The following is a 269,947-nucleotide window of genomic DNA, read 5'->3' on the forward strand; positions in this document are numbered from 1 at the left end:
GATGGATTACATCCAACTTGAACGCTGCAATAATCTGAAATACGTCCTAGTGGTGGTATGTGCCTTCAGTAAATGGATAGAGGCATACCCTACAAAGGATAATACTTCTCTCACCACAGCGGAGGTATTTCTAAAGGAGTTTTTCCCTAGATATGGTGTTTGTAAACCTTTGTGGAGTGACAACGGACCTCATTTTATTGGGCAAGTTGTTGAGCATGTCCTGAAAGGATTAGGGATCAAGCAGAAATTCCATGCTGTCTTCCACCCGCAATCAGCAGGATTAGTGGAGTGGTACAACGCTACCTTGAAATTGAAGTTGGCGAAAATACTGGCTTCCACGTCTTTAAAGTGGCCAGATGCACTACCCTTGGCATTGTTGTCCATAAGATCGGTGCCACATTCACGATCTGGCCTTACCCCATATGAAGTGGTCTTTGGGAGACCAATGAACCTTTGGGGAGTTCCTAAGCCACGCCCCATACATGATGTTCCATGTGTTCTGATGAATGATTATTTGGCACAGTTAACCGACAGTTTGATCACTATTCATCAACAGGTTCGAGAACCTCTTCCTGACAGATTACAGGTGAGGCCTATGAACTCCGTCCTGGTGACCACGTGATGGTCAAGGTCTTCGACAGATCGAACAGTTTGGAACCGAGGTGGCGAGGACCGGAGCAGGTGCTCCTAGCGACAAGGACAGCAGTTTGAGTGACGAACAAGAAGAACTGGGTCCATAGCACACACTGCAAATGTGTGTCGCCTGCCTTGGTGGAACCTGCTGTGTTGACTGACCATCGAGAGATTCTGGAGACGGAGAAAGGTCAAGCTATCTCACCTGCCGAATCTGCGGAAGGCTTCCCGGACCACACAATCGCTGGAGAATCCCGATATCAGCTGAGACCAAGGAAAGAATCTGCTTTGCCGAAAAAGACTGGTTGAACTACCACCCTGGGTTAGTGAAACGGATGCCGATGTGGCAAGGGGGGGATCAGCCTGCGTAGTGTAGTGTCACCCGTCTTGGCCCGTGTGTGAAGAAATCAGCGGCTGCCCAGGGATAAGAGCTCCAACGATTATTTCAACGAGTTTGTAGAAAGATCAATTATTGCTGTTGCTAAAATGCATAACAAAAGAATCATTTGTGCTGTAGGGTTTGCTGTTGCTCTGGTGGTTATGGGAATAATCACCTGGTTTGTTGAGAAAGTGGCTCCTGCTCGACAGCTTTTTGTTGCCACTACTACAGCGCCAGTGGAACATCATGACTTCACGCTTCCCTACCATGAGCAGAAGCATCGACAATCCTACCTAAATAATACATTCATCCAGATGTTGCATCATACACACAATGCCACGAATACCACCAACTGTTGGGTGTGTGGAATGATACCTGCACACCAAAAGAAAGGAGGAACACCTTTTATTCCTCTACCGTTTTCCCATAATGGTTCGTGTCAAGCTTGGTATGCACTTTTGTTTTCTTTTGGAAAGCATTCAGTAGGTGGGATTAACTTTCGTCTGAATAAAGTATGCTATTAAGATACAGATGGTTATCCTCAAGCTAAAGGGACTAAATAGGAATGGGATGAGTATCAACCTGACAATACTTTGACACCATATGTCTTTACGAACATGAGAAATTGACCTTTTGTAATTTCTGTGACAAGGGCTAAAGCAGATTTATGTATAAGTAGTTTTGGGAGAATTCCAGTGGGACGGAGTGAGTGTATTTTGACACTGACTACTGAAGGAGCTAATAATAGTAGTTTCACATCTTCGCACAATACCTATTTTGTTTGTGGAAATAAGGGATACTATTAACTACCTGTTGGGTGGTCAGGGATATGCTATGTGTCTTTTCTGTTGCCCCCTGTGTTTTTGGCACCTGCGTCATATCATCACCTCGACTTCAAATTGTATAATGACATTTCCAAGAACAGATACAAACGAACAATAAGTACTGATGAGGTTGATCAGACTGATACCACTTTGCAACAATATGTCGATTTTAATTTGGGTTTGTTCTTCTTCGTGGGTGCTGCATTAAACAGTAGGAAAATAAGGAGATTCACTTGTGTTGTGGAAGCTGCTACCAATCAGACAGCAATGGCACTTGGGAACATTACAGAGGAACTGCAAATTGCAAGGATTGTAGCACTCCAAAACAGAATGGTGCTTGATGTGATTTTGGCGGATCGGGGTGGTGGTAGCAGTTGCTGCGTATTTATACCAGATCACTCACCTTCAGTATACGACGCAATATCAAAACTGCATAAGATTGCTGCAGAGATTCACCCAGAGACTGGTACATGGACTTTTTCGACCTGGTTCTTGACACTATTTGCTACTTGGGGCTGGAAACTACTGACTATTTTATGTATACTGTTGGCGATATTATTTACATGCTGCACTTGTGGACAATGTGGTCCTATGCTTTGCTCCATGTGCATCACTGCTTGTACACCTGCCAAGAGAAATATTGCAGAAAAAAAGAACAACAAATGCTAAATAAAGAGATCATTGAGATTATGAGCATCAATGTACAGGATGGATATCTAGATTACACCAGATGAACGACTATTTTCAGCTAATGCTAAAAGGGTCGTCTTTTGTAATTTGGCAGCGATGGGGTTAGCATTAGCAGAAGCCATCCTGTATTTAGAGACTATCTTGTCCATTTTGTGGAATCCATTTTGTATTTCTGTCAGCCATTTGGTTTGCCATATGCAACCATGTGCTCACCATGTGCTCTGTGATACCTTCCTGTTAACTGCTCTTGACATCTGTCTAGAGACTAGATATATTTAGCCTTTTCTGCTCCGCACATGCTCAGTTGAGCTTGCAGCTGTCCTTGCAGCTGTCCCCAGTCTGTAACTGTCAGGATGTGTTCACCAGAATTAGCAACTGTTAGCTCCCCCCACTTGTTGACTGTGCATTTTCTGTATGCACTTATATGTACCTAAAACCAGCATTTTGTACTTGTACCGCCTTCATTTGAGCCCCTGTGTGGGTATAAAATGACCAAGCTCCTTCCATTCAGTGTGCGACTTCATACATTACCGAAGGGTGCTGTGTGAATGTAGTTCCACCTCATGAGGTTTAATAAACTCTGTATTTTCTATTCCAGCTTCTGTGCCAACTTCTTTCTATTGGTCTGAGGACTCTGTGCAGAGAAGGGAGAACCCCTAGCACTGGTAGGCCTTGCTGAGGCCCACTACTACACCACATTAGAGGTAAGAAGCACCATATAAATCTGCAATACAAAGTGATACAGTCCTGGGGAAGTGCTACTTTTCTTTGTTGTCTAACTTTTCCTAGATTCTGAAGTCAAGAATCACAGGTTAGATCAGCATGGACTGGTCAAAATGTTTTTGTTGGTTACAGGCCAGACAGCCCTGTTCAGGATGGTAATACCACAAGTACCACAACATCAGCGTAGAGATGAAAGAATGCTTTCAATGTCATTCTCTGGAACACAGAAAGTGGCCTGTTGAAAGACTGCATACATCTAATTTACATGCAGAGAATATAAGAGATGGTGAGACTCAACCACCGCAAACATATGCGACTATACTTGTAGACGCTGTAGTCTGTATCCTGGTTGTATGAAATCAGTGTTACACTATTTGTTAAATAACTACAGAATATGTATTGGACTTGGCCCTCTCTGCAGTATCACCTCCAAACTTTTTGTCTTCAACCTCCTATTTATTCCTGAATTTATTCTGGCTGTAAGACCCTGTGCGCTTTACACTGCTAACCAGTGCTAAAGTGCTTGTGCTCACTCACGGAAATGTGGTAAAACTGGCCTGCACCTGATTGCTATATTTAATTGAATTATAAGTCCCTAGTAAAGTGGCATACAATATACCCAGGACCTGTAAATTAAATTATACTAGTGGGCCTGCTGCACTTATTGTGGGACCACTTAAGTAGCCCCTTAAAACATGTCACAGTTCTGCCATTTCAGTCTGAATGCAGTTTTAAACTGCCCATTCGACTCTGCAAAATAACTCCCTTGTCAAGCCTTAAACTCCCCTTTTATTACATTGTCAACCTTAAGGTAGTCCCTAGGTAGCCCATAGGGCAGGGTGCATTGCAATTACATGTTTGGACATTTACTTTTACATGTTCTAGTAGTGAAAAACTCCTAAATTGTTTTTTTTAGGTCTTGCCTAGATATCGTATGAATTTTCTCTCCGAGACATGTTGTTTACTCTTAGTGGGCTTGAGCGCCGCCCAATAGTTACTTTTGGAAGACTTCAAAGCCACTCTCAGTTGCTTGCTTCCTGTGCTGGACAGCGCTTCCGTTGGCACTGTGCGCTTCTTGCATGTGACCATCTCCTAGAGCATGGCCCAAGTACATGTGTCCTTACACTACTCTCGATTTTTGGAGCTATTTTTTTTTTAGCCACTCTACAGAGAACATGTTTTGTAGCTGGCTCTGCTGTCTGCTCCCTCTGATCATCTGTGTTTGCTTCTTCCCTCTGTGTTGCTCTTCCCTCCCATTACCATGTTGGCTTCCCACCCAGCACCATAAATGATACGAGAGGCAGATGCCTTTGTTACGTCCTGCTTCATGAAAAGCGCTGACTTTTGTTTTTGTTGCTGTTTTTACATCGAGTGAACTCGACCCAGAGGTATTGGAGCACTTTACACAAGGAGACATTTATTTTGTGTAAGCACAGGAAGATTAAGTGATTTGCCAAGAGTCACAGGATGTTGACCAGGCACTGAGACTCGAACCTGGTTCCCCAGCTGCAAAGCCAGCAGCTTTTTCTGAGCTGCTTCTTCTCGTTGTAGCAGGCCGAGTGGTGCAATGAAGATGCTTTATGTTCAATCAATCAATCAGGCATTTGTAAAGCGCACTACTCACCTGTAGGGGTCTCAAGGCAATGGGGGGAGGGGAGGTGCTGCTACTGCTCGAAGAGCCAGGTCTTGAGTAGTCCTGAAGGTTAGTAGGTATTCGGTCTGCCGTAGGAGGATGGGGAGGTAGAAGAACGATCTGCCGCCGGTGGTCGCTCTTCGGATGCGGGGGATGGTGGCGAGGTCAGCGGAGTGGAGCTGGCGGCTCGGGGTGTAGAAGGTGAGTTGTCTGTTGAGGTATGTTGGTCTGATGTTGTGGAGTGCGTTGTGTGCGTGGGTGAGGAGCTTGAAGGTGATCCTCTTGTTGACGGGAAGGCAGTGCAGGTCTCTCAGGTGGGGTGTGATGTGGCTGTGATGAGGACATCGAGGATCAGGCGTGCGGAGGCGTTCTGTATGCGTTGCAGCCATTTCAGTAGTTCGGCCGGGGCTCCAGCTTAGAGGGCGTTTCCGTAGTCTAGCCTGCTGCTGCGAGGGCTTGGGTGACTGTTTTTCTTGTGTCTGTAGGGATCCACCTGTAGATCTTTTGGAGCATGCAGAGGATGTTGAAACAGGAGGAAGAGATGGCATTGACTTGCTTGGTCATGGAGAGTGTTCAGTCGAGGATGAATCCCAGGTTGCGTGCGTGGTCGTTGGGTGTTGGTGCTGCTCCCAGGTCAGTCGGCCACCAGGAGTCGTCCCAGACTGAGGGGGTGGAGCCGAGGATGAGGACCTCCGTATTGTCCGGGTTCAGTTTCAGATAGCTGTTCTTCATCCATTCGGCGACGGCTTTCATTCCTTTGTGGAGGCTCGCTTTGGCGGTGCGAGGGTCCTTGGTGAGGGAGAGGATCAGCTGTGTGTCGTAGGCGTAGGACATAATGTTGAGGTCATGCAGTGTGGCGACGCGGGCGAGCGGGCCATGTAGATGTTGAACAGGGTCGGCCTGAGGGATCATCCTTGGGGTACGCCGCAGATGATCTTGGAGACTTTGGATCGGAAGGAGGGAGGCGGACGCTCTGTGTTCTGTCAGAGAGGAAGGAGGAGGTCCAGTCCAGTGCTTTGCCTCAGACTCCTGCATCCTGGAGGCGAGTGCGTAGGGTGCGGTGGCAGACCGTGTCGAAAGCGGCTGAGAGGTCCAGGAGGATGTGGCTGTGGCCTCGCCATTGTCCAGCAGGGCCCTGATGTCATCGGAGGCAGCGATGAGGACCGTTTCAGTGCTGTAGTTGCTGCGGAACCCGGACTGGTACGGGTCCAGGATGTTGTTCTCCTTGAGGTAGTGGGTCAGCTGTTTGTTGAACGTTTTCTCGATTACCTTCGCCGGGAACCGGAGCATGGAGATGGGCTGGAAGTTCTTGAGGTCCCTCAGGTCTGCCTTGGGTTTCTTGAGCAAGGCATTGATTTCGGCGTGCTTCAAGCTCTCCGGAAGGTCGCGGTCTCGAAGGAGATGTTGATGGCCTTGCAGAGGTGGGGTACGATGGTGGCTATGGCTTTGTTGAAGATGTGGTTGGGGCACGGGTCTGACAGGGAGCCGGAGTGGATGGTGCTCATGATTTTGATGGTGTCGTGGATGTTGGTCCAGGTGAGCAGGGGGTCTCTGTGGGTGGTGTCGTTTGCTGCCGTGGTGGTCTGGTTGTCGAAGCTGACGTGAATGTCTGCGATCTTGCGTTGGAAGAAGGAGGCAAGGGAGTTGCACAGGTCTTGCGTTGGTGGGATGTCATTGGTGTTGGAGCTGGGGTAGGAGAATTCCTTCACAGTGTTGAAGAGCTCTTTGCTGTTGTGTGCGTTGTTGTCGAGGCGGTCCTTGAAGGAGGTTTTTTGGGCGGATCTGATGAGGTGATGGTGTTGGTGCAATGCGTTCTTGTAGGCTGCATGGTTCTCCGGTGTCTGTTCATGGCGCCATTTCTTCTCCATTTTTTGGCAGTTTTGTTTGGAGGTCTGGAGGTCCGCGGTGAACCAGCTGGCATTCCTATTGGTGTGTCTGTTGGAGGGATTCTTGATCGGGGCGAGGGTGTTGGCTAGGGTGTTGGCGCAGTCGTTGATCCAGCGTCTGAGGTTGCTGGCGTCGGTGTCGGGGTCAGTGGGCTCGGCGGGTGGGATCCGGGGGAGGGAGGTGATTAGCTGGTCTTCGTGACTTTGCTCCAGCAGCGGTGGGGGATCTTTATGTTCTAATCTCAGTGTTATCTTTTGGCTAATGATCGGACGTGCTGTAGGCGACATATAGCACTTTGTAACCCATTTTTATAAATGATCAGGCTCTTACATTAGTGTTAGCATGGGTGGTGAAAACGCAAAACTTATTTAATGTCTGCTCTTGTTTTTTTCTTACATCGTCACTGGCTTTTGTTCACAATAACTAAAAAGCCTTTCCGTGGATAAAGCATTTTGTATATTTCTTTTTGTATTTTCTGTGCCTGTTTGTTTGCAGCTTCACTGCAGCAAGGGCGCCAGCTTGCCAACTACTATAAGTGGCAGAGGCATGTCTGGAATGCGAAGCACGCCTTGGAAGCTCAGTTCATGTTGGCCTACAACAACAAGATTGGCAATTCATGTTTACGAGCACCCTTGTGAATCAGTATGCAGCCTTTTTATTACTTTTGTCACAACAAATATGTTATCATAATGGCTAAATGACATGACTTGAATGCAAATATATTGCTTTGGGGATGTTCAATTAAGTGCACCCACATGTCATTAATTAATCTGTTCACCACCCCCACCCAATTGCCAAAGTCAATTTCTCACCCATAAGTGAGACCTATTGGTTTTGTTAATGCTTGTTACTACTGTGAGCCCTACCTCTCTGTTGTGAATCAACACTCGTAGATTTGTTTAGGGTTCCAGCTTGAGTATTTATTAAGAGTCAGAACAGCTTAACATCCACAGGAAGAAGTGCGTCTTCTTCTAACAGCAGCCCAGTTCTTAATACTCGAGATTCCACTGACATCATTACTGACATCATAAGTTCTAATCATAAGTTCTAATGACAAGTCATGGAATTCTACAAGTCATGGAATACTACACACCTCCCCCCCTTCAGAAAAAAAAAAAAACTTTAAAAAAAACAGCAAGCAGTATACACAAAAACAGGGAAATGAAATCAGAATCGAACAAAATCTTTGAATTTCATAGGAGGACATCTGACACGTGAACTACAACGTGAAGCAGATGACCTTTGATCGCAAACAGGAAGTGCACAACCAGAATGGTCTATATTAACCATGTTGTCTGAAACGAAATCTTGAACAACCTCCACAGGAATTATATTCTTAGTTGTATCTTCACCATTAAGAACATCATCATTGGAAGTATTGTCAACATTAACATGCTTTTCCATAGATAAGTGATCAAAAGCTTCATGAGTACCACAAAGCTCAGAATTGTCATTCACCACATGTGAATTGTTAGAAAGTGAAGAGAAAGAATTGGAAATAGTGGACTTATGTTCAGATAATTGCTTCAAATCATCAGACCTACACACAGATATGCGTCTTAGATTCCAGATTTTCCCATCCTCCACCCTAACAGCCTTACTGAAGAGTTCAATAATTTTGAGAGGACCAGACCATCTGGGGGAACCTTTGCGGACCAGTCCACCAAATTTCACTCTCACAAAATCACCAACACACAATTTGGGTGTACACACATTACGTGCCGGGACATGAGACGTCTTAGCCTGATATTTATTGACTCTTTCTCTGACAGCCTCCAAATCTAATTTTAGATAATCACCCTTTTCAGTACGCATCCACCAAGGCATAAGTTTCGAACCGGGTTTCCTACAGCGCAACATTTCAAAAGGTGACAATCCAGTAACAGTATTGGGGGAAAAACGATACGTCAATAAAGTAGCTTGGAGGGCTTTTCTCCACTTTAAACCGCTACGCAAAGCCAACTGACATGATTCTTTTATTACTCTATTAAAACGTTCAACCTGTCCGTTGGCTTGAGGAAAATAGTTGGAAACTCTTTTATGTTTGATACCACAACTGGAGAGAAATGATGAAAAGATATCGCTGACAAATTGTGGACCAATAATCAGTAACAAGTTCTTCAGGCAAACCTTCTCTGGAAAAAACTTCATCAAGAAAGTCAACAATAACTTCAGAACTTACCTTCTCCATAATTTTCAATTCTGGCCATTTGGAGAAGTAATCAACCAGAACAACGGCAAACATCTCTTTACCCGACTGATAACTAAAAGGGCCAACAATGTCTACACCTAGTTTGCGCCACGGACCCTGAACAAACTCAACAGGAGTAGGACTCACAGAAATGGGTTTCACGGATTTATCGCTCAAACAACAAGGAGAACAATTCCTTACCCATTTATCAATCATGTTGTCCATACTAGGCCACCAATAGAATTCTCTAATCCTTCTCTTGGTGGAAGACATCCCTAAATGACCTTCATGAGCCAGATCACAAATCATTTCTCGTATGCCCAAGGGCGGAATGATCTTATCATCCCTGAAAATCATAGCACCATCATCCATCAACTCATCCTTAACTTTAAAGAAAGAAGCTAGTTCGCCGCTAAGTTTCCTCTCTTCAGGCCATCCTTTTTTTTAAAAATAACCTTACATCATTAAGTACATTATCTTGTTCCCAAGCATTAGTCCAAGCAGCTTGAGAAATCAGTTTAGACTGCATGTCATTTACTATGATGTTAATATCACTCATGGTAAAAGCCACATCACATTCATCAGAATGATCCACCACTAGACCATCCTTAATGGGAAAACGAGACATGCAATCCGCATGAACATTATGGCGACCTGGAACATACGTGACGACACATCGATATTCCTGCAACTTTGCGGCGAGCCTCGCTAAACGAGCGGTAAGAGTTCTACCACCTCCTGCTGATAGCATAGCGACCAGGGGCTTGTGGTCGGTTCTTAATGAAAATTTGGTACCCCAAATAAACTGACGGAAATGTTGGGTGGCCCAGGTACATGCAAGTAACTCCCTCTCTATTGTGGAATAATTGACTTCAGAACCACGAAGAGATCTTGAAGCATAGGAGACAACATATTCACCTGAATTATCTTTTTGCATTAAAACTGCGCCCAGACCCACATTACTGGCATCCACACAAAGTATACATTCCTTGTTAACTGAATAAGGTTTGAGAAAAGGAGCACCTACAATTTTCTTTTTAAGAGAATCAAAAGACTCCTGCTGGTCTTTTCCCCATTCAAATTTTGCTTGTTTCTTGAGTAGGGAGCGTAGAGGGTGTATTAACGTAGAGTAATTCTGAACAAATTTTCCATAAAATTCTGTAAGGCCAAGAAATGATAGTAACTGTTCCTTGGAAGTAGGAATAGGAGCAGACAAAATACTTTTGACATGGTTAAGTTTAGGCTTGATACCACTCTCTGAAATTTCATGGCCTAGGTATTCGACTTTAGACTGCCTAAATTTACATTTTGAAAACTTTAAGGTTAAACCTTTCTCCTGAATACAATTAAGAACAGAATACAAATTCAAATCATGCTCTTCACAATCTTTTCCAAAAATCAAGATATCATCTTGGAAAGCCACTGCGCCATTGCAGTTTTTTAGTACATCTCGCATTAGTCTTTGAAAGACGGAAGCAGCACTGGCCAGTCCAAAGGGCATCCTCAAGTATTGAAACATGCCCTCTGGAGTCACAAATGCTGTCAATTTCCTGGAGTCTTCATGGAGCTCCACTTGGTGATATGCACTCGCCAAGTCTATCGTAGAGAACACAGTGGCACCAGACAAAGATGAAATCAACTCATGGATATTCGGTAATGGGTGTTTATCAACCCATATTTCCTGATTTAGGCTGTGAAGATCCACACAGAGACGGAGATCTCCAGAACTCTTGAGGGACAAAACTACGGGGAAACCCAAGGGGAAGACTCAATAGGTTCGATGATATGTTTTAAAATAAGATCATCCAAAATACCTTTGAGTTTATCTCTGTAGGCTAACGGGACATTCCTTACCTTGTGTCTAACAGGCACTGCATTCTCATTGAGTATAATCTTATGTTTGAAATCTGCGTACTTGCCAAGAGTATCTTTAAAAACATTAGGAAATTTATTTTTTATATTGCTAATGAAACCAGAATTTCCCATATTGGAGAGTAAGTTTACCTCAGGTTCTATGAAACACACAGGGGGATTGGCATTGGGATCTAGCTTGATGCCTAATTCACGTTGGTGAGGCCAACCCAAAATAGCTACCCCTTTAGTGGCTACATACACCTTCCCATTGGTAACACGATCTTTCACTTGAAGTTTGGCCCAGAAGTACCCTTCTAATTCTATCTTCTTGCCTGAATAACCTCCTGGATGAATGTATGGAACACAAAGCTCCCTATTGTCCCAGAAACTTTTAAACAAATCTAACCCAATGATGGAATATCGTGAACACGAGTCCATCATTAGCTCAATGGAGATGTTGTCAACCAAAATGGGATAAGAGGGAAATTCATCCAGTTCAACCTCATCCACGGAAAGGATGCAATTGAAACTATTGAGAACTTCCTCTTCCTCTTGTGAAATATAATTCACTCTTTGTGTTGAACGACAAACATTGCCAAAATGACCTTTACGTTTACATTTCACACAAACTCTGTCCCAGGCAGGGCAACCTTTATAATTGCCAACATGGTTGGAACTGCCACAACGATAGCACGAAATAATTTTCCTTTGGCCAAATCTGTTATCTGAGTAGGTTTTGACTTCATTTGATTTTTTCTCGCTATCTTTTCTCAAAACATCCCTGGAAGTAAGATTAGGGTTAGATTGGTTTTTAACTAATGACACTTCAGGTTCAGGAACTGAGGGTTTGATGTTAGAGCCTCTAATTTCTGATACAAACAACTCTGACTGTTCTATACCCTTAGCTATGTTAATGACAGCATTAAGAGTGGTTTCTGTTCCAAGCCAAAGTCTCTCCTGAATTTTCTTGCTTTTTGTTCGCATCATTATTTGGTCTCTAAGAACTTGTTCATAGGAAATTGTTTCGAATGAGCAATAACAGGCTAAAGAGCGTAGTGCTGAAACATAGTCTTCAATGGACTCTTCTTGTTTTTGAATGCGAGAGTAAAACTTAAACCTCTCCATGACAGTGTTTATTTTCCTGCCAAAACGGATTTTCATTTGTCTAGTTGCTTTTTCAAAAACATCAATGTCACCAGCATCTTCAATTGGGGGAAGATTGTCAAATTCTTTAATTCCTGCCCCTCCCAAACAATGCCGCAACAGTGCTAATTTGCGTTTAGCAGAACACCCTTCCTTTTCCAGAACATCTACATATGCCATAAACATGGGAAACCACAAGTCCCATTCGATGTTGGGATCTCCTGCTGTTTGCAGAAAATGAGGTGGAGCAGCAATGTTCGACATTTCTTGTTCTGACTTTGATAATTATACTTGAATTTTGTGAGTATGTAAAAACTATTAATGTACCTCTCAGTCGCTGTTGAACTGCCCACTCGAAAAGTAAATAAATATTTTAAGTAGATAATAACTTGTGATGATAGCCGGTGAATTCCTTGTTTACTTCGAAGGATTTCGAAGAATTCAAAATGGCGGCACGCTTGTGACGTCAGCGCGTCACTAGGTTGAAGGTTAAGGCCCACAATGCTTTGCGTTAAGTCACAGCGTCAAGGAGGAGCGAGCGTCAGGGAATGAAGAGCTCCTCGGGTCTTCGCGCGCGCTGGAACGCTCAGCCTGTTTGAATGGTTCAACGGTAACAGGTGGGCGGGTGAAAAAGTATGTAAAACGATTTTAAAACTCCGCTGCGCTGGCAAAGAACTAGACATTTTTTTTTCAAGTGGCAGTACGTTACCCAAAGCGGTAAAAAGTCATCGGCGTCTTGTGAAGGTGACCGGTTTATGTGAACGCTGTTCCGCCGTGATTCTGCTTTCTCTTTTCGTGTAGTTGCTGATCCCGATCGTCGCCAGTAATTGTGTTGTGAATCAACACTCGTAGATTTGTTTAGGGTTCCAGCTTGAGTATTTATTAAGAGGCAGAACAGCTTAACATCCACAGGAAGAAGTGCGTCTTCTTCTAACAGCAGCCCAGTTCTTAATACTCGAGATTCCACTGACATCATTACTGACATCATAGTTCTAATCATAAGTTCTAATGACAAGTCATGGAATTCTACAAGTCATGGAATACTACACTCTCCCATAGAATAACATTGGATTGCCGTATTACATTTAATAAGTGTTAACTTTTAACTAAGCAGTGCATAATGTCTGCTATTTGGCCAAAGCCCAGTAAGATAAGCAACGTTTGTTATTTGCATGACCGCCAGCCAAAAAGTACATGATCTTTGCCATTCAGCCAGCCATTGGATAAATGGTGAGGTTTCCTTGCTATTGGCACGACTGCCAATCAAACAGTGCAGAATCTCATCTATTTAGCTAGTCGCCAGATAAATAGTGAAGCTTTTCTGTGATTTTCACAAGCCCCCAGCCAATCAGAGCAGAAGCTTTTATTTAGCCAGTTGCCAGGTAAATGGTGAAGATTCTCTACTATTTGCAAGTGCACTAAATACTAAATAATTTCTACTACTAGCCAAGTAAATACCAGAGTAAAGTCGCGATCAGCCACTACCAAAACATATATTATCGAATATCTCCCTGTCACCCAGCCCTCAACGTCCCAGACATCTCTACATTCACTATGCAGCCAGGTGTTTAATTTATGCAAAACACTTCTCCAGTCTTCTCGGTGGATCGATTTCCCAGACAAAAAAATTGCTCTTCAGCATCCTCTTCAGTGTACAAAGAAAATAAATAGGTCGTATGTCAAATAGTGTATTTAATTTGATATTGTGCACACACTTCTGATTTCTTGTGCATTCGTTATGTATTCATATACGCTACATGAACCACATCAATTGAGATTGCATTTCTTTTTATGACTATTTTCATTATATTAATTACGAAATCTTTAATACGATCACTTTTGTTGACATGACTAAACGGAGTGTTTCATTCAAAGTCGACCCCTAAACGAGCCAGATAATTGTAAACAGTGTAGTTTGTTCACCTGTTTCACGCATTCTCAGGTGTCGGGTACAGACCGGGTGGCTCTAGTCGACGGAAGTCTCGCCAGGACTGCGGATTATGGGAAGAAGTGCTGGAGGTGGCCATAGCGAGCGACACGCTGGTGACGCAAGGGACAGGCTGGCGGTCCGATAGCGGAAGTCTCAGCAGATGCGCAGTGCACGGGAAGCGACGCGGATGTGGGACGGAGTACAGGCCGTGTGGCTCTCTTCCGTGTAATTTTATCATAACAGCTGTACCATGGGCATGAGTCGCAGTGGATTTCCAAGTGCCGCTCTTCCGGATTTTGCTCACTAAGAGGACCAGGCATTTTGTGCCAAGGGTAGGTACCAGGCGCGCAACACCCATTGGGCTTAAGCCCCCCCACCACCCCACACGTCGTGTGTGTCAGCCCGGCTGAGACAGCTTCCCGGGCACACACACAGCCGCACCCTCATTAACAAGCAAATGGTCTTCACAGGTCTTTAAAAGACCAGTTGTTTGTTAATGAGGCTTTGTTGTTTTTCACCCTTCTTAGAGCCCCTGCATCTTCACTCTGAATATTGCTGGAAGATTCAGCCCCCCTCCCACCCCCCGAAATTTAATAGTAGCACCCCCCAAAATTAGGCTCTAGTCGCCCCTCTGGAAGGTACCTCTGTCAGTGTTCAAATAATGCGATCTACGCACTGATGAGCCTCAATCTCATGACCCCCGCCCCGCTGTGTGGTAACCCAACGCAGTTGTGTTTTGCTTCCTGCATAGCATTGAGCTGAGATGTCAGTTCCGATGCCAGGTTCACGACCAGCGTCTATCCCGAGCCCAAGATCGACAAAATGTCGGTATTGCGACAAAAATAAACTTTTAACATAACTTGTCCATTGCTCAAATCTAACTGCTGTAGTTTTAGTATGACAGTACCATATTTTATGCGAATCGTTAACTAATTTCAGTCAGTCATAGCATCGTCTCACTTTTCAGAATCTTAATAAGTTAAGAATAAACTATTACTTTTCGTTGATCGTTTTTTTTCTTACATCAGATATAGTCAAATGATTAACCTCATACATAACAACAGGTCAGCATGATACCCTTATCCAGCATTTACAGTGCACCAACCAGCCTTTTATTTCTTTTATTTTATTTTGGCAGTTCTTTCAAACATTTGCCACAATCTAGCAGCCAACATGTCGAGCGACTGGCTTGGGAAACAAAAACTATTGTTTCCTTCGCTCAAAAGGCATTCTAAAGACCATGCCGCACTAAGTGATTTCTCCCTTAAATCACAACTCCCTCTAGCTTAGCTATAAAATAGCCAAAAAACATGATTTGACAACTGTCTTCTCTTCTTGAGGATAATGGTCTTTCAAACCAGAGCAATCTGGTTTCTGACTCCTCCATAACACAGAACTTGCTTTACATGTACATGTTTGTATTTGAATAGCGCAAACCTAGCTCAAGAGCAGCAGAACATTCCTACAACTGTTGGGGGAAATACAAGGGGGCAGTGCTCCTTGTAACAATGTGTCATCAGCATTTTTTCTGAATTGTAGGAGAATGACGATTCTTATAGGTTAACTGAATAAAGAATCGAGATTTCATTAAAAACAAGGCGGCTAGCCTTTTGCATTAACTTTTATTTACTCATTCTTTTTCACATTGTGATGTTTTAATTTTCTATTTGGGAAGCGTTTAATGGTTTGCTGCTCAGAAGTAGTAAATAAAAGTTGATGCATAATGCTATCCTCCTGTCTTGACATAAAATTGGTGCTGATATGATACTGATAGGAATACCGTTTCACATCCCGGGAGCATGAACAGAAATGGCTATTTTTCTGTTGATTCCTTCTGGAAGTGTATTATCTCCGATATCCAGGCTCCTGGTCTGGCTTTGGATTCAGCATGTTGCTAGTTTGTTTGCCATGTAAAATGGGGTCTTATTGTTGAAGTGATGCAGCTCATTTTAAATACTATCTGGGCTGGAAACGTGAGCCGGTGTAGGCCTTTTAATACGGGTGTGGTCGACATTATTTATGCTCTTGTTTAGCCATTTTGCTGCCTGTATTTGTGCTACGTAGTTTTGGGCATGTCACTGAGCAGAATGTTGCTTCCATCCAGATGGGAGAGGATTAAAGATTGTATGTTTACTCTGAAGTCATCTTCCTGGAGTTATGGCTTCAATGTGTTCAAGTGGGAAACTTGATACTAAGCTGTCTGTCTTCCTTGCAATATGTTGCTTCAATGAGGGGTCTGTGCTGAGACTGAATCCCAGAGAACGTGTATGGTCTCTTAGCTGACTGGGAAGCCTAGTAGGTTTAAGTTGGAGAGCAAGGCTTGAATCTGGCGGTCATTGTTTCTGTTGGAGAACAGGAGGAATTTGGACTTTGTTGAGTTTAGCTTCTGGAAGTTATTTGACTGACATCCAAGATTGGATGATTTCAATGCAGGAGAAGAGACACTGTATGTCACCGAGTGAGGATAGTTTAGGTTGAGTTTGGTATCATTTGCATATTGCTGGATCTTGATATTGCTGTCTGTCAGAATGAATCAGAGATTCAATGTAGAGGTGAATTATGAATGGGGGGAAGGAAGGGGGCCTAGGGTACTCCACATTAGATGAGAAGTGTCTGTGATCTTGTGGAACCTATTGCACGAGCTAGTACCAGTTGGTGAGGTAGGATGTCAACAAATTGAAGATAGTACTTGCTTTTATGACGTTGATCAGAGCTGGATAGTTGACTTTGTTGTAGGCTGCAGAGAGATCGAGCAGGTATAAAAACCAGAGATCTTTCCATTCCTTGAGGAGGAGGAGGACTTTGTCCACTACTTGTTTCACTAATCTTGAATTCATGATCTTTTACTGCTGAACCCATTTTAGTGGAACATTTTCTGAATACTTATTTACCACTTGTTTATTTGCAATACTTGCTACTTGGACTTTTTTTCACGAGAATAGCAGGTTAGAAACTCTGGCTGGTCTACCCGTGGAACAGATAGCCCCTCTATCACACAATAATGATATGGAATGGCCACTCACTACTTATGTAAATGAGTTATTCTGGTCTGCCTCTAGAACTGCACAAAGCATACAGTCCTACTCTCTTCTGAGGCACTGCCATTGTGTCTGACTCACTTTTTGTGGAATCTCCAAGAGTAGATACATATTGTGGAAACGAATCACTAATAACGCATGGTTTCACTTGCTGAAATTGATCAAAATTCTGTGGACATCCTGCTGTGCTATTCTGCATTTGAGGTCGCAGAACTGAAGCTGAAGGCAAAGTCCCACTAAATAACCTCCTATTCTGCACAGGTGTCAGCCGGATTGGGACCATTGACTTACTCGTCTGTCTATGCCATGGGAATCATATACTGTTTCATAAGGATCATTTGATGCTTTGTTTATGTCCCATTAGCATGCTTTGTATTAAATGTGCAACTTATTTTCCAATATCCTTCTGTACTATTGTTAGCATTGTTAAACTTCTGCCTTTGCCGCAAGATCTATTTCCCCTTCTTCTCGAAAGACCTTGAAAATACGCACCATTTCTCTGCGGAACAAATTCTTATCTCCTTACTGAAATAATTTAGTCTGTGCCATCATCAATTTCTCTGTAGAGCCACGGTAACCACTGCAGTATGTCGTATCTGCCAATATTCCATCTGGCTACATTACTTGCCAACACATTACACTTTGGTGAAGCTGCAAACTCAACTCCAGACGCAAACCCAACACAAAAGCCCAAACAAATCCCAAAGCGATACAAAAGAGGATGATGGACGGAGCGTTGGAACAAATCAAACACTCACCCCCAGTCAACTGATCTGGGTTTAATCCATCACCATTCTTTAGTTCACTCAGCCACCCCAGTTCAGACATGGCTATATGCAAATCAGTCTGACCCTGTGCCTTATGGGAACAGTCCAACCCGAACTGCCAAGCCATGTCTTCCTTGGACCGGAAACAAGCATCCTGGGACCGGTTTCGGATTCATAATCCTCATCAGCCAGGCTATCTTGAATCCAGTGGCCAAGTGAACAAGGGACTCACGTCTGAGCATACCCTGCCACACTTAGGGCGAACAAAGCGATACAAAAGAGGATGATGGTCGGAGCGTTTGAACAAATCAAACACTCACCCCCAGTCAACTGATCTGGGTTTAATCCATCACCATTCTTTAGTTCACTCAGCCACCCCAGTTCAGACATGGCTATATGCAAATCAGTCTGACCCTGTGCCTTATGGGAACAGTCCAGCCCGAACTGCCAAGCGATGTCTTCCCTGGACCGGAAACAAGCATCCTGGGACCGGTTTGGGATTCATAATCCTCATCAGCCAGGCTATCTTGAATCCAGTGGCCAAGTGAACAAGGGACTCACGTCTGAGCATACCCTGCCACACTGAGGGCGAACAAAGCGATACAAAAGAGGATGATGGACGGAGCGTTTGAACAAATCACAAAGCACCTTCTTTCATTGGATCCTAAATTCCACTATAATGTCGAAAACTCTGCATATGTGTCTCACAGTATGCATGAACCAACTCATCTTAATTTTGAGTTGCTCTCATTACCTCCTCGCCCGTCTTCCTCGCCACAGCATTAACACGTGAGCCTCCGGCTCCCACAGAAACTCCAAGCAAACTTAAGCGTTCTAGTCTCCCTCTCCCTCCTCCAAGATGGCCCCCAGTGGCTACAGCCAATCCCATAAAGGGATATAGAAAACAGCCAAACGACCTGTTTTTTGGTTTCTGCACTGCTCAGAGTGCTGTCTAAAGTCTGTTGTACAGGTGAGTGGGGGCTGGGGTCTTGCTGGAGCAAACCCTTATGGCCTTCGGTATCTAGAAGGGGGGGAAGTAGTGTTGTGTATTTTTTCTTGTTTTTTTTTTTAATGTATTGAAATTTTCCCCCCTTTCTTCTGCATGCGCGCTCCGTGTCCTGCTGTAGCGGACTTTGGGAGTGTGTGTGCGTGCTGGGTCGCTTTGGGCCTCGCTCCGTGTAAAGCGCCTGGGGGTCCTGCTGAGCCGGATCGTTTACTGGGGCGGCTCTTTTCCTGTCCGCGCGTCCTGCTTAGCGGACGTGGCGCGGCCGGGTGCGCTTTCTTGTGGGAGCCGGAGGCTCCCGGTGGCACACGCTTACCTTTCTGCCGCCTCTATTGTTTGAGGGCTGCGGTAGGCGCGTCTTGGGTTCTCGGCTGTTCTCTGACAACGGTGGATTCCGGGCATTATTACTGTGTGCGCGCGGGACTTCCTACCCTTTTATGCTCTTTGTGGGCATGCAGTGGGAGGTTTATGTTGGTTGCCTTGCAACCTTCTGCACTTTTTTTTTACCGGGCGTGTGTTTCAGTGTATATTGCCTGTGTTTTTCACTCGTGGGTGGCTATCATGGAGAGTGGTTCTTCCGATTTGCCTGCTCCTGGTTCCTTGGATGTGCATTCTGGTTCCGGGGTGACGATTCCTTCTATGGAATTGTTGCAGAAAATGATTAATTCTGCAGTGGCTGCTGCTTTGCAGGATCAGGTGCCGGTTCCTCCTGATAAAAGGGCGAGGAATAATAACGCTCCTGCTCTTGACTCTGAGACGGAGGAGGATGTTGACATCAAGGGACGTTTTGTGCAGGGTGCCGACCTTAACTTGGTGCTTGGTCACATTCGCATGAATTTGGTGTTTCCTGATTCTGTTGTCCCTCTTGAGGATGATTTGTTCTCTCAATATCAGCGTCCTGAGCCTGAATCTTTACCCCTTCATTCTTCTGTGTTGAAGGTTTTGGAAACGGAGTGGAAGGATGTGGACAAGGGCTCTTTTCCGCGTTTTTTGAATAAACGCTATCCTCTGCAGAATTTTCCAGTGAAGTTTCCTTCCTCCGTTAAGGTGGATTCATTGATGGCCAGTATGTCCTCTCATGGAACTGTTGTTTCTGAGGATTCCTCTCCTGCTGACCCTGTGGATCGTAAGGTGGATGGTGAGGTGGAGCGCACTTTTGCAGCGACTAATTTTTCCATCCGGGCTGCGGCCTATTCTTCTTACGCAATCCAGTCTTTGCTTAAGGGTTTTCAGTCTTTGGCTGAATTATTGGACCAGGGTGAAGATGTTTCTTCTACTCTGGCGATGATGGAATAACAGGTTAGGCTGCTTTCTGATGTTTCTTTTGATTCTTTGGGGGCGGCTGCTTCTGCTGCTGGGTCTTCTATCGCTCCGAGACGGCAGTTGTGGCTCCGCTCCTGGAAAGCTGATGCTACGCAGAAGGGTCTGCAGATGAAGATCCCTTTTTCTGGTGTAAGCTGTTTGGTTCCCCATTGGAGGATATGGTAAAGAAGACGGCGGAGGACCGTAAGCTGCTTGCTCCTGACCGTACTGGACGCTTCCATGCTTTTGGTTCCCAGAGGGCTTTTGGTCCTTCACGGAGGGGCCGTGCTGGTCAGCCCTTTCGTGGGAGGGGGCGTGGCCGGGGTGCTCCTTCCTTTGACAAGTCCTGGTTCTCCAGTGCTTCTGCCTCCTCCCCTCCGGCTTCAAAATCATGACTGGATCGTCCGGTTGGGGGTCGCCTCGCTTTCTTCCAGGACTCTTGGCGCGAGACTGTGTCAGATCAGTGGGTGCTTCGGGTGGTTTCCGAGGGTTTGCATCTTGGGTGTACCCAGACTCCCCCAGACTGTTTCAGATCCACTACTTGTCCCGGGGATGCTCTGAAGTGGGTGGCGCTTTTGGATGGCATCGAATCCCTTATTGTGAAAAATGCGGTGATTCCCATGCCCGATGATCAGTTGGGGTTGGGTGTTTATTCCATTATCTTCATGGTGTCCAAACGCACAGGGGATCTCAGACCTGTGATGGATTTGAAGTGGGTGAATGCTTTCGTTCCTTATCAAAAATTCAAAATGGTTTCGCTCCATGTGATCCTTCCTCTGGTGTCTCAAGGGGATTTTCTGGCCTCAATAGACTTGAAGGATGCTTATCTACATGTGCCTGTTCACCTCGACTCTCAGAGGTTTCTGCGGTTCTGCGTCCTGGGTCGACACTATCAGTTCCAGGTACTGCCTTTTGGCCTCTGCTCTTCGCCCAGGGCTTTTACTACGGTTCTGGCTCCTCTTATTGGCCATTTACATGGGGAGGGCATTAGTGTTTTTCCTTATCTGGACGATATTTTGATTTCTGCTTCTTCTCTTTCTAAGGCGGAGTTGCGTGTCCGGAGGGTGTGCCATGTCCTGGAGCATCACGGATTCCTGGTGAATGTTCCGAAGTTCTCCCTGGTTCCTGCGCAGGAATTGACTTACGTTGGGGCTCTTTTCAAGACTCAGTTGGGGATGGTGTTCCTGCCCCCTGCTCGGATTCTGTCCCTGATGTCTGCTGTTCGTTCCCTATTGTTGGGGCCTACTCATCCTGTGAGCCTGTGGTTGAGAGTACAGGGTCTGTTGTCGGCGTCTTTGTTGACGGTGCCGTGGGCTCTGCCTTCACATGTATCCTGTGGTGTCTCACATTTTGTTGCATTAGGTCCCCTGTTCCCTAGATATGGATGTTTTGATCCCTGCGTCCTCCGAGGTTCGGGTGGTCCTGGGTTGGTGGTTGGACGAGGTTCATCTGTCTCGGGGTCACCCATTTCTGGTTAGTCCAACTCGGGTTCTCACTACAGATGCCAGCCTGCTGGGATGGGTTGCTACTCTGAGGGATTCATCGACCCAGGGGGTTTGGTCTCAGTCTGTGATGTCATGTTCTTCCAACTACAAGGAACTGAAGGCTGTTCTGTTGGGTTTGTTGGCCTTCGCGGATCTTCTTCGGGGTCACTATATGCAGGTCCGAACGGACAATCAAGTTGTGATGTCTTATGTCAACCGTCAGGGGGGTTGCCAGGTTCTTTCCCTCAGTTGCCTCAGTCGTCGGATTTGTTCTTGGGCAGAGTTGCACCTGGCGTCCCTGTCTGCGATTTACCTGCCTGGTCGGGAGAACACTGTGGAGAACTGTCTTTGCCGTGTGTTTCCATTCATGGGTCTTTGTCCCTGACACCCTTGATGTTCGGGAAGTTGAGGAGGATGTTTGGGTCTCCGATTGTAGACCTCTTTGCTTCCCAATCGAATGCCAAGATCCGCTGCTTTTGCACGATTATGCCTTGCCGGGATGCTTGGAGGGTGGATGCTCTGTCTTTCCTTTGGCCGAGGGGCCTGTTGTATGCTTTTCCTCCTGTTCCCCTGATTCCGGCTGTCTTGCAGAAGATCAAGAGGGAGGGGTCATTTGTCCTTCTGATTGTTCCGGGGTGGTGCCGTTGTCCTTGGTATCCCCTCTTGTTGGAATTGGCTGTGACACCGGGGTGGGCCTTGCCGTTTGTGCCTTACACTCTGTTGGGCCCTCTACCTCCTCTGCCTGTGTTCTGATCCCTGGGTCTGCAGGCCTGGTTCTTGAGAGGGATTCGCTGATCTGTGGGGGTTGTTTGTTGACTGTTGCTGGGGTTATCCAGCAGTCCAGGAGGCCTTCTATGCTGAAATCCTATGCTAAGCATTAGGATAATTTTGCTTCTTGGTGTGTTCGTCGCGGACTGTCGGTGGCTTCTTTGGACCCTGCTCGCATTCTTGATTTTTTGAATGATGGGTTTGAATTGGGTTTGGGCGTTTCTACGCTTCGTGCACAGTGGGCCGCCATTCGGGCATTTCATGTCCTTCCTTTGGTTTCGGTGGCTCCTTTGGTGGCACGGCTTTTTAAGTCTGTCTTTCCAGCGTCCCCGTCCTATCCTGTGTCCTCCTCCTTGGGACCTTCCCTTGGTCTTACGTTCCTTGCAATTGGCTCCTTTCGAGCATTTGGAGTCGGTTGACTTGAAGTTTTTGATGCTCAAGGTCGTATTTCTTGTGGCTATTGCTTCTGCCAGGCGTATTGGGGAGTTGGGGGCTTTCCTGCGGTCTGCTCCATTTTTGGTTATTTTGTTGGATCGGGTGGTCTTGCGCCCTCATCCTACGTTTGTGCCTAAGGTTGATTCATATTTTCATCGGTCTGCTGAGGTGGTCCTTCCTGTTCTTTGTCCTGATCCCTCCTCGGCTGAGGAGTGTCTTTTGCATCTGTTGGATGTTCGGCGTGCCTTGTTGGTATATTTGTCTCGCACGTCTTCCTTCTGTAGGGTGGACAATTTATTTGTCAATTTTGGTTTGTCCCGTCAGGGCTTGTAACCTTCCCTTTCCACGGTCAGCCATTGGATTAAGGAGACTATTTTGTTGGCATATGGTTCTGTTTCCGAGGTTCCTTCCCTTCCTATTCTGGGCTGTTCCACCAGGTCTGTGGCTGTCTCTTGGGCGGCGTTTAAAGGGGTCTCCATGGAGGATGTTTGCCGGGCTGCCACTTGGTCATCCCCTCATACCTTCATGTCCCATTACCGCCTTCAGGTTGGGGGTGGGGGCTCTGTTTCCTTTGCCTCTTCTGTGCTGACTGCTGGTGTCTCTTGAGGGGCTTTCTTTTGTTTGTCTGCCTCTTGTTTAATAAACATATGGTTTTGCTGCTTTCATATTGTGAGCTGTTTTTCCTTGCATGAAGCTGCTATGCTTTGGTACCGGCTCACGTGTTAATACTGTGGCGAGGAAGACGGACGAGGAGGTAATGCCCCGGTTACTTACCGGTAATCTTCATTACTCCGAGTCCTTGTCTTCCTCGCCACAGTATAGTTTCCCTTCCCTCCCGGCCCTGTTGGTGGCTTCATGTCTGCGGCTTGGTTTTTCAGGTCGTTTGGCTGTTTTCTATATCCCTTTATGGGATTGGCTGTAGCCACTGGGGGCCATCTGGGAGGAGGGAGAGGGAGACTAGAACGCTAAAGTTTGCTTGGAGTTTCTGTGGGAGCCGGAGGCTCACGTGTTAATACTGTGGCGAGGAAGACAAGGACTCGGAGTAATGAAGATTACCGGTAAGTAACCGGGGCATTATCTTTGACAAATGAACCTGTTTTCTGGAACCTTTGTGTTGAAATTCTTAACAGCTGCTGTATACTTTTCCATCAGCAAAGATGAAGGCTCATAAGTCATTGCATTCAAATCCACCCACAGTACTTTAGATAGTGTAACAATTTTTTTTACCTTTGCGTTCCATTTTTCAGGATCTTTCATTAGCTTTGGAAAATCTTTTGTAAAGGTCCATAGGTCATTCCTGCTCAGATGCACACAAACATAAACTGGACCAAGGCTTCGTGGTGCTTGTCTCGGTGTAAATTTTCCTACAACAACATCACATTCAGAATCACTTATGGCTTTTTTAATTTCACCTTTCAGCTAATTGTTCTGATTGTTCAATCCAATCTCATTAAGATTTCCACATTCTCCCAATCTCTGATTAATTCTATAATTTTTTTTTAAAAAGCTACATTTTACAATGGTTCTTTTCTTAATTCAGATTTTGTCATTTTTATTTTGTGAGGCTTACAAATTAAATGTTCTTTTCATTCATAACCACTCTCAATTCTTTAGCCACACTTTCTTATTTTTCATACACACCACAAGATCTCTTCCCTGATGCCAAATTCTAAAAAAAACTAGCTCATCAAAAGTGAATTTACTTATCTTGTAATTATCAAGATCACATTCAGCAAATTGTTTTATAATCACTTGACTCGCTGGACCACCATTCTGAGCCACTGCTTTCATACTCTTCGATATTACATCAACTTTCAAATCTCCTTCTTTCTCACTCGTTTCGCTCAACTCAGATTTTTCAGCTTCAATATAAGACCGCAGTCTTGACAGCAAAACACCCAACAGTTCATACTTTTCATCAGAATCGTTTTTATAATTCTCCTCAATTTTCTTTTTCTTTTCTGTAATTGTTTATTTGGTCTGCAGTAATCCAAGGAAATGCACCAACAGTTTCAAGCACTTCTCTACACCACACCTTTTCCCTCATACACAACTAGCATTCATCTAATCTTGTACAGCCTTACCAACCTCGCTTCTGTCCAACTCAGTGCTTTAGTTAAAACAGTATTTGAATTCTCATACTTACAATGGGATAAGACACAGTTCATATTGGCAGGTACAATAAAACATACTGGCAATTCGGCAGCTATGCTGTGGGAAACTGTCTATCCCTTCCTTTACCAAGGTGTCCTTCATCTTGCGAGTCTAGGTAAGTCCCCCTAGGGTTAGAATGTCTGTGCAGCTCAAATCCATGCTTAGATGCAGATTACCCCAGTTTATTACAGTCCCCCCCCAATGCAGTCTTGCCACAGTGCTGGTTCCTCTGTTCTCTGTGTAGCCGGTAGGGATTCATCAACATGCGTTTCTATTCTCTCCTGCTTTTGGCAGGAGGTGTGCTGGTTGCAGAAGCAACCCTCAGTCCAAGCAGGTGCAGGCAGGCAAGAGCTGCTGCCTGAAGTCTTTAGCAAAATATTGGCACTGGGCATTGGTGGGCCTCATGGCAGGCCTTAGATCCTTTTCTGGGTCGCAGAGTGATCCATTGCAGGTGTGCTGCCATATGGACAGGGCCATAGCGCCACAATGGCAGCCTTCATGCAAAGCAACACAATCATGCTTATGTGTTTCACAAAAGCGCAGGGCAGCCAAAGGGAAAGGTTACATTAGGAACATAGTTCCTCTTTAAAAAGATATGAAGTATAAGAGCTTGCAAAATCAGGATAAAAACCCCTAATTGCATTGGCTTTACCTTTCAATGTTTGATTCCGCCACGGAATTGCATCGCTCCTGGGAGTAGCCATTGTCTCCTGCGGTCAACAACGATTAATTATATGCCTACTTAAGGTCACAGAACAATGCATTGAGCTGTTTGGAGTTGACGTTTAAGGCTGAATGAACTTAGAGTTGTAAATGAAATAAATTCATTAGTTTGTCTTGTATAAAAAAGGCCTCTAACATCCAGAACAAGACTCTTTGTTATAATGTTTGCTATGTATGATTTAGATGCAAAGTGAATTTATTTAAATATTTTGTAAGTTTATCTTCTTAAGCATTTGACTCCACTGGGTAACAACCAAAAGCTTGCATGAGGCTCGAGATCCAGCTGACTTTGTCTTCTGTGCCTGAATGAGTTGGAGTTTGATAGGAAGTATTACAGCTCGGGTAATGTCGGGAACATCCCTCTGTGAAAAGAGGTGTGTACATTACAAAATCAATGGGAATTGGATGGCAAATTCAACATCCGTTACCTCCACCCCACGAATATTTACATTAAGTTAATTTGTTTAGGTTTAACATGTAAATGCTCTTGTGCCATTTATGGAAACATCAATACATCTATACCGAGTTTATTAATACAGAAAAAGAGTCAAAGGCTATTCCCTACAGCTATTGGTTAATTTCTGTGTCATTCTTATTTTACATCAGCCTACAGGACAGCATAAATAGGGTGGAAAATTGATTTACCCTCTTCAGTCACTGGCTCTTTTTGCCAGCATCTTTCATTTCTTGGTAAAGGTCATAGGAAAGGTGTTTGGTATCTTGCTATCCAAGCATTGTGAATAATGGCATTTTGACTAGCTAGACGGGATTCCGAGAACATAGGAGTTATGCTCCAGCTCCGATAAGTAGTGTCCTCCCCAGCCTGGATGCTCTTAAATTAAAACTCCACACACAGAGCTTAGTATTACAGGTCTTCATTTCTCGGCATGTAACTGAAAACTTAACGTTCTAAACATGAACCCTCTTCATTACACCCAAACATTTACTCCATATTTCTATGGAGATTATCGGGAAGCAAAAGGGTGCCATATTCACTAACTCAAAAGATACTACATCTCCCCTTTTGTTAAGTGCTGTTTCCAGGATTGATGTGCAATAATTTCATTTATCATCAACATATCACTATCTTTGCTCGTTTTAGCAATGATTTGTTCTAATGAAATAGAGGCAGGTGTATTGGATCTCACAATGAAGTTAATGTAGGCCTCAGCTGCTTTGGACTGGGTGCCAGGGCACTGTACTGACATATATGAAAAGTAGTCAGCAGGGTTTTGATCTTCTCCTGGTCAATGCACAATAGTGTAGTCCTATTCCTATATTCGCACACCCCAACATGCTCACCTGGACTTGCACCATTCATGCCATGGTCCAGTCCTTGCGATGTGCTTGCTTCTTGGTCGTTCTGGGCAATCTGAATGGGTAGAGCTTCTTTTTGCGTGGCCATTGGTGCGTTTCGACTCTTGAATGACTTTCGAGCTGTGCAGGATGTACTGTTCCCATGATGACCAGGGTCAAGACGGATTTGCATATGGCTGGGTCTGAACTGGGATTGCGAAGTAAGCTAAAGAACGATGATGGTTTTAACCCATATCTGTGACTGGGAGTGAGTGTCTGAAAAATTCTGCGCTCCGTCCATCATCTCCTTGTGTTTGCTTTGTTCTCTCCAAGTTGGCAGGGTATGCCCACACATGGGTCCCTTGCTCACTTTGCCACTGGATTCAAGCTAGCCTGGCTGCCCCGAAACCAGTCCAAGGATGCTTGTTTTCAAGTCTGAGAGGACCTGCCCTGGCAGTTCGGGCTGGACTGTTCCCATGAGGAACAGGGTCAAGGCTGATTTGCATATGACTGGGTCCAAGCTGGAGTGGCATGGTGAGCAGAATAACAATGGATCAGACACAGATCTACGATTGGGGGTGAATGTTTGACAACGTTTAACATTCCCTTCATCATCTTTTTGTGTTGCATTTTCACCCTATATGGAAAGGGTATGCCCAGACGTGGGTTCCATGCTTGCTACAGGATTCAAGCTAGCCGGGCTAATGAGGGGTGATGCCCCAAAACCATTCAGAGGATGCTTGTTTTCGGGCCCAGGTACTACCTGGTCCGGCAGTTCAGGCTGGACTGTTCCCATGGGGAACATGGCCAAGGCTGATTTGCATATGGCTCAGTCTGAACGGGAATGACATGGCAGGCAATATAACGATGGATTAAACCCAGACCTGTGACTCGGGTGAATGTTTGACAATGTTTAATGTTACGTCCAAATTCTTTTTATGAAATAATAAAACAAACATGCAATACCATCAGATGAAAGAGTACAAATAATCCTCTGGATGGAGTCATGGGCAACTCCATGTATGTTTTTAGGTCTCGCCTGTCGATGCGCATGCGCATCGAGCAAGCGAGACTATAGGGGCTCATCCACACTTTATCTAACTTGCAAGGAATCGTGGCGATTCCTTGCAGTGCCCGTGACTTTTAAGCTCAATGCGCATGTGCATTGAGCTTAAAAGCGCGTGCACAGCCGCCCGCATTCCTCCGACACCTTTGAAGTGAAGCTTAGCTTCACTTCAAAGGCCCGGCTTCTTCACACCTACATGCCGCTCTGCCCCGCTCCGCCCCCTCCCCTGAGTCATCCTGCCTGCCCTCGACGTTCCCCCCGCCCCCTCCCGCCACGCAATGCCGAGAGCTTTTTTTGATTAGCAATGGCGGCTTTGCTCTTCAGTGAACTTCTCCCTCCCGCTTTGGCTTTCCACCAGCATTTGCATGCCCGCCGTGTTACGGTGAAAGGCTTGTTATTATTTCATATTGCCAATGCTTGTTTTAAGATTGCTGTGACTCTTGCTCGTTTGCTCGCACTCCCTTGTTCTCTCGTGTGTGTGTGTGTGTGTGTGTGATGCTTTTCCCCTCTGCTCCTTTCCCATGTTGCGTTGCCTCCTCCCACCCACTCCTCAGCAAACTACTTGCAGGCACTTAAACATTTTTTCTTTTGTGTATTTTTCGAAAAAAGAAATCATAGGCCCAGGTTATTTGGTCAATGTTCCAATCAGATGTTACTCAGCGAGGAGTTACTTAGCTAAAGCACTGCTTGTTTCCTATCACCCCCAGACGTCCAAAAATAACATCTCCGTCGAACAAATGTGACTTTTGAAGTCAATGGAAAGAAACAAATTGCGCGGCCGGTTTCTATAACTTGCAGACACGTCACAGCTCTCCACACACTCCGTTGAGTAGAGCCAGCAGCTTAGCTAGCGTTACCAGCTCTGTGTCTAATCCGAAGCTCCTGAACGTGTGTTTTTGGTTAGGGCGAACAAACCATGAAGCTGCGTGGTAAGGCCGCCCGGCTCTTGGTAAAAGACGAGTCATTGTTTTTTCCTTCTTTCTTTATTCTTGTTAAACAACCGACCACGGTAATGATTAGGCTCCCACAGCATGTTTCCTCCCCCCTCTCTGTGCTCCCCCTCCCCCAACCCGCACACTCATGCTCCGAGGCCTCCAGACCCCCCATCTCTCCTCCCAGCACGTTTTCAATTAGTTTCGGCCGCTCGTTCTTGCTCCTCCACTTCCTCTTTCACCCTCACTCTCCCTTGTTCTCTCTTGCTACTCTTACCTCTCTTTCCCGTCTACCTTCCCCTATACTGTCTCCCCGCCCACCCACTTCATTCTTCCTCTCTTTCCCTTCCACTATCTCCTCCCCGATTCCCCCTTAAGAACCCATAAAATGCCACAGCTTACTTTGCCTGGGTTACAGCAGTGCAACATATTTTTTTTTCCTTATGGTGTGATGTGTGCATGTGATATTGTTATTGTGGTAACTCGTGCATGTAGTTGTTACATGGCAGTGTGACATATTCGAAATGACATCTGTGGCAGTATTTTGTGTGTGTTATGCTATGTTCTGACGGACTTGTGCATGTAATGATGTACATCTTGGTCGCATGTGCATTTTAAAGTGTGCGTTTATTGGAATATGATAGAGTATGTGGCTCATGACTGTGACTTGTGTATTTGGTGAAGTACGTGGCAAAGTGTGGGCATGTGATGACACTCACTCACTCTAACACCTTCTATAATTACATGCTTGCCTCTCTTCACCCGTCATAATCTGAAAATCTATTCCAGCACTTCCTTTTTTAAGTCCCAGTTCTCAGCAAAAATTAAATGTATCAATGTTTAAAGATTTATTACAAAAAGTAGAAACAAAAAAATGTTTATTACACTTTTAATCTTCATTTTTACAAATATTATAATACGCTACACATTATCACAAAAAAAATAAGCTAGTGCCATTATAAATTAGTGAAATTATTATGTAATTATTAATTATTTATAAAAAATAAAACCCATTACAATTTGTCATATCAATACATGTACGTTAGGTAAATACTAATCATGTATATTTAATAATGCTATAGGTGTCACATTTGCAATTTCTAAAAAAAGTCCCATTTATAATAACAAAATTAATGCATTTGAAATTATAAAAACATAAACAAAAATTTAAAAATTATTACATTTACAAGACCAATAACTCACACTTTTCTAATGCGAGACCTATTGCATTTCCAATGCTTGTTCTGTGTGTAACTGTGTTTTTGAAGTGTTCGCCTGAGCAGAAACAACACGCACAATTCTGCTGCGACCATGTGAAAGACTGGCCACTTTACCCACAGGATTCCGTTTCTGGCTTTCAGTTTGGGTTTTGCCATCCACCCCATGATGTGTTTTTAATCTCTTACTTATGTTAGTTACGCTCTCGTGCCTGCGTTTTCTGCTGTCGTCACTTGTAGTCCCCCCTCTCTTAACTTCCTTTTTGTCTGTTACAATACTGTTTTTACATTTATCACACAAGACCTGCCTGGGTCGCAATTTGATAGCATTCATTATTGAAGTTGGTTCTTCCCTATACATTTTCCGCTTGGGACGCCGAATTTTCCGGGGAGGAGGTTGAGGTAAAGACTGGTTATACGTGTCCCTGATGAACAAAGGTGGGGGGTAAGGCGCTCCTTCATGGAAGAGCGGTGGGGGGTTGGACGTCCATACGCTTTGAATTGGACTTGGCTCCAAAGACTGAACAGGAGAAGGAGGTATTTCGGATGGCCCCTTTGCCTCACACTTTGCAACAGTCTCTTCTTGGCATGATTTCACCTGGGGCTGAATGGAGGGTGATGTATTCTTGTATTCCCTTTTAGGAAACACTGTCACTGGAATTCCATGCGGTCCAAACCTTCAAAGAATAAAAATAAACAATTAGAAGGACGCCATATCACACTTTTTAAAAACAGAGAATGCTTGAAAGAGAGAGAGTAGCGGTATTGAGGGCAGATACACAATCCTCTTTATTAACAGACTATAAACCAGACTTTACCCCCCAAAAATTGTAGGCAAGGACTGTAACTATCACATTAACATTGTTCTAGACCTATCTTGCTTTCTTCCAGCCCACCTGAGTGCCAGACTCCAGAATTCTCTGAACTTGGTTTTGCTGGTGCCCTGTGCATTGAACACCAATGCCTTAAAATAATCACAATTCAACATATTCAAAACATAACAGTCAGGCTAATATACAGCCACCAAAAGTTGTGTGCGAGTTGGTGCCTCGGTTCCCGGTATAATACATGTGCAGGATTCAACATTTTGGGGTGAGCCACTCGGGGCAGGCCCTTCGATTTGAGCCACGTTGCCAAGCGACCTGCCCGCCCCTGCCTCATGTCCACCCTGATAGTGGAACTGCATGATGGTTCACTCCCTATGTTGGACTGGGTTATGGGAGGGTGGGGGACTTTTTTATTATGCTGGTCTTACTCCTAACAGGTTGCCACTCTACCAGTTTTCTCATCTGGACCATGAAATAATTTAACCAGGGGTTGTCCCGGTCTGAAGGTGGAGCAAATTCATCAGTGCCTTTGAAGACATATCACTTAGTGATTGACAAGAAATTGTTGAAAGCGCCCTGAACTGAGTTGGGGAAATTCTGCTATGCGAGAGGGATATGTAGAAGTAGGGGGAGCAAACACCATGCACACAAGCTGCAACCCAGCTTAGTGGGGCAGTTTCCGCATGTCGGGGCTCAACCCAATGTGGTGCTCCTAATCAACCACCCCGTGACATCACGACTTGCCTCTCTGCCCCTCCACTACTCCAACTGCAGCAGAGGTCCCAATGTGTGTTTTGTTCTAACCGGACTGTTGGGAAGGGGTGGCGGGCAACATTGCATGGTTGTTAGGTCATGTGTTTACCACCCCTTTTTGCCCTGTTAGCCCCTATTTGTTCCCTCCACAGGGGTCTCCTGCAGTCTGTAGCTGTAGTCGCTTGGGTGTGGGCTCAGGCATTCAGATGAGGGGGAAGCAGAGGAAAGCTGGCATGATCTGGCGCTCGGAGGCTGTGGGGGGAATCCCAACTTGGCACCTGCTTAGGTATTGTTAAGTTTTGTTTCTGGGTTTTATGAGCTGCACACAGTGCTCACTGCTGCGATGTGCGCGAGGCGGAGGTTGGTTTTGGGAAGTGGCACAGTGCCTGGGATACAGACTAGTAGGGGATGCCTCTTATAGCTCAAGATCTTCCTCTATTTATAGGCTACGGGCAGGTGGCAGCACGAGGGGAGCGAGGCCCCGTATGAACTGCCACAGAGCCACCATTCTCCCTTGCGGCGGCGGGGTCACTGACTCCTGCGTGACTCCTCTAGCTCTCCAGCGGCTTCTCCCACTGCAGCTTGTCACCGCCTCCTCGACGCTGCTGTGTTACAGTGTCTCAACTTATCCCAAATTGTATTTATTTTATTACTATCCCTTAACCCTTTTGCTGTTAGGCATTTCCCCCCCTAGAATGCCAAGTACTTTTTTAGCTACCTGGGGTAATTCGTGCTGAGACATCCATACGCTTTTCCACATAAGGTATCCACGCCAAATTTATATCCCTTTTTCCAACATCCTGAGGATTCTAGAGGTACCCAGGCTTTGTGGATTCCCCAGCAGGGGACTGAAAAGATAGCCAAAATGTAGCTACATTTTGATTTTTTGGAGGAAAAAGGTGCTCTGTAAAAAAATTGCCAGGTTTTTAACCCCTAAAAATTGCATCAACAAAGGGTTTACCGTGCTAACATCACCAATTTCCCAGCTCTCAGGAACATGCAGAGCTGAATTTTAAAAAACTATTTTCCAAAGAGGTAGCGCCGTTTTCCTAATATTTGTGCTTTTAGAGTACTTAGAGTTTGTCGTGTAAACCTCTGTGAAACCCATGGGGGAAATCAAGGAAATCTACAGATTCCTGAAATGTAGGCAAGATTCTGAATTCAGCAAGTGGTCGTTTGTGTAGATCCCACTAGGTTTTCCCAAAGAAACTAAATGTTGATTTTTTTTTTATTATTGAAAATGAGTAGGAAAAAAGTCATTGTGTCACAACATTTTCAATTTATAACTTCTTGTCACCCCAGCCAATTTACAAATGCAATATACCATTACGTCTGCTAGACCCTTCTCGGTGCAGGGCTATATGGGGTTTGTAGGTTTTCTAAGAACCCGAGGTACCAAGAGGTAATAAGCCAGCAGCACCTTACAATGATTTTTCATTGTGTACTGGGTATACAACAATTCATATAGTCAAATTTCAAGAGTGAAAAATGGGTATCAAGCAAACCTATGTTTTTTTTTTTTTAAATGACACAACATATGGAGTTTAGGAGCAGTGGTTATTTGTACATCTCTGAATTTGTGGGTACCCATACTAGCATTTAAATAATGAGGGCATTTCTCAAAATGTCTCCGCTCTTACACACAGGCATACATTTGAAAGGAACAAATGAAGAGAACTACAATTGGTAATTTATTAACACATGTTTAACTATTCTATGCTCCCCCATGTCTCATGGTAAAAATTGAACCACATTTGTGGGGGTACACCTAGTGCTCGCGTTAAAGGACTAAAAACGCTACTTGGACACATTTCATTTTTCCACTGAAAACTGCCCCTTTTTTAGGTCGAGGTAATATCCGGTCTGCCGAAGGCAGAACCGGAAGTCCAAGATTTAATGTTGCTTAGTATGGACTATTAGTCCCGCCTCTGTTTTTGCCTCTCTCCCATTGGCTGGCTTCCTAAACGGAGGCCAGCCATTGGAGGAGAGAGCTGTCCCTCCGAATAGGCTCCGTCTTTTTCGGATTTGGGGGCATACATTTTGCTGTTCTTTCGCCAGTGACGTCACCCGTCACTCAGAACAACAAAACACACGCCCCCGAATGCGAAAATTACCATGCTTTCTCCGAGGCATTTCTGCTTTGCCTCGGAGAAAGACGGTGGTGGTTTCCAGAGCTGCTCTGCTCGTCCCCCCTCCCTCCGCCCGCACCTCTCCTTCGTCCCGCTCCCTCCCTCCCTCCGCAGCTCTTCTCCATCCCGCTCCCCCCCTCCCTCCCTCTGCCCGCAGCTCTCCTCCGTCCCGCTCCCCCCTCCCTCCGCCCGCAGCTCTCCTCCGTCCCGCTCACCCCCCTCCCTCCGCAGCTCTCCTCCGTCCCGCTCCCCCCCTCCCTCCGCAGCTCTCCTCCGTGCCGCTCCCCGTACCTCTTAAATAACAGTAAAAATACATTCCTCATAAGTAGGCGCATTGATGCTGATCCACTATCACGCCTTGGACAACATTCTAAGGATGCATTCTTTCTGACAACGGGCACGAAATGGGGTGTATGTTGTGTTTTTGCTAGACGACTACAGCAGGTGCCTTGACGTCGTGACGTTGATGGAATTGTCAGGGATGAAGAGTGATTTTAAGAGATTGTCATTTACGTGAAGACTGTCTACGTCCTTGTGGAGCGAGTTTTTTTCATCCTTTATGCTGCCCCGCTCGCTGTAACCTTCATTGGCAATGTTCCCTTTGCTGCCATGCTCTGTGATTACCGTAGATGTATTTGAGCTAAAATGGCAGCTCACGCACTCTGCTACCCCGCCTTGCCGACCTGCAGGTGGCACAAAATAGGTCTTGTCTATTTTTGGACGGCGGTTTTGGGGCAGCAGAGACGTATTTTCTCATTTCTATATTGGCTGTTTACTAACGCATACATTTAGATATAAACAATTCATAGTATTGCGATGGATTGGACTGAACTAAGTTGTGTAGGTTCTTTTTTTTTTTCTTCAATGTTGCGTGTCTTTGGTGGAGATGCACGCTGTATCTCAACATGTTTCATACGCCAGTTATTTTCGCTATAATGTACTGTGCGAGCATTAACCGTTGTGCTATTTTACTGTACTCCGATTTACTGCCACCCATTCTAGCTCACTGTTTAAGGTCTGTAATTGTTGGGTCTGCCGGCCCTGTTACTCAAATGTATCCCCCATCTGGGGCCTCTTTTCTGGAGTACCCCCCATTCCTCCTACCTTTCAAGCTATATACCTTTTGCAAAGGGTCAACCCGTGATTTCATTAGTGCATCTAAATACATGTTTGCTGCCCTGTTAGCATACGACTGGGTGCTATATGTACAGAGTGAACATAGAATAGTGCAGTGCTCTACATGTAAAAAGTAGGTCTATCGGCCATTGGAGCAGAGTTCGGTATTGAGAGTGAAAGTGTACAGTTTCTGCATTGTGGTGGCGTTTTCTATGACGCAGCAGCATTGGGGCGGTTTCCATAAATTTGGGAATGCTCGAAGTTCTGAGTGCATAGTTAAAAACCTGTCGCGGGTTTTTTCTTTTAAGCTTTTGCTTCACATCACAGGTTTTGGCTCTGCCAACGTTAGAGTGCAGCATTTGAGTAAGCAGAAGTTGTGCACTTCACCTGTTAACGATAGCCTGTATTGTACTTCTGGTATGTGAGCAAGCGTATGCTACAGCAGGACTGAAATGGTTATGGTTTAAATTCCCATAATCGAGGTCATGAGCAGTAAATGCAATTGCTATTTTAGTTGCAAAAAAAAAAACCAGTAGGTCTGGCATGTTCGATGGTGAAATGCACATCAAAGCCAATGCTTTAATGGTGGCTTGTTATTACAAAGCTTGGAAAGACACCCCTTCACTCTTCACAGATTACCATAGTTGGCAATTATGGTAATGCTTCTTTGACCGCTTGGGCAAACCTCTAGGGTAGATTTGCTCTAGTAATGTCCCGAGGCCCCCTTAGGGTGGATGTATTTTTTTCTTTGCCAATTTAAGTTTTGTACATATTTGTAGGTCTGAGTTGGTGATGGTGACAATGACGAGCAAATTCCGAGGTATGTCAAATTCCATAGGCCCCTCATAATTGTGAAAGCATTTGTTAAAGCTTATTACGCTGTCAAAGGCTGCAAACATATTTTCCTACATGTAATCTCACAAGTCACTGTACCAGACAAGGGAATTTGTTGGGCGCCCCTCTAACAAACCCTTTCTGGTGAAGCTGTGAAATGTGATGCCCGGTTTAGATCCTTTAAAAGGGGGTGATTTTTTTTTGTCAACTATTTTGTACACATTTGTAATTTTAGAACTGCAGGCCTGATAGCTGCCACCCTATGGACAGTACAGTAGTTATGAGCAGTTTACGGTTACAGGTCGGCGATAAAAGCAAAGTAATTGCATTATTTGGTAAAGTTATGTCATATGCTTGATGTGTATTATGCAAAGGTAGTAAGTGGCCCTGACGTACATATTGTTTAAAAAAAAGTGTTAAAACCAAATGGTATTTTAAGGGCCTATTGATACTGCATTTTATTGAAGATGTGCAGCGGGTATTATGTTACCCAGAAGGTGGTACACTAAGTACAGTATCACTGCAAGACATTTGCAAGACGTTTCTGCTGCTGGTTACTTTTTTTTTTGGTTTTCAAAATTTAAAGTAGTGAGTGCAGAGTGGTGAGTGCAGAGTGGTGAGTGCAGAGTGGTGAGTGCAGAGTGGTGAGTGCAGAGTGGTGAGTGCAGAGTGGTGAGTGCAGAGTGGTGAGTGCAGAGTGGTGAGTGCAGAGTGGTGAGTGCTTTTGAGTGCAGAGTGGTGTGTGCTTTTGAGTACAGAGTGGTGTGTGCTTTTGAGTGCAGAGTGGTGTGTGCTTTTGAGTGCAGAGTGGTGTGTGCTTTTGAGTGCAGAGTGGTGTGTGCTTTTGAGTGCAGAGTGGTGTGTGCTTTTGAGTGCAGAGTGGTGTGTGCTTTTGAGTGCAGAGTGGTGTGTGCTTTTGAGTGCAGAGTGGTGTGTGCTTTTGAGTGCAGAGTGGTGTGTGCTTTTGAGTGCAGAGTGGTGTGTGCTTTTGAGTGCAGAGTGCTGTTGAGTGCAGAGTGCTGTGTGCTGTTGAGTGCAGAGTGCTGTGTATTGGCAATGTAAATGCCAATGCCATTTATTTATGATTTAAAGAAAAAAAAAAGAAATGTCATGAGAAATGCCAATAGCTCTACCTTTAATGATGCCGAGACCATTGCATTGTAAATGCTTGTTTAAAGAAGTTATATAAAGTAGGTCTTGCACACATTGCTGCACTGTCCAGCCCGACGTAAAAAAGGAAGTTGTGTAAAAAGACACCAGCATTGGAGATTTCATATTCTAGGAGGACGGTAGAATGGGCAGACCTTTCAAGATTGCAACAAACCTCCCATTAACAATCCTCAACAAGGTAAGTGGATATGTCAGCCCTGCTCAGGTTCGGACTGGCATATTTGACAATCTACCAGTGCCCAAAGGACTTGTCTCACATATCCATGTATGTGCCATGTTTGCCTGTTTGTGGGCCTGTTTTTATGCTCTACCGGACTGGTTTATACTGTTGATTTCTTGGATATCTCTACGAATATTGCCTGTAGCAAGCATAAATGCGTGCAGTCTCTCATACCTTCTCAGAGCACCTATACAGCGTGTCTTTTCAAGTTTAAAACTGCCCTGATTTACAAAGATTGGCCTAATTTTTACATATCTGATTTGCTAATTGAGGACCACTTTGGTGACCTGAGTTTAGCCATGGTCCTGCCCAGTGAAAGCTTGTGCAGTTGGTGCTTTGCTGTCTCATGTGTCCGGGACTGTTTCTGATTTACCTATACTGAGGAGGTACTTTCTGGGAGATGATGCTCCTTTGCTGCTGACCACTTACTAATAAGACCTACCTCACTCTTTGTATGAGTATCGGAACAAAACAACACAAATTACCATAGTTTGGCAATGGTGCAAAGTTGTAACTATTCTAAACCAATTTAGAATAGTTGCAATTGTTCAGCATTGGCTAATCTGTGATGATTAGTATCCCCTTTGCTGCAGAGCACATGTGAGCAACTCGAGCACAAACAGGTCAGCTTTGCTGAAAGGTAATAAGAAGGAGAACCTTCAAGATATGTAAAACAAGTGATTGCTGCATTTCTCGATCTCATAGAAATTCCTGCTTAAAAAACCCACTGCGGATGCGAATGACCTCAACAACTTCCGCCCCATCACTAACCTACCCTTTCTTGCGAAGATCACAGAAAGATGTGTTGCGAAACAACTCTCTCGTCTTATCAAGGACAATGATCTTCTTGACAATTTTCAGTCCGGCTTCATCCAAAACTGCGCACAAAACCACTGGGTCTGGGCTCCCACGGGCATTGCTTGCCACACTTGAATAAAGAACAAAACGGTTGCAAATGCCACTACTTTTACAAAATAAACATCAATTGAATAGACATACGATTGAAACAATATGTTTGAGTGAAATAAATTCCGTTTGTTTTAATCTTTATGCATTTTTGTTTAAACACTTCTATTTCAAAATAATATTGCAATGAATTTATACAAATATTAAAAACCTGGAGTGCACGACAATTATCATATACAGTGAAAACAAACTTATTCAATATTTACAGTGTAATACAACTTGCTCACCATTCAGTCTTCACTCATACACCACTCAATCCACTACAAACAAGACAGACTCACAACGAAACATGAATAATTCAAAAAAAATACTGGATTCACTTTCCAGCAACAGAAAGCCAAATGTTTTTTTACAATCTGTACAATCTTTCCTAATTACTGATTCAATTATTCAGTTTTGGCTATTAACAGGGTCTACGCGTTTCGAACTACCATCCTTGCGTAGTTCTCTTCAGGACCAGTCTGTAATGAAAAAGCACAAAAAATCTATTGTGGGGGGGAAAAACAAAATACTAATCTGCCCTTTCCCGGAACTCAAGTATCCTCACCTACCTTGCGCTCGACAATACAAGCTGTGGGTGTAGTGATCCCAAGCTGGAAAAACATCAACAAATGCCAAAATCAGAAAAGGATACCACCAAATCTAGCATACTGGCAAGCAACCATACATACACCATCCTGGCTTGCTTGGGTTTAACGGTGCGCTCGCAGGCTGGCCTGGCTCGCCTGTCTGGGGGGGAAAAGGGGAGAGTCATCACTATCAGCCGACTCGGTAATGATCCTAGCTGTGGCTTAGAGAGGGATCATGCACGCACTGTTACCTGGTTTGGGCGAGGCAGGCGTGTAGTAGGCAGAAGCCGGTCACTTTCCTTTCTGCAGTTTGAATTTTGTTCTGCGGGGACAAAAATGCGAAGGGGTCATGTATCACCTCGGTCCGATGATGTGATCAATTTTAAGTGCGCTCGAAGGTCTGACGGGCATCGGATCCACTTACTTGGTGTTTCGTGGCTCAGTCGCGTTGAAAAGCAGCCGGCGTCCGGACGCTGCAATGGTTTGCAGGCGCTTCCTGGTTCCGCTGGAATTCTGGGAAATGTAGTTCCCGGTCGGCCCGCAGGGGAGCTGACCCAACTTTATTGACCGGGCTTGCACGAACACGGACACTGGATGGTGTATAGTTGGTTGATGTGGTATTTTAACCATTATGTTGTTTTGGACGGCCCGGGTAGGGCAATTCAATGAAAGAGCCTCATGGTATTGTTCGGACGTGAGCCTTTAATAGAGCCACTGTCAGGGCTGTGTCAAAAGGAGTTACAGCGCTGATGTTCAAGGGGCGGGTGACTGGTTTTTTTTTCCGCGGCTGGCATTTAGGGTGGCACAGGCCCAATCTTACTCGTCAGTCAGTCAAGGTTAGGTGAATTGAAGGTTGGCCTGACTTATGGTTTGCGCCAATTCGTGTGGATACGGCAGATGTTGGTGTACGCGCCTGGCACGTAGGGTGGCAACGGACCAGTCATGGTCGTCATTTAGTCCAGATTGGGGAAATTGGAAGTTGACCTAGCTTACAATTTGAATATTTCCGACAGTTCGTTCAATCCAGCGAATGCAGTGTTGAACTTCAAAATGAGCATGGCCTCTCTTTTTACTAGCTTGGCATCCAGATCCCCTCCTCTGATGTCGTTTTTCCACTTTGGATGGTGTATGTATGGTTGCTTGCCAGTATGCTAGATTTGGTGGTATCCTTTTCTGATTTTGGCATTTGTTGATGTTTTTCCAGCTTGGGATCACTACACCCACAGCTTGTATTGTCGAGCGCAAGGTAGGTGAGGATACTTGAGTTCCGGGAAAGGGCAGATTAGTATTTTGTTTTTCCCCCCCACAATAGATTTTTTGTGCTTTTTCATTACAGACTGGTCCTGAAGAGAACTACGCAAGGATGGTAGTTCGAAACGCGTAGACCCTGTTAATAGCCAAAACTGAATAATTGAATCAGTAATTAGGAAAGATTGTACAGATTGTAAAAAAACATTTGGCTTTCTGTTGCTAGAAAGTGAATCCAGTATTTTTTTTGAATTATTCATGTTTCGTTGTGAGTCTGTCTTGTTTGTAGTGGATTGAGTGGTGTATGAGTGAAGACTGAATGGTGAGCAAGTTGTATTACACTGTAAATATTGAATAAGTTTGTTTTCACTGTATATGATAATTGTCGTGCACTCCAGGTTTTTAATATTTGTATAAATTCATTGCAATATTATTTTGAAATAGAAGTGTTTAAACAAAAATGCATAAAGATTAAAACAAACGGAATTTATTTCACTCAAACATATTGTTTCAATCGTATGTCTATTCAATTGATGTTTATTTTGTAAAAGTAGTGGCATTTGCAACCGTTTTGTTCTTCATCCAAAACTGCAGCACTGAAACTGCCCTGTTGCAAGTGATCGATGACGCGCTGCGAATACTAGACTTGGGGGGGGGGGGGGGGGGGTCTTGTCTTCTAATTCTCCTTGACCTTTCGGCAGCCTTTGACACTGTCAACCACAACACCCTCCTCAACACCCTTCAACAGAGAATGGGCATGGAGGGCAATGTGCTTAAATGGTTTGCTTCTTTCCTTTCTGATAGATCCCAAATGATCAAAATAGCGGACAGTCTTTCACCTCCTTTGGCGGTGGGTCAAGGTGTTCCCCAAGGCTCTATTCTTGCACCCACATTGTTCAATCTCTATTTGGTCCTCTGGGAAATCTCCTAAGTAAATCTTCGGTCAACTATCACCTCTACGCTGACAACACTCAAATCTACCTCAAGGTTGCCTCCACTCACGATCTCTGTATCCTAAGCTCTACCCTCGACTCCATTCATAACTGGATGTCAACACATCAACTGATTCTGAACCCCTCCAAAACTGAGTTCCTCCTCCTCTCCTCCTCACTTTCTCCTCCCCCGGTGCAATCATGGATGGACCAGATGAATCTGCTGAACAATAAACCCATCATTGTCGACAGCGCAAAATCCCTTGGTGTCATACTCGACACAAAACTCAATCTACTCTCCCGCATTAATTCAATTGCAAAGTCTGCCCGATACCAACTGCGCCTTCTTTGGGGGATTCGTCGCTTCTTCCCGGTGCATGACCTTAAAACCCTGGTCCAATCGCTGGTCCTCTCCAGACTAGACTACTGCAATTCTCTTCTGACTGGCCTCCCCAAATCCCACCTATCCCCCCTTAAGTCTGTTCTACATTCAGCAGCTCGTTTCATTTACGGGGCCAAAAGAAGCGACCACATCACTCCCATGTTATCCTCCCTCCGCTGGCTTCCCATCGAGGCTAGAGCTATCTACAAGACTGCCTGCATCACCCACAAAGCCTTGCACTCCTCCTCTCCGCGCTACCTGGCGAATAAACTGAAACTCTCTGGAGGCTCTAGACCATCACGAAATGCGGAAAATCTACTGCTTGAACCTCCCACTTTCAAGAAGGAGAGATCGATGGCCCAATCCTTTTCAGGCAGCGCAGTGAGAATCTGGAACTCACTTCCGCCTCAGCTCCGGACCACCACCTCCTCCAAGGCCTTCAAAACTGACCTCAAAGTTCTCCTTCTTCAAAGACATTTCCAAATGTAATCCTTGCCCTCGCCATTATCTGAAGGAAGCCCTTCAATTTACTGAAAAATCTACTTTACATGACTATGGAAGTGTCTTCCCAGTGTGTTCTTGTGGTTTGAGAGTCTGCCTTTTATTGCAGTATTACCCTTCTACCTGTGTCTGGGACTCGTGTGTAACTTGCACCCGTCACTTTTTCTTGCAACACACTGTTTTCTACCTCTCACATCTGTTTGTTCGATACCTGCACAAGTGCCACCAGTGCCTACGTAACGTTTGTTCTTGTGCTTGAGTGTCCTCCATATATTGCAGTATTATACCTCTATGTTTATTTTTTTACGCTTATGTAACCTGCACACGTCACTTTTTCCTCCTGCAATGCACCGTTTGCTACCTCGTGTATTCTGTTGGCTCACGATTGTCATTTTTGCATCATTTAATGTAACGTTTGCTTTTGTGTTTTGTTCACTTGTAATGTTCTCATGTATCAGTTCTGTTCCTATTGTGAAGCGCTCTGACACTTTCGGGTAAAGTCCGCGCTATATAAAAATGCATAAATAAAATAAAATAAAATAAAAACACAGCATAGCGGTTTTAGAGATAAAAGACCAACTGTATCCAGTACCCTTTCTTTAGCAGAACTCATAGCTCTTTAGGGGCAGTCCTTTAGGACCTGCACAGGGACTGTTTGTTTAGCTTATATATATCTAGTAGAAATTCCAACTTTGAACATCTCATTTTCAAAGCTGCTTCTTTTTTTTTATTGCTTTATGATTTTCTTCTTTGGGCGGACTTTCCAGACCGCCCTGATTATCCTAATCAGTTAGAAGCTAGTCTCACTGTTAGTTTAACGGAAACAGTTAACACTTTCTCATCAGGCTGGTCATATCCTGAACCATACTTACTCCTCAGACTCCAGTGCTTCTATTCTAGAAGTCAACTCTGTGCCTTAGACCGTCCTCTCATTCATTTATTCCATAATAGACTGACCTAGAAACAGACTGAGTCATCCTAAGCCTGTTTACACCTAATGTATAAGTTGAACTAGAGTCATTACTGATAACTTGAGCACTTTTCTGTCCTCAGTACCGGACATTCCCTCTTATGTTCCTCTGGCCACACACTTTGTGCTTAGTTTGATAAGTTGCACCTTAGATCAAAATGCTCCCTAAACACAGAATCAGGTCACTTAAGCTAAGCATGTGAGGGATATTGTTGAACAGCGAGCTATCAAAGCTTAACCTGACATAAAAAAAGACTGAATGAGCCTGTTATAAAACATTTCTTCAGAGTAATGGAAGTACTTGTAAGTCCTCTGTCAGTGCATTCAATAAGGATGCTTTTCTGTTTGTGCAGACTATATTTCTGATCACATTTTGGAAGCATCCAATCAGACTTTAGAATTGTTGAACCTTGTATCTGCCTTCTCTAGTCCTCATTATGCTACTTTGTGTGTACCTGTTTCTCTTCAGTTCAATGAATAACTATCAACATGTTTTACTCCATCTCGAAACCGAACCGAAGGCCGTCCAAACAGAATGACCTGTTTTACCACATTTTATATAAAATGTGTTAAAACGGGTCATTCTGTTTGGACGGCCTTCGGTTCAGTTTTTTCTGGCCGTTCTCCAACATTGATTAATCAAGCCCATGATCTGAGGGTTATTTTTGATAGAAAATCAGTGGGGGAAGGGATCACTTGTCCTGAGTAACCAGGGTTTTAGTTCTCTTATTCGGTTTCGATTCCGATTTAAAAAAAAAAAAACAACAAAAAACTCATTCACGTACCAAGGCTCGATAGGCGGTATATCTTGGTTCTCCGCCTTGTTGTTAGCAACGTGACAGCATCATCATCATCAGGTTTAAATTGTATGCTCCCACCACCAGGAGGTAAATTACTGGTTAGTACAGTAGTGAATCAGTTATCAAAAAGGGTGTGAGTTTAAAAAGGCTTCTTAACCATTTCGGTGAGTTTATTCGGTGTTTGGAAAAGAAAAGCCTGGTTAAAAGAATTGGCGTGCGTAGGAAGCTGAGTTATGGGGCTTCCGCACTGAATTATGTCCATAAAAAGGTCGACATGTTTCAGCCACTAGTTGCCCAAGGGGTCAAGTTGGCTTTCTTCAGGACCTAATGCCTCTATTAGAAAAATAGAGAGAAAACGGAAAGAATATAGACCTTGAATTTCAGGTCTGATTCATAGAATGATTATTCTAGAAAAGAGAAAGGCCTTTAAGTACCTGTGGAAATTGGGAAAAAACAGACAAAACAAACACATATAAGTTGCATGAGTACGCAATCATTTAGATGCTGGTGTGCTAAAGTACACGGAATAAGAAACATTAAAATGGCAAGTCTTTTTTATGGCAAGTCTTTTTTACAAGGCAAAGTATCTCTTGTTCCCTTTGTGGCAAAAAACTCTCTCATTAGTAAGACTGATGGTGTCCTTAAAGTGTCCGGTCATGCTTTGAAAAAACATGCTTTGAGAAAACAAAACAAAGATGCTTTGAAAAAACAAAAATAGAATATGGTAAAGCCGCATGTAGTTGGGCCCCTTGGTTCATAACGTTCATGTGCCCAGATTGAATACACGAGCGAGGCGCTCGTAGCGGTGTATGCTAAGTAGCGTTTAAAGGACAGTGCCTATTATTTTCTCTGTTTGTGTGTAACGGTGCGTTACCTGTATATGCCAAATTATACAACATGTCCCCCATGTTGGAAGCGAGATCTTTTTTTTAAAAACCTCATCAAAGCTCGTGAGTTAAATGTGCACCTTGTAGACAGGTCATAAAAGCATACGGCGCTGATAGTGTAAAGGCTAAAGATGCACATCAACCTCTAGTTGCATGCCTCGTAAATGCGATTGCTAACCTCATTTAGTAGTCACATGTGCGCCTTGCCGGCAGATCATAAAAACATAGAGACACACGGCCACGTTTGCATTTCTTGTGTAAGTGATGTGCGTCTTGTCGGCAGATCATAAAAAACACAGCCATATTTGCATTTCTTGTGTATGGGACTGCTAACCCCATAAGGGCCCGTGAGTTAAATAGTCACTTGTGTGTCCTGTCGGCAGATCATTGAGATACACGGCGCTAGTACTGTTAGTGCGTGGTGAAGGTAAAAGGTTTTCAAAAACACTCGGTCTGCATTCCTGTCCTATAAACACATGTGCAAGTGTGAGGTGTGCATTCGTATCCGGGGACCCGCCTCGTTGGTTTTATAAACAAATTAGTTCTCTCATACCTATCAGGAGAACAGTTGTCGCCTCATCGGGCTTCCTGAGGGACGACCTGCGGTTAAAAGGGAGACATATACATTACACTCAATTCCCAGTAACATGTTACCGTTTATTTGCATGGAGAGAGTCCGTCTTGGCATTCATGCTACCTCCTTCGCAGATGCTTGTGCTGTCTCTGCCTCTCAGACCCCGGAAACAGAGGCTGCTTTGTTTCCTGTCTTTAAAAAGGGTCCAGTGTTTGCTAGACACAGAGGACAGACTCTGTGGAAAATCGCTATTTTGCTAGGCCTTGGCTACATTGTAAAGAAATTGAAATTCGAGGCAAATATTATAAAGGTGCTTCAAAGGACAATTTTGGCAATGGTGAACTGTTCATGCTGATCCTTAATTCCTTTTTGCGACAATGTAGGGTGAAGTGACAACTCTTTAGATTTGGGATATGTCTGAGGACATCCTACGTTCAGATTTAGTACTCAAGATGGATATTTTTGGGGGGTACATGGGTACCTCAGTTTAAAATTCCGGATATTGTGGTTGAAAAAAGGTCACTGTTCATGTATTTAAAGGAGATTTTGGCTTCCCTGAGTGTTACATTTCCATTTGGGCTGTCAATCAGTTCAGTTACTCAGGCTGAGCCACGGAATATTGTCATTCAGCCCGGTTTCGTTTGTTTTGAGACGATGGACCCATCTCTGTTCCTTCTCAAAAAGGATTTTCTCGGCGTTGTGATTCTTGGTGATCAGGATTTCAACAGGAATGCAGACAGAGTGTTTCTGAAAACCTTTTACCTTCACCACGCACTAACAGTACTAACGCCGTGTATCTCAATGATCTGCCGACAGGACACACACGTGACTATTTAACTCACAGCCCCTTATGGGGTTAGCAGTCGCATACACAAGAAATGCAAACATGGCCGTGTTTTTTATGATCTGCCGAAAAGGCGCACATCGCTTACACAAGAAATGCAAACGTGGCCGTGTGTCTCTACTATGTTTTTATGATCTGCCAGCAAGGCCCACACGTGACTACCAAATGAGGTTAGGAATCGCATACACGAGGCATGCAACTAGCGGTTGAGGTGTATCTTTAGCCTTTACACTATCAGCGCCGTATGCTATTATGACCTGTCTACAAGGTGCACATTTAACTCACGAGCTTTGATGAGGTTTTTAAAAAAAAGATCCCACTTCCAACATGGGGGACATGTTGTATAATTTGGCATATACAGGTAACGCACCGTTACACACGAACAGAGAAAATAACAGGCACTGTCCTTTAAACGCTACTTAGCATACACCGCTACGAGCGCCTCGCTCGTGTATTCAATCTGGGCACATGAACGTTATGAACCAAGGGGCCCAACTACATGCGGCTTTACCACATTCTGTTTTTGTTTTTTCAAAGCATGTTTTTTCCAAGCATGACCGGACACTTTAAGGACACCATCAGTCTTACTAATGAGAGAGAGTTTTGCCACAATGGGAATGAGAGATACTTTGCCTTGTAAAAAAGACTTGCCATTTTAATGTTTCTTATTCCGTGTACTTTAGCACACCAGCATCCAAATGATTGAGTCCTCACGCACCTTATATGTGTTTGTTTTGTCTGTTTTTTCCCAATTTTCATAGGTACTTAAAGGCCTTTCTCTTTTCTCATTCTATGAATCAGACCTGAAATTCAAGGTATATATTCTTTCCCTTTTCTTATTCTCTCTACTTTTCTAATAGAGACATTAGTTCCTGAAGAAAGACAACTTGACCCCTTGGGCAACTAGTGGCTGAAACATGTCCACCTTTATATGTACATAATTCAGTGCGGAAGTCCCATAACTCAGCTTCCTACGCACGCCAATTCTTTTTACCAGGCTTTTCTTTTCCAAACACCGAATAAACTCACCAAAATGGTTAAGAAGCCTCTTTAAACTTGCACCCTTTTTGATAACTGATTCACTACTGTACTAACCAGTGGTTTACCTCCTGGTGGAGGAAGCATACAATTAAACCCGATGATCTTATCTTAAGCAGAATTTATAAAGCGCACTGACACCATAAGTTTCCTGGCGCTAGCAAAGTACAGAGATTGCAGCGAGGTAGGCTAGCCAGAGGTGGAAAAGAGCCAAGTTTTTAATATATTTCTAAAGTTGAGTAAGGATGATGCTGTCACGTTGCTAACAACAAGGCGGAGAACCAAGATATACCGCCTATCGAGCCTTGGTACGTGAATGAGGGTTTTTTAATCGGTATTGAAACCGAATAAGAGAACTAAAACCCTGGTTACTCAGGACAAGTGATCCCTTCCCCCACTGATTTTCTGTTTACTACAACCAAGAAAACTGAAAGGATCACGTACATTTCCCCCCCCCCCCCCCTGATAAGCAAAAGGTTATTTTTGATAATCAATTTTTCTTTCGACCTATGATTGCAAAACTCTTGATCTCTTTGTACTTAACTGGATGTATTCTAAGAGAGCTTATTTTACTGCCAATGGTGCAATGACAAGCTCTTACTCGAGCCTCACTTTCCTCCTGTTTCCATTATAGCAATGCAGTATATTTGAGTCTTCTCAAACTCTCTTTCAGCGTCTGCAAAGCTCAGAAAATCTAACAACTTGTCTGGTTCTGGCTTTATTTCAGCGTGAACACGTTTACACACTTTTTTTTAAGTGTTACACTGGTTACCAGTACAAAAGAGAATTCTGTTTAAATTATTGCGAAAGTTGTTGTAAATCTGTATTAAATTCAGGAACACATTTTCTTCACTTTCGATTCTTTCATTATGTTCTTTTTGTGCCAAATGAGATAATACTTGTAAAGCCTCCTAAAAGATCCCTTTACTAAACGTGCGAGGCATAGTGGACTGTCCTCCTCTTCAGCTAAGCTTGGAATGCCCTTCCATAGTCATAATGAAACATCTTGAATCCTAATACTTTTTGTAATGTGTTAAAAATAAGGATTTTTAAAGAGTAGATTTTACTATCTCATCTGTTGTCCACAGTCAAAGAGCTACATGCATCAGTGAGGTGCTAGTCTGCACTGTATAAATTAATTTCCGCTCTCAGCTTAAAGACTTATTAGAAGTTAAATCAGTCTTATTTTCGCCTTCTCTTAATCGCCAACTCACACACCCTCTGTTGAAAATTGTACATGGCTCATTTCTGTTATAAACAGCTTGCACAATGGTTGAAAGCTTTTTAGGCTTGCAAATATTTTTCTCAACAACTGTTTTAAAAGCCAGAAATGTGCACATCCCTTTCCGTTGCTGCAGGTAAATTGTCATTAATTTCCATGTTTAAGTTACCAATATATTCTTACTTGCCTGTCACGCCAAATGAGGTAATGTTTGTTAGAAATATTTGTAGCATTTCCCTGATTTATTTAAGGGCATATTTAGAGGGATTGTGTCCTTTCTGACTTGTGCCTTTAATGGTCTCCATGGCTAAGTCTAAATTTCGGATGGCCAATATCCGCCTTGTTCTTTTTATGCTCGTTGGGAAGATTCTCTACTTTTGTGCCTGCAAAACGTTCTGACCAAAAGTGGATCATCAGCAATTTAGAATCACCCAGGATGAAAACTGATTCTTTAAAATTGGTTTTTCTTCCATGGGGTATTAAAAAGGACTATGGCTGAGAGAACCGAGCTTGCGGAACAGCAGAAAAAATGTATTGTTCATGTGATTCCTCTTGATCAAACTGAGCTGTCTCAATAATCATGCTGAAATTACCTGTTTAGTCATTTGATTTCTAAGACTATTGATTAATGTCCAAGTGTCATAATTTATTCAACCCCAATACATTTTTAGGTCAAGCCTAGAGCCAGCGGGCATGTGCTGCTTTGTAAGACTTACTGTTCTGGAGTATGTAATAGAAGCCCTGCCCATTCTCTGCGCATGTTTATCATTGACTTGTGTCCTTGACCTTCGTAAATTATGGCTTCTGATTCGTTAATAGGCATGTTAGTTCCTCCTTAGTACCGCCTTGACTTCATTTGTAACCTTCCATGGTGACTGGCGCCTTTACTTTGGTTGTTACACGGTACCTGTTATTTAGTCTTGTAAGCACTATTTTCTTTGAGTTTCTCCTACTTCAGGCAGGACGACGTGCTTTGCTTACATTAAGCGCGCCATGCGTGCTTTCACTTTCCAAACAGCCTGGACAATGGCAGAAGCTTGTTTGCAATGCCAGAGGTCTCGCATTTGAATGCGAGACTTATGGCATTGCAAATATATTTTTTGAATCGGAGAAAGGCCTCTGACGACAAAGATGATGGTGACTTCATAGAGGTGCCCAAGAAGGAAGGGTACAAACCCCTCATTCAAGACCACCTTTGGAAGGAGTGTGGTGAGTCCGCCCCGCAGCTTCCTTCATGCATATTGCTGCTGCAGTAAACTAAATAAACCACCATTATGAAGCAATAAAGTGACCAGACCGTGCGGCTAATCACTCCGCCGGCAGAGAGTAAGTCATTACATACATAGAGGGGCTCGGATGGGGCGCTAGATAAACAAATCCTTTGTAGGGGGCGAAGCACCTGGGACAGGGAGCTTATTTCTTCCATTCATTGTATTCTTAAATATGTAAGAGGGAAAGGTGCTGTGTGTAATTTAAAAAGGAATATTTTTGATCTCTCCATCGAAAAAGTCGCAGTATAAACCTATGTCGTACCAATAAATGTTTTTTGACAAAACAGAACGAGATTACCTTGGTTTACAGTGTTTGTGTGATTTACACTTGTCTGGTGCAGCTTTGTGAAAATACTTTTTCTGTGCGCACACATTTAATGCTGGTAGTGGGAATAAAAGGCAGTAGTTCTTCTATTGCCTTTCAAAGTACTTTTATCATTGAAGTACCCTAATACTACTAAACTGGCCTCCAAAATGTGTTTTCCTCTGTGTGGTTGACCCCTCACTTTGTGCTTTGTCTCGAAACCTGTTCTGTTAAAAATCATTGGTTTCCGACAGCCTTGTCTATCACATGGTCATTCTTTTTCAGATCTGCTTTAAAAGGCAACTATTGCTGTCTTGACAGATGAGTTATCATAAAAGTGAGAATTGGTATACTATTGATTGGGCGGTTTGGGCATTCTTGCTGCCAGATGAATGGTTCCGTTTTACAACCTGACCCTTCTTGAGCCTCCAGTGTGCAGTGCCAGAACATGAAATTGTTTGAAGCTGCATTGCGAGGTCAATAGGAAGCCTTTCACAACTGCTGAGAAGATCCATTTCCTCCCAGGGCGCAGGTAAGCACTTCTCTGCATCTTGACCTTCATGGCATCTTGTATCCGAGTGATGCCATTCAGCATCATGTGACGCCTACTCCAATTCATCTAGCTTCTCACAGAGATGAATGGGGTGACCCTTCCTGGATTCCTGTCATGATAACCAGAGATACTGTTGGTGGTTCCCAAACTTTTTAGAACCATGACACACTTTTTAGAATGACAAACTTTCGTGACCTACCTACCTTAATGGACGTGAAGAGGGGTGATTTTTTTAGTGTAGCTAACGCTTCATGTGGTAGCTCACATTTTCCATTGAAATGGTCACTAAGTTTGCGCAGACATGCAGTTTACTGATAGAACTATATAGGAATGATAACGTTTAGAGATCGGATTTCTGTGAGTATTTATAATTTGCGCTTCACCATGTTAGTGTCTTGATTTTGTTTTGATCCTATTAACCCTTTGGATGCGTCGGAAGGCTCACGGCCGTCCAGCGCTATGTGTGGCGTGTGCGTCGGACGGCCGGGAGCCGTCCACATTGCACACACGTGAAATTTTCCCGCACTGCGGGAAAATTTCGCGTGCATCCAAAGGGTTAAAATCGCTGTTTCCATCACACTTCAGAATTACAAAAATGTGCTTCAGTTTCCCTTTCCTAACTGCTAAATTATACAGTCCATTTACAGGTATTTACATTTTGTTGCAAAAAATGACATCCCAGAGACGTTCTTTTCACATTCCCTATAATCCAGCAAGCTTGTCACATAGTTCACTTTAAAAACTTCTCTCACTTGGCAGCCAGAGAAATGAAAGTAAATACCATTCCTGCAGCAATTTGTCAGAAGACATAGCCACCAAAAATCAGCTCACGGCCCATACAGTTTTGGAAACCCTACTGCATAGACTGTGGTGGGTCCTGTTAAATATTGCAGCTGAGTATGCTGAAAGCCTAGGACAGGACATGAATATGTGTAAGAGTTCTACTTCATCTGTCCCACATCTGAGGCACAAGTCAGATGATTCTGGAAACATTCTATGAAGCTTATTTGGGGTCAAGTAGCTGTGGAGTAGTATACTAAATTGTAGTAATTTAAACCTCATGTGCTAGGATAAGCCAATATTTTTCTTTAGTCACTTTACTCAACATGCAGGTAATGACATTTGAGGAGCCTGCAGTGGTAAGGGTGTCAAAGACCTACGTGCATGCTTTATCTATAGGATTGATAACAAGGGGAGTTGGGCCCGGTGGGCCAGGTTCCGACTGGGCCGTATATAACTGTGAAGCAGGAGAGAAGGCCAGAACCTGTATTTTTTGTGCGTCTTCAAATTAGCGCTAGACCAAACTTTTTTAGTTCATTTCATCTGGTACTTTATTTATACCTTTTCTTCAATTTCTTAAAAAAAATTTTTGTTGCATATTCAAAACAGGAAGAGACAATAAAGTCTATATACAGAAAAAGCTTATGTACATGTGATTTACAAAACATTGAACAACAACATTGTGTTTTTAAATACACAATATAGACAAACATAAATGTGAAGAATAATTAATGGAAAAAAATCATAAACAAATCGTCCTACTGTCTTAGAAGTCTTGTGTTATCTTTAACTTCTAAATCGAGATCCTGTTTCATATATAGATATTATTTCATAAATATTCTACAAATGTTATACATTTCAACATTTCAATTAAGGAAAAGTGGGAAAACACAGGGAAAACATTGGTGTCATATACGTGGGACTAATCCTCTATATATAGACCAAAAATAAATTCATAATTCCTCCATGTTCGTATCGCGAATCATGATAAAGCCAACATGTTTCGAGTCTTTGATATTAAATATACTGACTCTCATCAGGGCTCTTGGTTTTTTTGGCAGCACTGTGGGTTTCTGAAATTGGGATGAATAGAGGAAAAAATGTTTTTAAAAAAACAAATAATTGTGGCTCCCTTTTTAAACTGTTTGTTTTGTCTTTAACTCTGCACACTGCTAAGTATACCTGGACAATAGTGTGTATTTTGTCCGTTCCGTTTTCTTTATCTGTATGAAAGAAGGAACCATAAATTAGGATTATTTCTTGCTGCCATTAACATATAATGAGAGTTTAATATGAGGCTGCACCATACAGCTTTTGAATAAAGCCTACCTTTTCTTCCAGCCAAGGTTATTTAATTAAGGACTTCTTTGCCTATTTATCGTTTCTTGTGCCGACTCTGTGTAAGGGATGACAGGCCTTTAGTCAAATGAAACTTTGAAGTCTGTGCGCAGTGAATCTTTCTTGTTAACTTAAGCTCACTCGAACTTTTTTGCGCTGGAAACAAACATAACGCTTAGATTAATAAAGCGTTTATCATGTTGTAAAGCTATTACTAATCGTGTTAACATTGTTGTTTAAAGTGCAGGCATACCTTTGATAGTTTCATGTGTAGGCTTTCGTCTTCGTGGTGTGCTCTTCAATTATCAAGCGCTTCTTTCTGAAATACAGAGTTTTGTTTTCTATTCAGACATTGCTTGCAAGTTAGATTGTGTTTGTCTGAAAAGTGAGGCTCTTGTAGGGGCGCATTACCTTGTTGTGATTCTATTCTCTCTCATCTGATTCTTATAAGTGAGATGGAGGCATTTCCCTTTGGAATCATCTCAAGCAATGGCTTCTGACTTGGAATCATGGGTGTTGTGGTTCTGGATTGCATTAACATGTGTTTGGGCTAGCAGTCTTTGGTGCAGCTTGGCAGTGCATTCTGGGCATTGTAGGGTTCTATATTTTTGCAAATTCTGTCATGCTCTTTAAACCAACTGTCACGCTGTTAAATTTCAGAATTAAGTATGCTTCTTTGCGTAGTAACAGGTTCTCAATATATGTCATAGGTTTTGATGGTTTAAACCTTGCCAATACTGTCCATTTAAATTGAGTTTCATTGTGACATTTGTCAACAAAGTTTTCAACCATAGGTGCGGTCATTACTTTTTTCTTAATTCTAGACCGATGTTGAGTGATTCTTGTGTCGACCTGTTGGGTGGTTTTCCCTATATAGATTCTTTGACACGGGCAGATTCTAGCGTAAACCGCATTTGTTCTTACAGTTGGTAAACTCAGTGTGTCTCCATCTTATGCTATCGTGGACAAACTCTATGGTGTTTCCATAGGCTATGCAGTTACCACATTTTCGATGTCCTTCAATAGGCTTTAAATTCCATTGAGCCACTAAATCACTTTTGGGTTTGGATAGGGTGGTGTTGGCTCTAATTATTTGTTGACCAATACTTGGATTTTTTCTCCATGCACAGAGTGGTTTAGGAATTGGGCATTCTAAGTTTTCTAATAGATGCCAATACCTCAAGATGGTTTGTCTGAACCTGTTGGTGTCTGGGCCATAGGTTGATACACACACTAGTCTTTCCAAAGTCTTTTGTCTCTTTTGTTTGGAGAAGACATTCTCTAGGCGTGAATCGGGCTCTTTTGGTTGAGTATTTAAGCAGTTTCTTTGCATAGCCTCTTTTTTGCATTTCTTTACAGAAGAGCGCAGTATGCTCATCAAATTCTGACATCATGGAACAATTTCTCCTAATTCTGAGTAGTTGGCCGTAAGGGAGGTTCTCCTTTAAACTCTTCGGATGTGCACTTTTATAATGTAGGATTGTGTTCTTATCGGTCTCCTTTTTGTACAGGGTCGTCTTTAATTCATTTTGTACAGGTATCACCTTTACGTCCAGAAAAGTCAAGTTGCTTGTGCTGAATTGTACAGAAAATTTTATATCTGCATGTCTTGAATTTAACCATTCATGGAAGGATGTCAGTTCTGTCTGGCTGCCTTGCCACAGGCACCAGAAGTCATCAATGTACCTTAGCTATAGCATTATGTTCTTTTTAAAGGGGTTATTATTTTTAATGAACTTCGCGGTATTTTTTACCTGTTCGAGTTTTCAAAATGCATGTCCGCGAGGTATTTCACCCGAGCACGCAAACAGCATTCGCAAACAGGAAAAAAGTACCACGAATGGGCGGAACAAGCAATTCTGCGTGTTCACGTAGATTTTGTGTGCTCGCAGAGATTTTTTACCATTTTCCAGAGCTTTGCTTAGCGCGAGTACGTAAATTCCGCCTACCCCTAGTAATTATATGTTTTGTTGAGAATTTGAGTCGGAAACATTAAAAGAATCCTATGACAGTTAAACTGAAAATTTTGCTATTCTGATGATATGTATTAATTTGCGCAATGATTTATCGTCTAACCCCTTCTATGCTGATGACGGCCCCCGTCCGTCATGCAGCACGGTGGCCGTGTGCTGATGATGGCTGGGGGCCGTCATGATCCCGCCCACTCTTAAAAACGGCCGCACAGGCGCAGAATCGCGGCCGCGCCCAAGGGGTTAAGCATGAATAATACCTACAGTTGAAAACTATATGCAGTGCTTTCTATTATGCTGAGTCTGTTCCTTTGTATTTATTGTTTTAGGTGCTAAAGTCTCAAAACCAAAGGATAGCTCTAGCCATGATGCTCCTACCTATTGCCTGACTGGTTGAAAGGATAGCTCTAGCCGTGATGCTTCTACCTGCTGCCTGATTGGTTGAAAGGATAGCTCTAGCCGTGATGCTCCTACCTGCTGCCTGATTGGTAGACAGACCTCTGCGTTAAGGCAAGGGAGACACAGGACCTTCTGATTTACGGTCCTCTGCTCTTCAGTTATCTATGAGAGCATGGCATGCAAAGGGTATGAACTCGCAAAAAGGACTTCTGGATGCTTCTAGGATCCTCCTGTCGAACAGAGTGAGGAAGTTACGAACTAACCCCCCTGGACTTTAAGCAGATGCGTGAATGAAACAAGATGGCAAGTGCAAACGGGCCAGATCTGCAACTCCAGCAGCTGTCTCTTACCACTCAGACACTTCCCTTGAGGGAATCGGCATTTTCCTACAAGGTATGAGCTTTTTGTGATATGACAGTCATTTTCTAAATATAACACTTTTTATTCTGCACCAGCACCGAAGCAGGATGTCATCTGTTGTACGTTATTGTAAATGCAGGTGGAGGAACAACTTTGAAACTAACCATATCTCTGTTTTTCACATGACCCCATTATTGCCGCACCTGTCCCCCCTCTCTTTTCTTGAATTCATAAATCTGTCTTTCCCCTGTCAGCAACCTTTTCGTCTTCTCATGCTTCTTTTTTATTACCCTTGCAGCTCAGAGCCTGCTCGTGCTTTTATTCTCTGAAGTCTAACCTACCATGACTCCTGCAGAGATTGTTGTTTGTGTTACCAATGATTTATGTTCACTTGCTTATATTGGTTTTAAGGTGGACTCTTTGTCAGTGATAACCATGTGACTCTATTGTTTTTCTGGTGTACAGTGCAGTAACACCTCCCTGATTGAGTTGTGCTTTATAACAAGCATTGGCAAAGGCAATCATTCTCCCTTTGAAAAACGGTAGCCAGCCATTTAGATTTGCCATTGTTTGTTGCCAATTCTAATTATCATTGGCAAAAGGAAAATAATAGGAAAATACTTGTTGCAGATACAAAATCACCAGAATCCAGAGCGATTATGTATGCTCTCACATGCATCATGATGTGGCTGAGGTAAGTAAATAAACAAAAAGGGGCCATAAAGACGCATTTAATGAAAGAAGAAAATAGCAAATTGTAGCTGCTGGGCCTGTCTAAAAAGTAGAAAATTTAATAAAATATAAACGAAAAGGTCAAGTTGTAAAGGAAAGCGAATGTGATGGGGAGAGCAAGTAAAAATTGTCACGGCGCAACAGCGATCAAGGCGGGAGGGAGGGGAGACTAATAAAACAAGCATTTGCAATGCAATAGGTCTCGCATTTACGCGACTTTAAGCTCTTGGCACTGTAAATGATTATGCCTTTTATTTATGTTTTAAAAACGAAAACAAAAATAAAAGGCATTATCATTTGCAATGTCAATAGTTCAAACGCTCGTAAATGCGAGAACTATTGCATTGCAAAGGCTTGTTTTAAGAGGCAAGAGAGAAAGGACAGTCCAGGAGCTCAGCCCGTCGCCTTAAAGCAGTTCAGCATATTGTGTATGTTTGTCAGTCGGCAGCCTGCTTGCTTCCCATACTTTCGGATTTAGGCGCCTGCATTAAATAGTGTTCTACGAGAGGCGGTTCCCAGCCCTGCTGCACTCTTTCTGTGTTTTATACCCTGGAATGATGAGCTGCTGGGTGAGTCTGCCGCAGCTCTCAGCAGTAGGTGCACTCGCACACCGAGCTTCCTGTCCATCTTTCTCCTCACCTTACTGGCAATGTACGTGGGAGGTGTAGTGTCTTGGGCGAGGCCTAGCACACCACGGACACAGGCACACAGGTCTTGCAGTTGGTGGCCAGTTTATCACTGAACCACGCCCAGGTCCCTGGGCTATTTATTAATTGCTCTGCGTGCTGGCCGAACCTACGCTGGGCCAGCCTCCTGTCATGACGCTGTTGGGGTCTGCAGGGACCACCCCCTCTTAACAACTGCGAGGTGGGTCGGTCCATTAAAGGCAAACACTACATTAGGCTGAGAAGCGCCAAAACATGGGCTGTAATCTGAAACAAACCGAAACAGTGGAGTGCGCTTCCGGCTTTGCTTTTCCTGAGCACTTAATCCTCAACCGCACCATTGCCCCCCAGGAAGTCGCCTCACGACCTCTCCAATGCCCGTGCGACCCAGCCCCATCAGAGCCTCACCCCCCAGGAGCCACCGGGGCAGGGCACAGGCCTGCAGCTGTGGACTCTTGCCGTGCTCAGCTGGATGGATCCCCTGCTGGAGTGGGGCGGGTCTGACAGACTCCACCTCCTGTGCCGGGACAGGAGCAGTAGGGCACTTGAGGCAGTACTCCTGTCCTGTGCAGGGTGCGACTGGTCACCCTCGCGGCAGGGACATCCAGTCTGATAGGGAAGAATGGGAGGGGTGCTATAGGGGGTGGGACGGGTGGGGAGGCCTCTCAATGTTTTACAACATCTTAATGCTCCATTGGGACTTCAGCAAAGATATTAGGACATGCACTCGTCAAAGAGAGATGAGATTGTGGGACGTGGTGCGACCTTTCATGGACCAAACCAAATGTAGTGCGCTCACAGCTGTGCTTAAGTATGGGGGCACGGACAGGACTCTTGGGGAATAGTTATCTGCCATTGAGTGCAAAGGCGAGGGCTGACTAGAAGTGCAAATAATGGCATACCGCGGAGCATGCTGGGAGACCGGCCTCAGCACAGTGTAGTGCTGCATTTTATCCTTCGTAAGTAGGAGGCTGGTGCGTAGCTCCGACTTCACAGCTCCAGCACACTCATGTCCGTATAATATAGAATATACCCCATATCACCTGTCACCAGTGGTCGAAGTGGGGAAAAAAAAGTAGGGAAACTGTGGGCGGAGAATCAGAGGGCGGGAATAACCTGAGCATTGGATCAGTGGGCGGAGTTAGAGGTGTGGCCAGGATGCGCAAAACATCCCAATCTTTAGTATTTGTGTGGCATTTCACTGACCAGTTACAGCTTATTATGTTATGTAATTCAACCAATGGATACACATGATTATTTAACGATTAATACGAGCTATTGACATTAGAAACATATTCCACTTTGTGAATTTATTTTAATCACAGAATGTCCCAAAAATGCTTAAAAGCAGAAGCACGAGCCATTTGTTTCCGAGCCATGGAGTTTCTGTCGTCAGCAATATACACAGAGACAATCAATTTTACGTGTGTAAATGACTGCATAGGAAATGTTACATAAGACAAAGGACTACAAGGTGTAGGAGTCACATGATAACCATACTAGTAGACAGTATAGTTTAATAGTGATTGGCCTGGAGAAACACAAACTCAGAATTTAAAACTTAATACCATGATTGGGGGTTCTCTTTAAAAATCATTATTGATTTGTATCAAAAATAACACTTTTTGCAACATTAGGATAATCAAAAGCATAGGGAAAAAACCATAACGCTCTAGTTTATACCTTGCAGTTTGTATGCAGCTCTTAGATGAAAGTTAATAGCTCACTGTTCTTTGTTAGGATTTTAACTTATAAACTGCAAGTAGCAAAGGATCTCACTGACAAAAGCAGTAACCCACTGACCTATTTACAATACGTGCACTTTGTGATGGTCCTGGTACATTTTCTTTGCAGCAGGCACATTAACCCTCTGCGCTATCTTTCCATGAGTCAAAACTTCCACTAGACAAATCTCCGATCTCGCTCTAGGAAGAAGTTTATTCATCAGAGTTATCATGACATTTTTATTATTGCCGAAAATAACTGGCGGCCAGGAAGGAGGCAGCAAGTGCTTTTAAAACCATAATATACGACGCCCCCACTCAAAGTCAGCGCCCGTTGCGGTCACACCAGTCGCACCGCCCTAGAGCCAGCTCTTCTCAGGGGTCCTGTGGCCCCAGTGACAGAGTCACTGTTGCTCTAGGGTCTGCTACTTCGTAGGCCTGCCCGCAAGACTGGAGGTGAACTTCAGTATTGATTGTGGTGGGCAAGCCTTCAAGGTGAACCCACACTTGCCACTGCTAGGGTCCACCTGCTGGTGCTAACACACCAGGGCTTTTCTGGTGCCTTCTAAGGTCTGGCATGGGAATGTGCTCCCTCAGGAGAGTGGTCTGGGGGACTGTTCATGAAGGCTGAACCTGGTTCCCCAGTTCTAAATGTAGCAGCTCTGCCCCCAGTGCTACATCTGCTCCCTCACTGAACACCATACTGCCCCAATGAGAGAAACTCATACTGCCTTCAGCTACAATCCAATTTGACCTGCTATAAATAACTGGGTGCCACTCAACTCAAATTACACACTAGGCAAGAGTAATATGCTGCCTAAAAGAAAAGGTAACAACATCCTGGATAAAGCAAACACTCATAAGGAATGAAATATTTAATAAAGCATGTAAAATGTAAGCAGGAACATGGTGAACGTAACGCTTTTATTCAGAAATCAACAAGTATTTGTGCCTGAAAAATTAAGGACATAACTACAGGGCCCAGAAAGGACCCATTTCAATGTCCACTACTTATATGCTTACAAAACGTAAGCAGTATGGTTTCAAAAGACCACATTTGTGAACACAAAGCCGCCGTACACATTTCGTTTTCCAATCCACCCATCAACCAGGTATTGCAGTACCTCCATGCAGGGCCGGTCCTAGTATGTTCGGGGCCCTGGGCAAAAGGTAATGTGGGAGGCCCCTGAAATCTACATAAGTGACACCTTCTGATCTCAGGGAAGCTGCTTTGTGCAGACTCCACTTGGGCTGCAGCTCCTCTTCTCAGCCACCCCAACCAACTCTTGTACAGCCCATTTCGAACTGAAGGTGTGAGAATTGCTTGGGAGTTAAACCTGTGTGGGCTAAAGTGATGACAACGGGCGCCCTGCCGAGTCTCTGAACTGGCTGCCTGAGAGGTGTACCCTCTCCTAGTCCTTCCCACACCATCCCTTCGAGGCCCCAGGAGGGGGGGCCCTCCCATGAGCCCGTTTGTGAAGCATTTCTTTCACTCTGATCGGCAGACATACACGAGGACTAGTGGGGTGTTAATTGCCATTGTGGTGGGCCCCATCCTGGCAGGCAGAGTGCCAGGCCCTGGACAGCTGCCCACACTGCCCAAGCCTAGCGCCGGCCCTGCCTCCAGGTAGGAGGTACTGGAAGAAAACATTGCTGTTCAAAGAAAGACAAGAAAACAAAAGTAGCGCTTTACTGGCAAACTCTGTAAAGTGGCGCTAATGTGTTGGGGTTTGAAAAAAAATATCTGGCCACTTTAAGAACACTTCATCTTGCTTTATTTAATTATTTTTCAGAGTTTGAACATTTTATTTCCGAGGCTGCACTTTGGAATAGAAAAATGTCAAAACGGCATTTCCAGCAAAAGTGTTTTTCTTTTTTGCATCCATTTCACAGGGGTACAAATGGACGACAGGAAGAGACGGTGAGAACCATTTCTTGATTCATGATTTTCGGAAAAGTGAGAAGGAGTTAGACAGAACTAGAGGGAATAGGAGTAAGAAAGAGTGGGCAGCTGCCAGCGGCAGAGCAGAAGCGGACACCTTCCTTGTCTTGTCTGGGCAGGAAGTAGGAGACAGAGACCTTTTCCTTCTCTGCTCCCCGCCCGTCCACGAACAGAATATTTGTGACGTCCAGGGACTCATGTTCATAATAAAAAGTAGGAGAACGGAATCTACAGAATTAAAGAAGTAGGGGCACGCCGTGCCCTGCCGTTCCCGCCCACTTCGACCACTGCCTGTCACACACAGGAGCTTGTGTCTTTTCTCTCACGGAGTGATACAGTGTACACTTTATAGACTATCAGACAGACCCTGCTCATTCAGTACCGTGACAGAACTGTAGGCACGCTCCTGTAAACACAGCAATTCACACCAGATAAACATGCAGCGCTTCCTCTCACTGCAGGGGCAGACAGGTGGGGTGAATGATTGGCTAGCAAATAAGCTGGACTGACTTCACCATGTTTATCAATGATTCCGCAGTGTCGCATAGCTCCGCGCACATGGGGCTCACCGCCCCAAGCGCCTATCGCGGTCACAGAATATATATTTACCTCCAATAGCCTTCCACCTATATTTTGTTTTTTACTAGCCCTCCCTTCATGTCCACTAGCTCGCGAGGTCAGGGCAAAGAGACGGGGCCGTGTCCACTGTAAGGCAACTGTGCCATCACCTACCTGAACACGGTGTTCCTCAGTGCGCCTTTCCTGACACCTTTGCGGCGCCTAATGGCTTCTATTAATACCCGTGTTGACTAAACAGTGACCTCATTACACGTACCCTAAGAGAAGAGCTCATGCCCAATTGGCCCTAACTAGGCAGAGTTGCGCCAATTATTCACCCACTTCCAGGCCCTCTGAGGGGCAGCAGAGGGGGCTCCTGGGTGGCAAGCCCTGGGCCTAGCATGCGCATCCGTGTGGGGTGCTGAGGGGCCAATTCACTACAAGAGACCCCACCCACTCGCCTTGCACCCAGAAAAACAAAAAAAAGTCCCTCTGTTCTCCAGACACAATAACTTTGTATTCTTAATGTCGGCCATTTATTGAGAATCCTTTATGATGGCAGGAACACCTTGATATAGAGTGTAGAAGTGAGTTTTTAATCCCACTTATTTTAAAGCTCCGAGATAGCAAATTACGTTTTTCATTACTGTGGGAGGATCAGTGCAAAGTCTGCTGAAATGGAATAATGTTTCAATATAGTGCACTGTCCAGAAAAAAAAGTTTGTAGAAAATTGCCAGAAAATGTGGGGTGACGGCCAGAGGTAATAATTTGAGAACTGGGGAGAAAGGCTCGATTCTCCGCAGCTCAACATCCTGTGATTCTGGGCAAATCACTTAAACTCCTGATACCTAAACAAAAACTTTAAAAAACACATGAATGTGCCGTAGTGTAAAGCAACTGATGTTCCTGTACACTGCTCCAGTGCATTCGGGTCAAGTTCATGCTACACAAAATGTGTAAAAAACCGGGGCGGCTGGTGACATTTGAAAGTTGTTTGGCGTAAAATAATAATCATACTGCACCATAGCGAGCGAGCGCAGCGAGCGTGCCCGAACCCCCTAAGGAGGGTTCGTGGGGATGTCCCCCCGTGAAAATTTTGAAAAAAGCGTGGACAAATGGTGCATTTTCAAGCAAATTTGAGAAAGCAGGAAGGTTAATAAAGCAATTGTGAAAGTGCAGTTAATACATTAATAGATGTCATAAAATAGGTAGCTGCTTATTCAGTATAACCACAGAGCTTCATACATTCCGTCCTATTACGCTTCTGAATTCAGACTATAAGACTTTCATGAAAATCTCAGCTCTAAGAGTAGAAGTTGCACAGCAGTTGGGAACCTTCTCTTGCAGGTCAGTACAAAACATGTTTGTTACACTCTCTCTTCTTCCTGCCATGGAGCTTTCATCCGTGCTCCTGACAACAATACCCACAACTGCCACCATGGTAAGAACAACTAGACAGCAAAAGCTCAAAGCTCTAATTAAGGCAGTGATCGTATATGCCACCATGACTTTTACAACAGCGGCAATAACTTGCCATGGATTTCAACCATGAGAGCTGCTCTATTCCCTCTGTTAGTTAGCAGATGAAGAGATTGCCCGAACTGCATTGAGCATGCATTACAATATGGTTGCCTCTTTCAATGTGAGCATACCTTTCAGTATTAGTGGAAGCGTTTCTGTCTGAGTCTGCTTTGCAGTGTGAGTGTGCCCTGAAAAATGAGTATGCTTTGGATTGTATGTATAAGCACACAACATGCATACCAACCCTCCCAATTCAGGTGAGAGAAAACCGATTTCAATGCTAGTCTCTTGCTTCACGGTTCCCACATGCAAACCACACATTCTCAGCGAACTTCTGCCAGCTGGGACTAGTATTGGGTATGTATGCACTGCGAGTAACCTGATATTAAAACATAGATTGCCTTCAGTTATGTCACATCCTCCTTGCAGTCTTTACCTTGGAAAATACTCATACAGCCTGTCTTAATAAGTTCAAAGGTGCTTTGATTTCCAAACAGGGCGCACCTTTTTTAGCTTCGATTTTGGCGCCCAGCCCTATTTTTGCCCCAGTCCGGCCCTGACCAGAGCCATCTCGTGAACACGCCGATCTACTAAAAGGCAAAGCCAAAGCACTGTGAGTTGGAGTTCGTACAGAACATGTGGTCAGACAAATGTTAGCGATCAAGGATTGGTTTCATGGTTTGATTTGAGAAGCAACACAAACAAGGAAATATCGATCTTTGTGTCTTCATGATGTGTGATAGTGTGCATTGTTGAGAACTGTGTGTGTGTGGGTGTATGTTTGAGTGATTTTTTGATGTATGCTCGTATAATATGGAATTTGTACTGGTGTGTGTGTGTGTGTGTGTGTGTGTGTGTGTGTGTGCAAAAGAGAGAATGAGTTTGATATAGTGTTAGAGATGGTGGAGTTAAGAGGATTGGTGTGTCTGTGTGTATGTGTGTGATGGAGTTTGTGATGGGTGTGTGACTTGTGGTGGTGCTTGTGGTAGTAATTGTCATGGCATGTGTGTTGGTGTGGAGTAATGCTGCATGTGCAAGATTGAATATGGTGGGTGTTTGTTAGGGGGTGATGTTTGTGTGTGTTCTCTTTGTGATGCTGTTGTGTGTGTATGTGTATTTGTGTGTGAGTGTATTTGTGTCTGTGTCTACTTGTATGACAAACACAGAATATCTGGGGGGTGAACTACCAAGGAACTACCACAATCCAGGGACGCAAGCACACCCAGCCAGGCAGCCACTTCCACAGTGTTACAGTGATGTAAAGCTTTGGTCACCTCATATTCCCCTTCTGGGCCTTTCAGTGGCTTACTAGGCATGCAGTCTATATGTCTTTTGTGAAATCTGTATGTCTTTATTCTATGCAGGTAGAAGCAATTGTTGCCTTGGCCTTGCTCCAATATTACATAGTGGATATAGTGGATACGGTGGATATGGCGGCCAAAGACAGGCCACTACCTGTGACCCGCCCCAGCATCCTGCCAACTCATCAAATGACTCTTGCCTCTTGTTACAGGACCATATGCACACTAATACGTGTCCATTCAAGCCTGTCCGATTCGGGCACTTTATCCTTTTGGATTAGGTACATTTTGTACTATCTAAACTGGCAAATACACATACCAGTCTAGTGCCTTGGTTTGTTAATTTCTCAGTCATGGCACACTTCTTGAAAGACTACTGCAATAATTAGAGCTTGGCGAATTCAATGGACCACTGTACAAAAACATAAAAATCCAGCTAAGATAAGATTTGACAAAAGGCGAAATGGGAGAGTGAAAGGTGGGAGATAGGCAGGTGTAGAGGTAATTTGGGATGTAGCAGCTGTAGAGATTGGGCTTGAGATAATAATATGAAGGAAGAAGAAAAAGGGCAAGATTGGAAAAGTAATGGAAAAGGAAGAAAATAAATAAGGGGAGGAAGGACGCAGTTTGTAGACAAGTAATCAGATGGAAGCCTTGGTACAGGTATCTTTCTGAGTAACTCATATTTTGAGAGTTATTAAGGAGCTCTTTCAAACACATCCTGAGGCAGGCCTCAGATTTGTTGGACACCAAACCGTTACTCAGTAGAACAGCTGCGAAATTAGAGGTATATCCTGAAATACATTTAATGGGAAGTGCATGATGCCACAGTATACAGCAGCAGTGCTGTAACAGAGCTATTCCATTGTGTTTCTGAAACAAATACAGGATAATCAGTCGAGAGAATGAAAGGTGGATGAGCTTGAAAAAGAAACAAAGCAGGGAGTGATGACGAGACCCCTCCGTTAGCACATTCTCAGTCATCAAATGGTCAGGAGAAACACACAGATTGAAGACCCATTTGTCCCCTTTACGGTTTCATTCATCTGCCATTAGTAAGTTTAAAAGGGTCACCAACTTGATGAGATAGGACTTGCAGCAACTGGTGTCAGCATGATGAACCAGTCCAGACTGCACACTAAACCCACTGACTCTCTGCCTCAACTAATCGAAGAGCCCATGGCAATCCACAAATGACATAAACAGCAGACCCACCACCAAGTGTACTGTACATCCGTTCCGACCCGAAAAAGGCATCACGCCACACTGTTCTGCTTTGAGTACATATACGCATGCTGAAAGGCAGACTTTTGTGAACATATCTCTGCCAGCGTTTCCCTGTACTTCCGGATTGCCTATGCCACGGCTTCTGTCTTATCCCATAATCAGAAATTTTAATGTAACAAGTAACATGGCTTTCCCTCAGATCACTGGGAGCCGCCACGGAGCCCGCCAGTGTGCTGAAAGCAGAATACACTAATCATCTCCAGTCTCCTGAGATCCATTCATCTTTTCCTTAAGCCATTAAGCCAATATCTGAAATCCTTTACAGTAAGCACTTTTCGCCGCTGCACCCTCCGCCTGCTGTCCTTGTACTTTTCCCACTCGTGATGACAGCCTCTCTGAACTCAGACAGCCACAGCCATCCCTCAAAGAGAGGCGCCGCAGCCCGCAGAGGAGGAGACCAATTTCAAAGGTGCAGAACTAATAAGAGCAGCTGAAAAGATGGGAAACACCACTGAGTCGCAAGCAACCCATAAAGATGACACACAAGTGACAGCTTATCAAACATGACCTTAAATTGTGGTTCTGTTTTTTAATAACTGCGTTCTGCATGCAGGTGGCCCTGACACGCGGGATATCTTTCCATCTTGCATCATTGGCAATTGTGTGTATGGATTTTCATTTAATTTGGGGTTGTCACACATGACCTAATTCAAAATAATTAGGGAGAATGTCTCTTTTTTTTACAGTATATCGCCTATCCTGTATATGGGCTCAGATTAAAAGCAGAGTGACAGTGGTGCATTGCTGTCAAATGCTTCATGGGTTGTTTCCATAAATTGTTTTTGCATGAAAAAGATTCTGTACCGTAGCCTGCATCACTGTCAGGGTGTATGGGGGAGCAAACTGCCTTTCCAAAGAGGCCAAAAGACCCCCGACAAGATTCAGAATAAGTACAGTCTCTATACATTTGATTTCCAACACTGTAGCCTCATTCCGCCATTTTAGTCAAGGGCCAATTTCATAATGTTTTCATTATACTGTACCTACTACACTTAGTACACTAAACTGTATGCACTGACTGTGGCCTTACTTACCTGGTACTAACAGTACACGAGCGAAGCAGAGCACGATATCAGCAGCAACACAGGCACAGCACAGTGACAGAAGTCGTGGTGAGGCGCCTCAGGCGGGAGTCACGGTCTGCTGCTGCCTGCGCACGAGGCGAGCCCCAGGCTATGCTGACAGATAGAAGATCCGACGTCACAGCGGCACGCGAATCAAATGGCCAATCACTGCATGGCTTCACATGAAGTCCCACACTGATTGGCCATTATGCAGTGCGGCTGCACCACCCACGCGCGGCCTCCAATAATGGATTGCCCTGCGGTGGACCAGCCAACCCTGGCGCTGCATGCAGCGCCAGGATTGGCTAGGGGGGCACAATGATTACTCGCCCCGTCGCCCTTTGTAACGCCGGGGGCTGCTACCCGGCTAAACCAGCATCCCCTGGTCCCTCTCTCTAAGGGGAACTTCCACAGCCTAGTTTTTGTGCATGCTCGGGTAAGTTTTAGCCCCACAATTCACTTGCGCAATGCGCACTACTGTCTGCTGCAGCTGAGTGTGTGGACTGTGACTCAAGCTGCAGCAGGCCAGCCCCCCTGCCCCTGCGCACTCCGGATATGTCGGGTGTGTCCCAGATTCCCGGGGGCGGCGGGTAGCGCCGCTTATAATTCATGCAATATTTTTAGTGTCCTCTTCAACGCGACAGTGGGTCCATGTGTGGCTAGTGGGGCTACGCCCCTTCGCCCCAATGGACGCACCGCGGCTGGTAAAAAAATCATAAATACTCTGTTGAAAGAGTTAATTTGAAAGCGCGTATGCATGCAATTCCCTCTGTACGTTTTTGTAATTTCAGTCAAATTGTTGTCAACAGACGTAACAATGTATAAACTGGAAATAAATATATGCCACTATGCTGGCGGAGTGTGCTGTACACATTTATCCTTTGCCGTTTTCAACATTTCTGTTTCAGACATTAGACATAAAATAACGAAATCAGAATACTGCACCCATTTTAAAAGTAGAGCCAGAGGAGATGGCGAGGCGTTGCAGACATCAAACCTTTGCCCCATATGTGAAAGAACATACGCACGTGCATTTCCATACAGCTTCCGGTTTAGCGTAGACGAAAGTGGACAGGCACTGTCTGGTACTCAGTACCTGCACCTCTAGAACTCGACAGGGAGAGTACCTCAGTTTCTCGGCAGGGGTGTGGTACTTTGAACGGGAGAGTACCAGCACTTTCAAATAGCAGGCAGGTCCTCTGGGGTAGTGAATGCCTGCACTTCTAGAATTCTAAATGCATCAATGCCTTAAATGGGCAGGTACTGCCCGCACGGAGTACATGTCCTTCTTTATTTTGAAAGGGACAGTTCGTGTATTTCTCAGCACTGCTGCAAAATATTTAATGGGAGAGTACTGACACTTCTCACAAGCAAGCAGCACCCTAGAGAGTGAGTACCTGCACTTCTATATCTCCACGTAAAACACTGCATGGCATGCACTAGTCACGCAGGAATGTTTTCGCCTGAGTGATCCCACCCGTTCATGCATGCCATTCCGTGCCTGCTTTTCTGGTGGGAGTGAGTCAGTGTGTGTGATTTTTATTGTTACTTGCCTGGCGTGCCTGATATTATTGTATTGTACATTTATATAGCGCTTACTACCCCTCACAAGGCGTCAAAGCGCTTTTCGGCGAGTAGCACGCTACTCCGGAACCCAAAAAGGATTAGTGATTGGCCACCGCAGAGAAGGCGGTGCATCTGTCTCGTCCCGACCACTCTCCTTAACGCCCGCCCGTGTGTTGCTCCTTGAATTTTCCTTTGAGTTTGTGAAAATGAGTCACGGAGTGCTGCCCTGGGACACACAGATGCTACTCTGTTGCTGTTATAACAGGCTGGACATGCCTGCCACGGCCTGTAATTGGCTCCAGGTGTGAAACAGCCCCCACAACACACAAATACCATTCTCCCCCCAACGGAGCATTCCAAAATCCAAGCAACCCGTATTACAGCTCACTGAAGCCATATACAACAACCTAACAACTAGCTGTATCGACTTTGCAACAGGGGAACTAGGTTTAAATCTCGGCATAACACCCAGTGATTCTGGACAAATCTAGTAATGTCTCATTCCCTATACATCTATGTATCTAGTCTGCGTCTCCTGTAAATTGCTCCAGTGACTTCGTGCCAAGTTCACACTATAGGAAATTGAAATAGAGGTAAGAATGGTCGTAGCCACTTTCTTTAACTCGTACCGCACACATCGTGTTTACAAAACTGGGTCAGTTTCCGGAAGATTGGGGGCACTTCCTATTTCTTTAAAATAAGTTGTGTCTCTTTGAATCTTTTATTGTGCTCAATTTTAATTCTTATGGTGGATACTGAAAACCAATCCGACACCCGCCGGCCGAAGGTTGTAATTTGCCGCTCCAAGCACACGTGTCTACTCATTGGAGGTAATCGAATTAATCGTATGTTGGCTATTCCGGTTGATCAACCTATCAGTGCGTTTGTTTTTGAAACATTCCTCTATTTCATAATAAAAGAATAATGTAAAAAAACAATAAACAACTTGTTAAAGTATGCCACTAAATGTTCGATTGACAATAAAAAAAACCCATGAAAATATCTCATCCCTCTGTGCACGCCTTTTTTGGCATATATGTATATAGCCGCAGCTTAAATTAGATTGTGTGTACAGTCTGTGCTTTCTTAAATGACAAAATAATTTGTAAAAGGCTATCGTAATTCTTCAACTTTCAATTAACATGCATCGATCTCTTATCTTTATGGGGCCATGTGTTTCTAATTAGTGTGGAGGTGCGCACTGCCCGACCTCTCAAAGGAAAAAAATCTTGACGAAACCAAGATTTTTTTCCTTTGAGAGGTCGAGGGCAGTGTGCTACTCTTAGCTAATTAGAAACACATGGCACCATAAAGATAAAAAAGTGCTTTGCGACATCCGCAAAACAGACAAGGCAGTCCGTATCGGCCGGACGAAAAGGCGAAAGGGTGTCACCAAAAAACCCTCATTTCTATTGGCAGGCCACCGTCCCAGCCAATGAAAATGAGGGGCGGGGCTTCAAGTCCCCTTCTCAAATCTACTGTCCTACAAAATCTCTCGCCCAGCGAGCAGCGCTTTGCGCTGCAACGCCAGGCGAGAACTAAAATATATATATATATGTGTGTGTGTGTGTGTATATATATATATATGTGTATATATTACCTACTGGCGATAGCCAGTAGGTATATATAGTTAGGATTGTTTTCCATAGGGAAATCGCAACATTCTATTGGGAATAACTTTGGCGCCGGTTGAGGAATCTTCCTGAAATTTTCCTTAACTTTGCCTCGTGGCGCTCCGGTCCTTCCCTGAAAGTTTGGGGGTGATTCGTCAAGCGGGGGCCGAGATAAAAGGGGGGGTCCCAAAACGTGTTTTCCCCATGTTAATTTCCATAGGGCGGTTGGACTCACTTTTAGCCCGAACGGCTGAATGGTTTTCCACCAAACATGGCAAAATTGTAGGGACTGGTAGCCCGATGTGCCTTTGCTATGTCTCAAGATATGTGCTCCAGTGGTTTTTACGAAAATTAACTTTGAAAAATATATATTGGGCTACATTGGGCTATATATATGTTAGAGCCCAAATGTAGCCCAATGTAGCCCAAAGATGGCCACCAGAGACAAAAAAAACAAATGTAGCCCAAATATCAGCCAGATGTAGCCCAACTATAGCCCAATGACCGAATGTCTCAGAGTGTTCTAAAGATCAACTAGAGCGCTAAGAGTCTTACTTATGACAAAAGTATGGCACACCTGAAGTCATCTTGATTGGAATAAAGTGTTAACACTTAAAACATTTAATTTGCAAAGGAACAAAATGAGGGGGTTCATTTTGCCATAGAAATTATGATTAGTGCTGAAGAAAGAAAAATTAGGGCACATTTTGAGTGACTTCTCAAATCCTCTTATATTTCATTAAAAAAATTCTGATATGCAGTCTCCCAAGATGGCCACCAGAGCCAAAAGAGCCTGTGCTTAAAAACTCTGTTAGCAAAGCAGGCATTTGAGATTTAAAAAACGTTTTAATATATAAAAACGTTATCCGCTAATAGAATTAGCATTTAAAAAACCTTGCGAATTCAATGAAAAAACCATAGGTTTCAGGCCTTATATAGTTAGGAATTAGCATTTAAAAAACCTTGCGAATTCACTGAAAAAACCATAGGTTTCAGGCCTTATATAGTTAGGAATTAGCATTTAAAAAACCTTTGAAATTCACTGAAAAAACCATAGGTTTCATGCCTTATATAGTTAGGAATTAGCATTTAAAAAAACCTTGCGAATTCACTGAAAAAACCATAGGTTTCAGGCCTTATATAGTTAGGAATTAGCATTTAAAAAACCTTTAAAATTCACTGAAAAAACCATAGGTTTCAGGCCTTATATAGTTAGGAATTAGCTTTTAAAAAACCTTTGAAATTCACTCAAAAAACTATAAGTTTTAGTGGTGTTATAGTTAGCTGGACATTTTACTCATACAAAACCATTGAAATTGCTCCTATATAGTTAGTTGTACTAACTATATAAGGCCTGAAACCTATCGTTTTTTCAGTGAATATATGTATATGTATGTATGTGTGTATATATATGTGTATATATATAATTTGGCCGTGGGGCAGGTTTCTTCATAAATCGACTTGCCCTGTAACAAAATCCACTTGCCTTACTGATTATGCCAGCGCTCCTTCCATAGTAGGTTTTGAATACTAGCCTTTCCCTTATGTTGCCACGTTTCTGCAGATCTACATACTGGGGCTGAAGATAATGGTAAGCGACAGTTTGAGGGTTGGAATGCCCTATTGAGACTGTGCTAACCTACTAACTTGCATTATTTTAAAGGGTTTTCACCATCTCTTCTCTAATCTTTTCCCATACTGAGAAAGGTTGGAAATCTACTCCTGACAATGGCAGACATAAAACTTATCCAAGGTTGTGGAAAAAGTGGTTGGAGGGAAATTGAGCTTGCAAACATTCAGATTTTCGCATGAGCAAATCTACACATGCATATTTGCTGATGCTGAAATGCAGTTCCTAATATTTTCTAGGAGTACTGTGTATTGGCCTGCTTCTGTAAAGACATGTGAATTCACGAAAGTCGTATATCTGCACTTAATCCAAGGACATGTGTGCACTTTAGAGACTTCATTTGATAATTGGGCCCCTAATTAGGCCTGGCGTTTACCATGACCTTTTGTGTTTATTAAAATTCTGTCTCTTTCTCTCTGCCTGTTGGCTAGCTTCATTGTGAGTGACCGCATACTGTTCTTTCACAAGGAGCATATCGACACACAGTCGTTTTGTTCAGTGCTAGGGACTACTGTGCAACCTGTGCTTTTTGAGACCAAAACTATTTTTGCTTTTGCCAATGTTTGTTATAATGTGGAGGGCCCAGCAGCTCCCACACCAATAAGGTTTTACAAAAGCAAGCCAAAACAAGTCACGCATTGTCAAAACCAAAAGGCTGACCAACAATTTCAGACCTTCTGGCTTTACCAATGCTTGTTCATTTTTGTTTCCCATAATCTATTAAAACTGGTTACACTGATTTTCCATTATTTATTTTTCAGAAATACTAGCGTACATCAACACTTTTTGTCTAATTGATGCTGCACAGAAATGGTACCTAAACTTTTACAGTGGTAGCATTTTTTTGTTAACATTTTATTTTGAAAGCAAAGAATCATCAATCTTGCTTTCAAGATTCTGCAGATATTTACATCTAATCAGAGAGAATTCTGGGAGCAGTATACATAGCCTCATATTGCTAAACGTGTGTACACATTTTTATACTCTAACCACTGTCAGTAGTGCAGTCTAAGCTTGCAACGTTTATTTAGAACGCTCACCCTAATAATAAACGATTTGCATTACTGAACCATAAATACAAGTTTGAACAGCTTTAACACATTGACACACATATTACCGTAACTGCAGGCAATGTCTTTTCCGTGATCTATAAAGTGGTACTGTAAACTGTCAAACAAAGGGTTTGTGCTGTCGGGGGTTTGGCCTACTTGTCCCAAGGACAAACTACTCATTAAAACTTGTTGCCGAAACAATATGTCGTGGGGAGAGGAGAGCATCAAATCTCTCTCTCTAAAATGTAGCTCCCTGAACGTTAGCAGTGTAATGATACAAGTCATGCAGTCAAAAGGATGGTAGAGAAACCATGCTTCATGGGAGGGAGGAGCTGAAAAAGAGGAAAGAAAGCAGAAAACCGTGGAATAAAAAGCAAGCAAATAAGTTTGACAAGAAAGTCAACCTATAATACGGAATGGGAAGACTAAAGACCACTGTAAGTATTGTTATCATATACAATAGGGTTTTTGACAACAGACAGGTACATCTGTAGGCGATAGCTAAAGTTAAAAATAAATCAGTGGAAATTTCTTGCTCCACCAATGGTACTACCTGTTACATTTATTATAAGTAAAACTCATATACCAAGGTCAGAAGACAATGCCTACTTTCCCACCTACAGCAGTTTCCATCCTCGCACATGCTCAAGTTGGTTGGAAGGTTGCAAGGGGTTACCCCATGTCTTGAACACCTAGCATTGGGAAACCCACAACAGATCCCTCCTACACCCAACAAATAGCCAGTTTGTATAACAAACATTGTATTATGTGCTGGGTCACCATTTTAAGATGCCACTAGAGGGCTAAGAGGCCAAGTAACTGATGAACTCTGTGCTACACAAAACAAGTTGCATAATATAATTGCTCTTCTCTACAGCTCTGCCAATTTCCCTTAGATACCGCTGTGTCTGCAACATCCCCCTACTTTTGTAGTGCATACAGAAACTCAAGTGCACCTCATGGCATACTTTGTTCTTTGTCATTAGAGGTTGACACTGAAAGTTCAATCAAATAATTGACCTCAGTTAGCGGGGTGGCGGAGCTTGCGAGCGTTGATGGTGGACGTCTAGGTGCAGAGCTCTGCACCATTACCCTCAAGGATCCTGTTAAACATCCTCTATCTACAGGGTCAGACGGTGCCTGAAGGAGGTATTGTCCCCTGAAGCCTCGCGGCGGACACTGTGGAGTCTCTTGGTGACAAACGACACCGGAAACGGAGATCCGAGCCGGCGCTGAATGGTGGCGGACTGGGCCGCAATCCCCAGACTCGCCTGTGGAGCCGCCCGGTCGGCGTAGCTGTACGTGCGGCTGGCTGAGCAGGGACGGCCCCGGTCCTGCTGGTACACTACCACCGCGGAGGAGACTACGGGCTGGAGCCGACTGCGGAGGCCACAAGAGGTTAGACTCGCTGCAGTGCAGGGCGAGATTGGGGGCATATTCGCTCGTGCAGCCCAATAATTGCAGGAGACCTGGTGAGGGCCTAGCTTTGGCGGTACGCAGAGCTGGGAGCACGCGGCTCGCTCTGCCGGACAACTCCCCGTGGCAGCCACACCGTAGGAGGGACCTGCCCCAGACTTAAATTCGTACATTCTGCCCACGACGGTGATTCTGCACCACAACTACGTGTGCTGGTTGACTCACGCGTGGCTGCCTCTACAGAAGGAGTGCCTTCCCACACCTGTACTATCAGCCCTTCGCCTCCACAACGACCAGGGTCAGCGAGGGCCCAGATACAGTGGGGCCGGCGCGAGCGCGGGCTACTGGGCGGACAGGAGGTGAGGACCGGGGGCTGGGGAACGAAAGTGTTCATTGATAATTATTGAAGCCCTGCCCCTCCCGCGCCATTTTGCGATGTGGTAACGGGACCCCTGCCCGCACACCGACACGACTGCTACGGTGGAGTGCAAAGACCTACTGAGCACATCAGTTTCTGGCGGCTGCCTGATTGGGCTGTATTTGTACGCTAAGCCCAACTGCTTCAGAGAGTGCTGACACACCAGGCGAGGGGTTTGGAGAATAACTGTGTTCACTGCTGCAGCGGGTGGGGCCCTTTGAACTTGCGCTGGATGTTGCGACTACCCAATTGAATAGCGTGATCGGGAGGCAGAAGGTGGCATAACTCGAGAACCATTGCCCTAAGGCCTTTCAACATACTAGTCATCGGGCCGGGGGGAGCCGTAGACTGGGACGCACGTTGGTCTGCGGGAGCGGCCTGACGAGAGATAGCTAGTCGAAGTGTCCTCTCCGAGTTGATCTTTGTACAGGTGTGGTGAGTCAGTGGTGGTTTCTTACTCTGGACATCCTGTCTGTTCATCATGGGCAAAGGCGACAAGACCCAGACCAAGCTGGCCTTCGACCAACGGCGGGCGAAGGGGCCGGAGGCCCAGGCACCTGAATCGTCACCACGAGACGGTCCCCCTGAGAGCTCACTGTGTGCGGATATCAGAGAAATGCTGGTGTCCATGGAGAAAGGCCTACAGGACAGCATGGCCTCAATTGGCTCTAAAATTGATGCCCTCACGTACCGTATGGACAAACACGCGGAGCGCCTTGACATGTCAGAGAGGCGCCTCACGGAAGTGGAGGAAGCCCAAACAGAATGGGACAAAGACCGCAAACAGTTTGGTAGACTACTACAGGTCATCCAGGACAAGTCGGAGGACTTGGAAGCCCGCTCGAGACGCTCGAACATTCGCATTACGGGGGTATCTGAGACGACGCAAACTGGAAAAATTTAGCTTTTTGTAGAGAAACTCCTCGTCAATCTCTTGGGAGAAGACGTCTTTTCGCCGATGTTCATTTTGGAAAGAGCTCACCGCACGCTGGGAACTCGGCCACGTCCGGGGGCACTCCCACGACCGATAATAGCTAAACTATTGAACTACAGGGACAGAGACACAGCGTTGCGTGTGGCTAGAGACAAAGGGAAACTGCAGTTCGAAGGTATGGACATCTCCTTATTTCCTGACTTTACTGCAAAAGTCCAAGAGGAGAGACGGCACTTTGCCCCATACAAGAAGCAACTTCGTGAACTTGGGCTGGACTACGCGATGATGTACCCAGCGAAGCTGCGGGTTAATAGACAAGGTCACTCACACTATTTCACGGACCCCAGGGAACTCCAGAAATCCTTAAAGGAATGGTCTAAGGAACGGAGGAAACACCCAAGAGACCGTGAGGGTGAACAAGAAGAGGCCACCCACTTGGATGAGCAGGACGAATAATGCTGCGACTACTCAGACTTTCTCACTATCTGTCGGCTGAGGTTGAATGTGGGGGTGGATACTAGGTCCTCTACTGCAATGAACCCTGAGAACTTTTCAGCATCAGTTATGGACCCCAAGGGCGCCTTCACAGAGACCGTGCTGCCATGGCTGGGTGAGATCATTTCATTATATCGTTGTTCCCCAATAGACATGGTATGCTGATTATTGGTATGTGAACTTAGCTGCAGAGTGTACACTATTGCAAGTAATGGGCGACCTTTAAGCATACTGAGTGGGGGGTAGGGATAATGGGGAGATGTCCGTTGAAGACTCCTGGAGTAAAGATGTTGACTCATTTTGATAGACACTGGAAGGGTAATGGTGCAGGAGCAGTTTTGTAAAGTACAATGCTGAAACATGGCTATTTGTTTTTTCTGGTAACCTCCGCCCTTGTGCTGTTAGCTCACATGGTCCCTAGAGGGGCTGGTTTGGGGACTGTTTAAGGGAATTGCAGGGGGTGCGGGGGGGAGCGGAAAGGGACTGTCTGGCCAGGTTGGGGGTGGTCAGCTGTGGGTGGGGGGAGCGAGTTCAGGGGAGAGTTTTGGTTCTGGGAGGGAGGTGCTGAAAGTAACGCCAAGCAATGAGTTACCCGATTTTACCTATTGTAGACTGAAGATGACCGTTATGGCTTTGCAGCGAATGGTGAGCAGGGCCGGGAGATCACCGTTTGATGACTATCGCATCTCTCTGCAGGGATGACAGATACAAGTGAAATGACCACAGTGGGCGACCCTGAGTCGCTGAGAGCACTGACATGGAATGTGAGAGGGCTTAATGATTATCGTAAGCTTAGGAAGGTGCTAAATTACCTGTACAGGCACCGCATTGACCTCGCCCTTATTCAAGAAACCCATCTCCCACTCAACAGTAAGATGCTATCAGCTAAAGGGTTTGGGGGCAATAGTGTGGCGGCAGGGTTCACTACACACTCCAGGGGGGTAGTCACATGGGTCAATCCTAGATCTAAACTAAAATTAGCCCTGATTGAAGCAGATCCGGAAGGCCGCTACGTAATTGCCAGGTGTGCCCGCAAGGGGCACGATCTTATAGTGGTAAATGTCTATGGGCCCAACTATGACAACCCTGAGTTTTACGATACTTTGGCAGCGCACTGCAGATCCCATGTTTGCTCCAGAATGCTATGGGGGGGTGATTTCAATTTTGTGTTCGATCCGGACCTAGATAGATCGACGGGGCCGGTCCGACGACCGGCTGCCGCAGCTCTCCACATGCAGGCGAAACTTTTTAAACTAGACCTTGTCGACATCTGGAGACATAAACACCCCACACAGGGCGGTTATACACACTACTCAGCCTTTCATGATGTATACACAAGAATAGACTACTGGTTAGCAACCCAGGCAATGCTGAATAGTATTAAGAGGTGCGTAATATTACTGCGTACTCTCACACCACTCCCCCTTGCTTTTGGTACTTGCGGTCCCGGTGAAGAGAATTCCCCCCTTCATATGGCGGTTTCCCCCTTATTCCCTATTGGACGAGGTGTTCAGGGGAGAATTGGCAGAGGACATAGATAGCTTTTTTGAGACAAATTTGGGGTCTGTTGATAGCTTCCAGACAGTATGGGACACATTTAAGGTGTATATCAGAGGGGTGGCAATGGCCAAGCACTCAAGTGTGCTTAAGTCTATAAGGCAAAGACTGAAGCACCTTGAGGCCCAACTGTCGGACCTTGAGGGGCGGCAGCGGCGTGACCCCGATGCTGACACTGCAGCGCAACTCAAAACACTGCTTGCTGACTATAATGAAGAGGCAGATAGGGAAGTGCAGCACATGGGCAAGTATGCTACGGCACGCACATACGGGGAGGGGGAGAGACCTAGTTCACTGTTGGCAAGAATGATGCGTAACGACAGACGACCACTGGTGATCGGCGAACTGATCACGACCGCAGGGGAGGTCATCACAGACGAGTCGGAGATCTTCAAAGAGTTTAAAGACTACTACACTGAACTATACCAGTCCAGATCCTCACAAATGGAGGAGGAAATAGACGATTACCTTAGCTACATTAAAATGCCCTTCTTGTCCAACTCTCAAAGGGAATTTTTGATGACGCCCATACAAAAGGAAGAGATCTTAGAGGCACTGGAGGGGATGAGATCTGGCAGTGCCCCAGGGGCAGATGGGCTGACAGTGGGCTTTTATAAGGCTTTTAAAGACAAACTGGTCCCACATCTGATAACTCTTTTTGATGACATCTGTGAGGAGGGCTTTATTTACAACAAGGGGTGGTGAGGGACAGAGTCTCTGAATTAAGCAGAATACTCTCACCCAGTCAAGAGATCAGGGCTAGATCCAACACCGTTTTTTAGCTCATTGCACCATCCCAGTTTCAGAACCTGGCTGTATGCAAATTAGTCTGTTCCTGTCCCAGTGCATGATGGGAACAGGGCAAACCAAACTACAAAAGCCAATTCTTACACTGGGAAGGAAACAAGCTTCCGGGGACCGGTTTCTGGCATTACAGCCGTCTTCGGCCCGGCTTGCTTGAATCCTGATGGTGCAATGAGCAAGGGACTCATGTCTGAGTATACCCTTCCACGCTTAGGGTGGACAAAATTATTTACAACAAGGGGTGGTGAGGGACAGAGTCTCTGAATTAAGCAGAATACTCTCACCCAGGCACTGGGCCAGGGACAGACTAATTTGCATATAGCCAGGTTCTGAAACTGGGATGGTGCAATGAGCTAAAAAACGGTGTTGGATCTAGCCCTGATCTCTTGACTGGGTGAGAGTACTCTGCTTAATTCAGAGACTCTGTCCATCACCACCCCTTGTTGTAAATAATTTTGTCCACCCTAAGCGTGGAAGGGTATACTCAGATGTGAGTCCCTTGCTCATTGCACCATCAGGATTCAAGCAAGCCGGGCCGAAGACGGCTGGAATGTCAGAAACCGGTCCCCGGAAGCTTGTTTCCTTCCCAGTGTAAGAATTGGCTTTTGTAGTCTGGTCTGCCCTGTTCCCATGATGCACTGGGCCAGGGACAGACTAATTTGCATATAGCCAGGTTCTGAAACTGGGATGGTGCAATGAGCTAAAAAACGGTGTTGGATCTAGCCCTGATCTCTTGACTGGGTGAGAGTACTCTGCTTAATTCAGAGACTCTGTCCATCACCACCCCTTGTTGTAAATAATCTGTGAGGAGGGCAGCATGCCTGTTTCTATGACAGAGGCCCTGCTTGTTACTATTTTAAAGCCTGGGAAACCTCCTAATGCCTGTAGTTCGTATAGACCCCTCTCCCTGATAAATGTGGACGCCAAATTGTATGCTAAGGTCCTAGCTACTCGCCTGGCACTACTTGTGCCGGAGCTGGATTAATTCCTGACCGGAACCTCACGTATAATATTCGCACGGTGCTTGGGACCATGCAGCATGTGCGTCAAGAAAACAAAGCGTTGGCGATTTCCCTTGACATGGAGAAGGCCTTCGACTCCGTGGAGTGGCCGTTCATGCTAAGAGTCCTACGTAAGCTGGGGCTGGGGGAACCCTATCTGCAAATGTTGGGAGCATTGTATTACAAACCCACAGCGAGGCTAAGGATAGGGGATAGTGTCACAGATGCCTTTGAAATAAGCAGGGGAACTAGGCAGGGCTGTCCCCTCTCACCCCTCCTATACGCGCTGGTTGCGGAACCACTGGCATGTGCGATCAGGGAATATCATAGCTTGGAGGGTGTCAGCTTTCCAACATACAAAATTGGTATCTCTACGTATGCTGACGACACCCTGCTATATGTTCGCGACCTGGAAGTGAACCTCTCGTCAGTGCTAAGAGAAGTGGTAAGATTCGGGGCTCTTTCAGGACTGAAGGTGAACTGGACCAAATCAGTGGCGTTCCCATTAACACCTGTAACCCAACCATTCGATATGGAATACCCATTGCAGTGGACTACGGACTCGGTCAGATACTTAGGGGTACAACTCCACACAGATCCGGACATACTTGTGAGGGAGAACTACGGGGTTGCATACGCGAAATTAGTGGAGGATGTGGATACATGGTGTAAGCTCCCATTATCATTAATGGGAAGAATAGCCATCATGAAGATGGTGATCTTACCACGATTTCTGTTTCTGTTTAATAACACCCCCGTGGTTTTATCCAAGGCCTTTTTCAAACAATTGACCCAGGTCCTCATAAAGCTTACCTGGGGGGGCAAACAACCCAGAGTCCAGTGGAGGGTTTTGATGCTTCCTTATGAAATGGGGGGGATTGGGCGCCCCGGACTTGGAAAGATACTATAGGGTGGCACAGGCAGCTCATCTGCATACATGGATACATGGAAGCCCAGATATCCCTCACGTTATTCTTGAACGGTTATGCGCTGACCCTTCCCCATTACCAGCCACTGTCTTTTATCCGGTTGACCGCGGCGTTGGTAAACTGGACTCGATCAAGACTACGAATCACGCCTGGCATGCGTTGGTACAGGCACAGAATTGTGAACTGCTGTATTCCCCACTAATGCAGATAGACTGGGCAGTATGGCTCGCCCCGCTGAAGGAGAAAGGAGTCACGAAAGCATTGCATGAACTGGGAATTACAAAGATGGAAGACCTATTCATAGATGGGGCGGTAAAAACCTGGGAGCAGGTTCTCCCCTTGCAGACAGAGGCCTCGCTTTTACTACGCTTTCAGTTTCACAGGGTCCGAAGTGCGTTGCTAGACCTCCTAGGCCCGGACCTGGCAGAGCCCCCGAAGTCCCGGAGTTCACATACGTGATTAAAACGGTGCCGTCCCGCAAACTTGTTACTAATCTCTATAAACTACGAGTCCAACATAAGCAGTACCAATACTCCAAGGCTAGGACAGAATGGCAGCGCGATTTGCAAATGCAAATAGATGACGAGATGTGGAAGTATTGTTGCACCGGTACTAGGAAACTGTCTCTAAGTGGAAGGCACAGATTGCTTCATTTCAAATACATACAACGTGTTTACTATACTCCAGAGAGGCTACATAGATACGGACTTAGGCAGTCAGCGGAGTGCGAACGCTGTCATGTTCAAGTTGCAGACTTCATGCATATGGCATGGAACTGTCCTGGTATTGCTAAATTCTGGATAGAGGTCTTCTCGGAACTGAGCCTGATATTAGACACAGAGATCCCGGTAAGCGCGGCACTGGCGCTGCTGGGATATTCCAAGACACTCCCGGTGGCACTGCGACGCTTGGCAGACATGGCCTTGCTAATTGCCAGGCGGGTTGTTGCTGTTTGTTGGATGAGGTGACCGTTACCAACTAAGAAGAGATGGGCCAGGGACATGTTATACTGCTGTACTCAAACGGAAATATACAGCGAATTACTCCCACCTAAGAGTCGTCCCAAGAATTTCTGGGGTCTATATCAGACATATCCAGGCGCAGGGGAGGAGGAGGAGACAGAACAGGGTGAGGTAATGGATATGCTTGAAACACTCGAGGAGCACGCTGAGCTTGATTAACAGGGGTCCCCACTGAAGGAAGGGGGTGTACTGAGTAAGGTGGGAATCAGGAGGGGAATGATATGAACCTAAGTGGAGAGTGGGGGTAGGGAGCACTACCCAACCTAGCATTACTGACAGGGGAATTGAACGGGGGGGAGTTCTGAGCGGCGCTGTACTAATGATACCGAAGACCAGACTCCGGAAGAGGTGAAAGCCTTCCCATAGTAGGCAAGAGGAGGGGTCGTTTGATAGCCTACTTCCAGGTATTTAAATCGGGTGGGCAACAGCTGGCGTCTTGAGGGTGGGGGGTTGTTGGGGTAGGAATTAAGGTTAGGGTTTTATAAGGAGCCTACTCTTGGTTTACAGCTCGCTGGGCTTGGCGTGATAATGGTCCATCTGTAGAAGAATGCATTGGTGCAGGGTGCTTGAGATAAGTAGAACGCCTTGGAACTGATGATATGAGCGAAGATTTTAGCATTACATCCTAACTGAACGCCGCCGGGCCCCCCGGGATGCCGGCTAATTGGCTGTGTAAGATGTGACTCTCTATGCGGACAAACTGCCTATAACTTGCTGCCGGCCCCAGGGTTGTAGGCTGCTCGCTGTGTAAAATGCTTAGCAAGAGAATAAAGGTTTTTTTGAAGAAAAAAAGAAAAAAAAACATTTGACCTCAGTAAGCACTATTGGAATATACAAGGGCCGCGTTGGTGTCATGTGTGATTGTTCAGGGTAGGGTCAGAAAGCAGACTCTGTGTTACCCAATAGCTAGTGTAATACATATCCCATCACAGTATTTCTATTCTCAATGGATCAGTTGACAACTCTGTTCAGTTAGTAGCGCTATTTGATAGAAAATATAGTTAATAATACATTATAACAAGTATGTTCAGTTAATGAAGTGCCATGTGGAATGGACAATAATCTGTATAACAGTAAAGTAAAAGTGCCCAGGTGCCATATTTCTATTTGGAAAACAGACTAGATAAACGGAGGTTAAGACCCTGCGCACTCACCCAGTGTGCCTGTTATCCTACTGACACATACATTTGACCCAAAAACAACAAGAGTAGTGTGGAGTCAGAAACTTTGTACAAATACATCGTACACCAGAATTTTGTATTTCTATAGCATAATTGTATTAGAAAGATTCACAAATCATACATAAGTTCAGTATAGTTGCAATTTTTAAATATTATGTTGGTGTAGACTATCAAAATAAGCACTGAAGTTGCCAACATGTGTTTCACAGAATACAAAACCGCTTATTCAAGGCAAAAAGAAAAAAAAAATATGTATGTATAAATATTTGTGTGCATATGTGTGTATATATATATGTGTGTATATATATATATGTGTGTATATGTATATATATATATATATATATATATATATATATATATATATATATATATATATATATATATATATATATATATATATATATATACACATATATATATGCAGTCAAAAGAACTTGCCTGGAATGAGGGAGCCACAAGCAGGGAAATGTAATCTTGGCACTTTATTTGTGATGCAAACAGTGAAAAGAACAGCTTCCTTCCTCGCATGAATATCGTCCAGCCCTGACGCGTTTCGTGCCTGGCAGCACTTTATCAAAGGGGTGAGGACTTGCTGCAAACGAAACAGGACCTTCTTCCCAGCACTCTTTTGTAATTAGGAACTCCCGCCCCAGTGGGCGTGGCCATAACTATGGCCCGATGGTCCTTGTAGTCCTGGTATCTTGCTCCAGTGAGTTTGCCCATTTCGTTTTCAATGCAATGAATAAAAAACCCCAGTGGGTTGCAGAGTCAGTGCCACTTTTCAAAACACCGTGATTAATTGCTTCACAGGCTCTCCCTGCTCCTCTCGCTGACTCGACATGTGGCGCTTCAGCTCGGACTGCAAACTGCAGCTGGGCTCTCTCTCGCGGCTCAGGCAAAAGCCGCTAAACATGCAGTCAAAAGAACTTGCCTGGAATGAGGGAGCCACAAGCAGGGAAATGTAATCTTGCCACTTTATTTGTGATGCAAACAGTGAAAAGAACAGCTTCCTTCCTCGCATGAATATCGTCCAGCCCTGACGCGTTTCGTGCCTGGCAGCACTTTATCAAAGGGGTGAGGACTTGCTGCAAACGAAACAGGACCTTCTTCCCAGCACTCTTTTGTAATTAGGAACTCCCGCCCCAGTGGGCGTGGCCATAACTATGGCCCGATGGTCCTTGTAGTCCTGGTATCTTGCTCCAGTGAGTTTGCCCATTTCGTTTTCAATGCAATGAATGAAAAACCCCAGTGGGTTGCAGAGTCAGTGCCACTTTTCAAAACACCGTGATTAATTGCTTCACAGGCTCTCCCTGCTCCTCTCGCTGACTCGACATGTGGCGCTTCAGCTCGGACTGCAAACTGCAGCTGGGCTCTCTCTCGCGGCTCAGGCAAAAGCCGCTAAACATGCAGTCAAAAGAACTTGCCTGGAATGAGGGAGCCACAAGCAGGGAAATGTAATCTTACCACTTTATTTGTGATGCAAACAGTGAAAAGAACAGCTTCCTTCCTCGCATGAATATCGTCCAGCCCTGACGCGTTTCGTGCCTGGCAGCACTTTATCAAAGGGGTGAGGACTTGCAGCAAACGAAACAGGACCTTCTTCCCAGCACTCTTTTGTAATTAGGAACTCCCGCCCCAGTGGGCGTGGCCATAACTATGGCCCGATGGTCCTTGTAGTTCTGGTATCTTGCTCCAGTGAGTTTGCCCATTTCGTTTTCAATGCAATGAATAAAAAACCCCAGTGGGTTGCAGAGTCAGTGCCACTTTTCAAAACTCCGTGATTAATTGCTTCACAGAGTGCTGGGAAGAAGGTCCTGTTTCGTTTGCCACCCTCCTCCTTTTTGCTTGTTCCCCTGCCACCCACCCTCCTCCTTTTTGCTTGTTCCCCTCCCACCCATCCTCCCTTTTGCTTGTTCCCCTCCCACCCACCCTCCTCCCTCCCACCCTCCTCCCTTTTGCTTGTTCCCCTCCCACCCACCCTCCTCCCATTTTGCTGGTTCCCCTCCCACCCACCCTCCTCCCTTTTGCTTGTTTCCCACCCACCCTCCTCCCTTTTTCTTGTTCCCCTCCCACCCACCCTCCTCCCTTTTTCTTGTTCCCCTCCCACCCACCCCCCTTTTTCTTGTTCCCCTCCCACCCACCCTCCTCCCTTTTTCTTGTTCCCCTCCCACCCACCCTCCTCCCTTTTTCTTGTTCCCCTCCCACCCTCCTCCCTTTTGCTTTTCCCCACCCTTTTGCTTGTTCCCCTCCCACCCACCCTCGTCCCTTTTGCATGTTCCCTTCCCACCCACCCTCGTCCCTTTTGCTTGTTCCCGTCCCACCCACCCTCGTCCCTTTTGCTTGTTCCCGTCCCACCCACCCTCGTCCCTTTTGCTTGTTCAGCCCTCCTCCCTTTAGCTTGTTCTCCTCCCTTTAGTTTGTTCCCCTCCCTCCCACCCATCCTCCTCCCTTTTGCTTGTTCCCCTCCCTCCCACCCATCCTTCTCCCTTTTGCTTGTTCCCCTCCCACCCACCCTCCTCCCTTTTGCTTGTTCCCCTCCCTCCCACCCACCCTCCTCCCTTTTGCTTGTTACCCACCCTCCTCCCTTTTGCTTGTTCACCCCTTCACCCCTTCTCCCTTTTGCTTGTTCCTCTAGGCTCCCAACCACCCACCTCCCTTTTGCTTGTTCTCCTCCCACCCACCGCCTCCCTTTTGTTTGTTCTCTGCAATGCCCGCCTCCCTTTTGCTTGTTCCCCTATCCTCCCTTTTGCTTGTTCCCCTATCCTCCCTTTTGCCTGTTCCCCTATGCTACCTTTTGCTTGTTCCCCTATCCTCCCTTTTGCTTGTTCCCCTATGCTTCCTTTTGCTTGTACCCCTCCCATCCTCCCACACACCCTCCTCCCTTTTGCTTGTTCCCCATCCTCCCTTTTGCTTGTTCCCCATCCTCCCTTTTGCTTGTCCCCATCCTCCCTTTTGCTTGTCCCCCTCCCATTCACCCTCCCCTTCTCTTTTGCGTGTTCCCCTCCCACCCACCCCTTCTATTTTGCGTGTTCCCCTCCCACCCACCCCTTCTCTTTTGCTTCTTCCCCTCCCACCCACCCCTTCTCTTTTGCTTCTTCCCCTCCCACCCACCCCTTCTCTTTTGCTTCTTCCCCTCCCACCCACCCCTTCTCTTTTGCTTCTTCCCCTCCCACCCACCCCTTCTCTTTTGCTTCTTCCCCTCCCTCCCACCCACCCCTTCTCTTTTGCTTCTTCCCCTCCCTCCCACCCACCCCTTCTCTTTTGCTTCTTCCCCTCCCACCCACCCCTTCTCTTTTGCTTCTTCCCCTCCCACCCACCCCTTCTCCTTTGCTTCTTCCCCTCCCACCCACCCCTTCTCCTTTGCTTCTTCCCCTCCCACCCACCCCTTCTCCTTTGCTTCTTCCCCTCCCACCCACCCCTTCTCCTTTGCTTCTTCCCCTCCCACCCACCCCTTCTCCTTTGCTTCTTCCCCTCCCACCCACCCCTTCTCCTTTGCTTCTTCCCCTCCCACCCACCCCTTCTCCTTTGCTTCTTCCCCTCCCACCCACCCCTTCTCCTTTGCTTCTTCCCCTCCCACCCACCCCTTCTCCTTTGCTTCTTCCCCTCCCACCCACCCCTTCTCCTTTGCTTCTTACCCTCCCACCCACCCCTTCTCCTTTGCTTCTTACCCTCCCACCCACCCCTTCTCTTTTGCTTCTTCCCCTCCCACCCGCCCCTCCTCCGTTTTGCTCATTCCCCTCCTCCGTTTTGCTCATTCCCCTCCCTCCCATCCCTTATTTTTTTGCTAAATCCCCTGCCCCCAACCCCTTCTCTTTTTGCTTATTCCCCTCCCTACTTCTTTATCCTTATTCCCTTGCCCTTCCACCCAAACCCTTCTCTTTCTGCTCATTCCCCCTCCCTCCGACTCACCCCTTTCTCTTTTTGCCTATTCCCCTCCCACCCACCCCTTTCTCTTTTTGCTTATTCCCCTCCCACCCACCCCTTTCTCTTTTTGCTTATTCCCCTCCCACCCACCCCTTTCTCTTTTTGCTCATCCCCCCTCCCACCCACCCCTTTCTCTTTTTGCTCATCCCCCTCCCACCCACCCCTTTCTCTTTTTGCTCATCCCCTTCACCCACCCCCTTCTCTTTTTGCTTATTCCCCTCCCATCCACCCCCTTCTCTTTTTGCTTATTCCCCTCCCACCCACCCCTTCTCCTTTGCTTCTTCCCCTCCCACCCACCCCTTCTCCTTTGCTTCTTCCCCTCCCACCCACCCCTTCTCCTTTGCTTCTTCCCCTCCCACCCACCCCTTCTCCTTTGCTTCTTCCCCTCCCACCCACCCCTTCTCCTTTGCTTCTTCCCCTCCCACCCACCCCTTCTCCTTTGCTTCTTCCCCTCCCACCCACCCCTTCTCCTTTGCTTCTTCCCCTCCCACCCACCCCTTCTCCTTTGCTTCTTCCCCTCCCACCCACCCCTTCTCCTTTGCTTCTTCCCCTCCCACCCACCCCTTCTCCTTTGCTTCTTCCCCTCCCACCCACCCCTTCTCCTTTGCTTCTTCCCCTCCCACCCACCCCTTCTCCTTTGCTTCTTCCCCTCCCACCCACCCCTTCTCCTTTGCTTCTTCCCCTCCCACCCACCCCTTCTCCTTTGCTTCTTCCCCTCCCACCCACCCCTTCTCCTTTGCTTTTTCCCCTCCCACCCACCCCTTCTCCTTTGCTTGTTCCCCTCCCACCCACCCTCCTCCCTTTTTCTTGTTCCCCTCCCACCCACCCTCCTCCCTTTTTCTTGTTCCCCTCCCACCCTCCTCCCTTTTGCTTTTCCCCACCCTTTTGCTTGTTCCCCTCCCACCCACCCTCGTCCCTTTTGCATGTTCCCTTCCCACCCACCCTCGTCCCTTTTGCTTGTTCCCGTCCCACCCACCCTCGTCCCTTTTGCTTGTTCCCGTCCCACCCACCCTCGTCCCTTTTGCTTGTTCAGCCCTCCTCCCTTTAGCTTGTTCTCCTCCCTTTAGTTTGTTCCCCTCCCTCCCACCCATCCTCCTCCCTTTTGCTTGTTCCCCTCCCTCCCACCCATCCTTCTCCCTTTTGCTTGTTCCCCTCCCACCCACCCTCCTCCCTTTTGCTTGTTCCCCTCCCTCCCACCCACCCTCCTCCCTTTTGCTTGTTACCCACCCTCCTCCCTTTTGCTTGTTCACCCCTTCACCCCTTCTCCCTTTTGCTTGTTCCTCTAGGCTCCCAACCACCCACCTCCCTTTTGCTTGTTCTCCTCCCACCCACCGCCTCCCTTTTGTTTGTTCTCTGCAATGCCCGCCTCCCTTTTGCTTGTTCCCCTATCCTCCCTTTTGCTTGTTCCCCTATCCTCCCTTTTGCCTGTTCCCCTATGCTACCTTTTGCTTGTTCCCCTATCCTCCCTTTTGCTTGTTCCCCTATGCTTCCTTTTGCTTGTACCCCTCCCATCCTCCCACACACCCTCCTCCCTTTTGCTTGTTCCCCATCCTCCCTTTTGCTTGTTCCCCATCCTCCCTTTTGCTTGTCCCCATCCTCCCTTTTGCTTGTCCCCCTCCCATTCACCCTCCCCTTCTCTTTTGCGTGTTCCCCTCCCACCCACCCCTTCTATTTTGCGTGTTCCCCTCCCACCCACCCCTTCTCTTTTGCTTCTTCCCCTCCCACCCACCCCTTCTCTTTTGCTTCTTCCCCTCCCACCCACCCCTTCTCTTTTGCTTCTTCCCCTCCCACCCACCCCTTCTCTTTTGCTTCTTCCCCTCCCACCCACCCCTTCTCTTTTGCTTCTTCCCCTCCCTCCCACCCACCCCTTCTCTTTTGCTTCTTCCCCTCCCTCCCACCCACCCCTTCTCTTTTGCTTCTTCCCCTCCCACCCACCCCTTCTCTTTTGCTTCTTCCCCTCCCACCCACCCCTTCTCCTTTGCTTCTTCCCCTCCCACCCACCCCTTCTCCTTTGCTTCTTCCCCTCCCACCCACCCCTTCTCCTTTGCTTCTTCCCCTCCCACCCACCCCTTCTCCTTTGCTTCTTCCCCTCCCACCCACCCCTTCTCCTTTGCTTCTTCCCCTCCCACCCACCCCTTCTCCTTTGCTTCTTCCCCTCCCACCCACCCCTTCTCCTTTGCTTCTTCCCCTCCCACCCACCCCTTCTCCTTTGCTTCTTCCCCTCCCACCCACCCCTTCTCCTTTGCTTCTTCCCCTCCCACCCACCCCTTCTCCTTTGCTTCTTACCCTCCCACCCACCCCTTCTCCTTTGCTTCTTACCCTCCCACCCACCCCTTCTCTTTTGCTTCTTCCCCTCCCACCCGCCCCTCCTCCGTTTTGCTCATTCCCCTCCTCCGTTTTGCTCATTCCCCTCCCTCCCATCCCTTATTTTTTTGCTAAATCCCCTGCCCCCAACCCCTTCTCTTTTTGCTTATTCCCCTCCCTACTTCTTTATCCTTATTCCCTTGCCCTTCCACCCAAACCCTTCTCTTTCTGCTCATTCCCCCTCCCTCCGACTCACCCCTTTCTCTTTTTGCCTATTCCCCTCCCACCCACCCCTTTCTCTTTTTGCTTATTCCCCTCCCACCCACCCCTTTCTCTTTTTGCTTATTCCCCTCCCACCCACCCCTTTCTCTTTTTGCTCATCCCCCCTCCCACCCACCCCTTTCTCTTTTTGCTCATCCCCCTCCCACCCACCCCTTTCTCTTTTTGCTCATCCCCTTCACCCACCCCCTTCTCTTTTTGCTTATTCCCCTCCCATCCACCCCCTTCTCTTTTTGCTTATTCCCCTCCCACCCACCCCTTCTCCTTTGCTTCTTCCCCTCCCACCCACCCCTTCTCCTTTGCTTCTTCCCCTCCCACCCACCCCTTCTCCTTTGCTTCTTCCCCTCCCACCCACCCCTTCTCCTTTGCTTCTTCCCCTCCCACCCACCCCTTCTCCTTTGCTTCTTCCCCTCCCACCCACCCCTTCTCCTTTGCTTCTTCCCCTCCCACCCACCCCTTCTCCTTTGCTTCTTCCCCTCCCACCCACCCCTTCTCCTTTGCTTCTTCCCCTCCCACCCACCCCTTCTCCTTTGCTTCTTCCCCTCCCACCCACCCCTTCTCCTTTGCTTCTTCCCCTCCCACCCACCCCTTCTCCTTTGCTTCTTCCCCTCCCACCCACCCCTTCTCCTTTGCTTCTTCCCCTCCCACCCACCCCTTCTCCTTTGCTTTTTCCCCTCCCACCCACCCCTTCTCCTTTGCTTTTTCCCCTCCCACCCACCCCTTCTCTTCTGCTTCTTCCCCTCCCACCCACCCCTTCTCTTTTGCTTCTTCCCCTCCCACCCACCCCTTCTCTTTTGCTTCTTCCCCTCCCACCCACCCCTTCTCTTTTGCTTCTTCCCCTCCCACCCACCCCTTCTCTTCTGCTTCTTCCCCTCCCACCCACCCCTTCTCTTTTGCTTCTTCCCCTCCCACCCACCCCTTCTCTTTTGCTTCTTCCCCTCCCACCCACCCCTTCTCTTTTGCATATTCCCCTCCTACCCACCCCTTCTCTTTTGCTTCTTCCCCTCCCACCCACCCCTTCTCTTTTGCTTCTTCCCCTCCCACCCACCCCTTCTCTTTTGCTTCTTCCCCTCCCACCCACCCCTTCTCTTTTGCTTCTTCCCCTCCCACCCACCCCTTCTCTTTTGCTTCTTCCCCTCCCACCCACCCCTTCTCTTTTGCTTCTTCCCCTCCCACCCACCCCTTCTCTTTTGCTTCTTCCCCTCCCACCCACCCCTTCTCTTTTGCTTCTTCCCCTCCCACCAACCCCTTCTCTTTTGCTTCTTCCCCTCCCACCCACCCCTTCTCTTTTGCATCTTCCCCTCCCACCCACCCCTTCTCTTTTGCTTCTTCCCCTCCCACCCATCCTCCTCCCTTTTGCTTGTTCCCCTCCCTCCCACCCATCCTTCTCCCTTTTGCTTGTTCCCCTCCCTCCCACCCACCCTCCTCCCTTTTGCTTGTTCCCCTCCCTCCCACCCACCCTCCTCCCTTTTGCTTGTTACCCACCCTCCTCCCTTTTGCTTGTTCACCCCTTCACCCCTTCTCCCTTTTGCTTGTTCCTCTAGGCTCCCAACCACCCACCTCCCTTTTGCTTGTTCTCCTCCCACCCACCGCCTCCCTTTTGTTTGTTCTCTGCAATGCCCGCCTCCCTTTTGCTTGTTCCCCTATCCTCCCTTTTGCTTGTTCCCCTATCCTCCCTTTTGCCTGTTCCCCTATGCTACCTTTTGCTTGTTCCCCTATCCTCCCTTTTGCTTGTTCCCCTATGCTTCCTTTTGCTTGTACCCCTCCCATCCTCCCACACACCCTCCTCCCTTTTGCTTGTTCCCCTCCCACCGTCCTCCCTTTTGCTTGTTCCCCATCCTCCCTTTTGCTTGTCCCCATCCTCCCTTTTGCTTGTCCCCCTCCCATTCACCCTCCCCTTCTCTTTTGCGTGTTCCCCTCCCACCCACCCCTTCTATTTTGCGTGTTCCCCTCCCACCCACCCCTTCTCTTTTGCTTCTTCCCCTCCCACCCACCCCTTCTCTTTTGCTTCTTCCCCTCCCACCCACCCCTTCTCTTTTGCTTCTTCCCCTCCCACCCACCCCTTCTCTTTTGCTTCTTCCCCTCCCACCCACCCCTTCTCTTTTGCTTCTTCCCCTCCCACCCACCCCTTCTCCTTTGCTTCTTCCCCTCCCACCCACCCCTTCTCCTTTGCTTCTTCCCCTCCCACCCACCCCTTCTCCTTTGCTTCTTCCCCTCCCACCCACCCCTTCTCCTTTGCTTCTTCCCCTCCCACCCACCCCTTCTCCTTTGCTTTTTCCCCTCCCACCCACCCCTTCTCCTTTGCTTTTTCCCCTCCCACCCACCCCTTCTCCTTTGCTTTTTCACCTCCCACCCACCCCTTCTCCTTTGCTTTTTAACCTCCCACCCACCCCTTCTCCTTTGCTTTTTCCCCTCCCACCCACCCCTTCTCCTTTGCTTTTTCCCCTCCCACCCACCCCTTCTCCTTTGCTTTTTCCCCTCCCACCCACCCCTTCTCCTTTGCTTTTTCCCCTCCCACCCACCCCTTCTCCTTTGCTTTTTCCCCTCCCACCCACCCCTTCTCCTTTGCTTCTTCCCCTCCCACCCACCCCTTCTCTTCTGCTTCTTCCCCTCCCACCCACCCCTTCTCTTCTGCTTCTTCCCCTCCCACCCACCCCTTCTCTTCTGCTTCTTCCCCTCCCACCCACCCCTTCTCTTTTGCTTCTTCCCCTCCCACCCACCCCTTCTCTTTTGCTTCTTCCCCTCCCACCCACCCCTTCTCTTTTGCTTCTTCCCCTCCCACCCACCCCTTCTCTTTTGCTTCTTCCCCTCCCACCCACCCCTTCTCTTTTGCTTCTTCCCCTCCCACCCACCCCTTCTCTTTTGCTTCTTCCCCTCCCACCCACCCCTTCTCTTTTGCTTCTTCCCCTCCCTCCCTCCCACCCACCCCTTCTCTTTTGCTGCTTCCCCTCCCACCCACCCCTTCTCTTTTGCTGCTTCCCATCCCACCCACCCCTTCTCTTTTGCTGCTTCCCATCCCACCCACCCCTTCTCTTTTGCTGCTTCCCCTCCCGCCCACCCCTTCTCTTTTGCTGCTTCCCCTCCCGCCCACCCCTTCTCTTTTGCTTATTCCCCTCCCGCCCACCCCTTCTCTTTTGCTTTTTTCCCTCCCGCCCACCCCTTCTCTTTTGCTTTTCCCCCTCCCGCCCACCCCTTCTCTTTTGCTTATTCCCCTCCCGCCCACCCCTTCTCTTTTGCTTATTCCCCTCCCGCCCACCCCTTCTCTTTTGCTTATTCCCCTCCCGCCCACCCCTTCTCTTTTGCTTATTCCCCTCCCGCCCACCCCTTCTCTTTTGCTTATTCCCCTCCCGCCCACCCCTTCTCTTTTGCTTATTCCCCTCCCGCCCACCCCTTCTCTTTTGCTTATTCCTCTCCCGCCCACCCCTTCTCTTTTGCTTATTCCCCTCCCGCCCACCCCTTCTCTTTTGCTTATTCCCCTCCCGCCCACCCCTTCTCTTTTGCTTATTCCCCTCCCGCCCACCCCTTCTCTTTTGCTTATTCCCCTCCCGCCCACCCCTTCTCTTTTGCTTATTCCCCTCCCGCCCACCCCTTCTCTTTTGCTTATTCCCCTCCCGCCCACCCCTTCTCTTTTGCTTATTCCCCTCCCGCCCACCCCTTCTCTTTTGCTTATTCCCCTCCCGCCCACCCCTTCTCTTTTGCTTATTCCCCTCCCGCCCACCCCATCTCTTTTGCTTATTCCCCTCCCGCCCACCCCATCTCTTTTGCTTATTCCCCTCCCGCCCACCCCATCTCTTTTGCTTATTCCCCTCCCGCCCACCCCATCTCTTTTGCTTATTCCCCTCCCGCCCACCCCTTCTCTTTTGCTTATTCCCCTCCCGCCCAACCCTTCTCTTTTGCTTATTCCCCTCCCGCCCACCCCTTCTCTTTTGCTTATTCCCCTCCCTCCCACCCCTTCTCTTTTTTGCTTATTCTTCTCCCACCCATCCCTTCTCTTTTGCTTATTCTTCTCCCACCCATCCCTTCTCTTTTGCTTGTTCTTCTCCCACCCATCCCTTCTCTTTTGCTTATTCTTCTCCCACCCATCCCTTCTCTTTTGCTTCTTCCTTTTCCACCCACACTCCTCTTTTGCTTGTTCCCTTAACATTTTGCTTGTTCCCCTGTGTTTGCTTGTTCCCCTCCCATCGACCCTCCTCTGTTTGCTTGTTCCCCTAAAGGATTGCTTTTTCCCCTGCCACCCACCCTCCTCTGTTTGCTTGTTCCCCTTATGTTTGCTTGCTCCCTTTCCGTTTGCTTGTTGACCTCAAATTTTGCTTGTTCCCCTCCCCCACCCACCCTCCTACGTTTTGCTTGTTCATCCTACGTTTTGATTGTTCCCCTCCCACCCACCCCTGTTTTGCTTGTTCCCCTCCCACCCACCCCTGTTTTGCTTGTTCCCCTCCCACCCACCCCTGTTTTGCTTGTTCCCCTCCCACCCACCCCTGTTTTGCTTGTTCCCCTCCCACCCACCCCTGTTTTGCTTGTTCCCCTCCCAACCACCCCCGTTTTGCTTGTTCCCCTCCCACCCGTCCTCTGTTTTGCTTGTTCCCCTCCCACCCGTTGTCTGTTTTGCTTGTTCCCCTCCCACCCGCCCCTCCTCTGTTTTGCTTGTTCCCCTCCCACCCGCCCCTCCTCTGTTTTGCTTGTTCCCCTCCCACCCGCCCCTCCTCTGTTTTGATGGTTCCCCTCCCACCCGCCCCTCCTCTGTTTTGATGGTTCCCCTCCCACCCGCCCCTCCTCTGTTTTGATGGTTCCCCTCCCACCCGCCCCTCCTCTGTTTTGATGGTTCCCCTCCCACCCGCCCCTCCTCTGTTTTGATGGTTCCCCTCCCACCCGCCCCTCCTCTGTTTTGATGGTTCCCCTCCCACCCGCCCCTCCTCTGTTTTGATGGTTCCCCTCCCACCCGCCCCTCCTCTGTTTTGATGGTTCCCCTCCCACCCGCCCCTCCTCTGTTTTGATGGTTCCCCTCCCACCCGCCCCTCCTCCGTTTTGCTTATTCCCCTCCCACCCGCCCCTCCTCTGTTTTGCTTATTCCCCTCCCACCCGCCCCTCCTCTGTTTTGCTCATTCCCCTCCCACCCGCCCCTCCTCTGTTTTGCTCATTCCCCTCCCACCCGCCCCTCCTCCGTTTTGCTCATTCTCCTCCCACCCGCCCCTCCTCCGTTTTGCTCATTCCCCTCCCTCCCATCCCTTATTTTTTTGCTAAATCCCCTGCCCCCAACCCCTTCTCTTTTTGCTTATTCCCCTCCCTACTTCTTTATCCTTATTCCCTTGCCCTTCCACCCAAACCCTTCTCTTTCTGCTCATTCCCCCTCCCTCCGACTCACCCCTTTCTCTTTTTGCCTATTCCCCTCCCACCCACCCCTTTCTCTTTTTGCTTATTCCCCTCCCACCCACCCCTTTCTCTTTTTGCTTATTCCCCTCCCACCCACCCCTTTCTCTTTTTGCTCATCCCCTTCACCCACCCCCTTCTCTTTTTGCTTATTCCCCTCCCATCCACCCCCTTCTCTTTTTGCTTATTCCCCTCCCACCCACCCCCTTCTCTTTTTGCTTATTTCCCTCCCACCCACCCCCTTCTCTTTTTGCTTATTTCCCTCCCACCCACCCCCTTCTCTTTTTGCTTATTTACCTCCCACCCCAGTTCTCTGAAGGCCGTGTAGCAAAGGCAATCCAGCCACCCACATTGTTGATAATTTGGGGTATGAAGTTTAGGTCTGAGTTAAATTCTAAGCCTGAGTTGGTCATCTTCCTGGCAGGGGTTGCAGTGCACTCCTGGTAGCCCGGGAAGGTGAACAGGAGCTCGTGGGTCTTTAACAGGATTGACACAGCCTGTTTAGCTTTATCTAACGCCAGAGACAAGATTGTGTGCTGCTTGGTGACGTGTCTTCCAGCTGTATTCCAGCTTGAGCGGTAGACCTCCGGCTCCATTACCTGGAATGCTTTGAGGATGGTTATCTCAGTTGATTTTCTAAGTCCTGCCTACTATTTGTTCAGGCATGGTGGGTATTTTCCACGAGCTCTTCCTGTGGTGTTTAAAACGAACTGCTGCTTGAGGAGTGTGTTGCAGAACCAGCCATGTGTTTGTTTTTGAGGATGGGCCCATGTACTCTACTAAGAAATCTAATGTTTACGCTTTGTGGTAAAGCCAGTTTAAGGACTTGTATGAAGGGGCAAAATCCTGACTGCATTGCTTAGGTATGAGATCGGGTCTGTTCTACTCTTTTCTCCTTATAATGAACGAAGGGCTGTGGTTGGAGTCTTATAGGTATTGGGCTATGCTCAACAACACCTCGTTGTCCAACACCCTTGATGTATTTTGAAAGAGTGTCTTTTACTTAAAGGGCATAAATGTGCTTTGTAAGTGGATTTAGACAGAATGGTGTGCCGTAGACTTGGAGCGTCCTGATACAGACCTCTTTTCACTTTCATTTTCCTTCTATACAGAAAAGAATGTACTAATTTTGCCACCACAGCTATTCAGTATGTATAGCTTGTAGTTTAATTGCCTATTGGTTCGTAACGATTACTATTCGTGTGGCTTGTACACATAGTAAATAAAGCGATACTGAGTTTTAGGTAGTATTTGTCAATTTTTTATTGTGACACTTTTTATTGAGGTCAGATGTTTGCAATGTGTTAATGCTTTAAATAGCATAGAGTATGCGCTCCTTAGTATGCACGTATACCCATACCTAATGGATTCCTAAACGCACAACGCACCATCGTATCACATATGTATGTGTATTGGCATACATTTATAACCTTGCGAGTGAAACAAAAATGGCCTGGAGTTATCAACAGTTTCTTGTCAAAGCTGGGATAACATTGTGTTGGCAGCACAGCCTTTGTTTGGGTTACGGGTCCATTATCTAAGACCTTTCTTCTAATCGCACTGTATATAATGGCAGAGTTCTTAAGTGACTATCGTTAAAAGGGACGGGCCCTTGAATACCCTATTGTGTTTGTGTCCAAACTGTACCCCGTTACTTCTATGACATTGAATTTTTTTTATGCTGTACATTTCAGAAGAATTTGAGGATAAACCAGTAGTTTTGGTCTTAGACCACTTTAGCTGTTTGGCGGGGGCTCAAGTTGTCACAGCTGCTCTGCATGGCATGCTGTATTTAGGTATGGACTTGAAGCTCCTCCCACTCTGTCCTATTTTCAATTGGTTTGTGTCATTGTCCTTTGGAAACAGTGACTTTTCATTGGTCAATAGGCTTAGTAGTCCCTCCTTAGTACCTCCTTGTCTCCTTTTGTAACCACCCATGAGGACACCCCCTGTTACATGCGGTGTTACTCGGTAAGCTTTAATTACAGCCTCCTAGAACGATTTTCTTAAATAGTTTTCTCCTGCCTGCAGGACACGCTCTCCCGCAATGCTTTATTCTTTTTTTTTTTTCCATAAGATGACACACTACGCTTATACAGTGGCAGACATGCCTTTGGTTTATTTGCAGCACCAAATGCGCCCGCATGTTTATTTATTTATTTTTTTAACTATTTATTAACTTTTTTTTTAATCTGCCCCGTGCCGCATTTTCACTTTAATGTCGGCCGCGCCCTTTTCCTTTGACGAGCTGCTTCTAGAGAAATGAGCGCTGTCACCATTAACTGAAACCCTGGCATGTGGCGCTTTTACAAGCAAGCATTTACAATGCAATAGGTCTCGCATTTACAAGAGTTTCGTAAACGCGAGACCTATTGCATTGCAAATGCTTGTTTTCCTTTGGGTGTCAGGACTTTCCATCAGGGTTGGTATCAGCTCACAGTATTTCCTAGGTGTGAGTATTTTTCAAAACTAGCTCGCACCCTTGGCTTTAATTCCTTTCTTAGTTTTTATTTTGATGTGGCACATGGATTGATAAAGCAAAGAAGTCAAAATGGCCTCCATTGTCTCACACACATGCAAACAGAAGGTGGCCATCTTGGAATATATATATATATTTTTTAAAGTTTCAATATAGTTGCCATGTTCTCACATCGCAGTGCATCAGTCATGACTCCTGCGAGCCATTTTTTTTTTTTTTTTTTAAATAAGTTTTCATTGCGGAGTCAGTGAAGAAATCTCAAATCTGGACAGGCAGTACACTCAGAGCATCATTGAATATTCAGTCCGATTCGGACAATATACACAGCCATTCAGCCCACAACCCGGAGGTCAGGCGGCGTGGAATGTCTCACATATAGGAAAACCTCCAATGTGCCCGCCCAGCAGTGATAAACAGTCATCTACGATACACAGTTTCCGCTTTTAACCCCCCTAACAACAACTCCCCTTACAACCCACACACAACGAGATAGTCCTGGGGCCAGTCCTGGCGTTGGGCCTAATGTGACGGTAACCTATCATATGTGTTAATGGTGACCATCTATAAGATACAGCACGTGCGCCTCCCTGTCCTCTAGGGATAGTCGTCTAGGTCCCTTAAACTGCAACCTGCTACTAGATCCCAGTATCTGAATACCCCATGGCCCGCATGGTGAGCCTGACTACCCCGAGGTGATTGTCCCTTGCCCCCCCCCTCACCCAACTGCTGCTAGTGCGAGTGTGTATAAATTACAGTAAAACCAGATCACGACATCGCTCAGTGAAATCTACTGTATGGTACTGCTCCATGGAGTCCATGCCAGTTATCACTCGCCATCATCAGCCTCATCTCCCATCATGTAGTCGCGCAGCGCCTGTACTATCAGTTCCCACGCTCTCGCCATATCCATGCATTTATCATTGGCACTCCTGGTAGCCTGCCGCATCCTGATGACACTCTCACAACCCGCCCATTTCAACAGCTCATTCCTCCACCTTCCCACCGATGGCCCTTCTTTAGATTTCCAGTGCCAGGTAATCTCCCTCTGAGCCAACATAAGGCCCAGATCGATAAATTTGCTAGTGATTTTCGTCCGCTTTGTGTGAGGGAACCATAGTAGCAAGCATGCAGCCATGTCGAAATCCACTTCCCTGTCAGTAACTGTATTCAGGAGGTCTCCCACATCATGCCAGTATGACCCTAGTCGCGGGCACTCCCACAGCAAATGATCCAAGTCCGCCTCATGCGCCAAACACCTCGGGCATGCGGCGTCCCATACCCGAAAATATCTCGCTATCCTCTCCGGGGTCAGGTAAGCCCTGTGAATAATGAAAAAATGTATCTGCTGGAATCGGGCATTCCTCGTTCCCTTCCAGGTTCTCTCCAAGACATGGCCCCAGACTACATCCGGGATGGGCCTACCTACACTAGTCTCCCATCTTGCTTTCAGTGCCCCCAGCTGTGCCAGTCCCTCGCGCTGCAGTCTATTATGGAGGCAGGTAACCGCCTTGGTAGTGCCCGCAGCCATGACCACGTACTGACACGCCAGAGTCGTCTCCGTTTCTACCAGCCCCCCTTTCCAGTGTTTTTGCATCGCTGCGAGCACCGCTGCATGCAGCAGGAAATCCCCATCTGGCAGACCAAATCGGTCCTGCACCTCTCGGAACGGGGCCAGCGTCCCCTCAACGTACAAGTCACCGACCACCTGCAGCCCCAGTTCCTCCCAGTCCGATAGCGGGGACCAATCGCCCCCATGTGGTAGCGCGGTCAGCATCCCTAGCGGGATCTCAGGGGCGTACGCTCGGGAGTTGGCCGCTCTCTTCAGGCTCCTGTTCCAGCAGAGCCTGAGCGTCCTTTCTTCCAGCGTTAGGTCCCTCACCTCCAGTTTCTGTTGCATGACAATGTACGATAAAACATGCCGTTGGATACCCTGCCCCCTATTAATGTCCGGACCTCTAAATTCCCTGGCCACATGTTGCGTCAGGACCTGTAGTTGAGCTGCCAGATAGTACAGTTCAAAATCAGGGACCGCCAACCCCCCCTCCAACTTGGGCCTAGTCAGGGTCGTCAACGCCACTCTACGCCGTTTCTGTCCCCACAGGAATCCGGTCACCAACATCTGCAGGTCCGTAAACACGCGCCGCGGTATCCACACCGGTAATGTCCGAAAGTAGTAAAGTAGCCTCGGAAGTGCTACCATTTTCAAAAGCGCCACACGGCCCAGCACAGACAAGGGGAGAGAGGCCCAGAAGTTTACACAACCCCTCAACGCGCGCACGCATCGCCCCACGTTTCCTTCTAATAGTTGCGAGGCCTCGTGATAAATACGGACACCCAGATACGTGAAGCAGGAAGGTTCCCAGTTCACCTCCAGCTCAAGGGGGGGGCTGCGCGTGCCCTCCCGTAGTGGGAAAACACAGGTCTTGGACCAGTTTACTTTAAGGCCCGACACTTCACCAAACCTGGACAGCATGGCTACAGCTCCCTCTAGCGCTTGTCCGGGGTCGGCCAAGTACAGTAGTAGATCGTCCGCGTACAGCGATATATAGTGCGACTTCGCCTTTGCGTCACCCCCTGAAACTGTTCGCCCATTCGTGCCAGTGCCGCTAAAGGTTCCATTGACAATGCAAACAGCAAAGGAGAGAGCGAGCATCCCTGCCTCGCCCCCCTACGCACTGGGTAAGCCGAAGAAATCGAGGACCCCAGGCGCACCCTTGCTGTGGCTGATGAGTACAGTACCCTCGTCCATCGCCGGAATCCCTCCCCTAGGCCAAATTTCGCCAGCACCTCATCTAGGTACAGCCACTCAAGGCTATCGAAAGCCTTTTCAATGTCAACAGACAACACCACCGGATCATGTGGTGAGCCCCTAGCATCATCCAATATTTGTAGTAGACGGCGCACATTCATAGATGTGTTCCTGGTAGGGATAAACCCTGCCTGGTCGACATGCACCAATCTGGTCATGAGCGGCAGGAGTCTGGCGGCCAAGATACGACTTAGGATCTTATAGTCCACCGTCAGCATGGATAGGGGTCGATAGGACGTTACATCCAGCGCCTCCCTACCAGGCTTCAGTAACGGAACCACCAGAGCCTCCCTCATCGTTTCGGGAAGATGACCCTGCTGTCCCGCCTCCGAGTACACTGCTAATAGCCTAGGTGCCAATATGTCATCAAATTTCACATAGAATTCTATGGGCAACCCATCGACGCCTGGTGTTTTGTTTCTGGCCATCTGTTTAATAGCCAGTTTAATCTCCGCCAGCGTGATGGGTCCCCCTATACCCTCTGCATCCTCAGCCTCCAGCACCGGCAAAGCAATAGAGTCCAGATACGCATGTATCTCAGACGTGTCCACCGCTAGTTGGCACTCGTAAAGATCAGTGTAGTATGACGCGAAGCACGATAGGACCACTGACTGCGAATAAGCCACATCCCCCGTTTCCGTTCTTATGCTCATTACCGGGCACCCCCGAGGTTCTGGATCAGCGAGCCTGGCAAGGAGCGTACCCACTTTGTCCCTCTCCGCATGCACCTTGACAATATATAGCTTATAATCGTAGCACCGCAGCCGCTCAGTTTCCTTCGCAACCAATTCCTTGGCCTCAAGCAATTGCGCCTGCAATTCCGGTCGTTCCGGTCTACGTTGCTCTAAGCCCCGTAGCACACTCTCAGCCGTCACCAGGTCAGTCAAAAGCGAATTCCGTACATTTGCAAACCTGCCCATGCACACTCCTCTCACCACCACTTTCATCGCATCCCATTCCACCAGCCTTGTCGCCGCCATGCCCTCATTCTCCATGAAATAGTGTTCTATGCCCTGGTGGACAGCGTCGCTGAACACCGGATCCTCCAGTGTGTGGGGCTGTAATCTCCACGTTGGAATCGCCGATCTCACCTGTTGCCACTGCACTGACATCAGTAAGGGATTATGATCTGAAATTGTTCTAGTCAAGTATTCCGTGTGTCTAACCATGGCGGCCAGGCGATCACTACAGAGTATCGAGTCTATCCTCACATGTAGCGCATGTAATGCAGAGAAAAAGGAATAGTCTCTCATTGCAGGGTGTTGTTTTCTCCACACATCTAGCAACCCCCAACTGTCCTGCCACTCCTTCCTCTGAGTAGCTAACCTGCGCACCGTCGAGTCGGTCAATGGTGGATGGGATCTATCCAGGTCCACATCAGTGATTGAATTAAAGTCCCCGCCCAAAATGATGGGGCCCGCCAGATAATGCGCCAGTGAGCTCGAAAATCTATCAAAAAATAAGGCCTGTTCCATATTCGGGGCGTACACACTACACAGTGTCACTTCTCTACCATATAGCCTCCCCTCCACCACCACATATCTGCCCTCTGGGTCCACCCGCTTAGACATGACCTGGAACGGCACCCCAGCTCTAATCCAAATCAACACACCTCTGGCAAACGCTGAATACGTGGTCCCAACCACTTGCCCCGCCACCTCCTCTGTAGTGCAGCGCATTCTGTTTCAGTCAAGTGGGTTTCCTGCAGCATCGCAATCTGTATTCCACGCCGCACTAAGTGGGCATGCACCTTGTGGCGCCTCACCATCGTCCTGAGACCACGGACATTCCATGAAATGCATTTTAAATCAGGTAACGTCCCCATAGTAGTCACGTCTGTACAGAATCAGCACCAGCCCAACACCCGTCGCACAGCAGCAGTCGGATCCCCTAACCCCAACACCCAACAAAATCCCCCAAACCCCTCTCCCCAGGACAGGACCTAATAACCCAGCTTCAGCCCCGTTCCAAACTCGCAACATGACACACATCACACTACTCTGTGGACTCTACCACAGAAGGCCTTAAGGGCCTCTAGAGGGTGGTTCAGCGCCCGACCCAGAAACAGCGGAGCCCCCACCCCACACCCCAGGTCCCACAGTGCGGCCTCAGTCTCACTCCTGAGTGTTCACTTAGCGACCAGAGAGGCCATGTCCACACAAGAGTCACAGTCGGGCTATGCCCCTGTACCTCACTCGTTAAATAGTCCATCCGATGTCTGTGGAGTAACCTCCGGACCCCTCGTGCACTCCACCTCCGATTCATCACCTCCCGTTTTCGCTCCATCGTCGTCGGAACCAGTACCCTCTGATGTTCTCTCCTGTTGCGATCCCGTGATGATCGCGGTCGCCGCCAGCGCTCCCTTCCGGTCCGCTTCCATTTGGGCGGTCTGCAACGCCATCTTAAGTCTATTCCGTTTTCGTATGCGCTGAGACTTCCTGATCCGGAGGGGTTGCTGCGCGGTCTTATCACTTTTGCCAGCGCGGTCAGTCCCAGCACGGTAGTGCTCAAGCCACGTCCAAGCCTCGTCCGGAGTTAGAAAGAAGTGAGTCGTGCCGTCCAGGATCACTCTCAGCTTGGCCGGGAAAAGCAACGAATACTGGATCCCCTCGTCCCTCAATTCCTTCTTCACCGGCAGGAAGGACGCCGACTCCTCTGGACTTCCTGAGTATAGTCCGGGAAGATCGTGACCTTGCTGTTTTCCACCTGAAATGGGCCTTGCGAGCGTGCCCTTTGTATCAGGAGGTCCCGATCCTTATAGTGTAGCAACTTTATCACCATTGGTCTGGGAGGTCTACCCAGCTGAGGCGGACGAGCCGGGACCCTGTGCGCACGCTCAAGGGAGAAGAAGGGAGATAGGCCCTCCGGCGCCACCACCGTGGTAAACCAGTTCTCCATATAGGCCACCGCATCCTCCCCCTCAATTTTCTCCGGAAGGCCTACAACCCTCACATTGTTTCTCCTATTGCGACTTTCGGCGTCTTCCGCGCGTCTCTCCAGGGTCTCCAAGCGGCGTAGGACATCAACCAGTTTGTGTTCAGCAGTGACCACCGCCGGTTTCAATTCCCGCAGTAATTGTTCATTGTCCTTTACCTTGTCAGCGAGCTTCGCATGGTCTGCCTTGAGGAGTCCCAGCCCCGTGGCAACCTGCGCAATGTCCTGATGCAGGGAGTCTTTCGTTGCAGTGATCGCGTCCAATATACTGTCCAGCCGTTTATGCAGCCGCTGCTCCTGAGTCGTTGCGTCAGATGGAGCAGGCGCCCCGCCATCTTGGGACCGTGCAAGCACTTCGGGCGTTCCACCAGTGGCGGCCATCTCGGTTCCCACAGCACTGCTCCAAAATCGCCACCAAATCGATCGCTCACCCCCGGTGTGCGGCCAGCCGGTCACCAGTGTCGCCCAGCTCCTTAGGCCAAAGTTCCTCGGGGGTCTACCAAGCCAACGCACCACTAAAACACTCGGCAGGGCGCTGCCCACAGTTCAAGGCCACACCAGAAGTGCTCCAACTTCCAAGGAGACGCGCAGGGTAAACGCGGGCCAGTAGTGGAGGTGCCAAATTCACAGGTGATGATTCGCCCCAGGCTGGACCTCCTTCCTCACACAACCCGCAGGTGCGCCCGGCGTAGCCCCACAGCGGGCAGCACCGCAATGCAGCAAGGGATATCTCCAGAGTTCAGTACTCCCTGGTCAGCATTAGTGTTACACAGCGGGCCCCTTGCTTTCCTTCCGCCGCGCCAACAACCAGCAGCGTCCCAACGGGAGCGGGAGACCGGCCCCCCCACAAAATCGCACCGTGCTCTCTGTCGGGCCGTTGGTCCGCCCCCTCCGCTCACCCGATCACAGGGGCTGTGGTGGGGCCCCGGGTGCGGGTCTCCGCTGCGGCCGCTACCACCTTCGGCAAGCCCTCCGGGCTCCAGGGATACCGCACGCCACCCGTTCAGTGGTGCAGGGAGGTGGGGGGATGGGCTCCGCGCCCGCCCGGCTCCCGGACGGCAGTAATTATTCAGCCGCCCTAACCAGTGCCTGAGCAGTCTGCCGGGGCACCCCCGCTCTATCTCCCGCTCCGTGCTCCGTTCTCCAGCCCGCCTCCGTCTGGAGCCTCCGTACACCCGGTCTGGGCCTCTTCAGAATCCCGGCGCCGCCATCTTTCTTTGCTGGAGCGCTGCTCCGTCGGGGCACGGGACCTGCCAGGGATGCAGCGTCCGAGCGCCCTCAGGGTCGGGATCAGGCTCCCTCGGTCTCGCCTCGCTCAGAGCAGCGAAGATTACCACTCAGGGGGTGATAATCCTGATGATTTCAGGAGTAATTGCGGGACTTGGAGCGGAGCCGATCGCTCACGCCGCCATCACGGTCGGCGTCCACGCCACGCCCCCCCTGACTCCTGCGAGCCATTTAGGTATTTCAGACTTTATGTTCTGAAACTAAATATAAGAAATAAAGTGCGCAGGAGCACTAATGCAAAAAAGTATAGCCCAAGTCAATTTATTGGCAGTACATTTTATAGACAAAACCTATTGGCCTAATCCAGTGTTATTTCATTTATATATTTGTAGGTCTCTGCTGGACAGCGCGTGTGCTCATATTGTTTACACACAGTGGGCTTACAACCCACCCATAGCTTAGCATTGGTTTACTTCAGTGTTGCTCTAATTTCCTTTGTTCTGGTTTGTCAAGGCAGGCCTGTGTTGTGTCCTCTTCATGTGTTTGGCCCTCCCCTAGAGCATGGACTAAGTATTTGTGTCATCCCTCTGCTACCTTTTTTAGAGTTACTTTTTTTTGTGTTTCAACACCCAATATTAGTGCTCGTGTTTTCCCCTCTGCCCCCGTCCATTACTTCTATACCCCCCAACCACCCTCGTTCGACTTGTTTAGGGAACATTGCAGTTTTTCTGTTTTTTACAGAGCAAACTCGACTACATAATTGAAACCATAAATGGACATGCCACCTTTGTGCCCTCTACACAACCTCCTCCCCCACCATGAGAAATCTTCCTTACATGTCTGATTTAGGCTCACTTCCTCATCTCGGCACTTTTACCACATTTTGTGTATGCGCAGTAAGAACAGCATAGTAAAGTTGCTTTAAACTGCAGTGTTCTCACAGGCCGTAACGCTGCAAAAGAAGTAATCCCAAGTGGTTGATCGTCTCAAAGGTTTGCATTAATAGGCAAACACGTTGCTTTTAAGTGTACCGCTCCAACTAACTTTGAAGTTCAAAACTCACCCTGGCTTCAAGAATTATGCCCATGCTGCTCTCTGCATTTCATTATTGACACTTGCTTCTACAAGCTGTTCAGGCGGGACTCTGTGTGATGTGGGATTCTTTTAATGTGTGCAAAGCGACTCCTAGGCAATCGATCGGAAAACCGTACAACAATATTTGCATATCTGTGTCGCAGAATTATCCTAGGCACATCTCGAGCCTTGGTGAAATGAGGCTACCCATCTTTTTCTTCTACCACTATGATAAGGTGTTGCGAGGGATCTGGTTTCCGTTGCAGAGCACAGTTTATAGAGATAACCATAATTAATAGACTGCTGGGAACAAACAGGCGGCACTGCTTGGTAAATCCCGAGCAAATGGATGCACGTGGTGAAACCAAATGCAAGGAATGCTGCTTTACTAGAGAAAGTAAAGGGCAAGAAGGACACTGGACATAAACCAAAAGTATATCTGAGTAGTGTGTGTTGCTTAACGTTTGAAATAATAAATAAGTACATCAATTCATACATAAATAAAATAATAATTTGAGGGGCCAATTTTTTTGCCTTCCAGAAGGCCATTGCTACTGCTGCAGAATTCTGGGGTACCAAATACCAAGAATGTCTGCTTTTAATCTAATGTTATGCTTCTTTATTCTATCTCCACATTTCCTACCTCTTTATCTTACTCTCTAGGTTCATTTTCATATTTGCATTCTCCCTTTGTCACAGTTTTTCTATTTTTAGGTCTCACGACCTATCAATGCGCGCAAGCGCATTGAGCGGAGCGAGAATTCATGTCCTCGAAACGCTCGTGAAACCAAGGGTTTCGTTCGTGCGGTTTTGTTTAAGTTCACGTGAATCACGTGATCAAACAAGCACGCGCATCAGTCTCCCTCCCTCCTAATTGCATTTTTTTTAACGGCCGCCGCACATCAAAGGGCTTCGCCCAGCGTGCGCTCTGCGGCTTCTCCCCTAATTAATCATGGGCCGTACTTTCAGTTTCCCGGCCGCGCACCACTCGCGTCTTTTTTTTTCTCAATTGTTTTCGCGTCCTTGTCTTCAGAGTATTACCTGCCGTCCAGAGTGAGCTTCTACTGTAAGTAGGTTGTTTTACTTTACTTTATTTGGCTCTCAACGTCTGGTTAGTCTTTACACATTTGCTGTTAACCACACTGCTTTAATTAATAGTCAAATCAGCCACTGAGACTTTTCATGCGCAGCACTCTCCTCAATGCGTGACTTCAAAAGAACAGCTCGCGCCGCTTCCCTTTTCACTTGCGTGCTTTTCGCTCTGTCCCGTTTCTCACACTGCACTCTCCTTACAGCGTGACATAAAATAACTCCTCACTCTGGCTCGTTATCCACTTGCGCTTGTGACATCGATTTATTTCCTACGCAGCACTCTAGTTTCTTCGTGACAATAAATCAACGGTTCGCTGCTCGCTCTGCATGCCTTTTCCACTGCGCTTATGGCACTTGCTCTTGGATATGCCATACTTTACATTTCAAATTTAAGCTGCGCAACAGTTCAATGTATGTGTGTTCTTTCCAACAGTGCTACAATTACATTACGCTGCTCGCTTGCCTTACAGCTGTTTTTTTTTTTAACGCGACACCTTTCGTCAATTAACTGTCTGATTTCTTTTTTACTCTGGATCTGCGCTCATATGCTAAACTCCCAGCTGTGCTATCCTTACCATTTGCGTTTCAATTCCTCCACTTCACTGCATCGTCACGTAAAACACTTATCTCTGCCTTCTTGCCATTTTGAATCTCCTTCCTTCGCAGCACAAGTCTTTCGGCAGTTTTTTTCCTTTGTCCACATTGCCCGCAGGGTGTAACGTGTGTCTTCCCAGTCAGCTTAGACACAACATTTCAACCTTTCCCTGCCGTTACTCCTCACCTAAGCTGCTGTACACGTCGATTTGAGTTCGTGTTCGGGGTTTTAATCTATCTCTGACACCATGTTATGTCTAGCCAAGCGTCGCCAAAAATGTTGTAGTTCAAAAGGGGACACAACTTGATATTAGTCTTCAGGAAGTAGTTTAATCGTCAGAGAAACCCCAAACGATCCCTGCCAGACGTAGCTGGGCCAACTGTCAAAGGTCCCACTACAGATCTTTGATTGTTTTCCAAGATGACATGAGACATTGTTTCAAAATGAACTAAAATTAGTGTACAATATTGTTTTTAATGTACCTGTAAATGGCTTTGTCTTTTTGTCAATTCAGCTTTTTTGCGGTTCTACATTGAATCATATACACGCAGAAACGTCATGTATCGATTTGGCATGGCTCCATATGCTTTACAAGTCTCAATTGTGTGCCTCCGTGAAAGCAACGGGAATCCCTCGGATAGAGTGAATATTAAAAATGTTTCTTATGCTAAGACTTGATGCTTTTTAACTGGCTTCTAAAATGTTTATTGTTACATGTACTGCCCAACAATCCATCCGAAATGAAGTGTCTAGAGGGAATGCCCAGGCAAAAGGGACCGGAATGTAGTGTTTAGAGATAAGCAAAAATACTGTTTTCAAAATTGACCCTTTCATATCTAGCCTAACTGTACTAATTCTCTTTGCAGTGTGGTGCGTTGTTTGTGCACTTTCCATTCGCGCCTCAATTCCCTCCCCCTCCACCGAAACAAATCGCGTCACTCTGCTGGCCTCTCCACTCCCCCCGCCACCCCCGCCTCTTTATCCTGCAGCGGGCCGAGAGTCGGTGCCATTTACATTTGAATGCTGTTTAAATTAGTGACAATGAACAAACTTCACGTGGATGGTGCGGTCTCAAAACTCTTTCGCGCAAATAAAATGTTCAGAAATTGTGAGTTACTTTATACTTAATCCTAATGTCTGTTTAGATAGCTTGCTTTCCACATTATAATTAGGTTCCCTGTTTCTGATATCCATGATTCACCTCTGTGTGTCTTGCTGCCTGCCTTCGACTTCAATACTCTCCTGCCTCTGTGTTCTGCATCCCTCTCTTATTTACTTTTAATATAATGTTTTTACTTCACGCACCCAAACACGTATGCTTTCACCTAGATACTGCTGCAAGCTTCTAATTCTCTTTGCAGTGGGGTGCGTTGTTTGTGCACTTTCCATTCACGCTTCAATTCCCTCCCCCTCTTTACTTTTAATATAATGTTTTTACTTCACGCACCCAAACACGTATGCTTTCACCTAGATACTGCTGCAAGCTTCTAATTCTCTTTGCAGTGTGGTGCGTTGTTTGTGCACTTTCCATTCACGCTTCAATTCCCTCCCCCTCCACCGAAACAAATCGCGTCACTCTGCTGGCCTCTCCACTCCCCCCGCCTCTTTATCCTGCAGCAGGCCGAGAGGGAATGCCATAAAGAAACCTTTCTAAAATCTCTGCTGCTCAGGAAGTGCCTAGTGCACCCATCCTCACAGGCCCAGACAGCGCTCCCAGATGAGGTGTGACCAACAATGCAGTTGTTTTGAAAAACGGACATTTTCAAATATATGCAAATCCCTGACCAATTTAACAGTCTGCGAATACTGGCAGCTACTAACTTTTTAAAGTGGCACTTAAAATCGAAAAACAGGTTTGCTCCTGGCACACCAGTTGTAAATGGCTGTGACTACTTTGCTTACGTGTAAATTATTGACGCCAACACACGCAAGTCGCCTGCATCAGGCCCCTCACACACTGCCCCCTCACACACTGCCCCCTCACACACTGCCCCCTCACACACTGCCCCCTCACACACTGCCCCCTCACACACTGCCCCCTCACACACTGCCCCCTCACACACTGCCCCCTCACACACAGACCACTCACACAGCCCCCTCCACACTGCCCCCTCCACACTGCCCCCTCCACACTGCCCCCTCCACACTGCCCCCTCACACACTGCCCCCTCCACACTGCCCCCTCACACACTGCCCCCTCACACACTGCCCTTCTCATCAGTTATCCCCTCCATCTGGAACAACCTGCCTGAGAGCCATCGGAAGGAACACAACCTCCTTCCTTTCAGGAAAAAAGTAACCCCCCCGCCCCCCGGTCGTGCAGCACCTCCCTCATTGACTCGAAGCGCTTCGTCTTTCCCCTCATTAACAGCCTTGTTCTTTGACCGGCTGTAATGAATGGTCACACGTGTACAGTGCCTATGGAGTCGCTGCACCTTCCTGCAGGAGGTCACACTCTTTTTTTTTTATTTTTTTTTTTTTAAAACCTTTATTGACATCAAAAGGAAAGACAAGTCGAGGCCTACAACCAAGCCGGCCGGCCGCCATGTGCAAAATAATCAGGAGTCACCAGGCAAATATCACATAATCAATCAGTACAAAGCAGAGGCCGTACAATCGTAGAAGGGGAGAGGAGATAAGAAACCAAAGGGCTAAAACACAGGAGTAAATAAGGCTTAATTTTATAATATGGGGAGAAGGCATATGACAGGCTCACTTTCAATACGGAGGTATCCGGTATCCCAAACCAACCTCAACATTAATAAGGGGGCATGGGGGCAAATTATCGGGGGAACGATACAATGCATTCAAGAAATCAGGATGTGCGAGACACAATCAGCCCCTGAGCATTATCCTCGTAACATGCCCGCCACCCAAGACACTACCAAGCCAGAACAGAGGGAACGGAAAAACAATGCATCAAAACCAGCCCGTCATAGTAACCTCAGGGACACAGGAAGGGAAAAAGGGGGGGGGGGAGGGACGAAGTGGGGAGGGGGAAGAGGAAGGGAAAGGAAAACGAAGAGAAGACTAAATAAAACAAGAAAAAAGAATAAAAAAATATGAAAAACGAAAGGAAGAGGACACGCCAACACAGGCCCCCCGTGGCGGGAAGACAGGAGACAAAAGGAGTAGCGGCCCAAGTGGGGGTATGGCGATCGGGGAGAAAGACAGCCGAAACATAACAGGAGGAATAACGACGCCACCCCCCCCACCTGAAACACACCATAGGAGGTCGGGACAGACGCGGCCTCACGAAAAAGAGATACAAAAGGGCCATAGAACCAGAAGACAAACAAAAAATAGAGCCCATCCCACCCTGCACCCCTGTAGAAGGCTATGGCCCACCCTTCAAACAGCGTGCCTGTCTCCCTAAACCAGAACCCGAAATATAGCGAGAAGTAAGAAAGAAGAAAGAGACAAAAAGGCAACAAAAGTGGAAAAAAGAAGACAGGAGGGAGGAGCAGAAGAACTACAATCCGAACGGGCGGCCGCAGCCCTCCGCCCAACCAGAGAAGCACAGTCAAAAACAGATCAGGACGACACCCCATCACGTGCCACAAAACATGAGGAAAAGGGGACCTCCCACCTTTCTACGAGTAGAAACAATTATGCTACTAAGTCGTATACCGGGAATCAAACAGAAGTCGTACCCTTCACCCCCAACCTTTTCGAACGATAAACCCCACCCACCACATGGCAATGTAAAACCACATACTAAATACGAAATCAGCATATAATCGAGTGGAATGGTGACTAGCATAGTTACGTGGGGGGTAGATAAATCCACAAGGGAGCAATAGTCCAAACAGAAAGTATAGATGCATCAAAGATCGCAGCACGAACAATGAAAAACAGGAGTTCAGTTGCGCCACTGGAGCGGGCGATGTGGCCCCAATTATAGACACAGGCAAAGTCATCGAAGCAGGCACAGGAAGCAGTCCACCGATAGTTTCAGGCAACAATGTCAAACAGGGTCGCAGTACAGCATCCAGGTCCCCGGGGTCCGAACCTTGAGAAGCAGGGCGCCCCAAAGTCACCGACACACTACACGATCTTCGATCAGTAGCGGAGACACTCAAGTCAATCGAGGGGGGCGAGGCAATGAAGTCTTCGAAACAAGAGGGCGACGAGAAGAAACGGCCGCCCAAAATGGCGGCAGATCGTGGCGGACCCACCGAGACGCCCAGGGCCAGGGAAGCGTGTAGGGATCTCAGGGCTTCCAGGATATCTCTGACCGTCGGCTCACGTCCATCAGATCCGCTCCCCACACCAATAGGCAACACGGGCCCGCCGCCACAGGGTGATTCTCATTGCAGAGGGTCGGCCGCCATTTCGTGAATCAGCCCAATCGCCACTCACCAAGACCCCCGGAAATAACAGTTCGCAAATGTAGGACTTTACAAGCTCCGGGGGTCCCCGCAAGGGCGGCCTCGATGCCAAAAGGATATCCGCCCCAAACGGGTCTCCACCAGCACCGGTGCCCCAAACAAGCGGAGTCCGGGCCCCGAGGACCAGGGCCGACAGACAAAGCAGCGGCGGGGAGAGACCCCTTCACAGAATCAGGTCCCCAGGCCTCTCATCCACGTCGGCCGCGCAGCCACCAGGGCAGCAGGCCCGGGACAGGATCGCCGGTATCTTCGCACATCGGTTCCCAACACTGGTTCTCGCTCTCGGCCGGGGCCGAGAGCCGTCGGATCCCACCGGCCAGGTCCCGGTCCAAGTCTCGCAGAGGCCCCGATCTCTCAGAGGCCACAACTCCGGAGCCACTGCACACCGAGACCCCGGGGTCGGATGGTAAGTACAAACAAGCCGTTATGTTACCAATGCCCCAAAAATGTGTCGTCCTCGCACAGGATAAAAGACAGGATAAGCAATCAGGACGGAGGGCTGCGGGAGCCGAGCTAAAGGGCGACCATTACGGCCGCGAGCTAGGCTCCTCCCTAGGAGGTCACACTCTTATAAAACCGTCCATGCCGTCCCCCGTAAACTTCAGTGCGCAGCTGCTTATCACCGTAGAATGGCAGATTTTGTAAGTGTTTTTGTGTGTGTCGTGTTTACTGCAGAGCGTGTGCAACGACAAGACCATACTTGTATGATAATGGTTCTCTGTTACAGGCACAGACTTACTTTGTCCGCATACAAGACGGTTTGCAAGAGTTAGGCCATTTTTAATTTAAACCCTTCGGGGACTCGTCAGAGCTGCTCCTCTACCCTCTCGCTCCACCCTACGCAAACCACGTCAACCATCTGTCTGCGAGATGGAGTGTTGCACCTTGCCAGTGTGAAAGTTTCCAAATGCCCTGGGAGTTGGTGACTGTTGCTGCTCCTGTACTGTCGCCGTCTACACTGTCACAACAGACGAGACCATTTATTTACCGCATTCACCACCTTTGAACAGCTCAACCCACGACAGACTCACTTCAGATGATGAGTGTGACAAAACATGGTAGAGTTCTATGCCACACTTCACCTCAGGGGCAGTTTGTGTGCTCTGCAATTCTGGCTTTGGTCTTTCCTCGCCATCTGCTGCTTGCCCATTCACATCCCTGCCCCCCTTCTCTATGTTACTCTTCCAAACAAATGCATTTTTACACCATTTGTTTACATCCCCAACACCCAGCTCCTCTGAGCCTCTTCCCACTGCAAAAAAAACAAGCATTGGTATAGCCAATAGGTCTCGCTTTTGGGACCTTCTAAGTATTTTTTTTTCACCTTTTGCACACTCAACCACAAAACGACAACCACACATACAACCACACACACAACCACAAAACCACAAACACGCACACACAACCACCCACACACAACCACACCGTCAGTGCACACTTTCACCAGGCACAGACACCATCAGTCGTCCGTGCACGCTTTCACCGGGCACAAACACCACCAGCCGTCAGTGCATGCTTCCACCAGGCATACACCACCAGCCGTCAGTGCACGCTTTCACCAGACACACACACACCACCAGCCGTCAGTGCACGCTTTCACCAGGCACACACACACCACCAGCCGTCATTGCATGCTTTCACCAGGCACACAGACACCTCCAGCCATCAGTGCACGCTTTCACCAGGCACACACCACTAGCCTTCAGTGCATGCTTTCACCAGGCACACACACCACCAGCCGGCACTGCACACTTCCACCAGGCACACACACCACCAGCCATCTGTGCACACATCAATTGTTAACGCATCCACAAATAACTATTGTAGCAATCGCAGTATGGCGCTCTTTACTTTTAAACATATTCATCTAAAGCGCAGCATGCCACCATTGCTACAAAAATAAATACACATTTTATTGGCCTACAATAATCGACTTTTGGTGCAATTGGTGTTGCAATATTTAACAATGCCAATAGCTCAAACTTAATTAATGCGAGACCTATTGGCAACGCCAGTGCTTGTTCCCTTTCCCGTCTTTCATGCTCCTGTTCTGGGTCAATGTCTGATAATAAAAATAAGCTTAGTCCTAAAAAAAATTGACAAAGCCAATAGGTCTCGTTTATGAGAGCTGTTGTCTTTGGCAATGTTTTGTAGCCATGCTGTACAGCAGCTCATATGCTTTTTTTTGTTGTTTAAAAAAAAAAAAAAAAACGTTTTATTGCATATTATACAGGTTACACTTCCATTTGCCTACAACCCTGAGGTCGGCAGCGATTGTCGATCAGTAGGCATCTTAACTCTTAGCGAATATATTACAATGCAAACATTTATGTCTAAATGTTGGAGCTAACTTTAACCTATGCCCTCCCCCCTGCCCCCCACTGCCATTCTGTCAAATCAATAGGCTAGTGCCTTCTGAGCACATACCAACTAATCTGCCACTACATCTATGCACAAACAGTCTATGTATAATCAACATTCTACATCTCATTAGGCAGAACGCAATGTTGAAACCATGTCCCGCATTCTGTTATTTACCAGCAATACCCAGTTGGTCAATTATTTCCACCTCCCTACGTGGTTTAATCTGACTGAAGGTCTACTCCACCCAATCTCATCCAGCTAGCAAAGGGTTCCCATATGTCAGATGGTCTGGATCTATGGCAATATGTGACAGCTTTGACCCATCCTGCTGTCGTAGGAGGGTTTTGCTTCTTCCAGTGGATGGCCACCTGTCGTTTCGCTAGCAACAACATGGCCGTGAGTTTACAGTGATCTTTTGGGATTTCCTGAACATACCCCAACAGTGCCATCTGTTTCCTATCTGGTAGCGTAGCATTTATTATGTCCAAGTATGTCTGACTAATATTGCGCTATAGGTCTGCAATCCCAAGCCAAGTGGGCAAACGTGGTGCCCTGAGCTCCACACCTCCAGCACCTCGCATGGGGGTGCAACCCCGTACAATGCAACTGTGACGGTGTGCGATATAGTCTATGTAGGAAGTTGAAGTGAATGAGTCTCAGTCTATAGTTCGGCGAGAGATGCTCCAGCTGGGAGCAGCAGAATTGCCATTGTTTGTCTTTGATGGTGAGAGTGGTATCCCTTTCCCATTCCTCCTTGGATATAGTAGAGATAACTGGAGAGTCCCCCTGTGTTATGCTGTAAATGCGTTTGATTAGTTTGCGGGTAGATGGACTAATTAAGACATTCTCTAGCGCTGTTAGGGTAGGCGGTGCGTGAGGGAACTCTGCGTTTCTAGATCTGCATGCTGCTCTAATCTGATAATACAACAGCATATCTGATGCGGTGGGCGTCTGCTGATCACACATCTGTGATATTGTTAAAAATTCCCCGTTTGGGAATAGATTGCCCCCTTTCTCCAATTTGTGTGATATTGCCTTATCCAATAAGGGGCCAAGAAGGGGGTCGTCGCCTATGGGCATGGATGGCGCGTACAGTACCTCCTTCTGCGCTCTCTTCACAATACCTCTCCACGCCCACCTCATCGTCTCCATCGTATCTATTTCCTGGTGTGGACGTTTATAGGGTTTATTTATGGCCGTGTTAAGTGGGAGTGGTGCGACTCTATCTATTTCTATCGCCACGTGGGGCTGAAATGGCGTAGGGTGGTGCCAAAAGTGCAGGAATTGCGCTTGTGCACTATTGCCGTAGAGCTCAAAGTCTGGAGCTCCCAGCCCTTTTTGTGCAAATGGCAATGTGAATAGCTTCCATGAAATGCGAGGTTGCTTGCCCGCCCAGACTAGTTCTAATATGTTTGAACAGAGTCTTTTAAAAAAAGGGAGTGTTTAGTGGTATTGGAATGTTCACAAACAGGTATAGCAATTTGGGCAATATTACCATTTTTGTAATAGCTATTCGCCCCGTCAAGCACAGCGGTAATTTCTTCCATCTTTGTATTTTGTTTTCCAGCCAATCTATCACTCTGCGGTAACTAGCTAGCCAAATTTCCTGCATCGATCTGCTTATCCAAATACCTAGATATTGCGTTTCTCCCTCTGCCCATTGTATCGGAAATTCTGTGTCGAATGGAGCTGTAGTGTCTGTGAGCGGCAGCATCACAGATTTCGTCCAGTTTATCTGGATCCCAGTTAGTCCACCATACCTTATCAGTTCCCTCATCACCGTGTCAAAGTTTTCCCTAGGGTTAGTTAGGTATATCGTCATGTCATCTGCATACATCGATATCAAGAGGCCTCTGGTTGTGAACCCAATTCTCTTTTCTGTGTGATATTACCGGAGCCTGGCTGCCAGCGGTTCCGTGGCTATAGCGAATAATAATGGCAACAGTGAGCAGCCCGGCCTTGTCCCTCTTGTGTTGGTAAAGGGTTTGAATACCTGACGGTTGACCTTAACTCGTGCTGACGGGTTAGTGTATAATATTTGAATCTGCCAGATGAATATGGGACTAAGACCCATACGGGTCAGTAAGGTAAATAGAAATTTTCACTCTAATGAATCAAACACTTTTGTTGCGTCTAATAGCGCCGCTGTGGCCTGTACATGAGGGGCTAAGTAATGGAGAATGCCAAAAATCATTCTCAAATTATGTGCAGTGGAGCGACCTGGTATCAAACCTGATTGGTCCGGTAGGGCTATCTGTGGGAGCATGGGCTGTAGTCTGTTTGCTATTAACTTGGCGTATATTTTGGCGTCTAAATTTATCAGGGATAGCGGACGATACGAATTTGGTTTAGTCAGGTCCTTATCCGGCTTCAGTATGGTTATTATAGTGGCCTCACGAAGTGTTGGAGGTAGTATACCAGTTTCCATTGCCTCCAGAAATACCTGCAATATTTTGGGGGCTAGGACATCAGCATATTCTTTGTAAAATGCTGCCGTTAAGCCGCCCGCCGGCATGCTATTTATTGCTTGTCTAATGTCATCTGTCCTTATCGGTAACTCCATGTACTCTCTGGCGCTGTTATTAAACCAGGCCAGCGCCATATCATCTAGATAGTCAATTATATCTGACTGTGACGGGTCTGTTTGTGAGGTGTACAGCCGTTTATAAAACAAACACATTTCGTGGAAGTATATCCGGTTCAGTGATGTAAGCTGACCCTCTTGGTGTGCTTAGCAGTCCTGCTAGTGTTTTCCCAGGTCTTTCGCTCTCCCTGTAGCGTCTCGCCTGTTCGTACTTATACATATAGACTGTTTCCCTATCTGCTTCTTCCTGGAATTCTGTCAGTTTAGACCTTATCTTTGCTGTGGTTTTAGTAGACGGGCTGATTAGTTGTGATTGTTCCAGTTCCCTTATCTCCTACTCTAATCTGCTTAGTGTATTACGTATATCTTTCAGGACTCCCGATTTAAGTGCTATGCAGTTGCCTCTTGTTACCACCTTAAATGCCTCCCACAGAGTTCCCGGCGCCTCCACTGTGCCCTCATTTAGCGTGAAGTATTCTGTAATCTTATCTCGCAGCTCTTCGCGGAAAAGCAGATACAACAGGGCGCTAGATGGGAACCTCCATGTAAATGGTTGGGTGTATGCAGGAGGGATGCACAGCCTTATCTGGGTAGGCGCATGGTCTGAAAAAGTTCGAGTATGGTGTGTGGGTCTATCAGCCAGGTATGAACGTCCTTAGAGACCAGCCAAAAATCTAGGCGCAACCACACATTACGATGGTGCGTTACTCATGTCCCCACCCTGGCTGACGGGTGTAAGGTCCTCCAGGAGTCTATTAATTGGAGACCCTCTATGATGTCATGTAGCGTGGCTGCTGCCTTTGGGTTGTGCACTTGTGATATTCACTGTCTATCTGCGTGTGTCAATAGGACCACGTTGAAGTCGCCTCCCCACATAACTGCAGTGTGTCCAAGTGCTTGTAGCTTCTGCCAAATGTGTTGAAATAATTCTGGACTATCTGTGTTCGGTCCATACGTATTTACTAACACCATGGGGGTATGGCACAACGTTCCCTGCAATATAATGTAGCTCCCTTCTTTGTCTATTATCGTGTGATGTGTTTGCCAATATAGTCCTCTGTGCAGGAGTATCACCACCCCCCTGGAGTAGTTAGAGTATTCAGCCTCTATCACCTCGCCCCATCGTTTATTTCTGAGAACCCCCACTAATGTACTAGTCAAGTGCGTGTCCTAAAAAATCATATATCTATCTCATGTCTTGTGAGATAAGAGGGGATCAGTCTTGTCTTTCTGCGATCGTTCAGGCCTCTGACATGCCACGTAAGGCATGTTAGGGAATTTATTTTAGTTTGTTGTGACATATTTATTCATTAAAAAGCTGGGCCAACAGTACCCACGTATCTGAATGGCTCGTTGCTGGACTTTGTTGGCATATTCAAAGTGTAAAATGGTACAATCCCCCTGTGTACAGGAATACATCTTGATGCATGGCAGTCTCATGTTGTACTTACATAGTTGTATCGCTCGTGGCAGTTCTAAATTACAAAACTGCTCAACTCCGCCCCCCCCACCAACCCCCCAATCAGGTAGTGTAATACCCTTTCCCACTACCCGTAACAATGAACAGACTACATAGAGTAGCTGACGTAAGGGAATCATCCCATGGGGCACATGGGGCCGCCGGCGATCTACCCTGCACTTGTGGCAGGGTGGCCGAGCTTGTAATACCACATTCAACCCCCAGGAACCTCCCTCAATTAACTGACTTCATACTTTATCAGGGAGAGTCAACAAACTGCATAGAGCAACACGTCCCTTCCTTGTTAATTGAGAGCGCCAACCTTACCAGTTCCCCACCAGCACCCTGAGTAGCAATCCGCAAAATATGTTTCACATCCTTACAGCACGCATTTTAGTCTTTGAACTTCAATGATTGTCGCTGAGCCCGTTTTCCGTCTGTTCTTCACCCGACGTCTTCTGTTGCTTTTGCTCCTTCGCCATTTGTTTCGCATATGCCAATGCTGCTATAGCGTCTGTAAAAAAGGTGGGCTTGCCATGTCCCTGTATACGCAATTTGGCCGGATATATCGGTGCGTACATGGTCCCAAGTTGTTGAAAGATTTTCTTTGCAGGAATAAATTCCCTGCGGGCCGCTTGCACTTGTAATGTGAAGTCAGGGTACATTGCGATGTTGTTTCCTTGATATTGAAAAACGCCCTTTTCCCTGGCTAGTCGAAGTATCATATCACGGTCTTCATAATTGAGCACTCTCGCTATGACTGGTTTTGCCGGTGCGCCTGGCCGCGATCTAGGGCCCGGAGATCTGTGTGCTCTTTCAATAAGGAACATTGTGGATAGGTCGGGTCCAAAAAGGTCTCTCATCATAGTTTCAATATATTTCTCCATATTTTGAATATTCGTTGTTTCTGCAATTCCTGTGATTCATATGTTATTCCTTCTCAATCTGGCTTCTAAGTCCTCATTTTTCTGTTGGATCACTGCCAACACCTTGTCCATGCCTCGTAATTTTTTTTCCATTTTGGTCTGTCCCTCCTCAGTCTCGGTCACTCACGTTTTCAGTACTCTCAGGCGTCCCTCCTGTTTTTCCACCCGTCGAGTGAGTCTATCCATGCGCTCTGCTATGTTGTCCATTTTAGCGTCTATGCCTTGGAGACTGGTTTTCAGCTCTTTAAACATTGATCTTATGTCTTCTCCCAGTTGCTGACCGGTGACTGTATCGTCCGCGGGTCTTGATGGCCAGCGTCAGTCTCGGCCTGTTTGCTAGACTTTTTGGCAAAAGTGATCCGGGGTTGTCATGTATCCGACTTCCCCATGTTCGTGTATGTTCGTCTATTTTGTACAGTCAATGTACTTGACGGTCACGACCCCCTCTAGTAATTCCAAGAATGTGCGTGTGGGTAAACTATTGGGTCTATCTTATTTGCTTATGCTAATCTAGCTCTTCTGCCAACACCCTTTAGTGACCATAACACACAGCCCGTAGGGCCGCACCAGCAGATAGTTTCACAGTGCGCCTTTTTCTCTTCACATACCAGTCATTATTTGTTGTGATTAGTCCTTGCAGCCATGTTGCATTTGTATGCTTTAGCGGCGTGGTATCTGGGATGTTTCTGTGCGATCTACACTGTGTTCTGGTTTGACGCGATCCTCACATCAGTGATGATCAAGTTACAGCTGTTTTTCCTCCATTGTGTTACGCCCACAGGTCTAGGTGCGGCTCCCGCCGATCTCTCGCAGGTATATAGGAGTAGGGCCGGGGTCGTTCGCTGGTGGCAGAGTTGCACCATTGGACCGGTTATTTGCGCTGCTACATTCACAGCATCATCCTCGATGTAGGCCAGCACTTCACCATAAGAAATAGCCACACATGTGCCCTTCTCTGTTTCATGTGGCGCACCCATACACGGAGTGGTAAAAAATAAAAATCACAGTGGGCTCACCTCATCCGCACCAGAGATGTCCCGCTCGGCTCTAGGTCGTAAATATCACCTGCGCACTTCACTTTGCTGCGTATGTGGTCTCTGTGAAGTCACCTGTTTAATTATGTCCGTTCTAATAGCATGCCTCAAAAAGTCTTGCGTTGGCCCTCTTTCTCACTGCCCCCTACACTCACGATGTGATGCGCTGAGTCCCGGCTCCATCGGTGGGCAGCACCAGCATCTCACAAAATGGCGGCCTCGCTGTGCGCCTCCCCGCAGCCTACATCCCACAGCCTACATCCGCAGTTGCTGAGTTAGTCATCGCTAGAGGCCACTTGCTTTTGGGGAGTTCTTGTTAGTGCCCCCACTGTCTGCGTCGGCTGCTCTCAGCAGCCGGCTCGGGTCCCGTCCACCACCCGACCGTCTAATGGCGGCCGCTGGGCAAATCGTATCTCTCCTTCCCCCAAATACGGGCAAATGCGGCTCGGACGCCAGATATCTTTACTGCTGCTCCAGCGGTAGCGGGTGTAGTGTTGCCTCCACCTTAGCCGCCCCGACCCAGCGGAAGGCCAGCGACCCAGCGCGGAGTGTCTCACCGCCTACACTCGGCCCTCTGCGATCCGCGCCGCAGAGCAGCGGCCACTCGAGGCCCCGGCCGCTGCTCCCGAGTAGGCCCAGCACACTTCATAGTCCCCGGATTGGCACTGATGTATTTAAGGTCTTTCCCTGCACTTTCCGCCTCGTGTAGTTTCCTTGGTTAGGCGTGCTGTACGGATTTTGAACGGATAAATGGAGCTCGGCCGGTGGAGCCGCGCTAGTGTGTCGCCATCTCGCTGCACAGCGAAGCCACGCCCTCCCGAGTGCATATACTTTGTAGTGTGGCTAAAACTGTTTTTAAAAAGTGCAATGCAAGGGCAATTGGCTTTGTCAATGTATTTTATCCATGTTGTATAGCCTCATGGCTGCTATTCAAGGTAGCTGAAAGTTAGGTAAAGAAGCGCAACAACGCTTTTACCCAACATGGCTGAAAGACATTGACATAGCCAATAGCTCTGGTATTGCCAAGACTAATTGGCTTTACCAGAGCTTGTTTTTATTGCTGGTTTGTTTCATTGTGGACCTTGTTACACCGTCCAGCAGGTCAAAGGTGCCACTTGTCAGTTGGGAGGTACATTCGTGTGCTTCTTCAGTGCAGGCCATAGGTGGGGTCACTGCTTTGCTAGAGGAGCGAGGCAGTTCAGTCTTGAAAGCAGGTAATCTTTTTAGGGGCATAAGGTTCATTGAAAGCCTCTTTTTGAAGAGGCTTGTCGTCTGGTTTCTTTTGGCGGTTTCCAGGCTTGCTTAATTTCTCAAGCTGGGCACAAGACTCTCCAATGAGGTCAGCCCAGGTCTATTGTTGTGCCACGTTGTATGATCGTTTGATTCAGGACGAATAAGTCCGAAACGTAAAATTGAATTCAATGTGTTTGGGAGCGAAATTGGTTTTAGGAGCCGCGTCTCTTGCAAGCCTTATTTTTTCACTCTTTTGACAGTCATATCAATATTGTGAGGGATATTTATATGACACTTTCCGACCCAGGATTTCTCACCTAACATTTGAACTGAACTTGTAAAACATAAATTGAGCATGTGCCCCGTATGCTTGTGTATTCAGAGAGTAGGTAACCCACTTTTGGTATCGTTTTACGTCTAGAGGGTCAAAGGTTTCTAACTTGATCAATTGAATTTACTGCTGTGTCCATATCATGCCTTATTTTCTTGAATTTTAGTAACTTTCAATTTAAACAAAAAAATGTCATGAATTGTGTCTCTCTACCTTGGATGCTGAAAAGGGCCGAAGTTTAATGAATGATCCAAGGTGTCTTGAAATGACTAATAAACGGTGAAGGAAAGGAATACATAGGAGAATAAACCTGCATTGTCAAAGTCAGTAGGTCTGGCTCAGTCTGAATACAGTTGGGTGTTTAGTGTGGGCATATACACACATGAACGCGGGCATGCAACAGTGGGTTTTACGTTTGACTTCACTTACATTAGTAGTTCACATTCTAGCGCTTACTGTCATTGATAGACTGCCTTTCCTCTGTCACCTCTATATTACATCATCACTATCCTTTATGAAGAAGATAATAGCCCTTATAGATGGATATTGAGACAAATCTTTGACTAGTTACACAGTTCAATACAGTTAGAGGCGGTCAGCAGCTCTGACGCTTGTAAGAGTGAGCCTGTCACCTAAACCATAACTAAACTTTGGCACAGAAGTAACAGCTGCTCTTGTTTTTTTTTTACGCAGGAAAACTTGATAGGTTCACTCTTGGCAATCTTTGGACATCTTGTCATCAGTATTGCACTCAATGTACAGGTATGTGCGATTACAACTTTTCCATTCCGCTCCCCTGAAGCGATAGGAGACCTTCAAAGTTAATCCACGTCTTCTTGTTTGTGTCGTTAGAAGTACAGTCATGTTCGACTGGCTGGGACCAAAGATGCGCAGGCATACTTCAAGACGAAGATATGGTGGCTCGGGCTCTTCCTGCTGCTGTTGGGAGAGCTGGGGGTGTTTTCATCCTATGCCTTTGCTCCACTCTCACTCATTGTGCCTCTAAGTGCTGTGTCTGCTATAGGTAAGATTACTGCTCTTGCTGCATGCATCACAAACTGTGTTAAAGTTTCATAATTGGGCACATAGTGTATGGTGTTTTGCATTCTTCTCTATTCAGTGTTTTTTTTTTAATAAGCCTGCAAATTTGGTATTGACTGTATAACGTACTCCAGCCTCCATGCACTTTATTCATGACGCGTGCTTCCTGGGCAATGGTTCAGAGTGACACAGAGCTTCACATGTGTGTAAGTGGGTGTATTAAGTGTAAAGAGGCAGCCGTGCCTGGCAACAGAAATAAGTGATACCCATGTTATTGGATAAACCTTTTACTCTAAACTAGGCAGTTCTGTCGATCCACATTGAATAAAAAGCTTATGGGACACCCAGCAGGAATCCCCAGCATGCTAATAAGCCACTTTCTCGTTGTTCTTGTGTACGCCAAATAGCTTGTGAGACTACATTTTCAGAGGCGAATTTCTCTAAATTAGAGCTGCACCATGTCCTTGTTCATGCAACTTTAACATTTGATGCTCTAGCTTTGGTAAAGTGTTTCTCAAGTGTGGAATAGTTTTAATACATTTTCAAATCATGCAGAAAAGGGAGGGCACAATTTGAGCAAATGATAACCCAGAACAAACCTATCTTCAATATACTATTTGTTCTTTAAAAAAAAAAAAAAAATCTTAAGTTAACAGATGCAGTTTTTGTGACCCCCCCAAATGACAACCCACATCACCACATCAATATTCAAAGTTTTGGCTAAGAAAATTATTAGTTATGTGATAGAACTTCACATTTATAGTCTATTTTATTTGAGATACTTTATTATAATGTCTTACATTTTGTGTATTTGTGAAGCAAGCATAAAGAGGAACAACTCAAATGTAACACATTTTTAAAATAATGAAGCAGCCCCTGGAATGCAAAACTGAAAGATACTATAAAAGATCTTCATTCAATAATGAATGAATGAATGAATACTAATTTCTATAGCGCATGGCTACCCTGGGGCATCCCAGCGCTGTTAGACCAAAAAACTCAAGGAGACATTCACTGGATCAGATGTGTCTTTAATCGCTTCCTGAAGGCGAGATGGTTACTTTCAAGCCTGATGTTATCCAGGAGGTTGGTCCAGCATTTGGCTGCTAGGAAAGAGAGCTGGCGACCACCCATTTGGGCTCGCTTCACCCTAGGTACCACCAGCAGATTACGCTGATTGGACCTAAGGGATCTGTGAGATTGGTGTAAACGGAACAGGGGAAGAAGAATCTTGGGGCCGTCGTTCCAGATAGACTTGTGTGCCATACACAAGATTTTAAACGTGATTCTCTCATGAATCGGCAGCCAATGCAATTGTCGCAGTGCAGCCCTCGCCGAACTGCGTCTGGGTACATTCATAAGCAGCCGGGCTGCACAGTTCTGCACCGCTTGCAATGTATGAATGGATCCTACTGGGGCCCCGAAATAAACAGCATTTGCATAGTCCAGCCGCGAGAGAATCAGCGACTGGACTAGCATGCGTCTGGCCTCAGGCGGAAGAAGAATGGGGACCTTTCTAAGGACCCTAATCAGTCCGTAACAGGTTGCCACCATCTTCTTTGCTTGTACTTGAAATCCCAAGGAGGAGTCAAGCCATACCTCCAGACTCTTTATCTGGTTCTTGGGGGGGGGGTGGGGGGGAGGGGGTGGAGGACCCAGACAGTTCGGCCACCAAGGGTCCAGGTTAATGGGAGCTTTATAACCCAGAAGCATGATGTCTGTTTTGGACCCATTTAGTTTCAAGAAGGAGGCAGTCATCCACTCCAGCACTTTAGTGAGGCAGGGGGTCAGATAGTTGATCCCTCGGCCTATGGCGTCGTCCCTTGCTAGGGACACGACCCACTGAGTATCGTCAGCATAGGTGACAAGCTGAATTCCCCAGGGAAGTACCGCCTCAGCCAATGGTCTCATGTAGATGTTAAACATGGTCGGGCTGAGTGAGGATCCCTGGGGAACGCCGTGATGCAGTTGGAGCTGGCTTGATGACGCCTCCTCCTCAAAAACAGAGAAAAATCTCTCAGACAAGAAAGACTGGAGCCATTTGAGGGCTCTTCCGGCAACTCCAGCAAGGCGGATACGATGAAGCAGGAGGGGATGGTTAACCGTGTCGAATGCTGCGCTGAGGTCCAAAAGGACCACCGCCCCGCAGCCTCCGGCATCCACAATGCTCCTGGTCGCCTCCACCACTGCCACCAACGCCGTCTCTGTCCCCTGTTTGGCTCTAAATCCCGTCTGGGATGAGTGAAGGGCTCCTGTAGTCTCTATAAACGAAGAGAGTACATGATTAACATGCTTTTCAGCAATTTTACTAACTCCGGGTAGCAGCGAAATAGGCCTGTAGTTGGCCAAGTTTTCAGGGTCCAAATTAGATTTTTTCAGGGGGCCTTAACTTTCGTCAACTTCCAGGAGGGGGGCACTACTCCCGACTCCAAGGATGCATTGATAACATGCATTATGGCAGGGCAGACTGTCCCAACACCTGTTTGAGGGCAGAAGGCGGCGCAATATCCAAGGGGGATCCTGATTTTAAATTGCTAAGGAGTCGTTCAACTGTAGCCAGATCCAGCAGCGGGAACGTATCGAGACGACCTGGAGGGTCCGGGATAACCTCCTCGAAAGTCAGCTCATTCTCCTGGCCTCAGGGGAGGTGAGCAGGTGGCCCAAAGCCAGCATAGATGTTAGTTACCTTAGCGGCAAAAAAGGCTGCCAGGTCTTCGCATCGTTTCAGGGGGTCGGGTGCAGTCACAATAACCTGGGGAGGAGTAGTCAATTCTTGAAATATTTTAAATATTTCTCTAGGCCTATTAGATGCTTCCTGGATTTTATCTTGGAAGTACCCAGATTGAGCGCTTTTCAATTGATTTTTATACAGTCTGAGCACTGATTTATATTCCTCTTTGGCAAGGGGAGAGAAGTCTTTCCTCCATATCCTCTCCGCCCGTTTACACTGTTGTTTAACTTCCTTAAGTTCCCCTGAATACCAAGGTTTTTTATTAGGGCCCGTCCGATGACTGACCTCTTTCTTGGGAAGCATGGAGTCTAATGTAGAGTCCAACCAGTTGTTAAAGGCCTTATTAGCAAGGATGGGATCATCCAGAAGAGGCGGGGTGGATCTCCTCAAAGCCAATTCCCACTCCTCTACTGATAGCTTAGACCAGGTCCGAGTGAATTTCTTGGAGAGACTCACTGTGTAGGTTTCGTCCAGGTGTGACCAGACAAATGAGAGCAGGGCATGGTCTGACCAAGGGACAAAACTGGGCTCGTTGCAGATGACATTAGCAAGATTAGTGAAGAAATGATCTAATAAATGACCTCCTATATGCGTAGAGCCAGTAACAATTTGCTCAAGTTGTACTACCCCCAAGGTATCCAGCAAGCACTGAGTTGCAGATGCCTCAACTTCATCAAGGTGGATATTGAGGTCGCCCAGGATGGAAAAGTTGGAGGCCCTACTGATGGAGAGAGCAATCTTATCCAAAAGATTATTACAGAAACCGTAGTGGTCGCCCGGAGGCCTGTAGACAAGAATACCAGAGAAGGTACAGGTGGGAGAGAAGGAGATGGAAAAGCCTAAACTCTCGCAATCTACAAGAGGGCTCGTAGAGGTAGGACATACAAAGGAGTTTTTAAAAATAATAGCCACTCCTCCTCCTCGTCCTATTTGCCGGTCCTGCCTGCAGATGGAGTAGCTAAGCGGAAGAGCCCGGACAATATCCGGACCGGATGCCTCTGTGAGCCAAGTCTCAGTCAAGAATAAGACATCTGGATCTTGCTCCTCCAGAAGGAGGCGGATTTCAGCCGCGTGCCTAGGCAGAGAACGGCAGTTTAACAGGGCAAAAGAGTACGAATTAGTTTTACTAGGACCTGACCCTATGTCTTTACAGAAAGAGCAAGGAATCCTTACCTCCTCTAACAGCCTCAGAGTAGGGCAGCCAAGAAATGCAGCCTCTGAGCTCCCGCAACCGTTTCCCAGTGTAGCTTATCTGTTGCTTTTTTTTGTTGTTTTTTTGCAGAGTTTTATATAGCGCGAACTAGAACCGAACCGAATCAGTTATCAGAGCGCTTTACATAGCACCAGTTACGTTACATGAGGACACACTTTCATTTTAGGCACGGTGAGATTAAGTGATTTGCCTAGAATCACAGGAGGTTTTTGGCGTCGTTACCGAGACTCTAACCCAGATCCCCAGGTCCGAGGTCGAGCGCATTAGCCGTTAGGCCAATCCCTCTCCCCCTCTGCTTGGACGCTGATCTCATCATTAAGCCCCTGGCCCAGTCCTAGCCCGGCCTGGCACGGACGGGCACAGACGGGCTTTCCTTAGGCGCTCCTTTGGCGTGAAAAGGCGCGTCCGCTACCGCGTATGCTGCGCGTAGAAGGACAGTCTATTTTTAAGAGCTTTCGCGTGTCGTGTCCGTCGCTCCCTGCAGACACTAGAGCAGCAACCTGCTCCTCCAAAGATGGCCGCCAACTAGTCAGCCCTTCGAGCCCCGCATTGCTATCAGCTCCTAATCGGCTGATGCCTGCCCCCCTTGACCCTGGTACGGTGCAAAATAAAGATGGATTAAGGAAGCCTGCGCGCTCCTATTGAGATAAGTGCGGCAGGAAGGGACACCATGAGTATTTTATTTTAAAACGGAGAGTTCGTACAAACACGAATATTTTTATTAAAAGATGCAAAAATAATCACACAGTTTAAAAATACAGGCAGCTAAAACCTAGCTCCCGGCTTTCCGCCTCCGGAGCAACCACTAGCCTCGAGGTCTAACCAGACCTGATCCTATCCTGCGCTTTTGAGCGCTATCGCGCGTCGTATCCGTCGCTCCCTGCAGACACTAGAGCAGCAACCTGCTCCTCCAAAGATGGCCGCCAACTAGTCAGCCCTTCGAGCCCCACAGTGCTATCAGCTCCTAATTGGATGATGCCTGCCCCCCTTGACCCTGGTACGGTGCAAAATAAAGATGAATTAAGGAAGCCTGCGCTCTCCTGTAGAGATAAGTGCGGCAGGAGGGGACACCATGAGTATTTTATTTTAAAACGGAGAGTTCGTACAAACACGAATATTTTTATTAAAAGATGCAAAAATAATCACACAGTTTAAAAATACAGGCAGCTAAAACCTAGCTCCCGGCTTTCCGCCTCAGGAGCAACCACTAGCCTCGAGGACTGCCTGGTATGCCACATACAGGAATACTTAAAGACCGGAACTCTTCATTTTCTTCCACGTATGAAGTGAGAATCCTGAACTAGCAGATATAAGCTGCATGAGACATAGCAGAACAAATAATTGCATACAGTGGTACCACCCTCAGCCTGGAGAGACCTTTACACCCCGTGGGGTTTTTGTTTTCTCAATGCTCAATATTTTAAGCAGGAAATCCACTTTCTCCTAATCAGAGCAGATATTCTTACTTTGTAGACCTTGCTTTCAAGATTAGTTACCTTTTATGATAAGCTTCTGGTGCGACGCTCTATCACGTGGAAAGAATTCAAGAAGTGTTAGTAGGATGGTGGTTTCTGTTTTAGTCAGAGCTTTGTCCTAGAGTAGTGAGTACTAGCTTTTCTCTCTCGTTGGAGAGCTTGAGGTGATGAGCTGGTTATTGTGTTCACACATGCAGTGACACATTTAATAATGTACCAAAGAACAGTGAATTATCGTGTTATGGGGTAGCACCTGTAATAATGTCCATCTGTATCGAGCAGCTTGCAGTGAATAAATATGCCTATTTGTGCATGTAACCTGATCTATGAACATCTTTAAACCGTATTGGATTTGAACATGTATTTTTTGCCCATCTAGTGATTTATGTTCATCAGTCGATAAAAAAGGCTGTAATTCCACAGTGTCTGACTGTATCAGAAAGGGCTGAGGGGAACAGAAGTAGGGTACACCGGAACTGAGAGCCTGTCTACCAGAGAATTGTGAGAGAGTTGTCTGTGTGCTCCTGGACCGGAGAGTTATGTCTCTTACAGAAGTGGATAATTGGTGGCACCTAGCTAGCCCATGGCACTGTCCTAAAAGGTGCCCTAGCAAACTGCGCCAAGAACGCAGCTATCCAGTGGCACTAACCCGAAGGGTGCCGGAGTGGACTCCATCTCTGGGACCTGACTTTTTAGTTGAACTTCTAAGCAGACCGAGCCGCTGGAAGTAGGCGTGAGCGGGCTGCATCACTGTAGCGACATACCAAATCTGTATGGCCGAAGCCGTTGACCCAACATTTTGTGTGTGTATTGGCAAAGTTGCATCGCAACTGCATGAGAACATCCTGCCCCATTACCTCTGCTACCCATGGTCAAAAAGTCTGTGAGAAGTTGGCCTGATGTATGATGTCTCCAGTTCTGGGGGCACCTTATATCAGTCCAAACAATCCCTTATGGTGATGGTTGTAAGTCAACCTTATAGACAAGCTATCCTAGGGGTAGCATTGACTAAGCAGCCTTAAAGGCTTAACTTCAAAAGGCGAGTAAAGCAAGCTGTTTTACCATATACAATCCTGTAATATCAAATGAAAGGACACCACACAAGTTGTATATTATCAAAATATATGTATTTATTCTTTAGAATAATCCCCACTACTCTTTATGAGCAATGAAGCACAAGCGTTTAAATAAAAGCACAGTTAAACATAGACAAGTTGCACGTTTTGGATGAGGCCAGTGGCCACTTAAACCATATATCAATAAAGTGGTATAACAATCACTAATCGATCTGGGGTAAGGCCTAGGGCCTTGGGAATCGCTTGGACTACGATGCACTAACAGCAGTTAGGGCGGGAGTAGCCCGCGGAATTCGGGTGCAATGCAGAAAGCACAGGCATGCACCAATGCAAAGTCAATGGTGCGTAAAAGTTATCGAGTTACAGTTTTAAGAGTCTTCCGACTGGCCTAGAAGGACAAAACTTTAGACTTGGACACTAGAGGTGTAAAACACTACAGGAGCACCGGCGTTAAAGAGTTACTTCACCCACAGGAAGCGGGTGCACAGGTGCAAAGGTGTGATAGGTTTCGCCACGCAGATCTAGGGTGCCTGGAGATGAAGATGCTGCAGTCATCCAAAAGAGAAGTGTCCGGTGCGATCCAAGGGTGGATCGAAGTTGTAGAGTACCTGAAAGCAGAGGGGACAGAGTCTGGGTCACTAGCCAGTGACCAGGAAGGAACCAGGCAATGTCGGGTGCAATCAGGTCGATGTCATGTAGCTTCTCTCCGCTGCCACGTGGTCTCTGGGGCACCTGGGATGTCCTGGAGTGAATCACGAGCTGTCCCACGAAGGCTCTCGCTGTCGGCGGTGTCGGCTTCAAAATCGGAGTCAACAGGCCTTGGCAAATGCAACCCACGCAGGAATCGAAGATGGCTTAACACTCGGACCAGCAAGGTCTGAGCGGGTGCTCCTTTTCAGGGGAGCTAGTGCCAGTCTGGAGCAACCAGACTAGCTGTGTAAATTCAAGGTTTCGTCGGTACTGGGGCCACTAGCCAACAGGCAAGCGACCGGACCAACGCGTCGAGCAGAAAGATGCAAAAGGGCCCCACGCAGCACTCGTCGAGTGTGGAGGGGTGAGCTTCAGTGCACAAGCTGCTCGGGGCTGAAGCTTCTCAGACTCCAATGCACAGCTTCGAGGGGGCCTCGGATGCTGCACTGTCAGCGCTTCGTTGTTTCTCCAAGATGGCCGCTCCCACGCTTCAGGTCACCTCCACGGGTCTCAGCTCTGCAGGGACTGTGGATCGGGCTGTTAGAAGGCAGGCACGCTGGGTCTTGTCGATCTCTGTCGCTCGAGTTCCCGCGGGAACTGCAACAAAGTAAACATCGAGGTGCTGGATGGTGCCTGTTTGCACAGGGTGGTCACTTCTTGACCACAAGGGAGATTCTTCAGTCTTCCACGAGGAGTGGGATGTCGAAGGGTCCAGAGTTTCGTTTCATAAGTTTCAGTCAGGATAATCTGATGTGCATTGGCACTGCTCCCACCTATATTCCAAATCTGGGGGCTGGATTACCTGCTAGGTCCCTCCTATGGGTGGGACCTGGGAAGGGGGTGGTTACACCCCTTTCCCTTTGTCCAGCTTCGTGTCAAGACTGGGGCAGGAGTGCCCCAGAACCGGTTTGACTGGAATCTGCCCAGGGACACCTTGTGCACCCCAGGCAGTGTCTAGTTTCATTCAACCCTCCCTGCTACAATCCACTATCTCCTGTCTGGGGTGGTGTGACACCTCCCTGTGACAAGAAGCCCTTTGTCCAGGCGTCCTCTGCCGAGTTTCGGTCAGCAGCAGGAGGCCAGACATGTGTCTGTGGCAGCAGCATCCATTTTGTGATGCTGGGGCTCTGGTTAGGATTAACCGCATTTTAGCAAAGTAACATGCCTTCTCCCTCTAGCAGGGGGGAACGCTATCCTCATCACCAGGACTGGTGAGGGGATAGTATTCCAATGTGTATGACACCAAACACAACATGTTTTGATAAAGCCAAACCAAAGTTACAATAACCGCTAGGATTATAATGCACTTAAGAGTATATGGTATGGCAGTATCACTGGAACAGCATTAAGGAATTGGTCCCAACACTGCAGTCAGGCTCAGCTCATGCTAGAGCACCATCTCACATAAAACCAAGTACTCTGCCTCCAGGACTGTAAAGGCCTGCCATAGGAGTGACTGATAGGTATAGATGTGTCCAGATATAGGTTTAGACATAGGTATACTACATCTAAGCAAGGGGTGAGTACACCACCGTGGCCCCGGCTGTGGGAACAGCCAGTTGTGTCGATTTAAGTACCAGCCAGGGGTGGCAAAAGATATGCTGGTAGGCCTTGGATGCACTTATGCCCTTGGCACCTATAGTGCACTGGATAGGGGCTGACAAGGTGTCCAGTACCAAATTGGTTATGTACCTATAGTACATGGAGTCCATTTAGAGAGAGAGCAGATAGCCTGGGGCCCTGATTAGCAGGGTCCCAGGCCAACTAAGTCGAAAACCAGCTAAACACAAGGCAAAAAATTTGGGGTAACCATAGTCAGGAATCCACCTTCCTAAGTCTTTCTCCAGGAGGCGGGAACTGATGCATGCTGCAAGGAGGACTAACACTGTAGAACCTAGTACATAAACTATGCACGAGAAGGGTAGCACTACACCCGTACCTGAAACCTACCACACAAAGTGTACCTTATGATAGAGGAAGGAGGGAGGTAGCAAGAGGATCCTGAACCCTTGTTGCACAGTAGCCTACGCCAGTGATTAGCTGCATTTTGTAGTGCCTCGTATTTTGTTTTCTAGTGCCTAGTATTTTGTTTTCAAGTGTATCAAAGTACTTTCTTTTCTAAAAAGACAAGCACTTGGTTGGGCAGTGTTATTGAGCTGCTGGTTAATTGTTAAGTGCTGAACTTGATGCACTTGCACTTTACCTCCCTGAAAAGCCTATGACTGTGCAGCCTCACTACCACTGAGAGTCAAGTGCTGAAACGGTTGTATTTCACCTAGTTCATGAGCCATAGTAGGACAGACCCGAAGACATCAGAGAAAAACTATCAGAAGCCCCATGGCTGAGGCCCCGTAGCACCTACTTTTGCTGTGGACCCCAAACTGGATCGACAATGAGATGCGAGCTGTGGGATACTGCTAAACCAGTTCCACCCTTTAGCAGCAGAGTAATAAGTTACATTTTTACGCTTAAAAACCTATGTAGTAACACGTTGGATACAATGTTAGTGGGGGTAGATCTTTACTCTCTGTACCTAGATCAGTTAGGGCTCAATGCTTGGCTAGAGGGCTCCCAGAAACAAGGACAGGGTGATTCCTGCAAGTTACATTAGAGGCCCGTTAGTGAAACTAGTAGATAGGGAAAAACTGTGATGTACTTTGGAAAATAAACCATAATAAGAACCCATGGTGGGTGTGCTGTAGAGCCTGGCAGTTTTAGCTCCATAGCACAGGTTCTCCCCTAGCACAACCAGAGTGTCCCTAAATGTACTTTCCAAAATTTCCCCAAGACAGTCGCCACCACCAATTTCTAGACCATCATTGTCATTGACTCCAGGAGTTCTTACTTTGGAAGGGTTCAGTGCAGCTGTGACCTTGAACTTACAGTTGAGTCTCCAGAATGCTTGCGGAAGAGGAGAATGCCAGGGAGTTTGAGAGGGAAAACTGAAATTATTTTGCGAGGAGGAAGACACATGAAGTGTAAACTCCCATGAAGAGAAAGGTGGAAAATGAGCAGCGTGAAAGGGAAAAGCTTGACAAGGAAAAGGAGAGACAGTTGGAGAGAGAGAGCGAGAGTATGAAGATGAATGAGAATAATTGTAGACAAATAAGCTCGGGGTGGAGGTTGAGAAAGCTACACCAGGGATAAGCGATTACACCTCAAGTTCTTTAGGAGTTTCTGCAAAGCCCAAAAGAGCTTGTGCACATGTATGTGGTTGGACAAGGTAATTTTCAATGCTTTGTGAGTTTTGATATTGCTTATGAAGCTAAAGCTTTGAATAATGTGTCTGAGGCAGCCACTCTTGTGTGTCATTTGCCCAAAGAAGGTACAGCAGTCATTCGAAGGATGCCTGTAGCTGAGCAAAATATTTTATGACCGGTTATAATAGGATGTATCCAGAAGATAGGCTTGGTCTGCAGCCTGCTTGGTAACTGAAAAGGTTCAAGGCTAGTAGGAGTGCATTTGTTGTACTATTAGACACATTGATTCATGGAATGTTGCAAGATTGTAATGAGTGGGTGAGAGGATAGAGACCGGTCATTTGCATATTCTTAACCAGTCCAATGGTAACAAAGACACCTGAAGAGGAGTGTTTTATCCCACTTAGGCAGTATCTGTCAGATCAGACAGGGTGGAGTTCAGCAAAAACTTGAAGGATTGTCTGGCAATTGGTGAGCTACAAGGAGTAACAGAGGGCTAGATGAGAGAGCCTATCAGCCAGATGAAGAAAGTAAATCTCAACAGACTGGTTCCAAGCTGCGGGGTAAGGGCCAGGGCAATTCCCAAAGTTTGAAGAGGGGAACAGAAACGGAGAGGAAATTAGGTTCAGAGTCGGGTACAGCACAAGGAGAATTGGATGCAGGATGGTTCCAGGATTTTGACTTGTCTCAACTATCACATGAAGGAGCATTAGAAGGGACTGTCAGGGGAAAGTCCCTTAACCAGATGTATTCTTCATAGCTATTGTGTTGAATGTGGGTGAAGGGACCTGAGATGGCCCTGTTGCACTTATCCCAGTTACTTTGGACATTTGGCAGCAGTATCCATGTGCCTTGAAACACTTCCATCCAAATAAAATGTTTTTTTGTTGGAAACTAGCATTAATGGGAATAAGCTTTCTATCCTGAGAAATATAAGAGCTTATAGATAGAACTGGTTGAGAAGAAGTATCTCAAACCTGAAGAAAGTATCCCTTGTGCCAGTGACAAAGGCTTAGGAGCCAGTGGCGAGGATGTGAAATAACCTATTGCCAGAGGTGAGGGGGAAAACAGTTGCAAGTCGGCAAAGGTTTGTGTATGATTGAGGGAAAAGAAAGGCGCTGGAAGTTTATTTGGCAATAATTCGATGGCCCTAGTTTAGGACCAGGACCAGAAGCTTACATGGAATGGTAAACGTCCGCTGTGGACACCTGACCACAGGTTGCACAGCAATCTGAGGAAGAGACTTGGACCATCCGGATTTGAAGAGACCAGGACAATGTAGTAATTGAATAGATTACGAGAAGGTACTGGCTAAGGCATCCACTGCTCCTGCTACAGGCAGAGGAGAGTGAGATACCCGAAGAAGACCTGCTATTGGCATCTGGGTCACTGCCAGAGGATTTGATAGTCGCTGGAGGACCTACCAAGGAGGAATTACACAAGTTGAGTGCCCTGTACTTGTTGAACTTAGGAAAGAAGCCCAAGAACAGGTCCATAAAAAAGTGGAGGAAATGCATTATGTTGGGAGGGAGAATGGCCTGCTATATAGTGAGCCAGTGAATCCTGAGCCACGTGCTAGCAAGTGGGTAGTGGTTCAACTAGTTCACAGGAACTTCCTGGTGTCACTGGTCTAGAAATTGCCCTTGCAAAGAGGATCTGGAGGTGTCAGTGCTCACTGATGAGTAGTATGAGCCTGATCATAACATATAGTCTGTCACATTATTATAAGGTCCATAAAGTTAATTGACAACACAGTGGGAGTATCCATGTGGTTGACAAGAACCGAGAAATCAATAGGATACATTAAACCAATCCGGAGCACCCTACCTACCACCCTGCGTAGATCCTACTTTCAACTTCGGTGCCCACTGCCCATGCTCTCCCTCCCCACAATGGTGTGTAGATGTATGAGACGCCTATCTGTGTTCATGACGTTTACTCAGGATAATTGTCTGCCATTAGTAAGACTTATTGCATGCCGGACTGTGTTAAGGAATGCATACATGGCCAAAGTGGTCAGGAGGTTGGACTTGGGGGTAGATAGCGAAATCTCATATATCTTGAGTAAGGCCTGTGGTCTTGTCCAAGCGTAGTCCCAAACACTTTTGCTTTTCTGTAAATTACAGAGCCCTCGGAGAAGGTGCTAAGAAAGATGCATATTTGATCCCCAGAACTGATGAGTTTGAGGACCGACTGGATGCTGCAAAGTGCTTGAGCACCTTTGATCTGAGAGGTGGCTACTTGCTGATTACTTTAGTGCCCAGTGCCAAACAGAAGACAATATTTTCTCTTCCGGCAGGGTATTGACCTAGATTGAAAAAAATACCCCTATCAGTTTCTAGCCCCTTTGTGAACTGTTTTTTCATGGGTAGGGTGCTGTAAGCCTTACCTGAGCGACATTGTGGTGTTTGCCAGTTCATGGGAGGACCACCTGCATCACTGTGAAAAGGCGTTTGTTGGGATACAGTGGCAAAAGTAACCAGCAAAGCAAGCAAGTTGCAATTAGTGCAGTCCACTGTAGTCTTCCTTGCGCATCAAGTCAGCAAAGAAAAGATTCACCCATTGGGTGCCAGGTTTCAGTCCGTATTGGCATTGGAGGTGCCCACTACCCAGACTTAAGGGAGAGCCTTCTAATGACTCATAGATTACAACAGTAACATTGTAGCTAACTATTGGACTGTAATGGCCCTTTTGACAGCTTTAACATCCCAGACCTAGCTTAAGCTGGTGATGCGGGCCTAGTGTCAAAAAGTGTTTGAGGAACTAAAGAAATCACTGTGCGATGCACCATTTCTGAAGGCACCTGACTACAGAAAACTCTTTGTTGTAGAGGCGGATGCCTCAGACAAAGGAGATGGAGTGGTACTCGATGACCAGTGTAGAGTGCATCCGGTGTCCTTTATTAATTGGAAGCTAATACCCAGAGAGCAGAACAGGGCAGCCTAAGAGAAGATGTGCTTTGCCACAGTGTGGGCTTTCTGAAGGTTCTACCTGTATCTGTTTGATATTAAGCTTGTGGTTCAGATGATAAACTACTTAAGTAGTTGAAGGCAATGAAGCATGCAAGTCAGAATCTGCTAGTCTTTCACCACCAGGTCTAGATTGCACAGTAGCGCATAGAGCTGGAATCAACTAAAGAAATGCAGATAGACTTCCTTGACTGTTTTGCCGATTTAACCACAACAACAAGCCTTCTCAAGTGGAGTCTGATCAGGGATCTGTGTCCTCGATGGAAATGTTTCCTGCATGGTGCACAGTCATGTTCTCCTGTCCACCTTTGAGTATCTGATCTCCTCGTTTTTGATTTTGGACCCAGCCTCAGGCTAATGTAGCTCATTTGAGAAGACGCAGGCCTGCCCCTTGATAGGAGTAAAGTGCTTGATCTGGAGGGGCACCCAGAGAACACTCATTTGTTCAACTGTGGTCTACTGTCCCTGTCATGGGTTTAGCACGTAGAGCTGTGATGGCAGTGTAATGAGCTTTGCAAATCCATAGTTGTGACCTGACCTTTCAACTTTGTTGCAAGAGTGGAGTCCTACTCAGTTAAAGTTACACTGCTGCACTCTAACCCAGGTCCTAGGGCTAATGTCCCTGTGCATGTTTGCATGTATATGTGTGTGGTCTGCGTGGTTCCTACATAGTTTGTGGAGGTGAACCAGAGTAGCGGAGGTCTTTATGTTCCATTTTGGTTGATCCTGGCCTGCTCATGCGCACCAGATGGAGTTGAGGTTGTTTTTGCAGACGGAGGGAGGGCTGAGGCTTCGAGTAGATGATGGTGTGGGAAAAGAAGAGATGGGGCTCTCCATAGAAATTCATTTATGTTCTCTTGCTGTAAGGAGTGTGTGGATTAATCTTCCCGATTACTGCCATTTGATAGATGGTAGGGCTGAAAGTTGGGACTGTAGTGCCTGTTGTTCAAAGTGTGAAGCTGCTGTGAGATAGGCCCTCTTCCTGATCACTGTTAAGTGTGGCTATTGATAGCCAGGTGGAGAATGTTCACACCACTATGTGCCTTTTGTTGCGGGTGCTCCAGCGTGGAGATGACCTTGTTATGAGGAGGATCTTTCTCAATAATGTCTCAGTCTAGAAGATAGTATGTATAGGACACATTACAGAAGAACAAACCCAAACTTGTTCCTGAACTGCAGCTAGAGAGGACACATCCCTAGACGGCTGTACCTGTTTAAATGTGGGAACTGTTGACCCACCTGTTGTTACAGTTGTTCCATATTCTCTTTGACCGAAAAAAGGAAGAGCTCAGCAGAGTACCCAGAGGACTGTTTTGCAACCAGAGCTAGTGTTTGCTAACAACCAGCTTCCCAGAGGTGAGGGGACATCACCTGGAGTCTGACTTGAAAAGAGCTATCTCTCCGTCGTGAAGTGAACTTACGCTGACCAGCCTGAAAAGAGGGAATCAATGAGCCAGCCGTGCAGAAGGAGAAGACTGCCAGAGGGAACAGACGCAGCTGACCGTGGCACAGAGATTCCTGCCACCAAAGTCTCATGAGAGAGTGTCCGGCGTGCTCTTGAACCAGAGCGTTTTCTCTTTAACTGAACCAGCTAACATGCCCTGATGTGTGCCCGAGAGTACTGCTCCACTGTGACCCTGAACGCGTATAGCCCATTGACCTGTCCTGAAATTTGCCCAAGCAGTGACGGTGACAGTGAATGTGGCAAGTCTGTGACATTGTCCTCAAGTGTTCAAAAGTGGACTTTAATGTTGTGACCTGAGGTGTTGTGCTTCCAGTTGGACAAAACTGATGCAGGTCGGAAGTGGATCTGAAGCGGTCTGCATGGTAGGGATCTACTGGTTGGACTTGCGTGTTCCAAGCCGCTGACCCAACATAATGTGAGTGGCTTAGCTTATGAGCTGTCTGCTTCCACCTGAAGAGAGCCTGAGGTGCCCTCTGACCTCTGGTCATGGAGCGTTTCAAAGGTCATTTAACGCACTGGAGACCACCAGTGACACCGGAGCCTAATGTCAGCCACTGTCTGAGGAGAGATCCTCGTATCCACTGCCTGCGGACCAGATTGCAGATGCACCGATAGCTTACTTCATCTCGGCTGAGGTAACGATAGCTTACTTCATCTCGGCTGAGGTAACGAACACGTTCTGTGGCTGCAATCTTCAAGGTGGACTAGCTTTGGTGCGAAAATTAAAACGGGGTCTAGGACTGACCACACAAACTCTGCATGAGCAGGATAGCACTGCACCTGTACCTGAAACCTACCCCACATACTTTACCTTGAGATAGAGATAGAGAAAGGTGAGAGCAGCAAGGAGGCGGGGTTGAACCTTGGGTATGTTACAAGGATCCTACTAATACACAGAACTGTACACAGAGACCTAGGACGTCAGTGAATTGTGGTGTACCAGAAACTCACCTCCGTACCTAGAAAAACCCCAACCAGCTAGCATCAGTGTCACCTTAGCTCTTCGTCCTATTGCAAAGTAACCAATGATTAGACAACCTAGAACATGCGACTTAGGACCATCTCAGGAATGGTGGGAAGTGAGAACACTCTTTTGTTATACTCTCATACCAGTCCGATGCAGGAGTAAATAAGAGACACGGTAAGGTTAAAATATTTATTTTAATGACGTGATCTCATGTGCAGTATCTTAGCCAACATAAGCAGACATGGAGAAATCATATTACAATGATGGTGAAAACAGGTCCTATAGCGCCTAGTTTTAACACCCTCCCTATATGGAAACTATGTATTATAAATTATAGAAGGTCTCGTAGGCTTGTTTTGGGGGACCCCATTACCTTTCCGCTCAGTAAGAGTAAATTAGATCTGGATCAGCATAGGCTCTCTGCATCCCAGGAAACTGAAGTCTTCCAAGTGCCTGAAATCATGGCTAGTGTGTGATAATGAGGACGCCAGATTCTTACTTGGCTCACAGCTGCCAAAATGTTGTGTCTAGAAAATGTTACCCGAACATGTCGAAAAACAACTAACGTGTTGATAACCTTGATGGCTTTAGCACTCCCTGTGCAGACTAGTGGCACGATGCAAGTCTAGAGATGTCGAAAACAAACCTTTTCTCATGTGTAGACCTTTGTGAAGGCTAACTTACAAAAACAGCTATGCAGTGTTGTGTGCAAAAGCAGCAAAAGGTGAAACGGCGTTTAAACTTCTAATAAGCCATGCTAACATAACATGCACGCAAAGCAGGCCCTAGGCCATACTACACCCTCCCTTGATCGGGTAACGCACAATGAAGGGGGCAAAATTCATAGAATGCAGAGTTCAAGTTCGAATTAGAGAGAACCAAGTTCAGGAATTTTGCCAAACTTGATAATTGGGAGGGAAAATCCGAATGAAAAAGCAACCAAGTCAGTGAAAAAAAAATCACAAGTGGCCATGGTGTGAAAAAAGACCTTGAAAATTAAGACTGACAATAAGGCATTATAGAAAAAAATATTGCAAGAGTTCAGTACGTGTCTATGAAGCATACAAATTCACACTTCAACCCAACAGCGTAAAGGCACCATACGTTGCAACTGCCTCCAATAGGAAATCGTTGTCATCATCCATGAACGTTTCAGCCATCCAATTAAGTAACGGAAATGAACATACATGTTCTTCAACTGCAGGAGCCTCTAGCACCATCAGAGGACAACTCTGGCTTACTTCAAGATAACTGTGCGGCAGAAAGTTTTTGGCCGCAGTCCAAATGTTCCAATTGTCTAGAACCCCATGAGCCGCTGCGTAGGCCATAATCCCGAAACTAGAACAATCTATTTCATGAGCAACTAAGGGACTCATTAGTAGATTAAAATCCAGGTCAGGAGACACCGTGTTGCAGGGACACAAATCCAGGGCCCATTCAAATCCACAATCCAGACAATGGAAAACAGGCTGCACACAAGTGAAGAATGAGAACCGGAAAGAAAAAACCATACCCCACACTCAGAGTAGCCAGAGGCAGCGATCCATAGTATTCTAGCATCCGGTTACGAAGCTGGAGCAGCCGGGGCAGATCGTAGTGGGGCACAGATTGTGCATCCATTCTGGAGTAAACAAACTAACAGCAGTATGCCCGCTCCCAAAGTGAAAATTAGCGGGAAACCGCCAAAGTCACTCGAAAAAATCGAATGAAAAAAATGCAGGGATCATACCAAATATAGTTTGAAATTAGGTCACAAGGACAGAACATACAACTTTAAAAAAGTGTGTCAGGCCAGTGGTCGACGAGGCATTAAAGATTGTGTGAATCAAAGCACCGAAATGCAGGGGCATGTCTGTGTTTAATAAGGCATTCACCTCAGTACGAGTATTTGCAACGTGAAGGACGAATGTCTCACGCGCAGATGTAAGTGGGACTTCCTTCTGGGACAAAAGAGCTCTTATTCGACTCATCTTGTTGAACTCTGCTTTCAAGGTCGGAATAGAAGGCCAGATGGAAACATTGAGCCTCTCATGTGGAGGAGGAAACAAGACATTCTTACCTCAAACCACAAACTAACAATATAAGGAATACCGGCAAGCATACTACAACAATCGTCATCATTTAATAATAAATAACTATTGTTTGCAAGCAATGTGAACGTCGGTGTAATAGCCGGGGTGGGATTGAGGAAAAGTCAGCCCATAACGCACCTGATGCCCAGGCTGCTGGCGCAGGACGCCTCTTTGTTCCCATCTTGAACAATTACCAAATAAAGAGACGGGCGCTGGAAGCAGGAAGACAAGAATAGAGTTTTATTTCTAATGAGCAGAGCCTGTCATTTCGGACACTCGCATAGTGTCTTCAGGAGGTGCTCTAACAAGTTCTCTGAGGCTTCGTCTTTTATACACATGTTTATGATGCACAAACATTCCTTATTACAATAAAGACGCTTTGAAGTAGGAAAAGGCATGCTTGGAATCCCAGCTTCAGGCCTATTCCCATACCAGTCGCTCAGATGTCATCCTCCCCTCCTGAATGTAACAAGAGAGATTGTGATCTCTCAGCCGGACATTCCTACAGGACACGAGGGCAGGAGGGGATGATCAGGTCAAAGGTTGGGCAGGCGATAAGATCGTGCACTTCGGCTGGTGTATCACGGTTTTGTTATGCTGGGCAGGGAGAAGGGGGATGTACATCCACGAGGCTTGGTCTTAGGACTTGGGACCGGGTCGAGAGGCCAAGTGCAGCCGGGGGGGGGTTGTCAGCTGAGGGGAAGGGTGTTCTTGGGAGGAAATGGGGGGTGTGGGTCAAGCAGGAGTGTTACTTCTAGAGCAGGGTCATGCAGAGGGAGAGGGTCTTGTGGCCGATGCACGAGCAGTGCGCGCGGGGAGGTGTGCCGGGAACAGATGGGCAGAGAGGCCATGGTGTCTAAAATGGCTGTCGTGTACGTGTGTGCATGGGTCTATGCTGGCGGGATAACACAGTCAGTGTTTAGCGATATCCGTTCTGCTTACAACAGGGGGTACAGTGAACACAAATGAACGCCGCTTATGTACATATACATTGCCATTTTCAACAGTCGCCGCTTTTTTACATAAGCTAGTTCAGTTCTATACAGTCGATACGATAGGCGGAATGCGGTACATATGATTTTACATTTGTTGGGTTATTTATACAAGTCTAGAGATCGGCATAATACTTAGTCGGAGTCAATCAAGAGACTTTCTCTCCGGTGACATCAACATACAGTAAAAGTACTCTGATACCTTCGGGTCTTATCAGTGCTATAAGAAACTTTTTGGAAAACTAAATACATGAGTGACCGATGAAACATTTTTGAAAGCAATACAAAATGGTTGAGGGAGGAATTCAGTTTGATACAAGCAATTAGTCAAGGGGGTGAGTAGAAAGTTCAGGAAGGGGGGGTCTTCATCACAATGTCTTTTTAACAGAGTCCGTCTTCTTTTGTTGGCGCTGTTGAGCACCGGCGGTGGAGCTATAGGTCCAGCTCGGATTCATCCTTACACGTTGCAGGGTGCGATCAGTCCTCTGCTGTTAGATCACAGTCCTGTTTCCTAACTGATCTTCTTAGGGGTGCCTCATGCTGGGCACCTGCGTGTCTTTCTTCTTTCGTGGCAAAAACCTTATTCTATAGTCAAAAGTTATGCGAAAAGGGTGAGGTTGTTGAATAATCAAGGGAAGAGAGGGCGGAGTGGGATCAGATCTTTGAGCACACCAAGGGACCACAAGGAGCAAAGGATGGCGAGCAGGCAGGCCCATCAGTCGGGCTAAGAGGGACGGGGACTTCAGGCACGAGTGGGTCAGCAAATCGAGGGCTTCAAGGCGGCCCTTCATTCCTTCATCTGCCGAGTTTGAGAATGGTGCCTCGTCCCGCGTCTCGTTGCTCTGTGGCTCCACCTTTGGCTGAGGTCACACGTGCTCCATGATCTGTGGCCAGGCTGTGCGTCACGTCCAGCTCCTCTCCTCCGGTGATTGTATCTTTGAATGGGTACAAAACAAGTTTTAGAAAAACTGGCAGGAGAAGACATTTATACATCTCAATTCCGTCCCCAATCCTATGTAGGTGGGGGATAAGTTCATCGGTCACAGTCAGAAGTCATCACTTATGGAGTAGGTAGGAGGGCATTACCATTGAATTCATAAACCTGTTTGGCGTTCATTCGTGACGTATGTGGAGAGAAATTGGACCTTTATACACAGTGTATTATATCAAACTCAAAATCGAGTCCTTATGTAGAGACTCGCCCTTTTTCTTTTTAACCCAAGTATCGACAATCTTACATTTCCCTTCGGGGTCGGCTAACTCTTGCAAGCAGGGGCGTTATCGTCATGAAGAAGGGGGAGGGGGGGGGCAGATGTTAAACATGCCTTTCTTGGGGAATGACCGTTAATCAAGGTCATCAATTACGCTTACATGAAGCTGGGGTTAATCGGGGGAAGCGGGGACGCTTTGGACAGGGAGCTGGGGTCAATCGGGAGAAGCGGGGACGCTTTGGACATCCGCACTTAAGTGCAGAGGGGTGAGGTAATCTGGGCAGTGGGAATTGTATTTCTAACGAGCTGGAAAACAGAAGACCATTGACGTTATAGTCCCCCTATGAAAAGGCCAGATTAGGGGACATCAGTCGTCTTACCTGTCCTTTCCTTCATTACCAACTCGGGTTCTATCGTTTTGCAGAAAGGAGAGGTAGTAATATGGCAAGTCACAATCGTTTTAGTTCCTGTCAATTTTGCCGAACACCTTTGTGTTCGAGGAGACCCAATTAGGTTTTGTGCGGGGTGGGGGGGGGAAACCACGCTACCATACAAGGGAGGAGGGACCAGGGGGGCTTTAGAGAGAGAGAGTGAGAGAGAGGGAGAGAGGGAGAGAAAGGGAGAGAGAGAGAGCGAGAGAGAGAGAGAGAGAGTGAGAGAGAGAGAGAGACCGCACTCTAAATGGTCCATTCGGTACACGTATGACATGGAGAAAGAGAGAGAGAGAGAGAGACGTGTACAATAATGGGTCATTCAGTGCGCGCACAACACAGAACAACAGGGGTTAAGTAATACGGAAACACAGGCAGAGGGATAACGTAGATCCATACATTACGTACACACATACTCAGGTGAGGGAGACAGTACATGTATTATATACAAAAATCCAAGACAAGTCATATAACTGTTATTGGCCATAATGATCTCTTCCTGTATGCTGCGCATCCTTAGCATCCTAAGCTCTTTTTACCCTTTTCTTTCCTTTTATTGTCGGCTGCCTTTACTGGTCTTTGTGGTTGTACACACTTACGCCTTTGGCAACCAGTCAAGAACTAACCTGGTCGGGCTAATGTGTTTCCAGGCTGAGGCAACAGTGGGTGTCAGTTGGGAAAACAATAGGGCAGCTCTGAGTTTCCGGTCCATGAGGGTGTGGAAAGGATGTAGTAATTTCTAAACACTGACAACATTCCTAGTCCTCCAAACGGAGGGTACTAGAGTAAACCTCACCTCAGAATATTCTTTTAAACTTTCCCTATTTAGTTAAGTGTAGAATGCTTAATCATAAGTTCACGTCATTTTTGGTTGTATTATTCGGGGTGCCAAGCGAAGTCACATTTTGTATTTTTCGCTTCAGGCTGTCCTCTCAAGCGCTACGTTCAGGGCATTGTTCGCTCATCGTGTGTAGGTACCATAATCGAACCCCTTTTTCCCATCTCTTCGTCCGCTAGATCACCATTTTCTTTTTCGTATTTTAATCGACGTTCCAATGTGACCTGCAGAAAGAGGGGAAAAGAAGGGGGGCGGGGGCAGCATTTAAAAAACACATCAGCGCGCATAAACCCGAAAAGGCTTTTACTTACTACATACTCGGCCTATCTCCACGGAACGCAGTCCTTGCCAACTCGGCATTTAAGCCCAGATGGACCTTTTAGTGTGGGAGAGATGATTATCGGAAGCCGGTGGAGAGCATAGGTCACCCAAGTGTGGTATTACGGATCGTATGTAGGGAGGCCAGGTGGCACTCCTTCGGGGCGACTTAGGGGTATTTTTAGCACAATTTTACTGATACAGGTAGCATATAAAGTATAGGCTGAATTCCAGGGTCTTTTAGCGGTTGCTTTAGGCTGTTCAAAAATGTGCAAAGTACATACATCAAAAACCTGGACCATTCATATTTGCAATATTTCTGCGTACTATACTTTTTAACCCTTAACTAATCGAGCTGAGCCATTTCACCTGTAATTCAGTTATCTCGGAAACAGTGGTCATTTATTCGAAACTTACCAATTTACACGTGACAACTACGTACGTTTTTCTCCAAAAATCTTTAATAAAAAATGTCGGTGCATAGATACGGGCCTACAACCCCGTGGGCTGGCCAGAACTGTACAGGTGGGGATACTTATTAGTGGAAAACCTAATGGAGTCGGTGGTCGTTGATTTCATAATAAAAGTGCGACAAGTGCAATAAAATCATATCGAAACTGCAGTGTGAGCAAGTATCATAAGTGTTGAAATTTGAACTTTCAATAATCATGATACGCCAAACTTAACAACAATTCATTGTCCGAATGTTCAATCAGCACCCATCTCACTTCAATTCATTGTCCGAACACATAATCAGTACCCATCCCATATCAATTCATTGTGTTTAAAAACTGTATACATATTTCATGACATCAAGGCTGAGCAATCGGGGTACAACAAGGAGTTGAAAGTTTCATTTGTACCAGCGCCATTTTGGGTGCAGCCAGGCAGATCCAGGCATAGTCAAAATCTCTACCAACTCGTGGTTGGCCCAGAACCTCTTTCGGCAGTCCAAAAGTTCCGTTAAAGGGCAACAGAAAGGATCGGCAGTATGAACCATCAGTCAAAAAAAAAGGGGGGAGGGAGGCAAAATTTTTCCCTACCGGGTCATACTGGGTTTTTCACCGGAACTGATCCGAACTGTAGTCTGCAGGATTTTAGTCATTCAAATTGAGGCTGGCGTCAGCATGGGAGCGCCGACGTCCCGCGGCTACATTTTCATCGTTCCGCGGGCAATCATGGCAGTCATTCCCCATCGGGGGTATCTGCGGGGGTCGGGGACCCCCGCGGCTCCTATAGAATCTTCAAGGTCGTGGAGAACTTTTATGATGGTGGGACTCGTTTCTTAATCAACAAGCAACCGGGCCATTCCTTCATGCGGGGCCCGCTCTTGCAGGGTCGACCGCCATTTTGAGAGTTCGGCAGCTACCGGCAATCGCGGGGTCAAATGAGCAGACGGGCTTCAACCTGTCGGGCGAGGCGTCGCAGCACCGCCACAGTGGACGAGACCCTGCTGGGTGAGTGGAGCGTCGCTGCACCGCAAGAGTGGACGAACCCTTTGCCGGGTGCGAGGAGCGTTGGGGGTGCAGCTGGGGAGCCTTCACCTGGGGAGGTGGGAGAGGCTCGTTCGCGCCGCCTCTCCCTCCCGGTGCACCCCGCGGCGTCTCGCTTGACATTTGTTATGGCCGGACCAGGCGATGAGGACGAGGGGGGGGTCGGAGGCATGTGCAAGACATCCCCCCCCAGTGTTGTCGCAGCCATTATTGAAGAAGTGGGGACGCCTGGCACGTTTCGGGCCGGGCCTACAGCCGATGGCGGCCGGACGCTTCTTCGACCCGGCCCCAGGAACGGGTCCCTTGGTTCATCCGGGGGACAGACCTTGTCGCGTGGTGCCACCTTCGGGCTATTCGCGTAGTGGTCCTTCCACCCCAGGCCGCCCCTGACGGTTTTTGTAGACTTTAAAACGCCCAAAAACTACTAGAAAGTAGCCCAAAGTAGCCCAACATTGCTACTTTGGGGAAGGAAGGACTGGAACGGCGTCAGGCAGACGGCGAAATGCATTGTGGGTTTCGTTTGTCGTTGCAGCCGTTTGTCATGTAAATAGTTGCTTTGAATGTTTTTTTGTTTGTTAAAAAAACGTGTTCACCTGTTACTTCGCTATAGTGTTGTATATTTTTTTATTATTCGCCTAAGGTTTGTCGTTAATTGGGCGGGGTGGGTGGTGGAGCCAAGCTGTCTCGAAGTCATAGCGTTGAGTTCGGCTTTCCTCACCAGTTTCATATTTCCTGAGGGGTTGTTCCCTATGTTTCCATTTCAGCGAGGTTGAAAAGAGATCTCATTAGCGGCCTACTGATTTCACTCGATTCCTTTTCTTTTCCCTAACGATTTTTATATATATATTTTTTTCTCTGCTAGCACGATACAGCGGCTAATCCGCATTTTTTTTTTCTTTATATTTGTCCTTTTGTATTAGGGGTGCCCTCCTGGCCGAGCCAGATGACCTACCTCTAATAAATGGTCCGGGTGGAACTAGTTTACCAATCAGTGGGGAGTAGATAGGCATGACAGATTACAACGGGGGACAAAGGTCCGCATTACCTACCCTTCATTACTTGCAAAGACTAGACAGAACATTTCTATTCCACGTTATTTGCAAACAGAGAATGCCTCAAAAGAACTATTCCTTGAACAATAAATGTACAGACAATCAATCAATCAGTGGGGAGAAAAACAGGCATGACGGATTACAACGGGGACAAAAGTCTGCATTACCTATCCTTTACTATCTGCAAAGGGGGTGGCAGAATATTTCTATTCCTCCCTGTTTGTAGACAGGGAATATCTCAAAGAGCAATAATCGATAAAAATCGATAACAAACAATCAATGGGGAGAAAGATAGGCATGACGGATTACAACGGGGACAAAAGTCTGCATTACCTACCCTTCACTATCTGCAAAGGGAGACAGAATATTCCTATTCTTCCCCGTTTGTAGACAGCGAATGTCTCAAAGAGCAACAGAGCAACCAATCAATCAGTGGGGAGAAAAATAGGCATGACGGATTACAACGGGGGACAAAAGTCTGCATTACCTATCCTTTACTATTTGCAAAGAGAGAGGAACGTTCCTATTCGTCGCTGTTTGCAAACAGAGAATGTCTCAAAGAGAACCAATACTTCAAGTAGCAACCGAGGCTAAATGAACCAATCAATGAACAATACCAGTATTTTAAATACTGATTCCAAAACAATCAATCAATCAATCAGATGGATAAAGCCATCCTACCAATCGGACGTAAAGACGTCCTACTTAACCTTACCCGGACCGGACCATGTGGGCAATTCTTCGCCTTCCTTTTTCCAGCGCCCCATCGTTCTCTTTCTCCATGTTTTTACCGCAGCATTCCTGTGGGATTCCAGTCAGGACAGTAGGTCACTTGAGAGAGGTCCGTTCAGAATCGGTGAAGTTCATTCAATCGGCAGCCGGACGAGGGTCCTCTCAAGGCAGGTATACTCCAATCGTTTAGATGTTCACCCCATCGTCTGGACCTCTCTTACCGGACCTTATGTCGCTGATGGACCCCGCGTTGGGGCGCCAATTGTGGAAAAGTCAGCCCATAACGCACCTGATGCCCAGGCTGCTGGCGCAGGACGCCTCTTTGTTCCCATCTTGAACAATTACCAAATAAAGAGACGGGCGCTGGAAGCAGGAAGACAAGAATAGAGTTTTATTTCTCATGAGGAGAGCCTGTCATTTCGGACACTCGCATAGTGTCTTCAGGAGGTGCTCTAACAAGTTCTCTGAGGCTTCGTCTTTTATACACATGTTTATGATGCACAAACATTCCTTATTACAATAAAGACGCTTTGAAGTAGGAAAAGGCATGCTTGGAATCCCAGCTTCAGGCCTATTCCCATACCATGCGCTCTGATGTCATCCTCCCCTCCTGAATGTAACAAGAGAGATTGTGATCTCTCAGCCGGACATTCCTACAGGACACGAGGGCAGGAGGGGATGATCAGGTCAAAGGTTGGGCAGGCGATAAGATCGTGCACTTCGGCTGGTGTATCACGGTTTTGTTATGCTGGGCAGGGAGAAGGGGGATGTACATCCACGAGGCTTGGTCTTAGGACTTGGGACCGGGTCGAGAGGCCAAGTGCAGCCGGGGGGGGGGGTGTCAGCTGAGGGGAAGGGTGTTCTTGGGAGGAAATGGGGGGTGTGGGTCAAGCAGGAGTGTTACTTCTAGAGCAGGGTCACGCAGAGGGAGAGGGTCTTGTGGCCGATGCACGAGCAGTGCACGCGGGGAGGGGTGCCGGGAACAGATGGGCAGAGAGGCCATGGTGTCTAAAATGGCTGTCGTGTACGTGTGTGCATGGGTCTATGCTGGCGGGATAACACAGTCAGTGTTTAGCGATATCCGTTCTGCTTACAACAGGGGGTACAGTGAACACAAATGAACGCCGCTTATGTACATATACATTGCCATTTTCAACAGGGGTGCCTTTCAAAACACATGCAAGATTTGGTGCCTGGACATTGCAAGAACCGTGCAATTGCAGATTTCTACAGACTAATGAATGATCGGGTGCGGATGTGCAATCTTCACCTTTCAAATAAACTTCCTTACCTTCCCTCAAGCACCTATATGTGAATGGGTCAAATTAAAAGGCAAAAATAACAAACTTGTGTTTATGTAATCCCAAGGCACCTTGCCATTTTTCAACGTTTGAAGAGTCCATGCAAACTGTATAACAGAATTCAATTGATTCTGCCCATGGTACAGTACTGCAACGTAGTCTTGCACAATATCAACAACAGGTGAAACGATATTATCCAATGTGTGAATGCGGCAGGAAAGGATGTTAATGCTATTATCTACAACGGCAAGCACTTTTTCTAAATTGGTCTGATCTATAGCTCTAAGCCTAGAAGCAGCTTCAATCTGGGACAGTTTCCAAACCTCGTTGTAAGCAGCATATATCCATCTTGTCGATCTGCCTGCTGCAGGACCTTTAACAAAATCATTTAAGTCGACGGAGTCAGTCAGCTTGGACAAATGCAACTTAACAGACGCTAAGGTCGAGTGTCTGAGCCAACTCTGACATAATTTGCCTACAGAATAGGTGGTGACTGAATGTTGAGTCTGAAAAGGGGATCTACTCTAACCTCTATATAGCCAGGGGTCAGACCCAGAAAACGGTGCTGGCAGGAATTTGCACTTTTTTGCCATAGCAACCAGCCTTCAGGAGTAATGCTGGAGGCATTAAAAGATGATTTTTTCAACTGTAAATCTCTTAGGGAAGTACTGGTGTAATTATTCTAATGGGGAAATTCACCCAAATCAGGAAATGAAGGAGCATTTCATTTTTTAGAAGTAGCCAATCCAAAGTATGTGGTTTGTGAAATAGTGGCATTCAGAAACAACATATGGTTTGGGATGAGACATGCACGATGCAAAGCCTCAGTGCCTTGGACTTGCCAAGTGTTTTAGAACCTTAAACACATTTAAGATCAATGGTATGTTTCCACAGTTCATAGCCCCCAACAGCCAACTGGTCAATAAAGCACTTTGAATTACGTAGCTTAGTGTGGGTAAGTGTAACCTTGGAAGAAGACTTCTCAGTCAACTTAAAATAAAATGCATCAGGGGTGGATTGATTAAAATCAGAAAAATAAAAAAAACATTTTCAAAAGCGTTTTTGAGCTGCCTTCCACTGGTGTCGGACAATGTTCCCACTGTGTGTAGTTGACCAAATTTCTAAATAAATTTGTTTTAAGCAGAACGTGATTGCCAAAATGCTGGTAACACTACAAATCAACATGGCTTGCAGACTCTAAATATAAATCTTCAGCATCAAAGGCAGCATAATATTTCAAATCAGAAAATAAGGCCTCTATGGCCTGGACGTCCCAATCATCAGAGCGAATATTTTGTTTAACCACATCCCCCATAGAAACATGGAGAACATTGGGAACATTAATAACCTCTGTGGGCCCATGAATCTGGAACTTTACTGCATCCCATACAATCCCATCTAAAACGGGCCAAGCCGTTATATTCACAAATGTCTGGTCCCTCTTAATGATGTGTGAAGAGGAGTGGGGAGCCAAAGTTCCATCAATTTGTCTAATTGAAGTTCTTTCTTGAACGTAGTGTCCATTAACAAAACGAAAAAAATACACCACAAAACCGATGGACATGAATAAAAAAATTGCAAAATGTACCAGCCAAATGTAAGTCTAAGGGGTAATCAAAAAATGTTTTTTAAACTAGGTAGCAAAAATCGGAACTTTTGAAGGAGACTTAGATGTGGAGGAGCCATAGTCAAAGGAAAAACTGGATTCATTAGCCACTCAGGTCTCCAAATCAGGCATAGACAAGTCAGTTGGGTAAGTATATTCAGTATCATTAAGAGGATCACCAGCAGGTGGATTCAATAAAGGATTCGTAACTGTATTAATCTCAATGGCAACATCAGGCCTGATGGCAGGATCCAGAACTAAAACAGAGTGTTGCACCATTGCTGGACACGAAACCGCAGGCGTCATACTATGAAGAATCGGCCACTGTGTGTAGTTTGACATTGTCAGGAAGAGGAGGTAAAATGACTGTTCTTGTACCCTGCACGCCAAGCACGCAACTGGAGCTCGATAGGCAGGACCGAATTCTTTCTTGTTGTCGATCTTCTCTCGGACCAGTTCTCCAACTCGGGGTAGCCAGCCGACTACCGGAATCTGCAACGCAGCATCAGATGTGGAGGGCAAGAGTTCCTTTGCAAGACTGTCTCTGGTCTTTTGTAGGTTCTGCAAAACATTAGCTTGTTCATCTATGTCAAAGGATGCGGCCCCCGCCGCCATGTCTAGACCATCAAGGTCCGTGTCAAACATTTTGATTCCAAAGAGCATTTCGTATGGGGTCCGCCCACCCAGAGACCTTCTAGGGAGATTATTTAGTGCACGCTGTACTCTATTGAGGTGGGTAAACCAGTCTCTGCCAGTACCTAATACCTTAGCTGTCAAGGATTGCTTTAAGTCACGGTTCATCCGTTCCACAACACTATTACCCTCAGGCCGGTATGGAGACGAAATTTTGACCTGGACCGCCAATGAAGCCATGGCATCCTTGTACTCCTTAGAGGCGAACGCTGGACCCTAATCCGAATGGAAGGTACCACAAGCAAAAATGTCCATAAAGACAAGCAAATCCCTCACGACAGTTCTGGAATCAGCACTCCTTAGAGGCCATAGCCACACAAAGCACGTGCAAGAGTCAACTGCTACTAAGATGTACTTGTACGTAGTATCAGGTGAGAAAGGACCGCAGTGATCTAAATAAACACATGCAAGTGGTTTATTAGATATGTACAACTGAGTTTGGGGCAGGCGTGCAGCAGTAGAAGGTTTAATTTGCTGACAAATGCCACATTTAAGGACATAATCACGCGTTTGTTTGTACAAACCTCGCCACCAATATCGTTGCTGGAGAAGAGAAACAGTATCTGACAGGCCGGCATGCGACAAAGCAAACCCGGCGTGGGCTGCTCTAATCAAAGCCCGTCTGCGATTCGCGTTGGGTATTAACCTGTCACCAACATCGTTAATTCTCACATAAGTAACTTTATCAGGGCTTAAATGATAAGAGTATTTAGAAGGGAAACCTCTGGGGTAATTACCGCCCTTCTCTGTAGCAGCAATAGCTGCCAAGATGTCATCATCAATCTTACTTTTGGAACATGTAACTGCTGCTACTGCATATGTTGCAACTGCTGTCTTCGCAGCCTCGTCCGCGAGACAGTTGCCAACAGCGTGAGCTCCGACACGCTGATGACCCAGAGTATGAATTACAAAGACAACTGGCAGCCTCTCTTTAAGCTCAGCCACTCGAACCCAGATCATTTTTGTTTTATTGTGCGCCCCTTGGAGTCGCGATAATCATTCTGAGTCCAAAAGGGTAGATTGTCATTGTAGGATTGAACACAGTAGTAAGAGTCACCTACAAAGGGAGTAGTCACACTGGGGTCCGTGTACTCTAATGCAAGCATCAGAGCATGGAGCTCTGCCAATTGGGCGCTACAGTCCCCTAATGTCTGAGTATGTACAACATCGGACTTGAATTCACCATCCACCATAGTACTAACCACAATTGCGCAGGCCGAAAATATGCTTGCTTTGAAACCGTAGCCGCTTGCGCGCTCCTGTCAGTGTAAATACATCAGAAATCCTCAAGTGGGCGCATAGTCAGAGGAGCAGGATGAACAAATTCATACCGCAAGAACTCTTGAGTCTGCAGTGAGGAATCAAAAATGAACGTGACATCCGGAGATGTCAAGGACGTCGACCATTGTATTCACCGAGGGTGCAAAACTTTGGAATTTGGTACACTGGCTTTCGTCACTGCCTCCAGGGCAGGATACGGAGTAACAAGCAAAATGCTTTTTTCCCTGGGACTGTGCACGTTCCTTAAAAATCGCCATTTGCACTGCTGTCAAAACGTTTTCCACAGTGGAAAACCGCAACTCAGCCGAAGTGCACAAGTGTGACTTGTAAGCGATAGGGACTGTGTCACCCTCATTAAACGTGAGGTACGTGAAATCCACCGCCCCTGGCACGATTCTGATCACCAGGTTGGTGTGGTTATCACGGGTCAACAAGAATTTAGATTCAAGTAGATCAGCCTTCAAAGATTGCAAGGTGGCTGAATGCTCAGGCAGCCAGCACGATTTGGAAAAATAAGGTTGTATCAAAGCGTAAAGAGGCTTGATACGCTGGGCATATTCGGGAATGTAAGTACGCCCGTAATTCAAAAAGCCCAGTAAAGATTGTAGTTTCTTCAGTGTTGTAGGAGCTCGCAAAAGTGCGTATTTTTCCAGGAATTGAGGAGCTAAACCTCAACCTTCATTGTTTAGCTCGTAGCCCAAGAACAACACTGTGTACTCTGCAATGTGAGATTTTGCAAAGTTAAATTTGTATCCAAAATCTGCAAAATTGCAAATTATGCGGTCTACTCGGCACAGATGCGGCCATAATTTGTCGTCTGTGAGATAGATGTCATCCACCTACGAACATGCATCCGTGTCGATCCCCTCCAAGAGAGAGACAACGCGGGCGACAAAGACCCCTGGACTGTTCCTGTAGCCCATCGCCAAACTGTGAAAGTGATGCTGTTTACCACCACTTGTAAATGCTGTCCATTAACTAATAAGAGGGGACAGATTGTGGGCAAAAAAACCATTGGATATGTCCAGTGTGGTTTTGAACCTTTTACGCACGAGACTATCCACAAGAGCAGACTGTGTGTATTCTGCACCGCGCACGTACGACAATGTGAGTTTAGGTGGCGGTAATCCAATACCAAATGGTACGAACCATCTGGCTTGGTCACAGTAAAAAGGGGGTTATTCATCGGAGATACAGACGTTTCAATTACACCTTGATATTCCAATTGTTCAAGGATTTCCGCAATGGAAGCTTTTGTATGGGGTATTGGGGATAAGGCTGTAGCATTGACCGCATAGAAATCTCCTGTCGAGGGGATTATTTGTCCCACCCACAGTGAGTACGGTACAAAGCCGGCGCAAACGCCTTAGCCCAATCTTCTGCCAAATGCAGCGCCTGCTCTTTTGGCACTGTGTGCACGAAACTAGGGAGGATTACCTCCTCCCCTTTGGGAGCATATAAGACAAAGGGTGGGGGCCAGTCAACCTCCGCCAACAAAATATCATAGGTAGTAGTTAGATTTTCCAAAAATACCCCTTTATGGTACGTCCTATGTCACCTTCAATTACAAGGACAATTTCATAAAGCCTGTCAGGAGGAGCCACTCTAGTTTCAGCTGTCTCTACTACAACGAAGGTGTCAGTCGCTGTCACCTTCAGTAGTGGACGCAGGGCCTCTCGCACTATGGTAATCTCCGCCGCGCTGTCCAGCAGCGTCAGCGCCCATGTCTGATTCCGAAGCTGCGTTCTCACTATCTGTGGCATATCTCGCTGTTACAGCAGCAACTTTCTTCTTTTGAAACTGGGGTCTTTGTCACTGTGACTCGTCTTGCTTGCCTTTTCCTTCAGCCTCGCGAGGCTGCTCACGGCTCTGTTGGGCACCTCGACCTCTGCCGCCGCCTCCTCCATCGGTGGCTGAGACTGATGTTTCCTGCAAAGAGCGAGGAGAACGTTATTCAGGAACCTGAAATCTATCATGTGACTTAATAGTACTGCGGATACGCAACTCATACGTACGCTCAGTAGAGGCAGGTGTAGGTGAGGCAGGTTGGGACCCCTGTTTCTGTTGCTGTTTCCCCTGTTTTTGTTCTTACTTCAATTTTGTTTCTGAACTGTTGGGCGGTCATCCTTATCAGATGACGCTTGTTGAGTTTGCTGCTGTGTTTGTTTTTTAGCAAAAGTCTTAACACCCAAACTATTACGGTCAACGGTCTTTTAAGCCTCCGTAATAATTTTTGGTAACTGACGGAGTTTGTCGGCGTTGGGGACATTGGGGACATCGCGCAAAGCATTAGACACCTGGAAACTTACTGCACCCCCCTTGACATTTGCAAGGGCACCCCCCTTGACATTTGCAAGGAGATCGCGTACCATGTCAAACGCTCCCACGAGTCGCATTCCCAACTCTACAGCCACCTCCAGCCCGTGTTCATCCTGAACACACTTGTTAGAAGGGGCGATCTCAGGGGGGTACAGAGAACGTTCTCCGGACCACCCCAGGACCCACCCCTCCCAGGAGCGCTGCCGAGCACAGGCGTAAGACCCTCACAGGAGGGGACTTCTCATTTGAGATCGCACGCGCAGGGATGCCACTGCATTATAAATGGACACCACACAGTCAAGCAGTAGTTATTACGTTTTTGCAGGTTACAAGGCCGTATATTTACATTCAGTTCAAGGGTTCGTAAGTTCTTGGTCGCAGGGGGGGTGTGAAAAGCGGGACAGTCACAGTACGGGGGCCAGTACCAGCGTATCCGGCGCACAGCTCTCAATCCTCGAGCCGGGGGATACGGGTTTGCTGTAGATGTTGATGGTACTGGGTGTTCCACTCACCCTCCTCGAGCCACGTTGTTTTAGTAGTGCCGTTGGTCCAGCCGGACCAGAGTACCCTCGAGCCTCGACCCGGTCAGCAGGGCTTGAGCAGTAATGAGCGGAGTGTTCTTTAGTTCTGGGGATCCGCTACCTTGTCAGCAGGGCTCCAGCAAAGATGATTCAGGGAGCCGCGACCTCGTCAGCAGGGCTCCAGCAAAGATGATTCAAGGAACCGCAACCTCATCAGCAGGGCTCAAGCAAAGATGGTTACCGGGAGCCGCGACCTCGTCAGCAGGGCTCAAGCAAAGATGGTTACAGGGAGCAGCGACCTCGTCAGCAGGGCTCAGCAAAGATGGTTCAGGGAGCCGCGACCTCGTCAGCAGGACTCCAGCAAAGATTACCAAGTTCGGGTAGCGTTCTTCTTCGAGTTTGTTGAGCTGCGACCAGGTCAGGATTCAACTGCCCGTTAGTTCCAGAGCGGCCTTGTTATAGTTCTTTTTCCCTTTGAAGTCCGGGCCCTCGCAGGTGGGTATCTCATGCCGCGGGGCTGATTGTCGGGGTTTCCTGCCGGCTGGCCCTTTAATCCCTTGAAGATGAGTCCGGGGGTTTCCAGACACCCAGCAGGGCCTGGAGCCAGCTTTCGGGGAAGCCGGAGGTGCGATCGAAACCAGTCCTCAAGGGGAGGCCAGGGTGTGATGGAAACCAGTCTCCAGGGGGAGGCCGGAGGTGTGATCAAAACTACTCTGCCCTATCTCACTCAGAGGAAGCCCTCTACCCCCCAGCCGGGCATGGCGCGTCTGAAGCCTAGGTTTCACTGGGGCCGGGGTAATGCAGGGGCCCATGGAGTCAGGGATCTGTAGGGAAGGGTGATGGCTACCGGGAGCCCTCTGGGGTGATGCGGTTTCGGGGCACCTGGTTGGTAGGGTTATGTAGGGAGCGGGGCGGACATGGGACGGGATGACCGGGGTGGTTGCTGCGCAGGGGTAACTGTCGGGGTGCTGAGGGTCGGGGGGAACCACGCCACGAGGCCAGGTCCAACACGCGTCCCCCCCTCCCCCAGCTGAAAGGCGGGGAGAACTACCCATCCCCTTGGGGGTTCTCTTCACTGAGGCGGAAAAACCTGGACAGGCCGTCCGCGTTGGCGTGGTCAGTGCGTTGGCGTGGTCAGTACCTGGGCGGTGTTCTACGGTGAAGTCCATCCCCTGGAGGGAAATGGACTATCGTAGCAGCTTGGGGTTCTCTCCTCTCATCTGCATTAACCACCGGAGGGGCCGATGGTCGGTTTGGACCCGGAAGTGAGTTCCGAACAGGTAGGCCTCAGCTTCTTCAGGGCCCAAACCACCGCGAAGGCCTCCTGCTCGATGGTGCGCCACCTTTGCTCTCGGGGTAGTAACCTCTGGCTGATGAATGCCACTGGCTGATCTATGCCCTTCTCGTTTAGCTGGGATAGGACTGCCCCGATGCCATGCTCGGAGGCGTCCGTTTGGACCACAAACTCCAGAGAGTAGTCGGGGGCCTAGAGTACTGGGGCTGTGCTCATGGCGGTCTTTAAGTCTTCGAACGCCTCCTGGCAGGAGGGGGTCCAGCGCACCTTCTTCGGCTGTTTCTTGGAGGTTAATTCTGTCAGTGGGATCACTATGCTGCCATATCCCTTGATGAATCTCCGGTAGTAACCGGTGAGCCCCAGGAAGACCCTCACTTCAGTCTGGGTTGTGGGGGCTTCCCAGACCACGATCGCGTCGATCTTGGGTTGGAGGGGGGCTACTCGTCCGCTCCCGACCTGGTGCCCTAGGTAGACCACCGACCCTTGTCCAATCTGACACTTACTGGCCTTGATGGTAAGGCCTGCTCGCCGCAGGGCCATCAACACCTCCCAGAGGTGTCGCAGGTGTTCGGTCCAGTGGGAGCTGAACACCGCGATATCGTCCAGGTATGCGGCGCTGAATTCCTCCAGCCCGGCCAGTACCTGGTTAACCAGCCTCTGGAAGGTGGCGGGGGCATTTTTCATTCCAAAGGGCATCACTCGGAAGTGATAGTGTCCATCTGGGGTGTAAAAAGCGGATCTCTCCTTTGCCCCCTCCGTGAGTACAATTTGCCAGTAACTGCAGGTCTGATCGAAGGTGCTGAGGTAGTGGGCAGATCTCAGGCGGTCAATGAGCTCATCCGCGCGGGGAATAGGGTGTGCGTCGGCTCGGGTGACGGCATTGAGCCCGCGGTAGTCTACACAGAACCTCAGCTCGGGGACTGTGCCGGGAGCCGCCGCCTTCGGAACCAGAACCACGGGGCTGGCCTATGGACTGTCAGAGGACTCGACCACTCCCAGGGCTAACATTTTAGAGCCTTCTGCCTTAATGCAAGCCCGGACTCTGTCAGGGACGCGGTAGGCTCTGTGCCTTACCGGAGGGCTGTCCCCAGTGTCCACCTTGTGGACGCACCAATCGGTGACACTGGGGACGACGGAGAAAAAGTCAGAGAATTGTCCCAATAACTGGCGACAGTCCTCGCGTTGTTCGGGGGTGAGGGAGGAGGAGAGACTCACTCTTTCTACGGAGCCATCTTTTTCCTTAGCACACAGGAGACCGGGTAGACGCTCCTTGTCCTCTTCCGCTCCATCGTCTGTGGCTAGGAGTAAACTCAACTCAGACCGCACAAAGTGGGGCTTGAGGCGGTTCACGTGGAGGACCCTCAAAGGGTTCCTTGGGGATTGCACATCTACTAGGTAGGTGACTTGGCTCTTGCACTCCACCACTTTGAAGGGCCCGGTCCATTTGTCCTGGAGGGTGCAAGGTTCCACCGGGGCCATCACCCTCACCTGCTGGCCCGGTTGAAACTCGACCAGAGTGGCATTCTGGTCATACCAACGTTTCATTTCCTCTTGGCTCGCTTCTAGATTCGCCTCCGCGAGTTCCCTTAATTTTCGAGTCTGATTTCGGAGGGTCAGGATGTATCGAAACACATCGGGGGGAGGGTCCCGGAGCGCCGCCTCCCATCCCTCCTTGACCAGGCTGAGGGGTCCCCGGACGGGGTGTCCGTAGAGCAGCTCGAAAGGGCTGAACCCCAAGGACTTCTGGGGGACTTCCCGGTAGGCGAACAGGAGGCAGAGTAGAAGGATGTCCCTCTTGCGCCTCAGGGGCTCTTCGAGGCCCATGATCATTCCCTTGAGGGTCCGGTTGAATCGCTCAACCAGGCCATTACCTTGGGGGTGGTACGGGGTGGTGAATTTGTACGTCACCCCACATTGTTGCCACAAGGACTTCATATATTTCGAGATGAAGTTCGTTCCTCGGTCGCTCACGACCTCTCGAATCCCACCCGGGAGAATATCCCCATCAGGGCCCGCCCCACTACGGGGGCAGTCACCGTTCAGAGGGGAATGGCCTCCGGGTACCTGGTGGCATGGTCCACCAGGACGAGGATGAATCGATGGCCCAGGGCGGTCCGGGGATCCAGGGGTCCCACAATGTCGATTCCCACTCGTTCAAAGGGGGTACTGACTACGGGGAAGGGTTGGAGGGGAGCCTTGCGCTTCCCCCCGCTCTTCCCGCTGGTCTGGCACGTGGGGCAGGACTTGCAGTGGTGTTCTACGTCTGCGCGCATTCGGGGCCAATAGAAATGGGTGACCAGTTGGTGATAGGTCTTATCCTGTCCCAGGTGTCCCGCCAGGGGCACGTCATGGGCCAGGCTCAGGAGGAAGTCTCGGAATCATAGGGGTACCACCAGCACCCGGGCTGACCCTAGTTCCGCAGACTTTTGCTCGCTGTACAAAAGGCCATTCTCCCAGTAGACCCAATGGGATCCGGACTGGTCGCCAGCGGCCTGGGCAGTGGCCTGCTGCCATGGGCCGACGAGGGAGGGGCAGGTGGCTTGCTCCTGGCAGAATTCCGCCCGGGAAGGCCCACCCTCGTGGCGCCACTGGGCCAACTCAGGTAGATCACCTAATTTGGTGATTTCTTCGGCGGTCGGGCCTAGGGGGCCTGAGTCGAGGTCGATTTCTTCTGCTGTGGGGAGACCGTGGGGTTCTGGTAACTCGCCCCGTCCCCGTCCTCTGAGGTCTGGTCGATGTTCTCTGGCCCCACCCCACTGGGGGTGGGTAGTCTGGCGGTCATGGATCGAGTGGTGGCGCATACCCATTCGGGTAGGCCTAGCATCTTTAGGTGAGCCTTTCGTTCTACCTGTGCCCACAGGGAGCTCTCCAGATCGTTGCCCAGTAGACAATCCACCGGCATGGTGGTTCGGACGGCTACCCGCAGGGTACCGGAGACTCCCCCACCCCCCCACTCGAAGGGAATTTGAGCCATCTTGCAGATGCTCTCCGAATTGTCTGCCGAAATAACAGGGCAAAAGAGGTGCGGTATGATTTGCTCTTCAGTGACCAGGTGACCGCGAACAGCCGTAACACTCGCTCCGGTGTCACGAAGGGCCCTTATGTGGCGTCCTTGGACCGTCACCCACTGCCGGTATTTCTTAGTGTTGGCCGGCAGGGGGGCTTCAGGGATCATTTCCTTATCTCCTAGGGAGACCAGGGACATGGCTGCAGGCTCCCACTCCTCTGTATCATCAACCTCCTCTCCTAGGGCAACAGTGGCTATCTGGCAGGCTGGGGGGCCCGCAGCGGTGGGTCTTTTGTTCATGGGACACTGGGGATCACTTGTGTAGTGGCCTGGCTGTTGGCATTTGTAACACGCTACACTGGATCTTGGCCCTTTTCTACCCGGGGGGGCCCTGCGCTGGACATGGAGGGAGATGGCACATTTTGGGGCTGTATCCTTGGGGGGGGGGGGGGGGGGGGGCTACGCGGGGGTCCTGACTGGAACTCTCGCTGTCTACCTTGGCCTCCTCCCCCTCTCTGACGGGGAGGTCCCTGACCATTTCGGGCATAGTCCCCCATAGGGCCCTTGGGGACCTGGGTGTTCACCCAGCGATCTGCTACAACGGCGAGCTTTCGAGGGTCTGTCAGCTTGCTGTCAAGGAGATGCTGGCGTAGTTCTACAAAACAGTTCGTGGACAAGTGCTCCCAGGCTATCAAGTCGAACAACTCTTCAAATTTGGTGACCTTGCTGCCCTTGATTCACCCTTCCAAGGCCCGGCTGTAGAAGTTGACATACTCCACCCACGTGGTGCCAGGGATCTTTTTACAGTCTCTGAATCGCTGCCTGTACATCTCGGGGTGAGGCCATATCTGGCTAGCAGGGCCTCCTTCATGTGGCTGTACGAGTTCAGTTCGGCGGAGGGCAGGTCCAGCAGGGTGTCTCTCCCCTCGCTTAGGAACCGTCCCCACAACCCGGCCCCCCAATCCTTTTGTGGGACTCGGTGGGAGGTCATAGCTATTTCATAGGCTTTAAACCATTGCTGAATGTCATCGTTTTTGTAGTATTCTTTCACCACATCCTAGGGGATGTGTACTTTAGCCTCCACAGGGGGAGGGGTCCCTCGGTTCCCCGGGGGCCCGGTTTCCTCGCTTCTCGCCTTGAGCTCGATCTCTTTCAGGCTGCGTTCGTGTTCCAATTGAAGTTTCTTTCCTTCATGTTCTCTCTGTAGTTTCTTTTCCTCCAGTTCTCCTTGCAGTCGCAATTGTTCCACAGCCAATTTCTTTACGGCTAATTTGAGCTCTCCTTCGATTTTGAGCTTAGCTAGCTCCAGCTCGTGGATCCTACTTCTCTCTCGGTCCGTCAGCTCCTCTGAGGACAGGCCCCCCTCGGATGCGCTCCGCTGTGCGAGGGGTCGGTTCTCTCTCCCTCTGTGACACTGGGTTCGTTCTGCTGCCCCTCCTCCATGCTGTTCCCTTCTGTTTGGGGGAGGGGGGCCCCGGACTCCACCCAGGCCTTCAGGGCTTCTTAGAAATCCTCCTTAGTGCTCAAACCAGTGGTAGCGATTTTAAAGTCTTTACAGAACTGCTTTAGTTCCCTATGAGTGTACTCTTCCAAACGGTCCTCTTGGAATTTTGGATTTGTTTGGTTCCAGTGGGACTCATGGTGGTTCTTCCTTCTGTCTGTTTTGGGTCTTTGTTGGGTAGTGTGTACGCTGTTCACTGTACGATCTCTAAATGTCGGCTCGGATCCCGTCGCTTGCCACCAATGTTAGAAGGGGCGATCTCAGGGGGGTACAGAGGACGTTATCCGGACCACCCCTGGACCCATCTCTCCCAGAAGGGCTGCAGAGCACAGGCGTAAGACCCTCACAGGAGGGGACTTCTCATTTGAGATTACACGCGCAGGGATGCCACTGCGTTATAAATGGACACCACACAGTGGGTACTGAATAACAAGTTCTTTATCAAGCAGTAGTTATTACGTTCTTGCAGGTTACAAGGTCATATATTTACATTCAGTTCAAGGGTTCGTAAGTTCTTGGTCGCAGGGGGGGGTGAAAAGCGGGACAGTCACAGTACGGGGGCCAGTACCAGCATATGCGGCGCACAGCTCTCAATCCTCAAGCCGGGGGATACGGGTTTGCTGTAGATGTTGATGGTACTGGGTGTTCCACTCACCCTCCTCAAGCCACGTTGTTTTAGTAGTGCTGTTGGTCCAGCCTGACCAGAGTACCCTCGAGCCGCGACCCGGTCAGCAGGGCTCGAGCAGTAATGGGCGGAGTGTCCTTTAGTTCTGGGGGAGCCGCAACCTCGTCAGCAGGGCTCCAGCAAAGATGATTCAGGGAGCCGCGACCTCGTCAGCAGGGCTCCAGCAAAGATGGTTCAAGGAGCAGCGACCTCGTCAGCAGGGCTCAAGCAAAGATGGTTACCGGGAGCCGCGACCTCGTCAGCAGGGCTCAAGCAAAGATGATTCAGTGAGCCGCGACCTCGTCAGCAGGACTCCAGCAAAGATTACCAAGTTCGGGTAGCGTTCTTCTTCGAGTTTGTTGAGCCGCGACCAGGTCCGCAGGGCTCTCTTCGTCCAGGATTCAACTGCCCGTTAGTTCCAGAGCGGCCTTGTTATAGTTCTTTTTCCCTTTGAAGTCCGGGCCCGCGCAGGCAGGTATCTCATGCCTCGGGGCTGATTGTCGGGGTTTCCTGCCGGCTGGCCCTTTGATCCCTTGAAGATGAGTCCGGGGGTTTCCAGACACCCAGCAGGGCCTGGAGCCAGCTCTCGGGGAGGCCGGAGGTGCGATCGAAACCAGTCCTCAAGGGGAGGCCCGAGGTGTGATGGAAACCAGTCTCCAGGGGGAGGCGGGATGTGTGATCGAAACTACTCTGCCCTATCTCACTCAGAGGAAGCCCTCTACCCCCCCAGCCGGGCATGGCGCCTCTGGAGCCTAGGTTTCACTGGGGCCGGGGTCATGCAGGGGCCCATGGAGTCAGGGATCTGTAGGGAAGGGTGATGGCTACCGGGAGCCCTCTGGGGTGATGCGGGTTTGGGGAGTCCGGTTGGTAGTGTTATGTAGGGAGCGGGGCGGACAGGGGACGGGACGACCGGGGGTGGTTGCTTCGCAGGGGTAACTGTCGGGGTGCTGAGGGTCGGGGGGAACCACGCCACGAGGTCAGGTCCAACAACGCTTAATGACGGAGGGCAGGACAGCCATTGACGGGGTCCCGAAGCACCTAGTATAGACTGCTGCAAAAATCACACCTTAAGTTGTAAAGCCATTTAGGTCTGGCACTAAGTCTTTCTGCAAACTTATGGTTAGAATCCTGTACTTTTCCACAGGAGTAGTATTCGGCAATACTGCTTCCAGTTTGTCGAATTTCTCGGCAAGCCAAAAAGGCATCTCATCCTTATCCTGGGGACGCTTGCCCATGACCGCATTAACCATGACGGGACTAATCTTTAGACCGCCTCCTCCAACTGGATGCGCTGCACCACCCGGGGCCTCACCCTGGAGGTTGCGGGTAATGTAATGAACCAGACCCCTAATAACTGTCACAGCAGAGGCATAAAGGGGTCTTAGTTGCGGAGCTGTTAACAGCCCCGCATTAGGATGCGGGGTATAAGCAGCTAAAATAGGCCAAGTAGCGCCTGGGATTGACAACGGTCCTTGTCTGACCACCGTTATAATGTGTGGGAGGGCGCCATTAAACCAAACGACATGCTGCCAAGCCGAAATCAGAACTTCCTGTGTCCTATCTGGAGCGTACTCTGCAGGCACGGCAGCTGGGGTGTAAGTGTGAAATACACCAGACACAGCATCTACAGCAGGAAATGTGACCCATGAGTAAAACAACTCAAACGGGTACACTGTGTCAGCTGATACAACAAAAACAACTGCCTGCCCTTCCAAAGAAATGAGGAAATCCTGCAAGTGATTCCACACAGCCAAACAACTGTATGCTGGGTTATCAACCACAGCCATAATGACACAGTAATAGATAAGTACAATGCAATACAAAAAGGCACAAGTTACTTATGTAACTATAGGTAGGTTTTATCCGTCACTACTGTCAACAATAGTGAGGGGATCATAGACTGATATAAGCACTACTCAAGTGTCTCACAAGAAGACCACACTCGTTGGCGGCGCCATGTTGCAAGGATCCTGCTCATACACAGAACTGTGCACAGAGACCTAGGACGTCAGTGAATTGTGGTGTACCAGAAACTCACCTTTGTACCTAGAAAACCCCAACCAGCTAGCATCACTGTCACATTAGCTCTTCGTCCTATAGCAAAGTAACCAATGATTAGACAACCTAGAACATGCGACTTAGGACCATCTCAGGAATGGTGGGAAGTGAGAACACTCTTTTGTTATACTCTCATACCAGTCCACAACAGGAGTAAATAAGAGACACGGTAAGGTTAAAATATTTATTTTAACAACGTGATCTCATGTGCAGTATCTTAGCCAACATAAGCAGACATATGATTAAAAATGATATGGTCAGCATGGTTGCAATTCATAAAATACAAAAGAAGAAATCGTATTACAATGATGGTGAAAACAGGTCCTATAGCGCCTAGTTTTAACACCCTCCCTATATAGGAACTATGTATTATAAACTATAGAATGTCTCTTAGGCTTGTTTTGGGGGACTCCATTACCTTTCCGCTCACTAAATTAGATCTGGATCAGCATAGGCTCTCTGCAACCCTGGAAACTGAAATCTTCAAAGTGCCTGAAATCATGGCTAGTGTGTGATAATGAGGACGCCAGATTCTTACTTGGCTCACAGCTGCCAAAATGTTGTGTCTAGAAAACGTTACCCGAACATGTCGAAAAACAACTAACCTGTTTTGATAACCTGGACGGCTTTAGCACTCACTGTGCAGTCAAGTGGCACGATGCAAGTCTAGAGATGTCGAAAACAAACGTTTTCTCATGTGTAGACCTTCGTGAAGGCCAACTTACAAAAACAGCTATGCAGTGTTGTGTGCAAAAGCAGCAAAAGGTGAAATGGCGTTTAAACTTCTAATAAGCCATGCTAACATAACATGTACGCAAAGCAGGCCTTAGGCCATACTACAGGTACAGTGAACCTGCGCCAGAGACTTTATAATGCATTTCGTAGTGTGTAGTATCTATTTTTAGGTGCGCTAAAGTACATACTATTATAAACAAGCATTTGCAATGCAATAGGTCTCGCATTAGGAAAGTTTGAGCTATTGGTATTGTAAATGACAACATTTTATTTATGTGTTGGTTTTGAAAATAGCGAAATTAATAGCTTTGTCATTTACAAAGACAATACTTTTAACTTTCGCAAATGTGACACCTATAGAATTTGTAATGCAATGTGTTGTATTACGTGACTTAGATGTATTGATATTACAAATAACAATTGCTTTTAATTTTTTAAAATAATTAATACTTAAATAAAAGTTATTGTAATTTATAATGGCAATAGCTTAAACATTTGTAAATAACTTTTGTGAAGATTATGTTCAGTGTATTTTATTGTGACGAAAATCCAAGAACAGAAGTGAAATATTAACATTTTTTTGTGACATTGGTAATAAAGCTCGAAACATTGAGAGAACATATTTGAACCAGTTGTTGTTGAATGGTTGCATAGATTGATGCCGTGGTGGCGCTGAGTGATGTTGTGGTGGCGACGAGTGATGCTGTGGCATTCAGTGATGCTGTGGTAGCGTATAGTGATGTTGTGGTGCCCCTGAGTGATGCTGTGGTGGTGCTGAGTGATGCTGTGGGGATGCGCTAGATAGAGTGTAATTATGTGGCGTGTAACTATGTGGCACTGAGTGGTGTTTGGAGTGTATGTTGCATTGAGTGCAGTGTAATTATGTGGCGTGTAATTATGTAGCACTGAGTGGTATTTGGAGTGTATGTTGCGTTGAGCGCACTGTAATTATGTAGCATATAATTATGTGGCACTGAGTAGTATTGTGTGGAGTGTATGTTGTATTCAGTAGAGTAATTGTGTGGCGTGTAATTATGTGGCACTGAGTGGTATTTAGAATGTTGCATGCAGTGCAGTGTATTTGGAGTGTATGTTCCATTGACTGCAGTGTAATTATGTGGCGTGTAATTATGTGGCACTGAGTGGTATTTGGAGTGTATGTTGCGTTGAGCGCAGTGTAATTATGTGGTGTGTAATTATATGGCACTGAGAGGTATTGGGAGTGTATGTTGCATTGAGTGCAGTGTAATTATGTGGCGTGTAATTATGTGCCACTGAGTGGTATTTGGAGTGTATGTTGCGTTGAGCGCAGTGTAAATATGTAGCATATAATTATGTGGCACTGAGTGGTATTTGGAGTGTATGTTGCATTGAGTGCAGTGAAAGTATGTGGCGTCTAATTATGTGGCACTGAGTGGTATTTGGAGTGTATGTTGCGTTGAGCGCGCTGACATTTTGTATCATAATTATGTGGCACTGAGTGTTATTATGAGGAGTGTATGTTGTATTCAGTAGAGTGTAATTGTGTGGCGTGTAATTATGTGGCATTGAGTGGTATTGTTTGGAGTGTATGTTGCATTGAGTGCAGTGTAATTATGTAGCATATAATTATGCGGCACTGAGTGGTATTTGGAGAGTATGTTGCATTGAGTGCAGTGTAATTATGTGGCGTGTAATTATTTGGCACAGGTATTTGGAGTGTATGTTGCATTGAGCGGGTTGAAATTTTGTATCATATAATTATGTGGCACTGAGTGGTAGTTGGAGTGTATTTCGCATTGAGTGCAGTGTAATTATGTTGCGTGTAATTATGTGGCAATGAGTGGTATTTGGAATGTATGTTGCGTTGAGCGCAGTGTAAGTATGTAGCATATAATTATGCACACCCCCTCCCCCTAGCGCCTTGAGACCCTCCCGGGTGAGTAGTGCGCTATACAAATGGTTTGATTGATTGATTGATTGTCTGGAGTGTATGTTGTATTCAGTAGAGTGTAATTATGTGGCACTGAGTGGTATTGTTTGGAGTGTATGTTGCATTGAGTGCAGTGTAATTATGTAGCATATAATTATGTGGCACTGAGTGCTATTGTGTGGAGTGTGTGTTGCATTCAGTGGGAGCATTTCTGAGAGCCCCTACTTAATATCTCGGCCAAAGCATTGCTAATGCAATGCCTTAGACGAGACCTAAAAATGAAGGACTGGTTATAATAACTACAAGCACTTGAGTATATACAACATATAGGGGTTAAAATAGTGAATCCTGCACTATTAATGCACATAAACATGGCAACCAGAGAACGAAAACCCGAGCAGTGAATAAAGGAGCGTGCCTAGGAAATAATCCAAAGAGACAAAACCATACCGGGAAAACACCATGTGTGTCATGCTCAACACCACCAGAAGTGAGCCAACAACAAAAGAACGCTCAGATTGCATCTCAAGGTAAACACTCAATAATATGAACTCCTGCACCACTGTATTGCAGACCAACCAAGTGAAACACAAATGCATGTTAACTGGTAGCTTGAGTGCTGAACACCAAGGAGATCTAATGTTGAAGATGTGAACTGAATGTTGCTATCTGAACAGAAGGGGAAATGAAGTATGATTGTTCAAACAGACATAAATGAACAAACGCTGGTACCCATAATACCAAATTAATGAAATACCCTACCTTTCTGAGCATGTACGCAAAGACGCACCACTAAAGTCTCAATACCCGCGTACAAGGAAACTTCTAATGTTGTGAGCTAGCATGGGGATGGATCCTATTATAAAAACCAGCAGAGTACTGTATGAATCTATGTATACATTTACCGTGGAACGACTAAATACACAAAGTGTAACCCGAAATTACCTGGCAAAGTGAATATGCAGCCTCAACTGAAGTGTGGTCCTACGGCAATAAAACAACCTCCAGAAGTGGTGTTTAAAACAGGATGGGGGAATACCCCAACGTCCAATGTTTATAATAGAACAAGAAACTGTGATAACAAAAAAGAAACACAAGTTTAGTCGTTAAGGACATCTGTGGATGTCCCGGGCTCAAGTATATATGTCTAACGAACCCAAATTCTCACCGTTCTGCAACTGACCAGAGTGCCACACTGACTGACATGCACTTAATACTCTGTGACAACCGGAAGACCGGAAAGTCGGTCTCAAATATAGGAGTCTCAAAGACATTGAAAGTGGACTTGACGCAAACATTGCGGGGAGCTGCAATGATTGAACGGTCAAATTGAAATGCGGCTACTAGAAAACGTTCTTTCTAATACCGATCATGACAAAACACTACACTAAGGCCATGGTTGAATCAACAGTGAATACGCTCCAAGTGGATATACAAGTATAATTGAAAAGCTTGCCATGTTAGTGACGTGCGTGGCTGTTACTATCATGAACCTCACCCCTTGTACTAAAAGACGAAAAACCCCGAAACTAGTGCCATTCTAACTCCTAGATTATTAACCATGAGGGGCAATGACTAAAACCTTTATCCAACTTTGACCGAACTAAAATAAGTGATGCATCAAGAATGCTCTGAAAGTAAACAAGACAACAATGCGGCGCAGCATGGGCCGGACTGGGAACCCAAACCACCCCTGGCAAATTTTGTCAGACCAGCCCCACAGGTGTGCATAGTGAGAACAGCGAGCAAGTCTGTCCAACACTGAAGAGCACATTTAAAAAAAATGTCTAGTAAAGGGAGCCCAAGAGAGACGTGTTTAGCCTGCAGGTCACGGGTTTGAAAGTTAAGAGGGGCGGCTTAGCCCGTCATATTGTTGAAGTCGATTGAACGGGGAGCATTGAATTTTGGTGACAGTAATTTGCAGTGCTAAAAATCAGATAATAAAGCAATCAAAAGGTGTTGCTTGTTGTTGGGGGTCCGTCCCATCCATTAATTGGTTACATTGTTAACATTCAGTTCGTACACATCCCTGATGCAGACATAGTGCTGGGTGTGCTGCTGCAGTTAAATGTGTAAATTCAAACGTGTGCCTGCAGCGGGGCAGGTTGCACCTGTACAGCCCTGGTATTCACTCACACCGTGGTACACACCATGCTGCACATAGGGATGTTCTCGACAGATGGGAACAGGTGTTAGAGGGAGGTTGGTCGGGCCGCTATTAATAATAATAATTCACGTACCTCCCCCTATTTCTGTGTGAGTGACAGTCTCTCTCAGTTCCCGCCCTCCTCCTGAGAATTCCCCTGTGAAAAGTGCACACTCCCTCAGCCGGGTGAGAGGTGCCCACATACCTCAGCAGAACACGGGTGGGGGTGCACCTGCCTCAAGGACGCTCCTTCCCAGGCACCTCCGTAGCCGTGACCTGTGGGTGATACGCCTGCCCTGTGTGGACCAGACTCCCAGGCTGAGTTAGACACAGGTGCGTGGCGCCTGTCCGGTGTGGACACTGAGCGGACACCGATCCCAGACTGCACACTGCTACTAGCCTGTCCTGTGCTAGGACCTGCTCCATGCCTGCACATGGGTACGAACTGACGTCTATGTGGACACTACTTGCAGCCTGCACAAACATACCCCGTGCCTGTCCTGCTGCGTGGACCACAGCACGCAGCCTGCACAGAGGAGCCCTGTACTGCCCTGCGTGGACCACGGCGCACGGCCTGCACAGAGGTGCCCTGTACCTGCCCTGCGTGGACCACGGTGCGTGGCCTGCGCAGAGGTGCCCTGTACCTGCCCTGCGTGACCACGGGGCGCAGCCTGCACAGAGGTGCCCTGTACCTGCCCTGCGTGACCACGGGGCGCAGCCTGCACAGAGGTGCCCTGTACCTGCCCTGCATGGATCCCGGTGTGCACCCTGCACAAAAGTGCCCTGTACCTGTCCTGCTGCATATACCATGGGCGCTGCCTGCACAGAGGTGCCCTGTGCCTGTCCTACGATGATACTTCGCCTCGCCTGCACTAAAGTACTCAAAACCTGTCCTTCTGCACGAATACTTCATACACTTTGCTCAGAGATGCTCTAAACCTGTCCTACTTTATGAATAATTTATCCCAGCCTGCACAGAGATATTTCGAGCCTGTCCTGTGTGGATGTACCGTTGCCGCATCCTGCACAATCGAGCAAGCCACAGTATCTTTCTGCTGGGAAAATCTCCAAGATCACACAGATTTGCTCTGAGGCTGTTCTGTTTGAAAAATACAGCAGTCAGTACACAGAGCCACTTGCCTGGCACCGTCCTGCGGGGACCACGTGGTTACTTCTCTCTGCCCTGCTGCACTCCAGCATCTCTGAGCAAGTTATGTGTGGAAATGCATCAGTGTGCCCTTTGCCCTGGCACAGCACCCAGCCCGCACAACCGTGCGCCATACCCGCGAGCCATCCTTCCAGTACGGTGGGGCGCGTGTGCCTGTGCTGTGTAGTGAATACTGCGTGGAGACTTCACCTAGCCTGCACCAAGTCTGCTCATCTGTGGTAAGGACCTGATCTTCATGGATAATTACTTCACTCAACTTGTACTCGCCTTCTGTGCCTTCCTGTATGGACAGTGCTCGCAGCCTGCTTACAAGACCCATGCTGAAAGGAAACTCTCTCAGCCTATGGTGTAGAAAGCCGTTCGGTGCCTGTCCTGCGTGGACACTTCAACCTGTGCGCGCCTTCTGTGCCCCTCTCCCCCACCTGGACACGGCTCCCAGCCTGCTTACAGGACCTGTGCTGAGAGGAAACTCTCCCAGCCTGTAGTGTAGACAGCCATTCTGCGCGGACACCTCAATCAACCTGTGCACGCCTTCTGTGCCCCTACCCCTGCCTCCAATGGACACTGCTCCCGGCCTCCACTCATGATCTGTGCTGAGAAGAAACTCTCTCAGCCTGAACATAGCCGCCCTGTGCTTGTTCTTCGTCAACCCTGCACACAGGTGCCACTAACTGTTCTATGTGGAACGGTGTTCATCCTGCAAGCAGCTGTTCTGAATGTGTCCTGCTGCCTGCGTGGGCAGATCTGCTCCCAACCATTGTGCCTGACCTACGTACACTCTGTTCCCAGCCTGCACACACGTGCCAAGTAAGCGCCTGTTCTGTGTTGTGCGCCTCTCCGGAGTGGACGCTGCTCCCAGCCTGTCCCCTGGCACCTGCCCTGCGTGTTCACTGCTCTCAGCAATGATAATTCAACTTCTGGCCCGCCCCGTTCATGACGGACAGTGCCACCGTGGCACCACCAATATGCTTCTGTTCGTGTTGGCATGCAGCGCCTGGGTGCATGTAGCACCTGGGCGGCCCGAGTGGTATCATAACAGGGACTGTACGCGCGAAAGTGAAACGGACAGGAGATGTGCCCGTGGCTGTACACGCGCTTCCACAGAACACAGTCTGCTCGTGCACCGGTCTGTACCACTTGGGAAGCGAGTCAGCAACAATAGATCTTGCTGGTGACAGCGCTTTCGTGCTGCATCACCAGCGAGACCTAAAAAGAAAAGGTCTAGGTTGCGCAATCATTTTTCTGCTTCTAGGTGATTGCCGAGTTGATGCTCCCCTACTCTGCTTCCCTGAGAAGCCTGTGACTGCTTGCCATTTCAACCTCTGAGAATCAAGCATTGATAAGGTTTTACTTGACCCAGTTTGCAGACCATAATAGGATGGCCGCTGTGCCATTGGATTCATAAAAGGGGGTGGTGATGGACAGAGCATCTGAATTAAGCAGAACACTCCTGCCCAGTCAAAAGATCAGGGCTTGATCCATCACCGTTTTTTAGCTCACTGCATCATCCCAGTTCAGAACCTGGCTACATGCACATTAGTCTGTCCCTGGCCCAGTGCATCATGGGAACAGGGCAGACCAAACTACCAAGCCAATTCTTTACTGGAAAGGAAACAAGCTTCCGGGGACCGGTTTCTGGCATTGCAGCCGTCTTCGGCCCGGCTTGCTTGAATCCTGATGGTGCAGTGAGCAAGGGACTCATGTCTGAGCATACCCTTCCACACTTGTAGTGGCCAAAACGATTCATAAAAGGGGGTGGTGATGGACAGAGCATCTGAATTAAGCAGAACACTCCTACCCAGTCAAAAGATCAGGGCTTGATCCATCACCGTTTTTTAGCTCACTGCACCATCCCAGTTCAGAACCTGGCTACATGCAAATTAGTCTGTCCCTGGCCCAGTGCATCATGGGAACAGGGCAGACCAAACTACCAAGCCAATTCTTTACTGGAAAGGAAACAAGCTTCCGGGGACCGGTTTCTGGCATTGCAGCCGTCTTCGGCCCGGCTTGCTTGAATCCTGATGGTGCAGTGAGCAAGGGACTCCTGTCTGAGCATACCCTTCCACACTTGTAGTGGCCAAAACGATTCATAAAAGGGGGTGATGATGGACAGAGCATCTGAATTAAGCAGAACACTCCTACCCAGTCAAAAGATCAGGGCTTTTTTTTTTTTTTTTTTGTTTTGAGTTTTATATAGCGCGAACTAGACCCGAACCGAATCAGGTATCAGAGCGCTTTACATAGCACCAGTTACGTTACATGAGAACAGACACACATTCATTTTTAGGCACGGGGAGATTAAGTGATTTGCCCAGAATCACAAGGAGGTTACCGAGACTCGAACCCAGGTCCCCAGGTCCGAGGTCGTCCTCTCCCCTTGATCCATAACCGTTTTTTAGATCACTGCCATATCCCAGTTCAGAACCTGGCTACATGCAAATTAGTCTGTCCCTGGCCCAGTGCATCATGGGAACAGGGCAGACCAAACTACCAAGCCAATTCTTTACTGGAAAGGAAACAAGCTTCCGGGGACCGGTTTCTGGCATTGCAGCCGTCTTCGGCCCGGCTTGCTTGAATCCTGATGGTGCAGTGAGCAAGGGACTCATGTCTGAGCATACCCTTCCACACTTGTAGTGGCCAAAACGATTCATAAAAGGGGGTGGTGATGGACAGAGCATCTGAATTAAGCAGAACACTCCTACCCAGTCAAAAGATCAGGGCTTGATCCATCACCGTTTTTTAGCTCACTGCACCATCCCAGTTCAGAACCTGGCTACATGCAAATTAGTCTGTCCCTGGCCCAGTGCATCATGGGAACAGGGCAGACCAAACTACCAAGCCAATTCTTTACTGGAAAGGAAACAAGCTTCCGGGGACCGGTTTCTGGCATTGCAGCCGTCTTCGGCCCGGCTTGCTTGAATCCTGATGGTGCAGTGAGCAAGGGACTCATGTCTGAGCATACCCTTCCACACTTGTAGTGGCCAAAACGATTCATAAAAGGGGGTGGTGATGGACAGAGCATCTGAATTAAGCAGAACACTCCTACCCAGTCAAAAGATCAGGGCTTGATCCATCACCGTTTTTTAGCTCACTGCACCATCCCAGTTCAGAACCTGGCTACATGCAAATTAGTCTGTCCCTGGCCCAGTGCATCATGGGAACAGGGCAGACCAAACTACCAAGCCAATTCTTTACTGGAAAGGAAACAAGCTTCCGGGGACCGGTTTCTGGCATTGCAGCCGTCTTCGGCCCGGCTTGCTTGAATCCTGATGGTGCAGTGAGCAAGGGACTCCTGTCTGAGCATACCCTTCCACACTTGTAGTGGCCAAAACGATTCATAAAAGGGGGTGATGATGGACAGAGCATCTGAATTAAGCAGAACACTCCTACCCAGTCAAAAGATCAGGGCTTTTTTTTTTTTTTTTGAGTTTTATATAGCGCGAACTAGACCCGAACCGAATCAGGTATCAGAGCGCTTTACATAGCACCAGTTACGTTACATGAGAACAGACACACATTCATTTTTAGGCACGGGGAGATTAAGTGATTTGCCCAGAATCACAAGGAGGTTACCGAGACTCGAACCCAGGTCCCCAGGTCCGAGGTCGTCCTCTCCCCTTGATCCATAACCGTTTTTTAGATCACTGCCATATCCCAGTTCAGAACCTGGCTACATGCAAATTAGTCTGTCCCTGGCCCAGTGCATCATGGGAACAGGGCAGACCAAACTACCAAGCCAATTCTTTACTGGAAAGGAAACAAGCTTCCGGGGACCGGTTTCTGGCATTGCAGCCGTCTTCGGCCCGGCTTGCTTGAATCCTGATGGTGCAGTGAGCAAGGGACTCATGTCTGAGCATACCCTTCCACACTTGTAGTGGCCAAAACGATTCATAAAAGGGGGTGGTGATGGACAGAGCATCTGAATTAAGCAGAACACTCCTACCCAGTCAAAAGATCAGGGCTTGATCCATCACCGTTTTTTAGCTCACTGCACCATCCCAGTTCAGAACCTGGCTACATGCAAATTAGTCTGTCCCTGGCCCAGTGCATCATGGGAACAGGGCAGACCAAACTACCAAGCCAATTCTTTACTGGAAAGGAAACAAGCTTCCGGGGACCGGTTTCTGGCATTGCAGCCGTCTTCGGCCCGGCTTGCTTGAATCCTGATGGTGCAGTGAGCAAGGGACTCATGTCTGAGCATACCCTTCCACACTTGTACTGGCCAAAACGATTCATAAAAGGGGGTGGTGATGGACAGAGCATCTGAACTAAGCAGAACACTCCTACCCAGTCAAAAGATCAGGGCTTGATCCATCACCGTTTTTTAGCTCACTGCACCATCCCAGTTCAGAACCTGGCTACATGCAAATTAGTCTGTCCCTGGCCCAGTGCATCATGGGAACAGGGCAGACAAAACTACCAAGCCAATTCTTTACTGGAAAGGAAACAAGCTTCCGGGGACCAGTTTCTGGCATTGCAGCCGTCTTTGGCCCGGCTTGCTTGAATCCTGATGGTGCAGTGAGCAAGGGACTCATGTCTGAGCATACCCTTCCACACTTGTAGTGGCCAAAACGATTCATAAAAGGGGGTGGTGATGGACAGAGCATCTGAATTAAGCAGAACACTCCTACCCAGTCAAAAGATCAGGGCTTGATCCATCACCGTTTTTTAGCTCACTGCACCATCTCAGTTCAGAACCTGGCTACATGCAAATTAGTCTGTCCCTGGCCCAGTGCATCATGGGAACAGGGCAGACCAAACTACCAAGCCAATTCTTTACTGGAAAGAAAACAAGCTTCCGGGGACCGGTTTCTGGCATTGCAGCCGTCTTCGGCCCGGCTTGCTTGAATCCTGATGGTGCAGTGAGCAAGGGACTCATGTCTGAGCATACCCTTCCACACTTGTAGTGGCCAAAACGATTCATAAAAGGGGGTGGTGATGGACAGAGCATCTGAATTAAGCAGAACACTCCTGCCCAGTCAAAAGATCAGGGCTTGATCCATCACCGTTTTTTAGCTCACTGCATCATCCCAGTTCAGAACCTGGCTACATGCAAATTAGTCTGTCCCTGGCCCAGTGCATCATGGGAACAGGGCAGACCAAACTACCAAGCCAATTCTTTACTGGAAAGGAAACAAGCTTCCGGGGACCGGTTTCTGGCATTGCAGCCGTCTTCGGCCCGGCTTGCTTGAATCCTGATGGTGCAGTGAGCAAGGGACTCATGTCTGAGCATACCCTTCCACACTTGTAGTGGCCAAAACGATTCATAAAAGGGGGTGGTGATGGACAGAGCATCTGAATTAAGCAGAACACTCCTACCCAGTCAAAAGATCAGGGCTTGATCCATCACCGTTTTTTAGCTCACTGCACCATCCCAGTTCAGAACCTGGCTACATGCAAATTAGTCTGTCCCTGGCCCAGTGCATCATGGGAACAGGGCAGACCAAACTACCAAGCCAATTCTTTACTGGAAAGGAAACAAGCTTCCGGGGACCGGTTTCTGGCATTGCAGCCGTCTTCGGCCCGGCTTGCTTGAATCCTGATGGTGCAGTGAGCAAGGGACTCATGTCTGAGCATACCCTTCCACACTTGTAGTGGCCAAAACGATTCATAAAAGGGGGTGATGATGGACAGAGCATCTGAATTAAGCAGAACACTCCTACCCAGTCAAAAGATCAAGGCTTGATCCATAACCCTTTTTTAGATCACTGCCATATCCCAGTTCAGAACCTGGCTACATGCAAATGAGTCTGTCCCTGGCCCAGTGCATCATGGGAACAGGGCAGACCAAACTACCAAGCCAATTCTTTACTGGAAAGGAAACAAGCTTCCGGGGACCGGTTTCTGGCATTGCAGCCGTCTTCGGCCCGGCTTGCTTGAATCCTGATGGTGCAGTGAGCAAGGGACTCATGTCTGAGCATACCCTTCCACACTTGTAGTGGCCAAAACGATTCATAAAAGGGGGTGGTGATGGACAGAGCATCTGAATTAAGCAGAACACTCCTACCCAGTCAAAAGATTAGGGCTTGATCCATCACCGTTTTTTTGCTCACTGCACCATCCCATTTCAGAACCTGGCTACATGCAAATTAGTCTGTCCCTGGCCCAGTGCATCATGGGAACAGGGCAGACCAAACTACCAAGCCAATTCTTTACTGGAAAGGAAACACGCTTCCGGGGACCGGTTTCTGGCATTGCAGCCGTCTTCGGCCCGGCTTGCTTGAATCCTGATGGTGCAGTGAGCAAGGGACTCATGTCTGAGCATACCCTTCCACACTTGTAGTGGCCAAAACGATTCATAAAAGGGGGTGGTGATGGACAGAGCATCTGAATTAAGCCGAACACTCCTACCCAGTCAAAAGATCAGGGCTTGATCCATCACCGTTTTTTAGCTCACTGCACCATCCCAGTTCAGAACCTGGCTACATGCAAATTAGTCTGTCCCTGGCCCAATGCATCATGGGAACAGGGCAGACCAAACTACCAAGCCAATTCTTTACTGGAAAGGAAACAAGCTTCCGGGGACCGGTTTCTGGCATTGCAGCCGTCTTCGGCCCGGCTTGCTTGAATCCTGATGGTGCAGTGAGCAAGGCACTCATGTCTGAGCATACCCTTCCACATTTGTAGTGGCCAAAACGATTATAAAAGGGGGTGGTGATGGACAGAGCATCTGAATTAAGCAGAACACTCCTACCCAGTCAAAAGATCAGGGCTTGATCCATCACCGTTTTTTAGCTCACTGCACCATCCCAGTACAGAACCTGGCTACATGCAAATTAGTCTGTCCCTGGCCCAGTGCATCATGGGAACAGGGCAGACCAAACTACCAAGCCAATTCTTTACTGGAAAGGAAACAAGCTTCCGGGGACCGGTTTCTGGCATTGCAGCCGTCTTCGGCCCGGCTTGCTTGAATCCTGATGGTGCAGTGAGCAAGGGACTCATGTCTGAGCATACCCTTCCACACTTGTACTGGCCAAAACGATTCATAAAAGGGGGTGGTGATGGACAGAGCATCTGAACTAAGCAGAACACTCCTACCCAGTCAAAAGATCAGGGCTTGATCCATCACCGTTTTTTAGCTCACTGCACCATCTCAGTTCAGAACCTGGCTACATGCAAATTAGTCTGTCCCTGGCCCAGTGCATCATGGGAACAGGGCAGACCAAACTACCAAGCCAATTCTTTACTGGAAAGGAAACAAGCTTCCGGGGACCGGTTTCTGGCATTGCAGCCGTCTTCGGCCCGGCTTGCTTGAATCCTGATGGTGCAGTGAGCAAGGGACTCATGTCTGAGCATACCCTTCCACACTTGTAGTGGCCAAAACGATTCATAAAAGGGGGTGGTGATGGACAGAGCATCTGAATTAAGCAGAACACTCCTACCCAGTCAAAAGATCAGGGCTTGATCCATCACCGTTTTTTAGCTCACTGCACCATCTCAGTTCAGAACCTGGCTACATGCAAATTAGTCTGTCCCTGGCCCAGTGCATCATGGGAACAGGGCAGACCAAACTACCAAGCCAATTATTTACTGGAAAGGAAACAAGCTTCCGGGGACCATTGGAGGCAAATTATCCCAGACCCACTTTTCTGATTCCTAGTGACCCTGCTTGTCCCTTGTGCTCCTCAAATGGTATCTGACAAGAAGTTTCAGTACAACTTCAGGACTGTGTGTAAAATTCTAATTATTCCTTTACAACTTTATTTGGATCCCTGAGAGGAACCGAAGTGGCAACAGTAAACATGCAAAAGGACCCTCTGTTTGACATTGTCAAGCTAGCCTGGCTGATGAGGAGTGATACCCCGAAAATGGTCCCAGGATGCTTGTTTCAAGTCCAGGGAGGACCTAGCCTGGCAGTTCGGGCTGGACTGTTCCCACAGGAAAAGGGTCGAGACCGATTTGCATATGGCTGGGTCGGAACTGGAATGGCATGGTGAGCAAAAAAAACATGGATGTAGGCCCAGATCTCGGTACAGGGATGAATGTTTGACATTGTGCAGCATTCTGTCCATCAATTGTTCTTTTTGCAACTTTCTAAAAGTGGTATTTCAAAATTGTAATTTAAAATCTGACATTTCCATTTAAGAGGACTTTTAATTACAATTTCATAGATACCAAACATGAAACTCATACATATCCTCAATCAAAAGTTAGCACTTATTAAATGTTATTAGGCAACCCAATGTTATCCTATGGTAAATATAGGGCTCACCTAGTGAACAAAGAATTTAGGAGTTTGTCACTACCAGGCAATATAAAACTTAAACGTACATGTGCAACCTTTTCAATTACAATACACCCTACCTCAGGGGTGATATATATGCAATAAAGGGAGAGTCTAAGGTTTGGCAAGGGGTATATTGGCAAGTCGAAATGGCAGTTTAAAACTGCATTCAGGCTGCACTGGCAGGCCTGGATCATGTTATTAGGGCCACTTAATAGGGTGCCACAATAAGTGCTGCAGGCCCACTTGTAGCATGTGTATACGTTATATCACTCTACAAGGGACTTATAAGTAAATGAAATATGCCAATCAGGTGTCAGCCCATTTTACCATGTTTAAGGGAGAGAGAGCAGAAGCACTTTAGCACTGAGTAGCAGTGGTAAAGTGTGCAGAGCCCTAGAGCCAACAAAAGGAATTCTGCAAACAAATAGGAGGGGTGAAGGCAAAAGGTTTGGCCAGGTCCAACAATGATAAGTAGGTTTATTTATGTAGCATTTGTACTAGTGAAGCGCAATGTTAGCAGACACCGGAAAGTGGAGACCTTAGTATTCGAACTCTGGAAAGTGGCGAAGAGCCTAGTGTTTGAACACAGCAGAGAGAACTACTAAAGTGGGTGGAGAGTGAAAGTAGGACTCTACATAAAGATTTGCGGAGAGACACAATACAGAGAGATGCAGAAAAAGCATGGGACTCCGTCATCACTGCGATGTCGAGTAGATAGGAAGAACAGAGCAACCCCATGGTATAATTAAATGTTATTCGCGATTCACTAAGATTGAAGTGTTTTTCCTCCACACATTTTGAAGATATGTCTGTTATGTGGGGATGGATGTGGCCTGCGCCTCTCCACTCCTTTCTCCCCTCTTGAATACACTTGGACTGAGTTGATAAATAACCTGTCTTACATTTCCTGTATGTTCAATGATTGAATTCTAATGAAGATGACTGGCTCTTTTGTTATACTTTTAAGTTGTTGCAATGAAATTAGGAAATTTGTCTCTAACATGACACTGTACAGACCAGTCAATACCAGTATCAGAATACTTTGAAATGAGGTCTGCAACAAGAAGGTGTCTGATTTACTCATTACTGTAGAGTAACTTACTATGCTGCCTTTGTCACAGTTGATTTTAAATAAAAAAAAATATATAAAAAATAAAATAAGGTTCGGTCATTGCTTCTGACATTTAACATATGCTTGCACCCTCCTTACAGTTGTAGATGAATTAAAGATTTATATCTTGCTAGAACATTCTAGAGTTGTGCACAAGTCATTTCCCATGAAATAAGAAATGTGAGTATTTTCTTCAACATAGAGTTCACCTTCACCCACCTGTCAACACAGTAGCGAAAGGAACCCAGCTCTCTATGTTTTACTAAATCCTAACAGTGTCCCAAATCAACTACTGAGTAGAGCTGAATAAACCTTTTATAGTGATGTTCTTCGGATACTCCACTGCCACTTGCACTAAGCTTCAAAAGTGCTTACGGGCTAGTTTGCTACTATTTAAGAATCAGGCAGACAAATTTGCATGCAATCTGAGAAAGCTTGATCACATCAAACTGGCAAGCACTCAATTTAATTCCATTGAAATTTTAAACGCATCTTTTTCATGGCCATGTAATTTTTTGAATAAAGGGACATGGCCACTTTGTGCCCACCAGACCCTAAGCTCCGCAAACTCACAATCCACTTACAGGAGCACAGTCCCAAAAGTGCATAGGTCCAGGCACCAAAACGTGCTCAGTCCACATTATATATAAAGAAAAATCCACTCCCCAAATACAATTTCACGGTTTCATTTTCCCCCTTGAGAGTATGTTTACTGGTTTACATATATGTTCCCCAACTTTCTGGAGTTAGAGGACATTCTACGCTTTGGCCTAGCAAATGGGTAGGGGTCCCAGGTGTGGTTCCCTCGTTACTTGAGTTTGATGGTCATGCAACATCCTCGAGCTGCATATTAACTGAGTAGAGTTGCTGGCAGGTTCTTTCCGCATGAAATCCCTGTTCCCCCCTGAAAATAAAATTGCTTCATTCCCTTGAAAATGGCAAACTTCCTGACAGCCGGGTACATTTGCAAGCTGGGACTCATGTTTCAAGATCCTGACTTATTTTCCAATGGACTTTTAACACTTTTGCCTTCTGCACCGCTTGTCAGTGGCATTGGTGCACCTACTGAGTCAAGCGATAGTGGTAGCAGAGTGGAAATTCCGACACCTGAAAGATTTTAGCAATTGGAAGCTGGATATTCTGATCTTGTGCAGGTTGATGAAGATTTGGGCGCCTTTATCTGGAGAACTTTTAGCATCTCTCTTGAATCAGCAACTCCTATCATTCTTCAGCTGGGAGCCGGATTTAGAATCAAAAGCAGTGGATGCATTTTTTAAAGTCTCATGTGGACTGAGCTGTAGGCTTTTTTGCACTTTCTGCTGATCCCAAGGATGTCCTCAAATAACCTGAGGCAACTGGCAAATCTAGTCTAATTGATTTTAATTCGAGAAGCAAATGCAAGGTTTCCAGTCTACTAGACATATCTTGGGCTTCTCCGATACCCTTCCTCTCTTTCCAGGGATTCTGAGGAACCCTTTTGGCCAAATCCAGGCTCTAGTGGATTCTGGTCCACTTTATTTCAAGGCGTGGAGAATTTCCAGAGCGGGCAGGATTTTCAGAACAGGCTTCTTTCTACTTTAAGCAAACCTGCTTGTGCAATAATCAGAGAAGATATTTTTGGCTTGGAGGAGATGGGTTTGTTGGCGCAACAGGAAGGATTTGAATCTTGCGGGTCATGTTGTGTCTCAGATTATACATTTCTTGTCTTAGAAAGCATATTTTACAGCACAGCGAACGCTTTAAGAGAATGGCTGTTCTGGTGGCCCACCTTCCTGTAACCAGATGTCCAATTAATGAACACCCCTTGGTGTGTCAACTGCTCAGGGGGAATCATGTTATCTGCCCATGGTAACCCAGGTTCACTGCATTATGGAATCTCCTTGTGGTTCTGAGGTTTCTTGAACAGTGTGCTGTTTACAAAGATTTGACTTGTAAACCACGATGAGCAAACCTGCCCATTGTACTTTGTTTGAGAACACCTGCTGAATAGTTTCTGAAGGGAAATACTTGGTTCTAGCAAATAGATTATTTGCACCAGATGCCGTCTTTCACTATTTCAAGGAGAATGTGGTGTAATTCTAATTGTATATCTTACCCAAGTTTTCCCAGATAATACCAACCTTTGTGTGGTGCGATGTCTCAATCTAGGAGTATTGTACCAGGGGTTAGAAAAAAAAGTCACTGCGGCCAACTGCTGATTGCAGACAAGAACCTGTGTAAGCTAGTTTCTTTATTTATGCTTATGTCAGGTGGGTAAGATGGCTTATAGGGAAAGTAGGGATAGATTTAAGCTAATTTAGAGCCCAATTTACAAGAGGAGCCTCTAAATCCTTTGTTTTGGGTACCACGTTGGAAGGCATCATGAAGACGACAGAACTCTCTTCGAACTGCACTTTTAAAACGTTTTACTTCAAACAAATTATAGCTGTGACTTCTATGGTCATTAGCTTTAAACCAGAATAATGTGAGCCTCTGATCCTACTATGAAATAAAACATCTTCTTGCTTCTGTAACAAGAATTTACTATTCGATTTAGGACTCGGAGGCAAATATTATACCAACTGGTTATGCAAATGAACGCACTCTAACATAAATGATTATATTTATGACTTAAAATGCTGTTTCATTTCAAATATTATGACATTGTTTTATGTTATGTGGTTCCATTCTTTACCCTCCATGTAGTAACCTGTATATGGTGTTTTGCTCCAAAGAGAGTCAGTCACTTATGGCCGGCTATACATATTGTAGTATGCCTACCATGGCCTCATAGAATTTATAGTTGATAAAGTTTGTTACTTTGCTGCTGTGGAGTTTCAGTACAGAAAGAAAAACATAATCTTGACTTCCGTGTCCTCAAAAGAACTGAAAATTATTTTTACGGAAGCTAGAATGTTTTTCTTGTAGTTCATTTATTTTTGTGTCAGTTCCGATACAGTGCTCCTTTGAGGAAGTTCTCTTTAGGTCCGCAATGAATTATTCTCTTCCAAATTAAAAAGTATTCCTACTTAGTTTATTGAATTTAAATATCCTTACTACACTGTCACTTTTATGGGATTGTTAACAAAAAATATGTAATCACAGTCTAGTGTTTAGAAATTGGTTGCATACAAAGACACAGAACAATAGTGAATCTTACCTAAGAATTTATTTCTCATGCCTACATTCTTTTTATTCCAGAAATAATGTAGGCATTCTGGCTACAGGACAACCTACAAGATGCTCAAAAGGGAAGTTTAGACTTCAGTTTTTGCTTTAGTCTCCTTACTGTGAGAAATCTTGTATAAAATGGCTCTTTTCAAGCTTTAGACTAAACATTACGGCCATGCAGTGAATAATTAGGGGAGGAGAAATGCCATCTGTTGTTTTGCGCTCGGCCTCAGGCAGGCATTTCTCCTCCCCTAATTATTCACTGCATGGCCGGCTGGCACATCAAAGGCTGCTGCTCCCTGTAGTGTCCTGCTAGGACACAGTCTAGTTGTTATAGATGTAACCCTACACTAAACACCCACCCACCACAGACGTCACTGGGTCAGGTGACGCTGCCAATAAAAGAGCCAGAGCGCACGTGCTCGTGGCCAGATCTGCTATCCCCTAACTGGCGTCCGTGTGTCTCATTTCCTACACCATGTGGGCCTAAGGCCCAACACTACATTGGCGACGAGGCGGTAACGCAATGCCACGCGTGCCGTGAAAAGCTGAACAATCCCCGGAAAGAAGAAGGGAAGTGCCCAGGTGCAGGGCACCCCCCTGGGGAAGCGGCGCCGGCCGCCGAGAGGCCCACGGGGCGTGTGCTGTGCCCCGGGCCTGAAGATCCATGGTGAGGTGTCCGGGAGTCCACCCCGCACCTCTGTGCCCAGCGTGAGCCTCCCTGCGCGAGGCGAGAGTGGAGCGGACCGACCGGAGCCTACCCGCGTCGGCCGCGACTGAGCCCCTGCCTGGGGCGAAGAGAGAGCCGAGCGGAGCCTACCCGCATCGGCCGCAACACAGTGGCCCATCGGTGCCGAGCGGACCGCCCAGTGCCCACCTGCGACGGCCGCGAGGCGGAGACCCCCACCGGAGAGGTGCACCGGCCGGACGGAGCCCACCCGCCACGACCGCGACAAAGCATCAGGCCCGCCGGCCGAAGGTGAGCCCCAGGGGTGAAGTGACGTCCATGAACAATGCCCAAAGTATAAGCAGGACTCGCGGAGCCCACCCGCGGCCTGCCTGCAGCGCCCTTCCCCCGCCGCGTGTGTGAAGTGCGGCGGAGGGGTGAAAGACTGCCGGAAAGCGCCCGCAGCGCGAAGGGAGCTGCCAGGCGCTTAATAACCGAAGCGGAGCCCACCCGCATGACCAGCGCGCCCCGCCGGGCGTGAGCGTGCCCCCAATGAACCTCAGATAAAGCACGACTCGCGGAGCCCACCCGCGGCCTGCCTGCTGCGTCCCCCGCCGCGTGTGTCCAGTGCGGCGGCGAGGGAATAAACTGTTCGTGTTAGCAGGACCAGCGGAGCCCACCCGCGGCCTGCCTGCGATGCCTCCTGTCCCCCGATGCGAGGGTGATTGAACATTTGGTTAGAGCTCACCCGCGGCCTGCCTCAAGCGCCCCCCCCCGTCCCGGAGAGAGGACAGACAAAGCACCGCAAAGCCGCCCGCACACGCAGTGACAGTGTGCACACACACCCCCCTCCGGCAGCGTGTGGATCAAGAAGCTGCTGCGGGGAGGGGGGAGAGCAACAGGAACAACCAGCGCTGCCGAGTTCAAATGTGCCCCCCCCCACCCCACGGGATATCAAATGCTAGTGCCGGTGCACCCGGCAAGAATCAGAACATGTGCCCCGTGAACACAAGAGACAGCAAACCCAAACTGGAGCCTGTGCCTTTCTCCCCCACAAGAGGAATACTGTTAAAAGGTAAAACTTACCGGCAAAGAGGTGGCGTCCAGTCCCTGAGGCCAGCTACCAGCAGCTCCAGCCCACAGTAAGCCCCGGGAGTAGCAGATACCAGAGAGTGCACAGCCTGGGAGGAAAGCAGCATTACTGCCACCCAGTGGCCAAAAGGAAAAGCGCACCTGCATTAACAAGGAACTGCAACAAGCATTGCACAAAGCAGTGACCCTAGGACTGTACCTATGCACAGTGTCAAGAGCCACCAGCATTCTGCCACAGAAGCAATCTCAGGCTGCGGCGACCCACAGCAAGAGAATCAAGGCACCTCCACTGATGCACAGTAGTGCACCAAGAAAACAGACGCACAAAGTAACTGCGCAACAGCACAAGGAGAATCCACTTACAAGCAGCAACACAGTGCCCGCAGAGTGCAGCTCCATAAGCCGAAGGACTCCCGGCGAGACAGAAACAAGCATTGGTCAAAGCAAGCGCCATGTCAACAGGTGGCGCAAAACCACATCCACGTCTGTCAGTGGTGCTGCCGCCACCCCCGAAATCGGAAGGAACTCCACACAACAGCACAGCACTGCGCAGCAACACGCAAGGAGTGAAGGAACTCCACGCACCAGATAGCACCGGCGCAAGCCTGCAACTACACAATGTGAGACTGAACTAACCGTGTGCAGGAACACTGCCATGCCCAAAGGACGCCACGTCAATACGCAACCTCCTGAAGACAAAAGGGAGACCGCGCAGAAACAAGCCAGCAACGCAGTAACACGCCACGAGGCGCAGGAACGCGCCAGAAACACAAAACTAGTACAGACCAAAGGACTCCTGGGGGCCCAGTGCAATCAGTAAATCTGCAAGCCACCTACTTACTGGGTCGGACCCCCACACTAGAGAGTCACACGTCCCAGTGCCGGCATTTTCAATCAGCAGAGCCCTGCAGATCCTGGAAGACTGCCGAGGAGCCCCCCCTGCTATTTGGTGGCCATCCAGCACCATCACACCTACACACACCAAAGAAACAAGCATTGCACAAACCCACGATGGGTCAATAGCAGCAAGGGGCAACGGACTGAGTAACGCCCCAAGGAACCAAGCAGCAAGTAAATGCGCAACGCAACACAACGCAACCACCACTAGAATCTACTACCACGCAGCAAGTAAGTGCGCAACCACGCAGAAGACACCCACACACACCAGCAAAGGGTCTGCAGATGCCACTTCCAGCGCGACGTGGAAAAGAGCCACGAACGCCTCACTAAGCATCCAAGCACTGACAGAACGTCTGGAGGAAACGACTGCCAAGCACTGGAAGAACGTCCAGGGAAAACGAGTGCCGAGATCAAACGACGGAGAGAGCAGCGACGCCTTGTGGCCACAGGTGTTCACCGCAGCATCAACCACTCCCGCCAACGGTCCAAAGCAGCAAGTCCCTGACACCAGCCAAAGCAGCAAGTACCCAACGACTCGCAACAAGCGTCCAAGAATTCCACACCCGCACGCCAGGACTGCGCAGCACTGCGCCGGAACGTGCCAGGAATCAAGGGCGCCAAAGTGACGCTACACAGCGACACGCCAATGCCACGGGACAGCACACAAAGGTCCCCAACAGAGACAGCCATGTCTCGCAGCAACCGGAGCGCCATCGTCAGCACGCATGGCAGCACGCACCAGAGTTGCACCAGGAGCGGTGACGCAACCCTCCTCCGCGCAGACAAAGCGCGCCAACGCCAAAACACCGTGACGGTGAATAGCGACCACAAAGAAAATAGCACAGCATGACAACTCATGCCCAAGATGAAAACCGACCACCCAGTCTGGTCACCAAGGAAAGAAAAGCAACAACAGAGAAGATACGACGACAGGTCTAGTCACCAAGCCAAGTGAAGACAGTGTCCTACCACATGGACAAGACCACGGAGACGACATGTAGAGGGCCCGCTACATGGAGAATCCTGGTTAGCATGAGAAAGCAAGAAAGAAGACCGGACCGCGTCGAGGAAGTGAACGAAGAGGAAGAATGGAGAATCACATCACTCCACAGAGGAGGAGAGAGAACTACAGCACACAGGAACATCGGTGCTGTCCAAGGAGCATCGTAACAATCAGCACACAGGAACATCGGTGCTGTCCAAGGAACATCGCAACATCCGTGTGGATCCCAGTAATCCCTACAACCTGCATTCGAAGAGACCAACCACTGATGAACTGCATGGGTGCCCTGTGAACCTGAAGCTTACCGAAGCAGAGCATACCCGAGCACTAGACAATCCACCCTTGTGGACTACACAAGACTCGACTGTGGCCATGTCCGAAGTTCGGCAGCGACCCGTACAGCCCACGCGATCAAGTGGCGGTCCAGGGGACAAGGGCCTCGGCCGCATATCCTGTGAGAGAGGAATCCGGATGGGAGAGGTGCAGCAGCGGCAGCTCCACGACAGGCAACAGGAAGCATGAAGGCCCCAGGTAATCACCTGGCACCGAGAAACGGTCGGTTGAAGACACTGAACCCATGTCCTAACGGCAAGACCATCCTGGCGGATGACATCAACACCCCCGAGGACATCATGAGAGACTTGGCGGTGAGTCCGTTGGCAGTTCGGCAGCGACGCCTTTGCGCGGCTCATGCGAAGCCCGCACGGCCCACCCGGTCCCGTCGTGTCCTGCAAGAGGGTCCTCCCAGCGTCTCTAGTGAGAGAAGAGCCCAAGCAGGAGAGGCCAGTCTTCAAGGCTCCCGTGAGAGAGGAGTCCAGCAAGAAAGGCAAAGTCGGAAGTTACCTGGCCGGACGGAGATGTGAAGGCATCAAGATCAGCAAATCCAAAGAAAGACCTCTCGTGCCATAATCGTCTCCTACAACCAACAAGCGTGGTCATCCACTGGACTAGGAACACCTGCGAGACCCCTCAAGGGTCACACCCTTTCTGCTCCCAAAGTGAGAACACTGTACATAAGCGTCAACACAGCAAGACAAGGATGATCTGAAGTACACCGCCGAGGTGAAGCTCATCTGACTGACTTTGTAGTCCTGGAACTTTCAACATTCTCCCAGCTGATCGCCTGAAGAAGATCTGATGAGGCTATCAACTGTTATTGTTCTGTTTTCTTACAGGTTGGACATTCGCTTTTCCTTTCATTAAAGTTGGGGAGGAATGTAGTGTCCTGCTAGGACACAGTCTAGTTGTTATAGATGTAACCCTACACTAAACACCCACCCACCACAGACGTCACTGGGTCAGGTGACGCTGCCAATAAAAGAGCCAGAGCGCACGTGCTCGTGGCCAGATCTGCTATCCCCTAACTGGCGTCCGTGTGTCTCATTTCCTACACCATGTGGGCCTAAGGCCCAACACTACACTCCCCATGCTATGTCGTCAGTTTCCTCTGCCTTTAACTGTGCTAGCAAAGATGTCAGCATACGGCCTCTGAGGCTGGCTGCTTTACCCCGTTGGGTTCCCCAGAAGTATCAGACTGTCTCACAAGTGACTGGCTCTGTCCCAGCCTTATTCTGCCCATGTCACTCACTCTGCCCGAATATTCCCAGCCCTTCAGGAGCACCAAATTGTCTCACGAGTTACCAACTCTGTCCCAGCCCTTTAGAAACACCCTCTCGCCCAAGTCACTGACTCTGCCCCAATATTACCGGCTCATTTGAAGAATCAAGCTGTCTCACGAATGACCAACTCTGTCCCAGCCCTATCGGCACTTCAGAAGCACACTGTTTACCAAGTTAATGCATCTGCCCCAATATTTCTGGCCCTTCATCCACCATCCAACTCCACCTTCCAACTCCACCTTCCAACTCCACCTTCCAACTCCACCATCCAACTCCACCATCCAAATCCAACTCCACCCTCCAAATCCAACTCCACCCTCCAACTACAACTCCGCCCTCCAACTACAACTCCACCCTCCAAATCCAAATACACCCTCCAACTCCACCCTCCAAATCCAAATCCACCTTCCAACTCCACCCTACAACTCCACCGCCTCCTTCTCTAACTCCTTGTTCTCTTCACTTCTCCTGTGCTGATCTGCTGCTCTCTTCCACCCACCTCCTTCTTTAACTCCCTGGTCTGTTCTCCCATGCTGATCTGCAGCTCTCTTCCACCCGCCCCCTTCTCCAACTCCATGTTCTCTTCTCCCGTGCTGATCTGCTGTTCCCTTTCACCGCCTCCTTCTCTAACTCCCTGTTCTCTTCTCCTGTGCTGATCTGCAGCTCTCTTCCACCCGCCTCCTTCTTTAACTCCCTGTTCTCTTCTGCTGTGCTGATATGCTGCTCTCTTCCACATACATCCTTCTCTAACCGCTCACACACACACACATACAACCACACACACAACCACACAAACACACACAATCACACCACACACACAATCTCACACCCAACCCCACACCCAACCCCACACCCAACCCCACACCCAACCACACACCCAACCCCACACCCAACCACACACCCAACCACACACAACCACACACCCAACCACACATACAACCACACCCAACCACACACAACCACACCCAACCACACACACCCACACACACACACACAACCACACCACACACACAATCTCACACACAACCACACACACACAACCACACACCCAACCACACACCCAACCACACACCCAACCACACACCCAACCACACATCCAACCACACATCCAACCACACATCCAACCACACATCCAACCACACACACAACCACACACACAACCACACACACAACCACACACACAACCACACACACAACCACACACACAACGACACACACAACACACACACAACACACTACTACACACACACAACCCCACACACACAACCCCAAACACCCCCACACGCAACCCCACCACCATACGCGCATACAACCACTCACGCATACAACCACTCACGCATACAACCACTCACGCATACAACCACTCACGCATACAACCACTCACGCATACAACCACTCACGCATACAACCACTCACGCATACAACCACTCACGCATACAACCACTCACGCATACAACCACTCACGCATACAACCACTCACACATACAACCACTCACACAACTACACACACAACCACACACACAACCACACACACACAAACACACACATCTGTCGCCCTCACTCTATCTATCTATTCCCCTCACTCTATCAATCTATTGCCCTCACTCTATCTCTCTATCGCTCTCACTCTCTATCTATCAATCTGTCTATCTATCGCCCTCACTCTATCTATCGCCCTCACTCTATCTATTGCCCTCACTCTATCTATCGCCCTCACTCTATCGCCCTCACTGTCTATCTATCGCCCTCACTCTGTCTATCTATCTATCGCCCTCACTCTGTCTATCTATCTATCGCCCTCTATCTATCTATCGCACCACCACAGCATCACTCAGGGGCACCACAGCATCACCCAGGGGCACCACAACATCACTCAGGGGCACCACAACATCACTCAGGGGCACCACAACATCACTGAACGCCCCAACATCACTCGTCGCCACCACAACATCCCTCCGCGCCACCACAGCATCAATCAGTGCAACCATTCAACTACAACTAGTTCAAATATGTTCTCTCAATGTTTAAAGCTTTATTACAAATGTCACAAAAAGACGTTAATATTTCACTTCTGTTCTTGGATTTTCGGCACAATAAAATACACTGAACATAATCTTCACAAAAGGTATTTACAAAAGTTTAAGCTATTGCCATTATAAATTACAATAAATGTTATTTAATTATAAATTATTTAAAAAAATTAAAAGCCATTGTTATTTGTAATATCAATACATCTAAGTCACGTAAATACAAAACTTGTTGCATTACAAATGCTATGTGTCACATTTGCAAAAGTTAAAAGTATTGGCATTGTAAATGACAAAGCTATTAATTTCGCTATTTTCAAAACCAACACATAAATATAAAATGTGTCATTTACAAAACCAATAGCTCAAACTTTCCTAATGCGAGACCTATTGCATTGCATGTTTTTTTGCCTGGTTTTGAACGTTTTGCAGAACAAAACCCGTTCACCCTACAGTCGATTTTTGTAAAATTAGGCAAGCTAACTGCAGGCTTGTTCCTTTTGAGGTAGTATTATTTTTTATAAAGATTGCTTTATGAAATAGACATCATTTATTGCTATCCCATTGTTTTTGGATTTTTCTTTTTTTTTAAAACTTGTTTAAATTAATTTTATATTTGATCTATATGCTGTGTTGATTTTAGTGCATCTTGCAAGAACCAAGATAAATATGATATGTAAGAAGAAATATCACAGTATTTGTGTGGCTGTGCAGTATTCATGCTATTCTTCTTTCTTTTTTTACAGCCAGTTCAATAATAGGAATTATATTTATTAAGGAAAAATGGAAGCCAAAGGAGTTTTTTAGTAAGTATGTAACATGTAAATGCATTTTCAACTGTATTCAATGTTAATTGCTTTCTGCTTGTTGATGTGAGCAGCATGGCAGGTTATTTGAGGTAACTCTGGGGGTATGTGGACATTTACATGTCAGGCGAAGGATGAGTTTTCAGTTATGCAATAATGAATACTTAAATTGATGAGTTAAGTCGAAGCTACAGGAAAAATGTTTAATTTGGAAACAAAGAGAGGAACAAATGCCTATTTTCATTCATGTTTATAACTGCTCATTAGGGGGACTCTGCATTCATAAGAAAAGTGGCAACACGAATGCCTTCGCTTAAATCTCCCTGAGGCGATTAGCGCAATGGTCTTACTAAAGTGTCTAACCTGTACAAGCACTGAGCCCTCTACACAGCAGATGTCAGAGGTGCTCGCTTGATAGCGAGCAACCCCAGGGAATTGCTGAGATACTTCAGGCTCCATATGTGATGATGGTGAACTCTCAAGGTGAGCCTTTTGTAATTTACACTGCATGCCATACCTGGGAGAGACAAATGGGATACATAAGATTCCAAACTGGGACTCACACATAGCTTGTCAAAATATATTGGCAATGCACCTCAGCTCTGACTTAGAATGTCCTCTGAAGTGCAGTTTCTTAGACTCCACCCTCCAACCCTTTCCACTTATAGCTCTGACCCCTGATATTCTAGGACTGAGATACCAGACAGTTCATCCAATGCACTCCAAATCTCCAACCTTCCCATCAGTCCATTGATGTATATTTCCAATTACGATACTATATTAGCCATTTCTATGTATTCTCATAAATATTTAGGATTATCTGTGCTGTTCAGCTGGAGGTTGAACCTGTACATTTACTATGCATCTCTTCAGCTGTATCATTTTGCGACCCAAGACATCTTTTACTAGTCCTTTACTGATATTCATAATTGCCCTAACAGTGCTTCTCATTCTTTTGATACACCTATCTTGAGACCACAGACACCATTAAAACCTAGTTCAGGGGCCGTATTACAGAAGGTGCCCCGGGGGTGTGCAACAGGCGTTTTGCGCCCTCTTTGCGTACCCCCAGGGCTCCTTGGCGCTGACGCTTGTGCATCCCCTTCGATAATACCAATAGTGCTGGTATACTTATTGCGCCAGCACTACTCAAAGGGTGTTCCCTCATTTGCATAGGGGCGTGCCCTATGCAAATAACGAAATTCCTTTGACTCTGTACCCCTGCCATATTGCAGGTGCAGAGTCAAAGAAACCCTCAGGAGGTGCACTGATAGTGCGTCATTTAAAAGGTGGCACATTGTATGTGCGCCCCCTGAGAGCAGCCCTCTGCAGGGGGCAAAGGGAGCCCCATGGACCCCCCCAGACACCCCTTTGCAGGCGGGTACAGTCACTGACAGCACCCGCCTGAAAGGGGATCTCTAAATCTCTTTGAAAGTGGAGGCGGGTGCTGCCTGCACTGTGAAAACACAGAGCGGCTGCTCCCTGTTTTCACATAAAACAGCGCAAGTTCGCAGCTTCCCTGGGGGCAGCGCATATATCATAATAGAGCGCATTGACATTGTTTGCGGCCGGCGCACCTTTTGAAAGGTGCACCGGGTGCAAACACGGCCAATGCGTAATACGGCCCTGGTCGTCAGCATCTCTGCTATTACATTCCCCCTCCCCACACTCCTATGTCACATTGCACCACAATCTGATGTAAAGCACAACTACCCACTTGTGCGCACTCACACTTTTACGCAGTTTTCCCTTACAGTCCTCAAGCTCAGACTTTGATGTGAAAGGGCACAAAAAGGACCTAAAAGGACTTGCATGAGATTCCAGCACCGAGCCATTTAATTTTCATACTCTGCACACTAATCACACGTAGTAAAAAATTTGAAGAACGTCCACATGACTGGAGACCCTAGCGAGCGTATGAGAAATAATTGTGCCTCTATTCAGTTAAGCCCTTATAAATAAACCAATATAAAAAGTGCCAAAAGGCTGGATAATTTGATTAATATTGTATGGGTCAAACCCACTGGCTTACCATCATGAGCTAATAATCTGTGATGGATGCTCTAAATATAAATAGTTACTATTTTAAAAATGTTGTGGGACACACTTTAAGGACTCTCTACATCACCATTAACATGAAACGTATACTTTAAGACTATTCATGATCTCCTTTGACAGATGAGTGTCTTTTGCATGATGCTGATGATAGACATGTAATCTTCAAATTGGCAGGTGTTGGACATTTGGACCCAACATACCCCATCAGAAACCTGATCCACATAACTATGCAGCCCATTGAGAGTAAAACTCAAACCATGCATGCTGCTTCAGATTGTAACTACCTGTAAGGGCTGTGCCATTTCAAACATTCAGTAAAAATCAATCTTGAGAAAATTAAGTTGTCTGGTCTCTAAAAAGAATCCACTTTAGAATCTGAAATGTTTCATATCAGCACAGAATTCTCACTTACACTGTGAGTTTCCAGTCTGGGTTTGTCTTAAATTGATGCGGATAGAAAAAGACCATTTGTGAAATTAATTAACTGGATAGAAGCACAGGAGACGAGGGCGTACAAAAGAGCATGTTTTTTTTCTTCAAGTACAGCGTAAGGACCCCAGCCACAGCTTTTCGTCTCGGAACCTTCACTCTCTCTCACTGGGAGCTCACCTCAGAACGTTCGCCACTGTGACATTCTAACAGCAGGTCACAGTGGCGTGAACCACTACACAAGCAGGGAAGGGGCTAGGTGGCAAAGCCAGGGTTCCCCCTGTAACAGAAGATACCACACATTCCCCTCTGTTACACAACAAAGAACATAATGAACATAAAAGAAAACAAATGCTTGAGGATGCTTATTTAGCAACATAGTGTTCCAAATACCTCGTACGGCAAACCTTCCTGTGACTTGTCTTGGGAAAGGGGTTGGCCTGCCCTGAACAACCTGGCACAGGCATATCGCCCCATCTCTGGGTTCCGCTCCCACCCCCTAGCATGTTGTCGGCGCCCGCCGTCGGAGCAGTGTACCTTACCACCCTCACCACGTTCCAAATCTTCCCTTCTTGTGTCTTGACAGCATTCTTGAATAACTTTACAATCTTTGTGGGTTCTGTGAACTCTGACCAATTTGCTCTGCCAGTGGGTGCTATTATTTTGACTAAATCTCCCACCTGGAATCTCACGTTTTTGACAGTATGTAGCCTGTCGAACCTGGTCTTCTGTTATGTTGGGTTTTTCCTTTAAGGCTCGTGGGAGACTGACTTGGAATGTAATGATGTCATCTGGAATGTTATGTGCATGCTATGATTGTGGGGACAGTTAAGGAGCCACGGTGGAAGGCAGCGTACGCTCCCTGGCGCTCACCTGTATTTGTATACCTGCTACATTAAAGTATATACTTCAACCTATGGATTTGTGCATCTTTACAATTGGCGACAATCGGAGTACAGAAGAACCCTTTTGGAAACCATCTACACTGTCGAAGTCGGCTTACAGCTTCATGCTGCATCATGAGGGAGAATCACGGTAATTAAAAAAAAAAAAAAAAGAAGAAGAAAAAGACTACGGAGACCTTCATGCGGTAAGCGCGCAGACAATCGGCATACCGCGTCTTTTGTGATATTTGTAGGTCACACCTCGCCTAGCGATTCCGTGGTGCAGTTTTTGAATGTGGGGCTAAGTTCCAAGCTGATGTGCGCAGAGCAACGATCCCTCTGGAAGCGCGAGGGTCTAGCGCGTGAAACACCAGCTGGCGTACAAGGAAGTGACGAGTCGACGCACGCAGCGTAACCTTGCGCAGCGGCCATTTTGGTAAAACACATTGTGGAATTTGAAGTCAACGCGCATATCGTTGTGAAGTGGTGAAATTGACGCTGTTACCGCGTTTGTGATTACGCGAGGTACTAAGGGCAATTAGAATTGTTGGACATAAGGAAAATACAGGTGAGACGGTCGGGGAGCATAATAAAGAGGAGAAACTTTATATAATTGTGAAACCTTTTGAAGCACAATTTTTATATCGTTTATGGAGAGTGGGGATTCTGTGGAGAACATCACTAGTGAAAATTCTGAAGTTGTACAATACAAGATGGCACAACAGAATTTTACCATAAATGCTCCACAACCATTTTGGGCTACGGGATCTAAGCCGGAAATTAAATGGATTGAATGGAAAGAGTACTTTATCAACTACATTGAGGCAATTGATGAGGAGAAGAAAATGAAACCCGAACAGAAAAAGAGGATCCTACTACATGGTTTAGGAGCTATTGGTCTAAAAACGTACTCTAGAATGAACAAAATTGAGGATGCGAATGTGGATGACTTTGAAAACTGTATAAAAAACATGGATAAATATTTCGCACCGAAAGTGTGTATGGGTGTAACTAGACACAAATTCTTTCAAAGGAAGCAAAACAAGACGGAGACAGTGGATGAATGGGTGGATGAGTTAAAAAAGTTGGCAATTGACTGTAAGTTTGGAGCTATAAACGATGAGTTGATACGGGACCAACTTGTGATGCATAACAATAACACTACTCTACAGGATAGACTATGGGTAAATGGCGATGCTCCATTGGAAGAGGTGTTAGCCATTATGAGGAAAGCTGAAATGTCAGGAAGGTGCTCTTCAGTAGTAAAAGAGACGGAACTTGAGAAAACAGCGGGTGCCGTTTGTAAGGTTACACCACATAACAAAACTCCAACAAGATTTCAATCTAATGCACAGGGAAGATGGAACGCTCAACCCAATAGATTTCAGAGGAAGGACACTAGGGGAGAAGAAAGAAGATGCTATCGGTGCGATAGCAAGGAACACTTAGCGTTTAGTAGGAATTGTCCTGCTATTAATAAGAAATGTGGGATTTGTGGAATGTTAGGTCATTTTTCAAAAATGTGCCGCAAACGCAGTAACGTTAAATATGTTTGGGGTGAAGAAGAGGAGATTGTTGAGGAAGAAGAAGAGAGTTTGGAATGGGTAAAGAATGTGAGTGGTAATTACGTCATTAATATATCGGATGAGGCTTTAGAAGGGAAACCCCTATGTAAAGTGTCTTTTGGGGGTGTGGTGGTGGAAGTTTATGCAGATTCCGGATCACCTTACACTATCGTAAATGAGGAAGTATGGAAGAAACATTTTGTGGGGAAAATTGGTGATCAATTGAGGAGCTCTGATATTTGTCCAGTGGGATTTACAGGGAAAAGGATTGAGATGCTGGGCTACAGATGGCTCACATTTTGGTTTAAAGGAAGGAGCACGAGGGGAAAGTTGTACGTGTCTAAAATAGGACCATCAGTTTTGGGGTGGTGGGATCAGAAAAGCCTAAGTATAATTTTGGACCCTAACAGTGAAGAAAAAGTATTAGTTGTGGATGAGGAGAGCAAGTTGAATGATGTTTTGATCAAGGAATTTCCAGGAGTGTTTGGTAATGTCTTGGGGAAATTAAGGGGGTTCGAACATAGAATATTACTTAAGGCAAATGAAGAACCTAAGGTGCACAAAGTTAGACCCATCCCAATGTTGGTTAGAGATGAAGTGAAGAAGGAATTGCAAGGACTACTGGCCAAGGGGATAATTGAGGAAGTAGAGGCCTCAGAGTGGATCAGTCCCGTTGTCATAGCACGGAAACCCAACGGAAAAATCCGTTTGTGCATCGACCTACGCCATCTCAATAACAACATCATTGTAGAGAAATTCCCTTTGCCTAAGATCAATGAAATGGTTGCTTCATTCAAAGATGCCACTTGGTTCTCTACTATAGATTTGTCTGCTGCGTACCACCAGGTTGAATTAGAGGGTAAGTCAAGATGCCTGACTGCTTTTATCACACCTTTTGGGTGTTACCAATTTAGACGAATGCCTTTTGGATTGGCATCAGCTGCGGCTGTATTTCAGAAATTGATGTATAAGTTACTAGGGAATTTGGATATGATTACATTCTTCCAGGATGATATTTTAGTAGCTGCAAAAGACAAAGTTGAACATGATGACAAACTAAGACAGGTATTGAAAGTTTTAGAGGTTGCAGGACTTACAGTAGAGTTGTCGAAGTGTAAATTTTGTAAAAGGAGTGTATCATATTTAGGGCACATCATTAGTGAAGAAGGTGTGAAACCCAAACCGGAATTGATCGAGAATATTGTCAATTCGAGTTCACCTAGTACCAAAGAAGAGATAAGAACATTTCTTGGAATGGCGGAGTATTGTGCTAAGTTTATTAAGGATTTCGCATCTAAAGTGTTTAACATTCGTAGTCTGCTCAAGAAAAATGTAAAGTTCACATGGTCCAAGGAGTGCCAGGAGGAATTTGATAGGATTAAAGTTGAGTTACAGAATGTTAGCGCTTTGGCGAGTTTTGATCCTAATGCGGAATGCTTATTGACCACTGATGCAAGTGATAAGGGTATCGGTGCGGTGTTATCTCAAGTGAGTGAGAAAGGGAAAGAGGTGATAATATTGTTTGCGTCGAGAGCACTTTCCCCGGCAGAGGTCAGGTACCCCATCATCGAAAGAGAAGCGTTGGCTTGTGCATGGGCTCTTGAGCACTTTAGGGCTTTTGTGTGGGGGAAACCTGTAACTATCAGAACGGATCACCGTCCCTTGGTAAAAATCCTGTCTTCTGAGGGCATCTCTGGGGCTTCAGCAAGGATGGCAAGATTATCCATGCGTATGTGTGAGTTTATTTACAAAATGGTGTATTTACCCGGAAGAGATAATATAATTGCTGATTGTTTGTCTAGGTTGCCGTCTCCGTTAGAGGAATGTGAGGATGATCCTTGGGGGAATGTTAGCATTGCCTTAATTCATGATTCTGGTGCCTCTGCCATTAGTAATAAAGAGTGGATGGAGGAACAAGACAAAGATGTTGTACTTAAAAAGATTAAAGAGTATATCTGTACTGGTTGGCCTCGACAAGGTTCCTTGGAAGGAGTCTTTAGGGCGTTTTGGGAGGTGAGGATGGAGTTGTCATTAGAGAAGGAGGTACTGTTCAGAGGAGACAGGGTTGTTCCTCCTGTTTCTTTAAGGAAAAAAGTTTTAGAGCTATGTCATGAGGGACATTTTGGCATTGGGAGGAATAAGATCATGGTGAAGAGTATGTTCTGGTGGCCGGGTGTGGATAAGGACACTGAGACTTTTGCAAGAAACTGTGGTGTTTGTAGTTCCGCTGACAAAACTCTCAGGACCTTGAAACCTTGTATGAGTGAGGGACTAATTCCGGGGCTTCCGTGGGAGACTATTGCAATTGACATCATTGGGCCCATTGGGGAGTCCAGGGAGTTTGGTTTGGTGGCTATTGACTTATTCACTAAGTGGCCTATAGTGAAATTCGTGGACAAAGCAGACACATCTAGTGTTTTGTTATTTTTGGACAAAATTTTTATTATGGAGGGCTTACCAGTGTGTGTACTCACGGACAATGGTGTACAGTTTCTGTCACACATGGCTAGAACTTATTTTGAGAAGTGTGGCATAAAACATAAAACTACGGCCTTGTACAATCCCAGTGGGAATGGCACTGTTGAAAGGTTCAACAGAGTGATCAAAGGGGTCATCCAGGCAGCTGTTAGTAAAAATTTGGATTGGAAAGTACAAGTGCAGAAAGCAATTTGGTCTTATAGAACTACGGTACAGATGGGTACAGGGTTGTCACCTTTTATTATGATGAGGGGAAGAGTACCAAGAGGTAAAGTCAATCCTGGTTGGTTAATTGATGGTAAAGTCACACAATGGTCACCTAAGGAGGTGAGGAAGGATCTGGAACTACTTCATTCCAAAAGTAAAGAGTTTTATGACAGTCACCATGGTACAAAGGATGTAGAGATTAAAGTTGGTGAGTGGGTGCGTGTGAAAAAAACGTACAAGGTACCTAAAGGTGAAAGTCAATTTGAACCACAGAAACAGGTGATTGAGGTTTTAAGGAATGCGGTCAGACTCAGTGATGGAAAGGTTTGGAACTTGAAAAGTATAGCTTTTAGTCATGACCAGCATGAAGGATTGAGGGAAGATGCATCTCATTCTCCAAATATGTATGATTGGGTGGAGGATCATTTTGAAAACAGCGACGTACAAACACAACTCGCCGGGGGGGCTGTGAACATTGACGTAATGGTGAACGACCCCGTTTGTGAGGAGGGGGGAAGTGTGAGGGTCCATAGTGCTGATGGAGTTTCAGAAAATGCCAGTTGTGAGTTGAATGGCACGGAAGGAAGTTTGGGAAAAAGAACTCGCACCTCACCTGCTTGGCTCAAGGATTATGTTACAGAATAATTATATCTTCTTTGTTTTTTTTATTTAATGTTCTTTTAGTTCTTTTATTTTGATTTAGTTACATATCCCTTTTCTTCTCTTATTGGAAAGAGGGGGATGTGTTATGTTGGGTTTTTCCTTTAAGGCTCGTGGGAGACTGACTTGGAATGTAATGATGTCATCTGGAATGTTATGTGCATGCTATGATTGTGGGGACAGTTAAGGAGCCACGGTGGAAGGCAGCGTACGCTCCCTGGCGCTCACCTGTATTTGTATACCTGCTACATTAAAGTATATACTTCAACCTATGGATTTGTGCATCTTTACATCTTCCTATCGTTCATGGCTTTGCGTTCTCTATCTTGCCACTGTGACTCTTTAGAGTGGCCTGTCCAACCTTTGTACCACTTCATCCACCCGGGTACTAACCTTGTGTTGGGTTTTCTAGCTTTAAGTAATTTAAAAGGTGTCATGCCGGTAGTTTGATGAGGGGTCACTCTGCAGGCTTCCAGAAGTTTCACGGCCTCATCCTTCCAACACAACCCAGTAGCCCTCGCTAGTTGGATCCCCTCCTTGATTGTCTTGTTGAATCGTTCAACCATCCCATTAGTCTCAGGGTGATAGAGTGCACACCGCTTGTGTTCGATCCCATTACACTCTAAGAATTTTCTCATTTCTCTAGAGCAGAGTTGCACCCCATTGTCCATCAGTAAGCTACTTGGCAACCCTTCCCTGGTGAATACTTCTATTAGAAAGTCTATGACAATCCTCGTGGTGATCTCTAATTTCACTTCTGGCCACCTGGAGTAGAGATCTATGAGTACCAAAATGTAGGGTGTATGATGTTCCCCGGTCAGAGGACCCACAATGTCTAAAGCCACATCCACCCATGGACCTACAGGGAGAGGCTTACACTGCATGGAAGGTGTGTGTTGTTTTAGAACATTGTCACTGGTGGAGCATGGCACACAGTCGCTTATCTTCCTCTTGATTTCGAGATCCACGCTGGGCAACCAGTAGTCTAGCCGCAATCCTTGTTTGGTTTTGGTAATTCCCAAGTGCCCCTCATGGGCCACGTTGACTAAAGCTTCCCTCAAAGTCTCGGGAGGGACCAACCTTGAGCCCCTGAAAAGGCAATCTTCTGTGAAGGATAGTTAGTTTCTCACCATCCAGATAGTCTAAGGGACTCTTCTCGCTTGTCTTGGTCCAACCAACCACCCTTCGTCTTCTCACAAATTTTCTGTAGGAGCATGTCTGCCCTGAGCGCTTCCTTCCAGCTTTCTTCTTGAATGGCTCCTTGAGTGATGACACACACATTCTCCACTGGCATCTCTTTACCTGCCTCATTATCCTCCTCCACGTCTATTGCTTCATCACTATCTTCACTCACCAGGCGAGAAAGACAGTCAGCTCCAAGATTCCTCACTCCAGGTACGCATTCCACCTCAAATGTGTACTTTTGGAGGCTCACGACCCATCGTCTGATTCTGCTCGAGATGGAGTCTAACCCTTTCTTGCTGAATACTTCGACCAAGGGCTTATGATCGGTTCTCAGGTTAAACTTCATTCCCCACACGAAGTCTCTGAATTTGTTTATGGCCCACTGTACTGCTAGCGCTTCTTTCTCGATTACCAAGTAGGTGAACTCCGCCTTGCGTAGCGAGCGCGATGCAAAAGCTATAGTTTCTACCTCTTTCTCCGACCTGCATCAGGACTGCTCACAGTCCTTTCGAACTTACGTTGGTGGTCAGCACAGTCTTCCTGCCAGGTATAAAAGATTTGAGGTTCGGGGCTTCAGTTAACGCTTCTTTTGTGTCTTTGAACTCCTTCTGGCACGCCACGCTCTAGTCGAATGACCCCCTTTCCTGAATAGGTTGCGTATGGCATATGTTCGTCTGGCGAAGTTCTGCACAAACTTGCCCTAAAATTCCACCATCCCCACGAAGGATTTTATTTCATCTTTGCTCTTGGGTGGTGTGTGGTTGATGCTCATTCTTACAAGTTAAGACAAATTGATCATGTTTCCGCTCCTCAAGGCTCCCCCAAACTTGCATGTAGCCGCCAACTTACGCAGCTCAGCGACCGGCAACTGTTCCGACTTTCCTTTCAGCCCCCTGCACTGGGTTCCTAGGTAGTTTTCCTTGTTGAGCTGTGCCAGTCAGCGCGACCGGCAAGGGATTGTACGCTGGGAAAAGTACCTCTTGAAATCGGTAATATTCTCCTCAGAGTGGGCGCACGCGACCAACAGAGTTAATGCCTCACAATCGCTCGGAAGTTTTTCCTCACGTCAGTGAACAAGAGTTGTGCCAGTCAGCGTGGCTGGTCTGGCATACCTATTCCTCTGCCCACTGCCACGAGTGAATTGCGCACACCGGTACCTTGGGCACACAACCTCTGACCTTTTCCTCAAAGTCAGAGCACCGCTCGTCCAGGTACAGCATTCCAAACTTAATAGTCTGAGATAAGGGCGGTGTGTAGCCGGTACTCCATGGGGGAAGTTAATTAATGGCAGAAGATAATGAAAAGAAATTCCTCTATTTTAACTGTAACTTCTTCTCCTGCTCACTACTCGGAAAGCTCACTCCACGCTTAGTAGCATGCGTTTCTTACAAGACAACAGGAAACTCTTCTCATTGTACTCGCGGTACCGTTGCCGTACTATAACCGAGTCTAGTAGCTTGTTAGGGTCACTTCTTCTGTGCTCCTCTGCTCCTGAATCCCATCCTCCGTCGCCAGTGTGAAATTAACTAACTGTATAGAAGCACAGGAGACAATCGCGTACCAGAGAGGATGTTTATTTTCTTCAAGTACAGCGTAAGGACCCCAGCCACAGCTGTTTGTCTCAGAACCATCACTCTCTCTCACTGGGAGCTCACCTCAGAACGTTCGCCACTGTGACATTCTAACAGCAGGTCACAGTGGTGTGAACCACTACACACGCAGGGAAGGGGGTGGGTGGCAAAGCCAGGGTTCCATTGCCACTAAACTAGACACAGGAACAAACCCAAAGTTCTGCAAAGTATTGATGTTGAAACGGTTATACTAGCTTCTTGAACCTGAATTGATTTCAAATTGAAAAGAAGCATTCCACACGCTCTTTTAATTAAGAGAGCTACTTGAGATGTGGGAGCACTGGAGGGAAGTGTGTGTTTCACTGCTTTGGAATCCACTTCTTCATTTTGTTTATGCTACGGCATAGCTTAATGACATGAAGTGCTTTGGAAAAATAGATCCACGTTTGTGTTTCTTATGTTAAACCACAACACTTAAACAGTATGCAATGAAATTTCTAGGCTGACAGGCACATTTTTAGTTTGTGATGCTGGTTACAAAAGCAAATAAAAAGTTGTACCAAGATAGTATTGTCCTGTGCATGAAGTAGAAAATTTGCAATTGTATGTATAATTCTCAACCTGGGTTTGTGAGCCTGCTTTTTGTTTATTATAAACTCACCGTATGGGTTATGGTTAAATCCGTAGGTAGCTCAAGAGAACTCCATCGGCATCACAACATTCAAATGTTTTTTCAGATCTTTTTATTGAGCATTACACTAGCTTTTGGATCTGTGGGACACAAACATTATCAATACATTGTAAACAGAAAAATCAAAATGACAAGCTTTCTCATTTGCCCGGTGTGATCTAACCAGAATTTTCCCCACCCTTTCCTCAATCTGGAGCTCTTTTACATTCACTTTTTCATTCATGGTAGCCACACACAATTGTATTCCTTTACACATTCTTCTCCACAGACGTGGCAAAAGTTAGCTTGAGCAGGATGTATTTGTTGGGTGTGGGGTACACTTGAGACATGTCCATAGAAGTCTCCTGGGTAAAGCTAGAGATAAATGGACTTTATAATCTGCAAAGCACAACCCACTCTGTAGCTACCTCATTTAACTAGCTTGACATATATAGCTAATCATAACTTCATTATGTTATTAACACATAATATTGAAGAATTAACTGTTCAGTTGCCTGCAAGAGTCCATTCCATTGTTTTGTGTGGCTTGGATGATAGCATTGCTGATCAGATTAGGAAGCCATCAGCTCTCCTGGCTTGCTATTCTGCATGCTCCATGTAGGAAATTAGTACTGTAATAAGTACATTTTTAATATTCACTTTGTATATAAACACATTTATCATTTTCATTAATAATTTGCATGTTAAATAACAAACTAACTGCATTTAAATATCTTGCCTTTTATTCCCCAAAGGACGGTATATTTTCTCCTTCTTAGGTTGTGGCCTTGCTGTGACTGGGACTTATCTGCTCATAACCTTCGGACCAAATAGTCATCATGAAAAGATGACAGGAGAAAACATTGTCAAGCATTTAGTTAGTTGGCCTTTTCTTTTGTACATGGTAAGATATGCAAAGAGGTTTGTTTGCCATGAATTATGAAACTGCCCAATGAGATGTGAACACAAACACAGCATTCGTATGTGGAAAACCAAGCTGTAACATTTCCTGTTACAATAAGTGATTTCCTTAATGGTGAATTTTGAGGTCCATGCCTCCAGCCCAGGTTCAAAAGGCACAGGAATTACCTGTCTTTGATGCCAACATCTGCTGTCTGTGCATTTACCTAGAAGTTATTTGCTACACTGCACGTGCTCATATCAAATTTGGAAGTTTTAATTTCTGAAGAAACCATCAAATTGGTGCATATTAGCAGAAGGCTTGGCTCAGTGGGATCTTAATGTGAACTTCTGACTCCAAGCCCGACAGCGTAATGATGTTTACCCTCTTTCTTAGGGCTTATAGGCATTTTCAAGGCATAAACTACTGCAACCTCCTGTCAGTTTCTGTTGTCCTGTTAAGAGGGAAACATGCATCCTAGTGAGCAAAATGATGGAACATTAAAAGTGCGTTAGTTATGTGAAACCTGCTCTTGAGCAAATTGTACTGAACGCACAGTGAGCCTACAGCAGCAGTGCTTAACCTGAGCAACTATATATTATTCAACAATGATTGACTGTATAAATCAACCAGAAGACTAATGAATAAAAAATGTATCTGCTTTATTATTAATTTTAACATCTATCATTCAAATTAAGAACATAATATACAAAATCTGAAAATACATCCAAATCATGAGTGAGTAGTGATTCTCAAAAATGACATGTCCAAATGAACATGATCACAAAATGCGTGGCTTGAGTCGTTGATAGGTCTTCGTAGAATAATTTTTGAAAATCACTGCTAACTCACGATTTAGAACTACTGCTGTCCTGACTTGCAAGGAATTAGACTAAGTTATTAGTGGCGATCTATACTGATGCTGTTATTTTGTTATGTGCATGGATGATTGTATGGAGATATGACTGTCGTCTGATATTTATGTGACTGTATTTTCACATTTTATATAGTATGTTCTTAATTTTAATGATAGATGTTAAATTAATAATAAAGCAGATTAATGTTTTATTCATTAGTCTTCTGGTCCATTTATACAGTCACCAATTATCGTTGAATTATGTACAATTGCTCTGGGGTGTTCTAATTACAATGCCAAATTAATACAAGCATTCCCAGCCCTATGAAGGACTAACTGCTAAAGTTGATGATTTTTGTAACTTGCATTTGCTAATGATTGTGAAACATGGATATAAATGTTTAAGAAAACTCAAAAAAGTAAATATTGTGGAAGATGATAAAAAAAAAATTGGATTTTCCTGGCTGATCTTCTGATGTTTTACTGTAAAATGGACTCAAAAAGTTTACCTAGGAGTTAGTTGAAATTAAAAATGTACATCATAGTTGCTTTGATTTAAGTCTTTTTAGATAACCCGTAAATAACACTGTTTTCCAGGGGCAAGTCAGACTTATAACTGGAAATGTTCTTTTCAAAGCAGGTTGACATTGTGTCCTAGACATACTCGCTCAATCTAAAAACACTTCTAAGACTGTTTTATCCAAACGAAAACATGCATAGCATCTTGCAACAAAGCAATTAAACCTATTCATTTAATGTATTGTGCTCTGCTTCTCAAAAACTGGTAGACACCCTGTCTGCCGCTTGATGAAAATATACTGGGGATTCCTGGTACAGTAACAGTACGGACAGTGAATCCTCCTGGCCACATCGACCACTGGGTTATGTACTGGTGGGGTCAGGCCAGTAGACTGCAGAGATGGTCTTTTTAACCAGCTGATGACAGGTGAGTGATTATTGCCTTTGCTGCTGGAGCACTACCTGCACTTGTTTCTCCTTTGCCTGAAACCCAGGTCGACTCCTCTCATATCCACATTCCATAGCTTTGCTTTTCCATTCAAATATCATTTAAGGGGTGACACAGAACCTCGTCCCCTGTCTGCCTTATTTCTTCCGCCTCACGATTCCTGTTCACTGCGGTGCCAATGAAAACTTCCATCTTTGGTGTGCATGAGTTTGTGACAATATTTTATTGCAGCATTTATCTTAAACAAATAGGTGTTAACACCTCAGCAAGAGGCCTGTGTTGTAAATAAATTGAAATCAAAAGCATGAGTGGTACAACTACATCTCTATTCCTCCTCTATATTTTTTTAAGGTTTTCTTTTATAGTTTCACCAAACGATGAGAATTGCAATTCAATTATTTTATAAATATACTCGTTAATATCTGCAAATATTCACTGGCTTAGGAGTCGATGTAATCCAATGGTAGTACTGTAGCATAGAAACAAATTTGAACCAAAGTCCTATAAAGCTCTGCAGTGGTAGGAGTTTTATTGTTCTGCTGTTCGTTAAACAATAAGGCCAAGTCACAAACGTAATCATGAGTACTTCTGTAATGCTACTTCATATACTTTTAAATGTTTTGTTAAGTTGGCCCCAAACCTTCTCAAATAATGCGGTTCAGGGAAGAATCATATACAGTTATCACAAATAAAAAAGACTGTGCTGGTTTTGCAAGTGGACATTTTGGTTCTAATTCACACAAGGCATTTAGAAGTGTGTAAAGTAATATTCCTGTTCTACTTTATGCACTCATTAGTGCATTTGTGAATTGACCTCTGATTTGACTAAATTCTCACATCTCTGTTCTGAGTGTAGTGTATTTTAGGGGAAAGTCACAAGTATGTGACAATGCAGGACTGTAACCATTGGGTTTGTAAACTTATACGGTGTGATCAGAACTGGAGATAAGATCACAATTATGGTAATTACACTGCAGGGCTATATGTTGTGCTTTTCATGTTGAGGGAAACCCACATTTTTATTTGAACCCCTTAGCTGCGGGGGGTGGGGGAGGGGCCCGCGCACGGCACCGCTGTGCTGGTGACGAGCATGGCTCGTCATGAGGCACAGCGGAGCTGCCCTCATGACGAGTTGAGCTTGTCACGACCACACCCGTTTTGGAACGTTCAGCACAACGGGGAAATTATCCCCGCGTGCGAACGTTCCAACAGCTGTGACGAGCTCAGCTCGTCATGAGGGCAGCTCAACCGTCCCTCATGACGAGCTGAGCTCGCCACTAGCACACAAGGGGTTAAAGATGGGAATTTCAGACACCTTTTTACAAGGACAACTCAAGACATGCCATACGAAGATTTTTCAATCTTTCATAGTTGTGGGAAAATTCTTAGGGGCCTATTAACATGGCCACCGTAATGGTCCGCCAGAGGTGCGGCGGTCACGCTGTGGCCATTAGGATGCCACTGCCACAATGGCATCCCCCATCTACAATATTGTGCCGGGCGGTGCTCAGAGCACCGCCGGCCACAATGCTGTGGATGCATGTTGTGCATTGGCATGCACAAGGTGACAGGCACTGCGCAGTGCCTGCCACCTTGTCCACGCCATTGTAGGGGGGTACCATAGGTACCCCCCATGTGCAACCCTCAACACTCCGGGGGCCACAATGGGCCCCCAAAAGCAGAAACCGCCTGCCTTTCCATGGCGGCAACACCGCCATGGAAAGGCACATCTCTGCCTGCATGTTAATATCGATGGCGGTGTCTTGTAGACACCGCCACTATATTAAGCCCCTTTTCCGCCCGGTCGACTCGTCGACGTGCAGAAAAGCGGTGGACGGTCTTTCCGTCCGCCGCGGACCCCACAGCCATCCTAAAATGGATGGGGGTCATTCAGGTGTGGAAGTGGGCGGATCGCCCCTTGCCGGGCCGGCGGCGACTACTAGCGGCTGGGCGGGTGCGATCCGCCCACCATCCAAATAGGCCCCTTAGTTTGAGCTCTGGTGGCGATCAAGAAAGGAAAACACAGGGCGGGCACATGTCTGTTACTTATTTTCCTTGAGGTACTGTGCCACTGAAGTAGTAGTCCTAGAAATCATATGCTCAGATAATATAAAAAGAAACCTAAATATTTTAGGTTTTGCAGTATCTTGCTTGACCAGAGCTAAGGGAAAAAACCACCTTCCAGCCACTAGTCAAGTCAAGAACGTTTGAAAAAGATCAATTTCTCCTAGTATAAACCTTGCCTTGAAGAAGGGTCATGGCATTATGCATGTTGTTTCATTGGTTTATATTGATAACCACCAAACATTTCCTTTGAAATAATTTGCTTGACATTTCGCTTTGTTTAACCTTTTATTTTTTAGTGTATTTTTTAGCAAGCAAATAATGAATCTTAATTTAATCTTATGTTCTTTCTTTTGATTGTTTTAGAACAGTAGAAACATTCTTTTTTTAAACATTGTTTCTTCTCAGTAAGCACAAACATAGATGTTTAAGTAGCTGACAACTAATAAAACAAGGAAGTGGACATAAAACAATTATTTTAACTGTGGCATTTCTGCTCTGATAGATTTAGAAACGCATATGAACTATTCCTTCTTAGAAAGCATAAAGATAGATGTTTAGGTAGCTGGTGACACTCAACAAAGCAGGGATGTATGCATAGCACAAAAATGTTTACCTTTTCATTTCAGCTAGAATTTGGGCCCTGCCCCACTCCGCACCTCTCTTTTGGGTTGGTGGCGATGCCAGAGTGGGGTGGTGTAGGAAATCAGAATGGTGGTTAAACTACTGCCTTCATGATCTGCAGTTCTATCAAATTCTAAATAGCCACCTGGTGAGATTTGCCTGGTGGCAGCCTCTACAATGACACTGGAACGGTATGAGGTCCTGGGAAATTCTAATGATTCTTAGGCCATGCACACTTGTGTAGTCCAAGCGATTACCCTGTGCAGGAAGAGCACCCACCACTCCCTAGCATGAAGGAATTCTCAGATTGTGGTGTGGCTGTGGAGAGGGATGCACACCCATCATATGAAGAGCAGTATATTTGATTATCGAAGTCTCCTGTCCACTACACCTCCTCCAAAGAAGTCCAGATTAGTTGGTAAATTCCACCTTCACTGCAAAATTCTAATCTTCCTGGCAACTTTAAGTCCGCAGATGAAGACTGGTCTTTGTTGGCGTTTTGGTCGGATCCCCATATTTCCAATCCCAAATTTTGACGGCGGGTAGCGAGCGAAGGCTAGATTGCTTAGCCCCCAAATTATAAATCAAGACCTTTGTTGCTTTTAGTCCTGTGTTGTTTTACGTTTGTGGATACCTCTCTGGCGCATGGCATCGCATATGTGGTTTTGTGGGTGAGATTACATTGTGTTTTCCTCGAGGATCAAATAATTGGCCTGTGCCATTGACCAGACAAACGGCAGTTATTGGGAACCAAATATCATCATCTGTCAGAATAAGATTCAGTGATCTGCTTCTGTTTTTCACGATATTGCACACTCATTCGTAGAGTCAAGTTTACTGTAATTTCGGAATAATTTCTGAAGAGATCATGCTTAGTTGCTTAATAATATCCATTTTTTTCTAAAGTGGCCGATTTGCTTTGACTTTTCATCAATTCTGTAGGCTCTTCTATGGTTCCTTAATTATATATGAGGCCGTTTCTATTTAGCTGATAAACCAAATACGCAATAATTACAACAGTACAAGTCAGGATGTAAAGCATTGCTTGCTACTGGCAATTATGGCTGCACAAATACGTTCCCATTATAAAAAAAAAAATCCTAGACCATACATTTGCCTTTTTGATATACAATTAAATGTCGGCATAATAACATGTCACGCTACAACTATTAGAAAATAACTATTTTGCCAGATGTAGCCCTGATGAGGCAGCATTATGTACAGGATTGTGTCTGCTTGTGCAAATTATTGTAGATTGCATGCAGATATTAAGCTCTATGGCCAGTCAGTGGAGAGAAACAGAACACGTGTGGTTTAAGCGCTTCTGTTTGGGATTTCCTTTGAAAATAACGTTTAAACAGCTGATGAGAGATTTTGACTGTCACAATAGGGCAAGATTTTGGGGTCAACGTTTGTGTTAGGATGAGAGATAGGATTAGAGTAATTGAGAGGTTTAAGGTTATGGATAAAGGTATGGTTGCAGATTAGTTTAGGGTTAGAGTTAGAATGAAGGTACTGGTTATGGTTAATTTTGGATGAAGGGTGAGGAATCTAAGTGGAAAATGAAAATAATGGTAATTTAAAGCCAAGTGATTCATCCAAATGCCCGTTTCAATGGAGATGTATGATTCCAACCCATGTGCCAAATTTAGTAATCTAAATCTAAATCTAATGTATTCAATCAATTTGTCACTCAGACTAAAGTACACGCATTAGAATGTTACAATAATATTTTTATTTTATACTATATAATGTTGTGCAGCTTTTTCCTCCGAATTAATCTGTGTAAAGAAATGCTCTTCAGATCCTCACAGGTGTGATGAGTTGAATGTCAGAAGGTTTTAGGAGTCATTGTGAATTAAGAAAATAGTTTAAATGTATCTACCATTGAACGACTGTATTATAATTTCACGTTGGATACAGAACCATTTTAATTATAGCACATCATGTTCTTGGCTGGAGTATAATTTTCTTCTCCATTTAATTTTATGTATTCGTAGTTGGTGGAGATTATCTTGTTTTGCTTCCTGCTCTATTATTACAAAGAGAAGAATGCACAGTATATCGTCATTATTCTGCTTCTGGTGGCATTGTTAGGTAGGTAATTATTGCATTATTATATTTTTGTCTTGAAGTATTGGTCTCAAAATGAAAATGCACGTCCTTCTTTGAGGTGTACAAACATTTTGCAGATGAAAATAATGTACAAAAAGGAAATGAGGCAATGAGGTACAATTTTAAATGATATAGGATAATACGAGAGTCTCTAAAATATTCATTGTTTTGTTAAGTAGAGAGCTTGGAATCAGCCCTACCCAGATCCCACAACCAGTCCATAATGCACATTTTCTTTTGCCTAATGAGTTACTTTATTTGACTTGATAACAAAAGGAATACTTTAATTCCCAAGAACCGTTCTGAAAAAGCATAGCCCTCTTTTATGATCATTTACTTGCCTACATCCCAAAAACAAACAAAAAATCAAATATATGATGCAATTGTAGAACAATTTTGCTAAAGTTAAGAGTCCGACCTTTTCAACCAACTTTCGATCTGCCGGCTGTTGAGGAAGGACATTGCACTGTCTGCCCCATTTAGGTTGTACTGTGTAATGTCATTTTTCCTGTGCATCACCATAAGCGAAAACCTGACAACGAGGGACAGAAAAAAAATAATGAACCCATCCTCCCCACCCCAGCGAAGGGAAAGAACTATCAGATTGTGTGTGTGGGGGCGCCATTTTTGGGGGGGTGTTTTCCTGAAACAAACTCCTTCTATGGAAGTTTGTTTCATAAATACAAAAACTTTGGAAAAATTTGGTAAACAACTTCAAACCAACAGCTGCTGTCCACCAAGATTTTGAACATTGAACAAGGCCAGCTGTGACAGTGGTTCATTTCAGTGTACCTAGTTAACATCTGGGTTGGCATTCAACTGTGAATTTGACAGATACTGGTTTGTCACGGTGGCAGATATAATGCTTTCGGCAAGTCTGGCGGATAACGTATGGTCCGTCAAACTATAAATCAGGCCCAGAGTTTCAAATAATTCACCTAGCCCACTACCTATAAAATCATATAGAAACATATGCTAACAAGGAGTTTAGATACCGTGTTACACTCTACTAATTAAAACTGTCTGACATATTATAATGACTATCACATGAAGGAGGAAATTTAGCACTGCACCCCATTGAGGATGAGTGCTTTGGTACATTTGTATTATTGTACACAAATGTAACAAATGTTTGACTTCATGCTTTGGTCACCTGCACCTAGGGAAACCTAGCAAAGTCTGATTAAAGCCTTCTAAAAGCAATACACTCACGCACATTAAAGCTCACTGAACCACCACTCTTACTACATCTCCCTCCCCCTACAGTAAAGGAACTGTGCTGTCTCTTAATCACTTTCTACCTGTCAATCAATTAGTTAGCATATTGTTCTCTGGTTCAAAAGGTCACACCAGGTACTGGGCGTTCCTAGCTAGTCTTGTTACTAGCAAAGTAGCTGATTTAACTTCTAAACATTTAAAAAAAGAATTTTCAGCAGTTTACATTAGAGTATTATGTATTCTTTATTGTGCAGAAACATATTCAGAGTTATGCTACTTTCTGTACCTTTTTAAGTGACTAGCTGAAATACTTTCATGCATTAAACCGTGATAGCGTTGCATTCAATTACATTTCTCTTCAGTTCCTTGAGACCAGATCATTGTTCTCTATGCTTTCTTCTGCATGAATTGCTTTTGAAAGAGTATATTTTATATGCCCCCCCTTGTTATTTAACTACAGGTTCCTTGACAGCAGTGACTGTAAAAGCGTTAGCTGGAATGATTATAGTTTCAATTCAGGGAAATCTACAACTGGGATACCCTATCTTCTATATAATGTTTGTGAGCATGGTGGCAACTGCTTCGTTTCAAGCAACGTGAGTTCTTATTTCTATTGGGAATATATTACAACATAGATGTAAAACAACTTACTTAAATAATCTTGGGAAAGTTACATTTATTGTTTTTGATGTGCAAATTCAATCTGGTTGTGATAATCTAAATTCTTATTAAAACACTTGTTGATTTGAATTTTTGTTGACTTGTGAAGGTTTTTGACTGAGGCATCACAACTGTTTGATTCTTCTCTGATTGCGAGTGTCAACTACATCTTGTCTACAACAATTGCTATCACAGCCGGTGAGTATTGTGTTGCAGTATGTGGTTTACTCATCCCTTTGTCAATGAAAGTCATTGTTTTGGGCCAAGGATGGATTCCAGGTGCGAAATCAAAGCATTAATGTGTTTTTCCTCTACCCCCAATTTTTACTGGTCATTAACAGAAACCTGGACTGCAGTGGCCCTCTCCTTGCCAGACACAGAATGTAGTTCACTTTAGATGCTCAGCTAATACAATACCTTGATTAAAAACTGTTGGGAGTCAGTGCTGTATAAGTGCTTCTGCTATGTTTCCACCACTGAGACTGTTTTAAGCAGTAACTCTCTAGAGGCCGCTTTACACTGGCCGTGTAGCACTTAGTGACTCTCTTCATCACCCTCTCACCTCACTCTCCCAGAACATTTAAAGAGATGTAGCAGAGACCACAGTTGGATGTAGGAGGTACGGGGAACATGGCATACTTTAAATTCTTCACACCTACTTTTTAAAATAAAGCAACATTTTGTGGTGATTATCCGAACTTCTTTTATTCACCAATACTAGGAATTCACACGCGTATCAGACCATGTGGATCTATTGTTTTCCAGTAGTTGTTCAAACTAAATTGTGTGAGTGCATCTAAGGGATGTTTACCACAAAGGCAACATTAGCTATATGCCACAGTTTTTTTCTTCTTGCGGACTCAGCTATGGACATGTTCATTTTACATAAAAGTATAGAGTTACAAAATAGCTGACCACTTTCATCTTTTTAAATTGCTATAATTCAGATGCAAAAATGTGTTTTCCCCCTTTACCAAAAACAATTCAGGGCAAAAAAGGAATTCTGTGCAACCTTATCCAAAGTATTGAAAATCAAATCTTTCCATTTATTGGAATGAAGTAGATTAGAAGAACATCAATGTTTTGACATGATAAATAAGCATATGGACCAGCTCAGATTTGTGTTCTTCTAAAGAATGGCTAAAACTGCATGCTTAAACGATGTTAGCAACACATCCCATGGGATGGGTCCTTGATGAAGTTTGCAATTCCATTTAGCAGTATGTGCATGAAGAGGATAGAGAGGGGAGGAGTGCACTTCCTGTTTCAGTAACTGACGCATTCTGTCAAATGCTAACCAGCAAAATAGAATCGATTTAGAACTCTCAAAATATAATGTGTATGAGCAAATTGTGTTGAGTCAAATGTGAGCTAAACTATCTCAAAGGCAATATAATGGAGTCAACTTATGTGCCCCATATAAGAATGAATCAAACTCAAGGCTTTCTGACCCACCCACAAGGCACTAAGGAACAGGTGCTACATCTATGATTGCTGAAGCTTTCAAAGCTCTCTTAGAATCAGTCAGGCTAGTCGCCTCACCATTGATGCTGCAAAATACTTCAAGACAAATGGGAAGAGACTCAGAATTCTCAGCTCATCGCTCCAGAACTCACTACAAATCATTGGTTAAAGCATGGAGCATTCTTCCTTCAGGGAGAATCCTAAGACCTTCCTGATTCGGCTGAACTTCCGTATTGAGATACGTAATGATTGCCCCCTCATCATCCATTTTTTCAGTTACCTACTCACATTGCTTATTTGACCATCCACTTTCCCCACACTCCTTTCCAACTTACTCATCTTCTTGGTTTCCATTGTGCTTGAATGAAATTGCATAGAAGCTGCATGCAGATTTCGAAGTAAAAAGATGTTAGCATGCCCACAGGCTCAGTACAATTTCCATTACTTTTTAAAACATTTAGCCAAGCTCCATTTATCAGATCTTTTATATTGTGTTATATAGCATAAACCTAGCTATGGAACAGTGGAGGGCTGTACATTAGAAGGCTAATGGGGATTCACATAATTACATTTTAGGCACTGGAAGATTAAGTGATTTCCCCCACAATTGCACTTTTTTCAGCCAAGTGCCGGTGGCCATGATTCAATCTTGTGTCCACAAGTTCTGAAATTGACAGTTTAGGCACTAGATCAGAACTCATATAAATGGTAATGAAAAGTTCAAAATATGTTTATGAAGAAATAATTGTTAATTTAGAACAATTGCATTGTTCGTTATGCAAAACACATTAGAGTGGATACCAAAAGGAGGACAATCGTGGATAACGGCCCCAACGCTGTCAGTAGCCCAGTCTTCCATCATAACTGTAAACATAGCCCTGCCAGTGATAGTGATAATTCTAACCCTAAACTGAAATTTAGCTTAACAGTAAATCCATCCACAACCCTGACCACAACCTTTAGTCTAGCTCAGCAACATATATTTTCCCACAACCATGGACTTATATTTAACCTAGCGATAACATTTACAAACTTTGGTGACCACTTTTATCACTAGCCAAACTTCATCCTACGAAAGGGCTCAATAGTTGACTGTGTCCCCTCTGCTCAATACCTACATGTTTAAATCGGGAATTGCAAACAAAACAGTTCAGTATCTAATTTATTTGAATAATTATTGCTCAAAACAGTTCCTCATGTTGACATATCTTAATTACAGTTTAAATCTTTTATGGTTTTATCTTTGTGCTTTAATCTCTTTTGACACAAATGCAGATGTTCTTAAGTTTCATTCTCTCAGGTGGGGTTGCTGCTGTAACTTAAAGCAGCAGCCAAGGATAAACACTTAAAAGTGACTTGAGGAAGAGCAAAAATAGATAGTTTGTAACTTCACTTGATCAGACTATATAATGTAACTGTTTCATTATATTCAATCCGTTTTTAAGATAGAACTGTCCAGTATAGTTTGACTGAATCATGTGTAGTTACCTTGCTTGTTACTTTCATGTGGCATTTCTAGTGAATTGTCAGTCTATATATGGAAAAGGTTTTCTACGGTCACATTTGAAACCAAGCTAGTTGACCGCTCAGGGCCGGGAATGGATCTGGATTTCTATTCTTATTGAGGCACAATGACACCAAAGTTGTTTTGTGTACTGAAGCCTTATGCAGCATAACGTAGGATCAGCTTGATGGCAAATTAAGGTACAGTACACAAGCCACTGATAAGTTAAGCTTCTGTGAGTCATATTGAAATAAGATGTATATTAATCTGTTAGGAAGTAGGTTAGGTACTACTGCAAGATGAAGCTTAAATTTGCTAATCATTGCTAATAGAATTTGGTAGTATCTAACTTTTTGAAGATGTGATGAGGTTGATTTGATACATTATAACCAACTGCAACAATGAACTCGGTATATGTGGGTTGATATTATTGTTCGGAGTGTTTTTCCCCCCAATTAAACAATTGCAAAAAGTTGACTTACACTTCAGAATTGTGGTCTAAAAGCAAAGCTACTCTTGTGGGATAGTGGTAGCAGGGTTGACATTGGCTCCTCCAGTTCAGTTGCTGACCTTTCCAGAGCTGAATAAAGGTGCACCAAAATCGAGACTACAGGACAGTACCGTAACTGTTGTTAATGATATGAGAATAACAAAACGGTTACACCAATGAAATCTCTTAAACCTTTACTTCAGCATTTCAGGTTTGTATTCAAAGGCTATTTAACATCCTCATCAAAGGCTCAACATTTTGTTGTTTTTCTTCCTAAAAGAATTCTTATTTGTCATATTTTTTTTTTTTTACATTTTCTGATGTTTCTAGTTTTAACAAAATGTAGGGAGACTCTCTGCATCCAGCCTTACACAAGTCTTTTTGTGCAATCTAAAGTTTTGTAAGTTTTTTTTTATGTAAATGTCTTTTTAAAAAAAAAGTTTTTTTAGTACAAAGGTGGTGGGGCTGTCTGAACCCCCTTTTTGTCTTACTTTTCCCCAAACAACACACCAGTTTACTCTTCCTTTTTCAATAAAATGTTAGTGGAAGGAGTTTGGAAAACACCTTGTGGATTTTGTGGGTTTGCAATCGGAACCACTCGGTGCCGAAACCAGCTATGGAAAAGAAATAGGAAAAAGACTGCATAGCTCAAATAAATATTTAATGAATGTTTTGGATAGGAGAGTTGAATTTTGTTTTATTTCTTTTTACAAAAAGAAATACAATTGTTGTTTAGGCCTCCAAATTGATGGTTTTTCAGTTTTTTGTCCAATTTACTGGTTGCCTTTAATCTCACATAATGATCTCAGGTTAATTATTTCAAAAGATATTTCTCACAATGGTATGATCCTATTAAAAGAAAGGATCTGAACTTGTAGTCTTCAGCGCATGGAATGACCAGTGATGGAGTGAGTGCACAGTACTCTTTATGATTAGTTTCTCACAAATATGTACTTACGATATGGGGCAGTAACTCTGTTCAATGTGTCTTATCGCCCATTTAGGAGCAGTATTTTACATGGACTTCCGAGATGCAGATGTTCTTCATATATGTTTATTTGCACTTGGGTAAGTAGATTCTCTTGCTACAGTTTAAACACAGCATTTCCTGAAAATCCTTGCAATAAATCCTGTATAGAAGGAGACTCATGTATATAAGAAAATCTCTCCTACTGATGAACTCAAGCATACAAAGAAGCAGAGGGAATAAGGATTAGGCATTGTGGTGTGTGAAGTCCGTGAATATGCCAGGAGTCTGTTCTGTTCTTATGTAGATATGTACATTTTGCTTTCATTACTCCCGATTGCAGGATCCCTAAGTGGTTTGTATGTAAACAACTATTACAATACAGGGACATTTCTGTACTTCTCCATGGAGAAATAGTATGCATTTGATCCTTTTTTTGTACTGAACTGTGGTTTTTTAACCATTTGTTTCTTTATTATATTGTTCACTACAATGGATAATGATAAAGTATGTTGTTGTAAAAGTAAACACCAAACATTACTGTCTTCGCACTGTTTCTTTTAATGTTACATTACATTAGGCCTTTAATTTATTGAACTCATTGGGGATTTAAATATACTCAGAAGGGAAATTAAAGAAAGAAAACATTAACAAATATTATGTGTTAAATACACAGCATGCTTGAAAGAAGAAATGTATTGAAACAGATATGGAAAACTTGAAAGGCAAAAAGCTCCATAGGATAAGTAATGACACAAAAACTGACTGATATAGGGAAAAGTAGAACAGCATGATTACTGATTATGTGGCAATCTGAAATGAGGATCAAGCCTTTCTTAAGAAATGATGGACAGGGCCATAAAGCAAAAGCAGACACATTAATTACATATCGTAAAACATACTCATCTATTTTGTTTCTTTGCAGGTGCCTCATTGCTTATTTAGGAGTTTTCCTTATTACCAGAACCAGGAAGAAGTTGAGAGCTTTTGAACCCTATGTTTCATTGGATACTATGCCCAGTAAGTGAAAAAGGCTAAGGAGGAGCAAATGATCATTATAAATGATTGATTTACAAGTAAATAGGCTTTGCACATTATACTCTCCTAAAAAATGAAATGGTCAGCCATCCTCTTCACTTGTTTTGTACCATAAATATTCAGTAATTCTGCATTTATCTTTTGTTATGGTAAGTTTACTGTTTTCCTACATAGAAAATTAAAATGCTATCCTAAATATTAGTAACTTTACAAAACGTTTTAGTCGATGCATAATTCTGTGGAAAATGGCAGACGCTAAAACTAATGTCTTTCTTTTATATCTGTACTCCCCTTCGGGTGTGACAAATGAGGTTAGTGGTTTTGCACCGTGACACAATATCACATGGTGATATGCTGATGACAATTCTAGCATGTTGATCACCTAAATACCTTTTAAATTATAAAGCATGTCAAGTATATTTTACAAATGGTGGTGAGCCACCCACATTCATTTACTGAGATTACGTAAATCTGCATTTTGCCTAGACTCTCCATTACTGTTCTCAGCTATGATGACATGGCACAAATACTCTTGAGACTTCTCATGTCTCTATTAGAGCCACATCGCATAACGTATCCAGTCCCTTCCTCATATAAGCTGTCTTAGAAGTAGGAACATTACTAACTTTTTGGATTTTGGGACTTGCTATTTTTTCAATATAATTGTGTGAAAACGTTTTAGCAGGCCGTTCTCCTTTAAGAAGACCGTAGGAAATATTTCTTCCAAATCCCTACCGTACTCTTAATTTCCACTGACCCTAACTGTTCACTGTACCCAAAATCCTGATTGGAATGATTAATATCTAAACTAATCATTAGCTGTTTTATTCCTGTACACCATAAACCAAATATCTGGAGGATACAATATATATTCACCAAATGTAATTGGCAATCTTCCACCAGAGTGTACCTCCCACCTAAATCAGTCATCCTACATCAATGTATTCCACCTACTTTCATAGTGCAGAATCGACCATCCTTACAAATCTGTCCAATTTCCGTCGCCACAAAAACCAACTCTTCTGGAAGTGCTACATCGTCCACTTATTTCTATTTTCTCTCATTTACTTACCCTTGCAAACTCTAACAAAAGTCCCCTTTTCTCTGCATTTCCTTAACACATGATCCAAAGCAGGATGCACTTTATGGGTTGCCACATGCCCCTAAAGCCCAGATCCATAAGAAATACACTGTCTGTTTTTACTGCTTGCTTCATAATTTTTCCTCTACATCCTTATTCGACTGATTGGAGCCTATCGCCATACAATTGACTTCTTTAATAATTTCTGTCTTTATCAGTTCTTTTATTCCTTCCTCGTTTGCTTCAAACTGCCTAGCAAATTTTATTGCTTTGGCAATAGTTTCATTTTTAGGTAATAGCAATTTTGCTTGAAATTTTCTGTTAATAGTTGTGTAAACCTGTTAAATCCTCAACATCTCATCTCATCAAAGAAAGATGTATATTTGTACAAGGAAGCTAATGCCTATACCTCAATCTTATGATTATTTAAGGATTCTACAGACGTTGCTCACAACATAGAAATTTGTCTTGCAACTAATCACTTGCATCGCGCCTTTATAAACATTATCTCTTATTCATCTATTTCATTTTATTCATTTTCCTTATTGATAAAAAAATGTGGCAAATGCTTCTGAAATCTTCTCCCTTAGGCCACACAACAGGGCTTGGGCATTGTGAGTTTACTTCTTGCAGTAAAAAGGATCCGTCTACTGCCTCCATAAATGCTTTAAAACCTTCTGTTCCTGCTAAACCCTGATATGACCAAATGCATTGCTCCGACCAATTGACTTTTTTCTCAGTACTTTTCCACTCTTTGGGTTCAAGAATAAAATCAAATAAAAGTAGCAATCCATGCTATCATCATGTCCGCCACAAACACAGATGCCACAGTTAAATGAGCAAGAAACGTGTATTTTCGCAGGAACGGAAATATGTAGAATGTTTAGTTTGGCAAGGTGATCTGTGTAGCTACTTTTTGTGAATATAATATATACTCTGATTGCTTGTCAGTTATTGATCTGGCCATAGTTTGCCCATCACATCTCTTCACTGTATTTTGAGAGAGGTTATCAAGTGGCTTTGTTATATGGGATGTCATATATTCCAGTCCTGAGTTTGATTGTAGAAGCCACTGTAATCCATAATTATTCCTTAGATTCATTTTATGTGAAACAGTACTACAACTCCATTAATGCATTCAGTTTTTAAATAAAAATGAAAGACATAGTGTCCCTGATGGCATCTAATCCCTTGTAACAGGCTGTGCAGAAAAACTGCATTGGCAATCCAGCATTGCTGATACAAATGTGATTATAATTCTGAATTTCTGATAGAGACTTCTAACTGCAGATTTATTACCTTATGGATTTTCTCCGGGTGCCAGACTGGATGCGTAAACTTTTGTAGCAGTTCCCTCACAGCTGCAGCTGCCCGCCCCGAATGTGACATTGAGGCCCCCTTATAAGAATGTGTCACCGTCACACGCAGGCATGAGTTCCTTATTTCCATGCCTCTTGACGTGGGTCCAGAGCTAGCAATCTGTCTACTTTACAGACTTTTGTCCCCCCAATTTATAGATTTGTCTTCTAACATTATGCAAATATGGGCCCTAAAAAACACGTGCTAAACTGTTTTGTGACTTTAACCGACAGATGTCAGTGACGGGCACCCACAGCGTCTTCCACTGGTTCCTTGCCACCTCACACGACTTAGGAGTCATGTCCTTGCTGTGCAAGGATGAACTGCAATGGCATCCGTGACTGTGTGGCCAAAATTCACCATTCATGAAGGAAGAAGAGGTAGGAAGAAGTGGTTCCACTCGAAGTAAAACTCTTGATTCAGAGGCCACTCAACCGAGTGTTCCAAATCAAAACGAGAGTTCAGGTAAGTCCAGACGGTCGGATCATAAAAACAAAAAATCCAAGCATGGAATCCTGATATCCTAATGCTCGCATTGTTCAGAGTTGCACAACGTTCCAGTCCACGGAGCTGTTCCATGAAGCAAACTCCTAAAGTGCTGCTACACAACCTCCTTTCCTCAGTGGAGAGCAACAGCAGACGAGATGCATCAGCAACGAGATGACATGACTAAAATCTTTGATACCCCACTGGATCACACTGTAGCACTTTGGATCCCCAAGGATCAGAGGTGGCTGCCAGTCAGCAGCCCCAACCATGCCACTTGACCTATGTCAGAGGTCGCCCCTTCTATGAGTCTAGAACCACTGGTTCCAGCTCCGGGTCCACTTCTGATGCAGGCATCTGTGACTGACGCCACCGGCCTAAGTCTCGATACCGATAACATCACTGAGGCCGGATTCGAATTTGATAGTTTTGCTGGACTCAGAAGCTCAGCCTCTACCCCCTTGGACTGCAATATTATGCCCATTCCAACCCAGAAATATTTCAACATTATGAAGGTGATGATGGGGACAATGAAGGGTATCTTTATGAAGAAGGGTATATCTTTGAAGATCTTGAGGATGCCAAAGGCCTAGACAACTCATCAGGTTATCCTCTTCAAATCAGGCGTTTTGCTACTGAAGGCTCCTTCTCCTTCACATTGGTCATCAGGAGCTTGGCAGAATCCTTGACTTCACTCTCCCTATACAGGACATAAAAACTAATGTGCAAACTGAGATCCTTAATCTGGTCTAGACCTACCAAGAACCTGAGCTGCCTTTTAATGAGGTTCTCATTGATGATCTGGCAGGTACCTGGCCATACCAGGATCTTGCCCTACAGTCAACAGACTAGTGATGAGACAGCATAGACCTGGCACTGGAGGACCAGACTTTCTGTTCCAGCACCCCTTATCTGAAAGTTTGGTGGTACAATCATCCCCCAGTGGCCACAACAGCAATTTATTCCTAACCATTCCAACAGACAGTGAATCCAAATGAATGGAAACTTTCGCAAAAAAAGTATTATCCAGCAGTAACCTTGCCTTCAGAACAACCAACACCTCATGCCTTCTGGGCAGGTACACACATTGTAGGACTAGGTGACAGATGCCTTGCCAGCTGTCCCAGAATAGATTAGCTCAAACCTACATCACCTAATCTTAGACAGTTAAAACACAGCAAAGTACACCATATGCAGAGGACTGAACATGATCGACTGTCTGGGAAGGGCAGTCAGGACCAGCGTGGTGCTTCGGCATCACGCTTGGACTCACTGCATTGGCTTTTCATTGAACGTACAACAGTCCCTCATGGACATGCCCTTTGAAGGCTCGGAATTGTTTGTTAGTGAAGGCTAATTCGGCCTCAGAGAAATTTAGAGCGAGCAAGTCCACTTTTTACTCTCGGGGCCTTGCTCAGCCTGTACTGCAGATGCCCCAACAACCATGCCACTTTCCCCAAGGCTGGGGTTGAGGATATATGCAGAGGCAGCATCAATACGTGCCTCAGCACTAACAGGTCTCCCCGTCCTTTTTGGGTAGAGGCTGGGGACCAGGCAGAGAGTGTCCAGGTCCCTAAGGGCAATGTACTACCCAAACACCAGCTGTCCTCCAGCAGCCGCTGCAAAACCGCCTTCATTCATCTTTGGCAGTGCATGATCACCCAGAAGAAGGTAAAGTCACCTTTCACCTCCTCCGTAAGAGTTCTGACCAATGGGTACTCAAAATCGTGGAACACAGAAACTCCTTACCCTTCTTGTCATATCCTCCGATAATGAAACCCACACTATAACACATCCTGGAGGACCCCTTGTTTATAATCCAAGGAGAAGTTCAGACTCTCTTGACCACCAGGACTGGCTGTTACTCACGTTATTTCCTGGTGCCTGAAAGGTTGTAGGATCTGCGCCCTCTGAGCTTCTTCCTCCAGAAGCGCGAGTTCAAAATGCTCACTCTGGCCCAAGTTTTGTCTGCCCTAAATCCAGGCGACTGGATGATAGCGCTGAACTTGCAGGACACACATTCTCACATTCCCTTCCTACAGTCCCACAGACGTTATCTGTGTGGTCGGTAAGCCAAGAGCACTTTCAATTCTCTCTGCTCTCTTTTGGCCTCACCAATGCACCTTAGGTGTTCACAAAATTGACGCTGGTGGCTGCAGCCCACCTACAGAAGTTGATAATACCAGCATTTTCATACCTCGATGACGGCTGGCTCGCCTCAAACCCTCGTAAACAACCTCCTGACGATGGCCGCGCAGTTGACATTGGGCTTTTCCATCAACATTCTAAAGTCCTGCCTGACTCCTTCACAAAGGCTCCCATTCATGGGAGCAAACCTGAATACAGTGCTTTTCTAAGCCATTCCTCTGCGTCAGCGAGTTAAGGACATTCAGGCTATGATCCCAATGTTTTAACCCTTGATCTCTGTTAGAGTGGCTCTTAGTCTTCTGGGCATTGTTGCTGGGTCGGGGAGGTCATTTAGAATATAAGAGGACTCTAGTCTCAGGCGGAAGCTCGCCTTCACATCAACTTGCTATAGTTGTGAGCGATTTGTTTGACTCTGAAGATATATTCCTGGTGACCATCAAGAAGCACTGGGTGCAGGTACTCACTTACAACACAGCCATCATGTGGTATTGCAATAAAAAAGGGAATAGTGGGGTCGTGGTGTCTGTACTAGGAGGCTCATCGCCCCTGGATGTCGCTGAACTCTCAGGGCCTCTCCTTGATTGGCAAGCACCTGGCAGGATTTTTAAACGCAAGGGCAGAAAAACTCAGCCAGCATTGCCTAAGGAAAGGTGGCACAGGGCATCTTTTAGCAATGGGGATAACCCTGGTTCGGTCTATTCGCTACCGCAGAAAATGTGTAGTGTCAAACCATTTGCACTTGCAGTTCCTAAAGCAGCCTTCTCTCAGAGACCACTTCTGACCACATTGGGGGTTGAGACATCTGTACGCCTTTCCACTCCCCCACTCTCCTGCCCAGAGTACTCAACAAGATCAAGAGAGACCGTACCCAAGTATTTTCAGTGGCTCCAGACTGGGCAAGCAGAGTTTAATACCTGGAACTTTTGGCCATGAGCACATCCCCCAATACAGCTGCCCCTTCAAGAAGCCCACCTGTTGCAACAACAGGGTCGAATCTTGCACCTGAACCTTCACAATCCACACCGCCATGTGCGGAGATTAAACAGTGGCAGTTAATGGCTTTTGATCACTCGCTTGAAGTGGTTGGTGTCATCTTGGCATCCAGGCGTCTTTCAACCAAATCTGCTTATACAGGACGTTGCGAGAAGTTTGTTGCTGGGTGTTTCTCCCCAAACATTCAACACATGCCTGCATAACTTTTGGATGTTCATCTGTTTTATTTGTCTTTAGCAAGGCTTTGCTGTGGCAATATTTATAGGATACCTTTCAGCCTTTTTACGTTTGCCTGATCAATCATCTTTCTTTAAGTCTCCTACTGTCGTGCGTTTTTTAAAGATGCTGGTCCACATGTCCCCCCTTTTGTGATGCCACACCTTCATCTGGTTCTCAAATACTTGATGTGCACTCCCTTTAAACCCATGCACAGTTGTTCTCTTTTTTACTTACCTTCAAGACAGCGTTTCTCATCTCCATAACATCAGCCAGGCAAGTGAGTGAGCTCCAGGCATTGTTTGTGGTACCGCCATAGACCTCTTTCTTACCAGACAAATGAGTCCTCTGCACAAAAGTGACATTCCACTCAAAGGGTCGTGCCCTTCCACCTTGGGCAGTCTATCACCTTGCTAGCTTTCTGGTCAACACTTTACCTCCCCAAGAAAGAAGAACCGGCTCATTGCTTCGACCTAAAAAGAGCACTTCGTTTCTATGTCGATCAGATCAAAGAGCAGTTATAGAATGACTAACTTGTTGTCAGTTTCTCTCCAGATGGACTGTCTTATGTACTAAGACCTCCTGTGGGCTAGCCAAAAATCAGTCCATGGAAGATTTGCCTGTGCTCACTCTACCAGAGCGAAGGCTGCTACTAATGTGGTGGCACACAGTATGCAAGCCTTAGATATTTGCCAGGCTTCTCCGTGGGTGACCCGCCACACAGTGACCAAGCATTACTGCCTCAAGCCTGGGACGACTTAAGGAGCCCTTTGCATGATTGATCTTGCAGGATTTTCTGGTCTGAGCCTTTCCACAGGCCGACTGCCTGCAGAGGTGTTTTGCTTTGGTATCTATTCAAAAGGTATGGAATCTGCGGTTGAAGTCACTATCAAAAGCACAAGTTACTTTCCTGTGGTAAAGCTTGTTCTAGTAGGGACTCTAACTTCAGATTCATCGTCAACCCACTAATGTCCCTGCTGTGTGGAATGGACTCATCGGCCCATTAATAAGATGGCAATCTAAAGATCGGCAAAAACTATCCGATTTGATATGTCTGCGTCCAATTGCGCGGACAGAGATCATAAAGAAAATGACCTCAGCGCAGAGGTGTCGCAGGTACAGGGATCCTGGCGTCACCTCCAAGGTGGGATGGATCTGACTCTGAGCGCACAACACCACTTTACGGCATGCAAGAGAATTGCTAAAAAAATAATAAAGTTTCTGTATCGGTCTGGTGCCTGGGGTACTTCACAAGGTGAGAAATCTGCGGTTAGATAATCTCTACCAGAAAAGGTGTTTCCTAAGGTAAATAATAACATGTTCTTCAGCGTTTCTGGGCTGTTTTGCTAGAACATTTGCTCTGAATTGGGAGTTACAGCAGATTCTGTTTTTACACACAATTCTTGCATGTTTTTCTCCCATTTCCAGCCCATAACCTGCTTCACATTCTTTCAACGATTTCCTTGGCAAAATTAGCTAGGGCAAGGCATTCTGAAGTGAGGTGTTCCCACACAGCTCTTAATACCCACTTTACGTAAATGTATTCAGCCAAATCGGATTACTGGATTACTGATCGCCTTAGTGTTCACTGAAACCTATCTGACTAGCAGCTGTCTAGCACAAACAAATAGTGGAGTAAAACAGGAATACAACTTGTCAACTGTTGTTTGTTTTATCATAATATATTTTTGTTTGTCTTTTTAGACGTGAATAATGTGTACGACACTGGGAGTGCAATTCAACCAGACCTCAACAGTTCCTTTTCATATGGCGCCCTGGCAAGCAATGACAGTTTCTCGGAAATGTATGCAACTGCTACACTGCCAGTGGTACAGGAGCAACACAATGTCACAGGACCTTCAGGAACTCTTCAGCATGACTTGGATCATAATAAAAAGGAATGAGACTGTATAGGAATTACTTTTTTTATAAAAATGTATTTATTTGCAATTTTCCTTGCCATGTTTCTTACATTAAACCATGCGCTGAGTAATATATAGATTTGGAATAAAATACCAAAGCCTCTATATAAATGAATGTATTAAACAGCTGAGACCATACCACCAGTTGGCTCTTAAATATTTCCAACTTGTTGCAAACCTTGGGTGCCATAAGATGACCATAAACCTGTGAATGCAGCTTTCAAAGGTGTAGGCTTCGATTCTGCAATCGGACAGCTCTTTTGTGCTATCTTTTCTCTGAGTTTACTCTTTAACCCGCCCTTTTTGTTTCCGTCTTTTTTTTTGTGTTCTCTTCAGATTTTTTAGAATGGATCTATATTCCATAATATCGATCTCTCTTTTCATATATCACCAACGTTTGGGTATCATCCTCATTGCCTCTTCAAGGGGTGCATTTGCTATAGAGGGCAGATCTGTTTGTTTGGCACTCACTTTAATAGACTGTCACTCGTAATTCGGTTTGCCTTGGGTGTTCTCTGCATTGTTTAAGAAGTAAAAAAAAAAAAAAAAAAGTACTTTACTTGAAAGGACTACTGACTTTTATGGAGTGGCAGATCTGGTATTGGGTAATATACCAAGTGGTTAGGTGTGTGTAATTGTGTGGCAAGGCTGTTGCATAGTTATTTGAGTTGAAGTGCTCTTTGTGTATTCATTTGTGATGCACTTTTTGTACCGTTTATCTATATGTATCACACCGTTATGTATATTGTGCTATGGGGTATTTCCAATGAAATGGAAATTAAAAATTGTGCCTCTGAATAATGCCATGCATATGTTCAGATAGACACCTGTAACATTCTTACAGCTTATATTAATTGTTTACACACAAAACTCTTGAGGTAATCCCACTATTTTGAGAACTGCTGCTAAGGCCTTTTGCCACTAATAACTATTGTGAAACTAGGCTGTAACATTTTAGTAACTACATGTTAGTAAAATGTTCCAAATATTAGCAGCTAGTAACTACATTACTTGTAAAAAAGCTGATAAAAACCATGACAGTCATAATAATACACATATGCCTAACAGTTTTGTCATATCTTATCATAGTGAATCACCTGTCTCTTTTAGCATGCTTAGTTAAATCAGGCATTCCAGTGCTATTCTGAGACAAGCTGTCATCCACATGCAGTTAGTGTGGGGCAGGTGTCTGATACAACGAGCAGTAAGTAGATGGAAAGTGGCATGTGAAGTCCTTGTGTTGCGGCTTGTGCTTATCTAGTGATTGCTCAGGGGAAAAATAAATCTTGTAGGTGGGTGCATTTACCTTCAGCAAATCAATATTTCCAGTCCAATGACCAGAAAAAGCTGTTCATTTCCTCTATGCCGTTCCTTAACATGATAATTTTTTTCACTCCACTCCTTTAAGTAGGTCATATTAATTAATGACCGTGTAGCACGTGGCAACACTGGTTAGATGTATTTTTCTAAAATGAACGTCATCAGCACCATAGTATTTTCTTAAATTATGCCATGTGTTAAACCTTGTTGTTGCTACATCATGCAATCACTAAATCTTACAGAACATAACTCAAACAGCTCTCATCAAAACTGATGCTAGCCACACAATGTACTGTTTTGACAACATTTCAGAGGTCTTAAAACAAAACCTTAATTGATTACTGCAATTCACAAATCCTTAAATCTGAAGTGTTAGGACTGTAAATCTGTGTTATCTCATCCGCCAGTATACCCTGCCATGGGCTGTAGGCCAACTTTGCTTTCCCCCACACTTTTAAATGACAAAGCCTGGGATAAGATGGCTAATAAAAATAAATAATTTGGTTCAAGATAAAACATGCAGTTGGTTCCAGGGATGATGTGCAGCAAAATAGGTTTACTGTGAACAAAGACAAATGGCTATCCTTGCTATCCCTGCTACTGGCAAGTGACTAGGAAGGCAGCGTGGCCGGAAAAAAGTACTTCTGCTATCCTTATTTGGAGACATGGAAGATGTAGAGTTCTGTGCATAAGATATACAGTATTTGATCTTGTCCTGATGACCATTTTTAAACTTGGATTTTATTGAGAAAAAAACATTTAAAATTTTTGATTAGTTATATTAACCTCTTCCTGTAGGTTCCCAATTGAAGTGGTCTTAGCTTATAAAGACCTATTAGGCTACGATGCATTCCCAATCAGAATTTCAATCAAATAAATAAAAAGGTTTTATTTTCAACAAAATGTGTTTATTCTACCTCCTGAAAGGAGAAGAATTGCCTTTCAAACCTAAAACATACTTTATTCAAATGAGAAAGGATTGTTATTGCCTGCCATAATTGGCCATTGGGAATAATCATAACATAGGCCTGATGGAATTTTAAAATATTCAATGCAAGGTTTTCTCTTCAGGTTCCTTTCAGCCCTCTTTGGCATTGAGCATTGACGTCCAGGATGTCCTGAAAGCTGCTTTTCTAATCCTGCGATAAGTGTCCTTCTATAAAGTTGTGTTTCCTTCAGATAAACTGCTTCACATACAATTGGATCTCAGAAATGTTTTTAATAGTGTAATATATTTTCTGCATTTTGCTTATGTGCCTTAAGAGTGTTTTACTTAAAATATGGCCTTCAGAAAGGCAGTCTTCCAAGTGAAAAGGATACATTTGATTTAACAGCACCCATTGCTTCAAAAGTAACCAGGATTCTTTGCAGCTTATGAAGCCTTGATTCCAAATGGGATTGTGGATGTTTAGGTCACTGTGGAGGCCTTACCCATTGTACGTTTGCTGTAATTGAAGTTCAGAGCTCTAGAAAATAGTAGATGCGTGACTAACTTGTTATACTGTCTAAGTGCTGGCCCTTGCTATTTGTTTGCATTCTATCCTCAGTGTGGGTGAAACAGGGAATAGAGCAAACGGGGACAGCTGAGATGACGGGACAGGAATGTCTTCATTGGCCAAATGCTGTGCTGTTAAACCACTGTTATGACCCTGCCTCTCCTTATGTGTCTTCAACTTCTTGTTGAATTGCAGGGCTGATACTAAAGAGCAGTTAACACCCTTTGCAAAGGATGTTAATCATTGTTAACTCCTTGAGACGCATCAAGTAAATTTTGATTTGCATTAGGTGTTCAGTTGCATATGTAACCAAATTCAATCAGTTCTCCTACCCCTAAAAAGTAAATGTGAAATTAACAGGCTGAGAAATAAATTTTTCCAAGCAGAGACCTGATCTAGTTCTCTTTCTGTCTGGAATCATTACTCTGCATACCATTTTGTAAGTGGGTGCCTTATTCTGGCTAGCTCTTCGTTGCAGTTTGTTTGCTTTGTCTAGCTTCAACCTTATTGCTTTACCACTGTAAAAGTATATTATGGCTGGTAATTTGGTCTCAGGAAGTAAAGAAGTGTGATGTAGCAGAAAGGAAAATGTATTAAAAATGAATTGCACAACTTTGTTTATATAAAAGGAAATGGGTGATTCTCGTTCTATTTAGCCTGTTTGAGGGTTATTCAACAACATACAAATTACAAACATTCCCATAATGTTGGCATTCTATACTAAATATCTCTTCATTGTTTTCATTGTCTGTATAATTCAGCTCAGGTTTCACCTTTACATTGTCCAATGCTGGCGCACTTTTCATATTACCATTGATGCAAAGAATTTTCAATTAAAGGTACATTCTTCAGCAAGATTTTTAAAGGTGCTTATCCCAAAAGAAAATGCTGTAAAAGAAAAATCACAATTCTAATTCGAAACGCAAGTCATGTTATTGCAAAATGTGTCATTTTCTGCAGTCTTTAAGAACGTTTGCCCTTAAATGATAGAATTGTGAATACCTTTGAACGGTTCTTTAACAAGGCACACGTTTGGAGTAGAATTCCTAATTATCCTTCATTTTATGCCGCCTGCAGCAGTCTTCATTCTGTCTCTTCACAAACATGGCAGATAATTTGAGATTGGCAGTCTTTGTCAATTGTACATTTTAATATCCACAGCTTGCTGTAAACAATCTTGCTTTGTACAGTGCCCTGTTTTGCAAAAGGAATATTATGTCCCCCGTCCCAAGCCCATCTCATTATTTTTCCCAGTCCATGTTTGATTTAATTAAATTTTCTCCCCCATGTTCATTTTGCTTTCTTTAGCTGTCCTCTTGTACCCAGTTGACTTTCCCTGCCTACTAGTTTTCTCTCCATCAATGTTTTACTTCCATTCTCTTAATGTGTCAGCGGTCTTCAGTTTCTTCTTCCTGCAGGTCTCAATACCTTTGCATTCTTACTTGTCTGGTTTCCTCCTCAACCCATCTTAACCTCATTCACCCATTTCCTTTCCTCTTTTGACAGTGTGTCTCAAATGAGTGGTTGTATGGCCAACCCCCTTCGTTCAGTCTTCTTTGTTAACAGTGAGTGTTATGAACTCTTCCAAATGACAGTGCCTTAAGAGAAAGCAGTTATTTTATAATGTTCATTTTGATTAAACCGTTTTTGTAAATAATCACCTGCCCTTCATTAGAATTGTACTTCAGTTAAAATGTTGATGGACTTGTTATTCCATTAATTGTAAAGTCACTTATTTTCTGTATTTGTGTATTTCAATAATAATGGTTTTACCAAATTGTACAGAGTGGTAACTTGTTAGAAGAGAAGTTGAATTAAATAGCCTGTTGTACTGATTTAGGTCTCTGGCAACAGTTTTGTCATTAAACATTATATAGTAAGTGGATTATTTTGCTGTTACATAGTTTGTTTCCCATAATAAGTTCATGAGTGTTCTACTATGCTTTTTACATTGTTGTCATTAAATAGCACGTGGCCAAGGCGCTCTGGGGCCGTATTATGGAAAGTGCCCTGGGGATCCAACAGGCATGTGTGTCACCAGAGTGGGTTTCCTCATTTGCTTGGGGGACGTGACCATATTCGAGGGCACAGAGGCAAAAGAAGCTGTCAGGAGGCGCACTGAAAGTCATCCTTCTGTTATTAGCCCACTGGAGAGGAGAAAGAGGGCCCTATGGACCGCCCAGACATCTCCTTGCAGGTGGATGCAGTCACTCAGTGCACCCGCCTGCAAGGGGATCGCTAATCCCTCTTAAAAGCGCAGATGGGTTGCCGCCTGCAGAGTGAAACACAGGGCGGCTTCTTCAAAGCTGCTCCGTATTTCTCTTGAATGCACTGCCCCTAGAACAGCACGACCTTGTAGCTGCCCTGAGGGCTGTTCATTCAATATAATATGGCGCACTCTCCTTGTTTGCGCAGGGGGCACCTTTTGAAAGGGTTGCTCAGCTCAAAGAGAGCACGCCACATTCTGTAACATGGCCCCTGTTGTGTATTGCAGGATGTTACTGCTGGATTGGACAATCAAATTAATAATGTGCAAACATCTACATCTAATAGCAGTCCTGGCAAAGAGTGTGTGAATTATTTATAGATGACAGTACAGTCTATTATGAACCTAGACATGCAAACAAGGTAATTTGTAGCCCTTTCACTTAATGTTTTCTAAAGCATGAAAGAAACTGCTGCAGGTTAGAATTTGTGGTTTGCTGTTAGGGTTTTCCTAGGCAGTTTGCCGTCCAGATTCCCAAATGCTATCTAAAGTTTATTTGGGGAATCACTGTGACATTAAGGAAATAAAATAAAGGATTCTCCAACACACTTTATGATTCTCTTTAGATCTCATTTAACCTCTTTAATTGAAATAGACTTAATGTTAATGGTGACTTATTTCAGAAAACACAACATGCCTGTTGGTAGCTTAGAAAGTGAAAGATGCAAATATGGGCACACCTCAAATTGTATTTTAAAGTGTATGTAATTCAACAACGATTAGTCTTATGCTTACTCAAACCCAACTGTCCCTCAGCTGTTAGTCAAGTCAATGGTGCAGTGGGTTACTAAACACAAATGGGGAAAATCAAAGTTTTCCAAAAAGCATTTGATTAAAAAAATCGAATTCCTTTGTAAAGTCTTGATATAAATTCTATATGTTCAAAATAATGGTTCATTGAAAATGAAGCGATTTCCTCCTTGAATATTTTGGTATGCACAGGTTTTCAGACTTTTGGCCCTAATTAGGAAGGCACCATTAGTACAGTTTTGAATTCCCCTATTTGGAATTGGATCCCTGGTATGAAAGACTTTAATGTGCTATTAATCAGCCATTTTCTGTGTGTTTCAATTTATTTGCAGTCTGCTTTGCCACTGTTTATATGCAACACATACTGAAATGACTTGTGCCTTCATTTATTTTAAGTTTAGTACTAGATTAGGGATTTGTTAACTTTTTTCAAATGCATGTGCACTATATGTAAAATACTTGCAATGTATGACCATTCACTGTACTATATTTTCAAGCATGATGCTATTGAGCAACAATATTTGAGAATTTAAGCCTGCATGTAAACATAATGAATGTTTTGTAGCTAAAGATGTCACTTTAAAATATTATTTGCTTTAACCAATGAAAGGACCACAATAATTTGATAAATGGGACATAAGAAAAAGGTTAGAGCTTGTAAAGGTTAACTAATGAGTTATCATTGTGTTTGGACTAAAAAAAACAACTTACAGGCAGTTGTTCAGATGGACATTTATTACCAAATGTTCAGACTTGCTGGATTTTTATGGCAGAGTTCTCTAAGTTAAGTAAATGTAGTAGAAAAAAGCAAGTTATTTTTTTTTTTTAGCTGTTTTTTTTCTTTTGTTTATCCTCTTTGCTTATTTCGATTTGTATGGTGTTCCGCTATCCTATGGGGTAGGCTGACTGCTGTAATCTGTAAAATAATTAAGTACATTGTCCATTCTTTGTACAGTATATATCCTGGGGTATTATGCACATCTCTTGTCACATCTTTGTGGCTAAGTCGGAATGTTTAAACATGATGAATAAAGTTAAAATAGAGACTGTACTTTGAACGAGTGTTAATTAACAAGCGCAAATTATTTTATTAGAAAACAAAATAAATAGTCCTTTAGGCCACAAAGGAGTTACAGAAAGTGATACATATATACCAGTACAATAAAATGCAATATTTTCTATAAAATAAAATGTGTGCTATTCCTGAGAAGCATAATTCTCCATTGTGAGTGTTGCCGAAATTAACTTGAACATTTTTTGCTGGGCATAGCTACATCTTTATTTCAAGAAATACTTTTTAATGCAAATGTCTCTGTGCTGGCCTAGATTTGTTAGCTACACAGCTTCAGAATTACTGTTTTGGTGTTAGTGATTTTTGCTTTGTATTTCACTTTACTTTTATTAGAACAGATGCACCCACGCAAAGCAAAGATGTTTTTATAGTGTATATAAATGAGTAGAGGGATTTTTTTCTGACTTTTCCTTTGACAACTGATTGATCATAGTAGAAGTTTAAATCCTGTCTTCTTAGAGCTAGTGTGTACCAGCTAATAACTTTAGGTAACTCCTCTAAACTATCTGATCGTCAGAATGGCTTTGCTTCCTGTTTTCCAAGCAGTACATTCCTAACGATTTTCCAGTAGTCTTCTGTGTTCTTGTATGTCTTCATTTGTTGTCTTCGTTTTTTTCATGTGTGGGAACTGTTTCCATGTTGTGCATGAAGACCACAAGGGTATGTAGCCCGCTATCCATGTGGGCAAGCATGTCCGCGCCCCACATCGGGGTAGTGCGGACTGTATAAAGATTACAATACAGTACGGTTGCAGGGATTCTGCTCAGGAACAGAATTATGCTTGGGACCATAGAACAACAGCATGTAGGGACTGTCACCACATCACCTCAGTATATATGACTCAGAGTCTGACTAGCTTTAGTGTTCACTTGCCTTCCTGACCTTTCCAGAAAAACAAGTGAGTTGGCACTACAGAAGACAACACTCTTAATCCTCTCAGGGATCGCAGTAACGGGACACACCCTTTCTCTCTCTCACTTGTACTTGTCCACAATAAGATAAACAAGAGACAAAAACGAAGTTCATAATATATAAACCATGGTTAACAAACAATGTATCATAAAAAGCCCTGTCATGTTATAAAACAGATTAGCCTAAACCCCTCCTCCCTGCTACTGAGGGTAAATGATTGTATTTGAAAGATCTCTGGGATTATTGGCAGATCCCGTACCTTAGCATACATAGATGGATGCTCTACATCTCAGCTGACTCAGCACTCTTGCCTCAGGACCTTTGCTCAGTGTGTGTTTTAAGAACCCCAGTTCTCAGTTATATAACAAGATATGTGTGCTCACTCACAGCAGCTGCATTCTCTTAACAATAATAAGGGGCATTGTTGTTTGACCTTGTCTAGTGTGTTCAGTCCAAATCCCCAAAATACAATAACATGTGCAGGTTCTGTGTGAAAATATAATGTGGCACAAAGACAAACGCGTTATGTAATAATATGTGCAAAATAAAAGTGGCCTACAATGTGCTCAGTTAGGCTAACTTAGGGAAAACGACAATGGGCCTTGCAAGCAACATAACGCCCTCCCTTTGGTCAGGATAATAGCACAGTAAAAAGCACTAAATAGTATGAACGTAATTAAAAGATATTAAAATTAAAAGCATAGCTTGTGAAATTCCTATTCTCAAAATTAAAGAACTCATTGTCATTTTGGATAAATAATCGAATCATGGTGCTTCGAAGGAATCCTTGTGTCACTTGCCAACTCAAAAGCCAGGGACTACATAAAAGAGTCTGATTCAGCACAAGATGACTTATCAGCAGCCTAAGCCACAAGTTCTAAAAAACAAACATGATCCTCTTTCCCATCCGATGCTGGAATAATTACCAGGTAAACTGCATCTGTGTAAGTAGAGCTGGTATTTTAGTTTTTTTTATTGATTACCCAGAGAGGTCCTAATTACAGGTAATTCAGAGATAAATATAAATTCATCTAAAAATATAAATACATACCACTTATAAACTTGTAGTATGAAAAACGTATTATTATTTACAATAATGCAAATACATACATTTCTAAAAGCAAGCTGGGTTGAGCCACCCCTCTCAACTGCCATATGATGGGCTAAAGTCTTTGTTAATAAATTAATACTAAAAATAGCTAAAGACAGCCTGCTATCAGCCTAGTGGGGCAGTCAGTATTGTTTTTCCACTTCATAATTGGCGACCACATTTTTCGCCCAGCTTCCTAGCCTGCATGCCCCTGCATGCATATAGAGCAGCCTCTTGATTATATATCCCCAGCAGCCATGCCAACCATATCTGAAACATGGAGGGCTTTGGGTCCTTCCATCTGGCGGCAATTGTCCTAAAAACAGCTACACCGACAAATACACAATACATCTGGGCAGTGTCCAGGCCACTACAGCTATCTTAGCCCAAAATCATCAGAGTAGGGCTCAAGTTAATCCAGCGCCCAAACAAACCTCGCCAGAAACACCCAACCCGTTCTTCAGAGGAAGTAGTCTTGCACAGTCTTAAAACGTGTACTATTGTGGCCGGCCCTTCCCCACACCCTGGACACTTATCATCTGTTCTGTTGCCCCAATCAAACAGCTTAGCAGGGGTAAAGTATAAGTTAAATAAAGTTTTATAATGCTGCGCCTTCAAACTTGTTGATTAAAGAATCTTTGCGGTTAATGACATTGCCACCTCTAAGTCGGTATTGGGATTACCTAGCTTCCTTGCCTAATTTGCCTGTTTTTTTCTAGATCATCCGGCAAACTGTCAAGCAATACACCATAAATGTTCTTTATTCTACTGTTACTCCAAACAATTGCCTCTACTAAAGGTATTTTGCGTAGAGATATGTTATGTTGTAAGATTTCTAGAACGCACAGCTGCCCCAGCAACGGGGTGTCCCGGCGCTGACAGAACTGAGACAAAAATTTCCAGAGAAAACTGAGCGAAAGTCTAGGTCAGTTTCTATACAGATATAAACAAAAAGGTTTTGATAGCTTTCCGGAAAGCAAGCAAATCATCCAAGGCACGAATACATAATGGTAGAGAGTTCCACAGCCTAGCAGCTTGGAACCGGAATGAGGATCCTCCGGCCCTAGAGCGATTAAAACGTGGCACAAACGCCAGATGCTGTCCATAAGAGCGCAGCTGTCGATGAGGAACGTAGGGATTCAGAAGACCACCAAGGAGTGATGGGCTATTTACCTTTGGGATTTTTAACGCCAAGCATAGCGCTTTAAACTGGATCTGTTTGTCGATCCGAAGCCAGTGTAATTCTTGAATGGTGACCCCCCCACAGAACAGTGGCGAGGGAGGCATGAAGTAATCCCTCTGTGGACTATGACCTTTCTTTCAACCCTGGCGATTGCCCTCCTACTTAGATCCTTTAACTGTTAGGCCAGATGTTTTGTTTCGATGCACTCCTTTTTAGGGCTCGGACTCCTCCCCACTGTAAGTGGGGGAGGAGTTTCGAGATCCTAATGTTATAAGAAAAAAAAGAAGTATCCTTAGGGCCTTGGCGAGAGGAATTCCACACATTCCTTAGCGTTTTCTGTCATCTGGCCAGTGATTCGTCTTCCTTGTGTTTTCGTTTTAATAGGCTTGAAGTGATAGGGTAAATGTAGTTTTGTTCCGCCATTTTGGGCATATTTCGTTCGTGCTCGCGCAAAGAAGTACATTAATTATAATTAGGAGCTGTCAGGGTGCCTCCGTAAGTGAATCCAGATGTCCGGGCGCGTTCACCATTCAGCAGCGCTCAGCGCGCAGCTCCCTTTGTTTGATTTCGTAGTCGTGTTAGTTAAGCAGCTTGAAAAAATTTGCTGTGCTGTTGAGTGCTGTGTGCTGTTGAGTGCTGTGTGCTGTTGAGTGCTGTGTGCTGTTGAGTGCTGTGTGCTGTTGAGTGCTGTTATGTGCTGGGTGCTGTTGAGGGCAGAGTGCTGTTGGCGGCAGAGTGCTGTTGGCGGCAGAGTGCTGTTGGGGGCAGAGTGCTGTTGGGGGCAGAGTGCTGTTGGGGGCAGAGTGCTGTTGGGGGCAGAGTGCTGTTGGGGGCAGAGTGCTGTTGGGGGCAGAGTGCTGTTGGGGGCAGAGTGCTGTTGGGGGCAGAGTGCTGTTGGGGGCAGAGTGCTGTTGGGGGCAGAGTGCTGTTGGGGGCAGAGTGCTGTTGAGGCCAGAGTGCTGTTGAGGCCAGAGTGCTGTTGAGGCCAGAGTGCTGTTGAGGCCAGAGTGCTGTTGAGGCCAGAGTGCTGTTGAGTGCAGAGTGCTGTTGAGTGCAGAGTGCTGTTGAGTGCTGTTGAGTGCAGAGTGCTGTGTGCTGTTGAGTGCAGAGTGCTGTTGAGTGCAGAGTGCTGTTGAGTGCTGTTGAGGGCAGAGTGCTGTTGAGGGCAGAGTGCTGTTGAGGGCAGAGTGCTGTTGAGGGCATAGGGCAGTTGAGTGCTGTTGAGTGCTGAGTGCAGTTGAGTGCAGAGTGATGTGTGCTGTTGATAGTGTGTGCTGTGTGCTGGTGAGTGCTGTGTGATGTTGAGGGCAGACTGCTGTTGGGGGCAGAGTGATGTTGGGGGCGGAGTGCTGTTGGGGGCAGAGTGCTGTTGGGGGCAGAGTGTTGTTGGGGGCAGAGTGCAGTTGGGGGCAGAGTGCTGTTGAGTGCAGAGTGCTGTTGAGTGCAGAGTGCTGTTGAGTGCAGAGTGCTGTTGAATGCAGTGTGCTGTTGAGTGCTGTGTGCTGTTGAGTGCAGAGTGCAGAATGCTGCTGAGTGCAGAGTGCAGAGTGCTGTTGAGTGCAGAGTGCTGTTGAGTGCAGAGTGCTGTTGAGTGCAGAGTGCTGTTGAGTGCAGAGTGCTGTTGAGTGCAGAGTGCTGTTGAGTGCAGAGTGCTGTTGAGTGCAGAGTGCTGTTGAGTGCAGAGTGCTGTTGAGTGCAGAGTGCTGTTGAGTGCAGTGTGCTGTTGAGTGCAGAGTGCAGAATGCTGCTGAGTGCAGAGTGCAGAATCCTGTTGAGTGCAGAGTGCTGTTAAGTGCTGTTGAGGGCAGAGGGCTGTTGAGGGCAGAGTGCTGTTGCGGACAGAGTGCTGTGTGTCGTTGAGTGCTGTGTGCTGTTGAGGGCAGAGTGATGTGTGCTGTTGAGGGCAGAGTGCTGTGTGCTGTTGAGGGCAGAGTGCTGTGTGCTGTTGAGGGCAAAGTGCTGTGTGCTGTTGAGGGCAGAGTGCTGTGTGCTGTTGAGGGCAGAGTGCTGTGTGCTGTTGAGGGCAGAGTGCTGTGTGCTGTTGAGGGCAGAGTGCTGTGTGCTGTTGAGGGCAGAGTGCTGTGTGCTGTTGAGGGCCGAGTGCTGTGTGCTGTTGAGGGCCGAGTGCTGTGTGCTGTTGAGGGCAGAGTGCTGTGTGCTGTGTGCTGTTGAGGGCAGAGTGCTGTGTACTGTTGAGGGCAGAGTGCTGTTGAGTGCTGTTGATTGCAGAGTGCTGTTGAGGGCAGAGTGCTGTTGAGGGCAGAGTGTTGTTGAGTGCTGTGTGCTGCTGAGTGTGTGACTATGTGACAGTGTGTGACTATGCAGGGTGACATTGGGAGTGTGCGGGTGAGCAGTGTGTGAATGTTACGGGGCAGTGTGTGAGTGTGCAGAAAACACCACACACACATACACCACACACACATAACGCACACACAAACCACACACCTCAGTCTCTCAACACCACACACTTGTCACCACTCAACACAACACACTCACCACCACACTCACTCCCCAGGCTCACCCCCACAGACTCACCAGCACACACTCACCAGCACACAGAAAACAACACACACAACAACACACCCCCAGCCGTCAATGAATGCTTTCACCATGCACAAACACCAACAGCCATCATCCATCTGTGCACGCTTTTACCAAGCACACACCCACCAGCCGTCAGTGCACCCTTCCACCAGGCACACACACCTCCAGCCGGCAGTGCACTTTTCCACCAAGCAATCGCAGTATGGTACACTTTACTTTTAAACATATTCATATAAAGCACAGCATGCCACCATTGGTAAAATTACAATTCAACCAACATACTTCCACTACACACCACATGCACACACTCCATAACACATGGCAAAAAGACATTGGCATTTACAATGCCATTAGCTCAAACTCAAATAAATCCGAGCCCGATTGCATTTCTAATGCTTGTTCTTTCTCCCTATCATCACTGCTTGCTGGCGCATGGCGCTGCTTTGCTGTCCATAGTATCACTTCTCAGAGAGCGGCTCGGTGCGCTCTGGATGCTCTTTTCCCTGTCAGAGGTGTTTGTCTTCTGTGTGTTTAAATGCTTTGCCGTACAGAATATTAAGCTTTACAGCCCGACATGAAAGGGCACAGACGTGACGCTGATCCAGAGCCTCGACCCCTCCCCTTTGGAGGCCGGATGAGCAAGCTAACTTCGCACAAAGCTGCTGAAGTGCAGAATGCACAAAACTAATTACCTGCAAAGCGTGTGCGTGTGTGCTTTCACCTCCAGCTTCAATTTGTTCTTGCTCATTTGCTTTTTTCCCCCCCTGCCCTAAATGTTGCCCTCTCTATCGTTTCATTTGTTTCCCCATTCCTCTGTGAGCCCTCACCCACGTTCTCTGTGTCCCTTCCCCCACCTGCACCCTCAGTTTTGTTTCACCCCACCTGTGGCGTCTGTGTTTCTTCTTCTGCACCCCGTTTGCATCCCTCCTCCCCATCGCTTTTAAAACAAGCATTTACAATGCAATGGTCTCGGCATTATTAAAGGCTGAGCTATTGGCATTGCTCATGACATTTTTCTATTTGTTTTTAAATCATAAATAAATGGCACTGTCATTTACATTGCCAATAGCTTAATTGTTAAATAAATGGCATTGTCATTTACAATGCCAATAGCTTAATAGCTCGCAAATGCATGACCTATTGCATTTACACCCACACACACAAAGCCACACACACACACAGCGAGCCCCCCACACACCCAGAGCAAGAACAGCGAGGGGGCAAAGAAGCAAGGACAGCGAGGGGACAGGGAAGCAAGCACAGCCAGGGGGCAGGGAAGCAAGCACAGCCAGGGGGCAGGGAAGCAAGCACAGCCAGGGGGCAGGGAAGCAAGCACAGCCAGGGGGCAGGGAAGCAAGCACAGCCAGGGGGCAGGGAAGCAAGCACAGCCAGGGGGCAGGGAAGCAAGCACAGCCAGGGGGCAGGGAGGCAAGCACAGCCAGGGGGCAGGGAGGCAAGCACAGCCAGGGGGCAGGGAGGCAAGCACAGCCAGGGGGCAGGGAGGCAAGCACAGCCAGGGGGCAGGGGAGCAAGCACAGCCAGGGGGCAGGGGAGCAAGCACAGCCAGGGGGCAGGGGAGCAAGCACAGCCAGGGGGCAGGGGAGCAAGCACAGCCAGGGGGCAGGGGAGCAAGCACAGCCAGGGGGCAGGGGAGCAAGCACAACCGGAAAAGAAGAGCTCGCATCAGCATGCCCAGAATAGCCCAGCTGAAACGCTGTTTTCAAACCCACGATCGGTCCTGGTGGGAGGACGCGATCGTAATCACTCAAAGTGTGCCTGGATCTTACAGCTGGGAGGATACACAGGCGTAGGGCAGTCACAGAGAAGCTGCAGCTCGTTCGCCACAGCTTTGTTGTGCACTCAGCAACCCCCACCAGATGAGCAACCCGCCGGTCTCTCACCATCTTTAAAAGCCTCCACGGCACAGAGAGTCAGAGTTCCGCCGCCTTGCCCAGCACCAAACACAGTCTTGTGTCTGATACCTGTGAGGGGGGGCGCCGTGCCCGACCCCTCTTGCCAGCAGCTGTATAAACATTGGCCGGCTATCGCGCTGGGTCCGCTTCACTTCAGGAGTGCTTCGGGATGCCCAGGGTGTTTCCTTTGTTCCGCCGCTCGGAGCTGGTGGTCGCCATCTGACTGTAGGAGCACGTGAAACAGGCTTCCTACAAGCAGAACGTAACACTACAGGAATTACTCTACCTAGGACAAAAGACAAACAAACAGCACCGGTGGGGGAGAGGGGGAGCGGAACTAAGCAACCTTTGTAACTAAATTCCTAGAGACTGTTTCCTGCATCCAAAGGGGAAACCCACAGCTCAAAACATGAAAAACCTGTAACTGAACAAAGCTTTTGTGGAAAGAGGTGGATACAAATGTGAGCTTTATAGATGTATGCTCAGGGTGCATCCTTATTGAAGGTGGGGCATTGGAGGTGCTAAATCCACGAATACATTTTTATTAGCTGGTTGGGTCGGAGGTTCCTGGTCAGCTGTGTCGAGATTCCTTGGTTACAGCAGCGTTGGAGACACACACACACAAATCTTTCAGGTGTTACTGTATACCAAGCCCTGCTCACTTCTTACCTCCCTCCCAGAACCTCTATACACACACACACAAAAATGGAATGAAATCATGCAAATTTAGACCTGGTGGCTTATACCCTCCCAAAATGAGGCTATCCCCGGCCACATTGTTTTTTAAGACCTCATTTCAACAGAGTCCCACACACACACATTACAGATGTGCTGATACTCCTTGTAAGAACTGGGACCGCCAGTTCTCCAGGGGGTAGCATGGCTCGAGCAGGAAGGCGGCCAGGGGCTTATGTGTAAAGCAGCCACTTAACACACACAACCAATAAAACACTCAGTGGCGCAATATTGGAGACCACACCAGATGTTGTATTTGAAAAATCAAGATCTTTTATATAGGCTTTCAATTAGAGCAAGGCATTGGTAATTCACTAGCATTTCAGAGAAACATTTCATTAAGACATTCCATGTATCACGTGCAGTTTGCATTTCCTGTGAAGAATAAACATTTCAGTAAGGCTTTTCATTAAAACTGCAGCCAGCTCATCTATGCAATGAAACATTAACTGACCCCGCCTGTCGCATCAGACTCTTGGACAGGCAAAGGGGTAATGGTATGAACCTGGAGGATCCTACAAGAAGCGACAATTATAATGCATCTAAGTAGCACATCAAACCTCTCATGGACGCTTTTCCTAGAAAGGAATAAAACATATCAGCAAGTACTAACAAAGAACTTCAAAGAACACAGCCTTGGGTCATTTGTGACAAGCCTTTCTTCTTGTGAATATGGGTCGGCTGCGACCTAAAGCAGATCATCAAAAGTGTTAGGGAAGTCCACCTCTACAAGAAAATTTAGTACAGTGAAGTGACTCTCCCTCTCATTAACAGGCTTGTAAACATGGTACACTTCCACTCTTGCAGGCTTGTAAATATGGCTCACGAAGAATAATGCAGGCTTGTAAATATGGCTCACGAAGGATAATGCAGGCTTGTACATATGGCAAAACAATGCAATGAGGCACATTCAGAAAGGGGCCAACAGGGCCAGTCACAGTTAACCCCGGGGGAGGGGCGACCTCGGGCCTCACTCGGCCTACCGCCCTCCTCCCCAGGGGGTTACCTCACTTCTTCGGCCCTCCGGGGCCCTTGCGGAGACGCTGGGTCTGGCAGAGGGGAGTGGGTGTTCATCCCTCCCTGGCCCTTCCTCGGCCCGGCACGGGGTAGGGGCGGCCTCAGGGAACCCGCGCCGGGGCCGTGGCAAGGGTGATATGCGGGTCTAAAAGGGGAGGGGGCACTCAGGCTCCACGGCCCCCTCCGCGTTATTGTTGGGCCTACTCGGGGCCTACTGACAAGGCTCCGGGCCAGGGACGCTGCAGGATGTGGCCGGGGAGGCTCCAGCCAACCGCGTGGCCCACCTCGCGGGCGCGCCTGCCGGGACCAATGGCAGCACGGTGCCCGGGGGCGGGGCGGAGGAGCTCCCCGGTCACGAGATCGGGGGCAGCTTGGCTTCGGCCTACTGCGGCCCAGCACGATGAAGAACGGCGGCCCTCTCCTCACATATGGGGGCCGCCGATGAGGGCAACCGACTGGCGCGAGGCGCCACACACCGACCAGGCAGCCTCACCTCAGGGGCGTCGCTGGGCAACGCGAAGGCCTCAGATGGTTTCCCACAGCTCCGGGCTGCGGCGGTGAGTGGGGATCAGATTAGCGCCTCGTGGAGACAGTGTCGGGCGCCACAGCGCTACTTGTGAGAGGGGGGGGTCGATCAGTCAGCTCAGGAGAGCGCTTTGGGGGCAACAGCAGCAGAAGGTGTTCTGAGGTGAAAAGCGCCTCAGAGTCACAGCGCTTGACAGAAGGGCAAATTACAGCGCTCTGCACGTTAGTTAGTCAGAACTGCAGGTAGGATGCGGACAAATTGTAGCTCTTGTCTCACAGTTCAGGCAAGGGGAGACAGGTAGGCCCAGGGGATGCGCAGGGCAGCTCAGTCCAGTACCTGGTCTCATGAAGTAGGTTTCTTGGCGCTTGGATGGTTCTGCGCCCTTAGTTGCTTGTTTCTTGAAGTTGAAGAAAAAGGGGGGGGGGGGGTGATGAGTTGAGGGCTTGAAGAATTTCTCCTCAGTCACTGCAGATGGGCCCTGGGGTTCCCTACCACTGGGCCAGATCAGGGGGCTAGCTTTGGACACCTCACTGAGCTTAAGAGGCAGCACCTAAATCCTGTCACTCCCAGTAGCATAGGTTCCTCACTAGGCCCTCCCGCCTAAAACTCCTGCGTGGGTTCCCCGGGTCAGTGATGCCCCAACTGACTGGAAAAAGTTCCCTCCCTGGCTTATATATGCCCAGGTCAGGTGACCACTCTCTAAGGCGGGAAAAGTCAGGTCCGCCTTCCTTCTGGAAGGTTCCAGGAGCTTCCCCACTCTAACTATGGACAGGGGTTGGGTGGCTGGTGTTGCAACATTGTATGGGGACCCAGCCTGCTCCTGGCAACTAGGGTGCTACACTAAAAAGACCACACTGCAGTAGCAGGGGCCAGTGGCAGCCATGTTGAAAGTAGAGAGCACCTGCACCCTAACACAGGTTAGCTGTAAAAAGGTGCCCGAAGACCTAAGAGCTAACAAAAAATAGGTGGAAAAAATGAAGCCAGGGCATAAAAATCACGAGGAAAGACCACCCTAGGGCTGACAGGTCTAACATGCGTCCCCCCCAGCTGAAAGTGGGGAGAGCTACCCAACCTCTAGGGAGTTCTCGTCACTAAGGCGGAAAAACCGGGAGAGACCGTCAGCATTGGCATGGTCAGCTCCGGGCCGATGTTCCACCCTAAAGTCCATCCCCTGTAGGGAAATGGACCACCTTAGCAACTTTGGGTTCTCGCCTCTCATTTGCATGAGCCAGCGAAGGGGTCGGTGGTCGGTTTGAACCAGGAAGTGAGAGCCAAAGAGGTATGGCCTCAACTTCTTCAAAGCCCAGACCACAGCAAAGGCTTCTCGCTCAATGGTACTCCATCGCCGTTCCCGAGGAAGGAGTCTTCGGGAGATGAAGGCCACAGGTTGGTCTTGCCCATCATCGTTGAGTTGCGACAGCACGGCGCCTATGCCATGCTCTGAGGCATCTGTCTGCACGATGAATTCTTTGTGGAAGTCCGGAGTGGCCAGCACCGGAGCGGTGCACATCGCGCGCTTCAGTGTTTCAAATGCCTCCTGGCAAGCATCCGTCCAGATGACCTGACGGGGCTGCTTTTTGGACGTCAACTCGGTCAAGGGGGCCACGATGGTGCCATACCCCTTGACGAATCTGCGGTAATAGCCAGTGAGGCCGAGGAAAGCTCGGACCTCAGTCTGAGTTTCGGGGGCTCCCAGGCCATGATGGTCTCAATCTTGGCCTGGAGGGGTTGCACCTTACCTCCGCCCACCAAGTGTCCCAGGTACACGACAGAGCCCTGTCCAATCTGGCACTTGCTAGCTTAGATGGTCAAGCCAGCCCTTTGTAACGCCCGCAGAACCTCCTGGAGATGCTGCAGATGGTCCTCCCAGGTGCTACTGAAGACAGCTATGTCATCCAGGTAAGCTGCTGAGAAGGACTCCAGGCCAGATAATACCTGGTTCACCAACCGCTGGAAGGTGGCTGGAGCATTCTTGAGCCCGAAGGGCATCACTCGAAATTGAAAGTGACCCTCGGGGGTGGAGAACGCGGTCTTCTCCTTTGCTCCATCGGCCATGGCGATCTGCCAGTACCCTGATGTCAAGTCGATGGTGCTGAGGTACTTGGCTGCTCCCAGCCGGTCAATCAGCTCGTCTGCTCGTGGTATCGGGTGAGCATCTGTCTTGGTGACAGAGTTCAACCCCCGATAATCCACACAGAACCGAAGTTCTGGTGTGGCGCCCGGTGGAGCCACTTTTGGCACTAGAACGACCGGACTAGCCCACGGGCTGCTGGAGGGCTCGATCACTCCCAGCTCCAGCATCTTGGTCACCTCACCCTGGATGCTGTTCTTTCCTTTATCGGACAGCCGGTAAGACTTGGTTTTCACTGGCGGACTGTCCCCTGTGTCCACATCATGGGTACACAGATGTGTAATTCCAGGCGTGAGGGAGAACAACGAGGCGTGCTGCTCCAAAACCTGGTGACAGTCCCTCTGTTGTTCTGGGGTCAAGGATGGGGAGAGGATAACTCCCTCTACTGAACCATCCTTCTCCTGAGCCGCTAAAAGGTCAGGAAGAGGCTCACTTTCCTCCTCCTCGCTCCCATCCGTCACCATGAGGAGAGCAAGCTCTGATCGCTCATGATGAGGCTTCAGGCGGTTGACGTGGAGCACCCGGTGGGGCTGTCGGGGGGTCTTCAAGTCCACGACATAGGTGGTCTGGCCTTTACGCTCCACAATCTCGTACGGTCCAGTCCACCGGTCCTGGAGGGCACTAAGCTCCCCAGGCTCCGTGACCCACACCTTCTGTCCAGTGTCCAACTCCACCGTCCGAGCGTTGTGGTCATACCACTCCTTCATGACGGCTTGGCTAGCCTCCAGATTGTCTGAGGCTTCCTTCCACAGCTTGGCCATCCGGCTGCGGAATGCTAGCATGTAACTGACAACATCCCGGGGAAGCTTCTTCTAAGTCTTCTCCCAACTCTCCTTGACCAGACTAAGGGGTCCCCTAACGGGGTGGCCATAGAGCAATTCGAAGGGGCTGAATCCGACTCCCTTCTGGGGTACCTCGCGGTACGAGAACAGCAAGCAAGGGAGGAGGATGTCCCATTTCCACCTCAGGTCTTCTGGCAGACTCCGGATCATCCCCTTTAAGGTCTTGTTGAAGCGCTCTACGAGTCCGTTAGTCTGGGGGTGGTAAGGAGTGGAGAACAGATAGGTCACTCCGCACTCCTTCCACATGGCCTGCATGTAGGCCGACATGAAATTTGTGCCCCTGTCTGATACCACGACCTTGGGGAATCCCACTCGGGTGAATATCCCCATCAGGGCCCGCGCCACCACAGGTGCAGTAACGGTCCTCAGAGGGATGGCCTCCGGGTACCGAGTGACGTGGTCCACTAACACCAGAATGACAGAATGAACCGATGTCCCGCAGAGGTCGGAGGGTCCAACGGCCCAACGATAATAATAATAATAATCCACATTTGTAAAGCGCACAATCACCCGTTAGGGTCTCTAGGCGCTGGGGGCCGTCGGGAAGATTAAGCAAGCTATTGCCCAGAGTCACATGGTGCTGGGCTAACCTGCCGCCGGCGCTGGGGATCGAACCGTGATCCCCAGATTCCAGCGTCAGTCGCCCTGGCCGCGGCGCCACACCTCTCCCTTAACGATGTCAATACCGACCCGCTCGAAAGGGGTCCCGACCACTGGGAGTGGTTCCAATGGGGCCTTCAATTTGGTCCCAGTCTTGCCACTGGCCTGGCAAGTCTTGCAGGTCTTACAATAGGTGTCAGAGGCAACTCTCATCCTAGGCCAATAAAAATGTGGGACTAGCCTCGCAAAGGTCTTGTCCTGGCCCAGGTGTCCGGCTAGAGGTATCTCATGCGCCAGTTCCATCAAAAAGGCTCGGTAGTACTGGGGGACCACTAAGGCCCTCGAGGATCCATGCACCGGAACCCTTGGCTCACTGTACAGGAGGCAATCCTCCCAATACACGTGGTAGTTGCCGGTCTCCTTGTTCACCACTTGGGCTTTGGCCTGTCGCCGCATGCCTTCAAGCGTGGGGCACTCCTTCTGTGCCCGACAGAATTCCTCCCGGGTAGGACCTCCTTCCACATGCCACTCGGCAAGGGTCGGCAAATCCCCCACAGGAACGACATCCACCTCCACGGACTCCGGGGTTACCTCCGCAGGCTCCCCATCCGTCACACGGGGTGTGTCCTCCACAACACGCTCCTCTGGACCGACAGTGGGTTGGGCCGTTGTTTCAGGCTCCAACCCGGATTGAGCTTCTTGCCGGGCAGCCATGGAGCACGTGACTACGCACGTCCACCCTGGTAATCCCAGCATCTCAGTGTGGGCCTTAAACTCCACTTCCTTCCAGGCGGTATGTTCGAGGTCATTATCGAGCAGACAGTCCACAGGCAAGGCAGGGCTGATCGCAACTCTCAACGGGCCTGACACTCCTCCTCATGCAAAGGGAACTTGAGCCACGGGATAGTAGCTCATTCTGCCGTCAGCCAACACGGTACACATCAGGAACAACCTGCTCAGGGGACACCAGCCGCCTCACTACGGTGGTCATGCTGGCTCCTGTGTCCCTCAGAGCGCCCACCTCCTCCCCATTGACCTTCACCCTCTGCTGGTACTTAGCAGTATTCGATGGTAAGGGCGTCTCTGGGACCATCTCCTTATCCCCAAGTGAAACCAGGGTCAGGCCTGTCCACTCCCCTTCCCTATCTAGGGGCAGCTCCAACCCAAGCGCTATACTAGCCACCCCGGGACTCTTGCCACCAGTGGGGGCTGGGGGTCGTTTGCGACACTGGAGGTCTCCCTTTTAGTGTCCGACCTCTCCGCACTCATAGCACCGGACCACTTTTGGCTGCTGACTCTTGTCAGGGTAAGTGGGTTTTGGGGAACGGTTCTGAGGTGGGGTACCTACTCCTTTCCCAAACTGTCTAGTTTGTGGGCCTCGTGAGAACTCTGTTCTTTTATCTCCACCCTCTTTCTTCTGAGGGGCGCCCTGTCCACCTTTCGGGCCATCTCCCCCGGGGCCCTTGTGTGACACCCGGGTGCTAACCCAAATATCCGCCTCCTCCGCGAGCTCACGGGAATCAGTAAGCTTGCGGTCCACCAAATGTTGGCGCAACTCCGGAAAACACTTATCCAAGAGGTGCTCTCTCAAAAAAAGGTTATACAGACCCTCCAAATCACGCACCTCGCTGCCACGCACCCAACCATCCAGAGCCTTTTGGGCATACTCAAAAAAAATCCACCCAATTCTGCGTGGACAGCTTATGGCCGCCACGAAACCTCTGGCGATACCTTTCAGGGGTGAGGCCAAAATGTTTGATAAGCGCCTCCTTCATGGGGGTATACCTAAACTGGTCTGCCTTCTCTAAATACAGGAGGGAGTCCCTGACATCAGGAGGTATATACCGGTACAAACCACCTCCCCAATGTTTCTCAGGCACCCCATGGGCAGTCAAGGCCTCTTCATACGCCTCCAACCACCTGGCAATGTCATCCCCCTTGGTGTAGCTCGCTATCACCTCCTTGGGTAACCAGAATCTGGGCTCCTGATGAGCCTCTGGTCTGCTGCCACCATTAGGACCTCCTGGCGCACTCCACTGCAATGCTTGCAGCTCCATTTCTTTGAGCTGCAGCTCGTGCGCCAGCTTCTTTTCTTCCAATGCTAATTTTTCTCTCTCCAAAGCAAACTGCTTATCTTCCCTTTCTTTCTCTAATTCTAACTTGGCAAGCTCCCACTTCAATCGCCTTTCTTCCCTCCAGTCCTCGTACTCCTGCGGTGACACACCCCCCCCCAGATGCATTGCTCCCTGCCCTGGAACGTGGTCCTGGCAACACATTATCTGATATGTCAATGCTGAGCAGGCCTGGGTCTTCCTGAGTATCCACCTCCCCGTGTGTGACCTGTTCCCCATCCTCTTCTTCCTCTGGGTGGGCCCTTACCCATGCCCTTAAGGCGGTACGGGGCTCTTCTTTTACAGCTCTCGTCCCCACAGGCACCCCCATCCCCTGACAAAACTCCCTTAACTGCACTGCCGTGTACTTATCAAGGTCAGCCAGCTGGAACTCCCTTCTGTCAGGTGAGGACCTAGATAACCTGGAAGAAAAAATTCTAGGACGTAGGCAACAATACTGGTTCAACATACTTTGTTGCAGGCTAGACAGTGGTGAGCAATTGGGTTTGCTTGTAGCACGATAGGTGTCCAATTAATTGCAGCACACTCCATCTCACTGGAGGGTGTTAAATAGCTACAGGTCCTGGATCCCACCGCTCGGCACCAATGTAAGAACTGGGACCGCCAGTTCTCCAGGGGGTAGCATGGCTCGAGCAGGAAGGCGGCCAGGGGCTTATGTGTAAAGCAGCCACTTAACACACACAACCAATAAAACACTCAGTGGCGCAATAATGGAGACCACACCAGATGATGTATTTGAAAAATCAAGATCTTTTATATAGGCTTTCAATTAGAGCAAGGCATTGGTAATTCACTAGCATTTCAGAGAAACGTTTCATTAAGACATTCCATGTATCACGTGCAGTTTGCATTTCCTGTGAAGAATAAACATTTCAGTAAGGCTTTTCATTAAAACTGCAGCCAGCTCATCTATGCAATGAAACATTAACTGACCCTGCCTGTCGCATCAGACTCTTGGACAGGCAAAGGGGTAATGGTATGAACCTGGAGGATCCTACAAGAAGCGACAATTATAATGCATCTAAGTAGCACATCAAACCTCTCATGGACGCTTTTCCTAGAAAGGAATAAAACATATCAGCAAGTACTTATCAGTCTAACAAAGAACTTCAAAGAACACAGCCTTGGGTCATTTGTGACAAGCCTTTCTTCTTGTGAATATGGGTCGGCTGCGACCTAAAGCAGATCATCAAAAGTGTTAGGGAAGTCCACCTCTGCAAGAAAATTCAGTACAGTGAAGTGACTCTCCATCTCATTAACAGGCTTGTAAACATGGTACACTTCCACTCTTGCAGGCTTGTAAATATGGCTCACGAAGAATAATGCAGGCTTGTAAATATGGCAAAACAATGCAATGAGGCACATTCAGAAAGGGGCCAACAGGGCCAGTCACAGTTAACCCCGGGGGAGGGGCGACCTCGGGCCTCACTCGGCCTACCGCCCTCCTCCCCAGGGGGTTACCTCACTTCTTCGGCCCTCCGGGGCCCTTGCGGAGACCCTGGGTCTGGCAGAGGGGAGTGGGTGTTCGTCCCTCCCTGGGCCTTCCTCGGCCCGGCACGGGGTAGGGGCGGCCTCAGGGATCCCGCGCCGGGGCCGTGGCAAGGGCGATATGCGGGTCTAAAAGGGGAGGGGGCACTCAGGCTCCACGGCCCCCTCCGCGTTATTGTTGGGCCTACTCGAGGCCTACTGACAAGGCTCCGGGCCAGGGACGCTGCAGGATGTGGCCGGGGAGGCTCCAGCCAACCGCGTGGACCACCTCGGGGCGTGCCTGCCGGGACCAATGGCAGCGCGGCGCCCGGGGCGGAGGAGCTCCCCGGTCACGTGATCGGGGACAGCTTGGTTTCGGCCTACTGCGGCCCTCTCCTCACATATGGGTGCCGCCGATGAGGGCAACCGACTCTGGCGCGAGGCGCCACACACCGACCAGGCAGCCTCACCTCAGGGGCGTCGCGAGGCAGCGCGAAGGCCTCAGATGGTTTCCCACAGCTCCGGGCTGCGGCGGTGAGTGGGGATCAGATTAGCGCCTCGTGGAGACAGTGTCGGGCACCACAGCACTACTCGTGAGGGGGGGGGGTCGATCAGTCAGCTCAGGAGAGCGCTTTGGGGGCAACAGCAGCAGAAGGTGGTCTGAGGTGAAAAGCGCCTCAGAGTCACAGCGCTTGACAGAAGGGCAAATTACAACGCTCTGCACGTTAGTTAGTCCGAACTGCAGGTAGGATGGGGACAAATTGTAGTGCTTGTCACACAGTTCAGGCAAGGGGAGACAGGTAGGCCCAGCTGAAGGCAGGGGATGCGCAGGGCAGCTCAGTCCAGTACCTAGTCTCATGAAGTAGGTTTCTTGGCGCTTGGATGGTTCTGCGCCCTTAGTTGCTTGTTTCTTGAAGTTGAAGAAAAAGGGGGGAGGGGTGATGAGTTGAGGGCTTGAAGAATTTCTCCTCAGTCACTGCAGATGGGCCCTGGGGTTCCCTGCCACTGGGCCAGATCAGGGGGCTAGCTTTGGACACCTCACTGAGCTTAAGAGGCAGCACCTAAATCCTGTCACTCCCAGTAGCATAGGTTCCTCACTAGGCCCTCCCGCCTAAAACTCCTGCGTGGGTTCCCCAGGTCAGTGATGCCCCAACTGACTGGAAAAAGTTCCCTCCCTGGCTTATATATGCCCAGGTCAGGTGACCACTCTCTAAGGCGGGAAAAGTCAGGTCCGCCTTCCTTCTGGAAGGTTCCAGGAGCTTCCCCACTCTTAACTATGGGCTGGGGCTGGGTGGCTGGTGTTGCAACATTGTATGGGGACCCAGCCTGCTCCTGGCAACTAGGGTGCTACACTAAAAAGACCACGCTGCAGTAGCAGGGGCCAGTGGCAGCCATGTTGAAAGTAGAGAGCACCTGCACCCTAACACAGGTTAGCGGTGAAAAGGTGCCCGAAGACCTAAGGGCTAACAAAAAATAGGTGGAAAAAATGAAGCCAGGGCAAAAAAATCACGGGGAAAGACCACCCTAGGGCTGACAGGTCTAACACTCCTGCTAACAGAAATATGTTCTCTTTAAAGAGCTAAACACACACACCTGCATGTATTAACCCACCAAGCCATCTTCGTGTCACAGGAATCGGTGACCAGCAGGTACCCACATAGCACTGGCAGGCACCCAGCTCTTGAGCTATCTTTCTGGGACTGGAGCTTGTACATTGCAAGTGACAATGGCCTACATTTACTCCTGGTTGGAACGGTTCTGAAGTTCTTCTTGTGCAACACACAGATACCTCAGTGCTGGGATCGATTTAAAGGTTTTAAAAATGTTATTACATTCCAAAATACAAACTTTCTGCCTCAAAAGACCCCCACCTACCTTCTAACCTTCTCTATTCTTCTAATACACCTCATACTAGCCGCTATTGCGTTTTAGTTGGGTAAGCTACTATGCTCGTCGATATCTCGTGCTCACATGCCCACGGTCTAACTGACATCAAAATTAACTCTTTATACCTGAGTAATCAATGGGGGCTGTATGGCCTTTCCTCCAGATTCTAGAGCAGCAGCAGTTATTATAACTACAATCTTTTCCCCATTCTTGATAAACCCTTTTCAGAGCTGCATGTGTTGATTATTTAGATATGCGTGTCAAATGTGTCATTTTTCACTGCAATGTGATAAACAAGTCTGCTTGAATATTACAGTATTTAGTCTGAACCTCCTTCTCTGTTAGAAATTATTTTTTTAATTGTTATGGACAAGGCATCATGGAAGCTCATAATCTCATTTCTTGAATGTTTTTCTAATAATAAAGGAGACCATTTCACAGAATTGAAACAAGTAATGGTTTGATCAGGCCTTCTTCTGCTCATTGTTCACTTTAAAGGGTTCATCAATGAATTATTCATATACTGTGCATTGGGATAGGATTTCAATTTTAAAATACATATTTAAAATATCCATTGTTTCCTAGTGTTCTTGAGTATGCCTTTCAATTATAAAAGATGGTCTGGGTTCCACTAATCTTCCTTGTGATTTCTCACATGATTGATTGTTACTAGAAAGGCATCTCATTCAGGTATTGCTCAGTGGGCATGGGGGTGGGGGGGGGGGGGGGGGATCAGTCCAATTGGCTCTCTTTCTAGGATTGGCACATTGACAAAGTTGTTAGTGCCAAGGGATCTAGAAAGTCAATCCCAAGCCATGTTCTGAAATATTGACCCAGGAAACATATCACAGTGACGCAAGAGTATTCACAGTATGCACTCTTATTTACCTCTGGTGCATTGGCCCAATACTATTACCCTTCAATGGGTTAGGCAAGTTATCAAACCGCGCTCCTGATTCTCCTTTGGTAGCTCAGGATAGCAGTCCCTCCTCACCCCAGCAGGTGGCAGTAGGTTTGGAACGCAAATGAATTCTCACATAATAAATTAATTATCTAGTCAGAGGTAACGCTTATAAATAGAAAGAGAATATAGTCATATGCAAGGAAGATGGGACAGTTGGAACACAAGCTCATTTACATTCCCTTATTTAGACTAATTCTATCATTAGCACGGACTTGCACTCATTCATTTTCACCTACTCTTGTGCACTCACTGTCACCCTGAATCACTCATTCGTACTCTCTCACTCACTCTTACTCTCACTCACTTATAGTTATTCACTCATTTTATCACACACACACATATCCACAATCCCATATACATGCTTACACATGTACACGATCTCTCACCCAAACTCACTCACATACACACACACACAACATACATTCAGGGCCGGACTGGCCGTTGCAGGCACCGGGCAATCCCCCGGTGCGATGCAAGGGTGGGGGCTGGTTTTGGGCCCCTGGGGACCGTTTTTGTTACAGGGCCATTTTTGCAGCATAGCTGCAAAATCAGCCTTATAACAAAATCTGCCGGAAACCGCCCCGGCAAAGAGCTCGATGGCACCCCAAACCCCCGGGGGGAGGGGGTTGAACGGTCGAGCACTTTTCCAGGGCCGGTTTTGGTTCCCATTAAACAAAAAACAAATCTTATCTAAGATGCCAGTGAAGGTCAAGATGTTGTTCCTTCATTTTCTATTACATTAATAGTGAATAATAAAACTATTATTCACTATTAATATAATAAAAGTGAGCAGAAAATGAGGTTTGAAACTGACTCTGATAATGCGAGACACAGACACCTCTGTGTTCTTGGCACTGATTTTGCTAACTCTGTGGCCAGGGTCACAAAAGCAATGTCGGGGGTAGCAAGGGGCAAGCTATGGGCGACCCCTAAATGACATCCACGGTTTGAAAATAAAATGAGAGACCTGTAATTGTTTGAAAGTGAAAGACCTCGTGGGGGACAAATCCAGCTGTTCCCAACGAATTTGTGATACATCGGCAAATGTTCGCCTTTCAATTGGCAATAAACCCCTTTCTAAGCGCTCCCATTTGTTGTCAATAATGAATCTGAAACAACAGATTAAGCAATTTGAGCAGAATCACGTTTTTAGGGGAGGAGGTATTAGAGGTAAAGTCTCCTAATACAACGAATATCCGTGTAGCCATTGGCTACATCTGCTGCCTATCAATTAACCTACTAATAGCCCCAGAGGAGAGGCGCACGCGTAGAAATATATAATTATAGCGTGCGTGCGCCGTCACTAATGTACGCTTTGCCCAGTCCCTGATTCAGCAAGATTTCGAATTCAGTTTCCCACGAATTTCTCAAATATTACCAATCCCTTTAACCCACCCAGCGCTCTCCCAGCACATGCACCGCTCGCAGGCAGCTCGAGAGAGGCAGCAACCACAGAAGCAACAAGTAGAATCAGTCAGTGCTGTGCATGGCGCCCGCTAATGTCACTTTACTTTCCACTGAAGCGCCTTGGGCTGGAAGCATATTGTGTACGGCCATAGCAAGGACGTAGTACATTTTTTGACAAGGATCTGTCTGGGCGTCGGATCAATACCCTACGATTCTGGGGTCACCTGTGCCTTAAATAACAAACATGAATGTGACCTTGTGTCATGTAACTGGTGCGCATAAACGTTATAAATAAATAAAGCGCTCCAATACCTTCGGGTCGAGTTCGTGCTAGATTAAAACTGCCAAAAAACAAACCCCATCGCCTTCTAAAGAAGGAGCAAAAAAATCACAGACGTGCGCGAGTAAGTACCACTTAAACGTTACCTTATTGCTACTACTGACCAAACATAAGTATAAAATGAAAGACACCCTCCGAGCGAGAGCTCCCGGGGATGTTTTTTTGTGGTAAATAGTTAATTAATTTTGCACCAAAGTGCTTTACGTTTTACGTGACTCCACTAGTCCGACCTGCCCCTACAGGTTACCCTCATCCCTAGGGGCTGTCCTTTGCCGAGAATGCTATATAATCAGTGGTTCTTGCCCTGTACAGTTGGGTGAAGAGGTTGTCTACTAGCAAGTCTCTCGAGGTAAATGCAATATTAATCCACACACCATTGTAAACCTCTACAGAGTATTATAGCAAATACTCTGTAGAGGTTTACAATGCTTCTGGAAGCAACCTCTCCAATAGGAAGTATAAATCATGCGTGGTCAGGACATTTATTTGACCTTGTTAATATAAATGCATATGGAGAATCACTCAAATCCCTGAACTCGGTCACGTCTCATTAAGAACCAAAACTAGAATAAAGTGTACGTTTCTTACCTGCCACCGTGCATACACGCGCTGTGAAGAGTTTCTAAGTTGAGCAGATTCAGGAAGAGGAGCCGTTTGTGTTCCACCTTCACGTGAGGCTGCCTGGGCAGATGTAAACAAGATGAATTAAAGTTTAAAAAGTTGTGAAGAGGTCTTCACTGGTACTGCGGATAGTGCGTCGGGCAGCAGAAGTTAAGATCAGGGATCCTGAGGGTAGACCCCCGTCCCAGGCCTCGCGGACACTCACCGGTGCAGAGAATTTGTCTCCAAGACTGAGTGCTGACGACAGCCGGAAGCAACGAGCAGCCGTTCTCTGGTCATCTCAAAGGGAACCGCATCCACCTGAATTCAGTTTCTTCTCGGGGCTCCCATGGATCCTATGAGCGGGAGGGGCCCAGGGTGGCTGTTGGTTGGATCGGCCGATGGTTTCTCACCAGGGCTTCGTTATCGGCTTAGGATGCAGCGGGTCACGGATCGGCGATCCCATGATGAGTGTGTGGTTCCGCTGCTCGGTTGCCTCCGCCTGCTCCTTGCCAGGCTGCTGCTTGTTACCCCCCGGGTACGCATCCTCCAGGGCCCCCTGATCCTCCGGGGCCCTTCAGATTGCGCTGTTCCAGGCTCTGCTGATAAGGGCTCACCGTGTCCCGGCGAGGAGGGAGATCACGGCGGGGATATCGGGCTCAGTTGAGGTAGCGAGTTTCGATCCTGCTGCAGCTGTGGATGTTGCGATCCGGGAGTCCTCACTTTTGGTGAGGGTGGAATGCAGCAGAATGCAGAATCATCGTCACCTTGGCTGAGGCCAGATAACAGTAATAAATGTGCGAGGCGGGCTGGCTCTACACAAACACGCTCGTTGCCACCGCATGGTCACATCCTTTCGGTTTCAATGCCTCGCTTCCTTGCCCCACGCCCTTCCCTCTGTGGGGGAAAACCTAATACCCCCCCTCCCCTACCAGACGCTGAGATCCTGTGCTGGCGGGCTGCAGACACAGTGGGAGGGGGCGGGAACAGCTCTGCAGGAAAACGGCTCACCTTCACTGCGGTGCTGCCTTCAGGCTCGCGGGCGACTCGAGGAGGCGGCTCTCTTCACTTGAAGACTCGACGGTGGACAGGCAACAATGGCGGCCAAAAGCTTCCGGGATTTTTCGAATTCGGGGGCGTGTTTTGCTGTCCTGAGTGACGGACGATGTCACGAGCTAAAGAACAGCAAAACTTACGCCCCCGAATCCGAAAAAGAAGGGGCTTGTTTGGAGTGACTCACTTCTCTTCCCATGGCTGGCCTCTGTTTAGGAAGCCAGCCAATGGAAGCGAACGGAGCTGAGAGGCGGGTCTAAACTGCCCTACTATACAACATAAGATCTCCAGACCGGAAGCTGCTTCGCACCTTATAGGTCCCTCGACCTAAAACGCCATCCTAGAAACCTAGTAGTGGCAGAAAGGGGACAAGGCGCAAGCAGGCCCCACCTGTCTGACCGTTCCTTGCCTGTTCTTCACTTGGAGCTTGCCTGGTGTACGTTTTTTTTCTCGGAACTCCCATTAGTTCCAACTTATGTAACGTGAAATAGTGCTGTTCTTTGTTCTCTATGCTTGCCCCTGTAGCGGAAATAAGTTCAGTGGGTTGTGTGCCTGTTACAGAGAACTCTTTAACTTGCAGGCCACAAGCTTTACTTTCTAAAGATGGTCTCGGGTTTACCGTTTAACCGTTTTGTAGGCCTCTCAAACAGACATTCAAGGATCAAGGGGGAGTGGAAGTTCGATCCCTGGGACCTGATCCCTTGGGATACCAGAAAGCTGGTGGTTGAGGTTACAACTCAGTACTTTAATGAAAATGTAGAGACAGTGGACTACAGATCAGTGTTTGAGAGGCCTACAAAACGGTCCTGAATGGCCTCCTCATAGCCAATATTTCTGACAAATTAAGAACAGAGACAAAGATTGAAGAACTCGAAAGGCAGCTGGTTCAGTGGGAGGCCAATTACATGTTTAATCCCACCCCAGGCATTGCAGACAGGAATAATGAGGGGGAGGAGATGCACCACCTGCTACACCAAGCGACGAGGGCGATGTATAGGGTGAAACAAGGCAGACTGTACAAAGTTGGCAATAATTCAGACATTTGCTAGCTTGGCTGGCCAAAAAGGAAGAGGATCAAAGACGGGTTGCAGCAGTTGAGGGGGAGGGTGGGCGAGGGCCATAGCACAGGCATTTGTGGCACATCTGGAAGACCTTTACCAGCTGGGTTTCAGCCAAGTAATCTTGAAAAATGTAAATGTGAAATCCCAGTGCCCAGTTTGCAGAGGGTCTCGGTGAATACCATGATGCGGAGTCATCTGAGTGAGAAGTAGATGAGGACAGTAGGAAGTTCCTGGGTCCAAATGGGATTTGGCCCCACCCCCACCCCAAAAGTTGTTAAAGTGCGCATAATTACAATTAACGGGCCCTCTCTGGTCAATGTTCAACAGGGTCCGGCAGGAGGGCAGCCTGCCCCGGGCCTCCATAGGGTAGTGATAGTCTTGATCCATAAACAGGGAAAACCCAGAGGGTAGTGCGCTTCTGATCACCCCATCTCTCTCCTTAACCTTTGGAGCAGGTCCTTGCCAATCGCCACGTGTGTGTGGTTGACACACTTGTGGCCCTATGCCAGTTGGACTTCATGCCCTGACCAGAGATAATCTGTATTCAAGAAGGAGCACAGAGGGAAAAAGCTAGAACCCGAGTCGCCCTCCACTCATAAAGTCATATACACAACAATGACCGGGTTCTACCAGGCAATTATACGGGGAATTCGACGTGTAACTCTTATTGCACATTTTACAATATTCTCCCCTTCTTTTAATTATAGTAGGAGTAGAGAGTGTAACGTGTCTTTTCCAATTAAAAAGCTCAATTCCCAATTACGACAGTCTCAAAGAATACACCCAACAATAGTGTATACTACTGTGCTAAAAAATGTGCATAGGCAAGATGACCCCTCACGGGCGAACCACCATCGGGATACCTGATAGGTACTCACCAGATATGCCCTGTTCTCATCATCGGCGGTCATCAAGCCAAAGGTGAATGTGTTCAAAAACAAAAAAATGTGAGTGCAGTGAAAACCAAAAACAAAAAATTTAATAAAATATATAGGCGTGCACGATTACTACTACTTTATTCTTTGATTTCGTGCCACCTACCCATTTAAAAAGCAGGGTTGGTTGCTAGACATGCATACCAATTAAACCAAGCCGACATGTTTCATTGCCTTTCACCACTTTATAGGCAATTTCTTCAGGGCTATAGTATTTTACCACTGCAAAGTTTGTTGAACACACCAGTTTTCAAGACCATGTAGGGCCCAGGGGTCTCCTACTAGCCAACAGGTCTTTTCATGTATAAAATGGAAGAAATGACTGGTTTTTAGCTGCACCCCAGTCTGGGAGTCGCCCTTTGTTTAGCGTCGGATACTGTCGACCAAAACCGGGTCACCCTCGTTATTATATGACGAGACTGGAGGAGATAACGAGGGTGACCCGGTTTTGGTCGACAGTATCCGACGCTAAACAAAGGCTCGGATTAATCACTCCTAGATTATAGAGTAGTCTGGCTCCTCTTACCATGTCATGCAGTGTCCAAATTATACTCTATGCTCTAACACAACAGCACCCCCTCATTGGTTTGTCTCTGAGAAAAATGGGATTTGAGACTTTGGTAGACTGGAAGATGATGATGATTGGGGGTGGCTTGTAGGTACCCCCAGAAGGCGGCCATATGGGTCAGATTCCAATTAACCCAACTAAAACTCCTACATAGGGCCTACTTTACTAGAGCTAGTTTGTTTGAAATGGGGAGTGCTGCTACAGATCTGTCTGAGGGAGTGCCGGTAAAAAGGCACACTAATACCTACCATTTGGGAGTACCCCAAACTCCATAGGTACTGGGGGGGGGGAATGAAGCAGGAAGATGATCTCCAAGGTATTAGGCTGCACACTGGAGTTGAGCCCCCCAGCTGAGTTGTTGGATGGAACAACGCATGCCTGAACCAAGCGGCCCTAACCATGACTGTGTATTTACAGAGCATGCCTTTACCACGCAATTTCATGGTAATTACATGATTGCGAAACGGACATGAGTGTTAAAGATCATGTACCAGCCCTGAAAAGTGTCCCTTTTTTCCCACCCCGACCTGAGCCCCAAAAATTAACTGCATGCCCTAAAATCCTCTCCAACCCCAGTACCCCGCCCTGATCCTTAAAAACTGGCCCCTACATCTCAGCTGATCACCCTGGGCATCTGGGGGTGAGCAATCCCTGCACGTACATTCCCTACTCTTTGGCAACACTGCGTTAATGGTGGGAAAATTAGATATGGTGCAACTGTGGGGACGCGGGTAGATCCCAACACAGAGCCCCTGGGAATCTAATGTAGATTGGTATGTGCGATATGAAAAAATGGTATATCGGGCCTGTGGCTGTCCCAAGAAATATGAAAAAGTGTGGGGACCCTGGCAGCATGCAGAGTAAGACATTTCTTGAGGGAGGGGCTCGTGTGGGGGACCCGGCTGGATCCAGGAATTGAGGGCATAATTGAGTAGCTGAATTGAGGGTGTTAAGGAGCAACCTAGAATCTCATGATGGGGGCGTTTGTGATATCTGCTCATATGTTTAATTTCTGCTGGGATTATGCTGGTGCCTCGGTTGACAGTTTATGTTGTATTGTATTCATTATACCTCAAGTTTAATTGTTGAAAATGGGTAGTTGCTTTCCAGATGGTTGTAGGTTGCAGTTATGTTAAAGTTAACTTAAAATGTTTTCCTTGTAGACAATTTTTTAACAATTACATTTAGTTATTCTTTTTAACTGGTTAAAATAATTAAACATCATTTCTTATGGGGTTTTGTTTTTGTCCCTGCCTCCATTATTGTCTTTTCCAGCCATTTCCTCTGTCCCTCCCACATTTACTACTGAAACATGCGTGGAGACTCCACAGTCATGATGACTTTCTATGCACAGAAAGAAATAGATGAGGCAGAAACTCTGCACGTGGGGCATTTTGTAGTTCTAATGTAGTACCACTAACATAATAAAAAATGCAATTACGAATAGGCCTCTAGAATTTGTGTAAACCTCTTGGCTTTGGATTTGAAGTATGTGCTTTCATGTTTGGGACCACGTGGTATCACAAGTTTGTCTGAGGTGAATTGAGAACATCAGGGGCCCTATTATGTATAGCTTGCACTTTCCCGGTTTGTGCCCAGCGCACCTTAAACAGGTGCGACGAGCACAAGCAGGGAAAGTGCACCCTTTTATATAGAATGCAGTGCCCCAAGGCAGCTGCGAGCTCGTGCCACCTTGGGGCAGCGCATTCAGGCGAAAAACAGAGTGGCTTTAAAGCAGCTGCTCCGTGATTCACTGTGCAGGTGGAAAACTGCCTCCACTTAGAGATCCCTTTGCGGGCGGATGCAGTGACTGATTGCAGCCGCCTGCAAGGGGATGTCTGGGGGGGTCCATAGAACACCCTTTCTCACTTCCAGAGGGCAGCTATCAATGCGCCCCCTGACAGCTTCTTTGCCTCTGCGCCTGCCTCCATAATACATAGTGGGCACAAAGGCAATTCCATACAAATGAGGGAACACCCTCTGATGATAGCGCTGGTGCTCTGTGTGTGCCAGTGCTATCGGTATTACAGAAGGAGATACACAAGTGTCTGAGGCCCTCTCTGTAATACTAAAGTACCCCAGGTCACACAAAGCGGGAGCAAACGCCCGTTGCGCCCCGGGGCACTTCCGTTATATGGCCACTGGTCACATGTTTACTGTATTGAATTGAAATGATGCATGAACTCATGGCCATGGTTCTTTAGACGTGCCTACTGCATCCGAATATGTTAATGGTCCTTCCTTTGTACGACAGGTGCAGGTTTTACACTTCTTCCCTCAGACAAGGATTAGTGATTAAGGCCTATACTCTTTTTGGTTTCCAATAAAAAAAATAAGACTCGGAACTAGAAAGAACTGTCCCTTGCCCACCTCACTTTGTTATGTATATGGAGTTGCTGCATTATAAGTTTCTACCCTGCTTAGATGTGCCACATTTTTATGGAAGGAAAGTAGCTCCTTACATGAAAGTTTTATATCTCAGATCTGGATCTAGCTACTACACATTACAACCGAAGTTTATGCAGCTTTTGACTAAACAGCGAAAACATCCAGAGTCTCTTTGCAGGAGAGCTTCAGCTGAGAGATCAGCCACGACCACACTCTGCTATTTATTGCACCAGGACTTGTGACTATGGATATATGCTTGCCAAGATCATTACAATCAGTCACAAAACATCTTTGTGTCTAGGATTTGACAAATGAACATCATCAAGATGGTCGTCTTATTAACATGTTGGTATCTCTTCAATGCTCCTAATGTACCAGCTTCCGGTTTCAAATAGCTGGATGAGATTTTATCTAATTTCATCGATCAAATAAAGCATCTAGGTGTACATATACATGTAGCAGTCATATGCTGTACAAAGAGCACTCCCAAATGTAAGGTTCTACTTTTGGAAAAGAGCATACTGTACTCAAAGCTCAGTCAACAGGTTACCTGCTCTGAATGGCTACATTTTAGCCAAATATGAAGGCACTTGTTATTTTAAAGATGTACAATTTAAAGGTCTGCTGGCATTTTAGATGGTTGCTGCATGTATTATTACATGTTTTAAAATAACATTACTTTACAGGGCATTGAGCTTAAGGGGGCATTTCTATCATTCTTAAACTTTCAGGCCAGAAATGTTCAAATAGAAGGCAGCAGCATTTCATCATGTGGGTCTGCAGCTTTGTGGAATGAAATTTCAAACTTTATAAGGTTGTATACTGAATTTGGTATTTCTGAAATTACCTATATTAAATATCTGCAAATATTTAATTATTTTTCCCTTAACTCCATTATGATGGACAATTTGATTTGGGTACCTTAAATCAGGTTTATGATGGTGTCTTTCTTGTTCTTCTGCTCCAGTTTCTTAGAGAAAGTAAGACATTAGCTACTTATCTGTAACTGTAGTTCTGCAGCATTGGAATCGTTCATAGGTTCACATGCTTGAATCCCCCAGTATATTAATAAAGCAATGTATTGATAGGAATAGACTAGAAAAGGCCTAGGCCTCTTTAGTATAAGAACCTATCATAGTCAATCAAAATGGACTACCCTCTACAACACTCCTGTGAGAAGCTCCAGTCCCTCAGATTTGTGAGCATGAGTGAAACATATGACCACTGAAAGAAAAAGAGAGAGAGTGAGAAACAAGGGTGAGCTTCCCAGGGGAGGAGGGTGAGTCGCATATGAATCTATGAAAGATTGCAATGAATCTATGAGAGATTCCAATACCGGGGAACTACAATTACAGGTAAGTAACTACTTTCTTACTCCATACTGGAACTTTCATAGATTCACATGCTTAAATCAGAATGAAGAGCAGTAAACAAGCACCATTGAAGCATTCTGACAGTTGTCAATATAAGCAAAAAATATGCATATAGGTAAGAAAACCTTAAAAGATTTTGATAAGAAATATAGCATTATACATGGCAAACATTTGCATTCTTTTCCATAAACACACTTAAGCACTGAAAATTTGAGTAATTAAACAAGTGGATGGAGGGAAGACAGGGATAGCTCACCTTTATTTGAAAAGATGTCGAAGCACTGCTTGGTCCACTGCCATATCCCTTAGGACTGTTGCGTCCAAGCAGTAATGTTGAGTCAGTTGTGTCTGTTCTTTCATGTCACTGCTCTGCAGATATCAGGAAAAGACACCCCGGCAAACAGTGCCGTAGAGGTGGAAATAGATTTTGGAGAGTGGGCACAAACTCCAGAAGTCAAGGGTCTGCCCGGCTTGTGGTGACAAAATAGAATGATGCTGGAAATCCATCTGGAAATGTTTTGCTTTTGGCCAAGTAAAATTTCAGACATCGCTTGACGTCCAAAGAGTGAAACGCTTTCTCAGCTGGTGTGAAAGGATTTGGGATGAAAGTCTTGAGAATCACTAGTTCATTCAGGTGAAAGCCTGTAGGGACGATAAGAACGAATTTAGGGTTTGTACTGAAAATAACCCTATCATCAGTGAACTGGAGAAAATAGTCCTGAATTGTAAACACTTAAAGCTTCCTAACTCTTCTGGTAGAGGTGCCAAACGGAATGGCTGCCAACTAGAGTAGCTCTGTCTTGTCCCCGGACTGCTCCCACGAAAATCAGGCTAAATATCCGCAGGGGACAAGTTTGGAGGGGTGGAGGAACAATCGGAATCAGCAGACAACAGCATAAGCAAATCATATTCCAGAAACAGTAACGATCGACTGGCTGTGCCGTGAACAAAATTGCGGCACAGATGACTTGGTGAAGCAGGGGCCTCGAGTAGAAGTGAGGCCAAAATAAAGTCGCCGTGATCCTCAGCCTGGTGAGAGTCGCGAGAGACCCGGCCTGACTGAGGCACAATCGGAACTGGTGAGGACTGACTCGCAAACACCGCATGCCTGCGCCGGTGATAATTGAGCCTGGTTGTGTTGCTCAAGGTGAGGCTGGGGACTTCTAGTGAAGGCCAAGCCACAAAAAAAGAACTGCAGTAATCCCAGTCCCGCAGACTGGAAAATAAATGATTTGAGGGGGCTCGGCCAAATAGTGCCCCACATGGTCCATCGGAGCCGGGTACAAGAGGAGTCACTGGATTGGGCTCAGATAGACAGAGGCCACACTGGAGCCAGACCGTAACCTTGAGCGCAGAGGTAGGAGGCATTGTGCAGGACGCGGGGGACAGCTTGGAAAACTGGGATAGTCAGAGGCGGGAGAACAACCCATCCTGAGATACCCCCCCAACCACACATACTGTGTAAAGGCGTCGAGGAACCTAAACCGGACCAACGAGTGGGACAAGCTCAACAGTAATTATATCTACAGCACACCCAGGTGCCCGACGGAACCGCTGCGGGTACGCCGTGAGCAGAGATGGAGGGGAACCCCCTGTGATGGGGAACTCCCCGTGGACAATAAGACCAGCACACAGAAACAATCGAGAAGGGAACAGTAAGATGCAACGAGAGGGGCCAGTAGGGAGGACCTCCAACCCGGGAGGCTGCATGCTTGACCACTGGAACTGACCAGTGACGCTTTGTAGAACGGAAGGAGGACCATCACTCAGGGTCCAGCGGAGGGACCATATACAGTCCCGCAAAGATGTGAACCAGAGGTAGGAAACCCAAAAGGCCGCATGGGGCACTATACTTCTTAGGCAGGCAGCGGCGAGTACTACCAAGCACTCACTTCAGGCGGTGCAGAGTAGCACAAGTCCCAAAATGACAGGGGCAGAGGCTCGCAAAAGACGCACCAAACGAAACTGGACAAGTACGCCTTGGCCAAGGAGCAATCCGCTGCGGCACACCCACTAACCACGCAAGCCGAAGATAGCGCTGTGACAGGGGCAAAGGACATCACATTACAGGGCATTATGGCCACACTGAATAGGGTGAACACATCCCTAGAATCTAGTATTGATTCTGTCTCCACGAAAACCTCACTGGTCCGAGCAGATTTAAGAAACATGAACGCAAGAGTAACAGAGGTAGAAACCACAATAGAGGCCCTCCGTGAAGTTAAACAACTACAGAATGAAAGTAAGACTGGCTGTGAAACTGGATGATTATGAAGGCCGCTCAAGGCGTAACAACATCAGAATTATCGGCGTTCCAGAAAAAGCAGAGGAACCGGCAACCAAACTGTTTGCGGAGGACCTCATCCAAAATCATCTGCAACCAAGGTGTTTATCCAATTGTTTCTCGGTGCAGACCTAAGCCGGGAGCCCCCCCAGAGGCCAATCCTGGCTCGAATCTTCAATTTCTGTGATCAGGACTTAATTTTGCAGACAGCCCGGGCAGCCCGACCACTACGTCTCGAAAAAGTAAAATAGCTTTCTTCCCAGACTTATACAGTGGCACTAACAAAACAAAGGCGCAGCCTTTTCTAAATAAAAAAAAAAAGAACTCCGGAAGCGCGAGCTCAAATATTCCATTCTCTTCCCTGCAAAGCTCCGAGTCGAGGCAGAGTGAAAGGCATGGTTTTTCGTTACTTCTGAGGAGGCCCAAGAATGGCTCGAAGGGTGGCGCCAAGTCACCAACCATGGCAAAACTGCACAAAAACTTAAGACATTTGTCAGCAACAACCAAGCCCAGGGCTGAGGTGACGTCCTCCGCAAATGTAACAGACGTCCCTGGGAACTCCAAGTGAAGGTACCCACTAAAGCCGACAGTGGGATACGGAAGGCCCCTCGAAAGACTTTCACATAAACACAGAGGCGATGCAGCATCGTGGGTGTGGGACCCGCTCTCCCTCCCCCCCAGAAAAGGTATTAGGACAGATGAAGTCATCAGGAAAGACTGACTTCGCCCCAGCGTTATTAAAGGAGGAGACCCGGACTGATATAATAAACATTCACGATTCGCTGTTTCTCTCCACCTATAAACACCTACTACGTTCTGATAATTCATCGCCGGTTAAGTACACCCGTGATACGGGAGTGGACATGGGGGGATTCCGGGAAGGCTCCCTCCACAGAGGTTCCGGGGAAGGTGTAACAGGCGCTCTGCTCCATTGGGGAGGAAGGTAGTTAAACGTCCGTAATGCAGGGAGGCAGGGTGGGGGAGAGATGGGAGGCAGAGATAAATAGTTCTTATTTTTATAGTTATGACGGTTTGATGATGTTAATAGCACAATTCGGTAGGCTTCACCTGGTAACACAGCTCCAATATCCTGACACATTTGTACACGTGGATAGAAGGAGATGACACACAGGACCACACAGATTGACCACACCCCACCATCCGGGTGGCCAGCATCTACAGCTTCTGTCATGGAACGTAAATGGACTCAGAGACAAACTAAAGAGAGGACTAGTTCTACAATATCTTAAAAGACAAACACCAGCTGTGGTCCTATTGCAAGAAACCCAGCTGGTGGGCACACTGTATAAGGTCCTCGATAGATGGGGCTTTAAATTAGTGGTGCATTCTGGTTTTACATCGGATTCCAGAGGTGTGGGAATCCTGGTGAGAAAACAATTCCCTGTCCTTGTTCAAAAAATAGACAGATGAGCAGGGGCAATTTGCAGCAATATCAGGCAAATAGGAGGGACGTCCAATCAACATAGCAACAGTATATACCCCCCCCCCAGCACTTCACTCGATAGCTTTGCTTGCACTATGTACCTTTCTTCTAAAACTACCAGAGGGGATGTTGATAGTGGGGGGGAGACTTCAACGCTACCTTGAATGACACTACAGATTGTATGCCTCACAGAAAGCAACATGGAAACACATCTCGACTCGCTGATTTCTTAGAGGCCATGGGCCTAGCAGACATCTGGTGCACACGATTCCCACAAACACGTCAATACACATTTCACTCAGGTGCACCCAACAGCCTATCACGAATAGACTACATGCTCACGTTAGCAGACAAGGCACAGATGTTGAACAAGATGCATCATCTTGCGAGAGGGATCTCGGACTACTCACCCTTTTGAGTCAAATTCACCTTAGATGCCCCAACCCAGCAACGTACATTTCCCTTCCACGCAGGATATCTGTGGAACCCCAGGATCTGGAAAGGCCTCTCTTTAGCCACTTAACATTACTTTGACGAAAATGAACACTGTCTCATCCCTGCTTGTCTATGGGAGGCCTACAAGCCAGTCATCAGGCGACCCTTGACCCTGTCACCAGGCAGGTCGCCCCCCCCCCCCGCCACCACACGGTCCTCCTGTGCGACGCCTCCCTGCTGTTGCCTCTCGCTGTGCCCTGTTTGCTCCATTTGTGTCTCCTGTGTTTCTGCTGATTTCTGGTTTATCTCTTGCTGCCCCATTGTATTGCTGCCCCTACTGTATTGCTGCCTTTACTGTACTGCCCCTGTACTTCTGTTTTCGTTCCCCTCCGTAACCCCTGCGCCCTTTGCCTTCTGTGTCCCCCTCCTGCTCCCCGCCTCGCTGTTTCCCGCCGCTGCGTCCTTTGCAGCCCCGCCCCCCTGGTCTCCCATTCGCCGCCCCGCTTCCGCCTTCCAGCTGCTCCTCCCTCCCACTTCCCCTCATATGGAGGCCGCGAAGCGCCCGCCCGCACCTGGATCGCACCCAGCGCCAGAACCCCTGGCCCCCACCGAAGCCAAACCGCCTGACTGAGATATGACATCACCATCCTCCACGCACTCAACACCGGCCGGCCTCCCGCCTGCTATCGAGCCACGCCGAAGCACACCCACGGACCCTTCACCTGCCAAGCCTGCAAATTCACCTGCCGCCGAACCTGCACCCCACCCTCCGGACCAAGCAACAACAAGAACCACCTCAAATGCATCCTACTGAACACCCGCTCCGTCCACAGGCACGCCGTTGAACTCTGGGACCTCCTCGACACAACAGCATCGGACGTTGCCGTCCTCACGGAAACCTGGATGAACGCCTCCTCAACCCCCGACATCGCCATAGCCATCCCGGACGGCTACAAGATCACCCGGAAGGACCGCGTCAACCAAACCGGCCTCAGAGGAACACTCATCTACAGACCCCCGGGCCCACGCACACAATTCAGTGAAGCCATCGCCGACTTCATCAGCCCGCACGCACTCGCCTCGCCAGACTACATCCTCCTAGGGGACCTGAACTTCCACCTGGAGAACAACAACGATGGCAACTCCACCACCCTGCTCGACAACCTCGCCAACCTTGGACTCAAGCAACTGGTGGACACACTACGCCGGCCACACGCTTGACCCCATCTTCTCTGCCAGCAGCCACATCACCTTCAGCCACACCTCCGAACTACACTGGACCGACCACAGCTGCATCCATTTCACCTTCAAGAAGACAACATCCCACCACCACATGCAACAGAACACCCGCAGACGCTGGAGCAAAGTAACCACCGACCAGCTAACCACAGCGCTGAGCCAGAACCCACCAACCGACACCAACGCCACAGCCCACAACCTCACACAGTGGATCACCTACTGCGCTGACGCCCTTGCACCACTAAAACCCCTCCAGACAAGCCAGACAACAGGAGAGCCACATGGTTCACCGACAACCTTAAAGATTCGAAGAAATCCTGCCGTACCCTTGAGAAAGCCTGGCGCCACGAACAGACGACAGTTAACCTGACAGCTCTCAAGAACGCCAAGCGCAAGCACCACCAGTTGATCCGCACCACCAAAAGGACATCGTTCAAAGAGCGGCTGGATGCCAACACACACAACAGGAAGGAACTCTTCAGCATCATTAAAGAGCTCTCCAACCCCAGCAACAACGACATCACACCGTCGCAAGACCTCCAACTCCCTCGCCCCGTTCTTCCACCGCAAGACCGCCAATATACAAGACAGCTTCGGCGCCCAGACCCCGCCTCCAACCACCGAATCAATGCCCCCTACCACCACCCTCAACGCTTGGGCCCCCATCAGCACTGAAAACACCAACCACGTGATGAACACCATCCACTCCGGCTCACCCTCCGACCCATGCCCTCACCACATCTTCAACAAAGCAGACACCATCATCGCACCCCAACTCCGGAACGTCATAAACAACTTGTGGTACATAAATGATGATGCGTAGTCCAGGTGTAGTAGTAGATCCCTCTTTATTAGCAGGTAGATAGGTGGCAAGATAATAAGCTACAAGGAGAAAACCCCACCAGGAGTGAGCTACCAGCTCCTCAGCCTGAGATGACCAACTGACTCTCTAGCCACAGTCAGGCACTTAAACATTCCATGATGTCACAGGACATTCTGATGCAGTGGTAGAGGGGAAAAGATATAGAAAGCATTTATCACACATCCTCTTCCGTTAGTGAACAACAGCAAGTAATAAGTTAAGACAGAGTAGAAGAATCCAGAGGAGACTGTAGACATAAGAGCAAGTCAAAGAGACAATTTGAAAAGCAGGAAACACAAGTGTGGAAGCCGAAACAAAGGAAAATTAAAAGAGGCATGTAGAGAGGTATTCATAAGATGCACAAATGGTCATGGTTGAACAAAACACAAGAATGCAAATTACATAACATGCCCATCCACCCTCCTTAATAAAACAAGGTAGCGATCCCGGTAAACTAAGTAGGGTGTAACAACCAAGAGACAAAATGTGTGCAGATGGAAATAAGCACAAAAAAATTGAACAAGCAACCTACGCAGAAAAAAGGAAAGCCTTGCAATAAAGACTAGTGCATGACGTGCACTAACAACCTCCCCTTCAAGGGTACACCAAGAAAGGCAACCTTTAAACTGTGGAACAAAACAACTCCCCAGGAAAGGGTACACCAGAGGAAACTAACACCCCTGGAACAAAGTATACAGTAGCCACACACTGACAATAGTGGCGCAACTACATCAAGAGGTAGCGCTGACAACGCACCCCGACTACCCACATAGAGTGATGCAACTTAGACGAACACAGACAACCTCCCCTAACAAAAGGGTACACTATTGAACAATGTAGAAATTGTTCAACGCAACATCACTTAATGGCGGCGCTGACCACGCACACCACCTTCCCCAGAAAAGGGTACACAAAGAATACTAATCCTTGAAACTTTCGAACAAAATAGTTACATGCAGACAACTTCCCCTAATAAAAGGGTCCACCACGTTAAAAGTGTGCAACGTAACTTCTTCAAATGGTATCAAGATGACCCTAGGAAACAAAATGTGGCACTGACTGGCACCAAAACTTCACCACAACCTCCCTTAAGTAAGGGTACACCATAGGGTACTAACCCTTAGAACATGAATGGGGCATTGATTAAAGACAAACACCCTAGCTGCCCAAGCATGGTGAAACCCAGGATACACACCCTGTGAGACTAAGACTACAACAACCCCTATATATAAATAGGGTACACCATAAGGTACAACATCGCCCTAGTTTCAAAATATGGCATTGACTGGCTACACACCCTCCACTAAATAAGGGTACACTGTAGGGTTAAAACGTTGCCTTAGGAACCCAACCCAAACTCCCAATGGTAGGGTATAGCATAAAACAACCATTGACAAAAAAAAACACAAAAGGAAAACATACTAACATCTTCCCAAAGGTAAATAGAACCATCCATTATGCTTAACACACAAACCAACCCACAACATACACTGAAATACAAATGAGTTGAAGCATGACAAAATGATAAAAACAAATGACATTAGCTCCGGTGAGCGATTTCTCACCCGAGATCTTCATAGATTGCTCCAGGCAGTGACAAGCAACCCCAAAATATGCAAAACAGCAAGCTTGAGCTCAGGTATCTCACCCGGGTTCCCATAGACGTCTCCTCCTAATAATGGCAATGACTAAATGCGCAGTGTGGTGTAAAAAAAACTCGGAACACAACGAAGGCTTGAAGTGTTCAAACACCAAATAGTCACGTAAGTGGAAAGTACCAAAAGCGCAGTGTGATATGAAGCTTTTGAACACAAAGAAAACTTGAAATGTGCAGACACTGAAATGTCACGTAACCTGTGAAGTGGGGAAAAGAGTTCCATTTCTGACCTTCCGCTTGTCGCTGAAATTGAAATGAGTCCGCTATTGTGTGGAGACTTTTAGCACCAGACGCACTCTTGCGAAGACTCGCAGAACAGGACGCACACTTCGGAAGACTTGCGCACTGACAGTAAACAAAATGGCGGCATGCCGTCATGTCTGTGCCGGATGGCTCACGGCTTAGACGTGCTGAATAATGTTGCATAGCAACTGGCAAGTGGCAAGGAGCAGACGTCACAGAGGAAAAGATGCCGGCAACACGGGACCGGTAAGGTTGTGTGCGTGCAAGGGCTCGTGGCTTGTTTAAAATGCGGCGGTTCAACTGCTATGAAGATAATTACACCGTGAGTACATAAAAAAACAATTTAAAATGTCCCCCAGTCACCAATTAAATAAAACTCACAGTCACGTTCGCACAAAGACGAGCGTCGGCTTACACTCAATGTAATGTGCTCAATTTGGTCGCAGTCGCAGGAAAGCAGGGGAAACTTCACTTTCTTGGCAAAACACACACCGCCATAGAAGTAGATACGCTGCGAGCAAACATCATAGATGATGGCTGTTGTGAAGGAGAAGGCACTGCCAGCGCCGGGGCAACTCTGTGAAAGCAGACACAGCAGGCGCTCACAGGGTAAAACGTGCCCACACTGTGGGAGAACACGCTGGTCTCACCTGTTCCACAGTGGATGCAAAAAGGGCAAACTGTCACAGTACAAAAGTCGAAGAGAAGCAGTAGGGTGATCAGGCCAGCTGAAACTCAGATGCTTTTGTGGCTGGAGGCAGGCAATGTCCAGATGACAGTAGGATGGCAGTTGGCTCCTTCAGACAACAAACGCCCAGGGTACAGGCTGTCCAGAATGAAAAGGACGCTGGTGGGGTTTACTGGGCGTTGCTTTGATTCCTTGAAGTGACTAGTTTTCTTCTGTTTAGAGTTTTACTGGGTCCCAGATCTATCCTTGGTTTCCTTAAAGCTGAGTTACATTCCTCTTTCTGTGCAGCGTGGGTTAGTCCAAGAAAAGTCGCCAAAATGTGGTACATAAATGATGATGCGTAGTCCAGGTGTAGTAGTAGATCCCTCTTTATTAGCAGGTAGATAGGTGGCAAGTTACAAGATAATAAGATACAAGGAGAAAACCCCAACAGGAGTGAGCTATCAGCTCCTCAGCCTGAGATGACCAACTGACTCTCTAGCCACAGTCAGGCACTTAAACATTCCATGATGTCACAGGACATTCTGATGCAGTGGTAGAGGGGAAAAGATATAGAAAGCATTTATCACACAACTCCTTCACATCCGCCACCTTCAACAGATAGCTGGAAGCACGCAGAAATCTACGCCCTACTGAAGAAACCCACAGCTGACCCCAAAGACCTCAAGAACTTCCACCCCATCTCTCTTCTCCCCTACCCGGCAAAAGTCATCGAAAAGACCGTCAATAACCAACTGACTGCATTCCTCGAGGCAGACGGTTCCCTCGACCCATCCCAGTCCGGATTCCGAGCTAACCACAGCACCGAGACAGCCCTCATCACAGCCACCGATGACATCAGGACCCTGCTCGACAGCGGGGAAACTGCCGCTCTCATCCTCCTAGACCTCTCTGCCGCCTTCAACACCGTCTGCCATCGCACCCTAATAACCCGCCTCCACAACACGGGGATCCAAGGAAAGGCCCTGGACTGGATCACCTCGTTCCTCTCCGACAGAACCCAGCTCCCCGACCACCGAGATCATCTGCGGCGTACCCCAAGGCTCTTCACTCAGCCCTACCCTCTTCAACATCTACATGAGCCCCCTCGCAGCCATCGCACACAAACACAACCTCAATAT

General features: G+C 46.6%; 2 protein-coding genes across 3 annotated transcripts; one reads left to right on the forward strand and one right to left on the reverse strand.

Moving 5' to 3' along the window:
* Nucleotides 1-13,964: 13,964 nt before the first annotated feature.
* NIPAL3 (NIPA like domain containing 3) lies at nt 13,965-228,103 on the forward strand. Of its 2 annotated transcripts, none has more exons than XM_078681262.1 (12): nt 13,965-14,219; nt 54,600-55,062; nt 120,542-120,610; nt 120,701-120,872; nt 188,563-188,622; nt 201,085-201,233; nt 207,742-207,838; nt 209,535-209,670; nt 209,844-209,932; nt 214,197-214,260; nt 215,085-215,179; nt 223,185-228,103. In XM_078681262.1, the coding sequence occupies exons 2-12, from the start codon at nt 54,970-54,972 to the stop codon at nt 223,382-223,384; spliced, it is 1,224 nt and encodes a 407-aa protein (XP_078537388.1). In that variant the 5' UTR covers nt 13,965-14,219; nt 54,600-54,969; the 3' UTR covers nt 223,385-228,103. The 2 variants fall into 2 exon arrangements, with proteins under 2 accessions (XP_078537388.1, XP_078537389.1); XM_078681263.1 differs by having other exon boundaries at nt 13,993-14,219; nt 201,109-201,233.
* On the reverse strand, nt 30,023-54,077 carry LOC144824179 (PWWP domain-containing protein 2A-like). The gene is given in 2 exon segments (XM_078683335.1): nt 30,023-30,749; nt 54,055-54,077. Coding segments are annotated over 2 exon segments (750 nt in total).
* Nucleotides 228,104-269,947: the final 41,844 nt, after the last annotated feature.

Source organism: Lissotriton helveticus, chromosome 3_1 (assembly GCF_964261635.1).
Source record: "Lissotriton helveticus chromosome 3_1, aLisHel1.1, whole genome shotgun sequence".
In the NCBI taxonomy this organism is placed as follows: domain Eukaryota; kingdom Metazoa; phylum Chordata; class Amphibia; order Caudata; family Salamandridae; genus Lissotriton; species Lissotriton helveticus.

Coding starts and splice junctions, on each gene's coding strand:
- NIPAL3 (XM_078681262.1), top strand. CDS start 54,970: ATGGCAAGTGCAAACGGGCCAGATCTGCAACTCCAGCAGCTGTCTCTT. Junction 55,063..120,541: donor AATCGGCATTTTCCTACAAG/GTATGAGCTTTT, acceptor TTTTTTACGCAG/GAAAACTTGATAGGTTCACT. Junction 214,261..215,084: donor ATATGTTTATTTGCACTTGG/GTAAGTAGATTC, acceptor GTTTCTTTGCAG/GTGCCTCATTGCTTATTTAG.